Source organism: Leucopleurus acutus (genome assembly GCF_964270905.1).
Source record: "Leucopleurus acutus genome assembly, chromosome: 2".
Classification (NCBI taxonomy): Eukaryota; Metazoa; Chordata; class Mammalia; order Artiodactyla; family Delphinidae; genus Leucopleurus; species Leucopleurus acutus.
The window spans coordinates 110,683,076-110,965,263 of record NC_139143.1 but is presented as its reverse complement, the minus strand read 5'-3'; the positions used below and the strand labels follow the sequence as shown (position 1 = coordinate 110,965,263).

General features: G+C 43.5%; 3 protein-coding genes and 1 pseudogene across 4 annotated transcripts; 1 reads left to right on the top strand and 3 right to left on the bottom strand.

Annotated features, from left to right (window-relative positions):
- Positions 1-25,145: 25,145 nt before the first annotated feature.
- On the bottom strand, positions 25,146-40,013 carry DNTTIP2 (deoxynucleotidyltransferase terminal interacting protein 2). Its single transcript, XM_082833893.1, has 7 exons — positions 39,912-40,013; positions 37,370-39,012; positions 35,674-35,812; positions 32,766-32,861; positions 31,543-31,707; positions 29,478-29,587; positions 25,146-27,449 (listed from the first exon to the last, which is right to left on the bottom strand). The coding sequence occupies exons 1-7, from the start codon at positions 39,981-39,983 to the stop codon at positions 27,356-27,358; spliced, it is 2,319 nt and encodes a 772-aa protein (XP_082690019.1). The 5' UTR covers positions 39,984-40,013; the 3' UTR covers positions 25,146-27,355.
- Positions 40,014-44,297: 4,284 nt separating this feature from the next.
- Positions 44,298-64,002, bottom strand: GCLM (glutamate-cysteine ligase modifier subunit). The gene is made up of 7 exons (XM_082833830.1): positions 63,556-64,002; positions 60,391-60,456; positions 58,990-59,074; positions 55,571-55,630; positions 54,393-54,595; positions 53,205-53,319; positions 44,298-48,939 (listed from the first exon to the last, which is right to left on the bottom strand). The coding sequence occupies exons 1-7, from the start codon at positions 63,679-63,681 to the stop codon at positions 48,770-48,772; spliced, it is 825 nt and encodes a 274-aa protein (XP_082689956.1). The 5' UTR covers positions 63,682-64,002; the 3' UTR covers positions 44,298-48,769.
- A 52,138-nt stretch (positions 64,003-116,140) lies between these two features.
- On the bottom strand, positions 116,141-257,843 carry ABCA4 (ATP binding cassette subfamily A member 4; the record flags this gene model as incomplete). The annotated part of the gene is made up of 49 exons (XM_082859008.1): positions 116,141-116,419; positions 117,930-118,179; positions 119,931-120,023; positions 120,110-120,213; positions 120,973-121,107; positions 124,833-124,974; positions 126,975-127,081; positions 128,135-128,197; positions 128,623-128,743; positions 131,124-131,253; positions 131,621-131,744; positions 134,607-134,754; positions 135,779-135,894; positions 139,573-139,750; positions 141,519-141,688; positions 141,945-142,019; positions 142,145-142,250; positions 143,641-143,673; positions 145,191-145,285; positions 150,522-150,708; positions 151,532-151,630; positions 152,111-152,235; positions 152,925-153,166; positions 156,929-156,977; positions 157,349-157,554; positions 160,305-160,389; positions 161,477-161,670; positions 162,647-162,784; positions 163,274-163,413; positions 164,355-164,486; positions 166,184-166,358; positions 168,137-168,226; positions 170,729-170,794; positions 179,006-179,210; positions 181,079-181,300; positions 184,598-184,820; positions 186,879-187,055; positions 187,710-187,915; positions 202,681-202,878; positions 203,774-203,890; positions 204,559-204,698; positions 205,716-205,956; positions 208,280-208,369; positions 235,159-235,356; positions 239,881-240,008; positions 245,780-245,919; positions 248,375-248,516; positions 249,936-250,029; positions 257,778-257,843. The coding sequence occupies 49 exons, from the start codon at positions 257,841-257,843 to the stop codon at positions 116,141-116,143; spliced, it is 6,984 nt and encodes a 2,327-aa protein (XP_082715134.1).
- LOC309957257 (nucleophosmin-like) lies at positions 146,368-147,231 on the top strand (annotated as a pseudogene). The gene is made up of 2 exons: positions 146,368-146,941; positions 147,023-147,231. The product of its transcript is annotated as a nucleophosmin-like (transcript).
- Positions 257,844-282,188: the final 24,345 nt, after the last annotated feature.

Genomic DNA, 282,188 nt, shown 5'->3' with positions numbered 1-282,188 from the left:
AAGTTAGTGACTCCCCTCAACAGGTCTCAGGTCTCCTGGTCCTACATCCAGTCCTCTTATAAGAACATCTCAGGGAAGAAAGGAGAAAAGAGAGAAGGAAAATGGAAGAACAGGGGGGAGGAAACTACATTTGGGCTGTCCCATGGGAATTAAAACAAAGAGCAGGTCTCCACAGTCAAGGGCAACTTGGAGTTCTACGCCTTGTAACATACTCATAACCTGAGTTCAGGTGCCATGTTGGAAGGCAATGAGTGAGAACCCAGTGTTCATCTTTCTCAGCTGAAGGCTCAGCCTCTGGGAGGAGAGTTTCCATCCCATAGATCTAAGATGCCATTGGCTGAAGATATGACCACAGATCCTCCTACTTAGGGACGTTGTTCCGTCCCTAACCAGTAGGCTAGGCGCTAGGATCTGGAACGAAACAGCCGAAGTTTGGCTAAGCCCTTGCACTCGCATAATCTCCCTATACTTCTCCCTTTCTTTCTAGCAATAAAACTCCTGGGTTTTAGCTGGCACATTGCTGCCTGAAATAAAGATTACATTTCCCAGCTCCTTGTGGCTAAAAGTTGCCTCTGTTACTAAGTTCTGATCAGTGGTATGTAAGCAGAGGGATCAGACGCAGCCTCAAGAAGTCAATTAAAAGCAGTGGTTCTCTATCTGGATAGATTTTGCCCTCCAGGGGACACTGGGCAATGTCAGGGGACATTTTTGTTTGTCACACTTGGGAAGGAGGAAGTTACACCGGCATCGGGTAAGTAGAGGCCAGGGATGCTGCTAAACAGGACAGACCCTACAACAATGAATTATCTGACCCCAAATGCCAGTAGTACCAAGATTGAGAAACCCTGCCCTAAAGGGAGGGGGTGTGCTCATCTTGCTTCTCCCTCTATACCACTGACTGGAGTGTGGGCATAAAGGCTGGAATCTGAGCTGCTATCTTTGTTCATGCAGTGGAAGCCACGTGTTGAGGACGGTGAAGTAACAAGATTGAAAAAATCTGGATCCTTGATGATCCTGAAATTGCTCTATCAGCTAGGGAGGGCTCACTTCCAAACTTTGTTACCTAAAACAGAATGAAGTTTAAATCTCTCTTGTTTTGGGCTTTCTGTCACTTCCAGCGGAACTTCACTGATAACCTTCCTCCCTCCTGCTCCTTTTGCATTCCCCTCGACTTCAGTGAGCCTCTGTGCACCCAGCCCTTGCTCCTGGTCTCTCTTCCCGTTGCACCCCTTTGTTGCTCCCAGCTTTCACCTCCAGATTTACTCAAGAGCCATATTCATCCATTCTCAGTTTGATCTACTTTGAATTCTGATTGATACCTGCTCCAAGATCCATTTGTTGCTGCTCTATCAGGTCCTGCTCCTTCCAGATTCCCAGCCAATCAGTCTCTAGCCAGTCCTATGAGTAAGCCATATCAATTGGGTTCTAAACATTTCTTTGTAACCCAGTTTGCAACGTGAAGCCACGTTCTCCCAGACTAGGTACTGTCTGTAATGACCCATACAGTGTGGGTACCAGCCCAGCAGAGTGGAGGTCTGACCGATGGGAATGGACCCTGGCCCTCACTTGAGGCACTACCAGCTAGGTATATGGGTCATATACCCATGGTCATATTTTAGCCTGAAGAATTCATCCATCTATTCATCTATCCATCCATCCATCCATCAGTTCATTCAACACTTGCATGAGTCATTTAAAGGCTCCAGCACGGAATCTGCTGTGACAATACCCTGGAGGTCTTTCCATTTATCATTATTGTTTACCACAGGCTGAAAAGTGACAAATCCTTGGCCACCAAGGAGGATAATGCAGAGAAAGACACAGGAAGGGCTGGACCCTCTCTTTATTTCTTTACATCTTCACATTGCTAGTGTTGGAGAACTTGATATTAACTAGCCCTTCAAATGAATTCAAATGTGAATTCATTTGTATAATGGTGGGGTCACATATATACAACCAAATTGTCAGGGATCCGAAAGTAAACCCTTTGTATTCAAGGGCAGATATTCCAGAACAAGGAGGGGAATTTCAGTCAGCATATTTGATACTGCCTGAGCCTGTCTACCTGACACCTTGAAGATGTAACAAAATGCACAGAGTGGATTCTTTCAAGGGGAAAGTGGACAAGGACCAAAGAACCGTAAAACAAGGACCATTCCAGTGGATCTCCATGTCCTTCAGAAGAACTGGGATAAATTCTGAGTCTAGTCCCAAATTTCTGAGTCATGACTGTAAACCTGATATGAGGATGGAAGCTTCCAACTCAGTCAAAGTAACTTAATGTGAAAAGAGCAAAACTGAATCCCTTCAACTATCTTCCTTTTCAGAACATTTGTTGATTGGAGTGGAGGAGGGAGAGTATGTCTGCCATATTAAGAGGGGGCAGAAAATAACATTAAAGATGCTGTGGAAGCCAGCCTCCCAGATGGACCCACCTCCTGTTATTCACACCCTTGTGTAGTCCCCTCCCACATTGTATTAGAGTTGATCTGTGTGACCAATAGAACACAGAAGTGATGGTATGTGACTTCTGCGGCTAGGTCATAAAAGACATGTGGCTTCCACTTCTCTCTTAGATCATTCACTCTGGGGGATGCAGCCCTGTGGAGAGGGCTGCGGTGAGGAACTGAGCCCTCCTGCCAACAGCCATATGAGTGAGTCATCTTGGAAGCAGATCCTCCTTCCCCAGTCAAACCTTTAGGTAATCATAGCCCCAAACAGCTTCAAGAGAGACCCTGAGTGTAAACCACTCAGGTAATCGGCTCCCTGACCCACAGAAACTGTGCAATAATACATTTTTGTGGTTTCAAGCTGCTAAGGTCTGGGATAATTAGCTAACGCAGCCACAGGTAACTATTATACCCCTTACCGTCAGTCAGTGTATGTCAGCAGCTCAGTTAATTCTCATGACAATCCTGTGAAACAGAAATGATTTTCTCCATCTCAGAGCTGTGAAAATAGGTTCAGAGAGGTCAAGTAATTTCCCAGGGTCATACAACTGCCTTCAAGTCCCTCTAAACCATGCTGCCCCACACAGTCATGCCTCTCTGAGACTTTCTCCTCCTCCCCCCACTGACCTACAGAGGCGAACCAGGCTGTTCTGATACTGGCCTCAGGTTTAATGGTGAGATTATACGATCATAGGATGAGGAGTAGATGAGGGTTTGAAAACTACCACTGCCTGCAAAAATCGTATTCTTACCTACCTTGTGAAGCAGTTTCAAGAACTTGGTAGAGATGAGGGGAAGCAAATGGCATTCTAAAATAATGGCAAATAAACGAAAGAACTAAAAATTGGACGGTGTTTCTAGTTAAAGTCAGAAAGTTGATGACACACAAGACCTCCATTGGGACAAAGGATTGTTGGTGTCATTTGTGGAGCTATGACACAGTCATGCCATGGAGAAACAGTTGAAGCCCTGAAAACTTGAACACCTCTGGCTGGAGGATTTTATCAGTCACCTTGGGAGCCCAGGTGTGGTCTACCTGTGTCCTTGAGTCTATCTCAGATGGAGGAGGACAGGCTGGAGTGATTCTGCTGCCTGTTCTGGAGTGGACTCGACTGAGGTTCTGTGGGACATCACTAGCAATAGACCTTTTCTTCCCCAGTTCCCCGCACAGTAGGAAGTAAGAGGGCATAGTTTCCTCTGAGGTCATTTTTTTGGTCAATAACTCAGATTGATTCAGAGCTTTTTTTTTTTTTTTTTTTTTTGCGGTATGCGGGCCTCTCACTGTTGTGGCCTCTCCCGTTGCGGAGCACAGGCTCCGGACGCGCAAGGCTCAGCGGCCACGGCTCACAGGCCCAGCCGCTCCACGGCATGTGGAATCTTCCTGGACTGGGGCATGAACCCGCGTCGCCTGCATCGGCAGGCGGACTCTCAACCACTGCGCAACCAGGGAAGCCCTGATTCAGAGCTTTCTGATGGAGTTTTGAGATCTGCTTATTAAGGACTTAATGCTTAAGGACTTAATGCTAATAACAGAAGACAAGTGGATTAATAAGGGTTTGAATACCTAAGCCCCAAACCAGTGCTTCTGAAACTTTAATGCAAATAAATCACCTGGGACATCTATTAAAACGCAGATTTGGATTCAGCAGGGCCGGGGTGGGGCCTGAGGTCCTGCATTTCTAACCGGCTCCCAGGGGATGCTGAAGCTCCTGGGCCATGGCCAGCATTTTAGCAGGAAGGGCAGAAAGCACTTGTTCTCAAACTTGCTTGCTTACGAGAATCGCCTGGGATGGTTAAACAACTAATGACGCCAGGGCCCCACCCCCAGAAAGGCTGCTTTAATGGGTCTCAGGTGCATCCTGGGCATCAGGATTCTAGCGGGTGGCAGAGTTTCAGGACACTGGTCTAACAAGCTTGTTCCCAGTTGCTTGCTGGTTCCCTCCTGATCCCTTTCCTGGGAGAAGCAGCTGCAGTGCAGGGTAACTGGGGACTTGGGGCAGGTACCTGGACCCATCCTGCTTCATTCTCTGTGGCTCGCCTTCCCATCCAGGGACAGGGGCAATGACTCTGCTCCCTCAGGGGATCAAGAGAAGGATGGAGCACATTCATGTGTTCACGGAGAACTCAGTATAGCGTCTGGCACGATGCGTTATTACTTCATGATTACTCTCGATGGCTAAAGACTTAAGATTAGTTAAGTTTTAACAGATGGTTATCCATTGTGGGCCAGGAGTGGGGAAATGCCTTTGTTTGGCGAGAACTTGGAAGGAAGAGAAGTGGGTCTGAGTGGATGGAATTCAAGACCTACTCCCACAAACTGGGTAATTGAAAGCAGAATTAAGACACCGAAGATCAACTTCTACTCCCACAAGATCATTCAGGCAACATTTCTGGACTGCCCACTCTGTACAGGACATGGTGCTAAGCCTTGGGGAGAATTGCCTAAATTAGAAAGCAAGGATATTTAGCTTTCTAGAACTTCTGGTTAAAAAAGACAAGCTAGGGAATTCCCTGGTGGTCCAGTGGTTAGGACTCCACGCTTTCACTGCTGTGGGCCTGGGTTTGATCCCCAGCTGGGGAACTAAGGTCCCATAAGTCACGTGGCACAGCCAAAAAAAAAAAAGGGGACAAGCTAGGCACGTGGTCCAGTAGCTTCCTGATTGCCTACAGGACTCATCCATTTACTCAACCAATATTTAAAGGCGCTTGCTGTAATCTATCCATAAGAAGGCATGTTCCTTCCCCCCAAGATACTTATAGTCTCGGAGAGGATACAGAAAACAGATAGAAAATTATATGACTCCCAAGGTGCTTTGGGAACCCAGAAGAGGAGCCCCTCCCCACCAGCAGACCAGGCTGAAGAAGGTGGTCTGGGAAAGCTCGTGGAGGAGGTGACATGGGCTGATCAATTTCAGGTCCCCATAGCCTTGCATTCAAAGTCCTTCGGGATCTTTTTCCCACTGACTCTCTCAGCTGTTACCTCCTGGCAAGTCAAGCTCACTTCCATGTACCTATCCACGCTCTCCTGTCTTTGCTCAAGATTGCAGGGTACATGGGAGCAAGGAACGCATTTGTCTTCCTCACCACAGTGTCCCCAGAGACCAGCAGAGACTCTGGCATTTAACTGTGCTCAGTGCTTAAATGCATAAATGTGCTTTCTGCCGGCTCAAAGGCTGTGCATCTTTGAAGATCCAGGTCAGGCCAGGTTTGGCCTTTGTCTAGCCGTCTCGACAGCAGGTAGTGACTGCCACCTACAGGATGTCCTATATCCTACCTGAGCTCTTCCAGGCTTGGAAGCCTGTTCAGCAGCCCTAGTCAACCAGCCACGAGGTCTGGAATCCTTGGTGCTGCCTGCCTCGGACACCTGCTTCTGCCTTAGTTTCCCTTTGTGAGTAGACCCCCTTCTCTGAATACCAGCCTACTGGTCCGAGACTTTCAACCACCTCTTCTCAAACCCTTCCCTTTGGGGACTGGATCATGTTCCATTTATCCTCAGCTGTGATTCTTGCCCTCTTGTGAATGGGCTGATGGCGCAGAACCAGAACTGATCCAAGCCTGACTTTGTGACCAGTGCCCTGAACCCCACTGACCTTCTCCACCAGTGCCTGCTGCAACCCAGGCCAAGTTAGCTGGAGCCTGTTAGACACGGTGCACTGGACTGCTCAGCTGCTACCATTTCCCCAGCCCTGTCTTATCTTCTTCTTCCATTCCTCCAGTCTGTGTGCTAACCCTTACCTGGAATTCCTTGCATGCAAGTTGGCCCTAGGTTAGGTAGCTTTTTCCAAATGCAGTCTTCCTCCCTGCTTCGCCCTCTCAGGATGTAATCTCAGTCTCTCTCCCTGAAGTCCCAAACCACGGTGCCTGTCTCACCTGGACACCTTTTTACCTTGCACCACAGTTGTCTGTGTACCTGTGTCATCATTTCTACTAGGCAGTAGGCCAGGCACATGTCTTTTTCTTTTGTATGGATTTGTCAACTAGACCCTCAATCCCTGCTTGTTGAAGAGATGAAGTCGTAAGACCAAGCACAAATCCAATGAGATGTAACAGTCTCCCCGACCCTCGGGGCTCATTCCATCCAGCCTGTGTATCACCCCCCTACCTGAACCATTCTAAAACACAGCCATTCTCATGCCAAAAGAAACTGTAGCTCCCCATTGGCTGTTGCATGAAATCCACGTGCCTCATCCTGAATCAAGCTTGCCCCAGCCGCTCTGCCACATGTGGCCTCAATCCGACTTGCCCAACCTCCTGACACTTCAACCCCCTCACCCCAGCTGTACTTTCTTCAGGACCCATTTGTCCCTCTTTTCTGTGTTAATATCGAAATTTCTTCATCCTGGCACTTTTTTTTTTTTTCCCTTTGCCTATTCCCATCTTGCCACCTAGTTTAGTTATTGGCCTGGCTGAAACTCAGCGCTAAGATTTTTAGGATGAAAAAAGCCATCATTCAAATGTTATGAGCAGACTTTGTCTGGCAAGAGAAGAGTCTTCACAAATCCTTCAGGGAAAGATTGTTTTCCCCTTGTTTTGGGAAACCACGCGGTTGGACACATGAAAATAAGAATCCACCCAAGGTTCTGGGGGGAGAACCGTGAGGGAACCATGAAGCTGGAGGTAGATGTTTTCAGTCTGAGAAGCTGAGCGGTCTGTTTGGTACATTATGTAGATGTGATGTCTATAGCTGAGTAGGAGTTGGGTAAGGAGGCGGAGAATGTTTCTTGGGTTGCAACAAACTTAACTGATGCTATATCTGAACTTTGGTTTGTTCCTGCAGGATGTGAGATTTCTTTATTGCGAGTTGCTTGCTAATAATAACAACAAACAGTTGCTACACACTTACCATGTGCCAGAACAGAGAGAAACCCTTGCAAGGATTAACTTCTATCGTAACAACTTTAGGATTTTTTGGATGAGGAAAAGAAGGCTCAGAAAAGTTAAAGATCATGCCTTACAATTAGAGGCAGAACCAAGATGTGAACACCAGGAGTCTGACTCCACAGCCTATGCTCCTAACCTCTACTCTCAAGAGTCTTTGATTTTTAAAAATCTCATCCTTTAGCAGCCGCATAGCACGCAGGGAGATCAGGTCGGTGCTTTGTGACCACCTAGAGGGGTGAGATAGGGAGGGTGGGAGGGAGACGCAAGAGGGAAGGGATATGGGGATATGTGTATACGTATAGCTGATTCACTTTGTTCTACAGCAGAAGCTAACACAACATTGTAAAGCAACTATACTCCAATAAAGATGTTAAAAAAAATCTCATCCTTTAAAAATTTCTTTCTAAAAAGATAATTAGTATAGTATTTATTATATACTTATTACTTGGAAATGCAAACTAAACAATGTTTTACTGGTAGGGATGCCCAATCACATTTTGACACTTTTTCATATGTCCTCTTGCATTATTTTGCTTATTGTTTCATAGTCACAGGTATTTCTTCCAAGGAATCTTCCAAGTATCCTTGAAGGTAGGGATTGTGTCTTAAACTTCCACTTTTACCTCCCACAGTAGGCCCAAATGTATCCTCCCTAAATACTCATTGAATTGAATTAAACTGGTACTCCAACGACCTTCTCCCTCTAGAGCAAAGCAAAGCAAGTGAAAATATTATAGAAATATATAGAAATAAAAAATATATAGAAATACAGTAGATTTCTAGAGCTTCTGGGGAAGGCTGAAGCTGCTTCCAAGCTCTGCAAATAGAACATAGAAATTTAAAAATAATCCTTCTGTACAAACATGAAAAATGTTATTGCAGACTCGCAGAGGTGTATAATGGATTTGAACTTTAAAACAGCAAGATGAAGTAGCGCTTAATTTAGGGAACTCAAATTGCAAACTGCAGCGATCAGCCCACTCACAGGCGGTTATAGTTCATGCTTTGGTTCCCTCTGTCGGTAGAAAGGAAGAGGTGTTGTTTTTTGTTTTTGTGTTTTTTTCCTGCAGGAATTCTTGGTTCAGGTTGTGTGATGGCAGCTGTTCACAGCATGCACTGCCTGAGAAAATTCAGCTCTTAGATTTAGGAAAGGGGAAGAGAAAACCTACTGGATCTTTCTCCTTAGATGGTAACTAAATACACATTTTTATTCCTTTTACATACTACCATTGCTGCCTCTAAAGCCAGACTCATTACAAACCACTTACCAATTGTCAGAGAACACACAGAGAGTTTGTTCTGCCATGGCTTTCCCTGGCTTCTAATTGTAAGGCGTAAAAAGTACACCTAGATTGCTCACAGCGTTGGTCACACAAGCCTGGTTTTCCCACACTGTCTGCTAACCCCATATCTTGGTAATGTTTTCCATGACATAGACAAGGCGTTTTGATCTCAACTAGTGAAAGGATTCAAATATCTAAAAATTCTTTGTTTGATTTATTAAGTGGAATTAAGGACACACGCATCTTTCCTTTGCATGTGATTTCTTTCTCAATTCCCCCTTCCCAGAACTTTTATATATGAGTCTGAATTGTTACTTAATCCTATCAATGACTCATCATTTGAGATTTGGCTCCAATGCCCTCAGGAGAATTCCTTTGTATGGTATTCCAAGGAAGCATTAAGCATCACTCCTCCCCTGTTCAGCCATGTGCAATTCCAAGGACCAGTGAAGACTCTGAGATGCCACTAGTGCCTGACACATTTCAGAGTTCAAAAAAGCTTTGTTTAAACCAATACAATTTGAAGTCATTTTCTATTTTAAGGGTTAATTTGGTATATGTCAGAATTCTCCTTCCTGCATGTGAGGATATTTGTTTTATTTCATTCATCTTAAAGGGGGCATAACAATGTTTTACATAAAATGCTTACTGTCAAGGAACTTTATGTATTATGGTAGAATGAAAGAGACATGCCTGGCATCAATCTGGGCTCTGCCACTGTTTGGAGAGGCAATGAACGTGGGCCCTTAGCATCCTTGCACATTCTTGCTGAGTGTGCTAAGAATGTAAGATCCTGCTCATTTGGGCCATTCTTCAGAGTTGTGTTTGCAGCGAGCAACCTTCAGGGATGAGGGAATGTCCTTCTGTGGGACAAAGAGCAGGCTTGCTATAAACTGGTAGGTCCCCCAAGCTCCGCATTCCTCTTCTATAATGCCACCCATTTTGTGTGCAAGCATCCATCTGGGCCCACCTGCTTCGTTCCTGGGAGAACTGGGGTTCAGAGAACCGACACGATCATGTTGACACTGGCTAATGCAGATTCCTCAAAGTTCTTGACACACCAGGGAGGTGTCCCTACACAAGTTATTCAAACTCCTTTAGCTGCAGTTTCCCTTCCTTATAAAGAGGACGATAGTATCTGGCTCATAGCATTGTTGTGGGGTGAAGTTAAATAAGAATGTACAGATCCCGACTCCACTAGACCCTTCCTGGGAGCTCCCTTCCCTCTTTAGAACACGGACGGAGACTGCTTTGCTTTGATGCCTGATGTAGCTGGGCAGCGTGGAATGGAGTGGACCACAGGTCACGGCAGCAGCTCCGCAATTTCTATGTAGGCGGGGCTCAGAAAACCGCAAGCCGATTGGAGCGGGGACCAAGAGTTTTGTATGCAGAGGCGTTTGCAAGGCAGCCACGCGATTTTACTTACATCGTCTCTTTCAAGTGGCTTCGGGGTCTTACTGATGCGAATTACAGGAGCACTGAAAAATACCCCCTCAGACCGACTCTCTGATTCGTGGCGACCGCGCCCTTTCGAGCAGCGGGGAGCTCGTCCGGACTCCGGCTGCGCCGCCTCCTTCGGATGCCGGCTGCCTCCGGAAAGCCACGCGGCCACGCTCGGGCGCGCGCCCCCCCGCCGCACACGCCCGCTCACGCATGCTCCCGGCGCTCCCACGCGCGCAGGCCCTTCACCGGCGCCGCCCACGCAGCCTCGTGCTCCGGGCGCGCGGGCTCCGCTGCTGCGCGGCGCCCGCGGAGGCAGTTGCCGGAGCTGGGATGAGCTATCGGAGGATGCTGCAGCGCGGGGCGCGTCGCCCCCCTCAGTCCACCAGAGCCCGGATACCTCAGAAATTCGGCTCTGGGTCTGTGGGGAGCGAAATGCAACCCAAACACCGTTTTACCGAACCCCGCGCAAATACACACGCACAGGCACTCACACAGACGTCGCCGCGACCCGCGCTTGCCGCGGCGGATCCCGGCCGCGGGCGGCCAAGAAAGAGCCCGGGACCCGGGAGGGGCCGCTGCCTACGCCTCAAAGTCCAAGGTGTCGCCGCTCGGGATCGGCAGCTAAAAGGTGCGACGTAAGTGCCCGGCGTCACCGGCCCGGCTTAACGGCTCAACGGCGAGCCTGGGGCCTGCATCGCCGGGGCGGGGCCAGGCCGGGCGGAACCGGCCGCGGGAGAGCGGGTAGGCGGGGGCGATCAGGCAGGAAGGGAGCTGGGGAGGAAGAGCGCGGGCGTGATTTGTCCTGCGCGGCCAGGTACGGCGGTGCCCAGGGCGGGCCGGAGACGGGGCTGCGGCTGTCCTCAGACGCACCAGCCGGCACCCGGCGGACTCGCGCCCGCCCTTCGCTTGCAAGACTCGCCGGTTTCGTTAAGAGGCGGTCTCCGGGTGAGGACGGGCGCTTGCGGCCGGTGTCTGTCAGTGTCCCGGCCTCTGCGATACAGACCGACGGCTAAGGGGGCGGTGGCAAGGGCGCGGGGCCGTCGCCTCTGGCTTAACAGAGCAGATGCGCAGAGAGTCCAACAGGTGGCTCCGTGGCGCAATGGATAGCGCATTGGACTTCTAGAGGCTGAAGGCATTCAAAGGTTCCGGGTTCGAGTCCCGGCGGAGTCGCAGTTTTTCCCCCTGTATGTAATTTATTTTCTACGCTTGACATTTCTTTCATTTTCCTAAAGGGTTGAACTGGCCTCGCATCATCTGCCCACTGCCTTCGGCTTCTGCAGCTCTTTCACCTCTAGCTGTTCGCACCTCTAGTCTCTCCTTTCCCCTGCTTCCCTGGCTCAGTGGCTCTGGGCCTGGGCCCTGCAGACTCCGGAGCCGGATCCGGGAACTGGAAAGAGCGGCCTGGGCGGCGGCGAAGCGAAGCCTCGCGGTTTCAGCCTGAGCAGAACGCGGGGGAAGCCCGGGTCTAGGGTGTTTTGGGAGACCTGCCCCCAGGTCTCGGGGGTACGCCCCTCGCCAGGAGCGCGCGCGTGGCTGCTAGGGAGGGGTGAGCAAAGGACGAGGAAACGCGCCCACACAGTGAGCTGCCCCTCCAGCCCAGAAGGCTTACGAATTGACATGTGTTTGAATCCCCAGTGGGATCCTGTCAGAAATGCAGATTTCTGGGCGTCCCTCTCATTCAGTCGATCAAGGTGGGGCCCAGGAATCTGACTTTCGAATAAGAACGCCCTCTCCCCTCCTCCACGATTCCGGTGCAAAGAGACCCGAGGTCCACTCTGCTTGTCAGCTGCTCTAGGCAGGGATGACTATCTTGTACTTCTTCTCCTGACAGTTCATAGCTTTGCACGAGGTTAGGGTTCCACCTCGCTAAAGGCGAATGAATGAATGAATGAAATTTTAAAAACTCATTGTAACAAACAATTCATGCAAAAAATACAAAATCCAAAATTGTCAAAAAAGGTACAGGGAAAAGTAAACATCCTTGTTCTTCCTGTATCCCAGCCTTTCAATTCTCTATAAGCCATCAGTGAAAATGGTTTCTTGGAAGTATTTTCAGATTTATTTTATGCACATGTCAGCATTTCTATATCTATTCTCTTTCTTTATGTTTGTTGATGTTACTGATATAGGTGATATAGCATTACGATTGGTAGTATATTATGCTTGCTAGTTCACTTATTAATACAATAGAGCTGCCTTGTTCCATTGTACCTAATGATTTAATAGTCCCCAATAGTTGGTCATTGAAGTGTCCAGTATTTTCCTGTTACAAACAATGTTTCAGTGAACATCCTTATTCTTACATCATTGTACACAAGTGCAAACGTATCTGTAGGATAGATTCCTAGGAAGTTGAATTGCTGTGTCAAAGGTTTATTTGTGCATTCTTTGATAGATACTGCCAAATTGCTCTCATAGAGATTGTATCCATTTTACTCTCACTAACAATGATAAAAGTGGCATTTCAAATTAGTGTAGAAGAGGAAGAATGTTCATTATCAGTGGTTCTGGGACAAAATTCCCACTTCACTCCTTTTACAAAAGTATATTCTGGATGAAGAAAATACAGGTATAAAAATAAAACCAGGAAAAGCACTAAAATAAAACGTGATGAAGTTATTTAATAAACTGAGTGCAATATAACCCCAAACCTAGAAGAATTTAAAAATTTGATAAATACAAATATATGAATTTCTCTAAGACAAAAAATAAGGTACCATAAACAAAATCAAAAGACAAACTGGGAAAGAATAATTACAATACATAACACAAAAAAAGGGCTGGTTTCCTTAAAATGTAAATAACTCCTACAAACCAGTAAGAAAACGACCAACGATGCAATAGAAAAATGACCAAACTCAAGAACAGATAAATTACAAAAAAGAAATACAAATTATTCTATGTATAAAAAGATGCTCACCTTCATTCATAACAAGACATGGATTGAAACTACAACTAGAAACCATCTTTCAGGTGTTTCATAACATGTAGGGTATGTTGTTGGTGAGATTTACATTTAATTTTCTTCTGTAAATGCAGCATTGTTTAAAATGGCCTCCGGAATTCCCTGGCAATCCAGTGGTTGGGACTCCACGCTTTCACTGCCAAGGGCCCGGGTTTGATCCCTGGTCAGGGAACTAAGATCCTACAAGATCCCTGCACGGTGGGTAAAAAAAAAAAAAATTTTTTTAATAGAATGGCCTCAAGCTGGAAATAACCTACATGTCCATCAATAATGAACTGTTTGAAGAAAATATGGTAGAGCCTTGTAATTGAATTGAATACAACGCAGACCTTTAAAAAATGAGGAAGATCCATATATACTGCTATGGAAAAATAACCAAGATTATATGAAAAAAATTGATACGTAAATGAGTACTTAATATTCTTTTTATGTTAAGTAATGCTAATAATAATAGTAGTAATAATGTATATTAGCATGACTGTGTGTGCAGAGAAAATTTCTGGAAGGATATATGAACGGTTAACGGTGCTGGGGCAGGAGGGACAGTGGTATGAAGGGTGGGGGTCTTTTTACTGATTGCCTGTTTGTAATGTTTGAGTTGTTTTCATAATAAGCCTATCTTATCCTTGTAATAAGTTAATTTTAAAAAGATAGAGCAAAAAAATTCCTAAGCTAATGAGGAAGGAATAAAAAGGTGCCTGTTCTTAAGTTCACTTTCCAGTAGTCAGCCCTGATACTGCTTATCCATTAAAGATTTTGTGAATTTGATTTGACAAACATTTATTAACTCCTTATGTTCTGCTCCGTGCTGGATCTCAGCCATAAATACACCCTTTAGGAGCTCCTCCTACTAAGCATAGAGAAATATGTAAACAAGATATCTCTTTACAAGGTGATTCCAGCAGGGACCATGTCCTGAAGGTCTTGTACACCATGTTAGGGAGTGTAGACTTCGCCCTAAAGGCAATAGGAAACCATTGCCTAGCTTTTTTCTTTTTTAAAGTTTTTTTTTTTTTTTTAGATGTTGGGGGTAGGAGTTTATTAATTAATTTATTTTTGCCGTGTTGGGTCTTCGTTTCTGTGCGAGGGCTTTCTCTAGTTGTGGCAAGTGGGGGCCACTCTTCATCTCGGTGTGCGGGCCTCTCACTATCGCAGCCTCTCTTGTTGGCGGAGCACAGGCTCCAGACGTGCAGGCTCAGTAATTGTGGCTCACAGGCCTAGTTGCCTCGCGGCATATGGGATCCTCCCAGACCAGGGCTTGAACCCGTGTACCCTGCATTAGCAGGCAGATTCTCAACCACTGCGCCACCAGGGAAGCCCCACCTTTTTAATTTTTAATTTTTCTTATAGAAGTATAGTTGAGTTACCATGTGTCAGGTGTCTGGCAAATTGATTCAGTTATACATACACATATGCATTCTTTTTCAGATTATTTTCCAATATAGGTTATTACAAGATACTGAGTATAGTTCCCTGTGCTATACAGCAGGCCTTGTTGTTTATCTATTTCATATATAGTAGTCTCTGTCGATTAATCCCAAATTTCCCTCCCCCCCTTTCCCCTTTGGTAACCATAAGTTTGTTTTCTTTAGTTGTGAGTCTATTTCTGTTTTGTAAATAAGTTCATTTGTATCATTTTTAAGATTCCACATATAAGTGATATCATATGCTATTTGTCTTTCTCTGACTTCACTTAGTATGGTAATCTCTAGGTCCATCCATGTTGCTGCAAATGGCATTATTTTTTTATGGCTGAGTAATATTCCATTATATATATATGGAATATATAATATTAATATAATATATAATATTCCCTGGTGGTCCAGTGGATAAGACTCCACACTCCCAATGCAGGTGGCCTGGGTTCGATCCCTGGTCAGGGAACTAGATCCTGCATGCATGCTGCAACTAAGAAGTCCGCATGCCACAGCTAAGAAGCCCGCATGCTACAACTAAAAAGCCTGCATGCCACAACTAAAAGATCCCACATGCCACAATGAAGATCCCGCGTGCCACAGCTAAGACCCGGCGCAGCCAAAATAAATTAAAAAATAAATATATTTTTTAAATTCTATACATACACACACACACCCCCCACATCTTCTTTACCTATTCTTCTGTTGGTGGACATTTAGATTGTGTCCATGTCTTGGCTATTATAAGTAATGCTGCTGTGAACATCGGGGTGCATGTATCTTTTTGAGTTAGAGTTTTCTCCAAATATATGCCCAGGAATGGAATTGCTGGATCATATGGTAACTCTATTTTTAGTTTTTTAAAGAACCTCCATACTGTTCTCCATAGTGGCTGCGCCAATTTACATTCCTGCTAACAGTGTAGGAGGGTTCCTTTTTCTCCACACCCTCTCCAGCATTTATTATTTGTAGACTTTTTAATGATGGCCGTAATGACTGGTGTGAGATGATACCTCATTGTAGTTTTGATTTGCATTTCACTAATAATTAGTGATGTTGAGCATCTTTTCATGTGACTGTTGGCCCTCTGTATGTCCTCTTTGGAGAAATGTCTGTTTAGGTCTTCTGCCCATTTTTTTTATTGGGTTGTTTTTTAGATATTAAGCTGTATGAGCTGTTTGTATATTCTGGAAGTTAATCCCTTGTTGGTAGCGTCGTTTGCAAATATCTTCTCCCAGTCCCTAAATTGTCTTTTTGTTTTGTCTATGGTTTCCTTTGGTGTGCAAAACCTTTTAAGTTTAATTTTGCCCCAGTTGTTTATTTTTGTTTTTATTTCCATTACTCTAGGAAACAGGTCCAAAAAAATATTGCTGCGATTTATGTCAAAGAGTATCCCTCCTATGTTTTCCTCTAGGAGTTTTATAGTATCCAGTCTTACATTTAGGTCTTTAATCCATTTTGAGTTTATTTTTTATATGGTGTTAGAGAATACTCTAATTTCATTCTTAAACATGTAGCCGTCCCCTTTTTCCCAGCACCATTTATTGAAGAGACTGTCTTTTCTTCATAGATTATTCTTGACTGCTTTGTCATAGATTAATTTTGACCATAGTGTGTGGGTTTATTTCTGGGCTTTCTATCTTGTTCTGTTGATCTAGGTGTCTGTTTCTGTGCCAGTATCATACTGTTTTGATGACTGTAGCTTTGTAGTATAGTCTGAAGTCAGGGCGCATGATTCCTCCAGCTCTGTTCTTTCTCGGGATTATTTTGGCTATTATTATTTTTGGGGTCTTTTGTGTTTCCTACAAATTAAAAATTTTTTTGTTCCAGGTCTGTGAAAAATACCATTGGTAATTTGGGATTGTGTTGAGTCTGTAGATTGCCTTGGGTAGTATGGTCATTTTAACAGTATTGATTCTTCCAATCCAAGAACATGGTATATCTTTCCAGCTGTTTGTGTGGTCTTCAATTTCTTTCATCAGTGTCTTATAGTTTTCGGAGTGCAGGTCTTTTGACTCCTTAGATAGGTTTGACTCCTTAGATATCACTTATATGTGGAATCTTAAAAAATGATACAAATGGGGCTTCCCTGGTGGCGCAGTTGTTGAGAGTCTGCCTACCGATGCAGGGGACACGGGTTTGTGCCCCAATCTGGGAAGACCCCACATGCCGCAGAGTGGCTGGGCCTGTGAGCCATGGACGCTGGGCCTGCGCATCTGGAGCCTGTGCTCCGCGATGGGAGAGGCCACAACAGTGAGAGGCCCACGTACCGCAAAAAAAAAAAAAAAAAAAAAAGATACAAATGAACTTATTTACAAAACAGATACCTAGGCATCTTATTCTCTTTTTTAAAATTTTTTTAATTTTTATGGCTGTGTCGGGTCTTAGTTGTGGCACGCAGGATCTTTGTCAAGGCATGCAGGATCTTTTGTTGCAGCATGCGGGCTCTTCATTGCAGTGCGTGGGCTTCTCTCTAGTTGTGATGTGCGGGTTTTGTCTTCTCTAGTTGTGGCATGTGGGCTCCAGAGTGCATGGGCTCTGAAGTTTGTGGCACACGGGCTCTCTAGTTGAGGCGCACGAGCTCAGTAGTTGTAGCACGTGGGCATAGTTGCCCCACAGCATGTGGGATCTTAGTTCCCCAACCACGGATTGAACCCGCGTCCCCTGCATTGGAAGGCAGATTCTTTACCACTGGACCACCAGGGAAGTCCCTCTTATTCTTTTTGATGTGATGGTAAATGGGATTGTTTCCTTAATTCTTCATTCTGATACTTCGTTGTTAGTGTATAGAAATGCAGCAGGTTTCTGTATATTAATTGTGTATCCTGCAACTTTACTGAATTCATTGATGAGCTCTAGTCATTTTCTGGTGGCACCTTTAGGATTCTCTATGTATAGTATCATGTCATCTGCAAACAGTGACAATTTTACTTCTTCCTTTCCAATTTGGATTCCTTTTATTTCCTTTTTTTCTCTGATCGCTTGTCTAGGACTTCCAAAACTATGTTGAATAAAAGTGGCGAGAGTGGGCATCCTTGTCCTGTTACTGATCTTAGAGGGAATGCTTTCAGCTTTTTATCATTGAGTATGACGTTAGCTGTGGGTTTGGATGTGTGTTCTGTATCAGCCCTCTGTCCACATTGTGGATTCCAGGCTGGAACAGCACAAGACGGGAGGCTCTACAACCAGTTCAGGGCAGTTAAGGTCATCTAGGTAAGAAAATTATGAGGGCTGGAACTAAGGAGGTGTTTGGGGAGTGTGATAAGTATACAAATTGGAGAGAGATTAAAGGAGTCCAAATTGATGGGACTTGATGAATTAAGGGATATATAGAGGAGAGAAAGGGAACAGTCAGAAAAGACTCCCATTTCTAATTAGGGCCGATGAGTGGATGCTGAAACAGTCACAAAGGAGACAGAAGGAGAGAGAAGTGGGTTTTGGGGAAAACTAAGTTCCTATTTCTATGTGTTGAGCCTGAGGTCTCTGTGGAACATCCTGGAGAAGATGTACAGTTGGTGGTTGATAGTCAATGCCGAGGACATGGCAAGCTCTCAATAAATATTTATTGAATGAAAGAACTAAAGGAAAGTAAATATGTAGGGAGAGAGGAAAGGAAAAGAAGGTCTGCAGCTGAGGAGACTGATCTAGGCTTGAGATTTAAAATTTATTCACCTACAGATGGCACTTTAAGCTCTGGACACAGGTGAGATTGTGCAAGGAGAGTATAGATCGAGTAAGGAGAGATGAAGGTTGAAGACAGAAACCCAGAGCACAGACAGTTGAAGGGTAGGCAAAGAATGAGTTCTTCAAAGAGGACAAAAAGGGTAGCCAGAGAGGTAGGAAGAAAACCAGGAGAAGAAAGCATTATCTCCAAGAACTGATGGAGCAAGTTTCCTCTTCAGGAGAACGGAGTCAAGAGGAAAAGGAAGACGTCTCACGTTTCTGTAAACACCTGCTTTATGCCAGCAACTTTATTTAACCCTTGCCATTTAATTATCCCTCCAATCCTAAGAAGTACGAATTATTCCTATTTTATGGATGAGAAAGTTAGGGTGCGAAGATGTTATGGGGGTAAGGTGAAAGGATTAGCCTCGGCATGATGGAAAAGTGCCTGCTCTTCTGAGGCAAGTAGGAAGAGGGCAGAGGAAAAAGCATGAAGGTGGAGAAGGGAAAATCATAGGTGTTCATGTTTGAGGACCTATTTCCTTTGTGCCCTCTTTCACTGCTCTACCTCACACACCCAGGATTCCAGGAAGGTAGTCACAAAGTGGGAGCTGCCCCAAAGGTGGAGACATTCCCATCCTGTGCCACCTGTACCCAGTACAGACTCTAAAGACCAGCGGCTAGGGGTGGTTTCATTCCAGCTTCCTCTTGGGCTTTGTACATCCATCAGCATTTTTCAAATATTCTACAACTTCATCCACCTTCTATTTTATTCTATATATATATTTTTTTTTTTTTTTTTTTTGAGTACTGGCTTTGTGCAAGGAACCATATTGGAAAGAAATACAAAGTTGAGTAAGAGTGCATTTTCTTACAGTGTTCGTCCTAGTGAGGGACAGGGGGCCATGGATTGGTGATTCCATTAATTAGGGTTGGTTTTGCTATGAGTGATAGGAAACCAAAGTAACAGTGGATTTGGCAAGATAGAGGTTTCTTTTTTTTTTTAAATAAATTTATTTATTTTCAGCTGCATTGGTTCTTTGTTGCTGTGTGCGGGCTTTCTCTAGTTGCAGCAGGCAGGGGCTACTCTTCGTTGTGGTGCGCGGGCTTCTCATTGCGGTGGCTTCTCATTGCAGAGCACGGGCTCTAGGTGCGCAGTCTTCAGTAGTTGTGGCACGTGAGCTTAGTTGCTCTGCGGCATGTGGGATCTTCCTGGACCAGGGCTCGAATCCGTGAACCCTGCACTGGCAGGCCGATTCCTAACCACTGCGCCACCAGGGAAGTCCAAGATAGAGGTTTCTTTCTCATGTGAAAGCCCAGGGAATGGCAGCTGCTTGATCATGAGACCCATGACCCTTATTCTTCCATCTTCAAAATGCAGGTTCCACCTCATGGTCCAAGATGATTGCTCCTGCCCCTGCCATCAGGTCAGCGTACTAGTTAGTGGGGAGAAGATAAAGGGACAGAGCCCCATTCCAAGCTCACCCTTCTTTGAAGGACACCTCCCAGAAGTTGCACATACCACATTCACTCACACCCCATGGAAAGGTGGGAATCTTAGCTTTTTTTTTTTCCCCAAGGTGGACACAGTCCCAGCTAAAAACCATGTGTTCTGTAACTGTAAAAGAAAGGGGGAAAAAGGCAGTTTCTGCTGTTGATGCTGAAATAGGTATGCAGATAGCTGTAGTGCAAGGCTAAAATGAAAGTGTGACAGTTATATGTACTACCTCTGTGACATGAGGCAGGTTACTTAACCTTTCTGTGCCTCGGTTTCTTCATTCATAAAATGATGAGGTTAATAGTAGCACCTACCTCTTAGGTTTACCTAAAGGTAACCTAAATTGTTACATATGTATGTAATATGTTTCATGTGTACATACATACATAATGGTTACATAAAGTAAGTTGAAAGTCCTTAGAACAGTGCCTGGCACTTAAGTAAGTGCTATATAGTGTTTATTAAAAACAAAGTAAAAATAAGCACAAATGGAAATTTCAAGAATGTACATATTGGTGGGGAAAAATCTGAAAAAATATTTTATGAAGAAATGTAGAGTGTCAGCTCAGTGATGCCTGGGATGGTCTCATTCCTTCCCTGGGCACCGCCAGCACCTGGCACATTGCCTTGCACAGAGTAGATGCTCAAACTACTGGTTTCTGAATGGGCTTGAAAGGTCAGTAGTATTTTGTTAGGTGAGTTGGAGGCAAGGAAAATATTTTAGGTGGAGTTCCCCATATGAACAAAGATAAAAGGTGAAAACTCACTGTATCCAAAACAGTAGCTGGCATGCACAGCACTTGGTATATGTTGACTGACCACTCAATATCAACTAGTTTGGTTTGGCTGAAATCTGTTGGGTCTAGGCAGAAAGACACATCACTTTAGAGAATTTAATACGGGGAACTGTCACACAGGTGATGAAAGTGTAGGCAACCCAGATATTGCAATAGTAGGAAACCTCTATCACCCCTAGTGCCAGGGGGATAATGAGAGGTGTTCCTCTGGGTTCCGGTGTTCCCAGAACCCAGAATCCTGGGGTATCCAATGGCGGGAGGTTGCCTGGTGGGAGGTGGGAGATGGCAGAGCTGCAACCCAACCCAAGGCAGAGAGGGAGAGAAATACCCTGACTTCTTGCTTCTCCTCCCCTTGTCTTAGGTCAGTGTCTCACTGCAAAGTCATTTGGCATCTGGGAAATGTCATTTCCTGTAGTCGAGAGCAGAGCAGTGAGAGAAATAGGCAGATGACCAGCACAACTGAAGTTTGGAGCATGAGCGGGGAGTGACGAATATAAACCCCTGGTGGTGTCATTTTAGTCTTGAATGTCAGATCTTGAATGTAGGGGTTTCCTCATGTTTTGTTAGGCAGAGGTAGGCCATAGAAGGTAAAAAAGCAAAAAGGCATCATTAAAACTGTTTTAGGAAGGCTTCCCCAATGGGGAAGATGGAGAACAGGGAATAGTAGCTTCCCTTTGAGTACCTGTCACGTGCTAGGCACAGTGCTAAGCACTTATTCATCTCAGAAAGATGATGTATCTGGTTCTGGATATGTTGAGTTTGAGATGACGTCACGATACATGTATGGGCGTATCACATAGAACAGGAACTGTGCATCTGGAGCAGGGGTGTAGAAGTGTAAGGATGGAGACTTTGGAGCCTTCCGCGGAGAGGTGAGAGCAATGCAGAAGGAGAGGGAGGACAAGACATTCAAGTTAGACAGTATAGCGGAAGAGGATAAGAGGGTAGGCATTATGGGGGACCAACGAGCAGTGGGCAGAGTAAGAAAACCAGTGAAGGGAAAAAGAATAAAGGGATAGGAGAAGCTGAAAGTTCATCTTCCCGCAGGAGCAAAGGGAAGCTGGAGCTTCAAGAAGGAAAGTCAGGAGTGTCAAATAACATTTCCTTGCCAGAAGAGGTGAAGACAGGGAAAAGCTATTGAATATAGCAGCTGGATGCATGGAGGAATCGTTTCTCTAGACAGGTGAGGTCACAGAAGGAAAAGTGGGCGTTTCCTTGGCTGGGAGTGGCAGGTGAGAGTATCAGAAAAAGAAAGAAGAAAGAACAAGACTAGTGGCACATACAAAGACATGTCTGACCAACGGATCCAGATTGATTAGGGAGGAAAATGTATCCTAATGGGGGTGGAGGATTGGGAGAATGAGAGGGGCTGAAATACTTGAGATCATGAGTTTACAGTCTTTGGAGGTGGGGCCCAGGCATCAGTACTTTTGGAGCCACCTCGAATAATTCCAAAGTGCATTCAAGGTTGGGTTAGAGGGAACTGGAGGGAAGGCTAACAGGATAACAGATTGGGGTAGTCAGAGTTCAGTATCTTGGCCAGTTTCAAGTAAGTCCATGATGGTGACTGACTGAGGTGGAGTGGAATTGAGGGTAACTGGAATCGATGAGATTGAGCTTGAAGGAAATGCAGGCTCATCTTGATTCAAATGCCTTCGGCTAAATCGGGATAATGATTTTCACTAAAGGAAAAACCAAGAGTCAACCCTAAAGGACTACAGTCAGGTAAAATACGTGAAAAGCGTTTAAGTTGTGATTCATCCAGCAGTCACCAAAGCACAGGTAGAGGCACTGAGCCAGTTGTGTATCTTTTCATCTCACTTAATTTGACATCCACTCCCTCCTGGCAGGTGAGGGCAGCTGACAGTTGAAGGTGGGTAAAGCGGCAGATTTGGCTAGAAGGGCAGATGTTATAGATAAATCGGCCAAGGTTTTGATGAGCTTCACATTACAGAATTAAGCCATGACCTGTTATCATGTCTCATAGCCAGCCATTTTGGTGTGTGTGTGTACACATATATAAAAATGGGAAAAAATAGGTCTTCCTGATAATACCAAGATATAGAAAACTTTTATTAACTACAATGTGTGCCTTGTTTTTTTCTCTTTAGTACATTACTCCTGTGAACTTCCCTGGGTTATGGGGGTGGAGTAGATGTAGGAGGGTGGGGCTGAACAAAACTTCACATAAATTTTTTTTCATATAGATGACTGCGTGCACATATTTCTTTCCTACCGTTTAAAAAGGTTGAGGAACACCGCTCAAAGTCATTTATAGTATCCCTCACTGCATATGAGAGCTAAAATTCATATGGTAATTGGACTAAATCTAACCATAGTTTTCATATCCATATTTCATTTTTCTTCCCTTAATGAACAAAACCTCAGAACTTCAATACATTGCATGGGGTTTGAGGTCAGATTTTGGTGCCTGAAACCTACCAGTTCCTGCTTTGCAATTCTGCCAAGGAGGTTGTAATCATAAGGAAGATGAGCCAATGGAAAAGAGAGTATACCACTCATGGAACAGCTTTAGAGGAGCAACCCCGACCGCAGGATTTCTCAGGTAAGCCGAGATTGAATGACATGTTCCTATCATCCCCTGCCACTCACAGAGAAAGCCTGGCTCAAGAAGGCCCCAAGTCTAATTTCCCACCTCGTTTGGAAGAGAGGATGAGAGGCCTGCCCTCTAATAGGGCAAAAGTGACTGACTGCAGATCGTTTCTGACCTGTTAATACAGCAACTTTGTTCATTTGTAAAACTACAGCTCAGTGAGTATCCTGGGCTCACTTCAATCTGGTTAGCAACTCCTCTTCCCTCAGGAGGGGTGACTAGGAAGGAGGCAGGTGGGGAAGAGCAGGACTTCCTAAACACTATGCAGTGCCAAAGTGTGTGGGTCATGTTTTGGCTTTATAGCAATTTCTATGCTATACTACCATTAAACTGAAGATAAATTTCAATTGTCATCATGCTTTTAAAAGAAAATATTACAAGGTGTCAGGCATGTCAGGGAATGTCTTAGGCCTTCCAGATCTGCTCAGCAGCCCGCTGAATACCACTGAGCGACCTCATTCGATACCATGTAGAGCAAAAATCACCTAGCTAAGCCCTGACCCACTGAATCATGAGATACAATAAAACAGTGGTTGTTCTGAATCACTGAGTCTTGGGGCAATTCTATGCAGTGATAATTGGAATGAACATACATCATCCACCACCCATCACCTGAACCTAAAATAGTTTTGCCTTTTTCACAGTTGGTGTTCAGTATTTATTGATGACCATTTCCCTTTCAGAACCTCCTCCACTGTTATCTAAAAATCCACATTTCATAGTTTGAGACATTCCAGTTCTTTGATAAAACACTGATCTGCTTAGACATTTAATTGCAGGTCATGCTACTGACCCTGCTTCTGGGAAGCTATTAGAAATTGAAAGCATTCATTCTTCACTTAAGTTGTGTAACAATGAGACCTGAATTGTACATTCTAGTCAGATGCTTGGGGAGTTCATAAATCATTTTGTTTCAATACTAACTGAACGCTTTCAGTAAGATGTTGTAGGTAGTTATTCTGAACAGTAGTTGTCATTGCTTGAGGGATTGAACTGAATGAGCATCTGCACATATTCCAGAAGTGGTACTGAAAATTTTTTTCATGTGATGTTTTCTTATAATTTGCTATTTCTGAGAGTGGGACCCCTTGAATTTATCCCAGTTGCTCAAAGTTTCATTAAACGTTTCTATACAGTCTTTCTTCCTTTAAAACCCTGCCATTTATCCTCTGGACAGCCAAGCATGGCCTGTAGTCTGACATCCTTGTTATGAGACCCATGCAACACTTCTTCAGGTCTTAAAAATAGGTATAATGGTGTTTCTTTAAAGCAGCTGTTTTGTTTTTATATTATGGCAGAACACTGAACACAGAGCTGATTTTTGTGTTAGATGCCAGGAAGCTCAGAGCTTGCCTTCATCAACTGTTAGTTTTCTAACTTCTTCCATCTTCATTTTCCTTTCCCTAATTTCCTCACTTTAGAAAATAAAAAAAAAACTAGCTTTGTAGGCTTTTTTTTTTTTTAATCTGTCTTAAAAGCACTTCAAAAATCTTTCAAGACCTTAAGGTATTCTGAAGGCCCTCCTTTCATTAGCACACTACATCAGCACTTTGTACGCTTTACAATGCTTTTCAGTTGAGAAGTCAATGTACTTCTATAGTCATTAAGCCTTAAAATAGTTCCAGTAAGTGGACTGAGTTTAGTGACAGAAGCCAAAGTCACTAAAACTTTCTCTCAACAGTTGCTTTGCTTAAAAAAAACAAGACAAATACATACATTATTCAAGTACAGACTTTTGTAGAAGGCTGGGAGCACTAAGAGACTTCGTTCTGACCTTTACCTAGTTATATATATATATATATATATATATATATATATATATTTTTTTTTTTTTTTTGCGGTACGCAGGCCTCTCACTGTTGTGGCCTCTCCCGTTGCGGAGCACAGGCTCGAGGTGCAGGCTCAGCGGCCATGGCTCACAGGCCCAGCCGCTCCACGGCATGTGGGATCTTCCCAGACCAGGGCATGAACCCGCGTCCCCTGCATCGGCAGGCGGACTCTCAACCACTGCGCCATCAGGGAAGCCCATATTTTGATACTCAGTTTTGAAGATTTAAAATAAATTTGTGAAGAGCACATTTGAGATGAAGCTACTATGCATCTTACCAGTTTTAATTCCTTAAAGTAGATGTTAATAGAGATCACTTTAAATGACTTTTAGCTGAAGCATTTATTTCACTGAATAAGGTATTTTACATTCGTTGATAACTCTCTACTTTGTTCCAAGTTACTTTATGTGGCTTACAAAAATACATATAAGATAAAAAAAAAAAAGAATGGAGACAAAAAAGGAGCGTGTTAAAATGTAACTATAATACATTTGATCCTTGAACAACACAGGCTTGAACTGAGCAGGTCCACTATACATAGATTTTTTTTCCAATAAATCCATACTAAAGTATTGATATTACATGATCTGCAAGCAGTTGAACAGTTGGTTCTCAGATGCAAAACTGTGGATACAGAGGGCCTACTGTTAAGGTTTCTGACTTTCAGCTGCATGGGGTTCAGTGCCCCTAACCCCCGTGTTGTTCGAGAGTCAACTGTACTCAAAACACGTACTGAGAGCACCTCTAAGGTGGGTTAGTGAGAGCTGAACTTGGCGCTTAGGTTCAGTTCTCGTTCCTCATCACTGCTTTCCAATCCAGAGCTCTAATGCTGCTCTGTGTGGGAAGGATTAGTTCTCCAATCTTGCTTTCCCTGTAAAATGCACTATAATGTACCAAATATTTGTCATAACTGCAGTTTTGAAGTATCACATAATTCAACCTATTCTAGCATTCATTAGTCAGAAACCAGCATGAAAGTTATGAATAAAGTTGACACACACCTTGAGCCTGAGAAAAAACTGCGTAAGTCCTCAATTGCGCCGAGAAACACCATACAAAAGGATTGACAGCTTTGACTGTTCTTATAGCATAGTAGCATGAGCTGAAGAAACGTTCTACTAGCAATGTCTCCTTCTGGAAGAATGTGTAAAGGGTAAATTATTTCTTGTTTTTATATTTAATTCTCTCATAGCAGGTCCTTATTTTACCCAGAAGGCAAAACTTAATATTCTTGGAATAAAAGCTTTTCTATAAAAGAGAACAGATAGAGATGTTTCACTAACTCCACCTATGAATGTTGTTGTTTTATTACTAGGCTGCTTATGATCCCAAGCAGTAAACACAAAATAGATTTCTTATTTACTGAAATCCCAAGAAAGCAGTATGCTACAAAACAGACGTCCCGTGAATAACGACATGAAGGAAACAATAACCCACCAGGAAGCATGAACAGAAATGGCCAACACTCCTTGGGTGTCGTGAGTTGCTTTAGCCAGGATGCATATTTCTGCCACTGGAGATGAGATAGGCTGGGCCACTTTACCTCCTGGCCAAATTAAAATCATATTAATAAATACTATTTCACTGGAACGCAACATTGAATCTGGAGAAAATCTATCTTTCCTCCTGTTTCAGTTGCTAAGAAGGAAAATAGCTCTCCTGCTTCTACCTTTAACCCAGACTTTCCAAGCAGTCTATCTTTTAGGTCCTTTTTATAGCTTCATTTAGTTCTTTGGTCATCTACTAACATACACATGCTCCAAGAACACTTTTTTTTTTTTTTTTTTTGCGGTACGCGGGCCTCTCACTGTTGTGGCCTCTCCCGTTGCAGAGCACAGGCTCCAGATGTGCAGGCTTAGCGGCCATGGCTCACGGGCCCAGCCGCTCCGCGGCATGTGGGATCTTCCTGGATCAGGGCACGAACCCATGTCCCCTGCATCGGCAGGCAGACTCTCAACCACTGCGCCACCAGGGAAGCCCCAAGAACACTTTTAACATTTCTTTGGTTTCAACTGTGACTGTCATACTGGCAACAAGATCTCTGTATCCCAGCTTCACCAATTTTCTGGACTTGAATGTGCACCTGACAAAAGGGCACCATCTCCCCCCTACACACACATCTCTACATAATAATTACAATATTGCTCACGTATGTTTGATCATATTACTTTAAAATTTCTGAATGTTAGCAAACTTTATATTTTTTAAATGTTTTAAATTTTCTTTAAGTAACCAAATGTTGAAAACTTTACAAAAATGTTAAATGACTGAGGTTATTTTCCTTTTTTTCCTCCTCAAAGGGTGTAAGCATGAGTGGATCCTTTGTAGACACCCCTATTTTTATCCCAAGGGGCATGTGATTAATCCTCTCTAAAATCAACTTTTTCCAAAGAGAAATCCCTATATATAAATAGGGCCAGGCTATGTTAATTTGTGTGATGGTTGTGTCGGTTTTCAAAATATCTTTAGTAATAAATAAAGGGGAGATGTAAAATTTTGTGATTTGCTTGGTGAATCTTAATTGCGAAACTTCTTCTTCTTTCGAAACTTCTTTCCTGCTGCATTTGCTGCCTTTTCAGCCATAATCTCTGAGTACTTCCTTCGGTTGTATCTAAAAAGAAAAACCAAACCTTTAAGTTCTAAAGTATGACACACCAAACATTAGAAGTTAATGTAACCTTTTTGTGGGGAGAGGGGTGGCGGCAGCGGGGAGGCACTTCTAAATTTCATTTTTTTTTTTTTTTTTGTATTTTCACTATCTATTCATCACATCTACACTAAGTTCCACCATGTGTAAGAAGCCATACTAAGTGTTGCGGACAGAGCAGTGAACCAGCCAGCCATAGTAGTCCCTACCCTCAGAGCTTGCAGTCTAGTAAGAAAAAAACGGCAACGGTAGAGGAAGACTTTTGAAAACTTTCAGCCACTAGAGACCCACGCTGTAATTTCTGAGACTGCCATCATGAAGATTACAAAATATAGGTCAATTTTAAGTAAGCAAAGACTGAATCACCTTGTACCACACACCTCTGTGGGGAAGGAAACAGACACGCTTGAGACATAGGAAAATGGGAGGGACTCTGACAGTTTGAACATGGGACTGAAGGGAGAAGAGGTATTAGGACTTGCCCTAATGGACAGAGGGTGATGCCGTTTGGTCATGAGATACAGAACACTGGGAGAGGACCAGAATGTACAGGGAGGATGAGGTCAGTAGACCCCAAGTTAGCTCTTAGAGGGGCCTGTGAGATACCCATTAGATATTCCTGAGGCAGTAGCTGGTTATGGGCTCCGGACTCAGGAGACAACTAGACTAGACGTACACATTTGAAAGTCAACAGTATATAGATTAACACAAACTCTGTGGGGATGAGATTTCCAAAGAGAGAGAAGTGAGAAAAGAGCATTGCTTGTTTCTAAAAATTTCGCCATAAACCAGACTCATTAAATAGTTTACGTGACACTCAAACTTTTTTTCCATGTCTATATATTACACCAGTTTAAAAAACCTTGATAAACATTTTCACTTTTGCTACTAAACGAATCTAGAAGTCCGGCAGAGGTTTCTATATGAGGTATGCTTTTAAATCTATACTATACACATACCTACTTCAAGGACATTTAAACATACTCAAATTGCCCCATCTCAGGAAAAAAAAAAATCCAACTCCATCCACTAGCTGTGACTCTCTCATCTTGCTCACAACCAAACTTCTTCAAAGATTTCTCCCTTATTTCTTCAGCTCACTCTCAAGTACCTTACAGTCTGCTTTCCTCCCCATCACTCCCCTGAAAACTCCTTCTGCCAAGGTTACTGTGACCTCCATGTACTAAATCCAAAGGTTTTAGTTCTTACCTCAACTGAGCTCTCAGCAGCACTTATTACTGTTAGCCACTCCCTCCAGCTTATACCTGCCCATAACGTTCTCTTTCCTTGACTTCCCCCCCACCAATTTATTTATTTATTTGGCTGCGTTGGGTCTTCGTTGCTGCGCGCAGGCTTTCTCTAGTTGTGGCGAGCAGGGGCTGCTCTTTGTTGTGGTGTGCGGGCTTCAGTAGTTGTGCCATGTGTAGTAGTTGTGGTGCCCAGGCTTAGTTGCTCCGCAGCATGTGGGATCTTCCCAGACCAGGGGTCGAACCCGTGTCCCCTGCACTGGCAAGCGGATTCTTAAGCACTGCGCCACCAGGGAAGTCCCTTTCCTTGACTTATATGACACTGTGCTCTCCTGGTTTTCTTCATGCCTCCCTGGCTATTCTTTCCCAGTCTCCTTTGTGGGCTCATTCTCCTCTAGTCAGCCAAATACTTTCATGCTTCCCTCTAAAGCAGTGGTTCTAAATTGGGAATGCTTATGCCCCACAGGGGCCACTTGAAACTGCTTGAAGACATTTTTGAGTGTCATGAATTGGGGGGGAGGGGAGTGCACTACTGGCATCTAGTGGATAGACACCAGGGAGGCTGTTAAAGATCCTACAGTGTACAGGACAGTCCCCCCTAATAATTATTCCATCCAAAAAATATAATAGTGCTGCTGTTGAGAAACTCTGTGCTAAAGCATTTAAAAATTGTCTTGAATTTAAAGTTTATGCATATTCTAAGGGAAAGCACACATATTATGAAGTGAAACATAAATTCCTTTACCTTCTGAACTCAGAATCGGCCAGCAGTTCCTCCACGATAGTTCTCTTCCTTTGTTTCCTGGGAACTCGTGAATGGTAGAAGTCAGCTGGATTGTCAACAATGGTTCCAATCTATGAATGATTGATTGAAATAAGTCATGCAATACCTGAAGGCCAAGTATCTTTCGTATCTCAGGGTAGCTCTAACAAAGTATATTTATAGAAAGTAATGGAAAACACAGCTTACAATTTACCAATATTAAAATTAGTTTTGCCGTTTCTTAAAGAAAAAAATCACTTATTCAATCTGCACTGGGTCCTACTAATGACATTTCTTCATTAGAGTTTACAGTAAAACCAAAATTCCTTTTATATAAGTGCTAGACAGTAAATTCTTGATGAATAGTCTAAATAGAGGAGGAAAAGTGGGACAGATAGTCTTTTGTTTTAGTTTTCCAATTTAACGAAATTGACACATACATTCTACTATATACCTATTTGATCTCCTAGGTTATCATAATTGCTGCCAACTTAGAACCTTCTTACTGACCACTCTGCATCTGTTCGTATGTTCAACCAAGTAAAATTTACAATGTCTGCTATGTGCCAGGCACTGTGCTAGGTGTTAGGGAAACAAAGACAAAGAATATCTGGTCCCTGCCAGTAAGGGGGCCAGAATCTTTTTAAAAAAATTTATTTATTTATTTAATTTAATTTTAAAATAATTTTTAAAATAAATTTTTTTTTTGGCTGCATTGGGTCTTCGTTGCTGCTTGTGGGCTTTCTCTAGTTGTGGCGAGTGGGGACTACTCTTCGTTGCAGCGCACAGGCTTCTCACTGCAGTGGCTTCTCTTGTTGCAGAGCACAGGCTCTAGGTGCGCGGGCTTCAGTAGTTGTGGCTCGCGGGCTCTATAGCACAGGCTCAGTAGTTGTGGCGCACAGGCTGAGTTGGTCGGTGGCATGTGGGATTTTCCCAGCCCAGGGCTTAAACCCATGTCCCCTGCACTGGCAGGCAGATTCTTAACCACTGCACCACCAGGGAAGCCCCCAGAGTCTCAAGGAAGATCCGAAGGTACACAACTAAAAAATTAAAGCATAACCTAATATTATGCTGAACAAAACACTCTAGATGCTCTGAAAACTAAATGGCGAATTCTACCGAATGGAGGTAAAGAAGGTTTTACAAAGGATGACATTTTAGCTTGGATTTGTATGGGTAAAATTTCACCAAGCAAACATGGCAGAGCCAAACACTTGTAAAGTCAGAATGACTAGACCAGTCTGTGCATATCCTGAGAAGACCGAGTAGCTGAGTGTGCTGGAGGTTAAGAGGAGACCATGTGACCAAAAAAGGGGTAGTGAGCTGGTTTGGGTGCACATGGTGAAGGGCTACATTAAAGGGTATAGATATAGACTCTATCCTATAGGTTATAAGAATCACTGAAGGTACCATTGAATATCTTGATTATCACCGAGCAGAGGTGTGTCATGAAACAGATTGCTATTTTTTAAAGGAAAGATGACTGCCTACAATGTAGAGGATGGACCAAAAGGGAGAGCAGACCTGGAGGCAAAGGACTATTACAGTAATCCATGAGTGACAAGAAAGGTAGCCAAGAAGAACGAAATGAACTTGAGAGCTACCAGAGGGTGAATCAATTGGACTTTCATCTGAAAACACTTTGGAAACCAACTTTTAACTTGTTTTCAGAATAAAGAACCTTGAAAAAAAGAAGAGTTTGGTGTACATGAGTCCCTCTTTCCTGCCCCATCCTGCAAGGAGTCTTGCTCTTAGGCTAATAATACTCATAATATGGTACACCCATCTTGTAAGTTTCATAATTTTTAGAGAAGAAATTATGAAAAACTAGTTACCGTTTGGAAACCTAGTTACCGTCTGGAACACCATCTTTCTATATGGAAAGCCATTACAAGCTGGTGGCTGTCTGAATTGGGTTCTGGCCATTATTATACGGCCCAAGCAGATGTGCTGTGTAAATATTCATTTAAGAGTAAACAAATCACTATAGTGCTTTCCAAACTAAAATCCTCAGAACATCACTACCATTATTCTGTTTGCTTCATACCTGGAAGTACTTGGGGAAGCCGTCTCTATCATTTTTCTTGTAAAACCTTTTTGGGTCCATGCTAGCTCTCATCTTCAGTGCTTTGAGATCATTTTTCAGTTCATCTGTCAGTTCTGGAGCTTTCATACCAAACCAGCCATCACCTGCTGTTTTTTGTCGCTCTTGCTGAAATTCAAATTTCAGAAACAATTAGAAAATTCTAATTTTAATAAGCAGTGTATAAACTATACCTCACTCCCCCTAAAATTATAAAGAAAATTTCATGAAAAACAAATAAGGTTACTTTACAGCAATGTATATATTATCTCCAGATTCACCTTTCATAAAATGATTAGATCACAAAAAGTGATTTCTCTGATAAATCAGGCACAGCACTGTCAGTTTCTTAAATGAGGGCTCCTTAAAATTTACTTTGTATCTTAGTAAGAACTGCTGACTTGTTGGGAGAGTAACCCACAGCTTCAATTTTTATTGTCTAGAATACCCTACACAAGATGTAATGTATAAAAAACATTTTTACTTCTGGAGCTTTTATGTAAACATTAACACTTTTACTGAGTCACCGAGTTGTCTCAGAAAGTTACTCACTCCAGCAAGTCCAGAAATTTCTATTATTTCTAAAATTCAAAAACTTTCTATTTTTTGAAAACTCCTAGCAAGTTATTTGCTTAATTTCATTTTTTGTTCATTCACACAACAAATATTGGAGTGCTTACCATGTGCCAGGGTGCTCTGGTCATATTAGTGACATTACTGGAGCATCATCCTCAAATTTCCTCTTAAGCTCTCTCAATAATTTCTTTATCCTTATTAGTTGAAATGGAAGTAGTCCCCTGTATTTTACTAAAGAAAATACCTTCTATGCTTTCAGTTGGCAGACTAAATAGGCCAGTGTTTTTAATGGTTACATTCAGTTCCCTACAAAAGCCCACAACAGAGCTCCCAGCCTTCTGTGAACAGTACCCATAAGCCAAGAGGTGTGGTGTGGACAGTGACCTCATATGCTGGCTGCCACTGTTTTTAAGGATGGTAAAAAAGAGCTTTCACTTTGTGAAAATCTATAAGAAACGTTGCTTATGGAACCATATTTTACGGGCTCTTAGATATCTGTAACAATTTTCTTTGGAAACGTATATATTTTAATTGTTACAGCCATGTTAGATAAACTGAACATATATAGTCAAACACATTAAACATTCTAAATAATGAGTCACTGTACTCACTCTGCGTTTTTTCTGAAGTTTATACTTTGATTCACTGTATGGTGGGACACAGTAGTTTTTTTCAAAATCAGGAGTAATGACGGCTTTCTGCAAAAGCTGCAAAAATATTAAACTGGTTTTAAAATGTCAGAATGTCATTATTGTTTCAACATTATTGCCTTATAAAGGAAACATCTCCCACACTGAAGACTACTCCAGATATATTAACCTTCTATATGGACAAACATACTACTGCAAAGCTGCTCCTGTCCTTAAATTTGTAAATTATATCAAAATAAAAATGCTTTAGAAGACAAACTGAAGGGTTTAGGCAATCTATAAAATCAATATTCATCTCAAATTTCTTCTTCTAATCTGAATCTGCACACATCAGATATACGTTAATGTGTCCACTTGCATTTCATTGGTTTGCAACCAGCCACCTGCACCAACCAACTGGAAACGAAAGACAATAGGAACAATGCTAAAAAACCTGACTAGGCTTTAATAAGTTCTTCGATGCTGGTAAAACAGCTTTCTGTGATCTGAGGAGACCAGCTAGACTACTGATAAGAAGCAGCAGTATAGATTTTGATTAAACAACATATGCTTTTTATGGTATACCAATGAAATTATGCCATCGAGCAAATCTTCCTTTGGCAACCCAACAATATATCAAAGATGCTCTTTCAATGTCAATTCATACAAAGATCAACTTCATTCTTTTTAACAGCTGTTATGCACAATTTTTCTTCGTGATATTTAGTTTAGTAAGTCTCCATTACATTTTCCATGAAACATTGTAAACACCATCTCTGCACACTTGTGATTACTTCTGTAAAACAGATTCCAAAATGTGTCATTTAAATTTTCATAGGGACTACTAAATTGCCTTGCATCCAAGTAGTATAAACTCCTACCAAGAGTTAATCAGTACCATTTTCTTTACATAGCCAACACAGGAGATTATCCTTTTGTGTTTTGTCAGTGGTACTTCATGAATGTTTCCCTTTGCTGTTGATCAACTTTTTGTGTATTTATTAGCTATGTATTGTAATATAAGTCTTCTTCTGGGGTATGCCTGTATTTTGGGGGGGGGTTATTTTTCATTTTTATACAGGGTTGTGTTCTTATTAATTTGTAGAAATGTATTTTGTATCTTGGTATTAACCTGTGGTCTTTTACTTGTCTTTAAGGTGTTTTTATTTGCCTAAGTTTTAAAATTTTAAGTAGTCAGATCTGTTAATCTTTTCCTAAATGTCTTCTGCATTTCTTGTTACTTGCCTAGGGTTATTAAATACTGTCTTAATACTGTGTATGTGACTAAAAGGAACCTGAGGGTTATTAGTCATTTCCCTAGTATAAGAACTAAAGAAAGCTGCTCCTTAACCCTCAAAACAGTTCACAGGAATACAGCAAATATTAATTTGGTCAATAACATTTGAAATTATCAATTTAGAAGTCAATTATCAATTCAGAAATCCTCAATTCAGGTTCAGGACTAGAAGTTGCTGGGTAGCACAGTAGCAGTCTAGACTTTCCTATCAGAGAAGAGAGCATGACATTTATTTAATAGATTATTAAGAGCTGGTTGTGTGTCAAGTAGTATAGTAGGGTTTAGACTGGTTCTCAACTGAGAGCAACTGGCAATATCTGAAGACATGTTGAGGTGGGGGGACGGTGCACTGGTAGAGATGGATGCTACTGGCACCTATGGGGTAGCGGCCAGGGATGCTGCTAAAAAATATCCTACAAGGCACAGGACATTTTCCCACAACAAAGAATTATCCAGTCCAGAAATAAAAGACAGTAAAAAAAACAATGAATACCACATGATCAATAATCACTTAGATCTATACTGGGTGTTGCAGAAGCAGAGAGGAGGTAGGGGGAAGGACTAGGGTCAAAGAATGCTTCCTAAAGGTTGTGATTTATAATCTCTGCATTGGAGGTAGGGGGAAGGACCAGGGTGTGTTCAGGGAACTATAGTAATTTTCAATGGTAAGAACACAGCTGGTGGACAGTCAGCTAGAGGAACAGAGGCACCTTGAATGCTCTGAGGAACTACTACAGGACTTAAACAGAATATCATGGTCAGATTTGTAGTTTTAGAAAAAGAAATCTAGCAAGACCATGGAGGATGGCTTGAAGAAGAGTAAGGAGGCCACTACAATAGTCTAGATGAAAAACACAACAGATGTCACTAGTCAGTGACAGTGGGGTAGAAAGAAGGGGGCAGAGTAGAAAGTATGTAACAAGCACCGTCCCCTAGGCTTAGTTGTTGAGTGCAAAAGGGAAACAGATTTTCCCTTGCAAAAGGAGGAACTGGTTTAGGTAGGGAAGAGAAGGGCAATTAGTGAAGTCAAGTACCTGAGCACATCTGAATGAACAAACAATAGGCACCTGGATATAAAGACCTGGGTAGGCTGCAAGGCTAGAAAATACTGATACTAAAGATTTGGAAGTCATTCAAGGTGACAGCTGAAACTGAGGGTTTGGATGAGGTTACCTAACCTGTAATTTCTTTCTGAAAATATATGTACAATTTTATGTCTATGCACACATGTGCTTTTTTTCCTGGTGGGGTTAGTGGGCACTCGCAGCTTTCAGATTTTCAACACAGTCCAAAGCAGTTAAGAACTAAAAGTATAGCAAGGAAAGAAAAAACACAACCCTTGGGATCATAACTGGTGATTGCAAGAAGAGTAACACTGATCCTATATCACTCTAGTTTTCAAGCCTCATCTTCTATAGCTGGGACTTTATAATAAAAAAGAAGAAATGATTGTCCTGGAAAGAGGGAAAAAAGAAGCACAGTAGGCTAATGTGGTTGCACTGTAGGAAAATTAGTCTCTTACCAAGGACTAATCATTTCTAGAAGTGACTGGTTAGTTCTATGAAAACCAATGGGATGCTTTGTGCAACTTACCTCATTTTTCTTTTTCTCCTTGATCTGTGTTAGGGTTCTCTTGTTCAACTGTAGCTTGTCTGCATTGACATTAATATACAAACCACCCAGCTGCTTAACACTCAGACCAGGATCTATGCTGCTGCTAGTCAACTTCAGACTGAAAGAGAAATGATCACTTTTAAGTGATTAAGAAATGATCTTTAGATCATTTAGTAATTCAAAATGGAAACAATTGAGACTGTATTTTTATTTAGAAGAAAATTATGGGATGAATAATGAATTAAGCCTTTTGGAAGCACATCAAAATTTATTCCCTAGTTTTTCTTAGAAGAGGATTAAGGCCATATTACATGACAACAGACTTCATAAAGGGATTTTATAAAGAAAGAATTACAGAAAAGAGGAGGAAATACATCTGGCAATTTGCTCAACTTCACGTATACGTAGTGAGTTAATATACGTCCACATACTTCCATCTCCAAAGCCAATGAGAAAGACAGGGTCTTCTACTCCGAACTTCTAAGTTATCCAAATTTGGAATGTTTTTCTGGGTAATTTAAGGGCATTTAGTAGCACCTCTAAATCAGTGAGTTTTAAACAATGAGCATTCGTACTTTCCACTGGAGATTTTAAAAAAGTATAACTGTCAAACCCTGGATCCACCAAATCAATCTTCTGCAGTTGGCTTGGGCTCCTGCTATATTTATGTAATAAAAATTTCTACTTTCTATTACTGAAGAGTCCTTTTTATAAACAAGTATACTTGGACTTACAGTCAGTTTCTTTCCTAATTATTCATACAAACTGAGCAGTTAAAAGTTTTGATAATCAACCTCTACTGGAAAGTGAAATCATTCAATTGCAGTGCCTTGGCAGTGATTCTCAACCCTGAGTGTACATTACAATTATCCTGGGGAGGAGGTGTGGCTTTTAAAAAATAAGTACACCTGAGACTAGCCTCAGCGATTTCACTGGTTTACAGTGAAGACTAGGCATGTTAATGGATAGTTCCTTACCAAGGATACCTGTATTTCCAGTGGATACACTGCCACCAAGGGCCTGTGCCTAGGAAAAACAAATTTGAAAAGCAAACAAAAAAGAAACTAAAGAAATAGCCCCCAAAGAGTGCTTTTCAATGGGTGATAGATGGGATTATAGGTTATTGTTTTTCTCAGGTTTTCCTCTATTTTTCAATTTCTCTACAATCAACATGTGGAAAAAACCAAGTTACCTCCCTTCCCTTTTATATGTTGCTCTTAATAATCGTGCAAGAAAACCTTAACAGATGATTTTTTTTTTTTTTGTGGTATGGGGGCCTCTCACTGTTGTGGCCTCTCCCGTTGCGGAGCACAGGCTCCAGACGCGCAGGCTCAGCGGCCATGGCTTACGGGCCCAGCCGCTCCGTGGCATGTGGGATCTTCCCGGACCGGGGCACGAACCCGCGTCCCCCACATCGGCAGGCGGACTCTCAACCACTGTGCCACCAGGGAAGCCCCAGATGATTTTTAATGTACCACCAAACGGAGTACTTTTAGCTCTCATTGGTGGGAAAAATATGACTAACAAAGATACCCACATAAACAAGGGAAATGCTGGATAAAAAAGCTCTTCCATAAAGAACCCAAAGTAATAATTTTTTCAATTTCTATGACTAATATTTTTATGGTAAATTAGCCACTTCAAACATGTATCAAAAAATAAAGATAAGACTTACAGTTTAGATTTTGTGCTATTTAGTAAGTTGTCTTCATCACTAAACTCATTATCTTTACTTCTGTCACTGTCTGATGGTTCTTCTTCACTTTCTTCCTCCTCCTCCTCTTCTTCCTCAGTGGCAACCTCACTTGCCTTGTCTTCTTCATCCAAGCAAAAATTTTTATCAGCAATCAATCGAGGAGTTGTGTCAATTACAAACAATGCATTGTCAGGTGATGTATTTTCTGAGTCTCCATTTAATGACTCTTTTTGACCACTATTTTCAATGAAACACACAGTGTCCTCTTCATTCTCACTGTTTTCAGACTGCTGGCTTTCATCACTGCTGAGAACTAATAAAACAGAATCATCTTTATCCTGAGATGTGCTGGGCTCAACTTCACACAGCTTGGTATCACACTCAAAATCTACATCCCTTTCTTTGCTCATGTCTTCGCCAACACCTATAACTGTGCACTCTTCTTCTTCATCACTATCACCACCATCACCAAGCTCTATCCAGTCACTTGTTTTTATGCTGCTGTTTCTCTCTTCATTCCATCTATCCACTTCCACAACTGCAAATGTTTGAGCTAACGATTTCATTACAGCCTCACAGTTCAGGTTTGAGGATGCTGAGGTGGTTTTGTTACTTTCAGGGGTTGAATGCCTTTGTGAAACTAACTGCTGAAGGCTAGTGTCCTGAAGTTCAGAAAGACTCTTCAACTGAGAATTTTTCTCATTAATTTCTTTTCCTGCATCTATTATTCTTTTGGCTTCTTCCTCTAAGCTCTTACAATTCTGCTTTGTTATTTCTTTGAGAGGTGAAATGTTGTCTTGTTTTTCCTCTCTTATATTAAAACTTTGGTGTTTTTGCACTATTAGTTTTTTTCCTGAATTTCCAAAGAAGGAGTCATTACCAGGGTCATCATAAGTTTCATTATTAGAGATATTTGGCTTATTTATCTGAGAAAGCGATCTTGCTAGTAAACGAGAAGTTCGTCTGGTATCTGAATCCTCTAAATTCACAGGTGTATTTATGATTTGCTTTTCATTTCCTGGTACAATCTTGGTATCATTCTCCTCAGTTTGTGCCTGTAATTTCCTTTGCATACTCCTTGTTGTTCTCCTAGTTGCAATTCCAGAAAATGAAGAAATGTCTGAGCATGATGACTCAGCATCAGAATTAGCTTCCACATGGGATTCTTGGTTTGGATCGGTTCGGGATTTAGCCTTACTTCTCCTGGTTCTTGTTGTTATTTCTGTGGGATGCACAATTCTAGAAATACCTGAAATATGTGATTCTGCTTCAGAGACTTCTTCTTCAGTATGAGACTCACTCACTCGAGTTATTTTCAGCTTTTTCCTTACACTGGAAACTGGGGTGCCTGCAACTAAGATCTGCCTTCTCCTAGTTACTCTTAAAATGGGATCCTGGGCCTCAGACACAGAAGAACAGTTTGACTCTGCTTCAGAGATCTCTCCATCAGTAGAAGGTTTGTTCATTCCTGGTAATGAACCTGTAGTTCTGCTCTTCCTCTTCCTGGTTTTAGGAGCTGGACTTTGTTCCCTACTGGTCTGTGACTCAGCAATACTTGGGTCATCAGATGGAGATTCCTTCTGGCCTTTTGGATGTGCGTGAATTCTTGAGGCAGCAGAATTCTACAAGCCAGTGAAAATACACTGTGATTTAGGTAGGGATGGGACAAGAGCAAAGTGAATGAGGCACTCCCCTCAGAAGCAAATTTTAAGAGAGCACTAAAAAACTCAGTAAACAAGATTAATGCAAAACAATAACAACAACCATCACCACCCACAACTAAAAAAAAAATCAATACTTAAATACTGGATCTGACTGCATTTGCAGGCCCTGCCTCACTAGCGTCACCTAAGTCCTGGATCTGACTTTAGGGAACAAAACAAATAATTGAAAAAGAAAATTTTCTCCACTCAAAGTCACATATGCTAGGTGGACCTACATTCCGACATAACATATAGGAAAAGACGAAAGATGGAATCGGTCGCGGTGCTTACGTTTTCATACCTAAGCGAATTAATGCTCCCTTCCCTTCATTGCAATATCAGAGGCAGCGGACGACTAACGCCACTGAATTACTAGCTGGCGTCACCACAGCCCTCCCCACGCCAGAAGGAGGTGCTGTCGGGGCACAGCCAGTCTTCCCACGTGAAAATGGTGCCTTCTCCATCCAATCCAGCTAATGAGGCTCACGCTTGGTGGCCGAAATTAATCCTCCTTAGCACGGTGTTAGCAGTAAGATTAAAAGGCCTGAGCTGTGCATCGGCATTACGGAGCTGAACTACCGCAAAATAAGTTACCTAATCTCTCTATTCCCTGCCAAGCATTACGTTAAAAGACCCTAGTGAGGTCTGAGGAGGAAGCTACAGGCTTAGCGCGGAGCCTGGTACACAGCTGCGCGCTGCCAGTTCCGGCTTTTCTGCCGCTCCTCCCCAGGCTTCGCGGGACCCCAGCGCCACCCACCTCCCTGAGCACCGTCCTGCGAACCAGAGAGAAGAAATGAGGGAGCCTTGAGATCTCCTACCTTCTGCTGGGAGCTTTCAACTGACGTGGTTTGGATCCCGGCCTGAGGCCGCGCGGACCTAGTAACCACCATCCTCCAGGCTTGCAGCCGCCGCGGCGGCCCCACCGCGCTCCGGAAGTGCGTCAGAGAAGCGCCACACTCGCGTTTTCCCGCGAGAATCCCGGAACTCGAGAACTCGTACCGCCTCCGCCCCTCCGACCTAGGCCAGGGCTGTCTCACCCTGGGAGCCGGAAGGAGACGGGTATTAGCGTTCACGGCAGTGCGGTAGAAGACCCAGCAGCCTTGTGCAGGGAGAGACCGTCCCGGCGTGGCCTAGGGCCCTCGTCCCCGTGACACACGAACGAATTGGAAAATAGCATCATCTGTGGGAATGTAAAATGATACAGCCACTATGGAGAACAGTATGGAGGGTCCTTAAAAAACTAAAAATAGAATTACCATATGACCCAGCAATCCCACTACTGAGCACATACCCAGAGAAAACCATAATTCAAAAAGACACATGCACCTCAGTGTTCATTGCAGCACTATTTACAATAGCCAGGTCATGGAAGCAATCTAAATGCCCATGGACAGACGAATGGATAAGGAAGATGTGGAACTATATACAATGGAATATTACTCAGCCATAGAAAGGAACGAAATTGGGTCATTTGTTGAGATGTGGATGGATCTAGAGACTGTCATACAGAGTGAAGTAAGTCAGAAAAAGAAAAACAAATATCGTACATTAATGCATATATGTGGAACCTAGAAAAATGGTACAGATGAACTGGTTTGCAGGGCAGAAATTGACAGATGTAGAGAACAAACGTATGGACACCACCGGGGGAAAGCAGCGGGGTGGTGGTGGTGGTGGTGGTAGTGGTGGTGGTGGTGGTGGTGGTGATGGTGTGATGAATTGGGTGATTGGGATTGACATGTATACACTGATGTGTATAAAATGGATGACTAATAAGAACCTGCTGTATAAAAAAATAAAATTCAAAAAAAAAAGAAAATAGCATCATCTGCTCTACTACGTCCATCCTCTCATTTGTTCAGCAGAGGTCTTAATGCAGCCATGGGTATGGCCGAAGGAGACGTTTGCATTATTTATAATACCTTAAAAAATCATATACTCTTGTATTACTTGTGAAGTTAAATATAAAATAAAATTTAAAGACGTGATTCGGGTAAAAGATGTATATGTTAAATGCCCAGGAATTCGGAGGCTAGTTAGGAAGCTATATATAATTTAAAGGTGCAATGGTGAGTAGAAATTGGGAATAAGCAGAATAGAAGAAATGTTAAATTGTAAAGGAGAGAGATTAAAAAAAAAGTTTTTGCAGTGAAAGGAAGAGAATGACTAGAATCAAGAGACACTTTGATTTTTCTTTTAGGATAAAGGGTGGAGAGCTAGGATATGTTTGAGGGTAATGGAAAGGGATTGAGGAAGTAAGTAAACAGTCGTTGGAGATGAGAATGAGCGCCTCATCAAATCTCCCTTACTTTAGAACAGAAAACCAATTTTTTTTTCTTAAAGTCACAAAGTACACAATTTTCAGTGGGCAAACTGCCATTCAGCTAAATAGCTCCTTTCATAGTTCCTCTTGCAGCCAGATACAGCTAGGTTTGGACTAATTACGGATCAATTAAGTGTTGTGTAGTTCTCTAGGGACATCTTAAAAGAGAGGAGGTCCTCCTTGCCTTCTTTAACTTCATTTCACTCTGTGGAAAGTTGTGTTCCCTGGTTTTCAAGCAGCAATCTTGTGCCATGAAGGTGAGGGCCATGCTTTAAGGATGGCAGAGAAGTAGCAAAGAAAAAAATTGAGTTTCTGACAAGTTGTGGAACTGCTGTATCAGTTCTAAATAGCCTAATTTTGGAGCTGTTTCACCTGAGAAAAACACCTCTTTTTAAACCAGTTATTTGGGGGTTTTCTGTGTTTTGCAGCAAGCCTAATCCCAACTAAAGAATGGAATTAAAAAATGGAGATGGAGGAGTTAGCCACAAAAGAATGCTCCTTCCTTTGAGGCAAGAGGGAAGAGTTGATAATTGAAGCAGAGAGGAGACTATAAATGCAGGGAAATTAAAGGGGGAAGAAAAGGAGGGGATTTGAGGTAGATAACAATCTCTGTAAGAAGGTGATTCATCTGCTCAGAAGAATGAAAAAAGTTTAGATTGACTGTCATGGGGAATGTGGTAAGGAGCAAAAAGAAGGAGTTTCAGTAGGGCCAAGTAGCAATGAGAGTAGGTAAAAGAAAGAACAGAAGATGGGCTAAATCTGAAGAGGATGTGGAGTGGCGTAGAGGAAGGAAGATGAAGCAACTGGAGGTGGGTGGTGGAGACAACAGCATCAATCATAGTAATAGTAGAGCACTTACTGTATGCTGGGTACTAAGTGCTTTACATACATTAACTCATTTAATATATATGACAACTTTAACATGAGCAAATGCATGAAAATAGAAATTAAGATCACAGGTTTGGGTGTAGAAAATTGGGAGAGTATTAGAACACCAGTGTGTATTGTTCACTTACAAGCATGGCCCCTTTAAAACGAAACAAACCAAAAAAACACTCCCAAATATTTACAATCTAAAAAGTTCAAGAAACAAACATTAAATACTAAGATTAAAATGTTAGTACATATTCATAATATAAGAAGACTGAGCTGGTCTGCTGATCAGGGGCAAAACTGCAAAGTATTGTTTTTGTTTTGTGCGAGCTTACCAGGTCTGCCATGTTTCCCTATCTCTACCTTCTTTACTTGCTCTCTTCTTTACCCAAAGTGGATTTGGGGAAAATACAGTATAAAAACACAGTAATTATTACACACGCCCAAAGGGAAACTCTCCCATGACTGTCTATATTTTACTAACTAAAACTCTTAAATTATAGGGTTGAATCTCTCTGTGGAATTTTAGGCATTAACCAAAAGATGAGCGTTTTAGTGCATAAGCCTTCTAAAAGTACATTTTGCATTATTACATACAAAACATTACTTTTAAATTAAGTTTGACGGGTAAGATGGTCTCCAATGATCCTATCCTTTGGTCTTCATACCCTTGAGTATGGGCTAGACCTAGTGACTTATAATGAAAAGAATGTAACAAAAGTGATGGGTGTCACTTTCAAGATTAGGTTACAAAAAAAGCTGGCTTCCATCTTGCGATTTCTCACTTGTTCATTCTGTGCTTGTTATGAGCTGCCCTACAGGGAGGGCCATGTGGCAAGGAAGTGAGGGAGGCCTCTGGCTTACAGCCAGAGAGGAACTGAGTCCAGCCAACAACCTCATGAGCGAGCTTGGAAGCAGACCAACCTCAATCAAGCGCACAGGAGAGACTGGAGTCCCAGATGACCCTGACTGCAACATTTTGAGAAGCCTTGAGGTACCCAGATGCAGCAACAGATACTACAGTCACTATTAATTTTGTCTGTTCTAAAAATTTCATGTAAAGGAAATTATGTATTTTCATGTCCAGCTTCTTTTACTCACTGTATTTCTGAAACTCATCCATGTTATTTTGTATCCCAGTAGTTATTTTTTATTGCTGATTATACTTCAACTATCCATTCAACTGTTGATAAACATGTGGGTTGTTTCCAGTTTTCAGCTATTATGAAGAAAGTGCTATAAACATTCATATATGGCTATTTCAGATATATGATTTCTCTTGAGTAAATACCTAGAAGTGGAATTGCTGGGTCACATGGTACATGTACATTTAATTTTGTAAGAAATCCCAAGTGATTGTATTAATACCATTTTACAGTCCCAACAGCACTATGAGAGTTGCTTCCTCCACATCCTTGCTGCACTTGGTACTGACAGTTTTTTAAAATTTTAGCTATTTTAGTGATATTTCATTGTGGTTTTAATTGGCATTTCCCTGATGACTAATGATGTTGAACATGTTGTATATTCTTATTGACTATTCGTGTCTTCTTTGGAGAAAAATATGCTCTAACATTTTGCCTACTTTTTATTGGGTTGTCTTAAGCTGTAAGAGTTCTTTACACATTCCAGATACAAGATTCTTATCAGATATATGATTTTCAAATATGTTATCCTATTTTATGGGTTGCCTTTTGACTTCCTCGATGGTGTTTCTGAAGTTTTTTAAAAAATTTATTTTATTGAAGTATAGTTGATTTACAGTGTTGTATTAATTTCTACTGCACAGCAAAGTGATTCAGTTATATACATAAATATATATATACATTCTTTTTCCATTCTTTTCCATTATGGTTTATCTTGATGGTGTTTTTGAAGTGCAATTTAAAAAATTTGATTATGTCCAATTTACTTTTCATAAGAAATATTTATTACAAGTATTTCATCCCAGTCTGTGGCTCACATTTTCACATTTTCAAAATACACTGTTTTCTTAAGTATATTTTGAAGAACAGAAGATTTTAATTTTGATTAAATCTGGCTGTTGATATTTTCCTTTATGATTACTTTTTTGGTGTTATCAGAAAACTCAGAAGCCCGTTTTCATTTTCTTTCTTTATTCTAATTTCATACACATAAAAATGAATAGAATACTTCAAATGAAAAAAACGTGACCAGAGGGAAAAACAGATTATTTCTAGGGAAGAAAATCCAGGTTTTCATTAGCAAGAGTATAAATGCTGGAAATCAATAGAATGTTATCTTGAAGATGCTGAGGGCAAGTGTTTGGAAACTTAGAGTTCTATAATGTCAAATGATGATTTAAGACTGTTAATAAAGTAAAGATATTTTCAGACAAACAAGACCTAGGAGGTTTACTGCCCAAAGACCTTCAGTGAAAGAATTACTAAGGATATACTTAAGAAAAAAGTAAATGTAAATGGATTAGGGGGCAAGAATCAACAGTGAGCAAAGAACAGACGAAACAGAGCTGAGTCCAAATAAATAATGCTTATTGTAAAACATGAACCTTCTTAAAATAATGGACCAAAACACAGACCGAAATCTTGTATGACATTTTATACATTTATTCATTGCTGAGGGATACATATTAAGGTTTTGTTTGACTTTTCTGGTAGTGAAACCACATAAGCTATATCCTAATATATTTAGGGGACTGGGGCAAGTTTCTGTCTCTCTTTTACAAAATGTGACTTTTCAAACCTTACCTACTCTTGTCTCACTAGAAGCCATTCCTTTCTATCTGGCAAGAACAAGCTCTTGAAGAAAGTGTTTTCACAGAATTTCTGAAGTTTACATATAAACTGTTCATTATTCAATATCAGTGTATTTACAAACCAGGCATACCCCCACCCCATCTTACGATCCTACTCTGAGGCTAGTTCCTGCAGGGGAGCCTTTCTCGTCCTTATCCTGCTTCCCAGCAGTCCCACTCCTTCCACATGACCCCACTCCCTTTTCACTGCTTCTGTCATTAACAGATGCAGCCCTTTATTGCTCTTGTTCATGTACAGATCTCTCTCGCCCCCAAAATATACTTATCTGCTCCTTGAAGATAGGGCTGTTTTCATCTGTTTCTGTCTGCCAACACCTTGCACACTGCCTGGTACATAGCAAGAATTCAATACATCTTTGTTGAATGAATGTATGAATAACTTTATGGCTTGGTATTTCATTATTTTTCATAATTTATTTTCAAACCATACTCAGTTTGAGTTTAAATAGTTCAAAACCAATATAATGTTCCAAGATGCTTACAACTATTAAAACAACTCAATTAAAAAATATACAACTCACAATTTAAATTCATAAATAGGTAAAATTAAAAATTTATAATCATTTAATAATGCTTTATATTTTGCCTTCATTTTAGAGTACACTACTAAAGACACATAAAAGTAGAATTATCGAATTAAAACATTTTCCCCTCCTAAGTATATTTCTAACTCTGAAAACTATAAAAAAATTAATAAAAATTATAGTACATATTTAAAAAAAATAAAACTGACATATCCTGCCACCAACTTTATGGGAAAATGGCAGGTACAAGTTCTGGTATGTTAGGAACTTTGAAAAACATAGATTTGGAATCGTAAGTTGGTATATTTGAGTATGAAAACACAAATGGACTAAATTCTCATTAAAACTTCAAATTTCTCTAAATGTACATTTGGCAGAAAGATGAATTGTCAGCCAATATACTATATATATATATACACACAATATATATATCAACTGCTTACATTCCCAAATATTGAATCTGGTTGGAAAAGTTAGAAAGAAAATCTGCTCTAAAAAGAAACATAATTAAGACTTAGACCTTTATCACTGAAAATCAAGATCCTATTTCAGTTACTACTTGGCTCTGGTAGGGAAGTCTGAATCATTCATTCAAAATAGAATAACTTCATTTTCCACTTCACACAGCTGTCTAAAATGATCTTTCCCATGAATGGAAAAATTATAAGCTATTATTTGTTATTCAAGTTCTAGCACTGGCTATTCCTAAATTAATTCTCTATTATCATACTGGCACAATGTGGTCTTCATAATGTACACCGTGTGAACATATTTTGTAAGACACCTTGGTCCTTCTGTTGACTACGGTTTCTTAGACGAGAATTCAAAACAGACTCATCACAGAAAAAATTCCAAGTTACAGTACATTGTGTTAAAGTAAGGCTCCAGTGTATTTTGGACATGTAATAACAAGCTGAAGCTTTTTGTCATATTTACTGGAAAAAACCTTATACCTTGGGTCACTGGATACACATCTCCCCAGAAAACATATCTGTTATATACACTATTGTTAACTTAGCTTTCAGCTTTAAGCAATTATTTGGTAGTATTATCACTCTATTTTATGGCTTTTTAAACATTAAGTCCCTAAATACTTGAAAAGTATTCACTATATTCTGATAGTTCACCAAAAAAAGAAGTGAATATCAGCTTAGAGAAGATAAAGCCTTTAAAAAAATCAGTTTTTTAAAGAAAAGGTTATTAAATAACAGAAATTAAAGGTATAGAAGCGAAACAAACAAAAAATTCATTAAAAAAAGCCACACATGATCCCCTTCACAAAATGAATCTATAATCTTGCTACTTTGTCAAGAGTTGGGGAAAAAACACACAAAAACTCCTGCTGAAGTCTGGATGTATTAGCAATATACTTTTTTTCTATTTTCAGAATGACCTTTCAAACAATCCATTTTTGTAAGTCCAGGGTTTTAAAAAATAATAAATGTGATATTAAAGTGCCCTCTTAAAATATCTTGGCCAATTCACTGTATAGGCTTAAATTAAAATGAGCATTTGTTTAAAGACTTACATTACATGAAAAAATGTTGTACATTTCCAAATTAAAAAGTTAACTATATACATTTAATAACATTACATACAATTAATATAAAGGCTATACATAAGGCTTTAGGAAGCTCAAAGTCTAAAGTTTTAGCAGGTAAATCAGCTGATTTCACATTGCAATTCTAATGATCAAATTATCCAACTAGTAAACCACAAAACATTACTTAGAACAGGAAAAGAGTCTTATTTGTTTATTTATCAATTTTTAGTGTATTTATTTTGAATATGGAACCACAGATCTTTTCCCTAAGTTGAAAAAACTTGGGCAAAATTAGTTTTATACATTAGTTACATGTATGTGTGTGTGTATGTTATGTATGTGTGTGTGTATATATATATAATTATCTTAGTTTTATAAACCATGTATTAATATACATGGTTTAAAAGTATTAATTGAGATACAAGAGATTTTTAAAGAATTTTTCAAACTATTTGGGTTACAGATACAAATTTATAGAATTACAAAGACCTATAGTATATGCCAAAGAGGTCACAGCTTATTTATTTGCTATTTTCTGGTTCTTAAACTAATAAGGAATTATACTAAATGATCTACAGTCTCTTTTAGTTTTAAAGTTTGGGTTATATTGTTCTGATTTTAAACAGTTAAGACCATGTCTCAAAGTTATCTAAATAGACAACATGATCCTGAATTAAAGATTTTTTTCACCCCTTTTTTGGCTTTTAGTCCCTTGTAGTCAGTTACTAGTGGGGAACAAATATTGCATATTTTACTCAACTGATTCTTAATCCCTGTGCTCCCTCCTCTCTCCAGAACCCACAGTGCCCAGCACATGGTAAGTGCTCAGTACTTATTGAATATTTTTGAATGAGTAGCAAAATATTAAGGACAGATCGAGAAGTAAAAAGAATCTGGAGGTAACAATAGTTGCTTTTATAAAACCCCCAAACAATAATTTCAAAGCTCCTAGTCTCCTTTACATATTTACTTTGGTTTGTCTTTGTAATAACAGCAAGAGCAAATATGGCACAAGAATACAGGTTAAATCATTACAGGTAAACTGCAAGCAAGGACAAATAAAAAAATTTAAGCTTCCATTCACATATAGAAGAAAGGACTTTTATTTACACTACTAGTAGATCCCAGCTATTCCAGTTACTCTGAGATATAATCATCTTATCAATGACAGGAAAAATATCTTCCAGTATTTGTTCTAACAACTGTAATTAAATTGCTTAGTTATACTGTAGAGTAAGAAGCAATTAATGAAATTTTTAGAAATAAAAAATATGTATATATATTACCCTGATGCCTAGGCCAAAATATATCTAACAACAAATTTTCTTGATTTCTACTGTCATAAAAATAAAGGAAAAATATATTGCAAGTATCTTCATTATAGACAATTTCAATTAGAAAACAATAGTTTAATGAAAACAATATAGTGGTTCATGTGAGTGAACTGATATGGAAGCAAGAGAAGTATTCAAACTTGACAGATAACATATTGTCAAATATAAAGAATATCTGCCTCAATGACACATTTACAGGCAGTAATTAGATTTTTACACATCTCAATTTTATCTTATATTCAAGGAAAATACAGGTCAGTAGGTTATGATCCTAAATCGTAGTTAAAAACCCTTTCTTTTAGCTTGTAAGATGTAGCCTTTTGATTTGATAATTCCTCTACTTTTAACAATGACTGAATATCGCAGTAGCCACAGTGGCACCCACTCATGTGCTTGAATGTCAGGGATGCTTTCCTGAAGTGCTTCTTGGAAACTTGCTTCAGAAAGCAGTTCTTAAAACAAACAAACAACAAATAAAAACCCAAACTGTTAAACTTGAAAACAAAAGCACTTTACTATGTAGGTAAGCATTTAAATACAACAAAAGAAACACCTCAAAACTGAATATAAATTATACTTATCCTTAATGTGTGCTATGAATCTGAACCAGAATATCAGAAAGACCCAGACAGTTCTTTAAAAAGTATCTATACTTGTAACCCAGCCAGGTTAATTCATAATTTCTGGTGAGTGGAGCCTGGATATCTGTAATTTTTGAAGATCTCTAGGTGATTCTAATGTACAGCCTGGGACAATACAGGAAAGTACAAGGAAGGAAAAGAAGTTACCCATAATCCTATCAACCAAAGATGGACCATTTCCATTGCCATGTATTTCCATCCAACTATTTTTCTGTATATATTTCTGTATATATGTATGTATCTAGCCATATCTTAAAAACTAGAAATCATACTGTAGTTATAGCTTAATTTGCTTATTTTTTTCACTTATATTATGAATATTTTCCCATGTAATTAAATATTCTGTGAAAGCATATAATTATTCTGTGAAAACATTTTTAATAATTCTCCCAATATTACATTTTATAGATATAATTTATACACTTTCTTATTGTTGGTCAAAAAATTAGGTTTTTCCTAGTATTTTGCTAATAAAAATAATACTTAATGAACATCCTTAAAATGCATGCCTGGCTATGGAACGACAAGGTCAAAGTACATTTTCTGAAGGCTTGATACATAGTATATTGCCAGCTGCTTTCCAGAAAGACTGTACTTTACACTTAATAGATAATATTGGAATGCCAATCTTACCATATCCTCACTGGCACCAGCAATCATTTAAAACATCTTTCCCAGTGGTTATCTTTTAATCAGCATCTCCTTGATGAAATTATTATTTTCTAATTCCACATTTATATCTAAACCCTCTACCATTGCTCTGACCTGCCACTCCCCTCCTCACTTGCTCTTCTCCAGCCACACTGGCCTCACAGCTGTATCCTGAAATCCTTAAACATATTCCCACCTTGGAGCCTTTGAATCAGCCACTCCCTCTTCCCTGAGCACTCTTCTTCCAGATACCCACATGGCTCTCTCCCTTCTTGCAGGTCTCTGATTAATGTACCCTAGCAGAGAGGCCTCCCCAACCATCCTATATAAAACAACAACCCCTAACCTGGGCACTCTTTCCTCCCTCAGCCAACTTTTCCCCATAGCATACACCACCATTTATCACATTCAACATTTATCTTAATTTGTGTCTCATCCCATCAGAATATAATTTCCATGAGGGTTGAGATTTTTGACTTGGTGCTGTATTTCTAGTACTTAGAACAATGCCTGGCACATAGTAGGTGCTCAAATGTCTTTTGAATGAATCAGTCAATATGGAAAGAGTCCACTGGGGTCTGAACCAACCCTATAGATAAGGATTAGGTGACCATCTATACAATATGATTTGGGAATGCCGAAGAACATGCCCTAAAATGAACTGCCGTGATATTTGAATAACATCAATAGTAAACTCTCAGTAAATATTAGCTATTGTCATGTGCCAGTCACTTTTCAGAGTACTTTATTAACTCTTTTAATCCACATGTTAACCCAAGAGACAGGTAATATTATTTCCCTTCACAGGGGGAAACTGACACAGAGAGATTAGATAACTTGCCCAAGGTCACACAGCTAGTAAATGGTAGTTTTAATAAATGAAATGCAAATAGCTCTTGGAAAAGTAGCATTAACGTGGATTTGTTTACCAGACTGTCTAACCCTGAGGGAATGCGGCATAATATAGATTAGATTTAATGGGAATGGTGAGAGGAGGAAGGCAAATAAAAATGGGAAAGTTCCAAAGTCAGAATCACCTACTTCACAATTTTACCCTGACCGTAGTTAAACTATTACCACAACTTCTAGGACAAAGAATAATGGAAAATAAACCTTTCTGAAGAAAAAGGGTAATTTTAGAACAGAGGAAGGCCTTTAGGTGACTTATAAACAAGATTCTATTTTAGATGACAAGCAGAGTTAAATGTTTTACAACTTGATCGCTTAAAAAATAAATCTGACACAAAGTCAGAGAACTATGCTATTCATTAGCTACATACTTTTTTTTTTTTTTTTCCGCGGTACGCGGGTCTCTCACCGTTGTGGCCTCTCCCGTTGCGGAGCACAGGCTCCGGACGAGCAGGCTCAGCGGCCATGGCTCACGGGCCCAGCCGCTCCGCGGCATGTAGGATCTTCCTGGACCGGGGCACAAACCCGCGTCCCCTGCATCGGCAGGCGGACTCTCAACCACTGCGCCACCAGGGAAGCCCCAGCTACATAGTTTTAATTCAACTATGTTAACTCTTTAGAATCAGTAAACATGACAAAACTTTTAAGAGAATTGCTTCATTACAGATCAAATTGTCTGAAGATCCATCTATAGTATATGCAGGATCAAACTATAAATTCTAATTAAAGGGTTTAGAATTAAAATTAAAAAGACAGCCAAATGTCAAATTACACCAGTAAAACAAAAACATTCTTCCCCCCAAAGGATTAAATCTCTCTTTTCATATACATGTGCAATATATTTTTCCATAACAATGATGTATTAGCACATAATCCACATGCCCACATTTAGATAACGTGGAAATAAAATACTAGACACCTTAGTCTTTTCCTATTTCCTTTCCTACTGGAAAAAGGATAGAGTGTTTTTCAGGTGGAGGTGGAAGGGGGTACAGGACCACCCATCAGCTCTTGGTAACAATTACAGTTGGAAGAGTCCCCACGAGTAAACAGAAAAATGATATATTATTTGCCAACGTATAGAAAGTTAAAATTTCAATGGTTTATATTTTAGAACAAATCAGCACAGCAATTCTTTGATTTTCACTAAAATGACCTTTTTTAAAAAAGTGAATCTAATTACTCATGTGTGAAAGCTCTGCTGGAGGGGAAAAGTCCCTATGTCCTAGTCTGGTACGACTTAAATGGAAACTGATAAGAAAGTACAGTTTCAGTCTGAAATACTACAATACTAATGTTTCAAGTCAGAGAGACAGTACAGTATGGTGGGGAAAAGGCTCCAAATTCAGCCAGGACCTAGATCTAAGTTCAAACTTTGCCCTATGCCAGCTGGGTGACCTTGGGTAGTTTCTTAAACTCTAAGGCTCTATTTCTTCATCCATAAAGTGTCTAGTTTCAGTTGCTGTAAGGATTACAGGTAATCTCTCTGAGACATTTAGCATGATGCCTAGCATTTGAGAAAGAATATCAAAACTCCTCCTCCACTTCCTACAAAACAGTAAAAAAAAAAGAGGCTGAGGCAGACTGCTAATAAGGTATGAAGTCTTAAGAGGTTATCCATAAGCATCCTAAAAATAAACTGAATCAAACCACCTATATAATGCCGTCTTTTTAGAAATGAAAGTAAAAACTGAATGTTTTTCTCCAGGAATCACCTATAAAATATAATTGCCTCCAATTTTTTATTAAACTAGAACTTCTACAAAAATGTCATGGAAATTTAAAACTTTCACAAGATATCTCTCACTTAACTATACCAAAAATACTGTTTCATAGAGCCTGTATATTTAGTAAGTAAAATATGCTTAGTATATTTACCTTTGCTCCCTAAGAAAGTGTGAAAAAACAAAAATGGAGCAGACTGCTAATAAAGTGTAAAATATTATCTTCCCAGCTTTCCAAGTTATCTTGTAAAATGTTGATAAAAATTATTCTACAAAAGGCAGACAAGCCATTCTCATTAATCAAATGTTTCTGATTAACATCAAGCATATGTCTTGATATTAATGATTAATAAAATATCTAATCAAATACCTACCCTAAGATGCTTAAGTTTCAAACTGAATTTTATCTGCTTCTTTTTCCAGATATTTATCCTTTTTAATTAAGTGGCCCTTTGGTGCAATCTTTGCTATACTAGACAATATTATATGTGACACTATTTAGAATATCTTACAAGATCTTTTCTGTGTAGCTTAATATTTATAAACCTCAGCAGACTGGATGTTCAGGAAATGACCCCTTCACTTCTTTTCCCATTGGTACAAAGACAAAATTAAAGCTTTCTGAAACTAAAATAAAGGCATATATGTTTTGAACTAACTATTAAGAATAGCTCTAGGTGACAGCATTGTACCTTTATCACTGTACACAATTAAAAATTAAATTTTAACAAGTAGCTTCTTATAAGATAAAAGCTCATGATCAATCTCTATAAATGAAAATCTCAGTCTTACCTTTTGGATCATTATGAGTCAAGAGCTGTATGTCAAATTGTTTAGCAAATGCAGTCAAATCGGGTGGCATCACACAGCAGGAGGCAAGATTAACTTGGTTACTATTTGGTTTTACCTAGAAGTGGAGAAAAAAAAAATGACATCTCCACTAAATTAAGTACTAGAAAAAGTAGAAAGCAATAGAAGGATTCAATTTTAGAACATATGAAATATCACATTCTACAGTACTTAAAGTTTATAAAATACTTTTACATGTATATATTTATTAATGTATGCTGTTCTGACTCAGTGGTAACAGAGGAAGGAAAAATAGCTCTACAAGGGGGAAAAAGCCAATATATTACTACACTATTAAAAAAGCCTCATGCTCAAACCTGCCATCTAATACATCTGCCTTGGAAACTAACACGATTCTAAGTGGTATGGTTCCACCTACAAAGGAAATATGTCTTAAAGATAGAGGATCAAATACAAATGATAAGTATGTTTAATGTTGAAGTATACAATATGGTTATTAGTCAGACATTTGAAAAAGAGAAGAATCAGGTAATTTCTAATAGATGCTCTAGTTAATTTATAGATACATTTCAGATCATCTAAGTCTCTCCAACAGGATCTTAGCCACATTCTGGCTATCACCAAGCCAAAGGGACAAAGGGCAACTTTTCTCTAGGGTCTTCCTGCCCATAAGAAAATGAAAAGGCTGGGGATTATAAATGCAAAGGAATAAAGAAAAATACAGAGAGTAAACTACTTGTAAGCAAGTTCCCTAATCATTTTATAGGTTATTAGGCTAGAGAGTGGCAGTGATTGATTTATGACTCCATCTCCACATCAAGTTCTGTGAACAGAAGGTCTTATATATCTTTAAATAACAGAGCAAAATATTTGTTATATATGATATTCTCTCACTTAGGAAATAAGAACCATGGACTAATAAAACCTAAAGGAAAACATAATATTTTTATCACATAATTAAAACTGAAGGAAAGAGCCTTAATTCACTTGGCTATGAATGCTTCAACACACACTTTCTAGTGTTATTGTCAAAGCCTGCTTCAAAACTCCCACATTTGGAACAGTCACCCCACAGTGGTGTCCACTATGTGCATGATGTTTAATGGGATGCAGCAAAGACTGTAAAAGACAGGCTCCTCCTGGAGTGCTCGTGATCTAGACGTCTTTTACCTGTGCCCACTGATACAGCTGTTCCAACTGGGTTTTGTCCAGATCAGAGGTACCTATAGCAACAATCTTTTTGCTGTGGACTAAGTTTTGTAATTCTTCCCAGTAAGGCTGCAAATGCTCCAAGGAAAGATTAACTCCATCTTCAATAGGAGGTGAAGCAATGATCACAGAATCCAGCTGTGCAACTCCAAGGACTGAACAGGCTGATGTGAAAGAAAACACAAAGAGGATAAATGTTTGTTACATAATAAAAACAAGTTGCTTCTAATGTCCTTTAAGTACCCCACTGAATTCTGTCCATATAGTTCACTAGTATTCTACATAACAGATTATTTCATTAGGTTTCATAATTCACCTGTCATTTAGAACATTTCCATCTTTTTAAAAAGTATAAAGTGCCCATTCATCTACTTGGTCTATGTGGCAGATATGTGGGTTTCTTTGACCTGCCTCATTCCTGGGGAAACTCACAACTACTACAGGTTCCTCTTTCTGAGGAACAGGCCTCCTTGTTTCCTAGGCCCCAGGACTTTTTGGTAGCTTCTGACCTAATAGTCTACAACTGGTAGTCAGAGCAAAGAATAAGCTTGAGACTCTGAGTGAAAGACTGAATTTATGGTCTTAACCTATATATTAATCTATGTTTATAGATGTAGATAATCTCTTAATTTTTATAAAAATAATTTTAAGAGTTTATTTTTAATGATTATTGTTCACTCCATGGTTATATTAGAGAGCTATTTAGTTAACTGTTCAATGTATATAAATACTGGAAGAATATTTTAAAATAAAAAACACTGAATAACTATAATGCCATAGTAACCTAACCAAGTGCTGAAAATAGACAAAAATGCTTGTTTCTGTTGTGGTTATTCTTTTGATATTTCACCTGTAGTACTAAAAGAGCTAAGAATATGATTAAGGAGAATTTCTATCTCTAAACATATAGTTAACATTTAATTATGTTACATCTTTTACATTCCTTTTATATATCAAAATATGACCTTACATAAGTTGATGTGATTCTACAGAAGCCTTAACATATTAGGCTGGAACTTTAAAAGATAAAATTGCAATGAGCTCATTTTCTTTTTTACCTGGACCTGAACACAAGATATAACTAATACACCTACACTAATTTAAAGTCCACATGAAAATAAAGTTGAAATTTTGCTTACCCATGTCAACTGCATTTCTAGTTGATGATGAAGAGTTTGATCCTACAATGAACAGTTTTGCTGGGTGACAAAGAAAACAAAACAGATTACTATATTTGAGTAACATTCTACTACATAGTAGTAATACTGCTAAAATACTAAGATGACAGATAATCCTGAATGAATTTTTTCCTTTCCTAGTTGCATTGTTTTATAGTTTTCATTTTAAGACCTAAAAGTATATTTCCACTGTAATTTTAAAATTATATGCTAGTTGCCAACAATAATCTGATTGTCAAAACAAAGAAGCAAATATTAATTTCCCCTTTATTAGAAGGCAGGGCAGATAAATATAGAAACTTATTAAAAATGTATATTTTTATGAATTAAACTTTAATGGAGCATATTATTTTCTCCAATAAACTAAAGTCTATATAAAGCCTAAATCAGAATTGCTTATAATGAGAAGAAAATTGAAAAAACACCCCAAAAACCAAAAACAAACAAAACAAACAAACACTCCACAATCCTACCCTGCTAATATTGAATACAATCATTTTTAGACGACATTACCTTCAAGTTCTTGGTGATATAAAGCAGAGTATATAGTTCCTACTTCCACATACTTGGTTTACCCTTATGTAACAAATATTTTTACATCTCTATGCAGTATTATCTTAATTTAAAAAAAAATCATAACAGTAATGTATTCACTCTAGAAATGAGGAAAACCTATAGGAGTAGGGGGAAAAAAAAAACCAAACAAACAAACAAAAAAAACTCTACCAATAGTCTCATCACCAAAAGCAATTACTGTTTAGATTTTTATGTACTCTAGATTTTTCTTTTTTTTCTTTTTTTTTTTTTTTTGGCCTCATGGCTTGTCAGATCTTAGTTTGCCAACCAGGGATTGGACCCTCAGCAGTAAAAGCAGAGTCGCCAGGGAATTCCCTGTACTTTGTATTTTTTTTTTTTTTTTTTTGCGCGTACTTTGTATTTTTAATGAATAATTTTACACACTCATTTTTAATGGTGAACATTATTCTGTAATTTTCATAGGGTATAATTTACTGAATGATTTCCTACTTTTTGGACTTTTAGATTAGTTCCAGTTTTTTGTTACTGAAATAAACATCTATGCTAACTTTTTTTTCAACTTTATGCCCGAAGCATTTCCCAAGGACAAACCATCAGAAATGTGATTATGAGTCAAAGAATATGATCTGTTTTTTGTGAGTCGTGTTCTATTTTATTTACCTACTATTTTATAAAAGATTTGTACCAGTTTACCAGAGCACTAAAAGTTAGGAGTTGCTCTCCTAACAATATAGGATGCTATTAAACAAAACAAAACAAAAAAATATATATTTGCTAATTTGATAGGTACAAAATATACCTGCCCAGAACCACATTAACTGGCATTTCTTTGCTTACCAGGAAAGTTGAGTAGTTTTTCATATTTATGAGATTGAGGCTTCGGCTTGATTTCAACTCAGCTTTATATGTATATATTTACTTTATGTAAACTCACTGTTCAAAAATCTAAATTTACTCAACAAATAGGTGGAGTAATAGGAAAGCAAAGAGGAAAATCAGAAAGGGGAATAGAGAGAAAACAGGGTTAATGAAACACCCTTATGTAAAGTGCCTGGCATTCAACATATACAACAAATTTTCCTTGTACAACATTTCTTACATTTGTCATTTCCTTTCTACTGCTAGATAATCTTCCTAAAACACTGCTTTCCTCATGTTACTTCTGTATTTAAAAGCCATCACAACTTCCTCACCAGGTGAGAGTCAATCTTCACCACTTTGCTCCAGCCTTAGCTCCTGTAATTATACTCTGTGAACACCCTCCCCATCACTATCCCTCTGGCCATGAATTTGTGCCATTTGAAATGGTCTCCTCTCTCTGAAACATGAGGCATTTTTAGGTAGGTGAAGAGAGGAAAGCTCTTGATACTTATCAAAAACCTCAAGCCTTCCAGGAACTGAGGACAACTTGTAAGAGCTCCAAGATGGATCTACACCATGATGAACTGCAATCAACCACAGAGAAATGTTGCTCTGATGTCCTTTCCAACACAAATAATAATGTGAAATTAACAGAAAGAAATGGGTTTTGTAGTCAGGCATACCTGGATGGATTCCTGGTTCAACCACTTACTTGCTGTATAACAACTTTCAAGTTATTTCTTATTTATTTATTTTTTTTGTGGTATGCGGGCCTCCCACTGTTGTGGCCTCTCCCGTTGCGGAGCACAGGCTCCAGACGCGCAGGCCCAGCGGCCATGGCTCACAGGCCCAGCCCCTCCGCGGCATGTGGGATCTTCCCCGACCAGGGCACGAACCCGTGTCCCCTGCATTGGCAGGCGGACTCTGAACCACTGCGCCACCAGGGAAGCCCAACTTTCAAGTTATTTAATGTCACTTGTGCAATGGGGATAATAAACCTACCCTGCAGAATTGTTTTGAAAATTATATGAAGAAATATAAGCATAAAGTGTCAAGTACAGTGCCTGGTATAAAGCAAGATTCAACAAATGGTAGTTATTATTATTAGAATCAAAAAACAATGCCCTATCTCATCTTACATGTTCATCCTAATAAGAGTAATAATAAAATAACAACCACCACAACACAACCACAAATGGTAATAAATAACAGCTACCTGGCACTTACCTGTGCCAAGCACCATGCTAAGTGCTTCTTTTGTTATTTCATCTAACTTACAAAGAAGCCTGTGAAACAGGTGTATCCCCATTTTATAGATGAGGAAACTGAGCTCAGAGAGGTTAAATCATTTGTTAGCCCCAGATCATATCAGTCAGTAATCTGCACATCCAGGAATTTCAATTTAGTTAAGCTCAAGCATTTAATGACTATGTTATGCTGACTGTAGGCTGAGGACAAGAACATCTTAATTCCTTGACCTTAGCATTATCTCTGGAAAGTAGGAGTCATTTCACCTTTGTTGAATGGGTAGAGTATGTATTTGATTTCTCTTCATGCAACTTGTTGCCAAGACTTCTTTCTCTGCTCCCAGGCAACCTCAGCCATCGCTTAGCAGTATCACACCAGGAAGGGAGGGCTTATGCTGGCTTTAGGTGGGCAATGCTCTTAAGTCTTCCCTTTATTCTTTCCATTTCCTACACCTTACTCTTCCTACTGCTCTGATGTCCTACAAATAAATTAATGAGAACATCACGAGGAGGTGAAGTTCTATTCTGACTCCATTGAAGTAGCCAAGAGTGACCTCCTATAACTCCCTTTTTAAAGCTGGCTTTAAAATTATGTTATAAAAAATCTCTATATTTCCCACACTTAGTGATTGAGTTACTCATTACCAGAAGTAAGGAAAGGTTTAGTCCCATGCTTGACAAAACCTCACTATCATCCACTGTATAACAAAATGAACTGTAAAGGCTGGACTTTACCAGAAACTTTCATTTCTTCTCTTTCATCGGGATTTATCTTTTCTACTGCATGAGATACAGTACATTCCAAGACATCTGGAAACTCCTATAATAAACACATGATATTTACGATAAATATAAAATTAGTGTTTCTGATTAGCTATATATTTTCTATTGTCCATAACACTCTTTAGAAGCAGAGAACCCATAAAACAATAGAGTTCTTTACCTGTGGCCTAGATGGGCTTCATAACGTTTGTAAAGCCCTGAAATAAAGGTAAAGTGCTGTGTGTGTGTGTGTGTGTGTGTGTGTGTGTGTGTGTGTGTGTGTGTCCATTTTCTGAGAAAAAGTGTCTCATTTTGATGAGATACTCAGAGGGATGTCTGATCAAAAACAAACGAATAAACAAACAAGCAGACTGGGCAGTATGTGAGGAGTTAGAACCACTAACACAGTAAACACTTTTACTCAGAAAAGAAACCAATGAAAAGTAAATAATATTTTCCTTCTGGATACTGACATGTTAAAACACTTCCTGTGTATCAATCACAAACATTTTAAGCCAAAATACATATTTTTCTGAATGCAATGGAAAAAAAGTAAAGGCGATTCCAATGCATAAAAATGAGTAGTTAATGAGTGAAATGATAAAATATTAGTACACATAAATCAGAAACATACTAACTCACATTTACAAGATTAAAACAAAGTAAACGGTGAGGATTTTCCCATGATTCTTGATCATATTACAATGCCTGGCACATATTAACTATTTACAAGTCATGCACAGATGAATGGTCACTTCAGAAAAACAGAGACAGATAGAAGACATTAATTAATGTCTGCCTAGCAGCCACAGAGTTACAAACTTGCAGTATGCTCAAGGAAACAATTATTTTCAGCATATGTCCTCTTCCATACTTTTAAAGTAGTCTATGTAATCTGTTACAAGCCTTTGGCTAAGTTGGATTCCAAAGAGTGGTTTACAGACAGGTGTTTTGTATATTAACATTTATGATAATGGCCACATACTGACATTCAATGAAACACAGTTCTTTACTGTTTCGTAAGAAACTGATACTTAAAAAATTATTTTTAGTGGCTATATTTTGGGTTATAGTCTATCAAAGCAATCTACTAACCCAAATTGTTTGATAGTCATTCCTCTACTAGACCAAATATAAACTGGAACAAAACGCATTTTGAGAAAACTGTGGTGGGACTCTTAGTAGCTTGTCTAGTTGAAGAGTTGACTAGAGTCAGATTTTCTCTTTCATGCTTAAGCCTACTGGGTCAGACTCCCACCTCAGCAAATCAACCACAATAAGTTTCATGCTAATTGCCTGTTTGACTTCCCTATCAAACCTGAGGAAGTTAATTTCCTGCTTATTACATGATTTCTTCATTCACAGTTCACTCACCCTGACCAAATCTGTGCTAATTTGGGAACTCCACTCATTCAAGGTCTTCCGGATACAATCTCGAAGCTGCAAAAGAAATGCATTTTGAAACTGTTAATCATATGCTACACTTTTCTGTACTTCTACAATAAGACTGCATTAGTCTGTTTAGGAAAAGGAACATATCAATAGGAAATACCATACAAAAATTTTAATTCTATAAGGTTTTTGCTTCCTTTAACAAAGATTGATTTAGACCCGCTTTTTATCCTACTCTTAATTCTCAAATGTTCTTGACCTAAAGCAGTAATCTAATTATTTAAAAGGTATTTTTGTATCAATGAAAATTTAAGTAAACTTCTGAGATGTAAAAGCATTCATAAAGAAACAAAAAAAATTTTTCAAGAATAAGGTTTATAAATGGAGGAACTTCAAGCCCAGGCAACCTGACTAGAATTAACATTAACCAACCACTATGCTATACTCCTCAAAGGCAAACAAATGATTCTCTAAGTGTGGCCAAAGAAATTCCTACATTAGACTCACCTGTGGTGTTTATTAAAAGTTCAGATTCCTGAGCTGCATCCTAGACCTCCTGAATCACTTTCTAAGGGCAGCAGAACTTTCATCTTAACAGCATCCAAGTAATCAAAATGTACTCTAAAGTCTAGAAACCACTATATCCGTATCTTGCAGAAGTCAACTTGCATAAAGTCAGTCCTTAAGTCACTTCCTAACAGTTAGGTAGACCTTCGATCTGTCTTCAATGTTTTCTTATATAAACAAACAATTTTATTACGCTAACATTATAGTATTTTGTTAATTCATTAAAGTGTCTACTTATCTTTTATCTCTTATGACAGTGTATTTCCAACTTATTTAATAGTGGTCCAAAATAATAAGACATACACTAACACAGTGAGTAAGGACCTACATACATATAACAACAAAAATTCATAAAGCAATCTTTATGCTTACTACATGCCAGATACTCTGAGGGCTTCTATTATGAGTTAGAAAAAAAATACGCTTCTCCATGACTCACTGAACTGATAACACAAATGGGCCAACACTAGCAGTTTGAAATCACTGCCTTATAAATACCAAGGGCACAGTGCCTTGCATTCTGTGGACAATCAATGAAAAAATAAATAAGTAACTAGAAGTACAGCCCTGAATTGCAAAAGCACTTTCCTAATACCAACAACAGAGATTAAACTTCTGAACTCACTATCTGATCTATGATTGCTTATGATAAAAACTGACACAAGCACTTTATTGCTTATATCTCAGTACAGGTAATTACAATGGACAACTGGCTTATCAATTTAAGAGCTCAGAGTCACCTATTTAAGATTTATAGTCTACAACAGCAATTCATGTGCTAGCCACAATAACCCACATGAATCCAATTTACAGGGTCTATATCTTTATGAAAGGTATATTTGTAATCAAATTTAAGTCAGTAGATAAAAATAAGTTGATAATCATTCTAGACAGAATTACAAGTCAATATTCTTTGAAAAATTAAGGCAGCAGGACCAACTAGAAGTTAAGAATTCTATCAGGAGTGCTATGGCTCAAATCATGGGAGAATTTTTAGAAATTTTCCTCTGGAAGGATGGTTAATTTGCATAAGGCTTTTCTGATGAATTTCTCAATTCATTATATTTTCAGAGTGTTTGCCCCCTTCTGTCAGGACAAATCATGGAACAGCCCAATGTTACAATAATATGATAAATTCATTGACTATATCACAAACCTAGTGATTTTTAATCTTTTACATGTTATCTATATTGACTGAATATTAACCTTGTACTTTTTTGTTCTCTGCTCTCTTCATTCTTATTATACACACATCACATAGTATCATGGAAGATGAGTGTCATGATAATTTAGTGTATCATTAGATCTGGGGTTGTATAAGAGTTTAAAAATGCTACATGATCAAATACCCTAATAACAAATAACTGGTCAAAATAGTCCTACAATGGCCTATTTTAAAAACAAGATTTGATTTCATAAAATTCTAGTGAAACAAAAAATCTGGGCAGAGATCATAGAATAATTAAAACAAACAAACAAACAAACATTAGACTAGAAAAGACCTTTTAGGAAATTTAATGATCTCTCTCTACCCAATGTGCAAATTTTCTCAATAATGAGTGATTTATTCAGTTTCTTTATTCAATGAGGTTAAACTGTTTCAAGTAGTGTATCCCAATTTAGAGCTCTGGTTGCTACAAAGCTCTTCTTTACATAGAAACAAAACATGCCTCTCTATTCTAATCAAGCTGTCATGTTTTCTCTACATATGCTATCATATCTTCAAGTTTTCTCAAACGTTTTCAAGTTTCTTTAGTTTTGAGTCCCTCTTACGCAGCACCCAAAGTAATATACACAAATCACAATTCATCTTTTGAACGATGTTTCTTAAACTGTGGCGTGTGACCCATTACTGCATTAAGAAATCAAGTTTTTAAAAATTAAAGAGAAAAAATCAGAATACACAGTATATAGTAAGAGTTAAAATCTTTTCATGAAACTCGTGTGTTTGTGTGTGTGTGTGTGTGTGTGTGTGTAAAACATGAATTGGACTGCCAAGACAAAATGCATTTTTTTTTTTTACTGGGTTTGCAGACAAACTGAAAACGACTACTTTAGCATGTGTTGAGTGAGATAAGAGAGAGAAAATTTCACCCAATATTATTTACGTGCAAAATGCTGTATTGAACCATCAGCCCTGGAGAAATTAAAGGTGTAGTATAAAACACCGAAGTATTTATCTTTGGGAGAAATAGCACAAGTGAGGGTAGTTTAAAAAAAACGAGAGGCAAACTGAGCTGCATCCTGGACACAATATGGTAAGGATTCTGATTCCTACTAAAGTTACAATCAAGAGCACTGACAGAGGCGGCACTAGGTGTGAAGATGCACCTGCCGAAATTTTAAAGACGCTGTGCCCCCAACAGTAGGTTCGGATGCGACATCGCGCCGACAGCCGACCCAGCCTCCTCCGGCGGGCGGAGCCCAGGTGCGCGCCTCTCCCGCGACTACTGCGCGCCCGGAGCCCGACCACCCGCCCTCACCTCCCAGCGTCTCCCCGCCTCTCGGAGCCGCCCGGTCCGGCCCGCGCGGCCTACCCCGGGAGCCCTGCGCCTCCGCCGGCACGCACGCCACCCTCACCTCCTCGCTGTGCGTGGACGGGCACTTCTTCCGCAGGCGGCCCCAGTTCAGCAGGTTCCCCGTCTGCAGGTGCAGGGTGCTGGCCCGCGCCAGGAGCGCCCCGGCCGCGCGGCTGTCGGTGCCCATGGCAGCAGCCGACGGACCTGGCCCGGCGGCGACGGGGCAGCAGGCGGGGAAGGAGGCCCCCGGTAGGACGCGGCGCCCGAGGCCGGAAAGCAGAGCGCGAGGCTGCTCGCCCCGCGCGGCGGGACCCCGGCCTGCGCTCGGGCCCGAGGGAGGCCGGGAGGCGGCAGGGCGGCGGCGGAGCGGCGGCCCGGGAAGGACGCGCTGGTGGCTGCGGCTCCTGCTACTGCGGCCGCCGCGGGAGAGTTGACTCCCAACTGAAGAGTCGTTTCCTGGAAGACAATGACTAAGCAGAAATCGCGGCGGAGAAAGTGCTTCGTAACAGTTACCCGTCCCGCGGCAGGGCGGGGGGGACGCAGCGACCAGGCTGCGTGGGCGTCGGCCCGCGGGTGATTAGCCCTCGGCCTGTGGCCGGCTTGGCGCCAGGCGGAGGGCTGGCGCAGTGCGGAGAGAGCAGAGAGCTGGGGGCGCGCGGGGCGGGGCGGGGCCGGCTGCCTGGGGCCCGGCGCTTGGCAGGGCTCCCCCTGTCGGTCAGAGGGCGGCGCGCCACCTCCACCTAATACCTCAGACTGCGCTCGAGGTCTCACCTCCCAGCCGACCGGCAGTCACGCTGGTTACACTCCTAGATATCTCTTTAAAAAGATAAATTAGGGGCTTCCTTGGTGGTGCAGTGGTTAAGAATCCGCTTTCCAAGCAGGAATAAACAGGTTCGAGCCCTGGTCAGGGAAGATGTCACATGCCGTGGAACAACTAAGCGGGGCGCCACAGCCACCGAGCCTGTGCTCTAGAGCCTACGAACCACAACTACTGAAGCCCGCGCGCCTAGAGCCCGTGCTCCGCAACGAAGAGTAGCCCCCGCTCGCCGCAACTAGAGAAAGCCCGCGCGCAGCAATGAAGACCCAACGCAACCAAAAATAAAGAAATTTAATTAAAAAAAAGGGAAGTTACTGAGGCATTGAAATACCAGCCGGTTTCAGTTCTCAGAAGCGAGCCTTAATGTATAAGGGCTCCCTTCTCCTTCAACTTTGCTTTGCTGCCCACTTACTGGTTCATTTCCTTTCTCAAGGGCTTTCCCCCAAAGTGCTCATTTTTATTCAAGTCCGTTAATTAAAGGTCTGTTGATTCACACTATTTGCTGGCCAGTGTGTGAAGTCAAAGAATAAGACAATCTCTGCCCTTGAGAAGCTTAAACTCCAGTTACAGATACAAGGCCTAAGCGTATGAAACAATGAGTAATAATTTAAGAATATCGTAGATTCCAGATGAGTTCAGATTAAAGAGAACACTTAAACCGGTGAGATCAGGGAAGATATAACCCATTCCCTTACAGGTGGTTGTGATTCTTTACTCCTATTAAATTTCATATGTAGTAGACTTGGTATGAACCTCAAATTTAACATTTATTGAGCATTCCTCAACAAATTTTTGCTTTTGTTGAGAGTAATCAGATATACTAAAAAGCAAAATGCTATTAAAAAGAGATGAATTCCAGTTAGTAAGAATTAGAGGAGGGGTGTAAGAGGTTAGAAATTGAGCCTGATCTTGAGTAAATATTTGTAGGCTGAATGAAGGTAAGAATTCATTGAAGATAAGGGTAATCCCAGAAGCAGGAACAAACATGGGCTATTTTAATTAATGTAAACATTTGATTCTTAGGCTGCATTTCCTGTGGCAGCATTTCTTGACTTTTTTCGTATTCTCTAGTACCATGCAAATAATACTTGAATAAAGCTTAGAGGTTATGCCTCCTAATCTAGTGAACTTACCTCCTTGCTGGCGATTTATATAGCACACTGGTCACTGACATAAACCCGTATGGCTTGCAAATCAGACTTTGCCAGGTACTGGTTCTTTTTTTTTTTCTTTTTTTCTTTTGCGGTACGCGGGCCTCTCACTGTTGTGGCCTCTCCCGTTGTGGAGCACAGGCTCCGGACGCGCAGGCCCAGCAGCCATGGCTCACGGGCCCAGCCGCTCTGCGGCATGTGGGATCTTCCCGGACCGGGACACGAACCCGCGTCCCCTGCATCGGCAGGCAGACTCCCAACCACTGCGCCACCAGGGAAGCCCGGTACTGGTTATTTTAACTTAGACAAGTCACTTAGTCTCTGTGTTTCACTTTCTCCCAGTCTCAGCAGATGATAGTTTAAACTACATGACATTGCTGATAACTATTTTTGATCTACAGAAATGTCTAGTTCCCATGGTTCCACCTAATACAATATCTACTATATTGGGTAGGTGTGAAGAACTAATGAGGGAACTTATGAAAGCCCTTAGTACAGTACTTGGCTCGTAGTAAACGTTCAGTAGGTGAGAGCGCTTAGAACTAATGCCTCTGATCTTTCCAGCTTACAATCCAGTTCTCACAACACTGGCAAATTCATGATGTAATTCACAGCAGCATCACGTCAAGTTTTTAAAATTTACATTTTTAGGGGAATTCCCTGGCGGTCCACTGGTTAGGACTCTTGCTTTCACTGCGGGAGGGCCCAGTTTCCATCCCTGGTGGAGGAACTGAGATCCCGAAAGCTGCAGGGCACCGCCAAAAAAAAAAAAAAATTTACGTGTGTGAACTCCTTTACTCTTCACAGCAACTCAGATAGGTAATTTGTTGAAAATCTCAGGTAGTACTGAGTGTTGGGGACTCAATCAAAACCTAGATCCTCCATCTTCAAACTCCTTACCTTTCCATGCTACAATTTACTTTATGCTACATAAAGTGTAGTTATTGAGGTAATTTTAATTCTTGAGTGTGTATGTGCATGGTTTATATGCTTTTTGTGCTTGTACAGCTTTATTTTACAATATATTATACTTAATGATACCCTTGCCATGACATCATAGCTTTGGGAGAAAAAAGCTTAATCGTCTAAATTTATTTGGTGACAAAAACAGGGACTGCAAAATCAGACGAATTTTACTATATAGTTATTTTGAATGAGTCTTTTTTACCCCTGTCTATGGAAGAGGAAAAAATGTTCAGTATGCATTTTGGTTTTAGATACTTAAAAATTCTTCTGCAAATGCTTGTAAATATGAAGAGTCACTAACATTGGCTGCCCTTTTTTCATTCTCCTTGACCTTTCCAGGACCTGATACTACTGTCCACGCTCTCCTTTAAAAACCACTCTCCTCGCTTAGCTTGAAATAAACTGCACTACATGCGAGAGTTTCCTCACCATGTTTGATCACAGAACACTTTTAAAAATTATAATGTGTTGTTGGAAGCCCAACAGAGGCTCACGAGCTGTGTTTAGATTAAAACAGACAGCAAAAAATGGTCTCGTAAATAAATCGTTGTAGGAAGTGATCACATTTTCATTCATAGTCTATATAAGAACAAACAAAATTTGAAAAGTAAATTTTATTTCACCTTATTATGGGACTACTTGGTAGGTACATTTTATGCTTAATCAGGTAAAATTGATCTAAATTCTCAAATTTTGTTTTAATTTTTAAAATTAGTGTTACCACATCCAGGAGTCACTAACTGGCTCATGGCCACTCTGGAGGTGAAGGTTTTTAAAAGGATTTCTCTAGGATATTTTTGAAACCCAAATTGTTTGGAAATAATACAACGGTCACTATTTGTCACACAATTTGGAAGAACAGACCAGTGGTTTGGAATAGAAAGAACATGAGCAAGTGCAGAGGAGTGGAAACACCCACAGCATTTTTTTGAAGATAGGAAAGGGAGGTGCCTAGCTTGAGCAGAAGTACCCCTTAAAGGTGCAGGGAATGAGAGTGTGGTTAATGGAAGACCATTAGCAGCAAGCGGGGGCTTTTGGGTTTAGTTTAAGAAGACTTTGACCTTGAGTAAAGCAGAGTCTTGACTCCAAGAAATAAATAAGAAAAAAAGAATCTATATTTAAAATAATATTAATTTACTCAATAGATATTTCTTACGTGTCTATTATAATACTTGTCACGTGCTGGACTAGGCACTACAAATTTAGGGTGAGCAAAGTGTGACTCTATCCCTGTCCCCACGTAATTTACAGTCCAGTAGAGGAGGCCGACTTTAGTCATATACTTACAAGTAGATGTAAAATTCTACTGTGGTTGTTACTACGAAGAAGGGGCACAAATATTATGTCTACAAGTGGTATGTAAAATGGTAGCGGGAGTGATTCAATGCCAAGAGACCAGTGTGAAGACGCTGGTAGTCACCTAAACATAGGTTAGTGAGAACCTGGCCCACAGTGAATGGAGGCTGTGACGATTCATCGAAACGGAATAGATGTGCCTTCATTTTGCCCTAGTTAGTGGAAAGGAGAGAAATCAGGTTACCATGGTGGGGTTAGAAAAACCGATAAGATTTACTTAAAGCAAACAAAGTAGAAAATAAGGCATGGAGAAAAGTCAGAGAGCCAAAACGTAGCAATTAGCCTTTAATGTTATTTTTCCATATCAATAAGAGCACAGAAAAAGTGATGAAATCCTAACACTCTCTGCCTCTCATTTATCACATCCAGTTTTCAGGTGTGTGTGCAGTCACTTTATGATAATTATCTATTACTTATCAGATTGTGGATTATAGGATGTATCCAAAGGAGTGATCTATTCGTTCATATAGACAGTATTCCTGATAGTCCAGATCAAGTGCCTGGCACGTGGTATGTGCTCAGTAAATATTTGTTGAATGAATAAATGAATGAATGAGTGTTATTTCTGATGATTTGTTTCAGAGCTGGGATGAGTGTCCACATATTGGTTATTCTCTGAGGTCACAATCATCCGGATAAATCATCCTTATTCTGCCACTGCTAAACTATTACTGTAGCAGCCGGAACCTAAGGGAAAGAAAGGGCCCAAAGCAATCCCCTCTTTCCCATTCTCCAACCCTGGCCTCACTACCCCCTGTCCCATAACGCTGCTGGGGAGTCTAGGCAAAGGAGGGGAAAACGGTCCTTTCTAAGAGAGCAGGCAGGTGGGCGATTTCAAATGGGTTATGCCTGATAGAAAAAGGGAAGTAGAATCAGTCATTCACAGGCCTTATCATGCACAGGATCACAACATCCCTGGAAAATAAATGGCATAAATTGATTTATTCAATCATTCAGGAAATCTTATTCAATATCTAATGTGTCATCTAAGAACTTTTCTAAGGGATTTGGACTGGCTCTTCAAGATAGAGATGTTCCTTAATTTTAGTACATAAGATGTATAAAATAAAACTTTAAAATGATTTCAAATAATATTTAAGGCTATGAAGAAAATGAAAGGATATTGTGATGGAGTGTATGGGAGACTGACAATCTTTATAACAATGCCTATAATCTGTTCATTTCTATGCCCAGGTCTTGCACACTTGAGTTGTACCATTATAGCTTCAACTGTTACGTTTTTCCATTACTGGGAAGAGGAGATCTAGGGTCAAGTTACTTCTACCAAGGAGAGTGAGCAGATTTTTAATGAGGTCGTGTAGAGTTATTTTTCAGAAGGTCAGAAGGCAGCACTTTCCTGAGAGTCTCTCTGGTTTTCAGGTAGGCCTCGCGCACCTTCACAAAGCAGGTTGGACCCATTCTCCTGATACCAGACAACTTGGCAAGAATTATGGGCAGCAGTCTCCTGAAATTCCAGTATTTCACTGTGAGTAGGGCACAGCACCCACAGACCACCCTGGTAAAATGACCAACCATCTTCTGGAAGATCCAGACATGATGTTATCTAAAAATGAGGACTAAATGAAATTCTGGTCTTTGGAGTCATTCAGAACTAAGTTTGGTTTCCTTTCCTATCTCTTTCTTTCAAGGCATGAACTCTGGAGCCAGACTGCCTGGGTTGGAATCTCAGTTCTACCACTTAGCAGCTATTTGACATTGGCCAAGTAACTTAACATTCTGTATCTTGGTTTCTTCATCTGTAAAATGGGTACAATTATAGTACATTGCTCCTGGCTGTGTTTTGAGAATTAAATAAGTCAAAGCCAATAAAGCTCTAGAATAGTGCCTGGATCATGTTCAATAAATGTTAGTTATATATGTGTTTTTTGTGTGTTTAACATAAATGTGAATACACTATTATTTTATGCAATTTATTTTAAATTTAATTATATATACATGTATATAATTTATTGAATAATTATATATACACATATATATGTATGTAGGTCAGTACATAGATTTCTACTTCATCTATCTTTTAAAAACCTTGTATTCTATTATATGAATGAATATACTATAATTTATTTATTTTCAGTATTGATGCCCAGGTAGGTTGTTTTCAGGTTTTTACTAGAATAAACAAGGTGGCCATAAGCATCCTTAGTACTTGCCTCTTTATACATGGGGGAACATTTTTCTTGCATAGATAACTAAGTGTTGTATTGCTGTCCTGAAGGGTGTGCTTATTTTCTACTTTAACAGCTACCACTGAACCAATTTACACTCAAATGTAAATTGCATAAGACTACTCATTTCCTCCCATAATTTCCAACACTGGATATTATCAGTCTTTTCAATATTTGCCAATCTGATGGGTAATAAGTGGTATCTCCTTATTCCTTGATTACTAGTAAGATTTTTGTTGTCTTATGATATATTGTGATCATACTGTATATAATTTTGCATCCTTTTAAAATTAATATTGTATCATAAGCATGTTCCCCGTGTTATTATACTGAATTATTTTCTAGTCTCTGTTAACACTCAGACAAGAATGTTGCTAATTCTTGTTATTTTTTTTTTGGTCTTACAACATGTTTAATCAAGGCAGCTCTCACATATCTATTGACAGTATATAACCTCTTGAGACAAACAAGCTTTTAGCAAGAGGTGATGTAGACAGTTAAAAAAATCCACAAGCCAAGTTTCTTCTCTCTTGGTTCCTGTTTCTGTAGCAATTCCAATGGAGTATATTAGATAACATTGCATACCTCTTCATAAAGCATTGGAGGCTGCCATCCAATTACTGAGTTGGTGGTTTGCCAGTGGGACACAGACCACAGTGCCTCGCAGCTAAAGGAATTCAGTGCTATGTTATTTGATAATGTGCTTTGTGGTGAAAATCTTAAATTGCCATGTAATCCTCAAATTCCTCCTGGGGTGCCTTCCTGTATGACATAGACTGCAAGCGCAACACTGTAATTAATTCTCAGAATCCCTTGCAAGCTCTTATTCTAGGTACAAATTATATTACATAAATTCCATGTACTAGTTTTGGATTTCAAAGGTGGAAGTGCGACGGAGGGCATCTTCCTGCATTGTCAGCTGTTGAATTTTGCTGCAGCCATGGTCTGATGTCCTATACCCAGCTTTGCTGGGGTCAGGATGTCAGGGAGGCAGTTAGAGCCACTTTCTGATCCCTGGATCACAGTGATGACGATTCCATGGCAACCTCCTGATTGCTCATCCTTCTTATTGTGGCTCAGGAGCAGCTAGCTCTCCTGGAGAGACAGCTGAGCAGTGTCACTGTGTCATTCCTAGAGACCCGCTCCAGAGCTTGTTTGTCCAACCTTCGATTTTGTAAGCACCTAACTTCCTGAATTAAATATCTTCTGCTTAAACAGAGTGGTTTCTGTTTATTGCAATTGAACACTGACTGATACCATTTCTGTTCTTATAATCAAATTTAAAATGTGTTACTGCTACGAAAAAAATGTACTACTACGTTGAAAATGGAATATAAATATTTCTTCTCATCTCTGGCAAACAAATATCACTTTATAATTTTTAAGCATTGATTACAAGTGTTTACACATTTGGGCAAAGCACTAACTTTATTTATTTATTTATTTTTTTGTAATTAGTGCGAGTCTCAACACTGGCCTTTTTTAAAATTTTTTTTTTTACATCTTTATTGGAGTACAATTGCTTTACAATGGTGTGTTAGTTTCTGCTTTATAACAAAGTGAATCAGTTATACATATACATATGTTTCCATATCTCCTCCCTCTTGCATCTCCCTCCCTCCCACCCTCCCTATCCCAGCCCTCCAGGCAGTCACAAAGCACCAAGCTGATCTCCCTGTGCTATGCAGCTGCTTCCCACTAGCTATCTATTTTACATTTGGTAGTGTATATATGTCCATGCCACTCTCTCACTTTGTCATAGCTTACCCTTCCCCCTCCCCATATCCTCAAGTCCATTCTCTAGTAGGTCTGTGTCTTTATTCCCGTCTTACCCCTAGGTTCCTCATGACATTTTTTTTTCTTAGATTCCATATATATGTGTTAGCATACGGTATTTGTCTTTCTCTTTCTGACTTACTTCACTCTGTATGACAGACTCTAGGTCCATCCACCTCACTGCAAATAACTCGATTTTGTTTCTTTTTATGGCTGAGTAATATTCCATTGTATATATGTGCTACATCTTCTTTATCCATTCATCTGATGATGGACACTTAGGTTGTTTCCATCTCCTGGCTATTGTAAATAGAGCTGCAATGAACATTTTGGTACATGACTCTTTTTGAATTATGGTTTTCTCAGGGTATATGCCCAGTAGTGGGATTGCTGGGTCATATGGTAGTTCTATTTGGAGTTTTTAAAGGAACCTCCATACTGTTCTCCATAGTGGTTGTACCAATTCACATTCCCACCAGCAGTGCAAGAGTGTTCCCTTTTCTCCACACCCTCTCCAGCATTTATTGTTTCTAGATTGTTTGATGATGGCCATTCTGACCGATGTGAGATGCTATCTCACTGTAGTTTTGATTTGCATTTCTCTAATGATTAATGATGTTGAGCATTCTTTCATGTGTTTGTTGGCAATCTGTATATCTTCTTTGGAGAAATGTCTATTTAGGTCTTCTGCCCATTTTTGGATTGGGTTATTTGTTTTTTTGTTATTGAGCTGCATGAGCTGCTTGTAAATTTGGGAGATGAATCCTTTGTCAGTTGCTTCATTTGCAAATATTTTCTCCCATTCTGAGGGTTGTCTTTTCATCTTGTTTATGTTTTGCTTGGCTGTGCAAAAGCTTTGAAGTTTCATTAGGTCCCATTTGTTTATTTTTGTTTTTATTTCCATTTCTCTAGGAGGTGGGTCACAAAGGATCTTGCTGTGGTTTATGTCATAGAGTGTTCTGCCTATGTTTTCCTCTAAGAATTTGATAGTTTCTGGCCTTACATTTAGGTCTTTAATCCATTTTGAGCAAAGCACTAACTTTAGTTTGCAGTTATACCCACAAAACCACACCCATAAGTATGATACACATATTTTAAAATTATTATATGAAAATATAATAGCAGAGTTCTAGAAAGATTAAAAATAGGGAAAAACTCAATTCTGATGTGCATTTTTGAGGGTTATATTCATGGATAGATAGATGAATGACAGATGATACTAGCCAGAGAAGCATGTACTAGAATGGTTGGGAGAGCAGGAACATTGCATCAGACAACCTTAGTTCAAACCTTGGCTCCAATACTTGCCAGAAGCATGTGTTTGGGTAAGTCTTTTATTTCCTTGAAGCCTCGGTTTTCTCATCTATAAAATGGGGGTAATCCTAGCACCCAACTCATACAGTTGCTATGTTAATGAGAGAAATATATATAAAATTCTGAGCATAATGTCTAGCCTCAATAAATGTTAGCTATCGTGGAAATAAACTACTTTTTTTTGCATGATTTTCTTAGAAAATACAAGACTATTAGGACAAGGAGTCTAAGAGTTTCTGGCAAATAAACTGTACTTATTGGTTTCTAGTTTTAGTTATTTCTATTATTATTTCATATGCTCTATGGTATGTTGGCCCCCTTCAAAGAGTCATCCAAAATTCCTGAGGAAATACTAGATGATGAAAGAAATTACCTTTAAATGTCTTTGAAACTTATTAATATTTGCTAATTCTGTACAAAGTACTGAAGGGCCTGCTTCTAATCATTATCACCAACACCAGATGTTGTCAATTTGTAATTACCAATCTGATAGGCCACAAATGATATATATTTTTTTAAATTTGCATTTTCCATATTTATAATGCTGCACTTTCTTTCACATGCTAATTGGTCATTTGTCCATGTTCTTCCAGTAGCCTGTTGACACCTGCTGTCTCAGACCATGTGGACTGCTATAGTTAGTCACCACAGACTGGGTGGCTTATAAACAGCATACATTTATTTCTCACAGTTCTGGAAGCTGGGAAGTCCAAGATCAAGGTGCCAGCAGATTTATTGTCTGGTGAGGAGCTGCTTCCTAGTTGTAGACACTCTCTTCTCCCTGTGTTCTAACATCGCAGAGGGGCAAGAGAGCTCCCTGGGGTCTCTCATAAAGGCAGAGCCCTCATGACCTAATCGCTGCCCCAAAGCCCCACCTCCTAAGACCAACACACTGGGGATTAGATTTTGTCATATGAATTTGCGGGGGGGGGCACAAGCATTCAGTCTATAGCACTTTCCATCATCAAATATTGATTACCCTCACTCCCACTAGCAGTGGAGTTCATTTACACGACCGATTAAGGTTAGGCTTTGCCATGTGACTTGCTAATAAAATGTTGGCAGAAGGTATGTGACTAAGGGTCTAAAATGTGCTTGGGTGGTGGGGAGTGTTTGTTGGTCTTTTGCCATCGCTGCAAGGAGAACATGCCCTGGCCAGCCTGCTGCTGGAAGCATGAGAAACACATGGAACAGGCCTGGACCCTGCCTGTACTGAGCCCAATGCTCAAAAGACCTTAGTTGACCTGCCTGTCATAAGTGAGAATAAGTATTATTTTACACCATTGAATTCTGGGCCTCTTTATTATTTATTATTTCTTGTGGCAATAGCTAACTGAGACATCACCCTAGCTGCTTTTCCATTGCTTTATTTTCTTACTGATTTGTAAGAACTATGGACATAATTACTTTGTTAGTATGATGTCACATATAATTTCCCCTTTTGGAGTTTTCTTTTTAGTTTTGGGTACTGTGTTTATTGACTTACTGAAACTTTTTATTTATTTATTTTTTAATAGACAAATCTGGCATTCTTTTCCTTTATGGCCTCAGCCTTTGGTATTATGCTTAGAAAGGGCTTTCAAGGTAACATAAATATCTCCCTCTGTTTTCTTCTAGTACTTTTATTGCTCTGGTTTTTACACTAAATATTTATTCCGTTTGTAATTTATTTTGATAAAGGATATGAAATAGGTATCACCTAATTCATACACATACTTGGGTCTGGTTTTCTAAAATTGAGACAGAATTGAAACTATATTAGTTTCAGGTGTACAACAAAATGATTCAATATTTGTATATATTTTGAAATGATCATTACAAGTCTAAGTCTAGTTAACGTCTGTCACCATACATAGTTATAATTATTTTTCAGTGAGGACTTTTAAGATCTACTCTTTTAGCAACTTTCAAACATGCAATACATTATTATTAACTATAGTCACCATGCTGTACATTACATCTGCATGACTTATTTATTCTTTAACTGGAAGCTTGTATCTTTTAACCCCCTTCCCCCATTTCACTCACTCCTCACCCCCTGCCTCTGGCAACATGCTCTGTCCGTGAGAATGGGTTTTGTTTTGTTTTGTTCTTTCCAGATTCCACATATAATTAGATTATATGGTATTTGCCGTTCTTTGTCTACCTTATTTCACTTACATAATACCCTTCAGGTCCATTCATGTTGTTACCGTGCCAGAATTTCATTCTTTTTTTTATGACTGAAAAATATTCCATTGTATATACCACATTTTCTTTATCTATTCATCCATTGATGGACACTTAGGTTGCTTTCATATCTTGGGTATGGTGAATAATGTTGCAATGAGCAGAGGGGTGCATATATCTTTTTGAGTTAGTGTTTTTGTTTTCTTTGGATAAATACCCAGGAGTGGAAATGCTAGATCATACGGTAGTTCTGTTTATAATTTCTTGAGGAAATTTCATACTGTCTTCCATAGTGGCTGCACCAATTACATTCTCACTAACAGTACACAAGTATTCCCTTTTTTCCACATCCTTGCCAACACTTGTTATTTCTAGTCTTTTTGATAATAGTCATTCTAACAGGTGGGAGGTGATATCTCATGGTGGTTTTGATTTACATTTCCCTGCTGATTAGTGATGTTGAGTATCTTTTCATGTGCCTGTTGGCCATCTGTGTGTCTCCTCTGGAAAAATGTCTATTCAGATCTTCTGCCCATTTTATTGTTTTTTGGGTTTTTTCCCAGGCAGGAATTAACACTTTATTTATTTATTTTTTTAAACATCTTTTTTGGAGTATAATTGCTTTACAATGGTGTGTTAGTTTCTGCTGTATAACAAAGTGAATCAGCTATACATATACATATGTTCCCATATCTCCTCCCTCTTACGTCTCCCTCCCACCGTCACTATCCCACACCTCTAGGTGGACGCAAAGCACTGAACTGATCTCCCTGTGCTATGCAGTTGCTTCCCACTAGCTATCTATTTTACATTTGGTAGTGTATATATGGCCATGCCACTCTCTCACTTCGTCCCAGCTTACCCTTCCCCCTCCCCGTGTCCCCAAGTCCATTCTCTACGTCTGTGTCTTTATTCTTGTCCTGCCCCTAGGTTCTTCAGAACCATTTTTTCTTTTTTTTAGATTCCGTATATATGTGTTAGCATACGGTATTTGTTTTTCTCTTTTTGACTTACTTCACTTTGTATGGCCGTCTCTAGGTCCATCCACCTCACTACACATAACAGTACAAATAATTTTGTTTCTTTTTATGGCTGAGTAATATTCCACTGTATATATGTGCCACATCTTCTTTATCCATTCATCTGTCGATGGACACTTAGGTTGCTTCCATGTCCTGGCTATTGTAAATAGAGCTGCAATGAACATTTTGGTACATGACTCTTTTTGAATTACGGTTTTCTCAGGGTATATGCCCAGTAATGGGATTGCTGGGTCATATGGTAGTTCTATTTTTAGTTTTTTAAGGAAGCTCCATACTGTTCTCCATAGTGGCTGTATCAATTTACATACACCGGTCAGAACGGCCATCATCAAAAAATCTACAAACAATAAATGCTGGAGAGGGTGTGGAGAAAAGGAAACCCTCTTGTACTTCTGACCATTTTAAATTGGATTTTTTGCAATTTTGCTATTTTTGGTTGAGTTCTTTATATATTTTGGATATCAACCCCTTATTAAATATGTGATTTGCAAATATTTTCTCCCATTCAGTAGGCTGCCTTCATTTTATTGATGCTTTCTTTTGCTGTGAAGATTTTTAGTTTGATGTAGTCCCAGTTGTTGATTTTTTTCTCTTGTTGCCTTTGTTATTGGACTCAGATCCAAAAACTCATCTCTAAGACTGATATCAATAGACTTACTCCCTATGTTTTCTTCTAGGAGTTTTATGGTTTCAGGTCTTGCTTTCAAGTCTTTAAACCATTTTGAGTTAATGTTTGTGTGTGGTGTAAGAGAGTGGTCCCATTTCATTGTTTTACAGGTGACTGTCCTGTTTTCCCAAGACCATTTATTGAAGACTGTCCTTTCCCCTTTATATATTCTTGGCTCCTTTGTTGTAAATTAACTGATCATTTACGTGTGGGCTTATTTCTGGACTCTCTGCTCTATGCCATTGGTCTATGGGTCTGGTTTTATGCCAGTACCATAGTGTTTTGATTACTATAGACTGGGTCTGGTTTTATGCAACTACCATCGTGTCTTGATTACTATAGACTGGGTCTGCTTTTATGTCACTACTATCGTGTCTTGATTACTATAGACTGGGTCTGGTTCTAGTCTTTCAATCCTCTTCCATTGATTTGTAGTCTATCCAGTAGCACATCATCATGCTTTAAAATTTTATTTTATTTATTTTAATCTCATGATGCAATTTACATTGACGAGACTATGCTATCCCATCCAGTTGAGGATGCATACGTAGATGTGAATAGTTGAAAGTAAAGGATGGAACTGGTAGTCACAAAGTTTAGGAGAGGGGTTACTTCTGAGAGTGATGGTGGGGTTGTGAATTGGGAGGTGCACACAGCTGGCTTCTGGGGTGCTGCCACATTTATCTCCTGACCTGGAGGAGATTACACAGGGATTCACCTTATAATAATTCTTTAAGCTGGATCAACATGTGTTACTTACTTTTTCTATAAAGATGATAAGTCTCAAAATTTATGAGTGTTTTTAGAAGTTCTTACTGTACTCAGAGTACCTTTCAAGCATGTGTGTAGAGAGGATTTAAAAAATAGCCAGGGGTGGGGGCTTCCCTGGTGGCGCAGTGGCTGAGAGTCCGCTTGCCGATGCAGGGCACACGGGTTCGTGCCCCCGTCCGGGAGGATCCCACATGCCACGGAGCGGCTGGGCCCGTGAGCCATGGCCGCTGAGCCTGCGCGTCCGGAGCCTGTGCTCCACAACGGGAGAGGCCACTACAGTGAGAGGCCCACGTACTGCCAAAAAAAAAAAAAAAAAAAAATAGCCAGGGGTGGGGTGGATCTTTGTACTTGGCAAGTTTGGATGTGTCATTGAGACCAACGTTACTCTGGCACAGTTCACAGTTCATAGCAGCAGAAGGGCTGCGAGGATGTTCGTTCCAAGGCTCCTCTCCCATAACACGTTCAGACTTTCAGGTCAGGCCTCCAGATGTCCCTCTTTCCTACCCTTCCCAGGGCCCACATTCCTGCTGAGGTCGGCCCTGCTGTGTGCCCGGCTCCTTCCACCTGTGTGCCGAGCCTCAGTAGCTCTCCCTGATCCGCCCTGACCATGCTGACCACCAACTGAAATGCTGTGCATCTTGCCGACTGTTAAGCAGTGAAGTTATCGTCACCCAGCGCTCCTCACACACAGCTTCTGTTCCAGTAAGTCCCCTTATCAACCACTTCCAGGGACTCTCACTGCTCTTAGGACGAAGTCCAGTTCTCTACAGACCAGCGCCTCTGGTTCCAGTCTGCCTTTTCCCTCACACCTTTGACTTCCTAGTCACGCCCTAGGCTGAAGGCAGCTGGACATGGTGCTTTTCCTCATATGGGCCACATTTTCCAGCCTCCATGACTTTGTTCTTCCATCACAACATCGCAAGATTGCTTCAAGGCTTACCTCACACACTCTCTACCTCACACAGCCATTCTCACCTCTGTCCTGCTCTGCTCCTCTCGTGCCCTCACGGTGCCCTCCCCTGGGTTATGATCGGTTAGCTGTCTGCCTGGTTATCCCCTACTCCCACCTCTCTGATGCCCCATGTCCCTTTCTGTTCAGAGTCCATTCCGGGATTGCCCATGGCCTCCATGATAAAGTCCAACTGGGGTTAAGGCCCTCAGACCCCCTCCAATCCTGCTTAGGTCACTCCCATGTGTGGACCCTCTGCGCCAATCAGAATTGTCTCTTCTCTAGTCTTGAAACACTTGGTGGTACCCATGTCACACCTTCAGTCCATTCTCTCCCTCCATCCTAGCTGCCTTCTCCTTTATTTGCTTGTCCAAACCCGGCTCATCCTTTAACACTGAGTTTAGATGGCACTTCTCCTCCATGAAATGTTTCTTCATTACTCTGGTTAAACTTCTATTTCCTACCTCTGAACTTCTGTGACATTCCATTTCTATTGACATTTGTTCCATCTGTCCTTACATTCTCATTTTGGTACTTGCTTATCCAGACAATTAATTATCAGTTCCTGGAGCTGATGTTCTATTTCTTAGGCTTTTTCTGTTTTTAATATCTCCCATGGTTTTGAGTGTTGTGTCTCAGGATTGTAAGTTACTTGGTGAAGACATATTGATTGAATGCTAACCATGTACCTAATCCAATTCTGAGTAACTACAGGGTTCCCTGGCTTGGGAACTGTACATTTACCTTCTTCATATTTTTCTTTTCTTCCTTGCAAAATGGTGATAATTTTATTCCATAAAAGAATGGATGGGACAAAGCTAAATTGGACATATGCTGTATTTTTCAGTGTTGTGTATTTTTATTATTACTTAAAATAAATTTGCTTCCTAATTCAGTTGTAACAGAGGAAGCCAGTTTCTCTGGGGTGTGGCTGCACTCCCCAGCTAACTTGTGGTAAAAGCTGATAGGGTTTGGATTCTACTAGATAGCTTAGGAAACACCCAACACAAAAGTTCAGTAAATTCTACTTATTAAAAGCCCTCAGAGTAGAGGGCTAAAACAAGCTCTGCTGCACATAGGGGAAATAGGTGATGCTTTTTCCTTTAGAAGTTAAAGCTGAGGCATGAACCCAGCCTGTGCTGTAGTGCACCATCAGACCCCTACACCCATCTCCCCGCTGGACATCTCCACTTGGCGGACCCACCAGCACCTTGAACTCTTGACAGCTGAAGCTGGTCCTTTTTTTTTTTTTTTTGTGGTACGCGGCCCTCTCACTGTTGTGGCCTCTCCCATTGTGGAGCACAGGCTCCGGACGCACAGGCTCAGCGGCCATGGCTCATGGGCCCAGCCACTCCGCGGCATGTGGGATCTTCCCGGACCGGGGCACGAACCCGTGTGCCCTGTATCAGCAGGCGGACTCTCAACCACTGCGCCACCAGGGAAGCCCGAAGCTGGCTCTTTATTTTCCTTCTGAAGATCTTCTTTATCTCCTGTGGTGGCACCACCCTCCAGCAGTTCTTGGGAACCAGGCGAGCCAGGGGAACCCTCCTGTCCTTTTCAGCGCTCCCATTCCTTTCGCTGACTTTCCTCCTGAAAACCACCGTTGTCTTCCATTCCTACTCTTAGTCCCCTAGTTCAACCATGCAGAAGCCTCTTCGTGCTTGAATTTCCACAGTGCCACCTCGATGATCTTTCTAAACTGCAAATGAGCATCTTTGCCACTGTTTGCAACCTGTTTCTGTTTTCTCTGAACCAGATGCCTCTCCTCACCTGTCCACCTGCAGACAAACTCATCCTTCGAAAGCCGGCATGGGTGTCTTTTCTGCTGGGCCATCTTTGGTTCTCCCAGTGAATTGATCTCTTCTCTTCCTTTCCCTCTACTTGTGTAGCTACCCCACAGGTCCACAACTGCAGTCTCATACTCTCTCTAGTTAGGGTTTCCAGTCTGTTTTCTGTACTAGACCATGAGCACCTGGGATGACAGAGTGACTTATTCGTTTTTGTACTGCTGTAGCCAGTGGGCTTCCCAGCACCTGACAGCAGATGCTTGAATGTCTGTTGACTTGACCATGAAAATAAATCATCGCAGGCTGGTGATCCAGGAGGAAGACGGGATATGCTGTCTTCTCATTTAAGTAGGCACCTTGTGGCCCCCAAACAGCTAGTAGCCACTACATGACTTTGCTCTGCTCTGTCCCTCTGTGCACTGGACAGGGCAGTACTTCTCCTCTTGTGCTCCATCTCCTTCCCATCAGCCACCCTCTGCATTAGGAAGCATATTTTCCCTACCCTCTGCTTGGTGCAATGGAAGCGTCACTGAATTTGGATTAAGCAGACCTAAGGACTCATCCTGGTGCTTCTGTGTGACCTTGGACAAGTATTTTTTTTCTCAGCCTCAGGTCTTCCTTCTGCACAATGGTAGGGCCCGTGTAGTTCGACCACAATGAGTGGTTTTAGAAGTGCTCAGGGGTAGGGGGCAACAGCTGGAATTGGGGCCTGGATCCCACCTTCAAGCACAGCGGCTCCATCTTGGTGTGTTTTTATTTGTTCATACCTTTTGGTAATATTTAGTTTGAACAAGATGTTCCTCAGTCAAAACCTGTTTGAAAATCCCTGGCTTAGATGAATTTTAAAATCCCTTTCCTGCTTGTATTATCTTAGGCACCATACTTCCTCATTTATTATAAGAAAAAGGCTGTACTGGTCTTCTGAAAAGGACTATTATTGTCCAGGAAGATTTCTCTCCTTTTAGTTTTCTTAAAGTTGAAAACTAACCATAGGTCCAGCTGGTTCTCTGAACTGACTGGACTTGTACAGCCCTGGCTTGTTTATATTTTTATTGTCTTTCCAACCTTTGTTCTCAGTTCATGCTGAGATTTGCGAGTTGACTATAAGACACAACTCTGCGGTGAGGTCACCTTGGAGATTAGCTTTCTGCTCTAAGAGATCAGAGGCAGGCCCAAACTTGCCTTGCTGTGAGCTGGGTGGAAAGAGAACCGTTGGGCATTGGCAGAATTCATTTTAACATCCGCCGTTTAAAAAAGCACTTGTTAAAAACAAGTTGAGATGCAAACTAAAATTCAATACATTAAAGTATAAAAGAAAAAAAGGCATTTGCTAGATACCTGCCTTGTGGAAAGTGTGTTGGAGGTAACGTGAGGAGTAAAAACAAAGGCTGTACTATGTCTTCTCTTGGGAGCCTACGGACCAGAAATCATTCAAGAAAGTATTCAATTAACCTAGAATTTTGAGGGTCATAAATGTTTGTTTCCTATTGAAAATAAAAAGGGAACTTGTGAGCCCTTGTGACCTTGTTGGTATAACCTTCAAAAATGCCTTGAGTTCAGACTTGTTCTTTGAGATCTGAACCCGAATTCCCTGCGGTTGGTACATTAATGGTTCAATGGATAGAAGGCACGTTACAAACTCTGTAGTAACGGTTACTCAGTGACTGACTTACTGTGTGTTTTATCTTTTAAAATGAAGCAAACTCACCCAGAAAGCATGGACTTTTGCCTCCACACCTCTCCACGTGCTGTCACTCAATCTGGAACACTCTCCTCCCTGTCCTCATATCCCCTTACTATGATTAACTGATGCTTTAAGTCGCTGTTCAAAGGGTGGTATCTTTCGGGAAGCCCTCCTGAGTCTGGGTTTACGGATCCCTCTTGTGTCCTCCGAAGACATCTTGTACTTAGCCTTGATATAGAGAGCACTTGTATTTTATTGTAGCAGTCTGTTTCATTATCATTATAGTCTGTAATACTAACTTATATGTAAGACTTACTGGGTACTAACCATAAACACACTTAAAGATATGTGAATTCACTTAATCCTCTCATCGCTATAAGGTGGGTACTGTTATCATCACCATTGTATACACCGGGAAACTAAGACACACAGGGGCTAAGTGACTTGTCCAGGGCTACATAGCTAGCATGCAGCAGAGCTGGGATTCCAATCCAGGCAGTGCAGCTCCAGAGCCTATACTCCTAAGCATGACGCCAGGACAGTCTTGCTTACAGGTGTATCCCAGGGCCCAGCAATTTGTTTGGCACGTAGAAGGTATTAGGGCGCACTTGTTGGAAGAGTGGATGAAGCATGACCCTCAGCTCCAGGCACTTCTGCATGGTGGCCTGGTCACAGAGAGCTATAACATGGGGTCGGGGCAGAGAGTTCAGGAAAGGTACAGACCCAGGGCTGAGGGCCTGATGAGGACGGAGAGACTCATGCTGTCTGGGAGTTGGGGACTGACCATGTGGGCTCAACATTCTCCCACAGGGAGCCGGGTCTCCACCAGGCAGTGGCTGCCCTTTCTGGTTATGTCAGAACAACCTGGAATGTGTTTTGTTCTGAATCTTGAACTAGTCACCCAGATGACCTCAATTTTAAGAGAAATATTATGTATTTGATTTGTAGAAATCTATTAAAAACAAAAAATATTTTCTCTCAATGTTAAACAGCAAAAAAATTAAACTTGCAGGAACCATCTGCACAGCGCAATTTCCAAAGCACAAAGAAAAAGCAATTTTCTTTTTAAAAGGATTCTGAGCCTAAAGAACTTGTGTGGAGGGGGCTGTTGTGACCCTTCACTGTTCGCAGAGCCTTAGGCACTTGGAGGGAACAGGACGTCAGCAGAGGCTGGCTTAGGGAAGGCGTGGAAGGAGGCATCCCTCCCTGCCCGCAGCTCTCTCATCCTGAGTGCTAGCTGCTAAAATTAACAGGGGTTTTAACAGCACTCATTTGTACGTGTTCTGGTAGGTTTTAATTAGAGATTAGATACATGACAGCAGGGATGTGAGAACATTTGGCCTTAACAAAGTCTGTGTTTGGTCTTGCCTCCGCTTCCCGAGGATGCCGGACTCCTTCTGAGCACGTGGGTGCCTGGCCTCTTCCCCTTCCCCAGGAACCCCTCCAAATCCTTCCCCCTTTCCACTGAGGTTTCCCAAGTAACTCCATGGCTCACTAATCTGCCAATTTTTGGAAATCCTACGTTTGTCGTTGGTAGTAAAATGGTAAAGCCAGTATTACATGATACCCTCCCACATCAGGAAATGGGGCTTAAAACCCGCTGCTGCCAGTTTTTTGAGCCGCTTAACCTCTCTGAGCCTTTACGCTAATAACAGTTCCTGTAGTACGGGGTTATTATGAGGATTAACTGAAGAGATATGGTGCCAGGCACATACCACCCCCTCACGGGCCAATCCTGTCCAATAGGACCCGAGAAGCCTTCCTTTGTCTCTGGGTCCTCTCTGGTCCTGGTGGTGTCCCAGAAGTGACCTGTGGGTGGAGATGGTCTTCTCACCCACCACATACAGCAGACACGGGCACAGGGAAGTTGAACAGGGACTGAAGCTACTAATCTAGTGTCTAAGTCCCTCCTACTGTGAAGGATCCCTTCTGGGCTACAGAATCAAATGTGCTAGAGCAGCTTAATCACTGGCTTATTTATTAATCAACTCGGGGAGAATCTGGCTGAGGAAGCTAACTTACATGTGGGGCATGAGTCTTTATTAACCCTATTGCCTGTCTCATCTTGATCCTTTGGTTTGGTTTCGTTAAAAAAGAAACTGAAGCCAACCCAAACAGAACAAAACGGTTTATTGCCCCAGGGCTGGCAGAGGTACCTGGACACCCGCCTCTCAGTTCCAGGTGCCACCTGTTATCACGCACCCTGAAAGTGCTCCCAACTTCCTGGTACTTATTCCTCTACAAAGCAGGCCGCAGGGATCTTTTAGGAGATTAAAAAGTAACCATTCCGAAGGTCTCAGTATAAGTAAGCAAAAGCTCACTGGGGTAGAGGCACGGCAGCCTCAAAGTCAGTAACTTGAATCTGGGCATCCTGATCTCAGGGCTGTGCTGCCCGGGCAGAAAGGGACAGCAGATCTGAGCTGTGGGGATTCCTGGGGTTTGGGTCTGCCGCTGGGGTCAGGAACAGGGTAGTCTTTGCCTGAGGATTTTCATTTTTACAGTTCTCGGTTGTTTAATCTAAAGTAGCTGGAACTATGGGGCAGTGAGTGGGGTGGCATGAAAAGGCCTGACTTCCGGGCTATGGGTTCAGGATTTGAACCATCATGACTCATGGGGAAATTCTTTTAAAAACACAAGCCCCACTGCTCTTGCCAGACACTTCCAGGCTGTTAACAGTTGCTGACATTCGCTAAGCAACTAGACATGTCCTGTGCTGTGTGTTTGACAGATGTCGTTTCATTCAATCCTCGTAACAACCCTGCAAGGTAAGCCTTCGAGGTGGGCATTCTGTCCCCACCCTGCAGATCCGAAACCAAGCTGGCCCAATGTCAAATCATTAGAAAGAGGCAGAACGGACACCTGAACCCAGGTCTGACTGATGCCCAAGCCTGTGCATTTCGCGGAATAGAGGACAAATATCAACAGACTCTCTCCTGTCCCCCAGCTCAGTGAAGTCCGTGGCGATAGACGTGTTCCTCTCTACCTCGTAACGTGGTCAGTAGCCTCCCAACTCCAGCAGCTTGGAAAGGGGGTGCGGATTTGCCTCCAGAGTTGCCGCAGGGAGGGAGGCTCAGGCTGGTGACAGAGCCCAGCACTACGGGGCCAGTGATTGCTTGGTCTTGGAGAAATAAGGTCCGAGTAAAACCTGTACCCTGGGAAATGGGGTGGGAGGAGGCCTGTATCCTTCCCCTCAAAGGAAAGGTGCCAGTCCAATCTAGATTTGCTTGTTTGTAAAAAGCACCAACTGCAAGGGCCTTGGTGAGGTTCTTGCCCTGTGACCCAGACTGAATGTCTGCTGTGAGGAGAGCTTGTATAAGGCAGGAGGATTTGAACTGGGCTGTATCCAGGGCTGAGGTCAATGTTGGGTGGAGCCCAGTGGATGTGCTTTTCAGATTGGTCGGCTCTTCTCCTACCTCCCCACAGGGCTTAGGGAGCATCTGACCCAGCCTTTACTCCACAGGCCTCAGGGCAGACAGGCCTGAGAGGTGAAGGGATTTGCCCACAATCACAGAGGTTTGGGGTGGAGTCCCATTTAGAATTCCAGTCCCCTGTGCTTTCCTCTGCCCTGCCAGGCTTTGTGACTCCTACTTGTTCCTGGTAAACTGACACACTGAGAACTTTGTGTGGGAGGTCTGCAGTCCCAGTTACGTCTGTGAGCATTTAACTCTCTTTTTGCATTGAAGTTTCTGGGGAAGAGACACTTTAGTAAGTGCAGTTATTTCCTGGACTTTTGCCACCATCCTTCCCTCATGAGCCGTGAGGAGCATACAGGTGAGTCAGTCAACATGCAGGGGTGCCTCACGTGAGGATGCCTGAAGGGTGAGGCCAGGCCAGCAGGTTTCCTGTTCAGCAAATATTTATGGAGCCTCAAGCCCAGAACTGGAGGCCATTGTGATAATACTCTCACCTTGCCAGACAAAAAGCTGCCAGTTAGCTGGGGGCCGCGGACATGTAGTCAGGCGACCATTCTACAGAGTGGTGATGTTTCAGAGCATGACCCAGGGTGTCCGGGGTAGAGCTGATGGTATCTCACCCAGTGAGGGCTCAGGGAGGACTCTCTGCAGGGGATAACAATGCAGCTGGGAATGGAAGAGTGAGGGAAGGGGCAGGGGAGGGGTTCCAGGTTAGAAAGAGGAGACCGTGTGGGGGCCATACCTGGTTCAGTGCCAGGAACACAAGCTGGAAGAGGAGATAGATGAGGCTGGAGAGGAAGGCAGGGGCCAGGCCTTGTGAATCACAATGAAGACGTTGGACATTTTCATGAGGGCAGCAGATGGTGAGACCTCAGTTCCGTCTCTCACTTGCAACCTAGCACCTGTGAGAGAGAAACTCTTTGAACCCTGAGTTGACTGCTCACAAAAGGATGTGTTCTTCTAAGAGATCTCAAGGCAGAACAAGTCAGGGCCTCTATGCCGGGGATAATCACTAGCCCTGACACTCCTCGCTGGCCACCAAACCAGCTTTTGCCCTTGGACGTGGTTTAGTTCCAGACACTGAGGCCAGGGTAGCTCTCGTGCATCCCACTGCCCTGTGCTTTATTCCCTGTCACAGGTCACGACATACACTAGGTGACTAATTGTGGGCTCAAACTGTCGCCAGCCACGCTGCAGCGCAGAGCTCCATCCTTGAAAGCCAAATGCCATATTCTGGGTATTTTCTGTTTTTGTTTTTCTCAATGGGGCTATCTTTTTGTATGTTACTATCATGAAAGTAATATATGTTCCTTATAAAACACTAAACATCCTGGAAATGTATACAATAGGTGGAATTTCCTCTCTCCTCTCATAATCCCATTTCCCCAAGAAAACCATTATCCCGCCAGACTTTAAAAGAAATGCATGTATATGTATGCCCAGACATTTTCTGCTGCAATATCCCAAGTAACACAAGGCTCTCGGGCCCCTCAAAATGTCCTCCAGTTCTTTCTGGAAGTCACCAGAAGGGTGCCTCAACTGTGTCGCTAAACCTGTCTGTGGGTTGTGTCTCCATAAGGCAACCTCTCCGTTTCCCTTTTTCCCGCTTCTCGTGTGTCTGCTGCTCACGGAAGCTTGGAAAAGTTAACAGACGCCAAACACCAAAGTCCATGCCATGGGTGCTGTCTCCAATTCTTTTTTTTTTTTTTTTAAACTTTGCCCAGCCTTTTGAGGCCTGTTTATTGACATGCACAGACCTATACCCGCGAGGACTGGAACTTCTCCTCAGCACCACCGCCAGGCCCATCAGGAACTTATCCCACTCCGTCAGTATCTCCACTGTGAACTTGCCCTCCAACAAGATCAGACACTGGACAGCAGTGGGAAGTTGGTGGGGTCCAAGCGTAGCCCGTGTGCAGGTTGTCCACATGCCGCATGGTCATGCCCACCGCCTCCAGCATGCGTGGTCCGTGGCTCAGCAGCTGCACCTTGTCAGGGTGGCTGCCCAGGGCCTTGAAGTAGGCCTTGGTGCGGGGGTACACCGTGAGGAGCCTTTGGGAGCAGGGGCAAGTGGGGAGGGCGATCCCTCCAGCGCCTGCACCTCAAAGTTACCAATTCTTGTTCGGCAGAGTTGGGATGCTGAGTTTCAGGCAGAGCTGGGGAAAGGGCCACCTGCTCACTGTGTGCCAGCCACCCTTTGTCACTGGGGGCCCCAAGGCTGCTCTGCTTATATCCTCAGTCTCAAGACATCTCTACCGAACGGTCCCATCAGCTTCTCTGCTAAAACCTCTTGCAGGGGCCTCAAATTCAGTCTGGGGGTCAAGTGGAAGGGGAGATGCTCTTCCCTCTCATTGCTCTTTTCCGTTTTTTCTGCCTCTGCCCACCCTCACAAACAAAAGTCTCTTCCCTCCTGTCCTTTATCTTCAAAGAGTTTATATTAATGTGTAGAAGCTCTGTATACATTATCACTATTAACCTTCTTTTTAATTTATATTAAAATAATTGTATCAGTTTATATATTTTTTTGAGGAAAATTATCAATGGCAGAGTTTATTTTAGAAACTGTAAAACTAAAATAACAAAAGAAAACTAGAAACTTAACCTAGCTTTTTTTTTTTTTTTTTAATTTATTTATTTATTTTATTTTTGCTGTGTTGGGTCTTCGTTTCTGTGCGAGGGCTTTCTCTAGTTGTGGCAAGCGGGGGGCCACTCTTCATCGCGGTGCGCGGGCCTCTCATTATCGCAGCCTCTCCTATTGCCTCTCCTATTGCGGAGCACAGGCTCCAGATGCGCAGGCTCAGTTGTTGTGGCTCACGGGCCTAGTTGCTCCGCGGCATGTGGGATCCTCCCAGACCAGGGCTCGAACCCGTGTCCCCTGTATTAGCAGGCAGACTCCCAACCACTGCGCCACCAGGGAAGCCCTAACCTAGCTTTTTAAAAAATAATTTTCATAGAATTTTATATCTATTTTGATTACATTATGACTCAAAAGTTTGTGTCATGCTTTTATTTTTTAACGTCTTTATTGGAGTATAATTGTTTTACAATGGTGTGTTAGTTTCTGCTTTACAACAAAATGAATCAGTTATACATATACATATGTTCCCATATCTCTTCCCTCTTGTGTCTCCCTCCTCCCACCCTCCCTATCCCACCCCTCCAGGCGATCACAAAGCACCGAGCTGATCTCCCTGTGCTATGCGGCTGCTTCCCATTAGCTATCTACCTTATGTTTGGTAGTGTATATGTGTCCATGCCACTCTCTCGCTTTGTCACAGCTCACCCTTCTCCCTCCCCATATCCTCAAGTCCACTCTCTAGTAGGTCTGTGTCTTTATTCCTGTCTTACCCCTAGGCTCTTCATGACATTTTTTCCTTAAATTTCATATATATATGTTAGCATATGGTATTTGTCTTTCTCTTTCTGACTTACTTCACTCTGTATGACAGACTCTAGGTCCATCCACCTCACTACAAATAACTCAATTTCGTTTCATTTTATGGCTGAGTAATATTCCATTGTATATATGTGCCACATCTTCTTTATCCATTCATCCGATGATGGACACTTAAGTCGTTTCCATCTCCTGGCTATTGTAAATAGAGCTGCAATGAACATTTTGGTACATGACTCTTTTTGAATTATGGTTTTCTCAGGGTATATGCCCAGTAGTGGGATTGCTGGGTCATATGGTAGTTCTATTTGGAGTTTTTTAAGGAACCTCCATACTGTTCTCCATAGTGGCTGTAAGTTTATATTTAACATTGTTAGTCTTGTTCTTTGTTCTTAAGAAGTTTCCAAATTTATTTAATTAAATCCATCTAATTTTTCCTTTGTAACCTCTGTGTTTTCTGTTCTGCTTATTAAGGACTGTTCTGCCCCAAGATTACAATAATATTCTTTTGTGGTAATGTAGGAATTGTATATTTAAGTTCAACTATCTGGAATTTGTTTTTGTGAATGTCATGTGTTGAGTGGAATTTCTTTAAAATTCCCCATAGATTTGGGTGTACAGGCTAAAAGCTAAGAGAAGAGATGGAGGGAGCATCTCAGCTGGCTCTTGGATGCCCTGTGTGGGGGAAGCTTGTTTGCTGAAAACACAGAGGATTGTGTTCTTGGCCAGCTTGGAGTTCCATCTGCTTCCTGCTGAGAATGACTCTCAAACCTGGTGTCTTTAGAGCCAGTCTTTCCCGTGTGATTTTAATCCAGGCTTCAGAGGTTGAGAGGAATATGTTCAGGGCTGCTTTTTGTTGCATTTGAGGGCAAACTGAAGAATCACTGTGGCCCATGAGGACTGAGTTTCAGAGAGGGTCAGGCCTCTCCTGTCCACAAGGCCTGGCTCCATGCTGGTAGGGTGGGCAAAAAACCATGAGTTCTTGAATTGTTCTAAGACCCACGGCATCAAGTGGCATCCTTGTTACCTTACCTAGGTTAACTTCATTAATGATGGGGCCTCAGTGCCTGGCATGTGCTGGGACCTCAGAATATTTATTTGTTGAATTGTTAGAAATCCATTAGGAAGGAATGGGGATTCCCAAGAAGATGACGGTCAAAACAGGAGAAATTTAATGGCAGTCCTGTGTCAGATGACATCCATCCATTTACTCATCCAGCAAATATTAGGTGAGTGCCTGCTATGCACCAGGCACTTTTCTAGGAGAATAAGTGTGTTATTTTTCCGACAACAACCAATTCTCTGCTTCTCCAACACCAACTGGGTATTCAACAGTTCACTTCAATTCTGACATTAACTGCTTAGAGTTATCGTATACTCCATAGGTTAAGAGTTCAGTTCCACAAGATTGCCCAACTTCAGACGCCAGCCAAAAATGGGGCCCCCAGGGTACCCGCACTTCTGCCTGGCTGACTACAAAACTGAGGTTTCCGTGACACCCTCCCTCCCCTCAGATCTGATAATTTGCTAGAGTGACACACGTAACTCAGGAATTTACACTGATGACCATGGATTAAGGATAAAAATGTACAGCCAGATGAAGAGGTACATAAGACGAGATCCAGAAGGGCTTCAAGTGCAGGAGCTTCTGTCCTGGTGGAGTCAGGGTGCACCATGCTCCAGGCCTGTGGTTTTGTTCAATGAACTGGAAGCTCCCTGAACCTGCTGTTTAGGGTTTTTATGTGGGGTTTCATTACACAGGCACAATTGATTAAATCATTGACCATTGTAAGTGAATTCAAATTTCAGCCCTTCTCCCCTCCTGAGTGGGGCTGAAAATTCCAACACTCTCAACACATGGTTGGTTTCTCTGGCCACTGGCCTCCATCCTGAAGCTATCTAGGGCCTCACCACTAGTCACCTCGTCAGCATTATTCGACTGTGGTTAGAAAGAAATTTGTTATGAATACAAAAGACACTCCTATCACTAGAAAATTCCAAGGGTTTAGGAGCTCTGTCCCAGGAACCAGGGGCAAAGTCCAGATATATATGTACCACAATAAGATATCTGCCCTTGTGGGGCTTACAGTCTGGTGGGATAATATACACAATAACTTATATGATATGTTGGAAGGTGATAAATACTATGGGAAAAATGGCAGAGCAGAGTAAGGAGGGTTTGGAGTGCAGGTAGGTAGGGTTGGCAAATGTGTTACAATTTTAAAAATGTTTCAGGTGAGAACTCATTTAGTTTTAGACAGAAACCCAAGTACTGCGGTTGGTGCAGAATAGAATCATTAAAAGAAGGGACATGGAGGGTGCAATAAGAAATAAAGCATATGGTTGAAACGAATTGCCTTGATTCATTATTCCTTCTCATAATGAGTTGTGTTCAATTTTGTGTGGTCAGCACCAGACAAGGGTAATGTCAGCACTAACTCTGAATCAGGTTCTCAGCTAATTTGAGGCAGGCTTAAAATAAAGTACTGACCAAAAACCCAGCACAGTAATGTGACATTGTAATCATGTGGTCTGCTAGGTGATCCAAGGACGGATAGAGCACTAGACAGGTGTGGAAGAAGCCCCCTTGGAAATGGGGTCCGTGAGGCCAGCACTGAACCTAGAATTGGCAGATTTATCTTTTCTTCCCTCGTTACAGAGCTGGATGTTGACATTCTTGAGATGTTGTACTCATTTGTTTCTGTAGGAAGAAGCTTCAAACAAACCCTCGGGTCCATCAAAACATGCACATTCCTCAGAGAGCTGCGTTAAAGTCTTATTGAAGTGACTGTTACACGAACCAGCAAGAGAGACTTAGAACTGAGGGTAGGTTTAGAAGACGTTTGGTCATCTACTTCAACACCTCATTTTATAGATGCAGGAATTGCCCAAAGACACTGCAGAGAATTAATGGGTATCAGGTCTCCTGACTTCTTATATGGTGTTTTCCCCACCATATTGGTCTGTCCATATTATAATTTTGTGCTTAGAGTTTGGAGTTAACCATAATTTTTATGAATAAATATTGAGTGACTAAGAACCCTGCCCCTCATAGGGGTGAGTCTGGCAGCCATGTTTCTACCAGGTAACCCTGCTCCATAACTAACTGGATTAGTTGGAACCATTCACTTCTCCTTCCGAGAATTTGGCCTGAGTCCCAAAGTTGGGAACTGAGTCATGAAAGCTGCCTCAGCTGTCAAAGGAAGGTCTTTAAATTCCCTACAAGCTGTCTTCCCCTAGTTCTTGGATTTCATCCTTCCAATAAAACCCTTGCTTTATTGATGCTAACTCAGATTTGTTTCTGTTATTTGCAACTAAAAAAGTCTTCACCAAGAATCTTAGAAGCTGAGGACTAAGCACATCATTTATTTTCAGATAAGAGTTTTGTTTGTTGGTTTATTTTTTTGCAGTACGCAGGCCTTTCACTGCTGTGGCCTCTCCCGTTGCGGAGCATAGGCTCCAGACGCGCAGGCTCAGCGGCCATGGCTCACGGGCCCAGCCGCTCCGCGGCATGTGGGATCTTCCCTGACTGGGGCACGAACCCGTGTCCCCTGCAGCGGCAGGCGGACTCTCAACCACTGCACCACCAGGGAAGCCCCAGATATGAGTTTTAGATTTAGAAGTCATGGTTCTTTAATATAGGTTACTACGACATTACCATTTCGGTTATGATGTTAAATTATGAGGGCGTGTATTAAGACTTAGTCTACTTGGAACTATGAAGAGATTGAGCAATCACTGTGAGGGGCTTGTCCTCCAAAAAACTTATTTTCTTTTGTGTTCTGTTAAGATCACAAGAGTCTTGACTTGTGTATTAATAATACTTATAGGAGACAGTGTGGAAAAATGCTTGAGTTGAGTGTTCCAGAGGACAAACTCATTTCAAAAGCAATCTCAGTTTCTTCATCTGTAAAGTAGCCATAATAATACCTTCATCACTATGTGAAGAAGAGTAAATTCTATTGAATGAAATAAAATAACGTGGGTGTTTAGAGCGGCAGACTTTGGTTCAGATCCTACTCTGCCTCTCACTAGCTGTATGAGTTTGGCAGATCCTTCAATCTCCCAGAGCTTGAGTGGCCTCACCTAAAAAGCAGGGATAAGAATAAATACTTCACAGGATTATTTTGAAAGCTTTTTGCTTGTAATGGGAACTTGACAATTGTTAATGCTCCTCCCACACCTATTATGTCCTTTCAGGCTTCTCTGTTTGCCATGGGTGGGTTACAGAGTCATAGGCTTTGTCAGATGGTTGTTACAGCTTGGGTAGTTGGAGGTTATGACCTAAGATGACAATTTGAGAATGGGAAGGACTCAGCCCAACCCATCTGAAGTACAGTCTCTGAGAGGGACCAGGCAGGTGCACACAAAGCCTTTTGTATGGCTGTTAAGATGAAGGGCAGACCAGCTGTGCGTGTGTGTTTGTGTGTGTGTGTGTGTGTAAATATTGGTCTCCTGAAACTCCTTATGTCATATGGTGTCTGAAAACTCTGTGCATTTCTGAGTAGTGTCTCTGAGCTGAGGGCACTTGGGAAGGGTGGAAGTGTGGCAGTGGGGTCCCTGACTTTGATTCCTGCCTTAATGGCACTGTATAAATATGCTGGCGGTCATCCTAGGGTACACAGGACCAATAAGTAGAGTTTTTGTTGTAATCTCTTTTTTTTTTAATACATTTATTTATTTTATTTATTTATTTTTGGCCGCGTTGGGTCTTCGTTGCTGCGTGCGGGCTTTCTCTAGTTGCAGTGAGCGGGGGCTACTCTTCACTGCGGTGCGCAGCCTTCTCATTGCAGTGGCTTCTCTTGTTGCAGGGCATGGGCTCTAGGCATGCAGGCTTCAGTACTTGTGGCACGCAGGCTCAGTAGTTGTGGCGCACGGGCTTAGTTGCTTAGCGGCATGTGGGATCTTCCCGGACCAGGGATCGAACCTGTGTCCCCCTCATTGGCAGGTGGATTCTTAACCACTGAACCACCAGGGAAGCCCTGTTGTAATCTTTGTTTACATCAGAGGGAAATCCTTGACTATAAGACAGAGAAACAGCTGTGTCTTCTGGGCAAGGCAGCAAACCAAGGCATCATAAGTATGGTGTGGCAGAAAGAAAGTGTGGTGGAAACAATATGGGGACTGTGGCAGACAGATCTGGGTGAATCCCAACTCCACCACTTACCAGTTATATTATCTTGAATCTCTGAGCCTCAGGTTAAGCCTCTTAAAGTTGGGATAATAATATCTAGAATTAAATGACATAAAAGGAATGTCATGTATGTGGAAGTGCCTGACATATATGTCCTTACTTTTAACAAAATAGCTATAAAATGACACAAGCATATCATTTTGAAGCCTACTTAAAAGTCTGTTTTCATTAAAATAAACCAATTCCTAGATCTTAAAGTTCTCTTGAGATTTTAGTTATCTTTATCCCAGGTCAGAATGCATAGTGACAGGGCCAACCAGCTGGGCCAGTTCCAGACCCCTGTGCCCAGACATCACAGGCAGTAGAGAGACAATCATCATTGGATTGTCCTGACCTCTTGGCCTCTGTACCAAGACATATGGGTACTTGGCTTGGTCTCACTAACGCCAACCTCTCAATTCCTCATGTTAATGAATTGTAATGACTTTAGTTCTTTAGAGTAAATGGTATTCTTGTTGGCTATCTCTTCAAGTTTTAATCATGGTATTCAAAGTTAATTACAAAAGATCAACTCTCTAGAAACTCAGTAATTGTAAATGTTTTTGACACCTATGTCAAAACTTACCTTTCAATTAATAATATCAGGTTGATGTTTCTTAGATTTTTTAAGGTATCAACTATATACTCACAAATGTCATTAGATTACACACACACACACACACACACACACACACACACACACACAAATGATGTTTAAATGTTTATGGCCTAGAAACTGACCAACAAGTTAACATAGAAAAGCCAAAATGGGGCTTCCCTGGTGGCGCAGTGGTTAAGAATCCGCCTGCTAGTGCAGGGGACACGGGTTCGTGCCCTGGTCCAGGAAGAGCCCACGTGCTGTAGAGCAACTAAGCCCGTGCGCCACAACTATTGAGCCTGCCCACTGCAATTACTGAAGCCCACGCGCCTAGAGCCCATGCTCCGCAACAAGAGAAGCCACCGCAATGAGAAGCCCACGCACCGCAACGAAAAGTAGCCCCTGCTCGCCACAACTAGAGAAAGCCTGCACTCAGCAATGAAGACCCAATGTAGCCAAAAATAAATTAAAATTTTAAAAAATTAAAAAAAAAGAAAAACCCAAATGTTTGAGGTAGGCCCCCTGCAGCTGATTTAAATGGAATCATCTCCTAATGGCTGTTTAAAGCACCTGAATAAGACGATTTTTCCAGTTTCTTCTCTAGATCCTCAGTGGTGTCTTGCCAGGTAGTCCGTGAGGCTCCATCCCACCAAATTCCAGTCAGGATTCAGCTGGCAAAGGGGCAATCCTGCTAAGCATAAGCCAAAAAAATTATCTGGGGAGAGTTCAGGAGACAAAGGTCCCAGTCTAGGGTCTGGTGCCTGGGCAACAGCAGATCTGAGCTGTTAGCACTTTGGCGGGGGCTGAGAGTGAGGGCTGGCCCACCCACACGGAGGCCTCTTGGTCATTTCAGACCTGCTCATCTGAGTAGCTGCTTGGTGCAGGGAGCCAGGAAAAAGAAGCCCAAGACAGGGTTCTTGCCCTCTGAGATGGTAGAATATGAAACAAAATGTTAGGGACCACAGCATTGTCCAACTTTGGGAGAGATGAGACTTTTGCTGTGGAGGAGGCACGGGAAGATTGAACAGGTGCTGGGCTCTGAAGGCGCATCGGGCTTGGATCTTGGGGTGGGCATGGGTGGTGAACCAGGGAGAACATCACCCAGACTTCTGTGCTGTCAGTCAGCATCAGTCAGCCTGCATTTCTTTTTTTTTTTTAATTTTTTGGTCACACCGTGCGGCATGGGGAATCTTAGTTCCCTGACCAGAGATCGAACCCACACCCCCTGAATTGGAAGCGTGGAGTCTTAACCAGTGGACCGCCGGGGAAGTCCCAGCCTGGATTCTTATCATGCCTAGAATCACCAGGTTATAAGAAGGCAATTTCTGCAGAACTGCAGCTCAGTTGATTTGGCAGTTCCAGAAAATGAGTGTGCAGGCTCTCGGTTGGAATGTCATTGTTGTAGCCATCACAAAATATTTATCAGTGTATTTATCACCATTGGCTGCAAGAAACTAGGCCATGCTAATCAGGATGGGTTCGGTTCTCTGAGATGCCATAAGAGGTATCTCAGGGGTAAACAGCTGGCATGGCCTGCATCCAAATCCCCCTGGGTCTTTGTTAACCAAAGGAGCACAAGTTCTGTCCCGTCAGGAGCTCCTGGAGGCCTGACTAGACTAGACATGGATCTGATCCAGGCTTCAGCCCCCAGCAGAGCCTGTGTCCTCCAGCACCCAGAAGTCCATCAGTGGACTTGGGGCCCCAAGGCTTCCATGATTTCAAAATCAGCACCCCTTGCTGCCCCGGGTTTGGGGCTACAAAGGTCCAAACAACAGTCCAGGAGCACGCAGGCATAACTTTCCCAGTGGCCTCTCTTCTCAGGAGACTGTCTCTTTCAGAGCCAACTCCGAGCTTTGTAGGCTCTGGGCAACAGAAGGTTACTGGAGGATTATCAAAGGATTAGGGGGCTTTGCTGAGTGAGCATGTATGGGTACTTTCTGCCAGAGTGATTTTTCTGAAACAGATCTGATCATGCCACCCCTCTATGGCTCTGTGTCTCCTGCAGCTGTATTTGGAAAAGTGTTGCCCAACCATACTTTGCATCAAACTCACCCAACCGATGGAGTAGTTATTAAAATGCAGATTCCTGAGTCTACTCCCTCATTGGTTGAATCTGAATTTCTGTGTGCAGCTTTCAGGAAGCACAGTTAAAACAAGCTCCCCACTAAAGTCGGAGAACCAAAGTATATTACAGGATAAAGTCCAAACTGCTTAGCCTGGAGGACAAGGCCCACCAGGATGTTGCTATGCCTGTCTCTATCTTCTCACCCCTCCTGGAAGCACTTACCTACCCTGCACCCCCAGTGGTGCACCTCATAGAATTAGGGTCCCCCTCTCACCCCCATGATGTTCCTACTACTTAGAACACCCTCCCTCCCAGCCCCACTTCCCTTCCCCTCGTTACTCCTTAATTCTTAACAATTAGCTCAGCCATTGTCTTCTCTGGATTAGACATGCCTCCTCTAGCTACCTCTTAGTGGTGCCCACACTGACTCATAACCGTTTGGTACTTGTCTTTCTTCCCATTGGACTATGAGCTCCATGAGATGGGGCCATGTCTTGTCCTGGTTTCCAAGCGTGTGTTATGTTCCCTGGCCCTTAGTAGAGGCTCAGAAACAGTTGGGAATAAATCAAGTTTTCAAGTTAGAGGTACCAAAGCCTTGGGTCTATTTGGGTTGAGTACATCTTCTTAACAAAACTCAAATATTGGCGGTGGTGATTGTTTTTAAATTCTAATCTCTCAAAGACAACGATGGGAATAATAAAGAAGTAATAAACTTAGGCTATGAGACGAATTATGTACAATTTACTGGAGATTGTTAGGCATTATATGTGCAACAAATTTCAAATGGAGGTACAATCATGGTGTGGCCCTGTCCTAACTGTACAAAATCACACTCAGGGGGCTGGAGTTAGATGGCGGGGGTGTTGGACGGGTGGGCCACCGCTGGGAGTTGAGGAACCCAGGGCTGAAGCTAAGATAGGGGGTCAGGACCTCCAAGAAGAAAGGAGTCAGAGGTCTGCGTCAGCACTGGCAGGTGTCCTGAGGGTGGTTGCTTCCAGCATTAAGTAACCTTACCAAATCCTGAAGGTAGCAGTTTGCAGAGGCACAAACACCACTATCATCGAGAGTCAGGAGCTGGGTAAAAAGTGGGCCAAGAATGGTGAAGAGTTTGGAAAAGGCAGGCCAGCACTTCTCTCCAGGAGCCCTTGGGATAGCACGCCAGGCCTCCATGATGGGGTTTTATAACAAAGGCCTTGTTTTGGGCAGTCAGCTGAAGGTAGCTGTGGGCCCTGGGCACATGTTCATGGGAACATGACATCTAGGGGAGGATGGGCATCTGGACAGGATGGTCAGGAACCCCTGATAAAATTCTTACCAGCCTCCCCCCCTTTTCTCCCTTTAAAAATAAACAGCAGAAATTTATTTCTCACAGTTCTGGAGTCTGGAACTCTGAGGTCAGGGTGTCAGCACAGGAGGGTTCTGGTGAGGATCCTTTTCTGGGTCACAGACTCCTGACTTCTCACTGTATCTTCATGTGGCCAAGAGCAGAGAAAGGAAGCAAGCCTCCTTGCTCTGTCTCTGACTCTGGCACTGACCATGGCTTTTGTGGTTTTGGAGAAGGCCACCATCCCTCTTCCTGCTCTGGCCAACCGTAAATGGTGACATTTTCATCAACTGCCCTGTCCCCCCAGTGAAGTCATCTCATGCAATGGTGAGCCTCTGAGTCTGCGTGTTTGAAACTTCAGTAACACTCTGAAAGCTGTGGGCCGCTTTACAGCAGGTGTCTCTGATACAAGATGCAGGTCCCTAAACACTGCTGCCTGTTTCACCTCTGCACACTTTTTTTTTCAACCTTGGCTTGACAGGAAGCTCCTGTTTGGCCTCCCTGGATTAACTGAGTCTCTTCCCAGAGTCCCGGGGAGTGTCAGCACTGGAGTGTTTATTCCAAATGTCTCACCACTCATGCTTCTTTAGCTTTCTTAAATCCTTTTGTCTTTTTATTTCCAGTTTGGCCAGTACCTGCCATTCTTTTCACCTCAACAAAAGGTTGAATGAAACAATGTTTGTTCACCAGATTTCCCATGGAACCATGCTTCTGGGGAGTATCAGAGAGGCAAATTGTTTCTGTGTTCTCCAGCCTCTGTCCTCCCAGCTTGGCTGTGTGCATGACCTTGGGCGTGTGCCCGCCTCCAGGTGGCCACCCTCACCCCCCAGTCCCACTGTACTCTGTTTCATCATCATTTCAACCCCTTCTCCATCCAACCTTGCTGTTCCAATCCCAGAGTTTGTTTCTCCTAGTGTTTTAAGCTCTGCAGTGCCCTTTGGTGGTCATTGTAGATGTACTGTGCTTTTGAGAAGAGGGTCTGACAAGTATATACATGCAATTTTGGGCCTTTGCTTGATACTGGTCTGTTGCTCTGGTACTTTTTTTAATTAAAAGGGAGGGAGGTATGAGCATAGGCTGAAGACAGGACTGGGGTCATCAAGACTTGAGCTTGATCTATCTCTGACATTGAGTTTCCCTCTGGCCTTGGGTGAGTTCCTTAAATTTTGAATGAAGACTCTAATGAAGGGTCCAGGAGTTTCTTGGGGACATGCTAAATATTGTTGAAAACACTAATTATTGAAAATATCTTCTCAACGGCACAGCTGTATCCACTGGCAAATGCCAAATTTCTTTTTGCAAGTCCAGGGTCAGATACCCTAGCTTCCCTCTGCTTGAGGACCGTCAGATAGCTGTCTCATTTTTCATCAAAATAGGAATAGCAGGCATGGGCATTCATTAATTGTAGGTATTAAAAAAAACACAAACTCCTGAGCAAATTCAAGTAGAATGTGATTGTGAAAGCCGAGGCCTGTTGCCAAAGAAAGGTGTGTGTGTGTGTGTGCGCGCGCGCGCCCTGGGCTACCTACTATGTTATGTAATATCTGATCCTTGACCCCTGGATGTTATCCAGTGAGTAGCTGGTTGGATTTGGGGTCTAACATGCCTTGGGAGCGGTTCATAGCCTTGCTGGGAACTAGATGACTATGGCGTTTCAATCCCGCTTGATAAACAGTCTCTTCCCCTGGTCCATCTGACACAGCCCGGCTGGTTTGCAGGGCCGGCAATCGCCTACTGTGTCTCTAGAGAAAGGCTCTGAATGGTCAGCGAGGAGCTGCCACAGAGCTCTTGGCAGCCCATCCCAGGTTTGCAGGAAGGGTTTTGGGGAATTTTGAGGACATCTATTCTTCTATGCAGGGATTTACAGGCTTTCTCTGTTAAGGAACTTTAACATTCTAAGCAGCTGCTTGAGTTTTTTGGAGGGAACGTATGTATTACTTCCACTCTAAGCCAAGTTCTTCCCTTGGGGCTGGGCCAAGGCCTGTTGCTGCCAGTGCACAGGGCCTAGGGGACCGCTACAGCATTGGATTTGTCTAGAACAGCCTATTTTTAGCTGTTGGGTGAATCAAAATGATATTTGTATCACACCACCTAAGTCAACCAAGCTAGGCTGCTGTAATGTAACCAAGATACAGACTAATTTGAGGCACCTAATGGTAGGGGGCAGTGGGCTGCACTGCTAGACAGCTCTGCTCCACACGCACACTCAGGGCCCAGAGTCTTTCCATCTTGCGGCTCTGCCATCCTGAATCCTTAAGCTTGTTTCCATGGTTACCACAAAACCAAGTTCCAGTCAGCAGAGTTGGGGAAAGAGCATGGAGGGGCCCTCCTGGTCCGATGTCACACCTGTCACTTCTACTCCATTCTGCTAAAGAGAGCTTAGTGACCAGGCCACATGTGCCACAAGGCTTGAGTAATGCTGTCTCTACCTGGGAAACCTGGCACCAAGTCACTGCTCTGTTATTGTGGAAGAAGAAGTGAATGGATGTAGTGCATAGCTAGCAGCCTCCCCATAGCCTATTCTTTTAAATCATTAGGATACTTTATGAGTTCTGTGTTCAAAGCCTGCCCTTGGGGCTGGATTCATGGGTGGGAGGCCTGTGCGCTTGTGCTTGGTTTAATGCCCGGCTATTGCCATTTGAAATTCTAAATAATTTTTTAATAAGCTTTCATTTTTCACTGGGCCCGCAAAATTATGTAGCCAGTTCTGCCTGCCATTTCCCAAATTAGCATTTTCATTCTACCCTATTCAATATTAACTGAAAATCCATTTTATAGTAAGACAATCACGAAAGGTCACAGGAGGGATGGGATGCAAAGGTGAGTAAGGTTCAATATCTGGCATCTTCCAATTCAGCAGAGGGGTGAGAGAAGTGGAGTAGTTCTCATTCAGAAGAGTCCTCCACACGCTGCTGTGGATATTCCTGGGGTGGCCTCTGATGGTGGTGGTGTTGTCAGGGGGTAGCGGGTGGTGGTGTCATATATTAGCTCTGGATAGGATAGTTTTTAAATGAATTGTTTCCAGCCTACAAAAAATAGAGAGAGTAATCTTACAACTATCTATGTGTCCACCCCTTAGTTTTGTCAACTCTTAATATGTTGCCATGCTTGCTTCAGATATTTTTAAGAAATTTGAAAATCACACATATAGTTGAGGCTCCTTTGTGTCTCTTCCTGAATCTCCTTCCCCTCCCTCCCACCTAGAAGCGATCATGTCCTAAACTTGGTGTTCATAATCCTCAAGCACAGCATTTTTCACTGCTTATATATGTATCTATAAATAATTTTTAGTACTTTCACATGTTTTAAATTTTACAAAAATAGCAGCATACGCTATTCATTCATTAATTTAACAAATACTTACTGAGTAGCTACTATGGCCAGACACTGTTTTTGGCACTGGGGGTGGGGGAAACGCTGGCCAAGTCCACCGAGCGGGCCGTCACCATTGCTGGTGTGCTGTAGTCTGTCACCGAGTGTACCAAGCAGATCTGCCTAGGCATGCTGGAGATGCTCTCCCAGTCCCCAGAATGGAGAGTCAAGACCATTTTGTACCAGCCCATGCCAGATAGCTCTCTAGTCATCTGTGAGGGTGGCCAAGTTCGGTGCAGAGATGCTGCAGGCTACCCCACACCATCTATGACCTGAAGGGACCACCTCTAAATGCCTACTCAATTCAAGGACAACACACCATTTTTCCACTCCATCTGGCTAAGCTGAACCAGGTGGCAAGACAACATTCTCACTTTGCCGTGATGCACGGTGAGACTGGATTTACCAGAATTGACTCCAGCTTTCCAGAGATCAAGGCTATTGGGCAAGTTTGGATGCATTTAGTCAAACTACCCATGAACTCACCATTCCAAATAGCTTAATTGGCTGCATAGTCAGGCACCAAGGCACCAACATTAATGACATCTGCCAGATGTCCAGGGCCTAGATCAGAACTGCCAACCCAGTGGAAGGCTCTCCTGGAAGGTAGATTACTGTCACTGGTCTGGCCCGGAATCTAATCAATGCCAGGCTATCCTCTGAGAAGGGCATGAGGTGCAGCTAGAATTGTGTAGGTTCACTCATAACCCTTTTATGCTGTATTCTCATAATCCAGCTGTGTAATTTCTGGCCAGTGATTTCCAGGTTTTAAATTATTTCTAAGTGTTCAGTTTCTACACAACTTTATCTTCCCCAGGAATTTAAAAATCACATTCTCTGTTCAGTTGTTAATGCTGGGATTCATATTTAGCTTATTTTATCAGCTTTTCTCTGTTTTTAGTTTTTTTTTTTTGGTTTTTTGGATCATGGATTTTATTTATGTTTGTTGATAAGGAATGTAAGAGCAGAATGTTAAATTCAGTTTAGTTCTGTAATGTCAAGAATTAAAAATAAAAAACGGTTTGGTTAGTAACAACCAGAAAAAGTAAGAGACTAAACAAAAATTCCTGCCCTCATGGAGTTTGTATTCTAGAGGAGCAGAGAGACAATAAGCAGGAAGAGAAAGTAAAAACATATAGAATGTTTGATAGTGATAACTGCTAAGGATATAAGAAAAAGCAGAGAAGGGGGTATGATGTCAGGATGGGGATGGGCAGTTGAAATTTTAGACTGAGTAGCCAGGAAGGTCTTGCTTTTTCTATCCTGCTGCCATTAGATATTTTTTCTAACCATTAAGTTTTGAGATTTATCAATTTTGAAATACATACTTTTAATTAGTTCCTTTCCACTGCTTCATGACATCAATAGCATGAATTGGACATAATTCATTTATCAATTCTTTGGTTGATTAATCTCTAGATTGATTTTTGATATTCTGCTCTTAGAAACAAGGCTACAAAGAGTACACCTGACTGTGTCTCCACATGCACTAATACAGAATAGGCCTAGGAGGAGACTGTTGGGCCAGTGGACGTGCGTGTCTTCAACTTCATTAGATGTTTCCAAACTGCTGTTCAAAATGATCATATCCATGTACACTCTGCAGAAAAGGGTTGCCATAGCAGACCTGAAGCTGCTGCATTCTAGAAGGGCCTGCCTGCTAGGTTGGCCCTTGGCTGGTGCCTGCGAACTCAGATTTCTGGAGTGTTCTCACTGTTCTTTAACAGATAAGGGTGGTTACCTGTGCCTCAACTGTGCAACACTGTTGTTTAGGCAGAGCACCTGCTTTCCCTCTGGGAATCTGGAATTTTGGAGCCTGCTAGTTGGAAAGTGCTTATGTGACAAAATAAAAACCTTGGGTGTTGCGTCACTAATGGGCTTCCTGGGGCAGAAACACCCATGTGTTGCTGTGTTTTTGCTGCTGTGAAATGACTTTTTATTTGGATTTTCATTTCCTTGACTATTAGTGAGGTTAAGCATCTTTTCATATGTTTAGTGACTGTCTGAGTTCCTCTTCTGTGATGTGCCTATCATATTCTTTGCTCACTTTTCTTTTGGGTTGTTTGTCTTATCTTACTGCATCATAGGAGTTCTTTATATCTGGATACTAACCTTCTGTTCCTTATGTGTATTGAAAAATAATTTCTCTCTCTTTAGGGTCCGTCTTTATTTTTTAGAGTGTGTTTTGTTTTATGGAAGTTTTTCATTTTAATGTATTCAAGTTAATTATTCTTTCCCCTGTGGTATGTGTGTGTGTGTGCACGTGCACATATGTTTGTCTTGTTGTGTGTCTTCTTCTTTTTTAAATTTAATTTAATTTATATTTTTATACAGCAGGTTCTTATTAGTCATCAATTTTATACACATCAGTGTATACATGTCAATCCCAATCGCCCAACTCATCACATCACCACCCCCACCCCCCGCCGCTTTCCCCCGCTTGGTGTCCATATGTTTGTTCTCTACATCTGTGTCTCAACTTCTGCCCTGCAAACCGGTTCACCTGTACCATTTTTCTAGGTTCCTGCAACTTTACCAAATTCATTGCTTAGCTCTAGTAGTCTTCTGGTGGCATCTTTAGGATTCTCTATGTATAGTATCATGTCATCTGCAAACAGTGACAGTTTTACTTCTTCTTTTCCTATTTGGATTCCTTTTATTTCTTTTTCTTCTCTGATTGCCGTGGCTAGGACTTCCAAAACTATGTTGAATAATAGTGGTGAGAGTGGACATCCTTGTCTTCTTCCTGATCTTAGAGGAAATGCTTTCAGTTTTTCACCATTGAGAATGATGTTTGCTGTGGGTTTGTTGTACATGGCCTTTATTATGTTGAGGTAGGTTCCCTCTCTGCCCACTTTCTGGAGAGTTTTTATCATAAATGGGTGTTGAATTTTGTCAAAAGCTTTTTCTGCATCTGTTGAGAGGATCACATGGTTTTTGTTCTTCAATTTGTTAATATGGTGTATCATACTGATTGATTTGCGTATATTGAAGAATCCTTGCATCGCTGGGATAAATCCCACCTGATCATGGTGTATGATCCTTTTAATGTGTTGTTGGATTCTGTTTGCTACTATTTTGTTGAGGATTTTTGCATCTATATTCATCAGTGATATTGGTCTGTAATTTTCTTTTTTTGTAGTATCTTTGTCTGGTTGTGATGGGTGATGGTGGCCGCATAGAATGAGTTTGGGAGTGTTCCTTCTTCCTCAATTTTTTGGAAGAGTTTGAGAAGGATGGGTGTTAGCTCGTCTCTAAATGTTTGATAGAATTCACCTGTGAAGCCATCTGGTCCTGGACTTTTCTTTGTTGGAAGATTTTTCATCACAGTTTCAATTTCATTACTTGTGATTGGTCTGTTCATATTTTCATTTCTTCCTGGTTCAGTCTTGGAAGGTTATACCTTTCTAAGAATTTGTCCATTTCTTCCAGGTTGTCCATTTTATTGGCATAGAGTTGCTTGCAGTAGTCTCTTAGGATGCTTTGTATTTCTGCGGTGTCTGTTATAACTTCTCCTTTTTCATTTCTAATTTTATTGATTTGAGTCCTGTCCCTCTTTTTCTTGATGAGTCTGGCTAATGGTTTATCAATTTTGTTTATCTTCTCAAAGAACCAGCATTTAGTTTTATTGATCTTTGCTATTGTTTTCTTTGTTTCTATTTCATTTATTTCTGCTCTGATATTTATGATTTCTTTCCTTCTGCTAACTTTGGGTTTTGTTTTTTGTTCTTTCTCTAGTTCCTTCAGGTGTAAGGTTAGATTGTTTATTTGAGATTCTTCTTGTTTCTTGAGGTATAACTATAAACTTCCCTCTTAGAACTGCTTTTGCTGCATCCCATAGGTTTTGGATCCTTGTGTTTTCATTGTCATTTGTCTCTAGGGATTTTTTGATTTCCTCTTTGATTTCTTCAGTGATCTCTTGGTTATTTAGTAATGTATTGTTTAGCCTCCATGTGTTTGTGTTTTTTACGTTTTTTTCCCCTGTAATTCATTTCTAATCTCATAGCATTGTGGTCAGAAAAGATGCTTGATATGATTTCAATTTTCTTAAATTTACTGAGGCTTTATTTGTGACCCAAGATGTGATCTATCCTGGAGAATGTTCTGTGCGCACTTGAGAAGAAAGTGTAATCTGCTGTTTTGGGGTGGAATGTCCTATAAATATCAATTAAATCTATCTGGTCTACCATGTCATTTAAAGCTTCTGTTTCCTTATTTATTTTCATTTTGGATGATCTGTCCATTGGTGTAAGCGAGTTGTTAAAGTCCCCCACTATTACTGTGTCACTGTCGATTTCCCCTTTTATAGCTGTTAGCAATTGCCTTATGTATTGAGGTGCTCTGATGTTGGGTGCATATATATTTATAATTGTTATATCTTCTTCTTGGATTGATCCCTTGATATTATGTAGTATCCTTCCTTGTCTCTTGTAACATTCTTTATTTTAAAGTCTATTTTATCTGATATGAGTTTTGCTACTCCAGATTTCTTTTGATTTCCATTTGCATGGAATATCTTTTTCCATCCCCTCACTTTCAGTCCCTAGGTCTGAAGTGGGTCTCTTGTAGACAGCATATAGATGGGTCTTGCTTTTGTATCCATTCAGCCAGTCTGTGTCTTTTGGTTGGAGCATTTAATACATTTACGTTTAAGGTAATTATCGATATGTATGTTCCTATGACCATTTTCTTAATTGTTTTGGGTTTGCTTTTGTAGGTCCTTTTCTTCTCTTGTGTTTCCACTTAGAGAAGTTCCTTTAGCATTTGTTGTAGAGCTGGTTTGGTGGTGCTGAATTCTCTTAGCTTTTGCTTGTCTGTAAAGCTTTTGATTTCTCCATCGAATCTGAATGAGATCCCTGCCGGGTAGAGTAATCTTGGTTGTAGGTTCTTCCCTTTCATCACTTTAAGTATACCATGCCACTCCCTTCTGGCTTGCAGAGTTTCTGCTGAGAAATCAGCTGTTAACCTTATGGGAGTTCCCTTGTATCTTATTTTTCATTTTTCCCTTGCTGCTTTCAATAATTTTTCTTTGTCTTTAATTTTTGCCAATTTGATTACTATGTGTCTCAGTGTGTTTCTCCTTGGGTTTATCCTGTATGGGACTTGCTGCGCTTCCTGGACTTGGATGGCTATTTCCTTTCCCATGTTAGGGAAGTTTTCGACTATAATCTCTTCAAATATTTTCTCAGGTGTTTTCTCTCTCTCTTCTCCTTCTGGGACCCCTATAATGTGAATGTTGTTGCGTTTAATGTTGTCCCAGAGGTCTCTTAGGCTGTCTTCATTTCTTTTCATTCTTTTTTCTTTATTCTGTTCCGCAGCAGTGAATTCCACCATTCTGTCTTCCAGGTCACTTATCTGTTCTTCTGCCTCAGTTATTCTGCTATTGATTCCTTCTAGTGTAGTTTTCATTTCAGTTATTTTTTTTGTTCATCTGTTTGTTTGTTCTTTAATTCTTCTAGGTCTTTGTTAAATATTTCTTGTATCTTCTTGATCTTTGCCTCCATTCTTTTTCCAAGGTTCTGAATCATCTTCACTATCATTATTCTGAATGCTTTCTCTGGAAGATTGCCTATCTCCACTTCATTTAGTTGTTTTTCTGGGGTTTTATCTTGTTCCTTCATCTGGTACATAGCCCTCTGCCTTTTCATCTTGTCTATCTTTCTGTGAATGTGTTTTTTGTTCCACAGGCTGCAGGATTGTAGTTCTTCTTGCTTCTGCTGTCTGCCCCCTGGTGGATAAGGCTATCTAAGAGGCTTGTGCAAGTTTCCTGATGGGAGGGACTGGTGGTGGGTAGAGCTGGCTGTTGCTCTGGTGGGCAGAGCTCAGTAAAACTTTAATCCTCTTGACTGCTGATGGGTAGCTGGGTTCCCTCCCTGTTGGTTGTTTGGCCTGAGGCAACCCAAAACTGGAGCCTACCTGGGCTCTTTGGTGGGACTAATGGCAGACTCTGGGAGGGCTCACACCAAGGAGTACTTCCCAGAACTTCTGCTGCCAGTGCCCTTGTCCCCACGGTGAGCCACAGCCACCCCCTGTCTCTGCAGAAGACCTTCCAACACTAGCAAGTAGGTCTGGTTCAGTCTCCCCTGGGGTCACTACTCCTTCCCCTGGGTCCCAATGCACACACTACTTTGTGTGTGCCCTCCAAGAGTGGAGTCTCTGTTTTCCCCAGTCCTGTGGAAGTCCTGCAATCAAACTTCAGTAGCCTTCAAAGTCTGATTCTCTAGGAATTCCTCCTCCCGTTGCTGCACCCCCAGGTTGGGAAGCCTGACGTGGGGCTGAGAACCTTCACTCCAGTGGGTGGACTTCTGTGGTATAAGTGTTCTCCAGTCTGTGAGTCACACACCCAGCAGTTACAGGATTTGATTTTACTGTGATTGCACCCCTCCTACCGTCTCATTGTGGCTTCTCCTTTGTCTTTGGATGTGGGGTATCTTCTTTGGTGAGTTCCAGTGTCTTCCTGTCGATGACTGTCTAGCAGCTAGTTGTGATTCTGGTGTTCTCATGAAAGGGAGTGAGAGCACATCCTTCTACTCCGCCATCTTTGTTCCTCAGTTGTTGTGTGTCTTCTGAGAGGCTGTATGGAATAGTGATTAAGAATATGGGCAGTGGACATAGATATAGAGAATAGACTTGAGGACGTGGTGAGGAAGGGGGGAAGCTGGGGTAAAGTGAGAGCAGCATTGACATATATACACTACTGAATATAAAATAGCTAGTGAGGAGCAGCAGCATAGCACAGGGAGATCAGCTTGGTGCTCGGTGCTTTTTGATGACCTAGAGGGGTGTGATAGGGACGGTGGGAGGGAGGCTCAAGAGGGAGGGGATATGGGGTATATGTATGCATATGGCTGATTCACTTTGTTGTACAACAGAAACTAACACAGTATTGTGAAGCAATTATACTCCAATAACGATCAATTAAAAATTAAAAAAAAAAGTATGGGCAGTGGAGCAGGACTCTGTGGGTTTAAATCCCAGCCCCACAACTACTGTTCAATTTAGGTGAAGTTAACCTCTCTGGGCCTCTGTTTGTTCATTTGTAAAATGGAGATAATCACAGTTCTTGCTTATTAGGTAGTTGTAAGGATTACATGATTAAACATGTCAAATGTGTCAAACAGTGCTTGGCACACCGTTGGTGCTCAGTTAAGTGTTAACAACAAACATTATTGTTCAAGAAAACGTTTCTCATCCCAACGTGATGAAGACAATGTCTAACGTTTTCTTCCTAAAATTTTCAGGTTTGGCTTTTCAAAAGTCTTTCAAAAAGTCTTTACTCACTCTTCCTATTCCTTTTCTATTTCCTTCCTTTCCTGAGCAAATCATTTGTAAGGCCATTAGCTGGGGTAGAGCAGGGTAGATGTCCATGTGGGGCTGAGGGGGAGCCTTGATGGCCCTGAGTGGGGTGTAAGAGCCTAGAAGGGGTGAGGAGGGCATCCATGCAGGAAGATGGACTGGTGTGGAGAGTAAGAGCCTGAGCAGGGAGAGGAAAGTGTGGGTATCAGAGCCCTAGTACTGTGAGGTGGGATCCTTATGGGAGCAAGAGTGGTGGCAGAGATGGAAATTAGTTACTTCTAGGGGGAGTGTTCAAATAAGTAAATACATAAGTAGTAATAGAAGTAGGAAACTAATTAGTTCAGAATTTCAGAGAGTGACAACAATTAAAATAACAAAAAGTGTAAAGTTGTATAATTGCTTAGCATTCTGTAGTTCTCAAAGCTCATGTCTTTATAGTGAATACCACTGGGTACTCCAAAAAAGGGAGCTCCTCTCCAAAGGGGGGACTAAAAATAAATGGGGACTTCCTGGTTCTTCCCTGACACCTTTGCCCAAAAGCCCAAATTTAAAAATTTATCAACCCTATTGACCATGCTATTATGTTTCTAAGAGCTTCTGAGTCAGCTGAGGAAACCAACATGGATGTTTGGAGCTGGGCCCTCAAACACCACTGGTTTATAGGTAGGAACTGATGTTGTGCTTTAAGACGTCTTGTTGCATGAAGTGAGGCAGATACAAGGCAGGTAAAAACTCAGGCTCAGTTACACCTTCCTGTAAACTAGGCTGCTGTCAGTTGTTATCACTAAGGATTATCTTGTAAGCTGGGGCATCAGCCAAGATTGGAGATCTGAAATGACAGTTTCTGAGCTTGAAAATTATCTCCATTCTCTGTCCTTGGACTTATCTTTGAACATCTGCTATCCCATCTAAACTGGAGTTACTTGAAGTCCCTATTATAAAACAGAGGAAAGGAAACAAGTGGTATCAGGGTCCCTAAAAGGCACCTGGAGCTGCTTTTGCTGGTCTTCTAACCTCTGCTTTCTCACTAGAACAGGGGTGGGCACAGTATGGTCCAAACCCAAACCTTGCTCCTTCCATTAGATATTGTCTACAGCTTCTTCCCTGCTAAAAGAGCCAAGCTGAGTAGTTGCTACCAGAGACTGTATGACCTGCAAAGTTAAAAATATGTACTATCTGGCCCCTTCAGAAAGTTTGATGACCCCCGCATGAGAATGTTAACACCATAGAGACATTGGCTATGTCTTGTGCACTGCTTTAGTTCCAGAACGTGGAGAATTGGATGCTTTCTGCCCCTCCCCTGCCCTCAGTGTCCTCTCACCTTCTCTCTTAGCCCTTTGCTTCTCTAGTAGGCATAAGAGGATGGACTCAGCAGTCAGTATCATTCAAGAGCAAAGAGATTGCCAAGCTCTGGTAGAAAATGAGAATAGCACCACAGCAAAGCTGTGTTGCCTGGGATGCTGTCGACCAGGTGCTATGTCTGCTCTGTAGATAACATGTGGCCCCTGAAACTCACCACAACCCAAGACTATGGGATTCAGCTACAAGAGGCTGTGGTCCCTTATGAAAGTTACTAATGTACAAAACCAAGAGGATGACTGGTTTGGCCAAAGCTTGACTCACGAGACATAAATGTCTGAGCCCTGATATCAGGCAGCTGCTCAGAAAGCCAAGTGTGTGTCATGGTGAGCTTTGGGAAAGGCTCTGAGGAGAGTACCTTTGGGAGTTCTCACCCATATATGTCTCAATTCTTAAAGTAATAAATTAAGCTAAGAAACTGCTAAATAATGACCTCCATGATGACCTAGGCTCAACTCTGGAGTCCCACATTGGACAGTGGTGGTGCAGAGCCAGCTGCCCCATGACTCACCCTGATTTTCATTGTTTTCCTGCTTTCCCAAAGGGCCTCGTGTGTCATGTGTAGACTTGACCCTGTGTGATCAAGGACCACCTGTGACCCAGGAAAGAGGCCCACCAGGCCCTAGAAGCAGACTTTACACCAGCTGGGCAGGGATTTCTGGGTCTGGTGGGCATATCTCCTCAGACATGGGAGTGAAGTAACTGGAGGAGGACCAGAGTGGGGCCTGAAGGGAAGGCTGGATGGCCAGCCATGTAATTTAATCCTTCTGGGACTTGGTTTCCTTTTCCATTAGAACAGTGTAAACCAAACAATTATATAAGGGCTTAGTTTTTGAACAGGGAGCTATTTTCTAGCTCTGCAAGCCTGTAGGTTTATGAACCTGAAAACTTCTAGTGCCTGTGCTTCCTTCAACTTGACAAACACCTTGGACAAAATGTGGCAGTAATTATGCCCTGTGGACACCAGGAGTCATGAACCATTCATCCCAGAGGACCTGCTGAGGCATTGAATTACCACACTGAGGAAACCAAGCCCCAAATAGCCTGGGTCCAGGGGGCTGAGTGCTTCTGCCTGTTTCAGAAAGGTAATGCGGCCATTTTTTTCTAGGGGAAAACCTTCTTCCATTTTCCATAAGCCCCTCAGGCCTCTGGTGCAGAACTTCCTCCTCACTGGTCCCCGTGCAAATACCTAGGCTGCCACAAGAGACCCTTTCTTCCAAGCCCAGAGCTTTGCTGACCTGTTTTCTGCCCCACTTCCCTCTTCTTCTTTCTTTAGGAGAGCCATAGTAGTGGGACCAAATGAAGCTATGCGCTGTTCACTCATAGTAAAAGAGATTCTCTTTTGATCCCAGCTGTTTTAAAATCTCGAGTTCCACAAGGAAGTATGGAAGCTTAGAAAATCTGGGAGCAAGTCATATTCCTGGAATATCTGCTGAGTATTTTCTGAACTCTCTCCATTTTATCTTCCTTTTCTTTGTAAATCTCTCATATTAAGCCAGATTGGGAGATTTTTCAATAGATTAACATGTTCTCAGGAGATTTGGGCCAAGTTTCCAACTTGAATATTACTCAAACCCAAAGTGTGTGCATGCCTCCTCCTTCTCGAGTTTTCCCTGCTTATCTTTCGTTACTAGTGTTTTTAACTTTTATTTTTAAATGTGGGGTTTTTTTTTGCCCACACCTTGCAGCTTATGGGATCTTAGTTCCCAGAACTGGGTCCCCGGCAGTGGAAGCACGGAGTCCTAACCACTGCACCGCCAGGGAATTCCCCGTGACTAAAATTTTTTAAAGCATAGCATCCCTGTTGTTTTGCCTGCCCTTCGCTACTGTCTTCGGCTGTCTGGAAGCATCATTTTTTGGACCTACTTCTTTTCTGTTTTTTTCTTTTTTCTGAGTTTTTAAAGTGTTCAGTTCAGCAAGTATTTTTTGAGTGTTTTCTGTGAGTCAGGAGCTGGGGAAAATGATGAAAAAGACAGACCTTGTCATTGGAGAGCTCGGGTGTAGTAGAGACAGTTAAACTGAGCTTTCCTCCCCAAGGCAGGGCAAGATTTTACCTATACCTGACTCTTCCCAGAGTCCATGATGCTTGCCTCAAACCCTTACTCCCACCACGAATGACTGCTGATCCCCCCTCCGTTCTTAGTCTTCTTTCTTGTGATATTGTAGTTGCTAACATAAATTTACAGAACCAGCTGGACGCAACAGGGTGATGTAAGCACCTGGGTGATCAGGGTGATCAATAGTACACTCCTGGGCTCTCCCAAACTCTAGTCTAACCCTAGTTTAAGTGATTTTTTTTGGTTTTGGTCACTGGTAGATTAAAAAAAAAAAGTCAAAACTAGATTAAGCTCTGAGGCAACCAAAGTGGTTTTGTAAACGCTATCAGCAGTTATTTGCCAAGAATCTACTATTTGCAAAGCTGCAAGCCAGCAGCTGTGCAGGATGTAAAGTTGTGTTGCCTCCTACCCTCTCTCTACCTCTGGAGAAGCACAGGACTCTCCTCGCCCAGGGAAAAATGTCACCACTTCAGGTTCAATTTCTCCCATGTCCCTTTGTCAATAACAGTTATTGGGTCTCAGCATTTTTCTCTTCCTCTTCCCTCCCTCCTTTCTTACCTCTGATGAAAGAAGTTTTCACATATCGAAGTATGGGGAAGTCATTCTGGCTTATACCTGAGTTAAATTTTATGCTAACTGAAACAGCCTGTTTGTGGCCTATCAAACATACATTTAATTATTAAAGAAAAGGGCACATTGACCAGAAGTAAAGAATGTCCACGTTGAAAATGAAATGCCCCTCTTCCTAGGACACCAATGTTGGTACTCTTTTGATGATAAGAATCTCTTCCCAGGTTCCAAGGCAATACTGTATATGCTATACGTGTATGTGCTGGTCTGTCCTTTTTTTTTTTTTTGAAGAAATGTATCCCTGACTTGTTTATTGTTCTTTGTTCTGACAAGATATAAAACTGTGCTGAGAAACACTGCTTCTCCAGAGCAGTTTCTCAGAGTAATCTGGGAAGCTGGCTTCCAGGCTATAGTCCTCAGTTTGGCTCAAATAAAACTCTTTCCTATTCTTCTTATTGTTTACAATCTTGTTTATTTTCATTGACACCTGCCTCTATCCTGGACTCTGGAGTGTACCCACAGTGTAACATGCATTGAGCAGCACTGCTCTAGAAACTGTGTGAACTAGGAAGCCCAGCTGCAGGTCACAGAGGGGAGGCTGCTTGGCAAGGAAGCCCATTTGCTGTTCTTGTCCATAAGTCTTTTGAAATAATTTGGTTTGAAAGTATTTTTTTCTGATTCTTGGTGTATTTTTATGTGAACAAGTAGATGTCCTGTAAAGCACTGCCTCCTAACATCACTGCAGAAATGAACACGTTGGCACTGTGGAAACGGCCTCAGCATCTTCAAACAGTTACAAAGACATGTTGGATCTCATCACCAACCAAAGAGCCACTCTCACCTCTTCTTGCCTCTTTGTATCCTGTCTTAATTACACCTATGAGATAGGCATTCAAATAAGCTGGGCAAACAGACGGAAAACCTAGATGCAAATAATACCCAGCTGACAGTGGATAATGTTTACATGCATTGCCAGTTGGGTATTGTCTTCAAACCATATGAAGCTGACTTGACATGGAACATCAAGACTAGTCCATTCATTTCCACCACAGCATTGCAGAATCTTGCTGTGACAGGCACTCCTGTGGTAATAATTCTCACAGAAGCTCACACAATGATGGGAAGCCATAGAGGCACAAAGAATGTCTAAATCTATACCAGATGGAGCACACAGGGAGATCAGTGAATTTGGATAGTTTGTGATAAGTATGTTTGCATTTTATTTTCTCCTTAAAAATAAAACACACACAGAAAAAAGCAGATCCACTTGAAATGAGAGCAGTGTGGAGGCCACAGCCCGTAGGAAGATGGACCGAGTTTTCCAGTTCTGTGGTCCCGATGAAAAGGGTTTTGCACTCATTTGGCTGGGTCAGTTTCACCATCAGGTGTTCCAGGTAAGCAAGTCAGTTCTGGTTTCCTTCTAAAAGAGCCCCCATTTGGAATTCGCTGTGTGCCTCACATATGTTTGTTTCTGCGGCCAAGGGATTACTTATGCTGGCTGGCCTGATTGAACGACCATATGGCAAAGGCTCCTGCACTTCCAGCTGCCCAGAATTCCTTTCCAGCTGCAGCGGAAACACAAGCAGTGTAGAAGGAGATCAGATGGACTCTTCTCATCTCAGTTTTCTGGAGAGGTGGTGAGATGGCTTTTAGATTTCAAGTCAAATAGCTGTCAGTCAAGCTCTGAAGGAAGCTCAGCTGAGGGCACTGAAGTCTATCAGATCACCCAAGCTTACAGTTTATGCTTGTTTCCTTGTCTGTAAAGGTTGGAGCCGATGATCCTGCAGGTCCTTCTGATTCTACAATCCAGACGTTTTAAAGACTCATGCCCACACCCCTACCCCACCCCCGCCCCACGCGCTACATGCTGACATGCACGTCAGCTACGCCCTCCGTACGATTTCCTATGGTGCCTTTTGGTGTGTTTTTTAGCCCAAGAAAGGTATCATGTTCTTACTGTCTCAAAAGCCCAGAAGTCACCATTTAGGTCATCCTTGAGGTGCAGAATTCCCTTTGTCCACTTCCTACAGAGGAAAATTGTTTTAAAGTGGGATAATGTAAACAGAAACATTATTACTGTTTGTTTCATGACATTTATGTACAACGCTAGGCAGGAGGATTTCTGTGAACCTTTATAAGGGTGGTATGTCATAGAGTCAGAGTTAGGTTTTGAATCACAAATTTATTATAGAAAGATACCAATTTAATAAATGTGTTGCAGTAGGTTTCTAATATTTGTATGCTAAAATGTGACAGAAAAAACAGAAAAATGGTCAAATCTAATAAGTTTGGGGGAAAGTTTGGAATTAAATGCTGCAGATCATAGCCTGTGAGTGCCCCTTGTCAGGCCCAGAGATGACCTAGTATTAGCCCTTTAAGAGGGCATATGCCAGGCTGGGGTGCAGAGACCATTTGTAGCTCTAGGAAACACTTTTGCTACCTAATTATATATTCTGAGTTATAAAAAGGATTTGTAACTGCAAGCGGCTTTCAAAGAATAATTTTCTACTGGTGTAAACAGTAACTATGAGATCTATAAATTAGAAAGAGTGGCTGGAAAATCTCAGCAAAACTCACTTTCCCTGGTGCCTTTACTTAGGCATTTCTGGGCAAAGTCAGCTTTGCTAAGTAGCCATTAGGTCTCCACCGGTCAAGAGAAAGGGGAAAAATTCATCCCAAGCCGTGCCTTGGAAAGGAGTGTTTCAGTCATTACCTATACTTGGTTTTTCTTGCAATCAAGAAACTGGTGGGAGGAATGAGAACTTCATGGGAAATAAGGCTTTGCATTCTTTGTTTATTGGAAAAATGCTTTGCTTTTATTTGATTTACTCTCCAGGTAAGTCAGGAGAGGATGGCTGAGTTAATTGGACCCTTTAACATCCCAGGCTTAGGCCAAGGTACCTGGATCCTGGCACCTCCTCCAGAACTTTCTCCAGATCTCTCTTGTTCTCTTTCTGGGGAACTAGGATTAATGTGCTCCTTACATGGGGCACTGTGTCAGGGCAGGAACCTGGAGGCACCTACCCCGAGTTATCACAGGCCAGGATGCATACCTTCTGTTGTTTCTTCCTTCATCGTCTTGATATTTTGATAAAGAACAAAGAGCCCTCTTCACAAAACAGACAATAAGTCTTGCTCTAACCAAACGAGTCCACCACTGAAATGAGTGCCAGTTAATTTCCTTCCTTTGAGACTCAAACATACGATCAGACATATATATCAAGTATCCCAACAACTGAAATGTTTTAATATTCTCTCCTATCTTCCCTGCTTATTTCCAAAATCTAAGTGCTTTTTTGCTGTAAGCAAAACTATGCGGGAAAGTTCTTTTCAAAAATGCTCTCCCATACCACCCAAAGGTTTCCTGATTATAAAAGGAAACTACACAACTACCGATTGAAAAGTCCTGCAGCACAGGAGAGGTGAGGAGAGGCAGGGTGGCGGTGGGGGTCTGGTATGGGCGGGGCTCTCTGCAGGAGGCATATCTGGGCCTTGGGGCCCCTCAGGCCCAGTGGACCAGTTGGGTCCCTGAGCCAAGAATCTGCCTCAAGCAGGGGACGGGGAAGGGGTAGCAGGGGTACCTTGGCCTGTCGACTGGCTCCAGCAGCTCGAGGGTGCAAAGGGAAGTCATGAGTTTCAGTCTGCTGCTTAGCAAAGTTCACAAACACCTGGAGGCAGGGGAAGAGCAAGAGTAGGTAGATGTTTCCAGAAAATGGCACCTTCCACCCAGTCACCCACTTTGCTTTCTGTTTTCCCCAGTTAACTACAGCCCTGCTGGAGCAGCTTGTGCCCTGCCTAGGGCACAGGGCTTTTTCTTGGAATTGTGAGCTAAGCCAAAGGAGTGCCCACAGGAGGATTAAAAGGTCAACAAGGCAAGACAGGTTCTCAGCTACCGGTGTCCTCCTGAAACTCTAAAGGAGTAACTAAAATATCCCAAGCCAGGAGAACAGGAGCGGATCTCCCCACTTTCCTCTTCTCTCTTCAGTGTACCTGTCCCTGCCTCCACCTGCTTATGCTGATAAGAAGCTCCTCAAAGGGTAAACAGAGACTTGCCTATTTCCACTGCTTTACTGAATAGTCTTTAAGGGTGTTTATTTAAAAACCAAAAAAACCCCAATGAAACCCAGAAACAAATGTCCATATGGATGAATGGATAAACAAAACATGGCATATACACGCAACTGAATAGTATTCAACTTTAAAAAGAAAGGATATTCTAACACATGCTACCACGTGGATTTACCTTGAGGACATTATGTCAACTGAAATAAGCTAGGCACAAAAGGACAAATATCGTATGATTCCACTCATATGAGGTACGTGGAGTAGTCAACAGAAAGTAGAACAGTGGTTACCAGTGGCTGGCGGAGTGGTTACGGGGGGTTATTGCTTGATGAATATAGAATTTCAGTCTGGGAAGATGAAAAATTTCTAAAGATGGATGGTGGCGATGGTTGCACAACAATGTGAATCTATCAATACTTAATGCCACTGAAGTGTAACGCCACTTAAAAATGGTTAATTATGGGCTTCCCTGGTGGCGCAGTGGTTGAGAGTCCGCCTGCCGATGCAGGGGACATGGGTTCATGCCCCGGTCAGGGAAGATCCCACATGCCGTGGAGCGGCTGGGCCCGTGAGCCGTGGCCGCTGGGCCTGCGCGTCCGGAGCCTGTGCTCTGCAACGGGAGAGGCCACAACAATGAGAGGCCCGCATACCACAAAAAAAAAAAAAAAAAGGTTAATTATGATATATATATATATATATATATATTTATATGTATTTTTTACCACAATAAAAAGCGATCACGTTGAAAAACCTGACACATGGCACACATCTATGAAAACTCACTGAACTGTACACTTCAAGTGGGTGCTTTCTATTGTATTTAAATTAAGCATTAGTAAAGCTGATTTGAAAAGAAAAAAATGGCCACCACCACAAACCAGGAAGGAGAAATAATGTCCTAGAGTTGTTGGGAAGGATGCTGTGAAAAGGTCCGTGAAGTCTGCTGATGGCTGAAATATTGTTAGAAGACAATTTCTGATATTCCAAGTTCTGCCCTAATGGACATAGGGACTAGAGTGTTGGCACTTGGGCATGTCCTGCCTCGCTCTCGTGTGGATTCTAGCCCAGCCTTTGCCCGGCCCCGCTCTGCACGTGGCTCCCTCTCGGCCTTGCCTGGTCCAGCGTGGTCTGCGTGACTGAGTACTCCTCGATGAGCAGGCTGTCCTTGTGGGAGACGAGCAGCCGGAAGATCCTGGCCAGGGAGGAGGAGGAGACCTGGAACTGCAGCATGTTGTAGTGCCTCTCCCTCTGCACGCTGCCTGGGAAGTTCCCCTGGAAGAACTGCTCCACAGGACCCAGGTCGGGAAGCAAGTCGTCCTTCGGGGATTTGATTTTCATTGTGACGATGTAGCCATCTCCAAACCTGAGGGAAGCACATGGCAGTGTGGTACAGGCCTGTTAGCAGCTGGGTCTAAGGAAATCCTGAAATGAGGACTAGACTCATCAAAAATACTGGGGATTAAAGGCATGTACTATAGACCTAGTGTACATGTTTAAAACTAGGATTAAAAGGGCCATGATGGTTCCTGGAGAAGTGGTTTGATACTAGTTTTTAGAGGTCTAAATGCCTTGTGTGGTGAAGTGGGTCTCCAGACCTGTGTCACAGCTTCCTGTGTCCACCTCTTGGAGACATGGGTGTTCCCTGCTCCTTGCCCTTTAACATACTTGCTGAAGTCAAGGGTGGTCTGAGCCCTGTGCTGAGATCACAGGCTGCCCAGTGCTTACTCGGCGGTGGAAAGACTGCCCGGCCCTTTAAGAGACTGGCCTGGTGAGAGCAAAGTTTGGGAAGGCAGCTCTTCCCTGGGGAAGCTTCCAGAACAAATGGAGCTGCCAGGGCCAGGGCCATCGGTGCTTCCCTCCTCCCCTCACCAGGTCACCCACCTGTGGATAAAGAATGGTCCACCAGAGTGAACGCATGGCGAGCTGGCTTCCCTTCACACTTACAGCAGGGTATACTTACTTCAGGGCTCTCTCCATGATCCAGGATTGTTCCCCTTTACAATAAAATGCCTTTACCTTTCAGCCCCGGAAAATCGACCATCCTCCACATGGGAACATTCCCTCTCATGTGCTCTCCCATGGGGATATTGAGGACTGAGAGGGAAAGGAGTAGGGAGCAATCGTGTCTCCAGCAGGTGGCCACTGTAAGTTGCTGACATGGGTCTGGTGACCTCACATGCTGAAGTCCCCCTAGATATCTGTGCAGTGTGCAAGCTGTGGTTGCTCAAGATATCATGGGTCAAGGGCCCAAATGCAGCTCATCTACTAGACCTTCCTCTCAACCACTTATCTGTATGATGTGTATGAAGCGTGACGTGTATCGTGCAAGACACTCTCCTGGATACATGGAGATGAAGCGTCTCGGTGTAGATGAGGTGCGTTAGGTTCTCTTCCTTTCACCAACGGGCATGGTGACTTTTCTGTCCTGGGCTCTCATTTATCTCTGATAAATGAGTGATAACGATAAGCCCACCCTTCACAGTTTATAAAGCATATCAGAAGGCAAAGGAGCATGACATTCTTAAAAAAATCTTATTTTAAGTGACTGTCGGCTTTGGCACACAAACTGTTATCAATAACGCATTATTTACAGCAGTCTACAATTTACAGGGACGGGATAATCCTGCTGAAGATTACTGGCATTGCTGGTTTGTCATATGATACATGGTCATTTCTCAAATTCAAAAGCATATGACATGGCAGAAAGGAACACTGATTGCTCAGGCCGTTTGGTCTCTGAATCATTCCTACCGAGGTTGTGGACTCTTATTAAATGGGTCATGGATTCTGGATCTGCTGGGCTAAGTGGTGGGATAATTAGGCAGTGGTGGTGACCCTCCCTCATCCCAACTGGGCTCCGCATTTGCCCCGATCAGAATCCCCATCTGGAGACTCAGTGAGCCTTCAGCCATAGGCAGTTAGCTCAACAGAGAGGAGTTACATTCAGCACAACAGCTTTCTCCATCTACTGCTGCAGAATGAGGCCCAGACACCGCTGCCCGTGGGATGAGGGGGCAGCAGGACTCCCTCACATGTTAGTAGAGAGCACAGGGCCTGGTTGACTGCCCCTTTCTCCCCAGAAAGTAATAAAGGCAATCCCCACCATATCCTTACTTGTACTTGAGGTGCTGAATGGTGCCCAGACACTGAAAGGTGCCCTTCGCCATGATGGCAAGCCGGGTACACAGCGCCTCGCACTCTTCCATGCTGGGGGTGGGGGAGAGCAGGTGAGGGCTGGGAGGACCGGACTCCATCGCCCGCCTGCTCCACCCCAGTCCCTGGGAATCTCTTGCCTGTGGGAAGTGAGGACCACGGCTCTCCCTTCTCTGATGATGCTCATGATGGTGTTCCACAGCATGCGGCGTGCCTGGGGGTCCATGCCTGTGGTGGGCTCATCCTGTGGGGAGGCAGAGAGGACAGGGGGCTGGTGCCGGCACCCTCCTTGGCTGACTCCCTCTGAGCAGCTCTGCTCTCTGGCAGACAAAACACAAATTCACTCCCCCGTGGGGCAAGGCCCGGGGAAGCCAGCACAGGGCATGGAAGGCGGGAGGTGAATCAGGACCGTGAAGAAACATCATGCACACCTCTAGACCCGTTTCAGCCCGTGAATGGGTTAAGGTTGATTAAGGCAATGATAGAGTTATCTTAAAAAAAGGAAAAAATTCTCTGTATATGTTTGCAAGGAGGCAGGAAGATAGCTCAGGTGATTTTCAAGGTCCCTCCAAGGCCTGTGATCCATGCCTTCATAAACCCCAGACTACATGGGTATGGGGGCCTCAGGCCTGGTCCAGCTTTGGTGAGATCCACATGGGCTGTTGCTCCAGGCCAGTGCGCCTGTCCAGTTAGGACCCCAGACAGGCCTTGTCAGGCAGTAAAAATCTTGACCAGTCCCTGACATTCTGCAGAGGGGGTGAACTTCCCTGCTAGAGCCCGCAGCCCCCAAGAGGCTTCCCAGGAACTCACAGTAAGAATGTGTTATGACTCTATCTCCCCCCAAGAGCTGTGAACCGAACACTGGGCTGATACACTCAAAACGAGCAGAACAGGCAAAAACCCAGACAAACACAGCCCGCTGCGTTTCCTGAATCTGCTGGCCCGACAACAGGGTGCAGCGCTCAGCTCCTGCAAGCCCTTCGGTGGTCCCGGTGGTGCTCACCAGTAGCACCAGCAGTGGGCAGCCTATGAGTGCAATGGCTGTGGAGAGTTTCCGCTTATTGCCTGCACTGTAGGTGCCGGCCAGGCGGTCTGCGTAGAGAGACAGGCCCAGGCTCTGAATACTCCAGTCTGTCACCTAGGGAAGAGAAAGGAATCCCATTTGGGATAAACAAACAAGCAAACACCCCAAACCTCCACCAACTCAAAGTCTTGGGCTCCCAGATCACACACCTTCAGGATGACAGACCCAGCTAGGCTGAAAAAGGACCACCTGCTGGCTCAGCGGGTGGCTTGTGGCCTTCAAGGGCCAGATGTCTCCTTTCCACTGTGGGCCTTAGATCTCCATGTGGTTTGGTCTGCTCCACACCCGTTGGGTGTAGCCCCCTGAGAAATGGCCTTCAGCTTTACAAGAGTCGGACAATGCTTCTCACCCAGTGTCCTGGACTATGGCTAGAAGTAGAAGAGGAAGAGTCCTAGGGTCTGTTTAAGAAGATGGTGGGTCCCAGACCTGTTGATACCACCCCTCATCACGGTCACGCTTGAAGTCTTGTGTGTGCATCTAATATATACTTATCGAGCACCTTCTATGAACCAGGCATAGAAGGTGCTAAAGAATAATGGTGAACATGGCCATTGCTGCTGTACTCACAGATGGCAGGGGGTGGTGACAGACAACCAAAATACACAGAATAATGACAGATTGTAACAGTGCTTTGAGGGAACTCAACAGTAAACTACGACAGAGAATACTGTGTGTGTGCGTGTGTGCACGTGCATGTGCACGGAAGGAGAGCTAGGGAGGTCTCTCGGAGACAGGCCCACCATGCCTCTGCCTTCTGCGCCTCTACCTGGAATGTTCTCCCCCAGATATCCACATGGTTCACTCAGGTCTTCATCCAGAAGTCACTTCCTCTGTGAAGTTGTCCCTGGGCCACCCTACCTAAGAGTGCATACCCCACAATTCTTCCCTGCTTTATTTTTCCCCTAAGGACTTTTTACTCTCAAATGTATTGTATATTTTACTTGTTTATCTTTTTAGTGTCTGTCCCTCCCACTAGAATATAAGCTCCATTTTTTACTTTTTATTTGGAATAGTCCCCAACTGACAGAATCGTGTAAGAATAAGAATAGTGCAAAGAACACTCATAGACTCCTAGTCTATTTTTCTCTCTCCTTCTCTTACACACACAAACACACACACACACACACACACACACACACACACACACACACACACACAATGTTTTCAGACTCATCTGAGGGTCAGTTATACTTGGCCCTTCATTCCTAAATACTTCAGTGTCTATTTCCTAAGTATAGGGACATCCTCTTACATAACCACAGTACAGTTATGATTGTCAGTAAATTTAATATTGTCATGATACTTTTTTTTTTTTTTTTGCGGTACGCGGGCCTCTCACTGCGCAGGCTCAGTGGCCATGGCTCACGGGCCCAGCCGCTCCGCGGCATGTGGGATCTTCCCGGACCAGGGCACGAACCCGTGTCCCCTGCATTGGCAGGCGGACTCTCAACCACTGCGCCACCAGGGAAGCCCTGTCATGATACTTTTATCTAGATTATTACCCTTCACAGTCTGATTTTTCCAATTCACTCAGTAATGTCCTTTCCAGCACTATTTTCTCTCCAGTACAGGCTTCAGTGTAGTGTACATTATTCAGTCACTGTGTCTACTTAGCCTCCTGTGATCAGGAACATCTCCATAGGCTCTCTCTGCCATTCCTTGTTTTTTATGACTTTGATAATTTTTAAGAATACAACCCATATATATATATATAGAATGTTTCTCTAGATCTTGTCAAATGTTTTCTCATGGTAAGGTTCAGGTTATGCATCCCAATCAGAATATTCTGTAGGTGAAGTTGTGTCCTTCTCAGGGTATCACATCTAGGGGTATGGGATGTCCATCTGACCCTCAGTGATGATGGTGGTTTTGAGTACCCAGTTAAAGTGTTGTCTAATTTCTCCACTGTAAGATTATCAGGCTTCCCCCTCACAACCAATAAGCAATCTGTGGGAGACACTTTTAAGCCATAAAAATATCTTGCTTTTCATAAAAAATTTCCCCTAGACTCAGCAACCACAAATCTTGTCACAACCCAGTCTTTACTCTGATCCTTGCAGAATGAGTTTTGAGCTCTGCAACTTCCTGCACACTAACTAGCTGGCTCTCAGCATTTGGCTGTAGGCAAGAACCATCCCTTCTCTCCTGATTATTTACTTATCTACTTAACAATATGGAGTTATAAATCCCTACTTTTCCTCCAATGTTTTATAATTGTCATGGTATTTAATTATGTTGATGCTTAAATAGTCCCACATTTGGCCATTGGGAGCCCCTTCAAGATGGCTCCTGTGCACTTATGACATGCCTCTATCATTTTTTTTTTAAAGCACTCTTTACTTTCTGACATAATAAGATGTTCCAGGCTCATTTTACCTATGGTGTCTCAGCCCTGGAATTTGTCAGTTGTCTGAAGAGTCATAATTCCTTTTAGTGGGGAATGGTATTAGAGATCAAAATCTGGACACTTAGATATACTCATTTTTACTGGGGTATTTTTGCTTCTTGGCCTTTTCAGAGGACAGATATATGCACACACAAACATACACACACATGCACATACCTATGTACACACATGTACAATATACATGAGCACATACGGCATGCATGCACAAACATAAGCACACAACTATTTCATGAGTTCACAGTAATAGCTCCAATTCCAATCCATCCTTACAGGATTCTTTCTTACTTTCCCCCTTTTCATATTTGTATGTCTCTTCTTCCACACTGAGAACTCTGGCTCCAAACAACATAAACACATTTATTCATTTACTTAGTCCTACAAAACATGTAAAATTGTTTCAGAATTGCTTTGCCCATGCCACTAAAGAAACAAATCAACTAAAAAGAGCTCAAAATTTGCTTGTAGCTCTTTCTTTCTGCTCCAACTGCCCAAGACTGAGGATATACTGTCAAATATTGTATCATCAGTTATTTGTATTAGTTCTTTTCCTCCCCTCCTGTATGATTATTACATTCATTTGAAATAAAATTGGATTAATTTATTTTAGTTTGCTTTCAGTGTTAGGATTTTCTTTTTGTTTTCATTTTTACCTCTTTTTCATTCTTACTGATTTAGTTTTATTTTTTTGAATATGTAGAACATTAACATGCTTCTAAAAGTTTAAACTATACAAAAAAAATACCCTGAGAGAAGTGTTATTCTCTCCCATTTCCCTCTTGCTGACCACTACATTTATTGTTTTCCAGTTTATCCTTCCTATATTTCTATTTGTAAAGGTAAGCAGACATATTTATGCTTTCTTATTTTTCCTACTTTCTTACACTAAAAATTAGCATTCTACATGTGCTCTTTTGCACTTTGCTTTTTTCACTTAACTATATCTCCTAGAAAGAACTCCATATCAGTTCAGAGATTTTCTTTGCTTTTTTTTTTTTTTTACAGCTGCATAAGACCTTATTGTATGTATTTATCACAAATTATTCAGCCAATTTCCTATGTCTGAACATTTAGCTAATTTCCCATATTTTATGAGTAAAATGCAGTGAATAACCTTGTGCATATGCATTTTGTACCGGATCAAAGGGTAAATGTGTATATCGTTTTGTTAGATATTAGGGCAGGACTTTTTTTATCTATTTTGTTCACTGCTATACCCTTGTTTTTCAGAACAGTACTTGACACGTAGCAGACACTCAGTTGAGCATTTGTTGAATGAATAAATGGATAGCGTGTTCCAGCTTTCCCATCTCTAAATAAATGCATTCTCATAAAACAGGTTCTCGAGTAGCCATAACAAACCATGTTTATTTACCCTCTTGATGTTCTCTGCTGGTACACCTCGAAGCCGGGCATAAAGGTAAAGATGTTCTCGCCCTGTAAGCTGGTCATCGATTGCATCAAACTGAGGACAGTAGCCCATACTTTGATGGACGTCAGAAATATTGGTTAAAATACTGCAAGGAGAAAAAGCAGTTAGCAGGTTTCCTTCGCAAAGTGGGTGACCAGAGATCTAGGGCTGGAGGAGTTTCTGCCAATAAGATAAGAAAGCTGCCTCTTCTCTTCTCCCATTTTGCTTTAGAAATGTGCACGACATTTAGCAATCAGAGCAGGGGCGGTTTGGTTAGAAACTGATAAACTCCAGGAGTTCTGAGCTTTGAATCCAGTCAGATTTTCCCGTTTCCCTGTCTAGGATAAACTGAATACCTGCTACCCAGAGACAGCAATGCTTTTGGATTGGTTCACCTCTTAAAAACAAAGGGAAGATCAAATTTAAGAAAATGACTAGTGGTTTTTGATCCCTTTCAAACATTTGGAAAATCGCTAGAGAAGACGTGTGCCTTCTGATGGAAGTAAATTTCTCCATTTGTGTTTAGTGGCAGAGATACAGTCAGTGAAAGAGGAACCAATCAGATCACCACCTAGAGCAAGAGGCTGGCAGAAGAGAAGAAATGAAACGAACTGAGTCTATCAACTCCCTTTGACCAATATATTCTCTCCCGCTGGAAAATATATTGCCTTGATGAAAAAATAAACTGTCCATAGACTGATCTAATTTCTTTCCCCCTTCTCTTACAGCTTAGGGTCGGTGAATAAAGGATGGATGCCACAGTATGCAACAGGATGGGACAGAGAGAGGCCATGTAGTCCCCACTATGACAAAAACTACTTAGGTATGGCTGGGCCAATTAAAACCACCCAGAGAAGCAAGGAGTGTACTTCACCAAATTCAGAGGAACTACTCCACTGAAGAACCTGAATCCTGTGTCTTAAACCTATACGCTCTTTCTAGCTTCGTCTGTCTTGGTTTTACCTTCTGGGCATCTGTGTCTCACTTGGACTATAACTTGATGTCTCATGGTAAAACCTATCGTCCCCCCACCTCCACTCCCTGCCGTTTCCCCTTTGTTACCATCATGAAGTCATTTGTTTGGCTAAGCTAGATCTGAAGATGAGATAGACCCAGCCATGGCTCCACCTCTGCCATTCCCTTTGCTCTAGACCCAACAGGGATGGCTGGGGAACCAAACTCATCCTATTTGAGCCAGTGAAGAATGCTTAGGACTCTCCCTACCCAGGGAGCATTGGGCCATATTGAGGATAGCTTTCCCTAGTCAAGCAGAAGTTGGTTAGATATCAGCAGTGCCTAACTCCACCCATCAACCAGGGCAGAGAGTTTCTCTGGGCACATCTAATGTGTGTGAGCTCTGCTGTTCAAAGGGTAGCCTGGAAAGAGGCAGACAAATGCAGGCTCATGTTCTCTGTACTGTCCTGTGGATGACCAGTCTGTTTCCATCCTCCTTATTTCAGAGAGCAGCAGGCACCCTCCCAGAATCCAAGGGCACATGCCAGTTTTCCCTTTATAGAGGAACCTTGGCCTGCAAAGCCAAGTGTTGACACAGAAATAGCCAATGCAGAATAAGGCCTCTGAGGGCCCCAAACCATCCCCCGTGTAGAAACTCAACCCAGAGAAAGGATGTGTCATCACAGAGGTTCTTAACCTGGGGTCCAGGAGTTCCTGTAGGGTCATAAATGTGCTTCAGGGCTCAGTAAATTCCCCAAAATGCAAAGAACGTAGGAAGAGAGGTAATGGGAAACACTGGTGTATTTTTATAGGAAGAAGGTGCGTGTGTTCATCAGATGATCAAAGGGTGAGATGTTTATGAACCACAAAAGACTAAGAACCACTGATTTGGTACTTCTCAGAGCTTTCCTAGAATTCACGCTAACAGAGGAATCTCTTAACAATCACAGTTCAATTAAATTTTCCAGAGAGTCTATGTCCTAGACTTTTTGGACCATGTCCTCTGGGAGGTCCACCCTTCTGCATATATCTTTCAGACTCTCAGAGTCACCCTCAGATACAGGGTCAATGCTTACCCTTCCTATGGTGGGACAAGGACATGGCTTAGGACCTGGGAGAGACACCCCGAGACAGGATGAGCAGGACACTCACCTCTTGCCTGCGACAGTGGCATCACCTGACGTCACTGTGCTGTCCCCAGTGAGCATCTTGAATGTGGTTGTTTTGCCAGCTCCATTCACTCCCAGGAGGCCAAAGCACTGAGGGAGAACACACAGAATTGGCCTCGCCCTAGAGCCCAGGAAGGTCTGGAGTGTCAGGCCCTGGGGCAAGTGTGTGGGGTGGGGGGAGGCATTTCAGGCCTGTGCTGCCTTTGTGGAGGTCACTAGCCATGTATGGTATAAGGCAGCAGAATGTGTCACTTTGGCATAAGGATGCTTTTGAGCCAAAGGCAAATGAGAAGAAGCAAATATAAGAAAAGCTCTCTGCCCTCCCCCCTATTTGCTTCAAAGCAGGACATAAATTTACAAGGTGTTTCCCTTGCCTCTCTACCAAGATGGACAAAAATTAATCACTGGAGACAACTTTAGACTCTTACCAGCTTGGAGATGAAACCAGAGGAATCTATATAACAAACTTTGCTAACTAGCCTTTAATCTACTATTAGTTACCCATATACTTGCCTTCCTACAATTTGCCACCCTAGAAACTATAAGTTCCTTTCCTTTGTCTTGCAACTTCCCTAAAAATGTATTGTTCCTTTGCTAAGATGCTATATAAGCCCAAGTTCTAACCACCCCTTTGGGGTAGTCCTCTCCCCTGTGTATGTACGGTACACATGGTAACAAACTTCTCTTTGTTTTTCTCTTGTTAACCGGTCTTTGGTCAGGCCAGCTGACAGAGCTCCAGCCCCAGAACCTAAGAGGGCAGAAGGAAGGAGAATTTTTCCTCCTTGACAGTGGTTACTGAGCACTTGAAATGATCTACGTGTGCTATAAGCTATAAGGTAAACACACACTAGATTTTGAAAACTTAGAACAATAACAAAAAAGAATGTAAAATATCTCATAATGTTTTATACGAATTACATGTTGAAGTGATACTATTTCAGATATAGTGTATAAAATTAATGATTAAGATTAATTTCACCTGCTTTTACTTTTTTCCTGTGGCTACTAGAAAATCAGAATGACCTGACCTACGGTGGCACATGTTTTACGTCTGCTGGCCAGCTCTGCTTGAGAGGAGACCAGAGACATGCATAGGAGCTGATTTTCTGAGGCCCTTTCACATGTGGCCTGCAGAGTACCCACCTCTCCGGGGCGGACTCCCACACACAGCCTGTCCACCGCTGGGCTGGAGCTGCCTGAATAAATCTGTAAGGTCCAGAGAAAGTGAACTGAGGACTGAGAGAGGGTTAAGCAGGGAGGGTAAGAGGGCAAAGGATGGTTTAGGCGAAGGTTACATTTTGACACGAATGTGCAAAGAGGTGCTGTGAGCACTGAGTCTCGAAGCTGACCCCCTGTGTGGAAATGGAACGGAGAAAGATTAGCGGGGCTCAGTTGCAGTGGCTGTCACTGAGGCCCTGTGTCCGTGCCCAAGATGAATACTAGGGCAAGTGCATTGAGTGTTCTTGGAAGACAAGTTATAACACAGAGGTTTTATAACCTCACATAAAATCAGGGAAAGGAATTGCCTGGATAAGCGTATTGCTTATTCTACAGAAGGCAAACTACAACGTGCCGCCACCTCTGGCCCAACTGGCACCTCCAAACTACCACGCCGGCAACTATTCCCTTACCTTGGTTAGTTCATTTAGCTTTAAGATATCAGTTTTATTTCCTCCACTAATAATTCTTTGTCTTTCTTCAGCCACATCATCATCTTCATCTATGATAGGCTCCTTAGCAGGCTCGGCAGTCCTAGATGAAGAAAAGAGGACAGTGAGCTGGTGTACAGCATCCTTGACACTGTTCTTTTCCTCTGACATTCTTCCCACTCCCTGGCTTCTGCCTCAGCCTGGCCTTCCATCCCCGCAGGCTTGAACTCTCAAAAGGACTCCCCACAGGAGAGGTGTTAGGCAGAGAGGGCAAGTGCTCGAGTCCAGAGTCTGCCCTGGGCTCCAGCCCTGGCCTTCCCATGTGTGACTCTGGGCATGTCACAGAACCTCTCCAAACCTCACCTCCCTCAACCATAAGATAGGGAGGGGCTGGTAAGAGCATGTGCCTCATGGGACTGTGGTGGAGACGCACTTGGCACAGTGTCTGGCGCAGAGTCAAGACTCCTAACCTGAGAGCTGTTATCATGAAAAAACCCTTCATCTATGGCAAGCACTCAGCAAATGATAGTTACTAGTGCCCAAGCCTCCCATTTCTTTTAGTCCATCAGGTTATCTCGTGCCCCCAACCATAGCTCTCCATCAGCTGTACGTTAAAGCCCTAACTCCTCAGCTGAAATCCCAGAGCCCTGCAGTCAGGCTCCACCTACCCTTCCCACCCTCTCTCCCATTTATCTCTTGGACTAACTCCTCCGCCAACCGTTCGATCTACCCATGGTCCCCAGCCCATGCTAGCCTTTCCCAGCTCGAGCCCCCGCAGGCACCGCCAGGGGCTCAGTGTTCTTGTTCACCTCCCTGTGGAGCAGAATCCTCCTCGTCCTTAAAAGCACAGCGTCTTCTCTGAAACCTCCCTGAACACCCTGACCTCCACGCTTTCCTTCCTTCCTCCCTGGCCATATCCAGTTCATTACTAAGTACTGTCTAACAGACTTCCTACTATTTACCCAATCAACTTCTTTTACTCCATCTCCTAATGCCCCCATTCCTTTTCAGGTTACCACCGTCTCACGCCTGGGTGCCAAAGCGGTCTCCTGTCTGGTCTCTCCCCTTCTAACCCCGGCAGATCATGTCATTCCCCTGAGCAAAACACCCCGACAGCTTTCTGCTGCCCTCAGCCCCACCAAGGTGGGGGGCATTTCACCCCCTGGCTCTGCTCTCCTCTCCAGGCCCATCTCGCATCCCCCTCCCCCTCTCCTTTCACAGACATCCTGAACTCCCCACAGGCAGGCGTGTCCTCTGCCAAGAGCACCTCTTCTTCCTCCCTCTCCTTCCTCTCTTTTCCTGGTTGCTTCTCAGTATGGCCATGGCTGTCTTCTTGAAGCCAGAGACTGCGGAATACTTCTCTGGTCTTCTTTCCGGTCTAATGCGGCAGGACACGCTCAATGGTGCTGACACCAGAGTCTGAAGCTAATGAGTCTGTTTCAGTAAATAACTCCTCCCCCTCTCCTGCCCCAGGCCCCCTAAGATGTGGCCAAAGCTGCAGGGGTCCTGTAAGGGCTGAGGCTTCCGTGGACAGCGACTCCTCACACTGTCTTTCCCACACTAGAACCACGTACTGGCCATGTTGTTTTATTCTAAGTGTGTTGACACCCATTATCTCATTCAGTCTCTTTCCAACAACGCAATTCCCTGTGGATCAAAACCTCAAGACGAGTCCTCCGAATCTTTATTTACACGTGAGCACATTCAGCACGAGAGGAAGAGAGAATAAGAGACAAACACTGTCGGGGAAGGCTTCTTCAGAGTGCCCCAGGATTTGCAATCTGGGCCTCTGGGCTGAGCCCAGTAAATGTCAGCCTGGGTGGCAGAGGGGGCTGCCTTCTGGAAAGCTGAGCACCCACTTCGGAATGATGCAGGGCCTCAGGCAAGAGCATGGGAAGGACGGCACAGCTGGGGTGGGTCAGGGCTGGCAGGAACCCCCTTCTTCCCCAGCCAGGGGTGCACAATCACTGCCCCACCCGCTCCACACTGCACCTGGCTGCCTTCACCCCGAACGTCACCCCCATATTACTCCCTTCCTTCCCTGCCCTGTCCCCATTCTCAAATCTCTAACTAGCATAGGGGCCCGCTTTGTCTATTTTCTCATGAATACATAAATCTATTTCCTAGTACTCTGGATACCAATGAATCATTATCATTTGCAATGCTATGATCCAATTTAATATGACTATCTGTTTCTTAAATGAATGGGATTAAATATTAGTGATTGAAATTAATAGCATTGTATTTTAAACACTTTAAAGTTTAAACTTTTAAACTTTAAATACACACAAATCCTAATGTGCCTATTTTAATGTACCTCTCCTTGTATTATTCAGAACAAACCAGGCTTCGAGAGCATAAAAAACTTTATGGAGTGGGGCTCATGAGGAAAGAGATGACCACTTGGATCTGAAATCAAGTTCCCTGACTGACAGGCACAAGGAGCTGGCCTTGGCACCCTCAGGGCAGCGGCGCGAGCGTACCATAGGCTGAAGAAGAACTGGTACTGGATGAGGAGGGTCAGGAGGAAGTACACCAACCCTTCTACTGCCATGGCAACCAGGTTCTTCCCAATCAGGTCCCACTGGAACAGATTTGAAGAGTGCTCCTCACCTGGGGATGGAGGCCACCAGAAATCGACAGGAATTAAGTCCACTTAACTGTCCCAGCTGTCCCCAAAGACCTAGTTACAACACTAGGCTCAGCTAGACTAGGCCTTATGCAAGGGATTAAGTCAGAGCCAAACCCAGGTCTCATACCGGCTCCTCAAGTGAGAGTATGGAAGAGTAGGAACTGCCCTTGACCCCTCCTAGTCTCCTTAGCCATGGAAACGGAGGCACTCCGATTCCTTCTAGTGTCCAGGAAATCCCAGACCAACCAGGTGACCCCGGCCCCAGCCCAGGCTGCAGGTCTGTCATAGGAACTCCCACTGCAGCCCTCCCGGCCTTGGAGGATCCAGGGCCACGTGATTGCTACCCACCAAACCGGGCATAGACGTCTGTCACAGCCTGGCTCAGTGCCAGGTCAATGAGGCCCCGGCCCAGGCAGAAGTGGGGGAAGATAACGAGAAGCTTCCTCAGCACGGCACTGAGCCTGAGCAGCGTCTGAAATACGGAAAAGCAGAACAGTCAGTGATGGAGGCCAAGCTTGGCTGCCCCTCCTGAGCGGGGTGGGGCCTGGATGCCCTCACGGACCAGGACCAGTGGAAGGCCTGCAGCCAGAGGGGATGCAGCAGCCAGACTGGCTACCGGAGGGATCTGTCAAGCAGACAGGAAGTTTCGGAATACTCACAGGAGGTGCCTCTAGCCGGCAGCCTGCTTGAGGAGCTTTCACTGCAGACTCGCTTTGACAGTACACAGGAACGCTCCAGGGCTTTTGTTACCAGGAGATGCAGCTGCTGGGAGTGTGGCCCAAGGCTCTCTCCTTTGGTACAGCTGTGAGCCACACTGGGGGCTGAGGCTCTGTCACTGGCAATATCTTAGCCTAGCTTGTACCAAACGGGAGAGGGGCCCTGAGCATCTTCTAGCTCTGCTTCTCAGCCCCCACAGGACAGCTACGGCTGTCTGCAACTGTCACCAGCAGGAAAGACGGCTGGAGACTTGCCCTGGCGTCCGGGTTGAGTTGTGGGGACTTGTTTCCAGGTGGTAGAAGGTGCTTGCTGCCCTAGCCTCAAGTGTCGGTGTCAGGCAGAGGGGACGCCGAGGGGGTGAGGCTGACCCACTCTTCTGGCCCAACCCTGCTGCACAACCTCCTTCCTCTCCAGCCTCCGAACTTTTGCTCACGTTACCCCATCTCCTTCTATCCACCCCTCCCCATGGGCCCACCCCACTACTCCTGGAAGGAACTATGCTCTCTTGCCTCTAGGCCTTTGCACTTGCAGCGTCTATTGACCACTGCTATTAGCTGGAAAGAATGCTCTTTCCCCTCCTGCTCGCTGGCAGACTCCTGCCCTTCTTTAGAAAGCTAGCTCAAATAACCCCTTCTCTCATAAGCCTTCCCAGATTCCCACGGTAAAATATCCAATCCTCTCTCACAGGACTTACCACATTGCCATGATTAATTATTTGTTTACCTGCCTGTTTTCTGCACTAGTCACTGGTCCCCAGAGAACAGGAACTGGGTCCAAATCATTTTGGTGTCCTTCCTAAACACCTTACACATGATTAGTTCACAGAAGGTACCTCATTGTTTATTAAATGGGATAATAAAATCCTACTTATTCCAGGCCAGGCGCAAACTTAATTCCTCTACCAAGATCCTCTTGGCCCCCACAGTCCAGCTGTTTTGGCCCACTCTGGTCTGTAGTGTTTCATCTGTCTTGCTCCTTTGATGTTCTGCCATACAATGCCTTATGGAATGTCACGTACCGTGGTTTATATCAGCTCCTAACTTGGTGTGCAGGTCATTTACTGACGGGAAGGGGAGCTCCTGGGGCCATGCTTGTTTATATCAGCACATCCATCACATGGTGCTTACCTAGTGGATGCCTCTGGGACCTGGGGAGCCTCCTGTGGCATCCTGGGAAATTCTGCAGCATCTATTCCACAGTTTAGGTGAAAGAAACCAGCTTTTTTTTTTTTTTTTTTTTTTTTTTTTTAATGCAGGGGAGGGGGTGTGCTCGGTAATTGTTGGCTAAATGAGTGCAGCCCGCAGGAGGGAGGATGTTTTGAGTTGCTTTAAGCTATTTAATTATTCTGAAGTAACAGGCTCGCCTAAGACTTAGTGAGCTGTGAGCCTGTGACAAAAACAGCTCTGAAGAGCAGCATTTTCAGTCTTCCAGGATGCTCTGACCATTGGCAGAGTCTGTATTCTCATCCACCTCCCTTCTGGGGTCTGACTGTGACATGGTACGTTTTTTTATCAGTCATGGGACAGATGGGGTTTTGCTTCTTGTTTAGTGGCCACAGAAAGCCTGACAAGGTCAGGGAAAGAGTCGCTCTCAGGAGGCCATTGGACTGGGTGGTTAGTGCAGGTTTGCTTTGGGTCTTCCCAGCAGCGCCCAGAGGCAGGAGTGGGGACGGGGGCCACAGGACGTCTGTGCAGATGCTCTGGCTGGTACCAACCCTCTCAACTTCAAAGACCTTCTGAGAGAGGGAAAGGCTAGAGAGGTGCTGGGGACACAGGCACACAGGAGAGCCCACCGATTCCTGGGTATGTTCCCAGGACAGTCATGGCCAGGGCTCAGACACAGGGGACTGGGAGAGGGAGTGTGGAGCAAAGACAACCCTGTAGTCACAACCACTGTTTTCAGGATTCATTCTTGTCAGTTCTTTCTGGGCAAGGAGAAGTCTGGGGGTGTGAACGGGACAACTGAACTTCATAGCTCATAAAAATGAGTCACTCAGCACTCCAAATTCCTAACCCTAACCTCAGGATTAATTTTCATGTACAATAGTATATGTTACTCTGTTACAATATATGTAAGAAATTGGGAGAAAGGTTATATATGTATTTGCTTATATGTCTCTAGAACACATAAGAAACTCATATGAAAGGTTGTCTCTGGAGAAGAGAACTAGGTGAGTGGGAAACAGGAGTAGGAAGGAGACTCTTCATTGCATGCCTTTCTGTTCTTTTTAAATTTTGAAATCGCATGAATGCATTACCTCTGTGTGTGTGTGTGTGTGTGTGTGTGTGTGTATAAAACCTAACACCCAAAGTCCCCAAGGAAACCTTCTTGAAGAAGTAAGAAGATCTAAAAGCTTAGGATTATGAAAGGTCATTTATAACTTGCAGAAAGGGTTCAGAAAACCATGACACTCAGAGCACACAAATGAACAAGGAGCTTAAAGAAAAAAAGAAAGGAAGGAAAGAAGGGAAGGAGGGAAGGATAAAGGAAAGGAAGAAGCAACATTCATTTATACACTAAGATTGTACAGACACAGTGCTTGCCTCTGGCTCTGCTTGACCATCACACTCTCCAGTATCCTAATAATCAAACAAAGAACTGAGAAAGTTATGCTTACCTGGTTATTCTCAAATAATTCCAAGATGAAGGTGATGGCACTGCTGTTGATGCCGATGAACAGATTAGCACAAGATAAGGCCACATAGGCTGTGCTGGGGACATCAAATAGGAAGGATGCTGGGTACATCATGGGAATGACTGCCCATCTGTGTGAAATGACACAACACAGTGGACCGAGTTCCAATTTCCGTTCCATCTACTGTACCCCTAGATATCATGCATTCCCCTCTCACATGGGGGTATGTTTGAACTGGTGAGAGTCCTGGGGAAACCGAAGAGATACTTCTTCCCTTGGTCTTTGCTCTTCATCTTTGAATGGAGATAACAATGCCTTTCCTGACCACCTCATGGAGTTTTTGTGAGAAGCAAAAGCTGTGAATGTACTTGGTAAATTATAAAGCCTTACATAACATAGGAGTGTTCTTCCCACTCTAGTCTGGCTCAGCAAAGCTGGGCTGAGATCCCAACAGGCTCATAGTTCATTGTAGCTGACGTGTCACAGTCACACTGGTTCCTGAATTCTCTATTTCCAAGAGAGATGAATGGAGACCATTGCTCTGGCAAGACTCTACTGGCCCCTGATAGGTAGGGCCAGGTATTATGATCTCCATTTTACAGATGAGGAAACTGAGGCCCAAGTGGGGTGAATTACTTGCCCATAGTTACATACATAGTAAGTGGTGGGCCTGGATATAAAGTTGCATGCTCTAGAATTCTACTGGACTTAATCCCTGTGTTATCCTCTGGCCCTGACCCAGAGCAGCTTTTCAGGTGCAGTCTCCCATGTGCAAATAACCCTTGGCTGGTACAGGAGACACTGAGATGGACGGACTGGTCACAGATGAATGAGGGTCAGAGCTGAGTGAGGAAGTGGGGAGTGATGGATTCCCAGACTTTGGTCAGGTCACAGTTTGAGTGGAAGAAGATTAAGATTCAAGCCCTGTGGGGTGTCTCCATTGTACCCGAATGGATGAGTGGACTGAGCTGCAGGAATCCCTCTGTGCGTGGAGTCGGACACAGAAGCCAGACAGATTCCTGGTCAGCAGCCACAGACCCTGCTGGGAGCTGGAAGCTGACCTTGGCACTGCAAACCCTGGTTTTCTGTCAGAACTGCAGCCTCCTCCCCTGGCTTCCCTTTGGCAACATTAGCTAATGGCCCACACAACTCACCCGTACAGCATGAGCAGTGCGACCAGGGCTGGAAGATTGTCTGAAGAAGTGTAGGCTTTCTTCTGAAACCCGATGAAGATGCCCACCACCAGTGCAGCGCTCACAGTGTAATTCATCTTGAAGAGAGAAGAAGGGAGGGAGGCACTTAACCTCTCTGCACCTCTGCTTCCTGTTCTGCAAAATGAGGGCTGGGCCAGCCTCCTCCAGCACTTATGTTTTGGGATTCTGATTCTATTCGTCTAAACATTTCTTGGCTAGCGAACGTATGTTAAGTTGTCCTTAGTCCTCCTACCCCATGCCACCCCCACCTCCCTACACAGGAGGGAGGGTACAGTCTGTATCTTTTGAAAGAATGAATTATAAAATTCCACCTGATCTCTCCTTCTCTCCTTCCAATCAATCTCAAAGTCCTGTTGATTCTACTTTCTAAGCATGTCTCCAGAATTCAGAAAAGCTTAAAGTATAATCCTTGGCCTCACATCACTTCCTCCCTTCCCTTCGTACAGAATTAAGTCCTAAAGCCAGCAGGCTTGACAGGGAAATGTGGGCAGCCACGGTGGGGGGAGGGGAGAAGTCAGAGTGGTCCCAAGCAGAATGAGAGCCTAAGAAGGGTGAGAAGGGCATCCACGGAGGTGGACTGGTGTGCGGTGTTGGAGCCCCAGTGGGGTCAGGAGGGTGTCTTTACAGGGGGCTGATCTGTTGTGGGATATCAGAGCCAGAGCAGCACGAGGAGGACCTGCGTATGGCGGGTGGCTGGAGCAGGGAGAGGAGCGTGTCCACACAGGGGAGAGGGTGAGGGCAGAGATGGGGCTTATTACACACAGGTGTACTGCTCAGGTAGGCACATGAGTCAGGGGCAACAGAAACCAGGTTCTCACTTGTGCAGAAGGGAGTTAAAAATATGGAAAGACAGAAAACCAGAGGGAGCCTGTGGTGCTGGATTGGAATTAGTGGTTTTAGTGAGTGTTTTGTTCAGTGTATAGATAGACAGAGAAGTATGGATGTAAATGTGTGTATGTCTGTGTATATACCTGCATGTCTCACCTAGTTCTCTCCACCGAGAAGGCCTGGGACCAGTGAATATATCTAACACCGAGATCTTGGTTTTGTTTTTTTTTTTTTTGAAATCTTGGTTTTTGAGGGACATTTTCCCCTGGAAGGAACCAGAGCTCCTTGGGGGGGACAGTTGATTCCAGGGTAGGGCTGTGGGGAGGAACATCTTGCTGGGCAGAGACCTTGGAGGTACTCAACGAACGTGGGGACACAAGTCAAGAGGGCACAGGAGCCAGCTTGAAGGGGCTCCAACTGGCCAGACTGGGGATAATCTGAGCACCAAGATCAGTTAAGAATGGTATCAGATTGTAGTCTGTTGATTAACACAGGAACCACAACTCCATACAAGCATAAATAAATACATGAATAAATGGAAAGCCTGATAACAAACAAACAGGATATTTACATAACTTCAAAGCACATCTCTCTAAATTCTTATTAATTATAAGGAAAAAAGTAACTTTACAGTGAAGAAGCTCAGCAGACACCATCTTCATCAAGTAACTGAAGTGACCATCATCAGTAATAGGACAAATTGAAATCAGAAGCTACCTGACAGGATGCAGTGAGCAGGACAGAGCATCCCTTCATGAAACTGCAACCATGACCCGAATCCAACCATGAGGAAGCATCAGGCAAACCAAAATTAATGGACTTTCTGCAAAACAACTGGCCTATGATCTTCAAAAGCGTCAAGACATGAGTGTCAAGGAAAGACTGAGCACAATCCCAGGCTGAAGGAGACTAAGGAGTCAGGACAACTGAACGCAATGCATGATTCTGAGCTAGCTCTTTTTCTATAAAAGGCATTATTAGGGCAATTGACGAAACTTGGGTGGGGTCTGAGGATTAGATGGAAGTGATACATCAGTGCTAGTTTCCTGATGTTGACAGTTGCGTTGTGATCGTATAGGGTGAGTCCTCGTTTGTGAGAGGTACACATTGGAGGTGGCTGGGGTGTGTATGTGTATGTGTGTATGAAGGGACATCTTGTTTGGAAGTTACTCTCAAATGGGTGAGGAAAATAGTTTTGAATGGTGTTTACAACGTTTCTGTAAGTTTGTGGTTGTTTCCTAATTTAAAAGAAAAGAAAAACATGATATATAAAAAAATAAGAACTTACAACATCGTCTATGCACTGTGTGAATGATATAAACAATGAGTATTTGTTCATTTATTCAACAATGACTCCCAGGCCAAGGTTATCTTTTCGCCACTGGCTAAGGAGGGTGCTTAGCTCCGATACCATAGCTCCTTGAGTTCAGATTCCAGGCCAGCCTTAAAATTCTAGAGCATCAGGAAGCCTGCTGGCATCACAGTCACTGTCTCCAAACCCTTCATTAGGCTGCTAAGTGTCTACTTTGCTAGTATCATCTCCCATTCAGACACCCATTCTGTCCTTCTGTCCACCAGTTTCTCCTTAGGCTCAGAGATCTGTCTGTAGTCAGGCACACACATGGGTCAGCCCCAAGTGTTAATTCTATTCCTTGTCTTAAAAAAAAAAAAAGTTGAATGCAAAAACCCAGCACTTTAATAGCTTTTCAGTGCAGGTGAGCCTAGCTCCTCTCATGTTTTAAGCACAGGGCCAACTTGGGTGGCTGCAAGGGATGTTCTCATCCAAAGTGAGGTTTATTGGCTCTGACCTCCTCCCCATGTGTTCATAAGTGTTTCCTCATGTAGACAGAAGAGAGGAGGGAAGATCAGTTGGTACTGATGATTTCTGGCTTTATCTTGTTAAGTGATGGCTGCTTAGTGAGTTGAGTAAGATATTTGCCATCATTATTAAACGTCATAGTGGAAAAGGTTGTTTGTGTTGGTCTCCATCGTGATATACATTATCATCACCATGAAGTGGAGACTCGCATTAGTCTCAGAATGCTGAGATAAAACAAAATATCTTGTTCCCCAAGACGCCTGGAATAGGCTGGAGTTAGCATCATAACAACTCCCACATTATAACCAGGCCTTCACTGTCAAGTCATTTTGACCCTGTGGCCTGTCGCAAGGTAACCCATCCTGACCCCTCTCTTCCCCCACCAATCCTGATCGTGAGAGAGGTGGTGGTCTGCTGTTGATGTGATAAATCATTTTTTCTTCATGTTCCCCCAAGTGGTAGCTAATCTAATATAGTGAAGTTCTGGTTGGGTAGGCAAAATAAGGCCACTGGATAGGGTTCCCAGATTTAGCAAATAAAACTATAGGATGCCCAATTAAATTTGAATTTCAGACAAACAACCAATAAATTTTTTAGTGTAAGAATGCCATATTTTGGGGGGGGGGATTAGGATATACTTATACTAAAAATTGTTCATTGTTTTATCTGAAACTTAAATTGAACTGCGTGCCCCTTATTTATCTGGCAGCTCTACCACAGAGCAGTTTCCAGTTTACCCCTTTGAGGGTGGGGTGGGACCTAACAAGAGGATGCAGTGTGAAGGGCCTCTTGATATCATCTCTTCAGCTCCCGGTTGTTCTCAGGAAGGCCAGCCTCGGTGCTGCAGGGCAGGGATTATCTGGTGCATCAGAAGGCCCCTTGTGCAGGGCCTACAGAGTTCCCACTCAGCGGGTGCTAAGCTGCGCCCAGCATCTGTCCCCAGCTTGGGCCCTGGGCACATCACCTTCCAGCATCCCTGGCCGTACGAGAGCCCCACCCTGCCACGTCCCCTCAGTCAGAGCACACACAAACGCCCACCCACCTTGGGCCCACGGGGGTGAGGGAGGTGCTAGGTCCTGATACTTACGATGTCCCAGAGGAAGTTGGTCAGCCAGTAGATGGTGGGGCTCACTCCACTGACAAACTGGAGGTGCTTAGCTTTGTTCACCCTCTCCTGGATCAAATAAAGGACAAAGCTGGCAGGGACGAAGGACATGGCAAAAATCACACAGATGGCCACCACAGCATCCACAGAAGTGGTCAGCCTGCAGAAGGATGGGAGACAGAGGGAGAGAGGGGAGGAGGAGCGGAAGCAGGAGAAGAACAAAGTCAGGCTCTCGGAAGCCCTCACCAATGCCTCCAGAATCCCCTTCCCCAGCCTGAAGCTTGTCGTCTCACTCAGCTGTGTAAATCCAACTGGGTCAAAGGCAAATGGATATCTGTGCATTTCCTGTTCTACGTTAATGTTGAGTATTAAGGTCAATATCAAATATTGTCCCCTGTTAATATAAAAGTCTAGTACATTTTCTTTTTATTACCTTTTCTAATTATTTGTTGATTGTGTATAGAAACGGATTTTTACATTAATCTCATGCACTGCAATGCTCTTATTAGTTCTAATAATTTGTCTATAGATGCTCTTGAATTTTTATGTAGATAGTTATAGGGTCTGTGAAAAGAAATAAACTTTTAAAACAAAAATTTATCTTTATTTAAATTATCTTGTTAAATCATGCTTTCAAGAAACATCATAACATAGAGAAATGTTACGTTATAACATAAATTTAAGTAAAAAGGGAACAGGCTGATTATACAGGATGTTGGATCTTATTCACTCTTTCCCGGATCAGATAGAAAGCATCTGGCGAAGGGGGAAAGTGTGGGATGAAATCCAACCTGACCTTCACATACAAGCCAGGCACTCTGGTGTAAGCCAGCGCCTGCCTTGAGAAAGGAGCACCTTTTCCTAATTCCCACAAAGGCACCATATGTGCTAGTTGCTGCTCTGTTAAAATTACAAATAGCTTGATCTACATACACACTAAGATTATAACAAATTACTGGAAGGAAACACCCAAAAATGTCTAGAGGAAACACCCTAAACTGTGTTGGGTTATAAACACTAAGTTCTTAAAACTCTATTCTATAAACTTTATTTAATGAACACATACTATGTTATATACTATTTTTATAATCACAAGAGACTCCTCTCTCATATTTCATATTCAAGAGGCTTGGCAGGAGGTATGGAAACTTGGGCTAAGTGAGAATGGACACAGACTACTTTTCCTCAGTCGAGGGCCTCAGAGGGTGTCCTGAGGAAGGTCCCAAGGGCCCAGGACCCACCCAAGTTCAGCCATGGCCCTGGGCACGTTCAGGGCACTTGGAGTATACTGGGTCCCCTAACTGCCTTCCAGAAGGAGTTTGCTCTAACAAAGGCATTCTCACCAAATGTAGGCCTCGAATAAGGCAAACATGCTACAAATTGCAAAAGAGTGAGGTTTTTACTGCTAGAAGCTGAGCCTAGGCTTTAGGAAGGTAAGGATCTGTCGACATGTCCGAAGCCTGACTGTCTGGGGGAAATTACTGGAATCTAAGATAATTACTACTGGGGCGATGAAAGATTTACTGAATCTCCCAGTTCCTGGCAATCATTTTGCATACTGGAAAGGAGAGTATTTGTGTAAGCTCCAGGAGCAATGTGTTATCAAGAGCCAAAAGGGAACGGAACCAAACATATGCTTACTTTCCAAATAAATATGAGGAGGAAGAATGGCCACGCAGTTTGGCGCATGAAGTCTTATGTTTGTGTGTGTGTGTGTGTGTGTGTGTGTGTGTGTGTGTGTGTGTGTGTGTGTGTGTGTGTGTGTGTGTGTGTGTGTGTGTGTGTGTGTGTGTGTGTGTGTGTGTGTGTGAGAGATTAAACAAACCTGCCATCCAGCCCAGCAGCTTCTGCTAGTGAAAATCTTCTCGGGGTGGGTAGAGTGGAGAAGGTGACTAGAAAGCTGTGAGGCTGGGGCCTCAGTAGCTTACACTGTAATTTCGGAGAGCTGCTCCTTGGTCAGGTTCAGAGGCTGGCTTACAACGGTGATGCCATACTCCTCGGGGTTCCTGTCCTCGTGCAGGCTGGCCCGTAAGATGGCATTGTGGGCCACGTTGAGGAAGCTGACCAGGGCATGCCAGCCTTTGTTGTTAAACCACACCTAGAGGGCAGAGATGTGGCTTTGTTAGGCTCTGCTACTGCATAGGAGACTCTGCACTAACAGCAGCTGTTTAAAGAAAAAATGAGCTGCAGGAAAAAAGAATGTGAGAGGGAGGAAGGTTTTGGCCGCTGGGAGACATTCCATGCCAGATTTAAACAGGAGGAGGGATGGAATTTAATTAAGTTGGGAAAATAAAAATAAAACAACCAGCTCACATGAGTTTTTAGCTCTAGGGCAGACTGTGCAGGGCCAATACCTTAATGTTGTCTTCAGTTTCTAGATGTTTAAGGAAAGCAGACATTTCTTTAGAGGCTTCTCTGGTGAGAGGGCCCTGGAAAACCATAATAAACAACCAAGAGGTGTTTTTCCCCCCTTCCCTTAGCGTTCACGATCATTTCTATTTCATGGTAACTGGCAAGTTGAAAGTCCTACGAAATCTCCAGTCTGTTTACATACCCCGCTCACATTCATTAACTGGCCAAGGTCACTTAAAAATCCAACAAGGGCTTCTCCAGTGATGGGGGGAGCCGGGAGCTTTCCTCCAATGGAAATTCCTCCGTACCTGACAAGGGAGCAAGAAGTCCTCAGACCTGTGCCATGAACCACGTGTGTGTGTCTCGTGGTTGCCGGAGCTCTCAGTTTCAGTAGGAAAGTGTGTATTTTTGCAGGAATTGTCTGGCCCATCGGGAAACATAGCTCCCCTTTACAAACCAGCTTTAACATCTTCCTCACTGCCTCCAGGACTGACCCCTTCGGAGCCTGGTGTCTGCGCACCTCTCCAACCTCACCCCTCCTCAAGCCTTCCCTCCAGTGGCCCATTCCGGCCATGCAATCATTTCCAGAGCTCACAGTGGTCCAGGCTGCCTCTGTGTCTCTCTGCCTTCGCAGGGCTCCCAGTTTCCCCGGGGTGCCTTTCCAGCTCATCTGTCCTATGTGATCTTCTCTTTGAGGTCTTCCCTGACTTTCTCGCACCCCTACCAGTGGTCCTTTTTCTGTGCTGCTTCTGTACTTTGCAGGTACTTCCGGTGTGCTGGACTCATCGAAACTGGTCCAGTCCTGCCGTGCCTCTCTTGGTGCCTCTCACCCACCCCTGCCTTGACTCCTGCTCTAGTCCTTAACTGGATCCTAGCCTTGGGTCCCTCCCACTCTAAACTATCTTCCACACTGCTCTGGAAGTCTTCAGTAACGGTGCTCAAACACTGGCCTGGGCGTGTCACTCTCTGGCTTAAAACCCTTCAATGGCAGCATAAAAGCCAAACTCCTCAACAAACAAGATTAATTTGTTGGATAGGCAAGGCAGAGGAGAAGAACTTCATTTCTCAGGGACTCAACTCGTCCCCCCACCTTTCTGCTTCAGCTGAGGTCCCTCACTTCCCTCTTGGGAACACTTCTAAAAGCTGAATTTCACTTTTATGGTCTAGAATTTGCCCAGGAAGTCAAGTCCACATCAGCTCTGCATTCATTCTAGAGGCCCTGTTCCTGAGGGAGCCCGCGAGGCGGGCTCACTCCTAGATGATCCCTAGAGGATTCGCAACCTTGGGAACCGTGTGAACCTTCAGGATGCCTCAGGAACAGGGTGAGTCTGGGGCTGGGCCAGACGCCCTGAGGCTTAAAAGGAATGGGCCAAGGAGTGCCAGGGCTTAGGTTACATGTGCTCTCGTTCTAAACTGTCATTTGCTCGGAGGTTTTAGAACCTTCCTGGAGTGAGAGCGCTCTGGAATTCCTCTTCAGGAACATCACCTCTCATTTATGCCCTCCAAGGAGATCTACTGCTGAGCATCTTCTGGGCCCAGGGTGTGTGTAGCCATGTATCCTCCAAGACATGTCTTATGAATTCCTGAGAACATACAGAACAGCTCATCCACGTGACTTTGAGGTGTGGCTTTTTTATGTGCAATGAATTTAAATAGATCACTCTGAGATTTTTATTTCTTATAAAAATAATTTCTTACCTCTGTTCATTGACCCAGTATTTGCTCTTCAAACTGAAAGCCAAAACAAATCATACAATGAATACAACAAGTATGAAGTAGTGTTAACTTTCTTCCCCAAACACTCACTGGGGTCTCCCAGTCTTCAGGGCCATTTTTTTGCATTTCCTGATGTCCAAGCAATGTGGAAACCTCCCGGGCCAGGGGCCAAGCCTGAATAAATATGTGGAGAAAGGACTGGTCTTTTTCAATCCTGCCTCTCCAAGTCACATCCTGCCTGCAGGGCTTTCTGGGTGGCCTTGTTGTAAGGTCACTTGCCAGATGATCTGGACCCAGAAAATACGGCAACGACCATGACAGCATGGAGTGAAGGCTGCAGCCCTCCCCTCTTCCACCCTGTAAGAACGAGACTTTCATAATCACCTGCACGCTTGGAGGAAGTTCTGAATTACTCCTAGCCCAAAGTTAAGAGACTGACTTCCAGTCAATCAGGGGCAAAATTACAAGATAGGCAACACGCAGATACCAACTCTAGTCCTCATAGTTCAGCCCCATGGACTATCATTGCCATTAAGCACAAAATCCAAAATTCCATATTGCAAATTTGCTGCTGAGCACAAAGTGTGGGATGGTCGCTGTTCACTGCATTACTGAATAGAGTCTATGCAGCCTGTTTTTATGTTTGTGCTTGGACGCTGTTCTTCATTTTGCTAACTGCTGGCTCGGCACTGTCTTCTCAACAGCTGCTTTCACCATCTGCAATGTGTTGTAGTTAGCTGAGTCCATTTATCCCTTGTTGAGGGACTGGGAGGGAAAGTGACTGTAACTACTACTAAAATGAGACAGTATGTTTTATTTTAAAGTTCCAGGGAACATGGGGCCCAGATCAGGGTCCCCTATAATCCTCTCTCCATAGCATGCTCTTGTCATCCTACTTGCTCTGATGGGACTGCTGAAGCAGTCCCGGGGTGGGGCTTGTGAGAACAGCTGCGGAGCTGCATCTGAAAGGGCAGCGATACAGATGATCATTCACAGTGAGCGTGTGACAGGTGCAGTTAACCTGGGCAACCTGTGGGCTCACGCAGACTATCCCACTGCCTCTCTCCGATCTTGGTCTGTTTCCTTTCTCCTCTTTGCTTCTTACTTTTCCCTCTTGCTTCTCTCTTTGTCTCTACCATTTCCCCTTACTCTCCTTCCTCCCTTCCAACATCACCTCTGTTTTTTTAACTAATTAAAATATGAGGCACCTCTGTTTTTTAACTAATTAAAATATGAGGCTGTATTTTGGACAAATTCTATACTTTCTTATTTTACTTGTAATAGTGCATGGCTTAAACGTTAACTGCTTGTCCTAAACAAAATAAAAAACAAAGCAAGATTAATCATAAGTTGCATTCGACTTGTATATGCCCCCATTGCTTTTTCTATTGGATGAGGCTCTCAAATTAGGAAAAAGAAAAAATTCCACTGCCCTGATTGTTGATAAATCATGAGAGGAAATTATCTTCTGTCCCTAGTCAATATTTCCCACAGGGAGCCAGGATGAAAAGTATAGAAAGGTCTCTTCTTACCTGCTTCGTATAAGAGCAGGATACGTTTTTACCAAGAAGTCGGAGATGTTCCTGTCTGTAAGGTCTTGTAGAATTTCAGTGCTGCGCTGTATTCTCTGAGGCAATGAGATATCTGCATTAATTACTTCGGAATTTGAGGTGAAACTTCTTGTTCTTTTCCAAAAATTATTTATAGACTCAGCTACTGGGAAAATACTAAGTAAGGCGCTGGCATCTCCCCAGTTCACATAGCAATGATGTGGGAGTCACCTTCGAACCCTCTCTTTTCTTTATCACTGATGACACAGGACAGTTCTCACTTCAAAATAAATCTCCAGTCCATCAGCATCTCTCCAGTTCTACCACTATTACCCTAAACCAAGCCTCCACATACATGTCACCTGGACCCCTACAGACACTTCCAAACTGGTCTCTGGTTCCACCATGGCCCTGCACAATGCATTCTCCATTCATTAGCCAGACTGAGCTTAACAATATCAATCAGAACATCCCATTTGCCTTGCTTACCACACTCCAGTAAACCCTAGGATCAGATCCAAATTCATTACCAAGGCTGAGCTCACCTGCTGCTACCCACCCCCACTGCCCACCCCCCCACTTCTTCTCCCTGTTTCTCAAATGCACACCTCTCATTCCTGCTGTAGTTTTGCCCTTGGCAGCAGCTCCCTCTGCTTGAATGTTCTCCCTGGACAACCTCTCATGGCTAACTTATTATCATTCAAATCTCAGCCCAAAGTTTATTTTTCAGAGAAGCATTTTCTATTTCTAGTCACATACTGTAGTATTGTCTTCACATCTTCATCTCTGCCTGAAATTTTCTTTCCAATTAATCTGTTTACTCGTTTTCATCTGTTACCCCCCTTTTGGATACAAATTCTGTGAGAGCCAGGACTTTTTCTGACTCGTTAGCTGTTGTGTCCCCAGTACCGAGAATAGTACCTGGCATATAGCTGGTACCATAAATTTCGACATGAATGACAGAATTCAAACAGTGCATTACAATTTACAAATCACTTTCAGAATACATCTAGAAGAACTCCGAGTTAATCAAAAGATTTTAGAGAATTCAAAAGTGCATGAGCCCTGGTGTGATGCTGTCCTGCGCAACTGTTCCCTGGAACAGTAGTCTTTTATCTCCGTCCACCTTCTCTCCCACCTAAGTGCATGCCACCAACCCATGGAAGATTCGATGGACATGGACATGAGCCCTCTGAGGCCCCAGAACTATCTTTTTCGTTGTGAACTAAAGGCCAACAAAGATGATCACTTTAAGGTGGATAATGATGGAAATGAGCACCAGTTATCTTCAAGAACGGTCAGTTTAGGGGCTGGCACAAAGGATGAATTGCACATCATCAAAGCAGAGGTGATGAATTATGAAGGCAGTCCAATCAAAGCAACACTGGCAACTTTGAAAATGTCTGTGCAGCCAACAGTTTCCCTTGGGGGCTTTGAAATAACACCACCTGTGGTCTTACAGTTGAAGTGTGGCTCAGGGCCTGTGCATATTAGTGGACAGCACTTAGTAGCTGTGGAGGAAGATGCAGAGTCAGAAGATGAAGAGGAGGAGGACGTGGCCCTCCTAAGTAAGTCTGGAAAGTGTCTGCCCCTGGAAGTGGTAGCAAGTTTCCACAGAAAAAAGTAAAACTTGTTGCTGATGAAGATGAAGATGATCATGAAGATGACGATGATGATGATGAAGATGATGATGACTTTGATGATGAGGAAGCTGAAGAAAAAGCTCCAGTAAAGTAATCTGTACAAGATATTCCAGCCAAAAATGCACAAAAATCAAACCAGAATGGAAAAGACTCAAGACCATCAACACCAAGATCAAAAAGTCAAGAATCCTTCAAAAAACAGGAAAAAACTTCTAAAACACCGAAAGGACCTAGCTCTGTAGAAGACATTGAAGCAAAAATGTAAGCAAGTATAGAAAAAGAGCATTGAACAATCCTGGGCACTACTGGTAAATTAAGCCCAAAGATGGGGAGAGGGGAAAAGGAGAGACAAATATAGTCCAAACTGAGTATCATCAACAATCCAGACTGAAGTCTTCTATTTTCATCTCAATCCCCTTATTGATTTGCCCCCTTCCAGGCTGGAAGCAATCTCTTGATCTCCTAAAACACTTTCTTTTGACTGCTGTGATTCAGTGGACCTTATACTTTGCTTTCTATTACTTGTGGATTTGCCTCACCTCTTTGACCATGTTTTAATCACCTTTGTATCTCCTTAGCTGCTCAATAAGTATTTGAATCAAAAAAAAAAAAAAAAAAAGTGCATGAGTTTGGCCACCAGGTGGCAATATCACTTTAAATTTGGCAATACATAGCGTTTAGTTTCTGGTGAACCATGAACCTGCGGTATCAAGGGTGCCACCCAGAGGCAGCCGAGGAAATTTCTGGCAGTGTTACACCACCATCATCACACTACTCTTTTCATTTTTCGTGGTTTCTGTCTTTCCCGCCCCTTTCTCATTTTACTCCCTTCTTCAGTTCACTTTCTTCACCTTGTTCCTAACACTAGGAGGAGAACTAGCATCTCCTGAATGCTCACTGTGTGCCAGGCACAGCGTTAAATGCTCTACATTATCTGCCTTAATCCTTATATCCTGTGAAAGAAGAACTGCTGCCTTCGTTTATAGACAGAGAAACTGAGGTTCAGAAAGATTAGCTAACTTGCACCAGGCTAGAGCTTGTGGGTGGTTGACCTAGGATTAGAATCTGCATGTCTGACTCCACAGCCTTGCTCTTTTCACTGCGTCACCTGCTTCTCAAGCTGAAAATGGCAACCACGTGAACTGCCAGGCTCCCCTGGTGGAATCTAGGCTGGAACAATGGGTGGTGCCTGGGAATTTATGACAAAATAGTTTCTAAAAGTTCTGTCAAATGAGATCCTCCTACAACTTTATCTCTGTGTATCCCAGAAGTCAGGGATGGAGCCCCTCCCCCTCAGGACCCAGCACCATTCAAAGAATATGTTAGGACAGGAGGGGACCCTAGAGAAGACCACAGCCACCACCCCATTTTCCAGATGAGGACGATTTACCATCTCTGAAGCAAACTCATACTCTCTGGTCTTATTCCAGGCAAATGGGGGAGTGTGTGTGAGTGAGTGTGGTGGGTGGGTGTGAACATAAGTGTGTGTGTATGTGTGAAGGAGAGAGACACTCACACACACACAGAGCAGCTTCTGTGCAGATGCCTGACGCAGATGCTCCTAAGAGAAGCATGAATGATAGTGAGGAGAGGCAGGAGTGACAGAAAATCACAGGAACTGATTTGCTTTTTACCAGACTTTGGCTAAAAGTCTTTTACATTTTTTCCTCAGGGACCAAGGACTAACCACTGAAAATACATTTCTAAGTGAGGCAGTGAGCCTTAAAGTCAGGATTCACTGAGGAATGAGTCCCCTCACAGCTATGCTTGGCCTTCCCTCCCTGTTCCAGCCAAGGGCTCACTACACAGGGTCACAGCCTCGGTGCCCTGCCACTGGATGTATTTGAGTAGAAGCAGCCACAGGGGCCCTCCGCAAACCCAACAGAAGCAGAGCTTCCTCTGGGGTACTGAGAATTGGGACAAGCCCCTAAGTCCCTCTTTTGGGATCCCTGTGATGCTGTAGTGGCTGAGTTATGATTCAAAGAGAAAATATATTGCTTGAGAAACAGAAAGGTACATGCTTTCAGCATAAAAAAGGGAAAGGTAGGATGTTCATAAACATGGAATCATTTATATACAAGCCAGCAACTGTGACTGACGCTGTGGCAAAGTTTAGTTGTCCCCCATTACTGCTCTGCCCCCTGCCGTTTGCCACAGGAACAGACTTTTTTGTTGGGTACAAGGACACCCAGAATAAAGACGACAGTTCCCAGTCTCCTGTGATGTTCCGTTCTGGCCAATGATGTACACATGAAAGTGCCTCTGTGGTAGCTTCTGGAAATCCTCCTTAAAGATAGTGTATTCACACACTTTGCCCTCCCTTTTTCTTCATCCCTTCTTCCATCTGCTGCCTGGAAAGTAGATTCTGCCATCTTGGCCAAGGAGGCTGACTTGTTTACCAGAAAGGAGGGAGTGACAAAACAGAATGCCATGGACCACCCACATAAACTTTTACATGAGAAAGAAATGAGCTGTGTCATATTTTATCCACAGTTAGTTTGAGGTTGTCATCACTTGAGTTGAAACTATTTCTAAATAATAGTTTCTTTATCTCATTGCATTCTCATAATAATGCTGAGAAATAAGTGCAGTTATCCCCAATTTATAGGTGAAGAAATTAAGGCTCAGAGAGGCCAAGTAACCCACCCATGGCTCTCTGATGCCAATGCCGGTGCTCGCCCCACCTGCCACACTGCCTCATGGGGAGTCGTTCATTCACTGGCAAATCATGAGAGAGGACCACATAGGACCCAGCTCTGTGCAAGTCAGCTGGGAGTCCTGTTATCAACCTGAGACAAGGGAGACTTCTCTGGCCCCATTCACTGTCTCTGAAACCCCTGGAGCGGCTCACTGTGATACATTCTGGCATTCGGAACTCCTGAGAGAGGAGGCTGCTCAGAGCCAAGATTGTTGTTATCCCTGCAAAACACAGGTCGCTAGGGGTGTGTGTGTGTGTGTGTGTGTGTGTGTGTGTGTGTGTGTGTGTGTGTGTGTGTGTGTGTGTGTGTGTGTGTGTGTGTGTGTGTGTGTGTGTGTGTGTGTGTGTGTTAATTACACAGCACATGGAGAGTTTCTTAATTAAAATTGTAAGTGTGCATTTGAAGGGACACTACAACACTGCTGATAACAGAAAAACTGGAAGCCCACATGTCCAACAATGAGAGAGTAGTTAACTAAATTAAAGTAAATCCAAACAGTAGGATAGTGTGCAGGCATTAAAAATGATACTGTAAATGTATATTTATTGACATGGCCATATGTTCATGATATGTTGTTAAGTGAAAATAGCAGGTTTCAGGACAGCATTTTGAATATAATCCTGTCTGAATGGATAAAAACTAAATGTTATTGGTGGTTATCACCAAGTGATGGGGTAATTTTTTTTTGTTCTGACTTGTCTGTGTTTTCTAATTTTTCTATAGTGATCATGCCTGATGTGTAATTTTCTCAATACTTAAAGATATTTTCTTACTAGATTGAATGGGGAGTGTCTGGTGGAAATGAAGCTTTTGGTCAGTGGCTTCCTCCAGGAGGTAAGGACCTGGAGCCTCATTTAGTCCTTCACTCAGGCGTCAGTTTGAAAACGTTAGTTGGCTAGAAACTCAGGAGGCGCAATGGCTGTGGTCACAGACAGGCTCAGGGCCCTAGCAGCCCCTGGAGGGGGAGGTACCTGAGGGGGTGGGAGCCCCCCTGCGCCCTCAGGGCACTCGGGGAGCATGGTGAGCTTCTCTCTGGTGCTGCACCTGCAGGAAGGCGAGGGGTGGTCTGCTGTCCATATCTGCTTCTGGAGCAGGTGGCTGACATCCGGGGACACAGAGGGAGTCTTCCAGGGGGTTGAATTGCCACAGGGGAACTCCCTCATGGAAGACAAGAACATATTCCACAATCAGCTTCAAGGTTGATAAAAATTCCTCAAAATGAGAAATAGTGCCCAACCCTCTCCTTCTGAGCCTTTCCTCCTCCTCGGACCCATGCATTTTCTTCTACTCTTGGAGGTTGGTTTCTGCTCAAGAAAAAATCAAGACTAGAATTTTATTGATTCACTAGATGTGGGTGGGGCTGGGAAAAATTATCTAGCTTGTGGATGGCTTAATCTCCCTTTTATCTGCTGGCAGCTCTCGCCGTTTAGAGAACAAATACAAGAGGTTTTGAAATTAATCTATTTTGGTCCTTATCAATAACTCTGAAAAAGACTGGATGAGAGAAGCAGTTAAAATTACATTGAACGTTTTGAATTCTTGGTGGATTTCAACTGCCCTCTAGAACTCTCTTCTCCACACTTAAAGCAGTAATTGAGAGTTGGCCATATAGGTAACTAACGCCATTCTAGGTCCAATCACACAAGGGCACATCCCCCATCTGCCCCCCTTCTCCGTTCAGATTCCTTTCAGATAAGTTGTGAGTAGCATATGTCAACTCAGCATGGTACTTTTATATGGAGAACTATAGAAATACAGAGCTGTCCCGTGGTGCAGGGGCTTCCTGAGGGGCAGGGAACACCCTCGCACAGAGGTGTTGATGGAGAGGCCGGGTGAGTGCTGCTCAGGGGTATGGTGGTGTTCGTGTAATACACAGCAGGACTGAGATGGGGCCTCTCCCAACCCTGCCATCCCAGGCCCCCACAATCAGGGTCTCCCAGGGCAGCTGCTGGTGTTAGGGCAGGGGTGCGCAGGGACTTACGGAAGCCACTCTTCCTTCAGGCAGCGGTTGCCAAAGCCTGGCTTGTTCACGAGGACGTCTGCAAGTACCATGAGCCGCTCACTGTCCGGCTGGTCCATGCTAGACAGAGTGAGAGGGGCTTACTCGATGGGCATGTGACTGGGGCAGAGGGACAAAGCAGCCAACATGCAACGCAGCAAATGCCTGTTGAACGGCTACTACACGCCTGGCATGTAAGCAAGGCGAAGGATTCTGCCTTGAGGTGGCTATGGTCTCCTGAGAAGGGGGGTGGGCTATTGGAACACACCAGTGGTCTGATTCCTATCAGGTCTGCACTTCAAAACACGGAGCTTCAACCCACTCACCCAACCTCTGCGTTCTCTTTCCTTCCTCCTGGCAGTCTTGCGTGTCCACTTGGGGGTCACCTTTCCCAAGCGGCAGACTCATTAATTTCCTTTCTGAGGGCAGCCTGAGGACCACTATCATGCTGGTGACTGTCCCAGAGAGTGGGAAGGTCAGGGCCGCACCAAGCAGCAGGTGACCCAGGAGCCCCACAACCCAAGGAGGTGGATGATGACATCTGAGGATGAGTCTACACACCTGAAGAAGGTATACTGCTGCCCATATATCCAGGGGTGAAGGGTCAAAGCAGGATATTCGCCAAAAGGAGGGATGATGATGGAAAGCATCAGAGCCAGAAACACAAAAGTGGCCGGGAGCACAATCTGTGGGAAAATAAACATGGTAACTTGGGCTGTGGTATGTGGTATGTTACACATACACGCATACACACACACACACACACACACACACACACACACACACACACACACACACACACTCTCTTTTAAACATTTATCCAGCAGCCTCATAACTGGGCCCTGATGGAGAAGGTCAGTCTTCTGGGGAACATGATGGGAGGATGTGCAAAGGCAGGTTGTGAAGGAGAACACAGAATGTTCTGGTAACCTTTGAAGGGTGGTTGAAGCAAGTCAACACTGAACCCTGAAGTAGGCCAATGCTCAGCCAGAGGTGAACCAGAGTTTCTGTTTCTGAACAAAAAGTATAAAAAGAAAAAGCAGACAATGACCTTGATATGCAAGGTCACTGCAAAAAAATGAATGAAAACATGACTTCACCCTCCCCTATAAAAATAAAAGCAATATTAACATATCCACTCTTATTCTATTTTCTCTGCTAAGTGAGGTAGAGTACTTACAAAGAAGCTTTGTGTTACCAAAAAGAAACAAAGGTTGGCAGGGAGGAAACAAAGCTGACAGAACTCAAAGAGGGTGCCCATCGCAGTGTCTGACCCCATGTGCACCAGAAAGCCTGAGAGAGGATGGGGAGGCTGGGAGAGGTCTGGTAGGCGTGGCCACCGGCAAACAGGCACAGCCAAAGACTGCAGTAATACCTGGGCCAGGAAGTCCTTGTAGCTGCGGACAGTGTGGTGGAACCGCTTGACCAGCAGCGCCTGCACGTGCTGGAGGGCCAGCTGCACTCCCGTGTTAAGTTGGCTGTGCCCATCCTGCTCTGGCGGAGCAGCGGGCTCCGTGGGGTGGCCGTCGGAGTCCTGTGGAGTCTGTCTGGCCTTCCTGCTAGAACTCAAACAGGAGTGTCGAAGACTGACGTTTTCTCTTTTCTGCTGAGTGCCGCCTGGTTTGGGAGATGGAATTAATAGTTTAGAAAAACATTCACAAGATCATTGTTTTCTTACTGTGTAAATTTTCCCTTCATTTAAGTCAGCAACAAAATATCAGGCCAGGAAGGTTAATAAACTTTTTAAAATTCTATTTTCTGATATAAATCATCTATACACAGAATTGCCTGAAATTGTTTTAAAATTCTCTACAGTAGTTAAAGGGAACAAGACAGAGAGTTCTGACACATATAAGTAAAAAAAAACCAAAAAACAAAGGTGCAGAACAATATGTGTAGTAAGACCATATTTGTGTTAGACAGCGTATTTATCATATGCAAAGAAACATATTTTATGTATACACATATACCCACAATGTGTACACATGTGCAAAGCTCTGAAAGAATACCTGTCAATTGTTAAAAAAGGTTACGGCTTCGGGGCAGAGCTGGATAAGGGCATGGGATGAAGTGGGAAGGGTTAGTGTTTTTTGTATTATTTGAATTTAACAACAAAATATATTCATGTATAACCTGTGTACATAAAAAAAGTAAAAGTCACAACTGATTTGGTTCTTTCTAAATTTTTAGAGGTCACCGAGAAGTAGTGGAAAGAGCAATGAACTAGGCGTTAGGAGACCTGGGTTTGAATCCTGACTCTTACTAGATGTTCAAATTTGGCTAAGTGACTCAACCTGTCTGAATCCGAGTTTTCTCATCTGTAAAATGAAAACAAGAAGAAGGTTTTTATGAAGATTAAATGAGCTAACACACATAAATGTGTTTTATAAACCATTTTAAGTCATCTGTTAGGTTGAAGCTATAGTTTATCATCACTGATTAATATTTATTTGCAGAATATGTTGTTGGACATAGAGGGCCTAGAGGATGGCTAGTTGCCCCTAGCTGCTTTCTCCTAAAGTCTCCCAGGACAAGGGCAGCTGCAAAGGGAGCTGGGTCAGCTGAGTCATCCTTTCAGCTCATGTTCACGGGCACCTGCAGTGTACCACGCCTGCTACTCAGAGGGTGGAGAACTTCTGCAGGCTCACTGACTACCTGGCACCAGAGTCCCATCTCCACATCCTTTCTCTTGATCTGGGCTCAGATCTGATGTCTGTTGTGGATGGCCCTCCCTCTGGTAGGATTGCTGCTGCCTGTCCTCGTGTCTATCCTCTGAGCTTTGCTCTCTCCCTGATGCCCCAACCAGACTGGAGTCCACGGTCCAGACCAGAGTTGAGGGATTCAGGTCTGTTTGTCTCTGGCTTTCTGCTGCCCTCCAGAGGCCACTGGCAGTGAGCCACCCTTCAGAAATGGCTTGGACCCTCTTGGTACCATGTAATGTATGACTCCATAGACAGCCACAGGCTCCTTCAGACTCTGAAGACAAGATCAGAAAAATGCCATCCTCTAAAACGGAGCCTATTCAAAACAAATACAATTAGCCATCTGAAAAATGGGAGACAGTGGGAGTGTATAACTGAGGGTCCTAGATTTGAGAGCTGAGACCAGGGAATAATAAGACTCAAAAGCCTGTGTGACTTTAAGGCAAGTCATCCAACTTACATGAGCTCAGTTTCCCCAGATGGGGTCAATCCCTGCCCTACCAGCCTCACGAGGTTATAGTGACAATCAAATAAAACAACGGATACGTAGCCCTTCGTAAAGTATAAATTAGGGCTGAGTTTGACGTAAGAGATATTTGTAAGTGTTGAGATTAGGGTGCTGCTGAATCGTAACCAGAAATTGCATACTGTGTTAAGACTTGGTATGTTTTAGCTCATTTAATTCTCTTAATAACCTTAAAAGGTGGATACTATTATCATCCCCATTTTGCATATGAGGAAACTGAGGTACAAAGAAACTAAGTATTAATAAGTACTAGGGATGTAATGTACATGATAAAATTAATTAACACTGCAGCATGTTATACATAGAAGTTGTTAAGGGATTGAATCTTAAAGAGTTCTCATAAACAAAAAAAGAGGCTAAGTATTTATCCAAAGCCACTCAATTAGCAAATTACAGAGTTCAGGTTTGATGTTTGGTCTGCTTCACTCTAGAGGCTATGCTCTTAACCCCTACCCTTGACTGTCTCTTTCGAACATTCTATTCTGTGTCCAGAATGACCAGTCTTCTGATGTGTAATTTATTCTTCTAAAAGGACCTAATTATTTATTTATTGGCTGTGTTGGGTCTTCGCTGCTGTGCGCAGGCTTTCTCTAGTTGCGGCGATCGGGGCTACTCTTCATTGCAGTGCGCGGGCTTCCCTTTGCAGTGGCTTCTCTTGTTGTGGAGCACGGGCTCTAGGTGTGCGGGCTTCAGTAGTTGCGGCACACAGATTCAGTAGTTGTGGTGCACAGGCTTAGTTGCTCCACAGCATGTGGGATCTTCCTGGACCAGGGATTGAACCCGTGTTCCCTTCACTGGCAGGCAGATTCTTAACCACTGTGCCACCAGGGAAGTCCCAGGACCTAATTATTAAGAAGGAGCATTCTGTGCAGATTAAAGGCCCTGATTCTTGAATCCATCATAGCTTCTAATATAAATTAGCATGTTTTCATTCTGGTTTTGGTTAATGTAAGTTTTTGCCCTTCGGTGAGCTGAGGGAATTTAATTCCTGTGTCTACAAAGCTGGAAAGAAGACCTGGGCCCTGTGGTGAGCTGCTCCCACCCCCTCCAGAGCACTGCACCTTTCTCCCCACTCTGCCTGGATGGCCACCTCTTCTGGCTGCCACACAGCCTAACTGGGTCATGGCACATGCGTGGGCTGATATATTTGACTACTGTTAGTTCTAGGCATAGCTGGGATCACTTACAAAGCAAGATGAAAACCGTGACATAGAGCTAGCACCGGAAACTAACAAAGAGGAAACAGTCTTTGCACACGAAAATACTGTGATATGTTACACTGGATAGAAAGTGTAACATATCACCATTGGGCACCAATGGCAGGTGCCCAAGACAGCAAATGAGAATTGCCTCACAGCTTTGCCTCTGACCAGAAGAGAGGAAAATGGAATGGGAAGGGAGAAGCCAGGGAGAGCATTTTATCAGAGTGGGTGGATACCTGTTGTTCCATCAGAAGTGGCCTGTGTTGCGGGAGGTAAGCTCTCCTGCATGTCCATCTCCCCAACCTCCACCCTCCACAGTAAAATCCACTGCACTCATGAGTGCTTTGTGTGGCTCTGAGATTTGGTAGAAATCACGGAAGGGGATGGTTGGTGGCCGGGCTCACACATATGGAAGAGAAACCCCCAGAATCCACAGCAATTATGGTCCCCACAGCTTCGAAGCTCCGCAGTGCACTAAATGAGGGCTCAGAATAACTTTATCTCCATCTCAAAGAGGCCAGGAGGTCCTAGCTGGCATCTGGGTTGTATTTACTGTCACCATTATCTCTAAGAACTCTGCGAGCTGTCACTCATGCAAGCAGGAGTGGATCAGAGGCCTGGCAGAGATAAGACTAGGAGATGAGGATGGTGATGTGGCAGGAACAGGAGACCAGGAAGGGTGAGAAGCTTGGGGGTGGTGAAGCTCCCAGCCTGCCCTCCTTAAGAATCCTGATTTCATCTAGAGTCTTCCCACCCAGATCTAATTCCATTTGTCTTTCCTTTGTCAATCAAAGGAACTGAGAGTGCAAAATGCCTGTTATTTTGGGGTCAGATGAAGGCGATGGAGGAGTGTTTCCCTGCTTTGTTGTTTTATGCACTTTTCCTTAGGCTTTCAAGATAGAGCTCGTGGGTGTGGTAAGGGAACAAACTCCACATTCAGGCGCCATACCAGCAAACAGAGGTCTTGACTCACAATCCTCCGTGACCTTCAGAAAAATCTGTCAAGAAGGAAAAAAGAGAGAATTTGGTTTAGGCATTCCCACTCTCAGAAAAATCTAACCCAAGCTCAATTCTGTTGGGGATTGCTTCATCATAGGAAGAAAATACATTACGACTCTTTGTCTAAGAACATAGTCTTCTATAAATACAAAAGTGTATGTATATGGTGACCACAACTATGTAAAATATGTGTGCGTATGGACAAAGGCAGGAGGAAATGAGCCAAAAATGAAGATAGTTGCTACGCTTGGGTGAGGAATTACGGCTTTTTGCCTTTACAGAATTTCCCTTCTAGACTTTTGTGTTAGACTTTGGCAAAGAACCACCTCTTCTGGTACCTGACAGCAACCACCTGGAATCTCTGCCTTACCTCTTCCAGGGGAGTGTCAGAAATTCCAAAACTGCTGAGCCCCAGGTCACCCAGGGTCTCCTCCAGCTCTCTGAAAAGGCTGGCGTATGCCCTCTGCTTGAAATTCTTATTTGGAAGAAGGAAGATGAGCTCTTGACCAACACATTCCACCAGCTTCGCCTCCGGAACATGGTGGCAAACCATATCCATCAGCTCACTCACATCCCCTAAGACAAGAAGAAAGGCTGACATCAACTCTGCTTTCCAGAACCTGGAAGACTGTGAACTTGCCCAGGTCCCCTACTTTCTTCTGCCTCTCATTTGAGAAAAGGGCATTTCCTTTCTCGGTAGTGATTCTTGCAGAGGAATAGCGCTCCGTCATGTCTGTTTTTAGCTTAGCTGGCCCTGTGATGAGCACTGAAAGGGAGATGGAGATGGAAGCCAACACCCCACCCCCCAACTAGCTGTGTAACCTTGGGGAGCTCATGTAACACTCCTGTGCCAGTTTTCTCCTTTGTTCAATCAAATGTTCTGTTCTTTACAAGCTATGCAACGTTAGGCAGGTCATACCCTTGTTTCTTCATCTGCGTAAAGGGGAAAATAATGGCACCCACTTCATTGTGATTTGTGAGGCTTGGATGCGTTAATATGCATTAAACACTGAGAATGATGTGCCTGGCCCGTAGATGAGTGTCAGCTGCTATTGTTATCACGAACATCATCGCAAGTAAGAAAGCTCTTGTCATCAACGTTGTTCGTTCTTAATCACCACAAGCCTGAGAGAGTCAAAATTGCTTTCATTTTTTGGTCTGGCCCAAGGTATAGGGGACTTGCCCAATATGCACACTCGGCCTTGGTGACCAAGCTGGGTGAGAACTCCCCTTCCTAAATCACACACCCAGGCCTGGTCTAACTTTTGGGAGGCCTGCACCATTTCCCCTGGGATTGCATCTGCCTCCTCAAACAAACAAAACCCTTAATCCCCAGCTCACAGGAAATGCAGAAGGGGGTTGAGAAGCTGTGGAAATGGACCATGGGATGGAGTACAGGAAGCACAGCATGGGGTGTGGGGAAGTGTCCAGTATCAAGTATTCACCTGATACACTCATACCATCAGAATTGAATTTTATGCATGAGCATGTGTTACTTTAAAATTAAAAATCTAATTAAAAAATTTAAAGCATGCATTTAAAGAGACACTTCCCTAGCACACTGTCTTGAGAGGCAGGTCAAAGGGGAAGGGATTCTGGGGACTCAGAGCCCAGGTCTTGTGTGTTTCTGCAAGCCATCCTCTCAGAGTCAGGATCACCCAATGAGTTCTTTTCCTTCTTTGTTTTAGAAATGACTCATGTGGAGGGATTTCACAGCTTTCAACCCAAATCCTTCTGCCTAGCTGGACTGGAAGGCTTGTTTTAAGTCAAATATGCAAATTAGACTCAATTGTCTTCAGCTCTGAGATGACTTCATGCTGGGGCCGGAGGGCTCCTCACGGGAGGAAGCAGCTCTGCCCTAACAGCTCTCTAGGGGTCACGTTCATTGTTCTCTTAGGAAGGAAATCGAACCTGAAGCTGCTGGATTCCCAGGAACTGTGTCTTAGACGTGTGTGTCAGCCTTTCCAGCAGCAGTCCTTCAGGGCAGCAGGGCTTTCAGCGTTGGGCAGGGAGGTCTGCGAGTGTGTGTGGTATGTGGGTGTGTGTGTGTGAAAAGCCTTCCAAGGAGCTAATGGGGATTGAAACGATCTTCCTTCTCTTATTTCGGGTATAACTACTTACTGTGCTTCCCACCCTTCACGGCATCTCTCTTCTATTCAAAGAAAATAAACTTTTATTTAGAAATAAAGTAATATTTAAAAAATTCACCTCAGCCAGCAGGCTCTGTTTCCACCTTAACTTTGGCACACACAGTAATTAAATGTATTCTTTAAAAAAAAATTATTCAGAAAGCAGGGAGGGGCCCATGGCAAGGCAGACTAGGAAAAAGACACAGAAATGTTCTAAAAAGATGTGTTCACGTTCACCACAGGTTCTGTCAGTGCAAAGAGAGGGTGGGAGAGTAAATATGATGCACCTCTGGGCATTTTGCCTCAGCTTTTAAGCGTGGTGCATAAATATTGTCTCGTTTTCTTGTTTCACCAGATTTTAGTTAGAAAAATATTTGTGCTAAGTAGGAAACTTTGTCTTTTCTTTGATAAGCAGCTATTTTCCCCCTTCATTAACTTGGATCAGTACATAGGTTTAGTTTTGCTCGTACTTAGGAATATGGGAAGTGTCGTATTCAACTTGTGAAGACGCCCCGGGGAAAGGATGAGAGGCAAGCACTCAAGGAGAGTGGAAAGAACTGCTGACAAGCACTCTAGGGCAGGAGGTCAGGTCCTGCACGATGAGTGCTTCCACAGCGAGAGCCTCTCTTTGGCATCTTCCTGGAGTGGAGGCACCCCTTATGAGGTCTGACACACTCTAATCCAAGCAAGAACCACTGGAAAACTTGGAAACTGAGAAGAAAGCTGGGAGTGTAACAGGGATGTGCAATATTCCTCAGATTTGGCATCTACACCATGCAAACTGACTCTCTGGAAAAGTGCACGATGAGGGCTGTGCATCGCCGTGGCTCCACTGTAGGGCTCCAGCTGGCACCTTTAGAACCCCTTTTCTCCAGACACTGAGGAATGTGGCTTGGAGCCAGGCAGGAGGACTCCAGGAGTAGAGGCTTACTATGGACAAGGGCAAGGAGTGAACAAAGACTGGATTCGTCATTAAAAGGAGAGGGCCCTTAGGTCCATGACTTTAACATCCCTTTGGGAACGGAGGAGGAGAAAAAACTCAAAGAAGAAGATGAGCAATTGCATGACTGTGGGCTTGAGAAACACACAGAGTGTTCTATTTGCTCCCACTGAAATGCACGACAGCCGGACACACCCAACAATACCCAGAGATGATCGCCAGACAAGAACTGAGGTACAGTCTGCCTGAGTCCTTACCGTCCAAGACTTGTTCTGGAGTTATCTCATCGACGCAGGATGGACACCTGATGGAGAACCCCTTAGACGCACAGCTGCAGGTCCCCTACAACAGATGGACGTCAGTCACTTCTATAGCATCTCCCTGATGCTCACTGAAGTCACCACCATGCTTTGTTTCTCACGCCAAGTGTAGTCAACACATTTTTCTTCACTGTTTTAATCTATCACTTCATCTGAACATTTTGAAGCTGTGGCTGTTTGATTTTGTTCTGCAGAGTGTGTGAATCAGGCACAGAGAGAACCTTGAAGGACCCCTTTGGCTTGTCATTACTTATGTGAAAGCTATAGGTTGGCCGGTGCAAGACATTCTGCTTTTCCCTCCCCAGGGATGCATGCTGGGCTGTGGAAGTCTATCCAGGACTGGAAAACCCAGAAGCAGCCAGACGCTTAAACTACAGGGGCCAGAGGCATAAATAATGCTACAATAAAATAAGCATGACAAAACAGCTTGAATGTGAGCAATGCCTTTCTCAATGAGCCCAAAGCACATTTATAATACTTTATCTCACTTATCTTCACCACATCCCCAAGCAGCAGAGAGGCAATTATCAGTTTCATTTTCTATGTGGAAAATACCCCACAACAATGAGGAATTAAGGAATTTGCCTAGGATGACACAGTTTGTTCACCTTGCAGCCCAGACTTGAACCTGGGGCTCCTAAAATGCTGAGTTGGTCTCTGCTGGTTGGTATTTTTTCACTTCACCATTTTCAGGTTATAGTTATCAGGAAATCTTTTTCTTAGCTTTCATTTACCAATGAAATTTGGGTTTAATTAGGGAACATAAATGTTGGAATGAAAAAAGGAACTTAAACAACTACTGTCCTTTAATTAGTGTAACCTCGCAGAATAAGTCACTCCCTTCTATGTTGCACCAAACCACGTGTGCAGTTTAGGATTCTGGCCTATAATAATCAGAGGTCGTTTAAAACTAGTTGTTTTATTTGGGGTAAAGCATCTCTGCAGGAGAGTTCAAAACGCCCTTTTATCAAAATCTACAAATGGTTCCAGAAACAAAGAGGTCAGTTCTGCTGGCTGGAGTCTGATTTAGGTAGAAGTCCAGAAGGACAGCACCACACTGTGCATTCCTTCTCACCCAGGACAGGCTCTTTCCCTGGACAGACACAAACCTTACAGCCTCCTCCTTGGCCCTGGATGGTCTTCATCTTGCGCACCAAGGTTAAGTAGAAGCCTGTGCCAAAGCAGTTCTTTAGGAAGAGCGGTGTGCCGGAGCAGTAGAGTCGTCCCCGGGCTATGATGGCGATGCGGTCCCCGAGGATGTCGGCCTCGTCCATGTGGTGAGTGGACATGATGATGGTTCTGCCTGCAAGGGCAGGGGTCAGGGGAATCACCAGGCAGGCCTGGGCCAGGTGTGGATGGGAGAGGATGTATGGCAAGCTTCCCATTATATGGGTTGCAAAAACTGGGAGTTAATGAATAAAAACAAGTTTTCTGCAATAAAGTCTAGAATATTAGAATAAAAACGAAAACAGCTAATGTTTTTAGCATCCTGCATATTGTAAAGCACTGTTTCACGGATTATTTCTTCATCAGACATAGGACCTGATGCAAATAAATCACCATATATGGGACATGGTTATTATTGTCAGTCAGCATCTTCTGAGTTCTATATGTGTATTCTCTGGGTCATTAAGCACTGCATTTATCATCTTTGCAAAGAACACACACACACACACACACACACACACACACACACACACACACACACACACACACACACACACACACACACACACACACTCTTTGATACTACCTGGAGATGTCATTGAAAGAAAATGGTAATGAGGATTCCAGGAAGGCAAATCGACCGCGGGATTGAACCACACCACCACTTTTACGGACACTAGCTCTGCTTGCTGTCTCTTCTGCATCTGTACCTCTGGTTGCACGTGCCACGACAGAGGAGGAAATGTCACACTTTGAGACATCTCCATCTGCAGCAGTCCTCTGCAGCACTGAACACAGGCTCACTGCCCTCACACCTGGTTTCCAAGGGGGAATTTCACTAGAGCTGCTCCCATTGTTTCAGACAGAAGGGCTGCAGGTCGAGAGAACTTTCTAGAGCATTTTGGGAAGTAGGCTGCTTCATCAGTAACTCCCTGCTTGTACTTGTGCAAAATATCTCAGGAGGCTTCATCTAGAACTTATAGACTCCCCCAAGCCAGTGATAAAGCCCCGTCTGAGTACAGCTGTGGCCCTTACAAAATCCTAGGTGTGAGAGAGTGGAGAGCACCCATAAAGCCTCAGTGAGAGCACCGGCGATGCACAGTGGCCATTACCTGAGCGGTATTTCAGGAGCAGGTCCCAGATGGAGCGCCTCGAGTAGGGATCCACCCCAGAGGTGGGCTCATCCAGAACCACCACCTTGGCATCTCCCACGAAGGCAATGGCAACGGACAGCTTCCTCTGCATGCCACCTAGAGGTACAAGGCGGCAGGGTCACGGGAGCTGTGGACAATTGGAAGAGAAGGGCCCAGGGCTGACCTCATAAGGAGGGCACCTTAGATCCAGCAGCAGCTTGATGCTGCCTCCTGAGATATTCACACAGTGTTCAAAATTCTAGTGGCACAGGCCTCGTAATGCAGGAAAGAAAATCCCTGCCTCCTAGGGTCAGACCATTTGAAGATTGTTCTCACCTTTGAGTTCAAACACATAAACATCAGAGCAAATACAGCCCAGGCTGCTGCAAGATAGTGCTTCATGTGGGAAATAATCCAGAGGTGGGTTGGTCTTAGATGGTCAGAATAACTTTATAGAATGTTCCAACCCTTAGGAGCTCTCCTGTTATAGGCCTAAGAATATACACACATACACACACATGCACACAGGCAGATGCACAAGGCCCTGTGCGCTGGGAAACCATGGATATGCCATCTGAAGCGCTGTCTTTTCCCAACACCAAGCACCTGAGAGATCCTGCGCTTCTTCGTTCCTCTTGTGGTGGAGGCCTGTGTCCTCCAGCATGGCTTCCATCTCCAGCTGGGCCTCCTCCCAGGACCTCCCTTTCAGCTGCGCGTAGAATAGGATGTGTTCAGCCACTGTGAGACTATAGGGACGGGGCAATGAGAAAGGCAATGTGCTCAGCAATTCCACTTCTAGCAATTTACCTCATAGAAATAATTAAAGATGAGCACAAAGATTTAGCAATCACGATGTTCATCATGGTGTTGTTTATAATAGAAAAATGAAACAAAATACCAACCCTGCCAAAATATCTAAGACAGCTGAAATAGCACATTATACAACGGAATAGTATGTACACATTAAAACTTATTGCATAGAAGAATATGTAATAGCACGAAAAGATGTTCATGATATCTTAGGTTTAAAAAAGCAATCACATTTAAAAAAACAGGTTACAAAATGGTATGCAGAGTTTTATTCTCCTTTACAATTTTAAACTATATATGTATATCTATACATGTATAAGAGAAAAATTATATATCAAGGTGTTAACAGTGGTTTTCTATGGCTGGTGAAATTACAGGTGACTTTTATTTTTTGTTTTAATCTATATTTCCTTCCTTCCCGTCTTCCCTCCTTCTTTCCTTCAATGACTGTATATAACTTTTTAGATAAGAAATAAAAGTTTGGGAAAAAAGCAACTGAAAAGCTTCCTCAAAAGTCAGTTTTTAATGCCTGGCTGAAGAGGAAAAAAGGAGCGATGGTCTCCTCTCTGGTCCCTGAAAGGGATCAGACTTCTGGGCAAGTACTGAGCAAGGGGCCCCGGGACCAGCCCCCCTGACAGAGAGAAGGCAGCACCACTCTTCTGAGCAGGAAGAGCTCAGCTCTGAGTGCCAGAGGCACAGTCACTTGCATGTCTCGTTGCAAGCAGGACAAAGGACCCCGAAGGTGGGGGAAGCCAAAGCAGAGTACTGCCTTCTGCCCCCAGAGCTGGCATCCCTCGGCTGCGCTCTAGAGAACATGTTGTTGGAGGGCAAGGTGAGGTTAGGGCATGGGGAGGGTCTCAGTTCCTGTTCTACTTACTGGTGGAACAGGATGTTGTGCTGTGGACACATGCCAAGGCTCTGCCGGATAGCATCCAGGCTGGTTTCAATGTCCTTTCCCCTAATGAGCACAGTCCCGGATGTCGGTGGCAACAGACCCGTCAGGATGGACCTGCCAAACGCAGGAGTCAGTGGTTGAAAGGCTGGCCTTTAGGAAGGCCTTGGGATAGCAGCCTCCACCCCAGGGTCGGTGATTCTGACCCTCAGTTAAACCCCAACCATCATCAGCTGCAGGAACCAGCGGTTTCCTGTACGGGGCTTAGCACCAGTGTGTACGTCCAGGCCCCTAGGAGGATGAGCACATCCGCCTTCCTTCTCTGCTTCACTTATTTCCTAGTTCTTTCAGGCAAGCACTGATGGGTGTACACTGATTCCCAGCTGTAGAATGCTCACTTGCAGCCGGAGATCCCTCCCCAACTCAGCCATCACAGCTCCTGGTGCTGTAGGGGGCTCAGTTAAAGGTATCCAGCCCATGGGTCCAAGTTTTGCCTGATGTCACCATTACGAAAGGCAAGGTCTTATTGAGAAGCCGAAGCGTTCAACGTGTATTTGTTGATTAACTGATTGAACCCAGGCCTGGGAATTATCACCACAATAATTTTGGATCCAAAATAATAAAAAGCCCAATAGTAATGTTGATTTATTTTGTAAAATGGGAAATGACGACACCCACCTCATGGGTTTTTTTTGGGAGGATTAAATATAGTTAATACCTGTAAAGCACTTAGAACAATGCCAGAATAAAGGAAGACTCAAAAATATTATATTACTTTTATTGAACGTTGTGTTCTGGCCACCAGGGGACATTGCATTTCACATTCATGAAGTAATGTGTTTGCCTTTGGGGTCCTGAACAGGGCTTGGGGCTCTCTGACCATATTAGTTAACAAGGAGAGAAATCAGCTAACCCTCCCAGCTCTGTCCCTGAGCCAGATACAATCTCAGGCTCTCTGAACTGGCCTGTTGATCGACCACTAGAGGGAAACAGAACCAAGTATAATGGCACCAGCCCCACATTCCATTCACACTGAACCGCCCTCAGAGAACATTCCAATGCAGGGTGTACACAGCTGTTCCTTCCTGGGGCTCTCTAAGAAGCCAAAGGACCTGACGACTGCGTTCATATGGGTTCCCTGCCCTGCTGCTCCTCGGGAAACCTTAGCTGGCCCTGTTTTCCTTCGCAGCAGATGACACTCAGGGCCCTTAGAAAAGTGAGGAGAGCTTCCTGACCTGAGGAGTCCATGCAGAGCCTTCATCTTCCCTGAACTTAGTTTTCAGTTGCCAGGCAGTTACCCCACAGCCCCTTTTAACTTTCTCCAGAACTACCACCAACCCTCATAGGTAGGAAAAGGGATGCTCTCTGAAAGTAAATAGCGCTCTACAGACAGAAGGCATGTGATGGTGGTGGCCACGACTTTATCACCACCATCATGACGGCAACGCTGGGGAGGCTGGGGGTAGGGAGGCCGGCTCGCAGCATCAAAGACAAGAGACAATTTTGGGAGGACCTGGCTCTTGCCCCCAGGGAACCATTACAACTTGGTGACCTTGGGAAAGTCACTTCAGCTCTCTGGATGTCCACTTCCCTGGCACAAAGGGGGCAATAAACTTACTACTCCACCTCTGTCTCCAATTTCACGTGAGGATCAAATAAAACAATATATGAGAATAAGCTTTGAAAACTGCATTGTACTTAACACCTTCCTGGGACACAAATACTGGCACATTTTTGTCACTAAAACTCAATGGGCAAGAATAGACTGAAGCTAAAAGAGGAAGAAGAGAGCCAGAAAATGACTAGAGACTCACAAGGTCGTGGTTTTCCCTGCTCCATTGTGACCGAGAAACGCGGTGATCTGGCTTTCATAGAAGGTAATGTTAAGACGGTCCACAGCTGGCCTGCCATGGTGCTCAAAAATCTTTACCAGATTCTTCACACACACCCCGGGAACCAAGCCTGGGAGCTCACGTTCAAAGAAGCAGTCTTGTTGGAAAAAATGAACATGATGTAACAATGCCTTAGTGTACACATTTCCCAAGGTTCTTTCTTCAGACTATTGTCTTCTGCCCCCATGGCTTTAGCTATGACCTTTGTAAGGATGACTACAGAGTAATAATGGTAATAATAGTGGCCAACATTTATTGAAAGGTTACTCTGTGCCAGGCATTATTTCAAGTGCCTTACATGGATTTCCTCATTTCACCCTTACTACAGCCCTAGGGGAATAAATATTGCTGTGCCCATTTCTATTACTGAGGACACCTAAGACACAAGAGACATCAAGAGTCCAATCAAGGTCACGTGGCTTATGAGTGGCAGAGCTGGGATTCAAACCCAGACTGCACGCACTGTCTGTATGGAGAGTTAGCCCTAAGCTCAGCCTTCAATCCCAGGTCCTCATTTCGGATAGTCTGCTGGGCATTTCCTCATGGATTTCTTGTAACAGCTCAGGCTCCTCATTTTCTTCCCCAAACAACATTTTCCTTCAGACTGTCCTATGTTCATTCTTGGAGCTGCCGTTCTCCTGGTCACCTTGGCTCACATCTTTGAGCCAACTCTGACTGAAACTGAATTCCTGCTCCTCAGAACTCCAGAGTTTCTCCAGTTAGGGTGGGACAGTCCACTCTTCTTCACTCCTTTCCCTCTAACTCTGTCCCTCCACTTTTCGACTTCCACACCCCCCTACGGTGTGAGGTCCACTTGGTGTTCACTTCTGCCTATCCTCCAGTCTCTCCCTGCTTTAGTTCACTCTATACAGTGTCACTTAATTTGTCATCTTAATATTGTAGCTCTGAGCACTTATTCCCCTGCCAAAAAAAAAAAAAAAAAAAAAAAAAATCCCGTTGCTTCTTTTCTCTGTGCCTCCTGGTCTCGCCTAAAACTGAGGTGGGACCAGCCCCCAACCCCCTGATTTTGGTCTTGGAATTACACTCTGGGAGAAGGGTCTTCCCACAAGTTCTGCTGACTGGAAACCACAGGAGCCACAGGTCTCTGACCTCAGCTTTGCGAAATGGCACCTGGGATGGACCAGAGGCATGGAGGCTGGACCCTCTCATGCAACATCAGGTGAAGTCCAGAGGCCATGCTGCCTCTCTAAACCCAGGGTGAGGATAGCAAGAGCATTTAGTATCCACAGAGAAATTCATATGCTTAAAGAATAGAGAACATGGTGCGGGGGGAAGTACAGAACTGGTTCAAGAGGGAAGGTAAGGGAGGCAAAGGCCAGGTGAACACTTGCAAACTTAGTCCATGGGTTGAGGAATTATTAGGTAACTTCCACGGTCAGGAAAGGCTTTTGATGGCTTGAATGAATGGACTTCTAGATTTGTAAACCACGAATGAAATGTAGTCAGCTCCTTTAGACTCTTTCCCCCTGTGCACAGGAGCATTTATTTTTGTCTTTCCTTATAGCTCATATCCGCTTTAAGACCTAGTGACCCAAGTTATTGTTCTTGCTAAATCCTCGGAAGTCAGCACATTTGTGCAATTCACTTGGGGTTTGCCTAACAAGGGCACAAACACACCACATACTTTGGATTTGCTTTCTCCAGGAAATATGTGTTCATGTCTGGCTGGACCATTCATTCCGCACATGTGCAGCTGGACCCTTGAGAAGGTATTAGGTTTAACCCTTGTCAACAGAGACAGTCAGTTTCCTGGGTTCCATTTCACCCCAGTCACGAGGTGTTTTACTCTGGCTCTGTGTAGTGTTCTGAGCCTTTTCCTTGCCTCTGTTCTGCATTCTTTATTGAGGTTTTTACCATTTATTCCTTCTGGGTGTTCTGGGTCCTCCATTTCCTCTGTTACGGGTTCTGTCTTTTCCAAGGCCCTTTCTTCTCTGGTTGAACACCCTGCACCAACCAGAAGCCACTGTTACTCTCCTGGTGAGACATGAGAATCAGGAAAGGCAGGAAAGGAGGGGAAAGGAAGGCGGAGCAGAGTTTCCTACCATAGCTGGAAAACACAGCTCCCTCAGAAGGCCAAGTTGGCATTCCCAGGACAAGCCCCGAGCAAGGCTTTGCCAACCTCTGACCTGCGGGACTGTGAAGTTCCGGCAGTGGCTGGAAGGGCCTCCCAGCTGGCTGATTTGGCAACCTTCGCTGAGCCCAGAGGGGGTTTTGTAACAGGAGTTTCACACATCCTCTTAAAATGCCAGGAGGAGCCCACAATGTCAGATATTGTGATTAAAAAAAAAAAAATTAACAAAAAATTAACTTTGAAATGGGTTAATTTTCTTTAGCTCGTTAACAGTATTTTTCACTCCAATCCAAAACATGTCAAAGTCATGATGAACCTTGAGTAAAAGTCCATTCAAGCTGATATGATGGGCAGCCAGACCGAGACATCGTTTACCTGAGGAATCTACTTTTATAGGCATTCATGTATTTGGAGATTAATACCAGAGTTGAGTCTGGTTGACGTACAGGCTTGCACAAATTGTGAATTGCGGTGTAAACACACAAACGTTCTCACACTCACACATACACCTACCTCCCCCCACACCCCCAAAGAGGCACTTTTTGTAAACTTGGCATTTGGTTTAAAAGGATATCAGGACATCCTGAAAGCGGAAGAGAAGCAGAAAAGCAAGCCAGCCAGAGAAGAAAGCAGGGGCAGGAGGAAACCATTGTCGCCAAGCATCTAAAGGCTCTGGCCTCAAGGGCACGTACATGAGCAGGGTGGACTTTTCAATGCTGCAGCCCACCAGGGCCTCTCTGTCCACACCGCTGCCTGGAGATTTGCAGGCTGTGTGGTGGAGTGGCAAGTAATGGGCCTGGTGGTCAGGGACCCGCCCCCTCCAGTACTTCTGTTTTCTGAAGGACTTTAAATCTACTGCCCACAGTTCCTTTGATCTCTTTACTAGCTATCATACTGCACTAATGTGTAATAATAAAATAGCAGGGGGAGATATTCTTCTAGTCACTGGAGTGAGTTCCTTGCCAGGAAATGTATGTCCCAGTTCCAGATTTTGTCCCAAGTGAACAATGGGAACTGGGTAAGACACTGGATATCTCTTGGGTTCCATGTCTTCATCTGTGAAAGGAGGGGTTTCAGTGGAAAACCTCACCTCTTTTCTAATTTTAGAGAAATCTAGGAATCTATTTCAGTCTAGCCTGTGAGACAGGTGAAAAACATTTGGTTTCTGTTGGCAAAAGCATGACTCATTTTTGAAGGAGCACATTTGTCTTAAGATTTCTCTTTTCTTTTTTTTTTTTTAGAGGCAGCGTATCTGCTGAGATTATAGAGGGGAAAAAATGCCCACAAGTCCTGATATTCATTGAAATTAGAAACATTCCAGGAACAGACTTCTGTGTTGAAAATTCCCATTTATGATGGGTTATAATTTTATTACAGTGGAAATTTAAAAGTTTATAGATAGACAAGAAAGACAGACAAGCCAACATAATGGAAAAAACAAACTGAGCTGTTGAAGTGCTGTTTGTTCGAACCATTAAAAAAAAGGCAACCCCCCCACCCCAAAACTTTTAAAGGTCCTAGGCTAATCGCCTAGAGAAAACAAACATCTATCTTAGTGCTTAAAGGATAAATCCTGGCCCAGGCCCAATAGTACAAAGTAAAGAGCAGGTAGGTGAGGAACAAACAGATTGGAAAGCATTTCCTTTGCTTCCAGAAACTCCTAGCTCCAGGGGAGTCCCCAGCTCTCAGCTCTGGAATTTCTCTGCCTCCTCATACCTCACAGGAGTCTGTGGTTTCCCCCCAATTCTAGAACTCTCCTTTGGCCTCCTATCCTATTCAGGAGGAAAGGTAAATTTTATCTAGGATGCACTCCGGGCAAATGTCCTTTTAACCCTCTTTCCCAACCAGAGGAAAGACCAATACTAAGAGAATCTGGGAGTATTTGCCTTGAAGATCACAGCTCTGCCCCAGCCTCCAGATGGGCCCTTCCTTTGGGAAAATAAATTCATTTATATTTGAAAAAGTAGAGAGGAATAAAAAAGCAGATGAGGGGAGGCAGCAGAAGATGAATGTAAAGATTCCTCTATGATTCTCTGGATCTGTTTGCTTTGAACTGAGAAGTTGCAAAACTTATTTGCACCCTGAAGTGGTCTGGCCTTCTTTTAAGAGTGTACTTTAATCTACTGGGCACGACCAGGACTCAAGGGTTTATCAATGCTCAGCCATCACCCTGGCCCAGTGACTCACAAAATATGGGCTCCCAGAGGCTGTGATGCTACACCAAGGAGCAGAGCCCTCAGCAGACAGCTAACCAATCAGGAATCTCACACCTCACGTAAGAGCCACCGCTACAATGCACACACATTCCACGCAGGGCCAAAGGAGCTAAGTTCAAACATTTTACTTTTTTTATTAAAAAATTAAAAATAACTTACCTTCACCACCTTGCCAATAAGACTCTTGTAGAAGGAAGTACCAAGGAAGTGGGGTTCCATAGTCCCCTAAAAATAGACAGGCGAATAAAGAGAAAAAGCCTAAGTAGCTCCACCTTACCACAGTTGTATAGGATCTAGAATTTATCTACCCGAACCTCAGATTGTAACTGTAGATATTTATAGCTCATAAGCATTACGTGGCTATCCACATGCTTCCTCCAAGACGACTACTTCTAATATGTTTTAATTCAAAAGGTCATGTTTTGGGGGTGAAACTGGCAACACTAAGACTGATGATCTTGGCTGACATTAGTTTTCTAAGAAAAAAGAATCTAAGCATACCCCCTTTTTTTTTTCACATATTCTTATTCTATTTTATTGTTATTTTTTAAAATATAAATTTATTTATTTATTTATCTTTGGCTGCGTTGGGTCTCGTTGCTGCGTGCGGGCTTCCTCTAGTTGTACTGAGCAGGGGCTACTCTTTGTTGCGGTGCGCAAGCTTCTCATTGCAGTGGCTTCTCTTGCTGCAGAGCATGGGCTCTAGAGCGCAGGCTCCGTAGTTGTGGCGCATGGGCTTAGTTGCTCTGCGGCATGTGGGATATTCCCGGACCAGGGATCAAACCCGTGTCCCTTGCTTTGGCAGGCAGATTCTTAACCACTGTGCCACCAGTGAAGTCCCAAGCATACCCCTTTTCAACAGTTACCAGATAATAACAATAATGATGATAATCACTAACATTTGTTGAATGCTCTTTCTGTGTCAGACATAACTGTAAGTGCTTTCTATGTGCTAAATAATTTAATCTTCAAAACAACACAAGGGGATAGGTAGTATTACGATTCTTGTCAATAAGGAAATTAAGGCACACTGAGTTTGAAGCATCTGCCCAAGGTCAAAACAAGATATGTTGAGGTGTGTGGTAGAATACAAAATAATACTTGGTCTTTGTCCTCATTTCCTGGCACAGAGCTCCTAAAACCATTGGAGTTTCCTGAGTAATAGGAATGCCTTTTGTTATTCATAATAGTTCATTATTAGTGTGAAGAAATGCAAGAGATTTTTGTGCGTGGAATTTGTATTCTGCAATTTTACTGAATTTTTAAATTAGTTCTAACAGTTTCTTTGATGGAGTCTTTAGGGTTTTCTACATATAAAATAATGTCATCTACAAATGTTACAGTTGTACTTCCTTCCCAATTTGGATGCCTTTATTTCTTTTTTTGTCTGATTGCTGTGGCTAGGACTTCCAATACTATGCTGAATAGAAATGGCGAGTGGGCATCCTTGTCTTGTTCTTGATCTTAGAGGAAAAGCTTTCAGCTTTTCACTGTTGAATATGATGTTAGCTGTGGGGCTGTCATACATGGCCTTTATTATGTTGAGATATGTTCTCTATGTACCCACTTTGCTGACAGACTTTATCATAAATGGATGCTGAATTTTGTCAAGTGCTTTTTCTGCATCTATTGAGATGATCATATGATTTTTATGTTTTGTTTTGTTAATGTGGTCTATCACATTGATTGATATGTGGACATTGAACCATTCTTGTATCCCTGGATTAAATGCCACTTGATCATGCGTTATGATCCTTTTAATGTATTACTGAATCTGATTTTCTAATGTTTATTGAGGATTTTTCCATCTTTGTTCATCAGGGATACTGGCCTGTAGTTTTCTTTTCTTGTGGTGTTTGGTTTTGCTGTCAGGGTAACGTTGTCCTCGCAAATTGTGTCTGGAAGAGTCTTCTTTTTTTCTTGGTGAGTTTAACTAAAGTTTTGTCAATTTTATCCTTTCAAAGAACCAGCTCTTTCCTATTGTCTTTTTAGTCATTTCATCTATTTCTGCTCTAATCTTTGTTGTTTCCTTCCTTCTACTTTGGGCTTCTATTTTTCTTCTTTTTCTAGCTTCTTGAGGTGTAAAGTTAGGTTGTCTATTTGAGACTTTTCTTGTTTCTTGAGGTAGGCATTTATTGCTATGAACTTCCCTCTTAGAACTGCTTTTGCTGCATTCCATAAATTTTGGTATGTAACATTTCCATTTTTTATTTGTCACAAGGTATTTTTTTTATTAATCTGATTTCTTCTTTGACCCATTGGTTATTTTAGCATGTTGTTTAATCTTCATATGTTTGTTAATTTTCCAGTTTTCTTTGTATAATTAATTTCTAGTTTCATACCATTGTGATCAGAAAAGCTGCTTAATACGATTTAAAGCCTCTTAAACTTAAGACTTGTTTTGTGGCCTAACATACGACCTATGTCAGAAATGTTCCATGTACTCTTCAGAAAAATGTTTATTCTGTTGCTTTTAGATGGAATGTTCTGTAAGTATCTGTTAAGTCCATCTGGTCTAACATGTTGTTTAAGGCCAATGTTTCTTTATTGCTTTTCCATCTGGATGGTCTATCCATTGATGTAAGTGGGATATTAAAATCCACTACTATTATATTTCTGTCTATTTCTCCTTTTAGGTCTGTTAATGTTTGCTTTACATATTTAGTGCTTCTATGTTGGGTGCATAAATATTTACAAATGTTATACCCTCTTGTTGGATTGACCCCTTTATCATGATGTAATGCCTTCCTTCATCTCCTATTACAGTCTTTGTTTTGAAGTCTATTTGTCTGATATAAGAATAGCTACTTTGGGTTTCCATTTCCAAGGAATATTTTTTCCCATCCCTTCATTTTCAGTTTTTGTTTGTCTTTATATCTAAATTGTGTCTGTTGTAGGCAGCATATAAATGGGTCTTGTTGTTGTTTTTCTTTATCCATTCAGTTACTCTATGTCTTTTGATTGAAGAATTTAGTCATTTACATTTAAAGTAATTATTGATAGGAATGTGCTTATTGCCATTCTGTTAATTGTTTTTGCTGTTTTTTGTAGCTCCTCTCTGTTCCTTTCTTCTTCTTTTATTCTCTTTGTGGTTTGAGAACTTTCTTCAGTGGTATGCTTAGTTAGATTCATTTCTCTTTCTCTTTTATGGACTCATTATAGATTTTTGTAGTTACCATGAAGCTTACATGTAAAAACTTATACCTGCAACAGTTTAAGTTGATAACAACTTAAGTTGATCCCATTCTGAAGCTCAACATTTTTACCCTCCCCTCCACATTTTATGTTTTTGATGTCACATTTTACATCTTTTCCTCTGTGTATCCCTTAACAAATTATTGTAATCAGTTATTTTTACTACTTTTGTCTTTTAACCTTCCTACTAGTTGTATAAGTAGTTAATCTACTACCTTTACTATATATTTACTTTTCCAGTGATATTTATTCTTTCACATGTTACTAATTAGCACCCCTCCTTTTCAGCTTAAAGGAGTCCCTTTAACATTTCTTATAAGGCCAGTTTAGTGATGATGAACTCCTTTAGCTTTTGCTTGTGGAAAATGCTTTCTCTCTCCTTCAAGTCTGAATAGTAACTTTGCCAGAGAGGACTTTTGGCTGGAGGTTTTTTTGTTTTGTTTTGTTTTCTTATAGCACTTTGAATATATTGTGCTACTCCCTTCTAGCCTGCAAAGTTCGTGCTGAAAAATCCGCTGATGGTCCTACAGGGGCTCCCTTGTACATGACAAGTTGATTTTCTCTTGCTCCTTTTAATATTCTCCCCTTGTCTTTAGCCTTTGACATTTTAATTATAAAGTGTCTTGGTGTGGGTCTCTTTGGGTTCATCTGTTTTGGAACTCTCTGGGCTTCCTGGATCTGAATGACTATTTCCTTCCCCAAGTTAGGGAAGTTTTCAGCCATTATTTCTTCAAATAAGATTTCTGTCCCTTTCTCTCTTCTCCTTCTGGGAGGCCTATAATGTAAGTGTTGGTCTGTTTGATATTATCCTGTAAGTCCTTTAAGCTATCTTCACATTTTTAAAATTCTTTTTTCCTTTTGCTACTCCAATTGAGTGAGTTCCATTGCCTTGTCTTTCAGTTGACTTATCCTTTCTTCTGCTTCATCTGGTCTTTTGTTGAGCCCCTCTAGAGTATTTTTCAGTTAGTTATTGCATTCTTCAGCTCTGTGACTTCTATTTGGTACCTTCTTATATTTTCCATCTCTTCGTTGAAGTTCTTGCCTTGTCCATCTATTCCTCCTCAGTTTGGGTGAGCAGCTTTATGACCATTACTTTGAACTTCTATCATGTAAATTATTTATCTCCATTTCATTAAGGTTTTTTTTCTTAAGTTTTATCTTGTTCTTTCATTTGTAACATATCCCTCTGTTTCTTCATTTTGCTTGACTCTCTGTGTTGGCTTCTATACAGTAAATGAAACAATCACTTCTCCCTGTCTTGAAGGAGTGGCTTGATGTAGGAGATGAAACTTTTTGTTCAGCCCTACCCCAGCTCTAGTTGTCCCTCAAACCTCTGTGTTTGTCCAAGCAAACTATTATATTTTTAATAGCTCCTGGTAGTTGAGGATGTACTAAGACCTGTCAGTGTCTCAAAGGGGAGGACAGCAGCACCTAGATGCCAGGTGACTGGAAGCCAGACCCTTGGGCAGCAGCTTTTATAAGTATTCAAATGTATACAGTCCTAAGGAGCCACAAACTTAAGTCTCACTGGTCACCAGAGCCAGATGATCTGGAGGTGTCCCCTGGGTGGCAATCACAAAAATCCAGGCTCCAGACAAGTGCATAAACTCCTTTCTGGGAGATACTGGTGAGCTGGAGTAGAACAGTGTGAGAGTGCCAAGATGGCATCCACAGCCTGCATTCCTTGAGAGCAGCTCTGTAGGCCACTAAATATGTGCCAAACCTGAAGCCTTCCCCTCAGTCCAAAGATCCAGGACAAGCAAAGCAGCCCCTCACAGAAAGATTGGTGTGTATTCCTCAGTCCACTGTCTGTGCAGTGCCCTGTGGGTGGTAGCTTGCCAAGAACCATCCTCCTGATTGCCACAGTCCATGGAACCCAAGAACCCAAGCTACTCCAGCCTCAGAGTCAGGCAATCAAGGGATGTCCTCTGGATGTCAGCTGCAAAAATCAGGTGCCACATGCATGTAAAGATCCCTTCCAGGAGACACTGACACTCTGGAGCATGGCAAAGGGAGAGCACAAAGATAGTGCCCACACTCCGAGGACTGGAAAGGGTTACAGTTAACCCCGAGATGCATGTTTAATTAGAAACCTATCCCTTAGGCCACAATCATGAGGATTAGCTAATAGGCCTTCTTCACAGAAAGACTTAGCTCCTGAGTCTGTTGCCTCTTACTGTGCCCTGGTGGTGACAGCTGTTTAAGAACTCTTTCTTCATTGATTACAGTCCTGTGGGATCCACTAGCATAAGCCCCACTGGCCACCAGAGTCAGGAGATATAAAGGTGTCCCCTGGCAGCAGTCACAAAAACCAGGGCACCAGATAGGGGTATGAGCTCCTTTCTGGGTGACACCAATTATTACAGTCCCAAGTGACCAGGAACACAAGCTTTCAGAGCCAGGAGATGAAGAGGTATCTCCTTAGAGGCAGCCACAAAAATCAGGGCATGAGATATGTGTAAAGGCTTCTGTCCAGGAGACACTGGTGCTCTGGAGCAAGCAAAGGGAGAGCACAGAGATGGTGCCCTCCAGGCTTTGTCCACAGAGAGTGTTCCAGCAGGCTACCAGATGTGTGTGTTAAATTAGATGCCCGCCCCTCAGGCTAACACTTTAGTATAAATAGGTGAGTCTCCTTCACTTTAAGCCTGGACTCAATCAGCTGCCTCTAAGCTGGGCCCTGGACAGGTGAGTCTGAGCACATACGCCCTTTAAGTGGCATTTCTTAGATTGCTACCATCTTGTGGGTCTCGGGATGTGAGCCCTGTTGGTTTTCAAAATTAGAAGTTTTGGGGGCTCATATCTCAAGTGCATGTCTTAAAAGTTGGGATGCCTGATGTGGGGTTTGAATACTTTGTTCCTCATGGAGAAGCTTTGGGTTCTGAGATCCCTCCTGGTTGTGGGTCACTGTGCCAAGAGTGGAGCTTATGGTGAGATTGTGACCTAGACTCTCCTACCCACTTTGATGTGTTTTTCTTCTCCTTTGCCTGATGTGTAGCCATCACTCAGCTAGACTTTAGGTTTTTTTTAAAGAGGAAATTGTTCCATATGTAGCTGTAGATTCACTTGTCTATGAGGGGAGGTGAGTTCAGGATCTCCCTACGCTGCCATCTTCTGAAGAATTTGAACAGAGGGTTGACACCATCTGACCTAGATTCTGAAAGGATCTCTCTGAACACAGTGTGGAAAACAGACTGGTAGGAGATGATGACAGAAGAAGGAGGCTTGGACTGGGAAGGTTGTATAGAGTTGGTGACAAGGGATCAGATTCTAAATCTGTTTCTAAAGTCGAGCCAACAGCATTCACTGATGGATTTTTAGTCCCTGGACTTAAGTTTCAAATGGGGGTTCTGAGAGTCCAAGTTGAAAGACCTTAGAAAGAATAAGATTTTTTTGAAAACTGAAGTATAGTTGATATAGAATGTTGAGTTAGTTTCTGGTAAACAGCAAAGTGATTCAGCTATATATGTGTGTGTACATACATACATACACACACACACATATATATATATACTTTTTTAGATTCTTTTCCATTATAGGTTATTATAAGATACTGAATATACTTCCCTGTGCTATACAGTAAGTCTTTGTTGTTTATCCATTTTACACATAGTATTGTGTATACGTTAACCTCAAACTCCTAATTTCTCTCTCCCCACCCCACCCTGTTATCACTTCTGGTATCATAAGTTTGTTTTCTATGTCTGTAAGTCTATTTTTGTTTTGTAAATAAGTTCATTTGTACCATTTTTTTAAGATTCCACATATAAGCAATATCATATGATATTTGTCTTTGTCTGACTTATTGCACTCAGTATGACAATCTCTAGGTCCATCCATGTCACTGCAAATGGCATTATTTTCTTCTTTTTTATGGCTGAGTATTATTCCACTGTATATATGTACCACATCTTCTTTATCCATTCATTTGTTGATGGAAATGTAGGTTGCTTCCATGCCTTGGCTACTGTAAATAGTGCTGCTTTGAATATTGGGGTGCATGTATCTTTTCAAAGTATATTTTTCTCCAGATATCTGCCCAGGAATGGGATTGCTGGATTATATGGCAACTTTATTTTTAGTTTCTTAAGGAACCTCCATACTGTTTTCCATAGTGGCTATATAAATTTACATTCCTACCAACAGTGTAGGAGGGTTCTCTTTTCTCCACACCCTCTCCAGCATTTTTATTTATAGACTGTTTATGATGGCCATTCTCACTGGTACCTCATTGCAGTTTTGATTTTCATTTCTCTAATAATTAGCAATGTTGAGCTATTTTCATGTGCCTATTAGCCATCTGTATGTCTTCTTTGGATAAACGTCTATTTAGGTCTTCTGTCCATTTTTTGATTGGGTTGTGGTTTCTTGTTACTGAGTTGTACGACCTGTTTGTATGGTTTGGAAGTTAATCCCTTGCCAGTTGCATTGTTTGTAAACATCTTCTCCCAGTCTGTAGGTTGTCTTTTTGTTTTGTTTATGGTTTCCTTTGCTGTGCAAAAGCTAATAAGTTTGATTAGGTCCCATTTGTTTGTTTTTGCTTTTATTTCTTTTGCCTTGGGAGACTAACCTAAGAAAACATTGCTATGGTTTATCATGTCAGAGAATGTTTTGCCTATATCCTTTTCTAGAAGTTTTATGGTATCATGTCTTATATTTAAGTCTTTAAGTCATTTTGAGTTTATTTTTGTATATAGTGTGAGAGTGTGTTCTAACTCCACTGATTTACATGTGGCTCTACAGCTTTCCCAAAACTACTTGCTGAAGAGACTGTCTTTTCTCCATTGTATATTCTTGCCTCCTTTGTCAAAGATTACTTGGCTGTAAGTATGTGGTTTTATTTCTGGGCTCTCTATTCTGTTCCATTGATCCATATGTCTGTTTTTGCACCAGTACCATGCTGTTTTGATTACTGTAGCTTTGTGGTATTGTCTGAAGTCTGGGAGGGTTATGCTTCCAGCTTTGTTCTTTTTCCTCAGGATTGCTTTGGCAATTCTGAGTCTTTTATGGTTCCATATAAATTTTAGGATTATTTGTTCTAGTTCTGTGAAAAATATCATGGGTAATTTGATAGGGATCACATTAAATCTGTATATTGCTTTGGGAAGTATGGCCATTTTAGCAATATTAATTCTTCCAATCCAAAAGCATGGGATACTGGAATAAGATTTAAACTAGATGAAAAGGGGAGGCTGGGGATCTGAAGAACCTAATTACCTTTACCCTGTGGAGGGGGACACTTACCTGGAAACACCTGGTCAAGATACCAGGCAAGCAAGCCATACAGAACAGCATCAATAAGCATCATCTTCATGGACATCAGAAAACTGAATTCATCCCCTTCCACGGGACTATTCCCAATATTGTTCCACTGTAGCCCCAGGCCTTGCTCTTCAAAGCGAGCCAGGTACTCAGTACCAAACCCAAATGCCACAGGAGACAGCAGGCTCTGCAGTGGGGCAAAAAGGGCATGAAAGATGAGCAGAGGGTCTTTTACCCAACCCAACAGAATCTACAAGGTAGGAAGGAGGGCCAAAAGAGGATCCATGTTGTATCCAGGTGTAAGACCACCCCAGGGAGTGGGTAAGGCAGTCTTCCTACAGGAATATAATTCTGGGAATACCTTTCAGGCCTCAGGGACCCCCACCCGATACTCACTGGGCCACCTCTCACCTGTCCAACGGAACACAGTAGTGTACAGGAGAAGACAAAACCACAGAGCATAACACAGCAAAGGACCAAAGGTCTTCATGTTTATCTTCCTAACTTTCCCCCCTTCTTCCTACCTCTTTCTTAAGATCTTAACAGTTTTTGGTAGAACAAAGAAGCTTACTTGAGCTGCTTTGTGAGAATCCCATTAGAAGTGTCCATAAAGTCATCAGTGTTCTAGTGAAAGCTAGAGGGCTAGGCAGGGGATGGTCTCATGACCTCCTGAACTCTGTCAGCCAAAAAGCCCTCAGGTTACATTGACTGTCACCTTTTCCCATCTCCAGACTGGGGACAATCATTTTCTTAGGTTCTCCTTGGAGAGCCCAAGTAACTGCATAGGTGGCATACAGAAGGAAGTCTGAAGAGGAAGTTCCCCAGCCACATCCCCACAGGTGGTCCATGGCATGGCAGAAAGCACATATGCACATGCAGAGGGATGAGTTATTCCCACTTGCTCTGCTAGGTGACCTACCTCTAGTTTGAAGGACCCACGGTGGTGTTCAGAGTGTCTCTCTGAAGAAGGAAGGGATTCTCTAGCTATATGTTCACAAAAACCATTAAAAAAAATCTCAGCCCAGCCCTGGTCCACAGAGCTTCCAGAACTATAGCTTCCTGGCAGACCCACACACAAGAAACTAGTTGTGATTTCAAAGTACCAACTGTCTATGCAGTATACCAAGATAGCCCAGCTCTGCCTACAGGCTGAATCATAAGGATTTCTTGCCCTTTGTGATCATGTTGGAAAATTGGGTGCCATAAATGACAGCAATTAATTCTTATTTAACATGAGAAATAAAAGGCAGATGCCCTGGCAACACTAGAGCCACATAAGCTTGAGTCGTGAGAACAAGTTTGACTTAGATTTTCCCCAGTGAGAAGCCGGTGGTAGTCCTTTCTCAACTGCATTGTACAAAGAAGTACGGACAGGGAGATCCTGGAGGACAAGGAAATTTTCACCCTATAGGGCTTAGAAGCTATTTAGCCTGGTTAATGAGAGGGTGTAAAAAGATCATTTGAAAACAATTAGAGAAAAAGACAGTGTTGTTCGGGCATTGTGAAGAGGTCTCTCAGGCAATCCAGAGTCAATTTCCAGAGACCTCTCTTGGCAAGAGGGCCTGACTGGCTCATTTCGGCACCCCTCTCTGAGTGCACTGGTAGAACATGACAAAGACACTGTAGAGCTGCTCCGATTCAAATTCTTTTGGAGACAAACAAAAACTTGTAATTTACGGAAACATCTTTCTGGACAGAATAGTTAGGGGGCAAGCTCCCTCCCTTATGAATCTTCTCAAATGTTAGGAAAAAAAACCTGAGTGAAATGGGCCCAGTTGTCCTCCTCTTATGGATACACAAAGGGACCCATGAGCTGAACTGGTTTTCAATTACTCCCCAGGGCAGACTAATCAAGCAGATTTGGTGAGGAGGAACTCTTAGGTCGCTCAGGGTGAAGAATGCTCCCTCTTCTGTACCTGTGCCTTCAAACCTTGTGCTCCTTTGTGCCAAAAGGCAAAGTGGATCCCCTCAAAGGGCGAGCCGGTCCTCTCAGACTGCTACATACCCCTCAGCTGGAATGCATCATATTCTAGGTGTAAGCCCAGGGTCCCTTACCACAGCCAGCTTCAGGTCGGCCGTCATCCGGTCCTGCCAAGCAAAGCAGAGAATGTGTGGCAGGTAGAGGGTGAAGTAGATGACACCACTACAGGCTGCTGCCAGGCTGGCCCTGGAGAAGAAGGTGCTGAGCAGGAAGCACTGCATGATTGTAGCAGCGGAGAAAGCCAACAGGAATAGGAAGAGGATGAATGGATTGCTATAATGCAGGATCCTTCCATGCTGAAACGAAAGAGACCACTTGAGTCAGTGATTTCCACCCACATCCAGGGGCACCACCCCTCTCAGGAGTGACCTCTGTGCTGTGATTCTGGGGCTTTCAGAAGCCCTCTGCCCCAAAGGGATCTCTCCCATCAGCCTGCTGTTGGTGTCCAAATTTCCACATTTAAGACTCAATGTGTTGAGTTCCTTTAGTTCTAATTATGTCATTTTTCCCCAGGAGGGTAACATATTAAGCTACCTATCAGTACTGAGTAATTATTATGTGTTCACTAAGGAAATCCTTGGGAAGGGGATAGTGTAGAGAAATAAGCCTAGAGCAGGGGAGGAAGATCTGCAGAGGGGGTCCTGGAGCATCAGTAGCTCCTGAGATATTCTGAGTAGATGAGGAACAAAAGAGGGAGGTGGCAGACCATCCAACAAGCTTTAACATTTTGCCTGGGGCCTGGCCTGCTAACTTAATCATGTATATTGGGTTGGCCAAAAATTTCGTTCGGGTTTTTCCAAAACATCTTACGGAAAAACCCAAACGAAATTTTTGGCCAACCCAATACTTATATTCTGAGATTTGCCTCTCATATAGGTAAAAATATCAGTAGTTAATCCACATCACTTGGAAGTGGATTAATCCTCCAGACCCATAATATCATACAAATACATTTCATAGAACCTGTGGGCAATATTCAGTACCTTTCATGTTAACTAATGGGTCAATCACTTTGGCTATGTAGAAAATAGGACCAAACTAGGTATTTTTAATAAGGGAGCTGCTGTCCAGTTACATTAGAGGATAAATTGAGATGTTCAAATTTATTAGGCCTTCTTGGTTCTCTTTTGCTATAGGCCTCCTATAGGATTTTTACCTATGAGGTATCCTCCTATGAGGATTTTTACCCTTTGTACATAACTCCAAATTCATATAGATCATCCTGTTCTTTTCTTGGGAACATAAAGGTACACACCGGTTCACCTCTTGAATTGGTTCTGATTAATTGGTAGTGGTGACCCGAAGCACTGGGTTTCTCTCAGTAAAAAAGAGAGACCAAGTAGCAATATATATAATGGGCATGTAAGATGTGAGTAGAAAAATTGTGCCACTTATCTCCTGCTGCTACTGTTTCTTCTTCATTCATGCTTTCATGCCTGCCAGGCACTGACAGAACAGATTGAAAAATGGAATAAAACAAATGGCAAAGGAGGTGGAAGAGAGCCATGCTTAACTAGAAGCAAACATTGAGGAAATCTAAATAAAAGTCAAGGTTAAGACTCAGGGTTCCTGACTTTGTGTGAAAGCGCTCTCCACATTACCCTGGGAAGCTCACTCCTCATCCTTAATCACATGCAACTCAATAAAAGCAAGACCTTGACTGAACATGTGGCTTTTGGCTGGAAGAACTTTAAGATGGTTATTGTTATTCTCAGAAGAATGAAATTAATTTCTTATCTCAGCTCAAAGCAAAGTCCTACAAACTTCTAGGCTATATAATTTCTCATTGACTTCAAGCAGATATGAAAGTCATTTGGCTGACCCAACAATTTCACTGGCCTTGTCTTCTTCTAATGACCACTTTTCTTTTTTGTTCTTAACAGCTTGAGTAACAATGGAACCTTTCCATTGTCCCAGCTTCCAGCTTCTTTCCTGCATAGTTGAGGTGGGAAGGAACGACAGGGGAAAGATGAGAGCGTCATTCAAAGGAAAATCCTATTTTGTTGTGGAAAGCTCTGTTTCCGCCATCACTGGAAACTGGAACAATGTCCTGGTTCCCACAAGGAGAAACCCCTTTGTGCAAGAAACTCTTAGTAAACATTCTTTACCTCACGTCCTAAAAGCTTTGAAGTCCTAATGTCCATTCTTAGGAAGGCAAATCTCAATGCCACTTATTAGCAACAAATCTCAGGGCCATTGCAAGATGTTGTGCATGTTTATGAGTTTTGCATAAGTCAGTTGTTCATGCATTTTGACTCCTTTAATTCTGAGGACACAAAATGTCTTAGTAGTGGGGAAAGGAGTAGACTGAAGGATGGGAAGGAACAAGGGACCCCTAGAGGAAGATAAGTTTCTCAGCTCCTCCCCTCATCTCTGGAACTCTGGGACCCTTTGTGTATTTAAAGCTACATTTGGGTCTGGTCAGATTGAGCAGGCTGACCTCTACATCAGCATTGGTTTTGATAGGGCTCTAGCACAGGGTTTGGCTAAGGCCACAGCTCACTGAATCTCAGTGCAACACTTAAACTAAAACCATTCAGACTTAGTACATTTTACTGCAAAGAGAAGGGGCAGGATTTGGTTTAACTGGGTATGTGTTGGTTGGACAGGATGTGTGATGGAACATTCTTGGATCAGGTAGGCACCAGGTATCATCCAGCATTAACAAGGGACACAGCCAGAATCTGTGCATCAGCACATATATTGCTTAGTGCAAGGAACTCTTAATATCATCATGGTAAAGAGGCAGAACAAGCTTGATGACACTATATCAGAAGATTGCAAAGCTTGAAGTCTAAGGCTTATACTAAATCCTATCAAATAAATATAAAAAGTTACCTAAATTTATGTCCCATCATTCAACAAGTACAAAAGATCATCCACTGTGGAGGAGTTAAACATGAAGCACAGCAGTGTGTTATGAAATAATGTTTTATTTACAAGTCTAACTTGCAAGGGAGCTGCAAGTTTGCAGAGGATGGACCTATGCATCCTATCTGCGCCTATAACATTCCTGTCACTGAGAAAGGATGGACTCCAAATTCCACCCTTTAAAACAGAGAGGTCTTAGAGATTTTGTAGGCAGCAGAATGTTCTTTGGTCAAGCCATGAATGGTGTGACCATGATGGTAATTAATAAACATTCCAGATCTCCTCTCCTAATACACTGAAAAGGCTCTCCACATTCCCACCCCAGCTGGTGGTTGGGACAGTAATCCCAAGAAAACACTCCTTGGATTCATTTCTTCTGTATTTGAAAAGAGAGAACGCTTTGCACATACAATCTCCCTGTGCTGGGCTCTGCTAACAGCAGCTTTTCCAGATAGTCCACGTAATGGGGTTGGATAATCTATGTAGATTGTGGTTCCCCAGGCAGGAAGTGGGAGCAGGGAAGATGCTGTGATGCAGTGGCTCTTTGGGGAAGACTCTATCTCTCTGAGTGTCTTCCACCCTGGCTGAAATGGCCAGACAGCTACATGTCATGCTATCTTTGGTGGCCAGATGACTAATCTAAGCACCAGTTCATTAACAGGAAGAAAAGTGGGAGGAATAAAATTATTCAAGGTTTTCTGAACCTTCTCCCTCTGGCTTACCATGATGAATATTGTCAGGAGACAGATGCTCATCGACATGATAGAGAAGCTGTCCAGGAACCAGGTACACCAAATCACTGTGTTGGAGACACCCTGATTTTTCAAGGTCTCCTTCAGTCTCAACTCCTTCTCCAAGACGATGCTCTTTACAGTCATGGAGACAGAGTAGATCCAGGCCAGCACCATGAAGATAGGGAAACAGCGGTTCAGGATGATCATAAAACTAAAGCAAGAGGAGAGAAGCAGAATAGTAGATTGCCTTGTACCTGGTGGAGGTGGAGTAAATGTTTGTTGAATGAATACGTTGAGAACAAAGCCCAGGTGGAGGAAAAGGCAGAAAAATCTCCACCGGGCACTCAATGGACTTGACTCTTTTAATACATTGCACTTGGCCCCAAAGGATTACTTTTTCTTTAGAGCAAGACTGTAGCCTTTTGGTTAGCCCAGATGAAAACTCTGTGAGTAAAATGTGTAAATAAAATTGTACTACGTATGTTACACAGTATAGATGTTCTTTATAAGATCTCAGGCAGCTTTTTGTTTAGTCCAGATGAGTGCTCTGTAAGTGAAATGTGTAAATAAAACCATACTACGTATGTTACACAGTATAGAGCTTCTTGTAAGATCTCCCAGGAAAGGATTGCAGACTTGATGATGTGGGATGTGACTGGAATAGGTAGATACATGCTAACTGACACTGAAGTCCAAGAAGGTGGACAAAGGGAACTGGTGGTGATGAGATCAATAACTGGGCTCCCCGGTGGGCTACTTGCTTAGTTTGCTACTGGCCAGTGAAGCACTGTCTACCCAGGAGGATCAAACCCCAGTTACACAGGAAGAGGCACAAAATAACTAATCAGTATGGCCCTTTCAGAAGGCAACTGACCCAGCAACAAATCAATCAGTGATTCAATAGTCATTGACTCCACCAGCCATGTACTGGTGAAGTACATCCATGGGTATTCATTCCAGCAAGCAGGGCAGAGTTGATATTCTGGAATTACTCTACTGTGAACTTTACATATGTTTTCCCTGTGCTTGATGTGCTAGTAAAAGCCCTTGAGATTATTATTTCTTGAAAACTGCTGGGTGTCACAGGAAGGGCCCAATTCCAGCGTGGGAGGGTTTCACTCAAGATGGCCCTAGGGAGAGAACCATAAATTCATAACGCCTGCCCTTCTGGGATCTGCCACCAGAGGGCTCTCCCACATTGAATGGCCAGAATCCCTACCGCCTCCTCACTGTTTACCCCCACTTCCTTGCCGGTTAGTCCTATTCTGATCTTAGAAGTAGAGCTGGGCTTTTGCCCCGGCTCCATTTTCCATTTCTGCCTATTGTCCAAACTTAAACTGACTGCAGAACAGCCCCTGTTATCTCTCTTAGTCTTCTGTAGAGCTGAAGGAGAACTGATTGGACTGAGGTGTTACACCCATACTGGGCTTTATTTTACTACCTTGCCAGCTGGCAATTTGACTCTTCCTTTTACAGGCTGTGCATGTTTATCTCCTCCCTGATCCCCACAAACCCACACGCACACTATGGTGAACTTCCCAGTTTTCTTCTAGGAGTTGAATCCCTAAGCCAACTGCAGATCTCTGCTGCTGTCCTTGGGAGCATTTCTGCTCCCATCCACCATAGTAAATGAGCCCTCCCAGCCCCTTCTCCCTCTTCGTTCCTCCCTCTACCACCCCTCAAATGCATGTTCAGAAAACAGTGGGCTACTTGCTTAGTTTGCTACTGGCCAGCAAATGTACAGGCCTGGGGATGGGGGTGGGCAGGCAGGGAGGGCCCAAGTTCATCCAACACATCCCTCTACCTTTTCATTAAGCATACATCATGAGAATGTTAATTAGGGAAGGAGCTGCATTATTCCAAGGCTCCTAGGAACCAGACCTACTTGTGATGCAGAGTCCTAGTTTGCTGTTTTGGCAGTCACAGGGCAAACACTCTGACCTGAACCCTTCCACATACCAAACATACTACGTAGTGGAAATTTTAAAAGCCTTTGTCCCCTCCCCCAACCTCACTTCCCCTGCTTTAATTTTCACCTTCCCTTTCCCTCCCACAACACCAGCTCCTTTCTCCCACTTGTTCATGTGACCCTGCCTGGAGTCAAGGAGAAGCAGGCTTCTCAATCAGAGCTCCATTCTCCCTGAGCCGGGCCCCACACCCCGGGTTTTTTTCCTCCAAAGAGACTGAAGCCTGGGGAGCACCTCCACCTCATCCCACCCCAGCAACCTGATCAGCTTGTCCTGGAGCGGGACTGGGACCTCAGACTCACGAGTCATCCACGAAGCAGGGGTAAGGCATCTGCTGGAGGTAGATTCCAACTGGAACCTCAGCCTGGGCCTGACTCCTTGTGATCCCCTGTTCAACCATGTCCTGCAGATAGGCAAACCCGCCCCAGATGTATCGGAAGTCTTCCACAGGATCAGCTCTGGGGCCAGAATCCCAGTATCTAAGAAGAAACCGGAGAGAGGGACAAAGGATGGGAATGGGAATGGACAGCTCACTCATTGGTCATAAGCACGAGGGGACTCCGTATGCACTCTCCTGAAACTTTCCCCTGAACTTTTCCACACTATCTGATTCTATTTTCCAGTTCACAGGTTAAATCCCAATTATGAACATTAGCCACAGCACGATTTGTAATTGCTTTCATTCAAGTACTCTAATTTGAGCTTTACAAAATATCTCACTTCCTCTGATTTAACTTAATTTAATTGATTTACAGGCTGAGTCCAGTCTCAATCCCCTACTCTGTCCCAAACGTAATTTCCCAGGGACTTTGGTGAAACCTCATTTGCAGAATTTCTATGTGAAGATAACTCAGTACCTAGAGGTTTTCATCTCCAAATTGCACAAAGGCCAGCCAGGGACAAGCTCTGAGTTGAGGGGGTAAAGACAGGGTAGCTGAACTCTCCTGGTCCCACCAACTAGCAGGATCTACTGTCTAGCTTAGTTCTTTGATACCAAAGTGCTTCTGTGCCTTTCTGAGTAACCTTTCTGCCCCTGAAGGAGACGGGTGGCCTGAGCCCATAGGAGCCCCCTTTCCTTGCCTCATACATCACTGGGGATGCCCAGGTCCTTCTGAGATCTCCTGAAACATCACCTGTCTTTGATCTTATTGGTTTTCTCCACCACATCTATGTCCATTCGGATCTTGTACTTCACATGGGGTGGTAGGGAGCTGGTCCAGGGATACATGTCAGGAAATACCACACCAGCCCAGAACCTGTTTTCCTCCAGCAGAGACAGGGCTCGTTGGGTGAGTTGAAATTCATCATCGTAGCTTTCAAACTTATCCAGGATCAAGCACTGTGGATAATCACAAAGGTTGAGAGAGTTTGAGGAGCACCACCTGCCAAGACTCAACTGTAAAAAAATGGCAGAGGATCAGGGATGCTGCCCCAGGGGATGGGTCAAAAGCAAGGAGACCTATAAACTTACTGTTTGCTTAACTCCGGGGTCTGGTGTCAAGTTTTCAGTGTGTCTAGATTTGGGGGTGAAAGGGGGGCTTAGGAACGCTGACCTGCTCTCATCCCTGCAGATTTAGTGAGGACCGCACTATCGGGCTGTCGAAGTATGCAAGTCGTCAAAATGACAAAAATACTCCCAGCTCTCACTCCCCAGCATGGGGAGTCAAGGGAGTGGGGTCACATCAGATACACGCTGCTTTGAAGATCAGAAAGCCTGCTAATAAAAGAGTTTTAAAGAGAGAGAGAAACAGTCCCAGCGGTAAACCTTCCTGCCTCTCTGCAAACACACAAGGATGGCCAGCTGAGGCAAGAACAAGGAGGAAGAAAGAAAATAACAGAAAGCCAAAGTGATTTCATCAGGGAAATCATTCCCAGTTACAATTTTATGACAGGTAATGAGGACGGAGGAGGAATTTCCTAACATGTCTTTTTTTTTCTCCCCCAGAAGAGAAAAAAATCATTACCCAGAAAACAGCAAAACTAAGAATTTCTTTTAATTTGAATATTGGGAATTGTCCACTTTTACAGATTTGTTAAAGCGTTGTATTGTACTTGGATGTGTTTTATCCTTAACCTCCTGTTTCTATAACACACTGGGGTTATTGTGCGATGTTTCTTTCTTAGAATGTAACTCACAAGAGGTCAGCTGGCCTTGTCTTGATTAATCTGTTCATGGAATACTTACTGAGAGCCTGCAATGTGCCAGAGCCTGCTTGGCTCCAGGGGATACAAGGAGGAAAGATAAAATCTCTTACTAAAAGAAACTCCAGACCTAATGAGGGAGAGGGTTGGAGTAAACCAACAATCAGAATGCAGAATGATCAGGTTCTGGTGAAAGCAAGCCTAGGGTAGTCTAGCAGCCCAGTGGAGGGGTGGGGGGGGGGTATCCCAGAGGGCTGCCTGGAGGAAGAGACTCCTGAGCAGGATGAGAATAAGCAGGAGTTAGCCAAGGGAAGAAAGCAAGGGAAAGGTCAGCTCAGGCACAGGGAATAGCTCGCAGGGTTTCTGGAGACCTGCAAGAATAGGATAGTGGTTCCCTTCCTTGGCTGTGCTTTAGAACCATCACGGAGTTTTAAAAGGACAACTGTACTCAAGTCCCACCCCAAACAATGAAATCAGATTCTCAAGAGGCAGGGCCAAGGCATCAGCATTTTGTCAAACACTCCCCAGCTTGTGCCAATGTACAGAGAAGAACGTAGGTGAGCAGAGGTGAGAGGTAAGAGATGTGTACTAAGAAGGCAGGTGGGGACCAGGTCAGTTGCCCTGCTGGGTTTGCAGGGTGACCAGCCAACTGAGAGGTTTCATGGGATGCAGGGCTTTCTATGCTAAAATCAGGAGTTTCCTGGCAAATCCTAAAAAGCCACAAGAAACCACTGTAGGGTTTTCAGCAGAGGCATGACATATGAGATCAGACCGTGTTTCTGAAAGATCACTGGTGGTGGGAAGGGGGAGCACGAAGCCTGGTTAGAAGGCTGCTGATGTAACACAGGCTTAAAGGAACATATTAACTCTCCCACAGAGCCTGTGAGTTACCTGGAATCTTCATTTTATTGAAGAGGAGACCTACCAGAGGTTACGCAGCTAGACGGTGGCAGAGCCTGCATTCTCTCCCCATTTTTCAACTCCAGGCCCAGACTTCCTCCCACACCAGGAGCCACAGGCAAAGCCTGATCCACAGGCTCTCCATGTGCTCATGACTGTCTTGCAAAGTAAGAGAGCACAACTATTACTTATCTCTCTCTCTATTTTAAAATAATCTCTCTCTCTCTTCTTTTAAATCAGTTTGTCGAGTTTAGGACCGCATATATAGAGTTTTAGTATTGACAAACAGAGTGAGCCTGAAATTAAATTTCTAAAATAATCATGAAAGTTCTTGGGGAGATGGAAATTCTCTGCAGTTTCTTTTAGCTGTGACACACACATACACACACACACACACACACACACACACAGAGTATTCTACCAATTCCCTCATAGCATCACAGGGCCCTTGGACAGACGGAGTCATAGAGAGGTCTTACAGTCTGATGTGCTTGCTTACTGATGAGGAAACTGGCATCCTAGGGCCTTGCTCCAGGTCAATATAGGTCAGAAGCAGAATATGAATCCATGTTTTCAAGTGTCAGGCCTGAAGGGTACTGCTGTTCCTTCACATTGCTCTAAGAGTAAGCCATACTCCAACTACAAAGTCAGAGCAACAGAATTCCTAAACAAGATCTCTTGCCCCTGTCCAGTAGGTCAGCACTGTCCAGTAGAACTTTCTACAATGATGGAAACGTTCTATTTCTGCCCTATCCAACATGGTAGCCAGTAACCACATATGGCTATTGAGTACTTGAAATGTAGCTAGTGCATCTGAGGCACTGATTTTTTCACTTTATTTAAATTTAAATAGCGACATGTGGTTACTGCATTGGTTAGCACAGCTCTAGAGACAGTAAGTTCCCGGAGGTCAGGGGCCATGTCTTATTCATTAGGTCTCTGGAACAGTATTTCCTCATGAAAGGGACTCAATAAGTGTCTACTGAATTGAATTAATTCAAATTTAGAAGTCCCAAATGCTGCAAGAAATATAACTTCACTACTGTGTGTTTTGAACATAATCCTGTGCACCCGAAATCAGATGGTAAACTAGGAGAAATTAGTGAAAGGTGAATTTTTGATATACTGTTAATAAGAGTATAACTCTCAGTGAAGCAAAAAAGCTAATAAAAACAAACACATTTTAATAATGTGACTTTCCGAGCAATCTAGCCCATTCTCTTTGAACTCTCCTTTCATGTCTTAAAGGGAAATCTATACTGGAATAAGCACTGATGTTTTCAGTGATATCGTTGAGTCCTGCAATGACGTGGGCTCCATCCTGGCTCTTTTATCAGGCAGCTGATTCACAGTCATGTTTCCTGTTGCATCCCCCTTAACTGGTACCCTGATACTCTCTGGAAAAACAAAACCAAAAGGTTCTCAAACACTCATTTTTACCCTGAAACATCTGACCCACTTTCAGAGTTGAATTATCATCTTTGGAAAGATGGTACAGGGTAGTGTTTGAATGCCATCCCCACTCTGCTGTTTCCTCACTGTGTGGCCTCTCTTTCCCTATCTGCGAACTGGAGATACGCCTACCTCATAGGTGTGTTCTAAAGATCACATGAACTTGTTTGGGAAGGGCCAGCCAGTGCTGCCTGGTAAGAATAAAAGTTGATGCTTACTGCAGGCTCACAATAAGACCAAAACTGGTCCAACGGCTTTGCTTATATTAACCCCTTGAATCATCACAACCACTTTATGATTATCACTCCAAGCTCTCTTAAGAGGCATGATGAGCAAACTTCCTCTGGAGAGAGCCTGTGTTTTAACCATGTAGGATACTAAACTATTTCAAAAGGAATGAGGACTTGATGAATACCATTTTTATTACTGTTTTTGCAAAATATCTTGAAAATCAAGAGTCTGGTGGCTTTTAAGCCCCTGCCAGATTACCTTTCATTTATGACAGCTGTTTGTCTGGGGAAGAAGGCGGTTATTTTTTAAAAACAATATGGCTGGGAACATAAGCCATCCCAAGCTGATCTATAGCAACTCATCTAGTTAGAACAATGCAACGGACAGAAGCCAAAGCTCTGTGTCCACCTGGGCAATGGAGGGTGGCAGTGGGGTGGGTCCTAAGCCACTGGTGTTCACTAGCTTGCTCACTGGCCCTTAGGTGAAAGTCAGACAACTCTACCAGAGGAAGGTCTTATGAAGCTAATCCAGAACATCTTGCTGAGGTCAAGGCAGAGCAATTGCACATGTGGACATGAGTCAGAAGTCCCTGGGTCATCCACTGAGGTATGATTCATGATGTACCCTTGCATTCTCATGGGGAGGCCACCTGCCTAACAGCAAATGACCTCGTTCCCTTTCGGTACTTGCTCTGGTCCCTGAAGTTACGATCTTGGCTAACGAGCATGTATATTGATGAGAGTGTGTACATGAGTGTGTTTGCGAGACAATGATGAATGACTAAACCCATAACCAAGGTTTCGGATTTTGACATATCTGCTGTGGTCTGATTAGCTTGTAAGTTAACACATCGTAGGTTCTAATGAGACTGAAGCCAAAGAGTCTGTTTATAAAAGCTATTTGGTTCTACACAGAGAGAAACTGTGTGACCATGGATGTTAGGGAAGAATACTGTAGGTAGGTAAGTAATGGCTAGTGTAAGAGGCTCAGCATAAAAATAGCACCAGTACTGGGAAAAAAATTCAAAGGGCATCTTCACTGATTAAAAATTCATTGTCTCACGGCTTCAGAGGCCCATTCTGGGCAAATTTTGCAAGCAGAATTCAGAATCTCAAAGAGGATTGTTATAATGCCCTGGGATAGCCAAGGGCAGTAAAGCAAGAGAAGAGGTTTCCTTGTTTCCTTCCGTTCCCAACTACTGTGGCCAAAATCTGGGTGGCAGGACCACTGCCATTTGAAGCCCACACATATCCTACAATTCCTTGTTTGTTGTTTTGCTGATACTCACCAGGAACCAGAGTGCACCCTGGCGGAAGAGGTGTGGCTCTCTCCAGGGCAGGCAGCTGTGTTTAAGACCTCTGGAGAATGCAGTCACTTGTTTACACAGCTAAATCAAACACTACCTTGGGAGAAGAAGCTACAGTAGCAGCAGGCTTCCTTCTTCAACTGTGACCTCTCCAGCTCTAATTCAAATACATTAAGTAATAGATAAATTATGTATTAAGTGGGAAAGGATGTCCAGTGGAGGCAAAGAGAGAAAGAATCTCTTTTTCTGCTTGAACCTGATAATCAAAGGGGATTGGTACTCTGTGCTGACACAGTACTTTGACTAATACACCCAGGACATGTGAGGGATGAGTCTTCAGGGATAAGAAAAGCACTACACTCTGAGAGACACGACCTCTACAATCCTGCCTCTTACAAATTTGACTTCCACACTCAGGCTGAGAACAAAGTGGCTGATGAATGCCAAATGAGGTCTCAAGTGGTCCCGCTGGTGGACCTGGAGACACGTGGGGCTCCTTCTGGAAAATGCCAATGGATGCGGGCAAACATCCCAGAATGAATTTCCTGGCATATCTAGACCATAACACTCAAGATTTGTTTCCCAACACGTGGAAAAAGCCACTGGATAAAATAGTTTGGGGCTGTTTGAGTTGGTTGAGTTGGTGAGGTAGAGGCCAAAGGCGTTGCCATACATTTTATCTAACACACCGGGCACCATGAACAGACGTCTGAAATGTTCAACCACAGAGAGTGAGGAAATGCACCATGACAGGAAAACAAAGGGATAGGAAATACACAGCTGTTAAAAAATGTCCGTTTCTAAAATAAATAAATACAATAATGAAACAAATAAAAAGGTCAGGTTGGAGCATGAAGACTCACACTAGGACAAAGCCGCCAGGTGATGCTTCCTGTGTAGTTAGGTCCAGGGAAAGACAGAATAGCCTGGCTGACAACCGCAGGGGATTTTAGCTCTCAAAGCTTTCTTGTTTAACCATTCCAACAACTTTGGGAGGTGAGTGTTACCATATTAAAAATATTTCATAATCAGCAGAGCTGGGCACTGACCATCGAAAGGGTCTGCCAGTCACAAACACCCAGTCTAGCCACACTGGAGAACGCTGCCCTGGCTGTGGCTCCACTTATCCTCCTCATTTTTCAGGCAGGGGAACAGCGATATTGCCCGAAATCACAGAGCTGGTACATTATAGCAAGACTGGGGTTTCAGAAAGATCTCACTGGAGGCAGTCTGGGAGCTGAATGGAAGCAGTGAGAGACCAGAGGCCCAGAGACCAGCTAGGAGAGAGGGTACGGGCCGTAGTAAACAGAGGCCATACATGGAGAGGGTGAGGAAGGGGGATTTAGGAGATAATCTGGAAGATATTTGACAGTCCTCGGAGGATCTGTGACATTTTGACTTTGGATTTGTGTAACTTGTTTCTCCTCCATTAGATTGAATTCTAGCAGCTCCTTGAGATACCACTACTAAGGCCTTATTTAATGACAAGCTTATCTCTCTCAATAGAATGTGAGCTTCTAGGGGTCAGGGATTAATTGTATTTATTCAGAGGTAGGTAGTTCAATTCATGCGAATATATGAATGACTGAATGAGCTCAAATCTCTTTGGTTTCCTACTCTAAACCTAGTTATTTCCAAACAGAAAAGACTGAATCACAATAGTGTCTGTTATTCTGAATATAACAAAATAATTGCTGTCCCTAACCAACTCATTATGTAATTTATCCAAACGATACTGACTGAACCCCCTACTTGTACCCCCCTTGTGGTACAAGAAAGAACTTCCTCTTCAGAGCCAGACAGGTCTGGATTAGAATTCTGGATCCACGTCTCATCTGCTGTGGTATGTTAGGCAAGTCAGTTTTTAATTCTATAAAATGATAACAATTAGGCCTGCTGGGCAGGTAGTTAGGAGCGTTGCATGAGATGACATGTAAGAGTGCCCAGCATAGTGGCTGGCTCACAGCAGGCTCAAACACAAGTTCCTTTCTTCTACCTACAACTCGAGCCAACCCCCACTCCTCCCCAAACTGTGTTCTCCTTCCTCAGCCCAGTTCTATGTTTCTGAGAGACCGATGAGCCATAAAATAAGGTCATTGCCCATGAGTTGCTTATGATCCAGTTCATGGCTCTTAAAATAATATTGCTCTAATGGTGTAGACTTTTGTACCCTTCTGACCTTTCCTCTACTTCTCCCTAGCCTCCCACTGCACATTTGGAGACAATGAATCAACAGAAGAAAGCACTAGGACAGATATTATGCAAATCCCTATACATCTGACTAAAGTAAATTACATGATCAGTAGCTTTACCTTCCTAATCCTATTTTTATTTAGGCTAGCCTGAAAAATACGCTCCCTGAGCACATTCTGGTTGGGTGGTGGTGGCATGTGGCCAGGACCATGCAAGGTACAGAGGAAAGGTGGTCCAAAAAAATCCCCCTACTGATAATTCATCAACAAGATAATCACCATGTAGATAATAAAGAGTTATGCACATATAATGAGTGTGTTGACAGCAGAGGTAAAAGCAGTTAATGAATACATGTTTTTTCAAGACTTAGGGAAAGGAAGTTGTACCTGGTTAAAGTACAATTTTATGCCTTGATCAGAGGTATTTTCATATTAAAGTGTGGCTGAATTCAGCTTTCTGATGCTAAATTCAAGACCTGAAATTCAAATATACTATGAAATTTAAATACACGGTGAATTCTAAATAGTATTCCATATGTGCCAGGCCTAACCCTTCGCTAAACAAGGAAATCAAAGGGGAGGGGTGTGGATATTTGCTTTAACTAAAGGATTATCAGAGGAATTTTTCTAATTGTGCTTTCCTCAGAAGAAAAATACATGTGAATAAGACATATAAATTATGAATGTAAGAGTATACACATACCAGTTTAAGATATTTACCTACATGAAGACTCATTTGCCCTCAGCCTCCTTAGATTTGGAGAAGAAGGTGATCAGAAGGCCTGTAGAGATGACTCTTTCCACGTGTTAGAGATGTGATGCTCCCAAAATGTCACCTTCACCCCTTTCCCTGGGTGACTGCCCACCTTCTGACCAGGAAGTCTGTCCTTTATTCTTGTTTGTTTTTTTTTTTTCCCTGCTAAGGGCAGGGGATCAGGGGAAAGACTAAACAAGGTTATGGGATGAATAAGGTTATAGAAGCCCTTTATTGAGGAGGTGCTGCAAGGGCAAAAAGAGTTCTGGAAAGTTCCCTCTATGCCTACTTTCTGGAGGATTTTTAGCCACAGCAATCAGAGAAGAAAAGGAAATAAAAGGAATCCAAATCAGAAAAGAAGAAGTAAAGCTGTCACTGTTTGCAGATGACATGATACTATACACAGAGAATCCTAAAGATGCTACCAGAAAACTACTAGAGCTAATCAACGAATTTGGTAAAGTAGCAGGACACAAAATTAATGCACAGAAATCTCTGGCATTCCTATACACTAATGATGAAAAATCTGAAAGTGAAATCAAGAAAACACTCCCATTTACCACTGCAACAAAAAGAATAAAATATCTAGGAATATACCTACCTAAGGAGACAAAAGACCTGTATGCAGAAAATTATAAGACACTGATGAAAGAAATTAAAGATGATACAAATAGATGGAGAGATATACCATGTTCTTGGATTGGAAGAATCAACATTGTGAAAATGACTCTACTACCCAAAGCAATATACAGATTCAATCCAATCCCTATCAAACTACCACTGACATTTTTCACAGAACTAGAAAAAAAATTTCACAATTTGTATGGAAACACAAAAGATCCCAAATAGCCAAAGCAATCTTGAGAACGAAAAATGGAGCTGGTGGAATCAGGCTCTCTGACTTCGGACTATACTACAAAGCTACAGTAATCAAGACAGTATGGTACTGGCACAAAAACAGAAATATAGATCAGTGGAACAGCATAGAAAGCCCAGAGATAAACCCATGCACATATGGTCACCCACCTTATTTTTTGATAAAGGAGGCAAGAATATACAATGGAGAAAAGACAGCCTCTTCAATAAGTGGTGCTGGGAAAACTGGACAGCTACATGTAAAAGAATGAAATTAGAACACTCCCTAACACCATACATAAAAATAAACTCAAAATGGATTAAAGACCCAAATGTAAGGCCAGAGACTATCAAACTCTTAGAGGAAAACACAGGCAGAACACTCTATGACATAAATCACTGCAAGATCCTTTTTGACCCACCTCCTAGAGAAATGGAAATAAAAACAAAAATAAACAAATGGGACCTAATGAAACTTCAAAGCTTTTGCACAGCCAAGCAAAACATAAACAAGATGAAAAGACAACCCTCAGAATGGGAGAAAATATTTGCAAATGAAGCAACTGACAAAGGATTCATCTCCCAAATTTACAAGCAGCTCATGCAGCTCAATAACAAAAAAACAAACAACCCAATCCAAAAATAGGCAGAAGAACTAAACAGACATTTCTCCAAAGAAGATATACAGACTGCCAACAAACACATGAAAGAATGCTCAACATCATTAATCATTAGAGAAATGCAAATCAAAACTACAATGAGATATCATCTCACACCAGTCAGAATGGCCATCATCAAAAAATCTAGAAACAATAAATGCTGAAGAGGGTGTGGAGAAAAGCGAACACTCCTGCGCTGCTGGTGGGAATGTGAATTGGTACAGCCACTATGGAGAACAGTATGGAGGTTCCTTAAAAAACTACAAATAGAACTACCATATGACCCAGCAATCCCACTACCGGGCATATACCCTGAGAAAACCACAATTCAAAAAGAGTCATGTACCAAAATGTTCATTGCAGCTCTATTTACAATAGCCCGGAGATGGAAACAACCTAAGTGTCCATCATCGGATGAATGGATAAAGAAGATGTGGCACATATATACAATGGAATATTACTCAGCCATAAAAAGAAACGAAACTGAGTTATTTGTAGTGAGGTGGATGGACCTAGAGTCTGTCATACAGAGTGAAGTAAGTCAGAAAGAGAAAGACAAATACCGTATGCTAACACATATATATGGAATCTAAGAAAAAAAAAATGTCATGAAGAACCTAGGTGTAAGACAGGAATAAGGACACAGACCTACTAGAGAATGGACTTGAGGATATGGGGAGGGGGAAGGGTAAGCTGTGACAAAGTGAGAGAGTGGCATATATACACTATATGAGAGTGGACAGAGAGTGGACATATATACACTACCAAATGTAAAATAGATAGCTAGTGGGAAGTAGCCGCATCGCACAGGGAGATCAGCTCAGTGCTTTGTGACCACCTAGAGGGGTGGGATAGGGAGGGTGGGAGGGAGGGAGACGCAAGAGGGAAGAGATATGGGAACATATGCATATGTATAACTGATTCACTTTGTTATAAAGCAGAAACTAACACACCATTGTAAAGCAATTATACTCCAATTAAGATGTAAGAAAAAAAAAAAAGGAGTTCTGGAGCCACTGAACCACTGTCCACAGAAGGGCCAGAATGGCCCCAGAGACATCCTCCTGGGCCTTCAGGAATGGACTGAAAGTCCTGATTGTAAACAAATTCACAAGGTTAATATGAAGAGTGGCTTCACATCCTGGTTAATGCTTACACAAAGTGAGTCTGAGAAAAAGCTACGTTCCTCACGTGGTCTGTGGTTCAAGGGTGGACATCCTTGTGGTTCATAGAAAGAGCTGCCATGCATCAAATGGCTCTACTATGTGCCCAGCCCTCTCCAATCTCATCCTCACAGCTGCTTGGAAAGGGGGGCACTAACAGCCCCACCGAAGAGATGGGGAATTGGGGGCAGAGAATTTATACACAGGTTTAACTAGTCATGGCACAAATGTATTGAGTGCCCTTCACACTTCACTCACTTTATCTTTAACAACAACTCTGTGAGGTCTGTTGTGCTATCTGGATTTTACAGATAAGAAAATTGAGCCTTAGCAGGTAAAGTGTCTTTCCCAGAGTGATGTACCTCATGGGCAGAGATCCAGGCCCATTTATCCTCACTGGCAGGTGAGAAGGTTCCCCAAGCCGTGGCCTAACATGGCATACAATGACCAAGCAAGGCAGCTCGGGAGGAATGGGACACTCTCCAGGATACTCAGTGGATTTCCAGTAACTAAGGCCTCACCCCGAGCAGAAAGAAAGAGGACTTAGCCCTTCTATTAGGTGAAGAGAAAACTTACTGAATCACTCCCCTTTCCTGTAATGACAAAAGGCTTAAAAGTTTGCTCTTAGTTCTTGGACCTTCTGTTGTTCAATACCACATGTGAGTGCAGCACTGACCTTAACTGACATAATTTACATTTTAGAGTATTTTTGCTGAATTTTCCTGAAATGATTTTTTTCGTTTTTGGAATAGGCAGGGAAGTAGGCATCAAGGCTGGCCCAGAAGTTCTCACAGCTCTTTAATGAAAGTCATATTACTGAAAAGGAGAGGCTCAGCAGTCAAGCCTTGAACAGTCTATGAAGGAACATGCTTGCTGCCCTGTCCCGGAGAGGCCCTTAGAGCCATCCCGAAGAGGTTTTCATGCCCTGTCTGCTACCGAGTAGTCCTCAGGATGAGAGCTGGGGAGTTTCCAAAGCTCCTCCAGACTTCCCAAAACACAAGGACAAAAGCAGAAAATTCCAGGACCAGTTGTAATGACTGGATTCTACCTCACCGCTTTTCAGACACCCCCCAAGCCCCCCTCCCCCCCTTCTCCTTTCAGTTTATTCCCCATCACTTTCCTCCTTCTTCCCGCTCCCCTGCTCCCCAGGGCAGGAAGATCAGAAACCTCAGCATAATTACCTGCTGCGTTTCTGCCACCATCAAAACCCCTCTTAGGAACCCCTGGGGCAGGCCATTGACCTGTGGCAGTCTTGGCCTTTGCTTAGGAGCATGTCGCTGGGCTAATGGGATTGCAAGGCCCTAGGGAAGTGTTGGTGGTTTATGTGAGATGCGATTAGCAGTTTTGTAATCCCTAGAGGAGCACCAGGAGTGGCTCAGTGGCTGGGCCTGATTTCACTAATTCCACTCTCCTCCTCCCAAACAGTATTTTTTGTTTGTTTGAATTTTACTAAAAAGTTAATATTTATTAAGTGCTTACTAAATGCCAGGCACTGTCTTAAGTGCTTTGCATGAATTAACTCAGTTAATTCTCATAGCAAGCCTATTAGGTAAGTATTATTAATATTCCCACTTTACAGATGCAGAAACTGAGGCACAACTAGCAGGGATTTGAACCCAGGTGGTCTGGCTCCAGAGACTGAGTTCTTAACCATTTAATATATACTAAGTATCTGCTGGGTGCTTGGTACTACATTAAGCACAAGCTACATGGAAAAAATGATCCTTCAAGAAAACAAGCCCTTTACATCACCGTGCAAATGTCAAGTCAAACCTAAGACAAGAAGTATTCTTTATACTGATACGTAGTACCTCACAAAAATACTGTGAGACCCACTGAACTCTATTCTGCAAGAATAAAGGAAGAGACTGCCTCCATCTGCACCCCATCTAAAAAATCCTGCCTATATTATAAGCTCAGTGGTGGATGGTGGCGGGCATGGCCAGGGATGGGGACTTAGCTGGTAGAGGCACCGTGAGAAGAAGACGATGTCAATTGAGTAATCGTACAAGGGGACTCCAAGCTCCCACCAATCTAACAGATTTGTAAAAATACAGATTACCAGGCCTCTTCCCTGGGAATTCTGAGTCAGTTGATCTGGGTTTGTGTCCAGAAATCTGTTTTGTAAAAAGCACCCATGGTCATTCTTGTCTTCAGACAAGCTGGGAATCACTTTGTAATGAGCTGAACTTTGGTCGTGCTGCTGCCACACCTGACCCCTTCTGAAAGGCCACCTAGAGAGCCTGTGCCGATATTTCCATGGTTCCGGAGAGGGAGCATCACACACTCCGGGGAAATTCTGGTGGCACCAAGGGCAGCAGGGAGTCTTTAAGAGCACTGTGGTGACAGCAGGTGCCGGGCTTTTTCTCACGCGTTAGAGTTATCCTCAGGACCAAGGAGTCTGGGGAGAGGGGCGTGCTCTTGGGGGCCACTGGCTTAATTCCCTCTCCTATTGCCCAGAGCATCTTCTACCTGCTAATGGTTCTATATGACATGAGGCCCAATGGTAGGTGTGATAAGCCCTCAGGTGGAGATGTTCCCTGGAAGTTTGAGGTCGAGAATTCAAAAATAACTAGGATGGGCTCCTTGACTCTGATAACTCCAGCCTGCTGATCTGCCAGAGACGGACATGTTAACCGCTAACTTGAGTCTAACTTGAATACGGTCTGAAAGAGATGTAAAGAGGGGGCCAGGGATGCACAGAGGAGTGAGTGACTAAACCTATGTCGAAGCAGAAGTGACATTTGAGAGCTAAGTCTCAAAAAGTGAATGAAGGGAAGCTCAGTAGATGGAGAAGGAAAAGTCCTTTCAGACTTCTCTGCCTTGTGTTTCTTCTTTCGGGGAAATACCCTCCCTCACTTCATAGTAATCACGCACAGTCCATGAGACTCAGATGAAGCTAACTGCACTTGCCTTACCTCGTGGTGGTACACAATCTGCTGAGGGACTGGGGACAGGTAGAGTGGCCAGGCCAATCTGAGAACTCTCTAGGGTATTATGTATGCTACGGGAAAGCCACTCCCTCTTTCTGTGTAGTTTTTGGGGTAAAGATGACCACTGAGGGCTGTGAGCAGCTGACACACTACCAAATGGAAAGGGTCTGGCTGAGATCAAAGTTGGGCCAAGGCAAGCAGAAAGGTAAGATGGAAGGACACAGTGTCCTAGGTCCCCTGAACTTCCGGGTTATGTCAACCAGTAAATTCTCTTTTTCACTTAAGCAAAAAGGCTCTCATAAATAGGCAGAGAAACAGCCATTTGCAAAGGATGAAATCATGAGAAGCTGGGGTGTCCCTGAGGGTGGTGGGAGGAGCTGTGGAGCAGAGCTGAAGATGTATGAGTGAGCAGAGGCTGGGAAGGTGGGCTGGAGCAGGTTTGGAAGGGACTTGTGTTCCCTGAGGATGAGTCATTAAGATTGTAAGAGTGGCAGTGATGCCAGCAGATGTGTGTTTGGAATGTAACTCTGGTGTCAGCGTGGAGAAGCGCCTGAACCAACAGAGACTGGACCCTGGAGTCCAGGGAGTGAGCCTTTAGAACAGGCTAGTGGAGAGATGACAAGGCCTCTGGGGCTCAGAGAGCCTGGCAAGCAAGAGGAGGAGTGGAGAAATACCTAGAGATGAGGAGCCAAAGCTCAGTGACTGGACGTAACAGAGGCAGTGGAGGAGTCAGGACAGCAGGCTCTGAATTCAGGCACACCAGATCTGCATCCTGTCTGTTCTACCTAATAGCTGTGAGATGGGATCTTATTTAAACTCTTTAAGCCTCGGCTTCCGCACCTGTAAAGTGGGAATGATGATAGCATACACTTGATGGAGCTATCAGAGGATTGAATGAGCTAAGGTACGTAAAAGCGCTTAGCACGGTGCTTGGCAAAACGTTACACAGTAAATGAGAGCTGTTGTGTGGAAGGTGATTTAAGGTTGACCCTTAAACCTCTAGCTTGAGAATTTGGAAAAATGCAGAGGACCGTGATCAGGATAGGAAATGCTGAAGGAGGATAGGTTTTATGGGTAGTGAGAATACAAGTTTGTTTTGGACACGTTGAGGCTGATATGCCTGTATAACCCGGGGGTGGGAGTGTCCAGCAAGCAAGGGGACCTCGGAACTTGAGGTTTGGTGGACATACCAATGGACAGCCACTGAAGCAATGGCAGACAGGAGATGGCTGAGGACAGACATGACACTGTATGAGCTACAAGGCAGAAGGAGTAGCCAAGGAGGAGTCAGGGAGCTGTTAGGAGGCAGAAGATGTGAAGAGGGAACTATTTAATTGTGGATAAGCTGTTAGAGAACAGGATCCATCTCTGGGGGCTGTGGGAATTCTTGTTCCTTCAGTGGGGAGAGTGAGATTTGAAACCCAAGACCACTTGACTTGCTAAGGGATCTCTGGCTCCACCTACAGGGCTGTCCTGGAGGGGCCCAATGTGGCCCTCAGGTGGCTTGCTGCCCTTACCTCCAGGTATTGATTAGCCAGGCGTAGTGTGCGATCAGTGATGTTAAATATATCCCTCCAGTCGAAGTTGTCCATGTCATCAGCCTGGCCCTCTCGTGGGCCCCTATAGAGGAAGTTCAGTACGGCTTCGGCAGTAATACCTTCTTCACCAAGCTGCCTATTCCAAGAGGCTTTTACTGTTGGGTTCTCCAGGGTGTCCTTGGGAAGAAGCAATACAGTTACAGCATTTAGAATTCCATAGGGCTTCCCTGGTGGCGCAGTGGTTGAGGGTCCGCCTGCCGATGCAGGGGACATGGGTTCGTGCCCCGGTGCGGGAGGATCCCGCATGCAGCGGAGCAGCTGGGCCCGTGAGCCATGGCCGCTGAGCCTGCGCGTCCGGAGCCTGTGCTCCGCAACGGGAGAGGCCACAGCAGTGAGAGGCCCGCGTACCGCAAGAAAAAAAAAAAAAGAATTCCACAGGATCTTTGGTCTTGTTTTTAGGCCATTTCTAATTTTTAACAAATGGGATAGACTTTAAGGCTCCCTAAAAATCTAGTGGGTATTCTTCCATCATAAGGCATATCTATCTATGCCCCATTTCCCCCCAATACATAGGTCTCTACAACAGAGGGGAGACGTGTACGTGGCGATGGGGCAGAGGAGCAGGGAAATGGTATATAGGAAGCTTTCTTTTTCTTAAGGATTTTCTTTGGTTCCCTTTTAATTATCCCTGCTATGCAGGACTCTTATCTCCTGGTTTTGTGAAACTGAAAATGAGACCAGAGAGACACACTCAACCACCTCTTGCAGTTACAGAGCTGGCCCCTTGGGGAGATGCCCCTTTGAATGTGAGGCCCTCAAGTGAATTCATAACAGGAAGAAACCTCAGGAGGTTACTGGTCTTATGGTGGTTTTCACATTTCCCCAGAGTTTCAGAAACCTATATCCCACCCAAAGCCGGTGATTCCACATGATGACAGCTTCCAAAACTGGTGCTTATTATATTTTGATCTAACTCCAGGGGTGATTAACCCTCTATTGGGCAAAGGAAACAAATGGAACTTTCCTGGCCTTTCTCCTCCCCCCGCCTCCCGACCTCTAATACCATCCGTACTCTGATCATGGTCATCTGCATGCTCTTGTCAAAGAAGTACCAGATCTGGGGCCCTACTTCTTCCCAGGCTTTGACCAACTTCCTGAAACGCTCCAGCTCTTCAAACGTCGAGTTGGCCTAAAACCAGACAGAGACAGCAAAAGAATGGAGAGAGAAAAAGTGAGAAAGAATCTCGGTTGTACCTTTCCTGTCACAAACCCTCAATATTTAGGAAAGGCTCTTCAAGGAAGTGTCTTTATTTTCTCAGTTGGTTGATATTTCCCAGAACAATCAGCTATTTCCCACCCTACCAGGTTGACAGAATCTTATTTCTTAGTATCTCAGAGGTACTCATAATATTGATGATGTTATTGTCTCAGAACCTCATTAAAGCTGGATATGGACTCCCTGTGAGCAAATGCTCTTCCTCCCTTCCTCCCTATCTTTGTCTGTTCTGGGTAGCCAGGCTTCAGAACTGTGAACTCTTCCCTTAGGGATAGAATTCAGGCAGTGAGGAAGAAAATCTCATTGTAGGCTGCATAGAGAGGGGAGGGCCAGGCAGGGGCATTGGTGCAAAGCCTTCCAATGATGTCTGTGGATGGGGGAGGAACCAAGAGTCCACTTAGCAAAAAGCAAACATGAGGCCCACCACCAGGAGGGCACAGTAAAAAATATAGACACACACACACACCCCCCACACACACCACACTCATTCACACATACACACACATGCATGCACACACACTCTCATTCTACTGGGTAGCCAGAGGAGAAGGCAGAAGGGACAAGACCAGCTGGGACCTTACGTTCTTCAGTATCCTGCGTATTGCGAGGGAATCCGGAGTAAAGAGGATTTTTCCCATCAGCAAAGGCTTTGCTGCCCTCCAGGCTATTTTGGTTAGAGGGTTTGACTCCAGGCTCTGGATCAATGCATTACAAAAGGTTGCTGTCAGGAGAGAAGGGACAGATTTTATAGAAACTCCCCGTTGCTCACAGCTAAACATAGTCATTAGTGTGTTCAAATCACATGTCTCATTCAACTGTATGCTGGAGGATTTGACAAATAAACTAAATTAATAGGCTGTACCCCACCAATAACAAGCTCATCATTAGTAAGTAAAAATGCCACAGTGCATCTCAATAAAGGCCTCATCAGAGAAACAAAGGATGGGGCTTGCCTTGTGTTTTTTTTTCTGCTTTAGAGGAAGGTTGAGAAGCCTGCTTATGATTATTGCAAGGAACAGAGGCCATTCTCAGATGAAAGGGACCAAGAGGCCAAACAAGGCCTCCCCTTGCAATCTCAGCTTTAGTCTCAATAATTTCCTTTCAATTAGCTGCTTAACTTCTCTGTTGTGTGTGGCTGTTGTAGGGCCCAGTTGCTTTTGGTGTGTGCCTTGCTGCTGCTTTTCAATTTTTAACTAGAGGGTTGCCCAGCTGCATTTCGTCCGCACCCCACCCTCCTTTACCCCACAGGAGCCAAAAAGAAATAGTGAAAGGTGGGAAAGATAACTTGCCAGCAACTTGCCATTTGGAAAATAATTCAGTACTACACACACGGATTTTCACTACATTGTGTTTGTAAAAACATCCCACAGCCATGTTTACTCTCCAGAGCCCTTCTGACCCCAGCTCTGCTTGCAACTCTGGGTTGCCTCCTCATTTATCTTTCTCTTCCTCTAGAACGTAACCCTAGTTCAATCAGATCAGCGGGAAACGTCCCCTCCGTTCCCATTCCCAGTGGGTCTCAGTTCTTTCCATGGCTCACTTCCAGAATTCTTTATGAGCACTACCCGCTTCCTACTTGGGGAAGTGGACTCTCTGGAAGGAGAAGCCTCTTTGCCCAAGGCCCCTCAACAAGACCAAGGGAAAAATCAACCCCAGGATTAATTTCACCTGGAAGTGTTAACCCATCAGCTTAACCAACATCAGAAGCCAATTTATATGCAGGACTTAGAAAACTTACTTGTTCTTTTGTCATAAGAATAGACAGGATCTTTCCTTGTGGAGTCAATCCCCAGGAAGGCTTTATAGTTATTGTCTTCGTACCAGTTGAAGGAGAACACCCGAGAGCCTCCTCCCTCTGGGTAGCCACACAAGAGGTCAGACAGGGTGCCCATCAGCTGTGTGAACGTCTCTGGACCGCCAGTCTGCACGAGTGGCCTGCTCACCCACAGCAAGTCTTGAACACTTGGTCGGTGGAAGAACTATGGCAAGGCAAAGGCTTCAGGTTATGCTAAGGTAGTCAGAGTCACAATCCACTGGGAAGTCAAAGCTCCAAAGTTTGGGGAGACCTTTGCATAGGCATTTGATTTCCAGGTTTGAAAGAAAACATATATATGCTTAGCAATCCTTAATCCAGCTGTGAAATAAAATCTACTGCCATCCACTCAGGGCCTAGGAGGAAACTAAGATGAGCCTTAAAGAAAATAAAAGAGTTAACCTCCAAAGTATTTCAATATTATTTCTCTTTTCCAGTCCATTTAGTTTGAATTCCTTGGGAATGTGTCCTTGGGGAAACATAGAGAATATTTCTCTACCAGTCAGTTCTTAGGTTCTGTTATCCTACCAAGATGGAGCTACTGGAAAACTGGGAAATAAAATAGAGGAGTAGCTCTGTCCTAGAAAGGCAAAGTCGGGGCAAATTTCTTTGGCCAAATAGTTTAGAATTTAGCTTTCTATATTTGGAAAATTATCTTCTTATTAGCTTAGCTTTACCAAATGTGAACTCTTCCATTTCCCTGAAATGTGTGGTTTGTGGTTTCTTTTAGTGTTTTGTGTGTGTGTGTGTGTGTGTGTGTGTGTGTGTGTGTGTGTGTGTGTGTTTTAAGATCTAAGCAAATATAGAACAGATGAAGTCTCCATTCTTGGGAAAACTATTTTTAAATTCTTCACCAAACTAAGAGGCTGGTGGTCATCTCTCCATATTGGTACCGGTGGCACTCAGTGGCCTTGTTTTCTGAAGGTAGATCTAAAATGCTGAGAACTAAGTTGAGGGCTGCCAGAGTTGCCAGGGTCTCAGTTCCCATAATACCATTTGACTTTAAAGGAAAATACAAAATAAAAATCATGCTGCTTTTATTCCCAAAACACACTTGGTTACTTATTCTCAAAGGCACTTGGGGATTTAAAAAACCATTAGAAAAAAAAAAAAAAACCATTAGGATTCAAACAGGTGAGACTGAAAACAGTTCTCCCACTGCAATAAGTGATGTTTACCGGTCATCTCCTCTCTGTCCACATGCCAACACTTGCTCTCTGAAACTGCTGAGCGCCACGTAAAATCCACATATTGAGTCATGCCTATAATCACAGTCTAGGCTTCAATAATAAAGATGGAATCTCAAACTGCTTCAACAATAGTTAAGTCTTATGACAGTCTTGTAAGGGGTTACTACCATTATTATGTTGCTCATTTAATCAAAGCGCTCCGAGATGAAGGGGCTGTTCCAAACAGTCTAGTATTAGTTAACATAAACTGGGCCATCTGCGTCAACCCAGTCACGAATGCTAGACTTGCTATCTAGACAGACAAGAAACCTTCTGCAACTCCCACATGGAATTAAGAGCTTTAATATGCTTTGGAGATTAAAAAAAAATTCTCTAGCAACTTCAACCCTATTATACTGATATGAATTTTTAAAATGCTTATGAAGAAAAGAATGTTAAACACAGACTCCCCCTGCAGCAGGTGGCCATCAGTACAATGGGCCCTTCTCTAACTTTCCCTGCACGGCACTCTGCGCAGGCTGAGCTTAGTTTTATGAGGAGAGATTCTAACCATGCAGCTTTCCAGGTTGGCAAAGCCCAAGTCAGCTGAGAATACTGGAGGGGAAAAGAAGTTTAGGGAAAATTATATTTCCCCTTTTGCCTCTCTTTCATAATCCTCAGTACACTTGAAGATAATTGTTCGTTTCACATCTCTCTTCCCTGTTGGACTATACACTTCACAAGGCAGTGACCATATCTGTCTCTTCATCATTATGACCCCAGCACCTCTCATCTGTTGAGTGGAGAATCATTTTATATATGGGCAAAGGCTTGGCGTTTGATTAAACTGTGCGCATCTTTTACAAAACAACACAAAAAGTCACTATCTTTGTGATGAAATGAGTATGTAATATGTATGTAAGACACTTAGTGCCTGTAAGCACTGTGTAAGTGTATGCGATTACTATTAATGGTATAGATTTATGTGGATTTCAAGAGCATAATAGAATATTGGATCACATCAGAAAGAGTGGAAAGACTTAGATTCAGCTGTCAGTCCACTAATAATCTGCTACACCAGACAGAGTGTTATTTCTTTCTAGGTGTGAAATTAGACGAACAGTTCCTTTCTTACTGCCTCCAACCCAGGAGCACAGATAATTAAGGATATGAACAGGTTTTTGAAATTGCTAGATGGAAAGATCAAATGTATTTCTCCTTGAACAGGTCTGAGGTACAATTAAATTATCTGATGTAATAAGTGTGATAAAATGGTGGAAAGATATAATGAAATTATATTACTATCATCAAGCCACTTACTTCTTGAATTCTTGGCGACATATCAGATAATATTCTTCCCCACGATCTCAGATTGATACCTTGAGAACTGCTGTCCAGGAGTTTGGGAAGCTGTAATTTATAGGAAAAAATATTTTTAAAAATATAGTATATATATGTAGTTCTACATATATACACGGGTGCTATCTGATCTCCTGTATGCCTGAAAAATATTTCCTCCCTTCTTTTTGATCACGGAACCTCTTCTGAAAGATTGCTTTCAGAAACAAACTTCTTTCGTCTCGAGAAAATCAAAGGTTCTTATTCTCAGCCCTGTTGAGCTAGGCAATCACAAAAGTGATTCTGATTGCTGGTTTAGCAACACCAGACAAGGCTCCTGGAGGAAGGAAGACAGAGCACAGCTGCTGGGGTGTAAAGGAAGGCCACGTGCAGAGGGTGCCCACCTGTTCACCTCAGGCTTCCTTGTCATTGTTGTCCCCTTATGTCCTTTCCAGACAGGTTGTGTCTCTTCCTCTGTTCAGCACCACTCTTATGGAAGATTCGGCCAACTCCAGAACCTTTCTTTTTAAAGCTGCGATTGGCAGCCTTAAAGAGAGAGAAGTTCCCTTGCAATCGATTCTCTAAGTGATGCCAGTGTTCTGGTGACCCCAGGCCCACGCGGCGATGCAGAGCTGTTTGTGCGTTTTCCACCGCGGTGGGGAACGTGGAAGTTCACAAGCTTGCTGGCTCCAAGTCCCAGAGCCTGAGGTGAACACCTTGTTTTCCGGAAATCAAGTGCAAGTCCTGAATGAATAACTTCATTCTTCATAGTTTCAAAAATGATTGAATCACCGAACCTCTGTTTTTTAGGACTGAATTCTAACTTTTAAGATTGTGATTTTCAAACTCAAGTGTGCATCTTGAATAGGCCTGGAGAGGAATCTTCATTTTAACAAGCTCAACATATAATTCTGATTCATGCATTTATGGACCACAAGCCACAAGCCTTGCCTTTTTATTTGCCAGTGTGGCTCTCCTAAATGATGGGTGTACTGATCCAGCTGCGGCAGAGAAGAGGAGCAGGTGGAGTTAGGCTTTGAGCAGCCCAGGCTCCTATTTCTAGCTGTGGTCCTGCTCCACTCTCTCCTGGCTGTAGGTGCAGGAGCCCTCGTACTCTCTCTGACTCTGAACTGAAGAATAAGTGTACGTACACTCTTGGAGCATCAACATTTCAGGCTTACTTTCTAACTGTAATATGAAAGGCTTTGTTACATATGAGAGCTACAAAGCAGACAGGTGGAGAATTTTCTAGAGGAAGGAGCAGCAAAGCCACCAGTGAAACTATACCCCCTGAGAAGAGTCTTCTTTCCTTAACCTTAACACTGGGCCTAGGCTTTGGTCTTGCCATGACTACTTTTCAAACTCCTTGAAAATAGCTTCAGTGTATGTTGGGCAAAGCGCTTTAATTGCCAAGAAGAACAGGTAGGAAGGGAGGAAGCCAGCAGGTAAAAATGTGTGCCAATGGCAAGATATCACTCAGTCCTGTTGACTCTCCCTCCTAGCTATCTCCAATAAGATCTGTCACAGATGAAAGGGGATCTAAGATACACATCAATTAAAATGCCATTGTGGACCTTATATTTTTTTATTTTAATCTGAACAAACCAGCTGTAACGATCAGAGGGAAAGTGAACATAACTGGGTATTTGGTAATATTGAGGAATTAATGTTAATTTTGTTGGGTGTGATCATAGCACTGTGGTTTTGTTAAAACAAGTAAGTTTTTACGTTAGAGATACATAGGGAAATATGTGAGGATGAAATGTTGTCTGTGGTTTGCTTTAAAAGACTTCAGGGAGGTTTAGAGGAAGATGGCGGAAGAGTAGGACGTGGAGATCACCTTCCTCCCCACAGATACAACAGGAATACATCTACACGTGTAACAACTCCTACAGAACATCTACTGAATGCCGGCAGAAGACCTCAGACCTCCCAAAAGGCAAGAAACTCCCCCACGTACCTGGGTAGGGCAAAAGAAAAAAGAAAAAACAGAGACAAAAGAATAGGGACGGCACCTGCACCAGTGGGAGGGAGCCGTGAAGGAGGAAAAGTTTCCACACACTAGGAAGCCCCTTCGCGGGCGGAGACTGCGGGAGGCGGAAGGGGGAGCTTCGAAGCCGCGGAGGAGAGCACAGCAACAGGGGTGCGGAGGGCAAAGCGGGGAGACTCCCGCACAGAGGATCAGGGCCGACCGGCACTCACCAGCCCGAGAGGCTTGTCTGCTCACCCGCAGGGGCGGGCGGGGCTGCGAGCTGAGGCTCGGGTTTCGGTCGGTCGGTCGGAGCGCAGGGAGAGGACTGGGGTTGGCGGCTTGAACATAGCCTGAAGGGGTTAGTGCACCACGGCTAGCCGGGAGGCAGTCCGGGGAAAAGTCTGGACCTACCGAAGACGCAAGAGACTTTTTCTTCCCTCTTTCTTTCCTGGTGCGCGAGGAGAGGGGTTTAAGAGCGCTGCTTAAAGGAGCTCCAGAGACGGGCGCAAGCCGGGGCTAAAAGCGCGGACCCCAGAGACGGGCGGGAGACGCTAAGGCTGCTGCTGCCGCCACCAAGGGGCACAGGTCACTCTCCACACCCCCCTTCCGCGGAGCCTGTGCAGCCCGCCACTGCCAGGTTCCCGGGATGCAGAGACAACTTCCCCGGGAGAACGCACGGCGGGCCTCAGGCTGGTGCAACGTCACGCCGGCCTCTACCGCCGCAGGCCCGCCCCGCACGCAGTGCCCCTCCCTCCCCCATCCCGGCCTGAGTGCGCCAGAGCCCCCGAATCAGCGGCTCGTTTAACACCGTCCTGTCTGAGCAAAAAACAGACGCCCTCCAGCGACCTACACGCAAAGGCGGGGCCAAATCCGAAGCTGAGCCCCTGGGAGCTGTGAGAACAAAGAAGAGAAAGGGAAATCTCTCCCAGCAGCCTCAGAAGCAGCGGATTAAAGCTCCACAATCAACTTGATGTACCCTGCATCTGTGGAATACATGAATAGACAACGAATCATCCCAAATTGAGGAGGTGGACTTCGAGAGCAAGATCTATGATTTTTTCCCCTTTTCCTCTTTTTGTGAGTGTGTATGTGTATGCTTCTGTGTGAGATTTTCTCTGTATACTTTTGCTTCCACCATTTGTCCTAGGGGTCTATCCGTCTATTGTGTTTTTTTTAAATTTTTTTTCTTAATAATTTTAATAACTTTATTATTTCCTTTCTTTCTTTTTTTCTTTCTTTCTTTCTTTCCTTCCTTCCTTCCCTCCTTTAGACAACGAATCATCCCAAATTGAGGAGATGGACTTTGAGAGCAAGATTTATGATTTTTTCCCCTTTACCTCTCTTTGTGAGTGTGTATGTGTATGCTTCTGTGTAAGATTTTGTCTGTATAGCTTTGCTTCCAACATTTATCCTAAGGTTCTATCCGTCCCTCTTTTTTTTTCTAAATAATTATTTTTTAATTCAATAACTTTATTTTACTTTATTTTATTTTACTGTATCTTCTTTCTTTCTGTCTTTTTTCCTTCCTTCCTTCCTCCCAATCTCCCTCCTTTCTTTCCTTCTTGCCTTCTTTTCTCCTTCCTTCCTTCCTTCCTCTTTCTTTCTTTCTTTCTTTCTTCATACTTCGACTAATTCTCTCTACTTTTTCTCCCTTTTATTCTGAGCCGTGTGGATGAAAGGCGCTTGGTGCTCCAGCCAGGAGTCAGGGCTCTGCCTCTGAGGTGGGAGAGCCAACTTCAGGACACTGGTCAGCAAGAGACCTCCCAGCTACACATAATATCAAACGGCAAAAATCTCCCAGAGACCTCCATCTTAACACCAGCACCCAGCTTCACTCAACGACCAGCAAGCTACAGTGCTGGACAACCTATGCCAAACAACGAGCAAAAGAGGAACACAACCCCATCCATTAGCAGAGAGGCTGCCTAAAATCATAATAAGTCCACAGACACCCCAAAACACACCACCAGACGTGGACCTGCCCACTAGAGAGACAAGATCCAGCCTCATCCACCAGAACACAGGCACTAGTCCCCTCCACCAGGAAGCCTACACAACCCACTGAACCAACCTTAGCCACTGGAGACACACATCAAAAACAACGGGAACTACGAACCTGCAGCCTGCAAAAAGGAGACCCCAAACACAGTAAGATAAGCAAAATGAGAAGACAGAAAAACACACAGCAGATGAAGGAGCAAGATAAAAATGCACCAGACCTAACATATGAAGAGGAAATAGGCACTCTACCTGAAAAAGAATTCAGAATAATGATAGTAAGGATGATCCAAAATCTTGGAAATAGAATGGACAAAATGCAAGAAACATTTAACAAGAACCTAGAAGAAATAAAGATGAAACAAGCAGTGATGAACAACACAATAAATGAAATTAAAAGTACTCTAGATGGGATCAATAGCAGAATAACTGAGGCAGAAGAACGGATAAGTGACCTGGAAGATAAAATAGTGGAAATAACTACTGCAGAGCAGAATAGAGAAAAAAGAATGAAAAGAACTGAGGACAGTCTCAGAGACCTCTGGGACAACATTAAATGCACCAACATTCGAATTATAGGGGTCCCAGAAGAAGAAGAGGAAAAGAAAGGGACTGAGAAAATATTTGAAGAGATTATAGTTGAAAACTTCCCTAATATGGGAAAGGAAATAGTTAATCAAGTCCAGGAAGCACAGAGAGTCCCATACAGGATATATCTAAGGAGAAATACACCAAGACACATATTAATCAAACTGTCAAAAATTAAATACAAAGAAAACATATTAAAAGCAGCAAGGGAAAAACAACAAATAACACACAAGGGAATCCCCATAAGGTTAACAGCTGATCTCTCAGTAGAAACCCTGCAAGCCAGAAGGGACTGGCAGGACATACTGAAAGTGATGAAGGAGGAACACCTGCAACCAAGATTACTCTACCCAGCAAGGATCTCATTCAGATTTGATAGAGAAATTAAAACCTTTACAGACAAGCAAAAGCTGAGAGAGTTCAGCACCACCAAACCAGCTTTACAACAAATGCTAAAGGAACTTCTCTAGACAAGAAACACAAGAGAAGGAAAAGACCTATAATAAGAAACCCAAAACAATTTAGAAAGTGGGAATAGGAATATACATATCGATAATTACCTTAAATGTAAATGGACTAAATGCTCCCACGAAAAGACACAGATTGGCTGAATGGATACAAAAACAAGACCCTTATATATGCTGTCTACAAGAGACCCACTTCAGACCTAGAGACACATACAGACTGAAAGTAAGGGGATGGAAAAAGATATTCCATGCAAATGGAAACCAAAAGAAAGCTGGAGTAGCAATTCTCATATCAGACAAAATAGACTTTAAAATAAAGACTATTAGAAAGGACAAAGAAGGACACTACATAATGATCAAGGGATCGATCCAAGAAGAAGATATAACAATTGTAAATATTTATGCACCCAACATAGGAGCACCTCAATACATAAGGCAAATACTAACAGACATAAAAGGGGAAATCGACAGTAACACATTCATAGTTGGGGACTTTAACACCCCACTTTCACCAATGGGCACATATTCCAAAATGAAAATAAATAAGGAAACACAAGCTTTAAATGATACATTAAAAAAGATGGACTTAATGGATATTTATAGGACACTCCATCCAAAAACAACAGAATACACATTTTTCTCAAGTGCTCATGGAACGTTCTCCAGGATAGATCATATCTTGGGTCACATATCAAGCTTTGGCAAATATAAGAAAATTGAAATTGTATCAAGTATCTTTTCCGACCACAACGCCATGAGACTAGGTATCAATTACAGGAGAAGATCTGTAAAAAATACAAACACATGGAGGCTAAACAATACACTACTTAATAACGAAGTGATCACTGAAGAAATCAAAGAGGAAATAAAAAAATACCTAGAACCAAATGACAATGGAGACACGACGACCCAAAACCTATGGGATGCAGCAAAAGCAGTTCTAAGGGGGAAGTTTATAGCAATACAAGCCCACCTTAAGAAGCAGGAAACATCTTGAATAAACAACCTAACCTTGCACCTCAAGCAATTAGAGAAAGAAGAACAAAAAATCCCCAAAGCTAGCAGAAGGAAAGAAATCATAAAAATCAGATCAGAAACAAATGAAAAAGAAATGAAGGAAACGATAGCAAAGATCAATAAAACTAAAGGCTGTTTCTTTGAGAAGATAAACAAAATTGATAAACCATTAGCCAGACTCATCAAGGAAAAAAGTGAGAAGACTCAAATCAATAGAATGAGAAATGAAAAAGGAGAAGTAACAACTGACACTGCAGAAATAAAAAAAGATCATGAGAGATTACTACAAGCAACTCTATGCCAATAAAATGGACAACCTGGAAGAAATGGACAAATTCTTAGAAATGCACAACCGGCTGAGACTGAATCAGGAAGAAATAGAAAATATGAACAGACCAATCACAAGCACTGAAATTGAAACTGTGATTAAAAATCTTCCAATAAACAAAAGCCCAGGACCAGATGGCTTCACAGGCGAATTCTATCAAACATTTAGAGAAGAGCTAACACCTATCCTTCTCAAACTCTTCCAAAATATAGGAGAGGGAGGAACACTCCCAAATTCCTTCTACGAGGCCACCATCACCTTGATACCAAAACCAGACAAGGATGTCACAAAGAAAGAAAACTACAGGCCAATATCACTGATGAACGTAGATGCAAAAATCCTCAACAAAATACTAGCAAACAAAATCCAACAGCACATTAAAAGGATCATACACCATGATCAAGTGGGGGTTATTCCAGGAATGCAAGGATTCTTCAATATACGCAAATCAATCAACGTGATACACCATATTAAAAAATTAAAGGAGAAAAACCATATGATCATCTCAATAGATGCAGAGAAAGCTTTTGACAAAATTCAACACCCATTTATGATAAAAACCCTGAAGAAAGTAGGCATAGAGGGAACATTCCTCAACATAATAAAGGCCATATATGACAAGCCCACAGCCAACATCATCCTCAATGGTGAAAAACTGAAAGCATTTCCACTAAGATCAGGAACAAGACAAGGTTGCCCACTCTCACCACTCTTTTTTTTTTTTTTTTTAACATCTTTATTGGAGTATAATTGCTTTACAATGGTATGTTAGTTTCAGCTTCACAACAAAATGAATCAGTTATATATATACATATATTCCCATATCTCTTCCCGCTTGCGTCTCCCTCCCTCCCACCCTCCCTATCCCACCCCTCCAGGCGGTCACAAAGCACCGAGCTGATCTCCCTGTGCTATGCGGCTGCTTCCCACTAGCTATCTACCTTACGTTTGGTAGTGTATATATGTCCATGCCTCTTTATCGCTTTGTCACCGTTTACCCTTCCCCCTCCCCATAGCCTCAAGTCCATTCTCTAGTAAGTCTGTGTCTTTATTCCTGTTTCACCCCTAGGTTTTTCATGACATTTTTTTTTTTTAATTCCATATATATGTGTTAGCATACGGTATTTGTCTCTCTCTTTCTGACTTACTTCACTCTGTATGACAGACTCTAGGTCTATCCACCTCATTACAAATAGCTCAATTTCATCTCTTTTTATGGCTGAGTAATATTCCACTGTATATATGTGCCACATCTTCTTTATCCATTCATCCGATGATGGACACTTAGGTTGTTTCCATCTCTGGGCTATTGTAAATAAAGCTGCAATGAACATTTTGGTACATGACTCTTTTTGAATTATGGTTTTCTCAGGGTATATGCCCAGTAGTGGGATTGCTGGGTCATATGGTAGTTCTATTTGTAGCTTTTTAAGGAACCTCCATACTGTTCTCCACAGTGGCTGTATCAATTTACATTCCCACCAACAGTGTAAGAGGGTTCCCTTTTCTCCACACCCTCTCCAGCATTTATTGTTTCTAGATTTTTTGATGATGGCCATTCTGACTGGTGTGAGATGATATCTCATTGTAGTTTTGATTTGCATTTCTCTCATGATTAGTGATGTTGAGCATTCTTTCATGTGTTTGTTGGCACTCTGTATATCTTCTTTGGAGAAATGTCTATTTAGGTCTTCTGCCCATTTTTGGATTGGGTTGTTTGTTTTTTTGTTATTAAGCTGCATGAGCTGCTTATAAATTTTGGAGATCAATCCTTTGTCAGTTGCTTCATTTGCAAATATTTTCTCCCATTCTGAGGGTTGTCTTTTGGTCTTCTTTATGGTTTCCTTTGCTGCGCAAAAGCTTTTAAGTTTCATTAGGTCCCATTTGTTTACTCTTGTTTTTATTTCCATTTCTCTAGGAGGTGGGTCAAAAAGGACCTTGCTGTGATTTATGTCATAGAGTGTTCTGCCTATGTTTTCCTCTAAGAGTTTGATAGTTTCTGGCCTTACATTTAGGTCTTTAATCCATTTTGAGCTCATTTTTGTGTACGGTGTTAGGGAGTGATCTAATTTCATACTTTTACATGTAGCTGTCCAGTTTTCCCAGCACCACTTATTGAATAGGCTGTCCTTTCTCCACTGTACATTTCTGCCTCCTTTGTCAAAGATAAGGTGACCATATGTGCGTGGGTTTATCTCTGGGCTTTCTATCCTGTTCCATTGATCTATCTTTCTGTTTTTGTGCCAGTACCATACCGTCTTGATAACTGTAGCTTTGTAGTATAGTCTGAAGTCTGGGAGCCTGATTCCTCCAGTTCCTTCTTTCGTTCTCAAGATTGCTTTGGCTATTCGGGGTCTTTTGTGTTTCCATACAAATTGCAAAATTTTTTGTTCTAGTTCTGTGAAAAATGCCAGTAGTAGTTTGATAGGGATTGCATTGAATCTATAGATTGCTTTCGGTAGTAGAGTCATTTTCACAATGTTGATTCTTCCAATCCAAGAACATGGTATATCTCCCCATCTATTTGTATCATCTTTAATTTCTTTCATCAGTGTCTTATAATTTTCTGCATACAGATCTTTTGTCTCCTTAGGTAGGTTTATTCCTAGATATTTTATTCTTTTTGTTGCAATGGTAAATGGGAGTGTTTTCTTGATTTCACTTTCAGATTTTTCATCATTAGTATATAGGAATGCCAGAGATTTCTGTGCATTAATTTTGTATCCTGCCACTTTACCAAATTCATTGATTAGCTCTAGTAGTTTTCTGGTAGCATCTTTAGGGTTCTCTATGTATAGGATCATGTCATCTGCAAACAGTGACAACTTTACTTCTTCTTTTCCGATTTGGATTCCTTTTATTTCCTTTTCTTCTCTGATTGCTGTGGCTAAAACTTCCAAAACTATGTTGAATAAGAGTGGTGAGAGTGGGCAACCTTGTCTTGCTCCTGATCTTAGTGGAAATGCTTTCAGTTTTTCACCATTGAGGACGATATTGGCTGTGGGTTTGTCATATATGGCCTTTATTATGTTGAGGAATGTTCCCTCTATGCCTACTTTCTGGATGGTTTTTATCATAAATGGGTGTTGAATTTTGTCGAAAGCTTTCTCTGCATCTATTGAGATGACCATATGGTTTTCTTCCTTCAATTTTTTAATATGGTGTATCACGTTGATTGATTTGCGTATATTGAAGAATCCTTGCATTCCTGGAATAACCCCCACTTGATCATGGTGTATGATCCTTTTAATGTGCTGTTGGATTTTGTTTGCTAGTATTTGTTGAGAATTTTTGCATCTATGTTCATCAGTGATATTGGCCTGTAGTTTTCTTTCTTCGTAACATCCTTGTCTGGTTTTGGTTTCAAGGTGATGGTGGCCTCGTAGAAGGAATTTGGGAGTGTGCCTCCCTCTCCTATATTTTGGAAGAGTTTGAGACGGATAGGTGTTAGCTCTTCTCTAAATGTTTGATAGAATTCACCTGTGAAGCCATCTGGTCCTGGGCTTTTGTTTATTGGAAGATTTTTAATCACAGTTTCAATTTCAGTGCTTGTGATTGGTCTGTTCATATTTTCTATTTCTTCCTGATTCAGTCTCAGCCGGTTGTGCATTTCTAAGAATTTGTCCATTTCTTCCAGGTTGTCCATGTTACTGGCATAGAGTTGCTTTTAGTAATCTCTCATGATCTTTTGTATTTCTGCAGTGTCAGTTGTTACTTTTCCTTTTTCATTTCTAATTCTATTGATTTGAGTCTTCTCCCTTTTTTTCTTGATGAGTCTGGCTAATGGTTTATCAATTTTGTTTATCTTCTCAAAGAACCAGCTTTTAGTTTTATTGATCTTTGCTATCGTTTCCTTCATTTCTTTTTCATTTACTTCTGATCTGATTTTTATAATTTCTTTCCTTCTGCTAACTTTGGGTTTTTTTTTGTTCTTCTTTCTCTAATTGCTTTAGGTGCAAGGTTAGGTTGTTTATTTGAGATGTTTCCTGTTTCTTAAGGTAGGATTTTATTGCTATAAACTTCCCTCTTAGAACTGCTTTTGCTGCATCCCACAGGTTTTGGGTCGTTGTGTCTCCATTGTCATTTGTTTCTAGGTATTTTTTGATTTCCTCTTTGATTTCTTCAGTGATCACTTCATTATTAAGTAGTGTATTGTTTAGCCTCCATGTGTTTGTATTTTTTACAGATCTTTTCCTGTAATTGATATCTAGTCTCATGGCGTTGTGGTCAGAAAAGATACTTGATACAATTTCAATTTTCTTAAATTTACCAAGGCTTGATTTGTGACCCAAGATATGATCTATCCTGGAGAATATTCCATGAGCACTTGAGAAAAATGTGTATTCTGTTGTTTTTGGATGGAATGTCCTATAAATATCAATTAACTCCATCTCGTTTAATGTATCATTTAAAGCTTGTGTTTCCTTATTTATTTTCATTTTGGATGATCTGTCCATTGGTGAAAGTGGGGTGTTAAAGTCCCCAACTATGAATGTGTTACTGTCGATTTCCCCTTTTATCGTTGTCAGTATTTGCCTTATGTATTGAGGTGCACCTATGTTGGGTGCATAAATATTTACAATTGTTATATCTTCCTCTTGGATTGATCCCTTGATCATTATGTAGTGTCCTTCTTTGTCTCTTCTAATAGTCTTTGTTTTAAAGTCTATTTTGTCTGATATGAGAATTGCTACTCCAGCTTTCTTTTGGTTTCCACTTGCATGAAATACCTTTTTCCATCCCCTTACTTTCAGTCTGTATGTGGCTCTAGGTCTGAAGTGGGTCTCTTGTAGACAGCAAATATATGGGTCTTGTTTTTGTATCCATTCAGCCAATCTGTGTCTTTTGGTGGGAGCATTTAGTCCATTTACATTTAAGGTAATTATCGATATGTGTGTTCCTATTCCCATTTTCTTCATTGTTTTGGGTTTGTTATTGTAGGTCCTTTCCTTCTTTTGTGTTTCTTGCCTAGAGAAGTTCCTTTAGCAGTTGTTGTAGAGCTGGTTTGGTGGTGCTGAACTCTCTCAGCTTTTGCTTGTCTGTAAAGGTTTTAATTTCTCCATCAAATCTGAATGAGATCCTTGCTGGGTAGAGTAATCTTGGTTGCAGGTTTTTCTCCTTCAACACTTTCAATATGTCCTGCCACTCCCTTCTGGCTTGCAGAGTTTCTGCTGAAAGATCAGCTGTTAACCTTATGGGGATTCCCTTGTGTGTTATTTGTTGTTTTTCCCTTGCTGCTTTTAATATGTTTTCTTTGTATTTAATTTTTGACAGTTTGATTAATATGTGTCTTGGCGTATTTCTCCTTGGATTTATCCTGTATGGGACTCTCTGTGCTTCCTGGACTTGATTAACTATTTCCTTTCCCATATTAGGGAAGTTTTCAACTATAATCTCTTCAAATATTTTCTCAGTCCCTTTCTTTTTCTCTTCTTCTTCTGGAACCCCTATAATTCGAATGTTGGTGCGTTTAATGTTGTCCCAGAGGTCTCTGAGACTGTCCTCAGTTCTTTTCATTCTTTTTTCTCTATTCTGCTCTGCAGTAGTTATTTCCACTATTTTATCTTCCAGGTCACTTATCCGTTCTTCTGCCTCAGTTATTCTGCTATTGATCCCATCTAGAGTACTTTTAATTTCATTTATTGTGTTGTTCATCGTTGCTTGTTTCATCTTTAGTTCTTCTAGGTCCTTGTTAACTGATTCTTGCAATTTGTCCATTCTATTGTCCATTCTATCTCCAAGATTTCGGATCAACCTTACTATCATTATTCTGAATTCTTTTTCAGGTAGACTGCCTATTTCCTCTTCATTTGTTAGGTCTGGTGGGTTTTTATCTTGCTCCTTCATCTGCTGTGTGTTTTTCTGTCTTTTCATTTTGCTTATCTTACTGTGTTTGGGGTCTCCTTTTTTTTTTTTTTGCAGGCTGAAGGTTCGTAGTTCCTGTTGTTTTTTGTGTCTGTCCCCAGTGGCTAAGGTTGGTTCAGTGGGTTGTGTAGGCTTCCTGGTGGAGGGGACTAGTGCCTGTGTTCTGGTGGATGAGGCTGGATCTTGTCTTTCTGGTGGGCAGGTCCACGTCTGGTGGTGTGTTTTGGGGTGTCTGTAGACTTATTATGATTTTGGGCAGCCTCTCTGCTAATGGGTGGGGTTGTGTTCCTGTCTTGCTAGTTGTTTGGCATAGGATGTCCAGCACTGTAGCTTGCTGGTCGTTGAGTGAAGCTGGGTGCTGGCATTGAGATGGAGATCTCTCGGAGATTTTTGCTGTTTGATATTATGTGCAGCTGGGAGGCCTCTTGTGGACCAGTGTCCTGAAGTTGGCTCTCCCACCTCACAGGCACAGCACTGAGTCCTGGCTGCAGCACCAAGAGCCTTTCATCCACAGGGCTCCTTAATTTGGGATGATTCGTTGTCTATTCAGGTATTCCACAGATGCAGGGTATATCAAGTTGATTGTGGAGCTTTAATCCGCTGCTTCTGAGGCTGCTGGAAGAGATTTCCCTTTCTCTTCTTTGTTCTCACAGTTCCCAGGGGCTCAGCTTTGGATTTGGCCCCGCCTGTGCGTGTAGGTCGCCGGAGGGCGTCTGTTCTTTGCTCAGACAGGACAGGGTTAAAGGAGCCGCTGATTCGGAGGCTCTGGCTCACCCAGGCCGGGGGGTAGGGAGGGTCACGGAGTGCAGGGCGGGCCTGCAGCGGCAGAGGCCGGCGTGACGCTGCAGCCTGAGGCGCGCCGTGCGCTCTCCCGGGGGAGCCGTCCCCGGATCCCGGGACCCCGGCAGCGGCGGGCTGCACAGGCTCCCCGGAAGGGCGTGTGGCTAGTGACCTGCGCTCGCACACAGGCCTCCTGGCGGCGGCAGCAGCGGCCTTAGCGTCCCATGTCCGTCTCTCGGCTCCGCACTCTTAGCCGCGGCTCGCGCCCGTCTCCGGAGCTCTCCCAAGCAGCGTTCCCAATCCCCCCTCCTCGTGCACCAGGAAACAAAGAGGGACGTAAAAGTCTCTTGCCTCTTCGGCAGGTCCAGACCCCTCCCCAGACTCTCTCCCGGCCAGCCGCGGCGCACCAACGCCCTGCAGGCTGTGTTCACGCCGCCAACCTCAGTCCTCTCCCGGCGCTCCGACAAAAGCCGGAGCCTCAGCTCCCAGTCCCGCCCGCCCCGGCGGGTGAGCAGACAAGCCTCTCGGCTGGTGAGTGCCGGTCGGCCCGATCCTCTGCGCTGGAATCTCTCCGCTTTGCCCTCCGCACCCCTGTTGCTGTGCTCTCCTCCGCGGCTCCCAAGCTCCCCCACTCCGCCTCCCGAAGTCTCCACCCGCGAAGGGGCTCCTAGTGTGTGGACACTTTTCCTCCTTCACAGCTCTCTCCCGCTGGTGCAGGACCCGTCCCTATTCTTTTGTCTCTGTTTAGTTTTTTCTTTTGCCCTAACCAGGTACGTGGGGGGTTCCTTGCCTTTTGGGAGGTCTGAGGTCTTCTGCCAGCGTTCAGTAGGTGGGCCGTAGGAGTTGTTCCACGCGTAGATGTATTTCTGGTGTATCTGTGGAGAGGAAGGTGATCTCCGCGTCTTACTCTTCTGCCATCTTCCCGGAACTCTCACCACTCTTATTCAACATAGTTGTGGAAGTTTTAGCCACAGCAATCAGAGAAGAAAAGGAAATAAAAGGAATCCAAATCGGAAAAGAAGAAGTAAAATTGTCACCGTTTGCAGATTTCATGATATTATACATAGAGAATCCTAAAGATGCTACCAGAAAACTACTAGAGCTAATCAACGAATCTGGTAAAGTAGCAGGATACAAAATTGATGCACAGAAATCTCTGGCATTCCTATACACTAATGATGAAAAATCTGAAAGTGAAATCAAGAAACCTCTCCCACTTACCACTGCAACATAAAGAATAAAATATCTAGGAATATACCTACCTAAGGAGACAAAAGACCTGTATGCAGAAAATTATAAGACACTGATGAAAGAAATTAAAGATGATACAAGTAGATGGAGAGATACCATGTTCGTGGATTGGAAGAATCAATATTGTGAAAATGACTCTAGTACCCAAAGCAATCTATAGATTCAATGCAATCCCTATCAAACTACCACTGGCATTTTTCACAGAACTAGAACAAAAAATTTCACAATTTGTATGGAAACACAAAGGACCCCGAATAGCCAAAGCAAACTTGAGAATGAAAAAAAGAGCTGGAGGAATCAGGCTTCCTGATTTCAGACTATACTACAAAGCTACAGTAATCAAGACAGTATGGTAGTGGCACAAAAACAGAAATATAGATCAATGGAACGGGATAGAAAGCCCAGAGATAAACCCACGCACATATGGTCACTTTATCTTTGATAAAGGAGGCAGGAATGTACAGTGGAGAAAGGACAGCCTCTTCAATAAGTGGTGCTGGGAAAACTGGACAGGTACATGTAAAAGCATGAGATTAGATCACTCCCTAACACCATACACAAAAATAAGCTCAAAATGGATTAAAGACCTAAATGTAAGGCCAGAAACTATCAAACTCTTAGAGGAAAACATAGGCAGAACACTCTATGACATAAATCACAGCAAGATCCTTTTTGACCCACCTCCTAGAGAAATGGAAATAAAAACAAAAATAAACAAATGGGACCTAATGAAACTTCAAAGCTTTTGCACAGCAAAAGAAACCATAAACAAGACCAAAAGACAACCCTCAGAATGGGAGATAATATTTGCAAATGAAGCAACTGACAAAGGATTCATCTCCCAAATTTACAAGCAGCTCATGCAGCTCAATAACAAAAAAACAAACAACCCAATCCAAAAATGGGCAGAAGAACTAAATAGACATTTCTCCAAAGAAGATATACAGATTGCCAAGAAACACATGAAAGAATGCTCAACATCATTAATCATTAGAGAAATGCAAATCAAAACTACAATGAGATATCATCTCACACCAGTCAGAATGGCCATCATCAAAAAATCTAGAAACAATAAATGCTGGAGAGGGTGTGGAGAAAAGGGAACACTCCTGCGCTGCTGGTGGGAATGTGAATTGGTACAGCCACTATGGAGAACAGTATGGAGGTTCCTTAAAAAGCTACAAATAGAACTACCATATGACCCAGCAATCCCACTACCGGGCATATACCCTGAGAAAACCATAATTCAAAAAGAGTCATGTACCAAAATGTTCATTGCAGCTCTATTTACAATAGCCCGGAGATGGAAACAACCTAAGTGCCCATCATCGGATGAATGGATAAAGAAGATGTGGCACATATATACAATGGAATATTACTCAGCCATAAAAAGAAACGAAACTGAGCTATTTCTAGTGAGGTGGATGGACCTAGAGTCTGTCATACAGAGTGAAGTAAGTCAGAAAGAGAAAGACAAATACCGTATGCTAACACATATATATGGAATTTAAGAAAAAAAAATGTCATGAAGAACCTAGGGGTAAGACAGGAATAAAGACACAGAACTACTGGATAACGGACTTGAGGATATGGGGAGGGGGAAGGGTGAGCTCTGACAGGGCGAGAGAGAGGCATGGACATATATACACTAACAGACGTAAGGTAGATAGCTAGTGGGAAGCAGCCGCATGGCACAGTGATATCGGCTCGGTGCTCTGTGACCGCCTGGAGGGGTGGGATAGGGAGGGTGGGATGGAGGGAGATGCAAGAGGGAAGAGATATGGGAACATATGTATATGTATAACTGATTCACTTTGTTATAAAGCAGAAACTAACACACCGTTGTAAAGTAATTATACCCCAATAAAGATGTTAAAAAAAAAAAGAGACTTCAGGGAAAAAAAGGAACAGAAGAAACAGGAATAGCCAAATGTTCATAATAGTTGAACCTGGGTGATGGGTACAAGGGAGTTCATTATATTTTTCTCTCTACTTTTATCGTTATTTCTATAACAAATTTTTCAAAAAGTTTTTTTTGCATGCATAAATAAATGAACGAATGAACGAATCAGTCAATATTCTCTCCTCTATTTTTTCCTTCCTCACTAGACTGCCTTTGCTCAGGCTCTCCTTGCTTCTGTCTCAGAACATTTTATCAGAACAGCCTTCTTCCTGTCTCCTTGCCCCTAGTCTCCCTCCTTCCAATGTACCCTCCACACTATAGCCTGAGTTACCCAACAGGCCAATCCAATCATGTCACTTCTCCTGCACAAAGATCCTCCATGGCTCCCTACTGCCTCCAGGAAAGAAGGTCAATACCCATGCTGGACACACCTGGACTCTTGTGAGCTGGTGCTTGGCTCCCTCTCTAGCCTTCTCTCTTGCTTCTCTTCCAGCATCCAGACTTCATTCTACATTTCCTAAAGTGTTGGTCCCTTTCTCATGCCTCCTGGCTCTGCACATTGTTCCCCCTCCCCGCCTTCTCTGCCTGGTAAAGTTTTCTTCATCCTTCAAGTCTCATTCCTGATACCACTATTTATGTGAAAGACAGCGTCCCCATGGTAGAGTTAGATGATACGTCTTTTTCTATGCTTCTTTGCTTGCCCTTGCCCTGTTATGTTCTTTTTAGGTGTCCTCTTTACTTCCTTCCTTGTGCTCTGCACCACTGGTGATTATTCTACTGTTTATGTGTTATCTGTCTCTCTTATTAGACTCTAAGCTCCATATAGACAGGAACTGTGTCTGTGTGCTAGGCACATAGTAGACATTCAGGCACATATTGAATATGATGAATGAATGAATACTTACATTATAGCAAGAAGCAGATTGACTATAAGTGTTTCTATGCCTGATACTCCATGAAATGGTATGCTCATTAAGGGCAGTGTATTAGTTAGGGTTCCCCAGAGAAACAGATCCAATAGGATGTATATAAATAGGAAGAGGTTTATTATAAGAAATTGGCTCATGCAGTTATGGAAGCTGGCATATCCCAAGATCTGCAGGGTGAGTTGGCAGGCTGGAGACACACAAAGAGTTGGTATTTCAGTTTGAGTCCAAAGGCAGAAAAAAACATCAATGTCCCATATCAAAGTCAGTAAGGCAGGAAGAATTCTCTCTTACTTGCGGGAGGGTCTTCCCTCCTCCACCCCTTATTCCCACATTTCTTGAAAGAACAGTTCACATTCAGTGATTCATTTCCTCACCAACACTTCCCAGTCTTCCACCCGCATCATCCTACCAAGGTGCTTTCACTAGAATTCCCAGTTTTAAAGTCTAATGGATGCTTTTGGTTCTTGTCTTTTCAGACCTCTCTGCTCTTGACACTTTTGGTCATGTTCTTTACCTTCATGACACTCATCTCACCTGGTTTTCTCTGTTCCCCCCCTGCCTAGCCCACAAGCTCTTCAGCCTCTACTTTCCCCTTATATGCTGAGATTCTCGACCTCCATACCCTCGCTCTTCTCATTCTGTACACTCTCTCTGGGTTTTTTCATTCCCTCTCTCATTTAATCTGCTCCCTTTTTGTTGATGACTTCTAAATCTGCATCTCCATCCCTCAATTGTCTGTTGGACATTTGCATAACTCCAACTTGTCCTAAACTGATCACGTCGTCTTCTCCCAAACCAGCTTCTGTTCCTGGATGCCCTTCCTCAATTGGTGGCACTGCCTCCTGCCCACTCACCAGAGCTGGAAGCCTGAGAGTCATCACTGATGCTTCCCCATTCCCAACCCACTGTCAAAATCCCCAGCCTGGTGATTTAGGAGCTGGTGCTGGGTCTGAGTTTGGAGCAGGATGAGCCTTCAGATTGCAGAGAGGGGAGCAAAGAGATATCTGAAAGACCGCCTTAGGAAGAAGCTGGAATCAAGGAATGGAGTCTAAAGAAGCTGTGCAGAGAAAAACAACCAGGGTCCTAGACAATGGGAGGTACCTAGAGGGACTAGAAACCCAGAGGCACAGAAAATAAGCAACTGTCACACTCATGTGTCCAGAGAGATTGGACTGCAATCAATCAGTCACAGCTCCTACCCCTTTTAATTACTTTCTCTTCTTTGTGAGTTTGTTGTCTGTTTTCCTCACTTGACTGTGGGCTAGAGATTATCCTTGCCTATGTTTTGCCTAAGTGGACATCTTCTTTCCATCCCCTCTCCTTCATCTCCATAGGCTCTAGGCACACTCTGTCCTTAAAATTCCATCCTGCCTCAAATTCAACACATTAAAAGCACCTGTGTCTCTATCTATAGCTATATGTACCTATATCTATATATTGATATAGATAGGTAGATAGATAGATAGATAGATAGATAGATAGATAGATAATTTTTTAAGGTTCTTAATTTGCTTTTGAAATTATTTGACCTTGACTAACTCGTTAAATGAATGATCTGGTACAATTTCTCAGCAATCATTGCAAATACTTAGGAATGTTTGTAAAGGGAGAAAACCTGAACTATAAAACAGCTTTTTTAATTTAAAATTTCATGAATATTAAATTTAACCAGAAAGTTGAATATTACGTTTCTTAAACATTCGATTTAATGTTTATTAATTTTAATTCTAAAGCTTTTTCTTTGTATTTCAGAGCCATAATTTTTAATTTTCAATTCTTAAACATTTTTGTAGGCCTCTGCAAACCCTTTTTCCCTTAGATACTATGCCTATCATTTTAGGGCCTAATAGATAAGACAGCCAACCTCCCCCATTCCACCCCATCCTCACCCTACCCCTACTGGCCATAGTCAACTCATGTGAAATCACCTCACCCTCTCCAGAAAGCCTTCTTTCCCCCACCGTCATGCTCTTCCTGCCCTCCTTCTCCATGGGGTAGATGCCCCTCCTAGCTGCTCCTATAATCTTCAGTACATTTATTTATCACTTTTATATTGGTTTGCTATTATTTTTTTAAGATATTTGTCTTTCTACTACACTGTAAACTCATTAAGCATAAGAATATGCTTTATTTTGTTTTTGTATCTTCAGGGTATGGTACACAGCAAATGCTCCATAAATACGTGTTGCATTCATTAATGAGAAAAGAAATATACTCTAGTGGAAAAGAGACGGAGTCTATTGTGATTTTACATTTCATGAGAGATGTTTTTACAAGGTATGATGGTGACTTACCGGAAGGGGGTGGTCAGTTCCACCTGGGGACGGGAAAGGTGACACTTGGCTAATGTTTGAAAGAAGAGGAGGTGATGATCATGAGGATGAGGGCAGTAATTATGGACAGAACGGGAGGACCAGGAATTCCAGGTGGAGGGAGGAATGTAAGGAGAGATGGCAAGAGAGACTGGAGAGACAGCCAGACAAGAACAAAACCAGAAATTTGGGGAAGAGGGAACAGGAGGAACAACTACTTGAGATGCATTTGTGTGTCTGGTTACCATTTTCTTTTTCAGTCTTGTTAATAATTTAATAATATTCATTATACAAATATTTACTGAGTTCCAGCTGAGTGCCAGGTACCATAGCTGCAATGCCTCTCCTAGCTCTTTCCAGTGGAGATGGTAAATAATGAAGGTCTTATACTCACACTTTCATTTTAGATAACAACTACATCTCAGAACAGTGCCCGTCCCCTCAGGGGACACTTCATACGTATCTGGTCACCAACTGTCTGACTGATGTTGCCATAAATTATAAAATAAATTTCCCAGGGCTCCCTCTCCTGTTATCTATTCAAAGTCACATGGACTGTTCCTGCCAAAAGAACCGGAAGGGACTATAAATTTATTTGAATGGAAATGTGAAACCATTTCTGGAAAAAAGGTCACAGACCAAAATGGCAAATATCATCACTCACACACGCACGCACGCACACACACACACACACACACACACACACACACACACCCCACTGCTTCCTATGCCAAATAAGTTCTCTTAATTTCCCAAACAACAGGTAACCCTTCCATGTCACAACTGGCCTCAGCACTGCCAACCCAAGTTCAAGGTCTGATTAGACCTTGTAAGGAAGGAAGGTTGGATATACAAATAGGGCTCTTGAAAAGGTATGTCTCTATCATCTCCCATCAGCTATGGTTGATTTGAGGGGTCCCTGGGCCTTGATCCAGTACTTAAGAAATGGATACAAGGTCCTAGCCAGTAGCCAAGAAGATTCTGGCTACATGAGGTGGTCTCTGGGTTCCCAAGGGACAAGATACATGTCTGTCCTTTGGGACTGTGTAGTATTTTTTCTTAAGGCAGAATAAGGCATATTAGCTACTAAAAAAGTCTTATTTGAGCAATTCTTGCTGTTGCTTTGGATCCAATGGGTTAATCAAACAGATGTCACTCTGCCAGCACACAAAAGGAATGTTTTATTAGTTGAAATTTTTGTTTTACTTTCTCTGATTCAAAGAAGGCCATCTGGAAAACAGTATTGATTTCTAAGTTGAGGGTCTATCTAACACAAGGGTAAATAGGTAGCCTTGGGTTAAAAGTGTCTTTATAGGGATAATGCGGCCTCTGGGAGCTGGTGGAAGGCTCTGGAGTAAGGGATGAGCTGCTGCCTTTGAAGCACCCAGACAGAGGTGAAGAACAGATGAAACGGTGGACAGACAGTGAGGGGCCCACTGTGTTTAATTGTGGGCCGCTACAGGAAATCCAGATTTATCCGGTAGGGAAGTTGTTGCTAGGCAACTGGAGGAATGTAGATTTGAAGCATGTCTGCTGCAACCTGACAGTTGTGAAGCATCAGATGAAAAGAGAGGAAGCCAGCTTCAGTGGTGAGGGGGCAACCAGGAGGGGACACCCTGAGTACCAGGAAATGCGTCATGAGTGGAGAATTCAGACTAAATCACTCAGAGCAGGGGGGAAATGCCAAACTGTCTCTACCGGGAGAGGTCACAGAGACATGCTGTTTCCCAGGACTGGAGGGGGCAGAGAGTCTGAACGAGAGGGTGGGCTCTTGAACAGACAAGTTATGGGACTTTTTTTGGCTCAACAGAAACTGGGCCTTTTTCTCTCTGAGGTGACTTCAGTCTTGGTATTTGTGGTTGATGAAAGCAAAATTGGTTTTGGAATCTATGGGAAGTCAAAAGACGACCCCATGAGATAGACCTCTTACTAGTCTGAGGGTCGGAGGAAGGAGAATGTCCCACGTAAGTGTTTGAGGAGGAGGCTTCTGGGAGTGGAGCAATGGGGGCGGGGCACAGTGGGGCCTTCCACAAAGCAGCTGCATTCTAGTTTTTGTAAGAGTAAAAATGCTTTCTGTTTCAAAGCACTTTTCCAACTCTTCTCTAATGTGAATTTCACCACTGGATCCCATGAGATACATGGAATAGGTTTTGCTATCTCAGTTTTACAGATGGAGCGGCTGAGTTCCTTTTACATGACAGCAAGAAAGGAGCCAGTGCAGATCCAGGACCCAGTCCCTGACCACCAGGAGATCTCTGTGGGCCCCAGTTGGCTGCCCACCCTCTGGTCCTCGCACTACTGGGTCCTGTGCTCAGGGGAGAAGCTGATTACTTCATAAGGAGAGTTAAGGAAGAATCTGTGGCTATATTGAGAGCCTTTAGGAAAGGACATATATTAATGGTAAGTAGGAAAGAAATTTTAACGCAAAAGCTCTTAACTTGGGGTCTGACTTCAGAGGCTCCAAGAGCCCCACCCTCTGTGTGTCTGTGTGAACTTCCATTTCTCTAGGGAAAACGTTTAGAGCTGTTGTCAGGTTCTCAAAGGCAGTTCTAATCCATAAAAAGATTAAGAACTACTGTTCTGGAGAGATAAGAAATGTCAGAGGCCAAAATCCTTCTTTAAACCAGTTTACCTTGGAGAAAACCGGATGCCTCACATGTTGGTGCTCAGTCTACAGCTACTGAGTAAAGGCCAGAACCCCAGGACCCATTATCCTAGAAGCAGTCTTTGTAGGGGCCTGTTTGTGTTCCAAGCGACTTTAGTTTTGACCTCTCAGTCTTATTTTCTTCTTAAATTCATAAAACAGCATCTGATCTGGCATGAAAATAAGCCCTAGCCTATTCATGCCTGGAGTCTAAAAGAAACCGAGGCAGGCCAATGGCAGTCAAGCCCATGGGCCTAATATATATTTAATGTACATTAATGCTCCTCTCTTCTATTTCCTTTTTATTTCTTCCTTATCAAAATCAGTTCACCAGAATTTTGAAATTTAATAGACACATAATTTTGTAGATGTAGGAAGAACAAATACTAATGCTGTAAATTAATACTTGCTGTGGCTTAATAAGTTTCAAAAAACAAAAAAATCCTATCTGCTGACTTGGTTTTGCTTTCGCTCAGCAGCCCTGCTGCACCTCCCTCCACACTGCTGGCACTGGATACCACTCCTTTCTCCTCTTCCCTCCCTAAACCCCCCACACAGAAGTGGGAGAAAGTTGACAGTCCAAAGATTCAGAAATCGGAAGGGACAGAGATCATGAAATTAAGTCATTAATGGGACCTCACGGTAAAACCCTGGAGACACGGGGCCTTTCCAGAGAATTTTGACGCAGCAAGATCACCTGAAAACTGAAACGCATAGTTGAAATTTAACAAACTGCAACGAATGATCCAAGAGAGCAGAAACCATGGCCAGCTCGCACTGGGCAGGGGCACTCCACCCACATTTATTCCCAGTGATTCAGGAATTTAGGGAGCAGAGCCAAGAACAAAGCAGGACGTTGAAAAGAGCATGTAGCAAGCACCCCCAAGACCGGCCTTTCTTCTGCGGAACTCAATGTTCAGCCACCCCCCAGTCACAAAGACACGGGGAGAATGAAGTCAGCAAAGGAAAAACCTTGACTGAGTAGGAGTTGAGGGAAAGGAAAGAAAGCTGAATCATGTCACACTGGAAGCAACTGCAAAGGGGAAAACCATGGGCCAAAATGCCGGGGAGGCCAAATTTCCTCTATCAACATCCATTGAGAAGGGGGAAGGGAGGGAACGCAGATTTCCCAGCAATGTGGCAGGTCTTGGCACCTCCTCAGTTCCCCGCCGAACTTCCACAAATAAACATGCAGAGCCGAAGGGACAGATTCGCTTCTCAGCAAGATTTCAAAGCTGTGCACCAGAGTCGGAGAGAAAACAGGAAGGATCGCAGAGGGAGGAGGGGGAGGAGGGGGAGAAGGGGGAGGGCCACGCACGCCTTGGGCCAAATCAGATGGGAAATGGCCCAACCCCTCACCCGAAACTGACACACCATTTTTTATGAGGTGTGAAACGTTTCAGGTAGTGTTGGCAGCCACCGTACCTTGGACCCAGGTCTGAGCTGTGGGGTTTCAAGCTGGGGGCGTGAAGCCCAAAAAGGTCACAGGTGAAGACAAGCTCTTTCAAACTGTCTCAACCCAGATGAAACCAAGAGGGGCTAAACCTCCGCGGAGAAAATCCAGCCAGCTGGCTGCTGTTTTCGTCCCAGCCCACCTAGGTCACTGGCCATCCCGTGTGTGTGCGTGTGCGTGTGCATGTGCAGGCACGCAGGCGCGAGGACACATATGGGGATGGGTGGGGTGGAGTAAGGCGAGGGTACTGCATTTGGATTATTTGAGGATGACAACACTCACTTCTGATCTCCAAGGGGCTGAGGAAAAACACAGCTGGCCCCAGTTGGTGCTGAGTCCCCAACACCCCTCTCTGAGTCTCTTGGCTCCACGGTCTGGTTTGGAGGTTACACTTCCACCCGCACGCCCAGGTCCTGACACGACAGAGGCAGGAGCCGTGTGGTGGTTTGCTGAGATGGCCCCTCTCTATTTGTTAGTGAGCACCAACTTGGCATTTACTAAAACCTTATTTATACGCTGGTGTACGTGTGCGTGAGAAATAGCCCAGGAGAACGGAAGGCACAGCATTCCCAGCGCTGGACCTAAGCATGGCTGCTCGCCAACCAGCTGCAACAACAGACTCGTCCCAGAGAGGCCCCTGCCCCTGCCTCCCGCCTGGCCCATGCCCCTCTGAGAAGGTCGGGGAGGCTCTGCCCTGAGCCTTTCTGTGTCTGCCTCAGGGCTATTTTACTAAAAACACAATAGGATGAGTACAGGAGGAAAAATCCCATCTTACTGCCTGCAATTCCTTTTAGGTTTCCTTTTTCGTAATTAAAAACAAATGTTTAGCCACTCAGTACATTTGTCAGCTGGAAAAGCACATTTCAAGGGCACCACATAGGGTGTTTGTCCTCTTTGCTGGGGGCCGATGTGTCCTGTCTCGGTTAGGTCTTCCCACACAGAGACAAGCAGGAACAAAAAGATGGTAGGTAGGGGCAACACTATCTCCTGGGTAAGCCTGTCTCCTGCCAGAACTTGCTCCTCTTGGCAGTCTCTGGGGTCGCTCACCGGCTTCATTAAGAGGACGGCAGGCAGGATGCATCTGCATAGCATCCTGGTCTTAGGGGTGATCAAATCAAAGTACTTCGAAGCCTTAGGCGCGTTTGGGTACTACTATTATTATTGGGCTTGGTCTACAGAAATTGAGACTGTAAATCAAACTCCTATGTTGTAGGTCAGTGATTCTCAACCGTGGCTGGACATTAGAATGATCTGGGAAGCTTTTAAAAATGCTAAAGGCAACTAATCAGAATCTATGGGATGAAGGTGGGGGGGGGGCACTTGTAATTTTTAAAAGCTCCCCAGGTGACTCGGTGTGCAACCAGGCCTGGGTACCACTGCTCTAGGGGCCAAATGTCCTAAGCCTCAGTGCTGTGACATGGCCTGTTTGTCTGTCTCAGGGTAACTGGGAATTTAGTGAGGGCATGAAAGCCATGTTTGGGCCCTTGGCCTCAGCACAGTGCCTGGCCCAATTCAGGTTTGAGTGCATGGACACGGGCGAGTACCTAGGGTCCATCTTGGGTTGGTGAGGGTGACCGGCCAAAATTCTCCTCTGGTTTCTGAACTCTAACACTTGCCAGAGCAGTGTGTAAGGACAGCAGGAAAGACAGTCTAGTCTTTCCTATCTGATAAATAAACATCGTGAAGCCAGTAGCCTGAGTTATGGGTTCAGACCCTAATGAAAAGTTTTGCCCAGGTTCCCCTTTCTCCTGCTATTATCCAGGCTGTCCTCACGCCCCAAAGGTACATGTACTATACCAGTGGCCAAAGTGCTGCAAAAACAGATGCATGACGCTGCCCGTTTTCTAGTGACCAGAGGATTGAACTATCCCAGGCACCCAGGGAAGCTCCCACAGCTCTGCAAACGCAGGCACTGGGCTCCCACTGTGCTGGGGGTGTTCAGCAGCTCAGAATAAGGATTTTTATCACCTACTCACTCTCCTGTCTGATTCTGAAAACAAGCTAAGAAGTGTGTCTAAAATCGGGTTCCTCATGGAACTTCGGACAGAGAAGTTTGAACTGCATGGCTTTTTAATCTCCCTGCAGAGACCTTCTCTCGGCCCTTGGCTCTCAGGGCTGGTGGCATCCATAGACCTGACCCCTCTAACCCCATGCTGGAGGCCCCCTGATGAGCTGGGGAAATTATGGAGTAACATTCCAAGGAAAAGTCACACTGAAAGGGATGAGGTGTGAACCCTGCCAGAAACTGTGGGGTCCTGTTTTATTTTGTTTTGTTTTTAAAAGCCTTCACCTTGCTTTTGAAGACAAGGCTAGAGCAAGATTTCTGGGACTTGAGAGAGCAAATGTAAAAAGACAAAACACAAATTCCTCTGCCATGTTCTCAGTGATTGACACTCTCCGAAACATAGTTCCAGAAATTAAAATGTAGGCAAAAGAGAAAACACAATTCATTGCTAGAAAATTCTAATTCTATTTTTGAGTGTTTCTTAAAGCGTGGCCTACGATGACCTCCATCAGAATCACCTAAGGATACAGGGCAGATTCTGGCCCAGCCCAGGTCTCCTGAATCAGTCTCTGGGGGTGGGAATGCGGAACGTGCATTTTTTACCGGCTTCCTTGATGATTTTCCTACACTCTGAAGTACGAGAGCCAATGCTCGATGCCTCCTTTATATAATTCCCTCTCATCTTACCCTTCTAGCAAAAGAGAAGATATGACTGGATCCCAAGAAGTCTGTCTGGGATGCAGTTCTGAACACAGCGTTGAGCTAGATCAGGCTTTCCAAATTTCTGGAAAATTTCTATGACATTTTCTCTTGGGTTTTTTTTTGTTGTTTTTTTAATCCAGAAACAGTAAACTCTGGGGTCAAGAGCAGACCCAGAGAAGGGAATGTGAAGCTCTCATTTACTGAAATTTATTAAATGCTTTGCATATATTTTTAATGTATCTTTTCTACCACTCTATAAAGTATTATATTTGTTTTGTAGATGAGTGATGGGGCCAGGAAAGGTTAACAATTTTTCCACGATCACCTAGCTCCTCCTTTCCACACTGCCAGAGGTGGTGAAGAGGGCTTATCCCACATTTGGGGGGACCCAGACCTGCCACAGCACATATCTAATGGTGATCCTAATGGTGACTCCTAGATGTCTGGGCCACGGCTCTGGAAATACTATCAGTTGATTCCCGGGCCTTTGGAGCCTGTCTTGTCTTGTCTTGAACAAGGAATGTCTGGAACACCAGGTTCGTGCCTTCCCTGACTGTCAATTTGTGAGTCCCCGATGGCCTGCCACCAGGACCTACTGCCTCCAGGAATTACCCCCCAAGGGGCGGGCAGCTGGATACCTCCCTTACCACATGGAAGAGCTTGAAGAAGTCCACGTTGGCGTACAGGGTGTCCTCCATCCACTGTAGGGTGCCCTGGGAGAGGGAGCACAACGCATCACGCACTGTCTGCGCCGCACGGCGCTGGGGGAAGATTAGGAAGCGCTCCAGGAGGGCCTCACTGCAGGCGATGTCCTTCAGCACTAGGTCTGGGACTCCATGAGCAAACTGCAGAAAGGAAAGGCAACACTGGAAACCTCCCTGTAGTAGAGGGAGACTGGCCCGCGCCAAGATGTCCATGTCCTAACCCACAGAACCTGTGAATACGTTATGTGGCACGGCAAGGGGGATTAAGCTTGCAGATGAAATTGAAGTTGCTAATCAGCTGACTTTAAAATAAGGAGATTATTTTGGATTATCTGGGTGAGCCTAATGTAATAACAAGGGTCCTTTAAATGTGGAAGAGGGAAGCAGAAGAAACAATGTCTGCCTTGAAGATGAAGGGAGGCCACCAGCCGAGGAAAGTAGACAGTCTCTAGAAGCTAGAAAAGGCAAGAAAATGAATTTTCCTCTACTTCCCTCAGTAAGGAGCATAGCACTGCTGGCTCCTTGACTTTTAGATTCTGACCTCTAGAACCATAAAATAATAAATTGGTATTGTTTTAAGCCACTGAGTTTGTGGTAACTTGTTATAGCAGCCATAGAAAACGAGTATGTTCCCAGGCCTCATTCTAGCAGAGAGACTTTCCAGTTTAAGCCATCCCTTCTTAGCCCATGATGCTAAGGTACCATCAGGACCTACTTCCTGAAGCGGAGGTGGGGGACTGAGTAGAACACATTTGGAGTGACGGTGAATGACCACCCCTGCCTTCCTGTCTCACCAGATTTAACAAATAAAAATACTGCATGCCCAGTTAAATTTGAATTTCAGATAAACAGTGAACAATTTTTGGTACAAGTATGTCCCAAACAGAGTCCAGATGAGACATCCTCATGCTGAAAAACTGTTTGTTGCTTATCTAAAATCCAAATTTAACCAGGCCCCTGTATTTTCTCTGACGATGCTAACCCCTAGAGCTCCCACATCCGAAAGCTGCTGTGGAGCACAGTCCCCGTAACGGCCTCCAGAGGCCACGGAGGCCTCAACTCTGGCCAGGACCCTTGTCCACCCAGCATAGTAACTGGCCTCCTGGAGTCCTGGACTCCCAGTAGTGGACAAAACCCTAAATACCATAAATAGAACAGCTTCATGAACTTCCCTGGCCTCCACAGTCCCATGCCTTCTACACAACCCTCTGGGCTGGAGAATGGAGCAGGTGGGTCTCTGTTACCCCCTGTATGGAAACTGTCCAGGCCACACAAATGAAGCCCAGGTCACAGCTGGTGCCGAGTGGGTGCGGACTCCGTGAATCTCAGGGGCCTGTAACTGGGTGCATATTCCAACAGAGCCTTCCTGTTTTGTCCATACCTTACTTCTCATCTCCAGGCAAAACCTCACCCCAACTCTATTCCCAGAGTCTAAAACATTTTGAGGTGGAGGGAATTATTGAGCTCATTGGAGTCCAAACCGCTAATATTCCAGAGGAGGGAAGTGATGGAAAAGGGGTTAGGTGACTTGAGAAGGTTACACAACAGGCGAGGGAGAAAGCTGGGACACCATGAAAATGTAACTCATTCATTCAATGCTCATTCACTGCGTTCCCATTCTGCAGGGACTAGGAGAGTTACTGGGGATACAGCGAGAATAAGATGAATATTCTGCCCTCCCCAAAACTAGCTAGGCTAGTTTCCAGGCTAGCTGGAAATGCAGGCATTTAAACAGCAGGAGGTGCAAGGCTGAACGTCGTGAAACCAGAGCACAGAAGAGGGCATGTTGAGAATTGCTAGTAAAAGTAGCTGGTATTTATTGTTTATTATGTGCCATGCACTATTCTAATTGCTTCACGGATATTAATTCTTTTAACCTCCACAGCCACCGTATATGGTAGGTACTTTTATTATCTCCATTTTAGCAATGAGGAAACAGATTGCTTATTAACTTGCAGTGAACCTTGTGACCTTGCTGAGATTTGAACACACAGCTTGTGCTTAACCATTACCCATTAGCTCTTTGTCAATTAGGGAGGGGGGGGCAGGACAAAGAAGGGAGGGTTTATGAACTGTTTCACTGAGGAGGCAACACTTGAGCTGGGCCTGGAAGAATGTTCAGGAGGTTCCAGGGCTGGGGGTGAGAAGTGTGATGAGGGATGGACCAGAGAACCGTATTACTTTAATTGCCTAATCACTCCCTCGGATGGGATGGGGAGAGAACGAGTGATGCTATTCCCTTTGGAGCTGTGCTCAGACACTAGGCAGAGGGATATCCAGTCCTAATGGTAAAGAACGAAATTCCATGTACAATGAGGATGATCGGTTAAAGAGCTTCAAGCCCCATGTCGCTGTTTAAATTTAAAATAATTAAAATTAAATAACATTTAAAAATTCAGTTCCTCAGCTGCACTAGCCCCATCCCAAGTGCCCACGAGCCACATGTGGCTAGTGGCTACCCTATAGACAGCACAGAGAGAGCACTACTGTCATGGAGGAAAATTCCCATGGACAGTTCTGTCAAGGAGACCGAGACAGAGATCAGGAGGAAGGCACACAAGGCAGTCGGGCTAAGAAGCAGGGTGGGCACGGAGGCAAGGAGGGAGCTGGGTCCACATGACTGGCCTCCGGAGTGCAGGAGCTGGGCTCCTTCCTAAGCTCTGAGTTCTGCTGATCAGGGAAGCATCAGCTAATCAGAAACTGCAACACTAAATAAAGGCACACCCCAGTGGCCCAGGCCCTGTCTTCTCCCCACATGAAAGGCCTCAGCCCTAATGCCAGCAGCACAGCAACTAGAAACCCAAATGTCACGTAGGTGAGGAACTGGAAAGAAATTTCCCCTAAATTCCTGCCCTTATCTCCATCTCCCTTTTATTACCAACTGGAAGTCATCACAGGCATTTCTAGGACTTGAGTTTTATGAGCTGAAGAGAGAGCAAAGGGGAAAGTGAGCAAGTGATGCTACCCACCCCCCGCCCCTGGATTGGGATGGGAGGAGAGCCACGCAGGGCCGGGCAGCCAGGCCTGACCCCAAGGGCCGCCCCAGGAGCGCACTGTGGCCAAACCTGGGCACTGGGGGTGCCGGGTTCCAAGGGCCCTGACACTCTGCCTCAGGGCTGAACCTCAGCTCCCCTTGTCTAGTTTCAGTGAAAACCTCAGGGTCTGAGAAGCCAGAAAAGCAGGTATGGGCCTCTCTATTGTTGTGCTGGGAACCAGCTTGAAAACCCCCTTCAAAGGAGCCAACCTCAGCCAGGCAGGTGGGTCCCCTCCCTTCTCTGGGCTCAGACGGCACCCTGTGCAGACCTCTGCCTCAGGACTGACACAGGCCCTGAAATTCTCTATTTACGTCTCCGTCTCCCCTGGAGTCTAGAGGAGGTGCGGTCCTGGCCAGGAGAGCCAGGCGGGGCGTCTGTGCTAAGGCCCCTGCTTATCATGCGTTCTCACCGTGTTCATCACACTAGGAATCCACACCCCCAGGATGCTGGGCCATGAGCCCATGAGGCCCCAAACTAGAGCAGTGGTTCTCATCCCTGAGCCATCAGAACCACCTGGAGAGCTTGTTAAAGCAGAGACCGCTGGTCAGTCTGTGATGGGGCCTGAGAATTCACTCCCAGTCCTTGCTGAGGCTATTGGTCTTGGACCCTGAGAACCACTGAACGAGCACAGGACTAGGAACGAGAAGACCTGATTCCGCACCAGCTCGGACAATTCTAGCTCTACAGCTGTGCACAAGTCAGTCAATCTCCAGGCACGTCAGTTTCCCCATCTGTTTGACCCATCTCGGGATTAATGTGAGTAGCGCAGGCGCTAACAGATGTGAAAGTCATATGTTAGTGGGAAAAACACTCTGAATAAATACAGGAGATTATGAAAACAGACAAAATAGATTTGGGAGGGACAGAGGGAGTTCGCCTGGCACTGGGAAGAAACGGTCCAGGAAATCAGAGGTCTGCTCTACTTGCGGCCATTATCGGGCTCTGTGACCTCAAAGGCCACCTCAGCACACTCAGACCCTGGCTTTGCCTTTTTCTTGGCTGGAACTCTCCTCTCACAGGCATTTGCATGGTGCCTTCTCTTCAGTTAGATCTGCTCAAATAGCACCCCCTCAGGAAGGTCTTCCCCGCCGCCCATTGAATTTAAAACTGCCCCCAGTCCCTCCCTAACTCCGACCCTGCTAGACCTTCCTCACAGCCCCTTTCACAATCTGGAAACGCACGCAAGTGCCCTTGGCTTACTTGATTAGTGCCTGTCGCCCCCACTGGAATATGAGCTCCCAGAGTCAGGGGTTTCGTCGTACTGTTCCCACTGTATTCTGGTACCTAAAATCTCTCTAGGTGTTTGGTGAATACATGAGTAAACCTCAGTTTCCTCAACTATAAAAGGAGTTTGAGCCACATGGTCTCTAAGGTTCCTTCCAGTCATAAAACTCTGAGATGTTTTAAGGGCGGCCAGGATTTGTGCCACTCCAGAATCCTGCGATGGGAATGCTCATCACCACAGGTGACCCCCAGGTATTCTCCTGAGTGTGCGGCACGAATCTGAATGATTCTGAATGTGAAGGCCAGAAGGAAAAAAGAAACTCAAGGTCTCCTTTGCCTTTCTCAGGCTCAGGCTCAGTGCCCACCCTTCCCCTCCAGGGACCACTGACCAATGACATCCACCTACCTGCTCTGGACGGACTTGGGAGTTGACCAGAAGGTAGACAACTGAGTCAGACAGGCCAATGCTCTTTATGAGAAACAGTGACAGTGTTTCCTCATCTTTTAGGACATCCCGTATTCGTATTCCTCTTCCTGCGTACGAATGAAAAAAAGAACAGGGTGTCGGAGGGGAGATGGGTCAAAAAAAGGAAAACATCTAGAATCGATTTCTAACTTGACTATCAGAGGAGGGCCCTGTTTTGGGCTCCCTGGGAGCGCCTAAGAGTCAGGGCCCCTGCCAGTGGCAGTCACAGCATTTACTGCTGGAGCAGACGAGCCAAATTGAGTGAGAAGGCACACAGGGTGGAAAAAATTAGGTCGGGGTGGTGGTCATCGGATGCTTTGTGGAGCTGGTCTTGGACAATGGGGTGGGGTGAGGAGCAGTTTTGTCCCCCTGGAAATATGTGGCAATGTCTGGAGACATGTTTGGTTGTTACAACTGGGAAAGTATTGATACTAGTGGGTAGGGGCCAGGGATGCCACCAAACGTCCCACAAGGCACAGGACAACCCCGTTTCTCTGATAAAACAAAGAACTATCTGGTTCAAAAGGTCAATAGCGCTAAGGCTGAGAAAGCCTAGTCTAGAATAGGAGGAGAATTAGTGCCATTGTCATGGGGTAGAGAACCCTTCTTGGTGTTTCTGTCAGCTCAGCTGTGGCTCTAAGCTCAGGGCATGGACATGTACTAAGAGAGATCAGGCTGTCTGGGGCAAGAAAATCTTCAAGTGGGGAAAGGGGGATTGGCCTGTTGCCTGGGCTTGCAGTTTCATGCCCTGATCAGCCCAGGCACATTCTTTCAGCTCCACTCAAAACCTACTGGAAGCAGAATTTTCTTTATAAGGAGGCATAAAGGACTTCTAACAGTTGAGGTGACCTTGGGGCAAGTGACTGAACCTCTCTGTCTGCACTTTCCACATCTACCTCTTAGGATCGTTGTGGGGTGACTTGGGATAAGGACTGTAAAGTGCTTATTAGCTCCCAGCTCAAAAAAATGCTTGACCTGATTGCATTAATATTATTCTTACCCCTCCCAGGGGAGGCACACCCACCTTCTCTGCTTGCTTCCAGGGCCAACACTCACTCTGAAGCTGGCCCACTGCTACAGTTCATGAGGCACGAGCCAGAGAAGAGGGGGACGGGCCCAGATATTTATGAAATCATTTCAACATTAAGGGAAAGCATTTGGGTTGCATGAAAACAGTTATCTCTACATCACAACTTCTCCGGGAGCCTGGTTGACTGCTTATGTCTTAGTTCTTCTTTAACTAACTTTAATCATCAAATGCCCCTGTTCCTTCCAGGCTCTAACACCACAGTGCTCTTCCTCCCCAAATTCTCCCCAGGCCGCCAAGAGGCCTAGCTCCCCAAGTGCTTGACAGTCACCCTTTATGTTCAGGTTGTGACTTTCTTTGTACATGCCTTGTCCAGATTGATGTCGCTGCTAATTTCCTCTTGAAAGGGGATGGGCCAGCCACAGGCCTGCCCGTGCAGCTGGGGCAGGGGAACCAGCCCCGAGGTTCCACCACACAGCAGCCTCTCTCACCACGATGGATGTCCCTTAAGAGTTGTACTGCCAGGTAGCTCAGTATCACTACCTTTTGCTTAGGAAAAGCCCAAAGCCTTTAGGGGAACCTGACTATAATATATAATAGTCCCTTTTATCTTCAGTGGATATATTCTGAGCCCCCACCACAGTGGTTACAGATAGTACCAGACCCTATATATACTATGTTTTTTCTTACACATACGTACCTATGATGAAGTTTAATTTATAAATTAGGCACAGTAAAAGAATATCCAAATTGCCAGCATCACTGGTCTTGCACTTTGGGGCCGTTATTAAATAAAATAAGAGTTATTCTTACACAGCACTGTGATACTGCAATAGTCGATCTGATAAGCTAAGCTAGACAGCTAGTAAGTGACTAACAAGTGGGATACCTGGGCAAAGGAATGGTTTCCATCCCGGGTAGGTTAGCCCGAGATTTCATCATGCTACTCAGAACGGCACACAATTTAAAACTTATGAGTTGTTCACTTCTGGAATTTTCCATTTAATATTTTTGGACTGTGGTTGACCACAGATAACTGAAACCATGGATTGGGGGCATTCCCCCAAGAGAGGGGGATGGTTCTGAGAGGGGCTGGTTTATTCTCTTCTTGCCTTCTTTCCTTTTCAATAACATATGTCTGTCATCTTCCAAACCCAGCTTCCTTTTTTTTTCCCTTGGGGCACCAGCTTGGTTGTTCATCTTCGAATCATTTCTTTGTATACAGCATTATACTATATCCTCTGGCCTCCAGCAATGCAACCCCGCACACACACACACACACACACACACACACACACACACACACACACACACACACACACAGAGGCTCTTGAGAGTAGGGAGCTAAGGATCCTGCTTTTATTATACTCCCCATCATACCTAGCAATGCTGGGCACAGAGATGTAAGCCCTCCAAGTCACCTCTATCTGACACCCAGCATTAGAGCCTGACATGGAATCAGGTCCTTGGTAAATGTCTGCGGAATGACAGGTGACACCCAATAAATATCTGTTGTCTTGACCTGAGAGTCAGGGCCCTATCTGACTGTGTAACTCTTCGTTATTCTTTAACTCCCTCATCTGACCTTACATACAAATACCTTGCTGGGGAGAAGGGACAAAACAAGGGAAACTGGGAGTGATTTCGCCCTGGTCCAGCTTCCCAGCCAGGTGCCTGGCCTGCTGTGGCCCTAGGGAGAAGGGGCAGGAGCGTGCTGCTTCAGCACACCTGAGGAGGGCCGGGGCCACCCTGTTCGGAGAGCGTGGGGCCGAAAGTGTAAGCAGAGGCCGATACCAGACAGCAGCTACACCAGACTCCCGAGGGAGAAATGTGAACTGGGGGCCTGAGGAAAGAAAATTAAATGTAGTTTAAAATGTGGTTCTTCTTGTTCTCTTCCCTGGGAAGATTAGAGGCTGGGGGAGGGGGCCGCTGAGGCCCTTGGAGGTCAGGGGAGCTGAGGCTGGGGTGGGGGAAGCCAGGAGAAGGTGTGCGTGAGGCTAAGGGGAAGACGGCGTTTAAAGATGATTGAGAGACTGCAAAGCTTGCTTGGGGGTGAGTGGGGAGGGGGCTTCACGGCTGGTCTTTTACCATTAATCCTCCTCTGCGGAGAATGCAGTACTACAGGTTTGCTAGGAAAGGAAACTGCCCTGGGTCGCCATTGGCTCACCTTCCCAGGTGACCGGGAACTGACAGGCAAAAGCACACCCCGGGTGCAGCCGCCCACCTCGCTTTCAAAGGCTTAACCCTCCACGGCAGCTTTGGGCTGAGGAGCCAACGCTCAGAGCCGGCAAGGCCCCCAGGGGACCCTGGGGCAGACTCTGAAACCGTCTTCAGTTCTGACGGTGGACTTCAGTCCCCGGCCTGGAATTCCTTCAGAGACTCTGTCTCTTTCTTGGGGATGGTCCCCTTTCCCCTCTCATGGCCACCAAGGTCAGGGGTTCTGCAGAGTCTGTGTTCTCGGCCCCCACAGTCCTTTGGAGAGCCTTGGCTGGCCTTCCCTGACTCAGTTTTCCCAGAGCCCCGAAGCTGCCCTCTTGAAGGGAACGTTCGCTGACAGCCCGAAGGCCGGCAGAAGGAGCACCTGCGCCGATTCAAAACTAGTCCTGCGTCGGGCTGGGAAGGAGTGATTTTGGTTCTCATATACAGGCTTGAAAGACCACAGAGACATTGTGGTTTGCAATGACTTCCTTTATATTTCCTCCCAGCCGGACTCCATCTGACAATCAGAAAACAAAATGAAATATCTGCTGGATGAGTGGGGTAGACAGTCATTCCAGGGGTCGGATAAGCCCGTGTTCTCATCCGCTTGTTTAACCTTGGGGAAAAAAATGCTTCCTTGTTTGTGCTTTCCCATTATTTCCCTCACTATTAAAATGCTGACTGTGCTCATACCCCGCAAGGCCCCTTAAGCTTGAGTTAAGTAAAATCTTAGTAAACTTCTGAGCAACAAAGAAGATAGTTTGTAATCTGGTTTTACTACATAAAGTATATGCATTACTACCTTTGAAAGAATTAGAATGTAATGAAGCAATCTTAACGGTCATCTGATCATATCTGTGTCCTTTATCACTCCAATGGGGAGAGAAGGGAGAAGGTGGCCCAGCGGGAGGAGGATCAGGTTCTCCTTGGAGAACTTTCCCCTCCTGACTCCCCTGTGCTCTTTGAAGCCCCCCTGCTTCCCTCCACCAGCCCCCCCCATGGTGTGGTCACTGTCCACTTGGTCCTTCCACTTCTGCCCAGGGAGCCCTCAGGGGAGGGCACTGGTCTGACCACCTCTCTGTCCCTGGGGACTGGCACCCTGCCTGGCTCGGTGGGCACTCACCAAACATCTGCTGACTGCGCTGCATGCGTGAGGAGCCCTAGGGAGTTGGTTTGTACCATTCTCCCCGAGCAGAAGCTTTTCTATCCAGCCCCCTCCCCCGTCCCCTTGGATGTCCCCTTACTCATCCTTGTCATCCTCCAAGATCATCCTGACAGTCACTTCCCCGTCTCCATCCTAGGAGCAGACATGTCCCAGCAGCAACAAACCACCTCCTTCGCAGCCTCTGAGCCCCACCCCTGAAAAATTTTTTCCACTCCCAGGACTGCAGTGACCCCGGAGGTCCTGGCAGCCCTGTTCTCTTCCAGCTGCTCATGTGCCCCTGCAAGGGGATGTGGTCCAGCTGGTGCCCAGGCCACTGCCATGGCCAGTCTCTCCGGCCACCTACAGAGGAGCCTATGGCGGATGTGACAACCACGCAACATTCACTTGTGCTCTAAAAAGAGATGTCAGAGTGGTTACTGGGTTTGGGTTTTGCTTGTTTCTAGTTCTTCCCCTGGGGAGGAGGGGCATGGGAGAGGGAGCTCCCCCACCCTTCCTCCTCACGCTTCTGGCCTCCAAGTGGCTCTCCTACCCACACCACCTCAGGGTCCAGCCAGCGTGGCCTCTCATTTCCTTGCCCTCCCCATCACCTAAGCTTCACCTCCGCTCCACTTCAACAACCATGGCCACACCTGGGGGCTTGTTTTTATCTGTCCTGCATGCCTTTGAAATCCTGAATTCGCATATTTCACATTCTGACCACATCTGTCAATCTTTCCATCCTGCTATTTTCTCAGTCCTTAAACAGGGTCATGGAGCCCTCCAAGACCTCTATTCTCTTGCCCCTCCATTTTCCCCTGGGCAACTGCAGTACTTCTGGCTTCTCCTCCATCCGTATGCAGCCTGAACCCGATCCATGTAGTCCAATCACCACCCTCCTGGACTTTTTGTGGCACCTCCCCACCAGCCCCCAGCCCTCCATCCCCCCACTCTGCGCCTGCTCTGCCTCAGGGCCTGGGATGCTGAATATTGCCAGAAGAAACAGAATAACTGTACATATTTATGTCACGATAAGCACGTGCTCTGACCTCCCTGGCTCCGAACTGCTACTTGGCATTGCTTCCACACGGTCCTGGGTAGCTCACTCTCTAGGACTCTGTGAAAGTATTCCACACCTTTACCATGCTCCACAAACTCCTCCCCCTACTTCCAGCCCTTCACCTGGCCTCAGACTTCCCAGAGCACCATCACTCTCTGCATTCTCCTATCTCTGGACTTACCTGAGATGAGACCTTTCCTGCCCTCCTTCCCAATTTCCCACCTTCAAGGCTGGCAGGAAGAGGAGTTCTCGCCAAGGTAAGCCTCATGCTGCCTCTAGGTCCCATACCCTCCTGCACCCTCTGGTATCTTTTCCAACCAAATCTCCAAACTCTTTCCTGTATCTTCAATCTCTCTGATGGAGAAGGCAAGTGAGAGGCGAGTGATAGTAGGAACACTGAAGCCCACCTCACCTGCAATCCTCTCGGGGTGCACCCGGAGGGTGTTCATGAGTTGCGACAAGGTGCAGAGCTCTGTCCAAACCTGGCCGAGGTGCTGGCTCTCTGGTGCACCCATGAGGAGTTCTTGAAAATCTTGATAAACCCTTGCCAAGCTGTAAGAAAGAGCCTCATCAATAAAGACATTTTCATCAACATCATTTTCATCAACATCATTATCATCATCATAACACCTTGTGTAATTTTTTAACATACCACCTGCTTGACCTATCTATTACATTATGTATTCTCTCAATATTGCCAAGGCAAAGGAGAAAGATATTTTTACTTCCTTATACATATAAGATAACACGGGCAGTGAGAAATTTGTTGTCAAAAGTCTTCCAACTTTGCCAGGGCTGGGTCACCTCTCAACCTCATTCTCTATGTGTTTCCTGTCCCAAGAACCCTTAAAAGGGATGATATTAAGAGATATTACTGGAGGCTCTTCCCAGCCAGTACCCACTTCTCTGAGACCTGCCCTTCCAGCCACTCACATGAGCAGGTTCTAACAGCCATGCTTAACCCGCTAAGTCCTCTCTGCATGCATGTACACACACATCCCCACCAAGGCTGATGGACAAGAAGAATAAAGCTGGGCTAAGCAGATCTGTTCCCAGGAATTTGAATGGTACTCAGGGATGCTCTTCTGATTGCCCAAGCTGAGGGGCCGTGAACTGGGCAACTAGCGCCAGCCCAGGCATTGAGAAGCAGGGGATACTGGTCCATGGAGAGAGGCAAATGGAGTAGAAGCCCAGAGAGAGGCAGAGAGGCTGGACCTTGTAGGCCCAGACGGGAGGGGAGACCTCCTGACGGCTCTCCAGTTCTTCTCCCACTCCCTGAGGACTGCCTTGCTGCTCCTGGCTTTTCAAGAAGGTCTAGTGTCCAAACCATATCTTTCCCTCTGAGGCTTAAACTTGTTTAAATGTGTTTCTGTGCCTTGCAAGCAAATGAATATTTCACTCATAATGTGTGTGTGAAACATGAAACCCAGATTTCCTTGTTCAAATGCTGAGTACAGCTGGAGTCTGAAACCCCTTCCCTTCCCCAGCCCCCACCTCTCAATCTGTAGACACTGTCAGTGCCAGTCCCACCAAAGCTCCATACAGCCTCCACTGAAATGCCTTCAAGTCTCCCCTGATCCCATCATGTGACCCACGGGGTCTCTAGGCAGGTGTTTCTTCTCAGGCACCTCAAGGAAGCTCAAGCTGAAAGTACAGACTGTAAATTAAAGCTTCCAGGTGGTGTTTGCAGCCATGGGAGCCCGGCTAAGATGCCATCTGCTGACTTTCCCAGGAAGATGGGTGTTCTGTGTTCCCTCCTCTATCTTCCTATCATCCAGGGGTTAGCAAGCATATTATAGGCTTGTGGACCATGTAGTCTCTGTCACAACTACTCACCTCTGCCTTTGTAGGGCAAAAGCAGTCGCAGTTTGTTCCCAGTGGGGAAGGCTACCTCTGAGTATTAAGCTGAATTACCAAACGTTCTTTTTTTTTTTAGTCAAAATGCAGTTTTGTCCTGGAGGAATTATATCCAGATCTCCTCTAAGGAAAGAACTGGAGTAACCAAATATCTCAGTTTCCATCTGATTTGTTGTTTATACAGGTAGGAGAAGCCTACTCCCCAACAAGCCTTTGTTGGTGAAACGTCACAAGTTGCAGCTCGAGGTCAGCCCAGTGGCTGAAGGACAATCCTGTCCTCATCCCTGAGCCTCTGTCTATAGAACATGTTACATCAAGTCCCCCTACCTCCTGCTCTGAGAGGGAATTCCAAAAATAGACGCTTTTCGTATGGAATTTGACCTGAATTCGATCCCAGACCAGAGGTCATTAACCTGGAGTCCACAAGTCCCCTGAAATCATATGCACAGTGTAATGTTTTTTGTGTGTGTGTGTGTCCATCTTTCTTGGGAGAGGGGCCATCAGTTTTCATCAGATTCTCGGAATGGTCGTCAGCCCCACAGGTTAAGAACTTCTGCTCTCAGGCAGTATACTGAGATTTTGCCAACCAAGGGAACTGATGGCATTTATGACAGAGGATTTGGAAATTGTCTTTGTCTTCCAAGAAGCAAACTTCACCTTGTAAACTTGATTTCGTTCACCCTCAATAGGTTCCCTGACATTTTTCTTAGCCTTTAGATGTCCAAGAAGGCTTTTAAAGGAACAGGGATCTCTCAGAATCGATCCAGCATGGAGAGTGATGTAAGGATACAGAAGGGGAACTGAGTTTTTTTCATCCAGTGACTCCATCCAGGAAGGTGAATGACCTGGAGGCAGTGGACACATCTCAGCAGGGGGCTGAAATTAGACAAGTCACATCTTGGGGATATATGAACCAAGAAATTGTGTTATGTGGCCTTAGTTTGAAGCATTTTCCTCAAGTGCCCTGACAGCTGATAGAATGCTCCAGAGAGGAAACATGCCCTGCTCCTTTGAGTTTAAGGTTTCAGCAAACCACAAAAACACTCATTCAGCGTCACATGCTCTGTGTGCTCACACATGAACTCCAGGGCAAGATGAGAATAAAGGGTGCACAGCTTCCTCCTGGTATGGTGGGAATCTCAACACTTACATGGAGTTGTTATAGTTTGACACAATTCCAGGAGATTCTCCCGGGGTGGGACTTTGAAAACAAGGATTGTTCACATTGCAGAAAATTCCCTGGAGCCATGGCAACATTCCTGCTGAGGGCATCGCCTTGTTGGGAAAATGGCCTTTAAGACAGGAAATGAAGACAAGGAGTTAGTCATTGACACTAAGTAGGATGCAGGTCCTAGGATCTAGAGCCTCTGCAGGAAGGACCCCTGCCCTTCTGGTGCTTTCCTTCATTCACCAACACTTAAGAAGCAGGGGCGGGACTTCCCTGGTGGTGCATTGGTTAAGGATCCGCCTGCCAATGCAGGGGACACGGGTTCAATCCCTGGTCTGGGACGATCCCACATGCCGCAGGGCAACTAAGCCCGTGCGCTGCAACTACTGAGCCTGAGCTCCAGAGCCCAGGAGCCACAACTACTGAAGGCCGTGCGCCTAGAGCCCGTGCTCCACAACTAGAGAAGCCACCACAATGAAAAGCCTGCACACTGCAACGAAGACCCAACGCAGCTAAAAATAAAATAAATAAATAAATTTGTTAAAAAATAAAAAACGAAGCAGGAACATCTAATATATGCCAGGCCCTGTGCAGAGTGCTGGAGACAGGGTCTCTTCTCTCAAACTCCCAGTGTAGTGGAGAGATGGACAAATGTCCTCATAGAGGCATGGATGGAAGTGTGAAGGGGGAACAGAGGAGAAGCACATCGTTTTGGTGGGGGGATGGGGAGAGGCAGAGAGATGTTAGCGCAAGAAGCCTCTGCGAGTTGCTGATGCTTGAGGAGGAGAAGAGGTCCATCTATTCCTTCCACAACTATGTATTGAGCATCTACCCCCAAGCATGCAAAAGGGGGCCCAGGCGCAGGTTACGGGCTCCTTGTGGGGTGAGGTAAAGAGGCAAGAGTTTGATGCGCAGGAGGCTGAGTCAGAACTTGGGGCCTGAAACTTAAAAACAAGAGGTTGAGGAGCAAGAATAGGGGACTGAGCAGCTGTGTGTAACTCCTGAGGCCCTCACCTCAGCTGTCTAGAGCCAGAAGATGTCATCCTGGCCAGAAACCAGATGAAGACTTTCTCTGAGGTCCATAGTACAAAAGAGGTACGTACAGGCTCATCTTCGATCCCAGAACACCTCTGGGGTCCAAGAAATACTATATTATTAATATACTATTTTTTGTCCCTTCTCATTTTTCTTTAGCAACATGTCTAACATATCTCTGAACTCTCTCCAAAATATTTCAAAGAACTCATCTATAATCTGCTCCCTTTGAAGTTAGGAAGAGTTTAGGTATAGGAAAAAAACAACCAAATAAAAAATAATTACACAATTCTTCAGTAACCACATGTAAGTATTTGCATAGAATGTGTAGGATTTAAAAGTTAGTTTGCATAGCACCAATGAATCTCTGTTTTCTGCATCGTAGGCATAAAATGATGATAAGCAGATCAGATCCTGGCACCCCCAGCCCCCAAAACCTTTCTAAACAAATGGATAGGCCCTCCAGGCCTGCCAAGGCTCCCCCTGCCCTCACCCCCATTATGCTTACATTCATGTTGGCTGTAGAGTGGGTTGACATTCCTTAACCAGATCAGGACCAGAAATAAAGATAAAGGCCACACAAGTTCCACCACAAAGCGAATCTGGGAAAACAAAACAAAAAGAGAGAAAGACCAGTGATGCTAAGAGATTACAGGAAACATGCCCAAAGCAGACATATTTCATTTCAGTGCCTGTCTATGCAACAGGACTTTGGTTGTGGTATATTTACCTAAAGGACTTCCTTTTTTTAAAATCCCATCTCCCATACTGCCTCTACTTTGATATATTAGACTAACGAGACTTGGTGTCCCTCTGGGTTCCATTCTGCCTCTATTTTAGAAAACTGCATTAGCACAGTACTTTCGTCAAAGGTCATCAAGATATGCCCTTGGACGTTGCTGTGCACATGAATGCAAATTCTGATTCTGTAAGACCCCATCAGATCTCACATGTCTAACAAGCTCACAGGTAATGCTGATGCTGCAGGTAGTAAAGGTATCCTTGTAACCTCTCCTTCTGCAGATGAGGAAACAGAGGCCCAGGAAGGGCAGGTGACCTGTGCACTGTCTCATCAGCAGTGACAGCATTGGAACCAAAATCCAGCCTCCTGTCTCCCGGCTCAGTGCTCTTCCACATTCCCCCCACTCCCACACACACATCGGCCCTGTCTTCTTCTAGCGCTGCTAGACTTTGCATATGAGGTCACTGAATGAATGAATGAATGAATGAAGGTGCAAATGCCTCTGTGAACTACTGTGATCCATAGCAAAGTCAAACCCAGAAATCCGGGTATACCAATGTTTTCCTTCAACAATTTCTTGTTGCTTAAACTTATGCCGCCGCAGGATTTTATAATACTGGAAGAGGTTGCTGATACCGACATACAATTGAAAGTAGGTATTTAAATTTAGGTTCAATTTAGAGTTTAAGGACCCTTGACTCCAAAGGAAGGAGAACAAGTTGGTTGCTTCAGCCCACACCCTGCGGCATTGCACATGAGGGTATGGGTGGAGGTGTGGGATTATTAGGGGAAGGGTGGGTGGGTATGTATTGGGGAATGTAATAGTTCTTCTACCCAACCCCCATTCCAGAGACCTTAGGAAGGAAACTCATAAGATTTAAAGGAGAATTAAGGCAGATGGCTAAGAATAGAAATGTAAGTATATATAGATCTGCTAGGGGCTATTCTCATGGTTTTAAATTTAACCCTTTGTTGTTCCTTCCAAAGAAATGTACTTAAACTCTCAGCAAAGTAGTGGACACCATAGCAGGTGCTCAATAAACCTTTGTTCCTTTTCTGTTGGTGAGGTCTGCTGGCAACTGAATTATTACAAATCATAACAGAAGTCGAAGAGGGTAAAAAAATAATACATTGAAGAAAAAGCAGAAGATGTTCAGGGTAGGTGGTGATTATGCAGTTGTAACTTTTTACAAAATGTTTTATCCAAAATATGTCTAGGGAGGATGTTTTAGAGGAAAAACTCACACAAACATTATGGGAAGAAGAAAGAATAGAAGATTTTTCCTTAAGGTACATATTCTCCCCGAAAATGGCAAAACACCAGTATTGGACAAGTCCCATCCCGTGTGAAGAGGACTGACCCCAAGCATACTTGATAGCCATAGAAATGTTGGCAGTCCCCCCAGGTCACGCAAATCAAGGGAGGAAGAGTAAAGACTGTCCCCGGTGACCCTATCTCACTGTTAACAGCTTCATCCATCTTTGCCGGGTACTAGCCAGCACAGCTGTTCCCACAGCAGCACACTTCCCCTGTTTTATCACTCATCGTACTTCAGAGTCATTACTCCTTCATGAAGGTGGACCCCTCACTAGCTGTAAGCTTCCTGAGGACAGGGACCACATCTATTCTTGTCACTACACCCAACACAGGGCCAAGCTTATAATAAGTGCCCAGTAAATATCGGTGGAATGAGTGAGTCTCTGTCAAGACTGGTCTAGGAGGCTTCTCTGGAAAGCTGGAGGTGACTAGAGGCTTAGGTAAACAACCGTTTGCAGACTTAACAAACTGTTTTCCCCAGGGACATGTATGCTGGCTTCAGGCCTTCCATCCCAGGTCGCCCTGTCAGTGGGCAAGGTTGGGGAACAAGTTCCACAAGATAGCAATGTGAGTGATAGATGCAAGCAATGAAACCAAAACTTATTCGTGGTGTCCTCACCAAGGAAATGAGACAAGCAGTCCAGATTCCACACATTTGACTCTTCCTTAAGACAACTGCTTGCAAAACTGGCTTCCTATCTAGTAAGTCAGCCACCTTCCATGAAGCAGTGTCTATCTGGGAATTGTCTGGTGTATAAGACATTGATGTTGATTTGAGAATGGGAAGAGCTAGGTTAGGAGTCACTTTAGGGCTTGGTTAATCCCCAAGTCTCAGTTTTCTCATCTGTGAAATGGGACTATTTTGTCCTACAGCTTATACTGAGGGTTAAGAGTGTGTCAATACCAGGGGTTCTTAGCCAACTTCACTCCCTATTAGCTGTACAACCTTGGGTAACCCATTCTACCTCTCCATGCCTCAGGGTGTCTTCTGTAAAATGGGGGTGATATCAGGACCTACCTCTCAGAGCAGCTGTGAGGATGAAATGAGTTCACTGTGTAAAACACCTAAAGCAGAGTCTGGCATGTGGTAACATTCTATCAACGTGAGCCATTTATTATTGACTCTCACAAGGCTCACAAGGACATTGTAGGTGACAGCACATTATAAAGTCTGAAGAGCAAGGAGTTATAATTAAAATTATCTGCAACTCCTAGGTCTGCCCTCCACTCACATTTATGTTTCCTCCTTTTCTCCCTTTCTGGAGTCAGCACTGCTCAGTTGTCAGTTTGGAAACATGGGGCTTCCTGAGAAAACTAACCACACACTGTCCCCTACTCCATATGTTAGAGGACCTTGGACCATGGGAGGGTCAGCCAGCCTGTCTTACCTGTCCCATGGATAAAATTCCTAAACTTAAGCTAGTGCACCTCATCTCTCTTTGCCGTGTAAGTCACACACTCTCTCATCTACTCACCCACTCACTCACTCACTCTTGTAATTTTGAAGTATCTGGTCTTTGGAAGTCCACCCATCAGGAGGAGGCCAGATGAGAATTTTCTTTTCCTCCTTCATCCTTTGCCTAGTGCTAGGACTAGTACAGATTTGCAGGTGTTCCTCTTCACCATATCTCTGAATTAGGGCTGCTGTTTTCTGCCTATAGTCCCTGCCTCTCCAACGATCACCTTCGTTGACCTAGGTCTGCGGTTCTCACGCAGCTGCAGGCAGGAATCCTGTGGAGAGTTTGGGCCATGCTCCACATCAATTACACCAGGATGCCTGGCCGTGGGACATCAGCTCGGTGTCTTTTGTTTGTTTTTTAACACTTCTCAGGTAGTTCCAATGTGCAGCGGGGGCTGAGAACCACTGGCACAGGTAGTGGTTGGTAATCTTTGAAAAGCATTTTTTGAGAAGTCAGTGTTACTGCTCCAACTCTGCAAGCGTTTGTTTTGGAAGGGCTGCATTTCACACTTCACTCCCTGCACAAAGACCACCGGCAATTCTTTTCTAGCCCTTCTAGCCCGGCACGTCCTCACAACAACCTCTTCTCCCTCCCCCAGAATTGTGGACTCAGCACCCCAACCCCAGAGCGGCATCTTTGTCCTTGATGCTCAACTGTGCACAGGCATACCCTAGGGAGAAATTCCACAGTGTAATTAAAAACATGTTTTCAGAGCAGCTCTGACTCCCCACACCCCTTTTCTTTAAACATGTCTGTAACTTTAATTAAGCCCAGCCGAAGCTCAGAAGGGGCCCGTGGAAATGTTTTTTTCCAAACTGGTATTTCCTTGTTCCCTTTTTTTTCCCCTCCCCTCCCCCTCTCTTTACCACTCAACCTACTTAGGGGAGGAGGGGTCACAGGGAAGGGCAGAGTCGTGCTTGTTGTTTTAAATCTTGGCCAGTTAGGTTTTCTTCCCTCCTGCTCTGTTTTCAATTTGAAAGCGGGTGGCCAAGTTTTGAAATGAGCTGCAGGATTCTCCCTTCTGCACCGAGAGCCCAGACGGGGTTCTCAGCCTGGATGAGTATGACCCAGGACCTGGGAAGGCTTGGAGCTGGCGGCCCAGCTTCTCCACACCTGCCAGGTTTTCCTCACCTAATTCTGGTCCCCAAGTCAAAGGTCACAGCGGTACCAGATGTCCAGGTCTGGGGTCCGAGAAATGATAAGCCCCGTACTCTCATGAATCCTTAGGCTTCCCCAAGTATCCCGCCCTGATATGGAAGCTGGGACCAGGGAGATGACACCAAGGGGCCCTAGACTATGGGCTCTAAGGGGCAAGAGACACATCTAATGGTCTTTATAAACCGTCCCAACACAGGGCCTGACCCATCGAAATGTGGGCGCACATGTATTTGTCCCCACCAGTGGGAGAGTCTTACCTCTGGAAACGCATGCTCTGGGAACGAACTCCTTGTGGAGCCTTCTCTTACTCCTGCCAACCCCAGTCTCTCTTCTGAGCTCCCAGAGCTCATCCTCATCCCCTACCTCAAGCTTCCTTCTACTCCACAGTTGCACATGGTTTTCCACTCAGCAATTGTGCACAGGCACCTGTTTCCACCTGGCTCTGAATTCCATGAGGGCAGGGGCTGTCTAACTCACCTGGCTATATAGGACATAGAGGGTGACCATACAGCCTGGTTTGCCAGGTCCAGTATCAGTTTACACTTATTGTGCTGGTGCAATTATTAATTATTACTACTATTATTATTATTAATAGTGCCTCCTTTCACTTTTAAAACTACCCTGGATTGGATGATAAATTATACAGTCACCCTACCTTTGTGGTCTTCCTGACCAGCTAATTAGACGGGGCTTTATACATGGGGGCAGTGTGGGGTAACTGACATGTCTGCCTGTCCTGGAGTCCTGGATCCAGCCCCACCAGTCACTAACATCTGAAGCCTCAACAACCTCATCAGTACCCATGGCGGATAATAGTGGTAGCTCTCTCACGTAACTGAGGTGAGGGTTAAATGAGGTGATACTTAGTGCAGTGCCAGGCACTTACTAATACTTAATAATGTCAACAGAGGAAGAAAAAAAGGGAGGGAGGAAAGCAGAGATCTGAAGATTTTCATTTATGCTCTTAGTGATAAAGAGAGGAGGAATGGGGAAATTTGGTATCTGGTTTTTGCTCCTGCTCTGCTCACAACAGTAAACATCAAAAACCATGAAAGCTTGAGGAATTAAAAACCTAGGAGCTGAGTTATGGGCTGCGTGTGTTGTATTTTTCTTTCTTAGAGTCACCATTTTGTGAAGGCAGAAGCTTCCAGAAAGTTTACAGGCAGCTTCAAAAGTTTACAGAAGGAGCCATGAGAGCTTTTACATAGAGATTTTAGGGGCTGTGGGGATATCTCCATTATACCCAGACATCCTGGAAATTTTCGGAATGTGGGAGCAGAGGGGAAGCTAGCTGGAGGCACACCAGACAGAGATCTCAATTTCCAGGCCATCAGGATGTCATCATACAAATGTCAGCCCCAGCTAGGTGCTTCCTGGGAGATTCCCGCAGTCAAGGTCCTCACCCTGAAAGGCCCCATCTCGCTGCAGAGGGGCTGGCAATGTGCTCCCCTAGGAAGCACACTGGAGAAGACAGTCCCTGAACAGGGGCCACCTACCAACACCAGCAAAAGGAAGCAGAGACTGTGAGGGTCTCTGAGCCAAACCCTGTGACTGAAAATAGGATTATTCTCTGCAACGTCAACATGCTTTGCCACAGGAATGGAAGCATTTCAGGCCAGCAGCTGTAGTCCTTGGGTACATTTTTTGAGGACCATGAAGAGCACATTGAGAGTCAAATTGAGTGAGAATGTTAATTTCTCAGCATCCCATAGATTATAAGCATCATGCAGGCAGGGACCGTGATTGTCTTGTTGGTCAGTGTGTACCCAGCACCTGGCACAGTGCCTGGCAATTATTAAGTATCTGTTAATTGAAGGTTCCTTTAATAACAAATGTTATTAAATGAATAAGTGAACAAATTTAGTAATGAGTCTGTTTCAATTTTGCCTATTTGCATTCTAGAAAGGAAGCTCCCAGAAATAAGAGATTGAGTCTCTGATTACCCCTAGCACTTGGCTCCTGGGATAGCAAATAACTCCAGTGCTAATTTGAAAATCACACCAGCTTTGACAAAGGAAAGCAGCCTGAGGACACTGGTGTCTCCCAGTAGGAGGGGGTCCTAACTTGTCTTTCCCCTCCAGCCTCCCTAAGTCCTGCCCAAGCCATACAAATGGGAAGGATCAACTGTGCACATGGTTGGATTGTGTCCCTTGCTGCTCCCTTTCATGCCAGTTATTAAGCTATTCTACCTCAGTCCCAAACCCTTTTGCCAGCCAGGGCTTCTTCCTCCTGGGTCTGGGCCTAAGACTGGGCTCAGAGACCCCAGCAGCAGCCTCATTGAATCCCTTACCCACAGGGCTGAGTTCCACCTCTGCTAACATCTCCTCTGTGTTCTTCTCCTCTGTATTCCGCTTTCTCCCTTTGGTTCTCTCAGCTCTAGGGGTGGTAGCTGCATCCTGCAATTGCTACCTCCATGTCACCCTGGAGTTCTGTTACATCCTCAGTTACCAGCTTTGTACTAGCTAACACCTCCTTGCATTAGAGTCCCTCTGACTGGACCCTGACTGAGACACTCATCACAGGTCTTCAGATGTTCCGCCTGTTGACCCCCTTCCCTCTCTAACTTTCTTTCCAACGCCCACAAAAACCCTGTCCTGCCCACACAAACCCACTCTGAATAGAGGCTTGGAACAGATCTGTTCTCTTCTTCCCTACAGCCCGTCTTCCTCCCTGTCTCCTTCCAAGCTCTCCTGCTTTGCCTGGCTCTCTCTAATCCCAACCCTGCCCACCCCTCAATCCTCCCCTCTTTGTCTTCTCTCGTCTCCTTTAGTCATCTGGCATTGCCACGCCCCTGAGGCCATAGCAATGTGCATTATTTCTTTACAGTTATATATAAAGAAAAAATTTACAAAGGCCGGTCAGATTAACATGTATACCCCTGGGATCCCTGATCTCCTGTGGCTCTTGCCTGTTCTCAGGGGATATTTGCACTATGTTCCTTTTTCTTGCTCTTGGTCTCAAAATATATTTTGGGTTCTCACAGCCAGACTCGAAGTGCATAGGATCTGTGTCTTTTAAGTCCCTGGTCCAGCCCAGTCCCATGTGTGCTCACTGGAAGTCTCAGTAAACATCTGTAGTTGTTGATAAGATATCTCACTGAATCTAAGACACCATCAATTGTTAGATGCACTGTTATTTTTTGCACACTAAGAAAAGAATGTGTCACTTGATTGTGAGCTGCAGTCCAATTGCAGAAATGTGAAAAACCAGTGTGCTTTGTAGAACCAATGAAACATAGTATCATTGGATTGGAAATCTCTTAGAGAGCATGGTTTTCCTTTGAGCCTGATCTTCAGGACTTAGGGCTCTTCCTGCCGCACAGTACGTCTGCACAAGGGCATATGGACAGAGGAGCAGGTTTAAAAACCAGGGGCAGGGGAGGGATGGGCAGGCAATGGATTCATGTTCAGGGCAGGCAAAAGCAGACTTTATAATATGGCTGTGCTGGGCTGTAGGTGGAAGGCAGCTACCTCAGGACAGAGAAGCACATCATCCTGTGAAGGACATTTGTCAGAGAGGCTCACAGAGGAGCCAGACAGTTACCTGCTGCTTCAGTGATAAATGGCAACCGCCCATTGGCTACTCACTTTACCCACTCCCACCCCACCCACTCTCTCCACTGTCTATTGCTCCACACCTCCTCAGTGTGAGACCACAAGCTGCACCTGTTACCTTTTGCCTTTTCCGCAGGGTCCAGTTCTTCCAGAGCAGAAGCTTGATCTGTCTGGCAAAGCCCATGCTGTTGACCACGGAAGACCACTCCTAGCCCTCTGTCTATGGCTGGGGCTCACAGGCAGCAACAGGCATACATGGCACCCAGAGCACCTCCAGCTCAGGCTGCTGTGTCCTTCTCTGGCTGATTAAAGGCTAGTTTCTTCCTTCAAAGCATAATCCCTTTTAATTACACGTAATCCCTTTGTGGAGGAAAACAGGCTGACACTCCGTTGGCACCTTTTTAGGAAGACATGAGTAGCTGAGCACTAAGTGAACTGAGGTGGGGCCATTTCGTGGGAAACCAAGACCCTCAGGCTCCCTACCCCATCAAAGAGGTTTCTGGGGTTCCTGAAGGGGATGCCTTTGGGAATCTTCGACCTTTCAGTTTGGGACAAAATCTCTGTGCATAAATATAGTGCGGGCCGTGTCCTCTGAAATAGCCTGCCCTGAGCCGGCGCCCAGGGATTGACATCTACTTTAAAGGCCAACTAGCCCACATGCCAGATCTGCAGTCATCCCTCCCTTTTTTTAACCCTTTATCTTGCTCTGTAGTGACTTTAGGCCAGCTATTTGCAGGCATCCCTGAGCTTAGTGGATGGCAAAGGATTTTTCTCTCTTGTGCTGAAATTGATCAACTAGTCATGGCTACCTGGAGCTGTGTTGGAAAGTTGCTGGAACCCTCCACGCTCAGCAGAACAGGGGCTGTGACTGACCAGCCATGTCTAACGCAGTCCAGGCTTGAGGACTGGCAGCGGGTGGGTCAGCTACTGTCATTCCAGCTCACAGTGGATGGACTCGTCATTTGGAGGTGGATCCGTGATCCCAAGGGGCATCGCAAACAGAAGACTTCCTGCTACTTCACCACTAGGAACTTTTAGTCTCCACCTCTTCAAATCTTAGAAGTTGATTCTCTTTGAAAGACTCTAGACCCTTGAGACCTTGATAGGGTGGAGGGAGAGCCATGGAGTAGGAATGGATGCTGACTTCATGGAGTTTGTGATCTGGTTGTAGACATGAGACATGAACTTGGATAAGTTAACGAGTGTGATGGAATCCATGAGAGCATACGGGCTATGTATGGTGGGGCTTCCAAGAGGAGGAGGATGGTTTCTGCTTAGGATATCAGAAAGGCTTCTTGGAAGTGGCAGCATTAAAGCTAGGCTTTGATGAATTACAAAATAACATTTGATAGCATTTTTATGGTTTACAGACCACTTCTGCATATGTTATCTCATTATATGCTTACTACAATTTTGTGAGGTAGGCATTTACTCTGTTTTACAGGCAAGGAACCTGAAGTCTAGTGGGGTTAAATACGTTGCTCAGGGTGACACATGACAACGTTGGGTTACTAAACAAGTCATTTAACCCCCCTGCAAAGATAGGGAGGCAGGAATAGCTTATCCTACCCAGGGGAACACCAAGAAGTAAAGCAGCTGGAGTGGAGGGTATGGATGGAGGAGTGCTGAACGAGTAGGCTAGAAAGGGAGCCAGGGATCAGACTGATGAATTGATGATTATTATTGACTCAACTGAGATTTCCTGAGCACCCATGAAGTGATCTCTGAGTGGCCCACAGGTGCAGGGCACACCCCAACAGGAGCGGGCTCTGGGCAGAATCGCTAAGACATTGTTGCATGCTACAGAATATGGGTTTAGCATGCAGGAAGCTATTGCAGATTTTAATCCAGTGGCTGCCAAGGGTGGTAAATTCACTCTGGCAGCGGAGTGGGGGTAGGGTGGGGAGCAGAGGCCTGAGCAAAGGCAGTAAGAGGGGAGGGACTGGAGACTCAGCAGGCTGGTGGCTTATTGGAAGTAGGTGATGAAGAGGAGGGAGAAGTCAGTTAGAATGACTGGGGTTTAGCGCTTGGCTGGCTGGATAGTGAGGTGGTGGTGCCCATAACTGAGAGGAGAATGCCAGAGAAGGGGCCAGGGGATTAGGAACAAGTGGGAGAAAAGATGGGCTCGGATTTGATATATTGACTTTGAGGTCCCTACGATGACATCTAAGTGGAGATGTTCAGCAGGCAGTTCTGGGGTGGAAACATAGATTTGGGAATCATCAGCATATAAGCAGAAGTTTAAGCCCTGGGAGTGATTAAGTAGATTCCCAGGGAGGACAAAGTTGGAGAGTATGTGGGATTGCTCTGGGGAGCTACAGCTGGTGAAGAAATATGCCTCCTTCCAAATTCCCCAAGGGAAGAAAAATAGTGGTGGTCATCAGACATGAGCTTTGTAAATTGTGTCCTGGCATAGTATAAAAATATTCTATTTTTCTTTGAGTTACAACAGAAAAAGTTAAACTATAAGCACTTTGTTGAGTTCAACTGATGATACTCCAATGGCCTTACCCCTACCTAACTGATGTTCTTGCCTGCACAAGTGTTCTTTTGATGTTGACCCTCTTTTTATCGTGGCAAAATATACACAGCATAAAATTTACCGTTTTAACCATTTTTAAGTGTATAGTTCAGTAGTGCCAAGTACATTTACATTGTCGTACAACCATTACTACTATCCATTTCCAGAAATTTTTAATCTCACCAAACTAAAATTCTATACCATTAAACAATAACCCTATTCCCTCATCCTCCTGCCAAGCACCATTCTACTTTCTGTGTCTATGAATTTGACTACTGTAGGTACCCACCCATAAATCAAATATGATGTTCTTTTTGTGCCTAGCTTATTTCATTTAGTGTAATCTTCAAGGTTCATCCATGTTGTAGCATATGTTAGAATTCCTTCCCTATTCAAGGCTAAATAATATTCATTGTCTATATATACTACATTTTTCTTACCCATTCATTGATCCCTAGTTATTTGCACTGTTTCCATATTTTGGCTATTGTGAATAATATTGCTATGAACATAGGTGCACAAATATCTGTTCAAGTCTCTGCTTTCAATTTTTTTGGGGGGGTAAGTACCCAGAAGTGGAATTGCTGGATCAAATGGTAAATATATATTTAATTTTCGTAAGAACGACTGTTTTCCGTAACAGCTGAATCATTTTACATTCCATCTGTAGTGCACAAGGGTTCCAATTTCTCCATATCCTCACCAACACTTGCTATTTTCTGTTTTGCTTTGTTTTGTTTTATAATAGCCATCCTAGAAGGTATGAAATGGTATCTTACGGTTTTGACTTGCATTTTCCTAATGACTGGTGAGGCTGAGGCTCTTTAAATATTATAACTACACTTAGGTGTGATCTCCACCCCACCCTCACCACCACTGCTCCCCCCAGGTAACTAGAGTTTTTTAAAAATTATGTCAAAATAAAAGGCTGTGTTCTTAGTTTTCTCAAATACCCCTGAGAATATGCCTAGTCAATAATGGTGCTGAGGAAGATGAGAGAAGACTAAGACGCGGAGATCACCTTCCTCCCCACAGATACATCAGAAATACATGTACGTGTGGAACAACTCCTATAGAACACCCACTGAATGCTGGCAGAAGACCTCAGACCTCCCAAAGGCTCTTGGTGCTGCAGCCAGGAGTCAGTGCTGTGCCTCTGAGGTGAGAGAGCCAACTTCAGGACACTGGTCCACAAGAGACCTCCCAGCTCCACGTAATATCAAACGGAGAAAATCTCCCAGAGATCTCCATCTCAACACCAGCACCCAGCTTCACTCAACGACCAGCAAGCTACAGGGCTGGACACCCTATGCCAAACAACTAGCAAGACAGGAACACAACCCCACCCATTAGCAGAGAGGCTGCCTAAAATCGTAATAAGTCCACAGACACCCCAAAACACACCACCAGACGTGGACCTGCCCACCAGAAAGACAAGATCCAGCCTCATCCACCAGAACACAGGCACTAGTCCCCTCCACCAGGAAGCCTTCACAACCCACTGAACCAACCTTAGCCACTGGGGACAGACATCAAAAACAACGGGAACTATGAACCTGCAGCCTGCAAAAAGGAGACCCCAAACACAGTAAGATAAGCAAAATGAGAAGACAGGAAAACACACAGCAGATGAAGGAGCAAGATAAAAACCCACCAGACCTAACAAATGAAGAGCAAATAGCAGTCTACCTGAAAAAGAATTCAGAATAATGATAGTAAGGATGATCCAAAATCTTGGAAATAGAATAGAGAAAATGCAAGAAACATTTAACAAGGACCTAGAAGAACTAAAGAGGAAACAAGCAATGATGAACAACAAAATAAATGAAATTAAAAATACTCTAGAAGTGATCAATAGCAGAATAACTGAGGCAGAAGAACAGATAAGTGACCTGGAAGATAAAATAGTGGAAATAACTACTGCAGAGCAGAATAAAGAAAAAAGAATGAAGAGAACTGAGGACAGTCTCAGAGACCTCTGGGACAACATTAAATGCACCAACATTTGAGTTATAGGGGTCCCAGAAGAAGAAGAGAAAAAGAAAGGGACTGAGAAAATATTTGAAGAGATTATAGTTGAAAATTTCCCTAATATGGGAAAGGAAATAGTTAATCAAGTCCAGGAAGCACAGAGAGTCCCATACAGGATAAATCCAAGGAGAAACACGCCAAGACACATATTAATCAAACTGTCAAAAATTAAATACAAAGAAAACATATTAAAAGCAGCAAGGGAAAAACAACAAATAACACACAAGGGAATCCCCATAAGGTTAACAGCTGATCTTTCAGCAGAAACTCTGCAAGCCAGAAGGGACTGGCAGGACATATTGAAAGTGATGAAGGAGAAAAACCTGCAACCAAGATTACTCTACCCAGCAAGGATCTCATTCAGATGTGATGGAGAAATTAAAACCTTTACAGAAAAGCAAAAGCTGAGAGAGTTCAGCACCACCATACCAGCTTTACAATAAAAGCTAAAGGAACTTCTTTAGGCAAGAAACACAAGAGAAGGAAAAGACCTACAATAATGAACCCAAAACAATTAAGAAAATGGGAATAGGAACATACATACCGATAATTACCTTAAATATAAATGGACTAAATGCTCCCACCAGAAGACACAGATTGGCAGAATGGATACAAAAACAAGACCCACATATATGCTGTCTACAAGAGACCCACTTCAGACCTAGCGACACATACAGACTGAAAGTGAGAGGATGGAAAAAGATAGTCCATGCAAATGGAAACCAAAAGAAAGCTGGAGTAGCAATTCTCATATCAGACAAAATAGACTTTAAAATAAAGACTATTAGAAGAGACAAAGAAAGACACTACATAATGATCAAGGGATCGATCCAAGAAGAAGATATAACAATTGTAAATATTTATGCACCCAACATAGGAGCACCTCAATACATAAGGCAAATGTTAACAGCCACAAAAGGGGAAATCGACAGTAACACATTCATACTAGGGGATTTTAACACCCCACTTTCACCAATGGACAGATCATCCAAAATGAAAATAAATAAGGAAACACAAGTTTTAAATGATACATTAAACAAGATGGACTTAATTGATATTATAGGACATTCCATCCAAAAACAACAGAATACACATTTTTCTCAAGGGCTCATGGAATATTCTCCAGGATTGATCATATCTTGGGTCACAAATCAAGCCTTGGTAAATTTAAGAAAATTGAAATTGTATTAAGTATCTTTTCCGACCACAATGCTATGAGACTAGATATCAATTACAGGAAAAGATCTAAAAAATACATGGAGGCTAAACAATACACTACTTAATAACGAAGCGATCACTGAATAAATCAAAGAGGAAATCAAAAAATACCTAGAAACAAATGATGATGGAGACATGATGACCCAAAACCTATGGGATGCAGCAAAAGCAGTTCTAAGACGGAAGTTTATAGCAATACAATCCTACCTTAAGAAACAGGAAACATCTTGAATAAACAACCTAACCTTGCACCTCAAGCAATTAGAGAAAGAAGAACAAAAAAACCCCAAAGTTAGCAGAAGGAAAGAAATCATAGAGATCAGATCAGAAATAAATGAAAAAGAAATGAAGGAAACGATAGCAAAGATCAATAAAACTAAAAGCTGGTTCTTTGAGAAGATAAACAAAATTGATAAAACATTAGCCAGACTCATCAAGAAAAAAAGGGAGAAGACTCAAATCAATAGAATTAGAAATGAAAAAGGAAAAGTAACAACTGACACTGCAGAAATACAAAAGATCATGAGAGATTACTAAAAGCAACTCTATGCCAGTAACATGGACAACCTGGAAGAAATGGACAAATTCTTAGAAATGCACAACCGGCTGAGACTGAATCAGGAAGAAATAGAAAATATGAACAGACCAATCACAAGCACTGAAATTGAAACTGTGATTAAAAATCTTCCAACAAAGAAAAGCCCAGGACCAGATGGCTTCACAGGTGAATTCTATCAAACATTTAGAGAAGAGCTAACACCTATCCGTCTCAAACTCTTCCAAAATATAGGAGAGGGAGGCACACTCCCAAATTCCTTCTACGAGGCCACCATCACCTTGATACCAAAACCAGACAAGGATGTCACAAAGAAAGGAAACTACAGGCCAATATCACTGATGAACATAGATGCAAAAATCCTCAACAAATACTAGCAAACAAAATCCAACAGCACATTAAAAGGATCATACACCATGATCAAGTGGGGGTTATTCCAGGAATGCAAGGATTCTTCAATATACGCAAATCAATCAACGTGATACACCATATTAAAAAATTGAAGGAAGAAAACCATATGGTCATCTCAATAGATGCAGAGAAAGCTTTCGACAAAATTCAACACCCATTTATGATAAAAACCATCCAGAAAGTAGGCATAGAGGGAACATTCCTCAACATAATAAAGGCCATATATGACAAACCCACAGCCAATATCGTCCTCAATGGTGAAAAACTGAAAGCATTTCCACTAAGATCAGGAGCAAGACAAGGTTGCCCACTCTCACCACTCTTATTCAACATAGTTTTGGAAGTTTTAGCCACAGCAATCAGAAAACAAAAGAAAATAAAAGGAATCCAAATCGGAAAAGAAGAAGTAAAGTTGTCACTGTTTGCAGATGACATGATACTATACATAAAGAATCCTAAAGATGCTACCAGAAAACTACTAAAACTAATCAATGAATTTGGTAAAGTAGCAGGATACAAAAGTAATGCACAGAAATTTGTGGCATTCCTATACACTAAGGATGAAAAATCTGAAAGTGAAATCAAGAAAACACTCCCATTTACTATTGCAACAAAAAGAATAAAATATCTAGGAATAAACCTACCTAAGGAGAAAAAAGACCTGTATGCAGAAAATTATAAGACACTGATGGAAAAAATTAAAGATGATACAAATAGATGGAGAGATATACCATGTTCTTGGATTGGAAGAATCAACATTGTGAAAATGACTAAACTATCCAAAGCAATCTACAGATTCAATGTAAACCCTATCAAACTACCACTGGCATTTTTCACAGAACTACAACAAAAAATTTCAAAATTTGTATGGAAACACAAAGGACCCCGAATAGCCAAAGCAAACTTGAGAATGAAAAAAAGAGCTGGAGGAATCAGGCTTCCTGATTTCAGACTATACTACAAAGCTACAGTAATCAAGACAGTATGGTAGTGGCACAAAAACAGAAATATAGATCAATGGAATGGGATAGAAAGCCCAGAGATAAACCCACGCACATATGGTCACTTTATCTTTGATAAAGGAGGCAGGAATGTACAGTGGAGAAAGGACAGCCTCTTCAATAAGTGGTGCTGGGAAAACTGGACAGGTACATGTAAAAGCATGAGATTAGATCACTCCCTAACACCATACACAAAAATAAGCTCAAAATGGATTAAAGATCTAAATGTAAGGCCAGAGACTATCAAACTCTTAGAGGAAAACATAGGCAGAACACTCTATGACATAAATCACAGCAAGATCCTTTTTGACCCACCTCCTAGAGAAATGGAAATAAAAACAAAAATAAACAAATGGGACCTAATGAAACTTCAAAGCTTTTGCACAGCAAAGGAAACCATAAACAAGACCAAAAGACAACCCTCAGAATGGGAGATAATATTTGCAAATGAAGCAACTGACAAAGGATTCATCTCCCAAATTTACAAGCAGCTCATGCAGCTCAATAACAAAAAAACAAACAACCCAATCCAAAAATGGGCAGAAGAACTAAATAGACATTTCTCCAAAGAAGATATACAGATTGCCAAGAAACACATGAAAGAATGCTCAACATCATTAATCATTAGAGAAATGCAAATCAAAACTACAATGAGATATCATCTCACACCGGTCAGAATGGCCATCATCAAAAAATCTAGAAACAATAAATGCTGGAGAGGGTGTGGAGAAAAGGGAACCCTCTTGCACTGCTGGTGGAAATGTGAATTGGTTCAGCCACTATGGAGAACAGTATGGAGGTTCCTTAAAAAACCACAAATAGAACTACTATATGACCCAGCAATCCCACTACCGGGCATATACCCTGAGAAAACCATAATTCAAAAAGAGTCATGTACCAAAATGTTCATTGCAGCTCTATTTACAATAGCCAGGAGATGGAAGCAACCTAAGTGTCCATCATCGGATGAATGGATAAAGAAGATGTGGCACATATATACAATGGAATATTACTCAGCCATAAAAAGCAACGAAATTGAGTTATTTGTAGTGAGGTGGATGGACCTAGAGTCTGTCATACAGAGTGAAGTAAGTCAGAAAGAGAAAGACAAATACCGTATGCTAACACATATATATGGAATCTAAGAAAAAAAAAATGTCATGAAGAACCTAGGGATAAGTCGGGAATAAAGACACAGACCTACAAGAGAATGGACTTGAGGATATGGGGAGGGGGAAGGGTAAGCTGTGACAAAGTGAGAGAGTGGCATGGACATATATACATTACCAAACGTAAAATAGATAGCTAGTGGGAAGTAGCCGCATAGCACAGGGAGATCAGCTCGGTGTTTTGTGACCACCTAGAGGGGTGGGATAGGGAGGGTGGGAGGGAGGGAGATGCAAGAGGGAAGAGATATGGGAACATATGTATATGTATAACTGATTCACTTTGTTATAAAGCAGAAACTAACACACCATTTTAAAGCAATTATACTCCAATAAAGATGTAAAAAAAAAAAAGCATGGTGCTGAAAACTTCGTATTTTATTCTTATAATTATCCCAAATAACACTAATTGATTGGGGTAAATCTAGAAGTGATGTAAATGTAAGGAATGCAGTGGTTTCAGGCTAGGACCTTACATGTGGATTGAGAATTGTGCGTGGTTTGGGAATTGTGAAGTTAACATATCAACCCATATTTACCTTCAGAAGTACAAAAATTTAAGACAAATGATGAAGTTTTAAAGATTTCCTCGCTCCTATTTCTGAAGGTTGAAATGCAGTGTTATCAAGAAAGAGACATTCTGGGAGTTCCTGGTGATCCAGTGGTTAGGACTTGGTGCTTTCACTGCCATGGCCAGGGTTCAATCCCTTCCCACAAAATGCGTGGCATGGCCAAAAAAAGAAAAAAGAGAGGGAGACATTCTGTTATTTGTACCAATTATTCTGCAAAAATTCAGTAGCAGAGAAAAATAATTTATAATTTTAAAAAGTTTCTATTTGGAAAAAATACTCTGAAAAATATATGTTAAATGCGTTAGAATCACTGTAATTTTGGAGTAGAGATAAATGTGATAATGAATTAATACCAATAGATAGCCATAGTTCATTTCAAACAAGCTGAGGAAAGTAAAATGTTCCCTGAACACATCACTGAAAATATTATATTTCTTTGAAAACGGTGATTATAGGTAGGGTGGGAAGCATTGTGAATCTATGTCGTAAGCATAAAGACAGTTTTGAGACATCACAATGTAAGATAAAGGGAAAATATCTTGATTTCTAACTTTGAGTTCATTCCTACCGAATTTAAAACTAAATCACTGGCAGTTAAATCCTCAAACTCCTTCAATCATGATGAAAAACATAAATATTTCCTCAGCTTATTCAATAATATTTGATAATAGTGAAATAAGTGAGTATCAGTTTATGTAATTTTCTCCGAAAAAAATACGAAACCTGGGTAGGAGCTGCCAACAGATTGGCTGCCTAACTCACAAAGAATTTTTCTCTTCTGAGGGTGGCCCCAACGCCAAGGGAAGGGTCTACAGTAGACTAGTAAATGCTGCGGGTCCCTGGCCATAGCTGACTGGTCATGTGTGGTTTCCTGACCTTAGCTGGGCCAATCAGAGCCTAGTCACAGAATATTTTATTGTGGACCTGAGAGAAGCTTGAGTTCAGCATTACAGAAGCACAGAAGCTGCTGGAGAAATTAGAGGCCATGCTGGGTCACTAGGTTCAGTTTGTAGTTTGTGCAGGAGAAGAGTAGAGTGGCTGAAATCTCACTTACTTTTGCTGACCAAACCTTGGGCCTTGGTATAGAGCTGCATCCAAGAAAAAGGAGTGCTTTTTTCAATTCACAAAGATGCCTCTGCTCACCAAACTATGCAACTGTGAAGCTGCCTCCACCTTCTAATTTGCACAAAAGTGCCATAGGACGGGCAGCGGACCCAAGGCTGTGGACCCCGCCGCTGAGAGAAATCTGATCCACAGTAAGAGGGAATGAAGGGAATGCACAGGAGAGGCCAAGGCAGAGAGCATGAGTCCCAGCTGCAGCTGTGTCCCTGTTTCCAGCTGTCCCTGGGACACAGCTGCTCCCCTGCTTTTCTTTCAGGCAATTTAGCTGTGAGACACCCCAATCCTTCCAATAAAACCCACTTCTGCCTAACTTAGCTCAAGTTTGGCTTCTATCGCTGACAACCAAAAGACTCCTGACTAATGTGAGTTATCTTAATCCGGGAGAGGATATGACCTGGACAACTGACATAGGGCAAAAAAATTTATTTGCAGCCTATAGAATGTATCTGAATAGATTTCCTGGGCAGGTACGTGATTACAATATTAATATAGCAGAAAACCCAATAGAGTCGCAGCAAAGTTTATAGAAGAGCTATACTGCCGTAAGGATCTTTTAAGAAAGCAGAAGAATTCCAAAATATTCAGTGTCGTCAATTCCTATATCCATTAGGAAAAGGTTGACAATTTTTAAAAACATGCTCATCAGTGTGAAGGCATAACAAGTGGGAAGATGTGTGTGTTCAAAACACAGCAGCCATTGTGCATTGTTAGCTGGGACTGAAGTTCTTTCATAGTTTATCAAAACTGAAAATTATATCAACTGATTCCGTAAATACTGTACTTTGGTGGCCAGTGAATCAAGTGGGACATTGCTATTTGTTTCCAATTTTGAACCAGCTTTTTGTTTAACATTTACTTACCGTTCACTAAGTGTTCAAGAATTCTTTCTAAAGAGCCTCAAAGGGAAACTGTAAACACATTTTTTCTTTGTTTTTAGAAGTAGAAGCAATACCACATAGTTTATCATCAGAGAGAAATGGTGAATGTTTCCAAACCATTTGGCACAGAGTAGAAGAGATAATTATTTTTCTTCAGAAAATAATCTCTACATGTCTTGTATTTAAAAATATCTTTGGAGGAGAAAAATAATGAAATCATGCGACTTTTGGCAGTGCATTTTTTCTACCTCCTCAGGACAGTATAAAATTAATATCTTTTGGGACTTCCCTGGTGGCGCAATGGACAAGACTCTGTACTCCCAATGCAGGGGGCCCAGGTTCGATCCCTGGTTGGGATCGAACCATGCATGCCACAACTAAGAAACTGGCGAGCTGCAACTAAGGAGCCCACCTGCCGCAACTAAGGAGGCCTGGAGCCTCAACTAAGGAACCCACGTGCCAAAAGCTAGACCCCACACAACCAAATAAACTAACTAAATAAATAAAATAAACTTACCATCATGTTATTAAAAAAAAGTAATATTTTTTAATATGGATTGCTAATCATATTACTGGATTTAAATTGATATTTTTTCTTGAGAATGGCTATACCAAAATAAAAATAATTTCTGAATTATCAAGTACATCAGTAGCAAAATACATTAAAAATTCCTTTACAGACTTGATGCAAGTGTAATCCCAGAACTCTGCTTTTACCTAAAATATCTACAGCTCAATTTTATCTGTTAATCAATCTTGACTCTTGCTTGATGTGGTCTGATTAATGAGCCTTGTTGCTTGGGGCTATCATATGTTGCTTTGACTTGGTTGATCACTGCAGCAAGATTGGCATGCTCATTTTCTACTCTGCCTTGCTAGAAATTTACACGGTGTCATAAAAGAGGTCCATCACTAATTTTCATGGAGTAGAAACTAATGATCAAACTAACAGAATCTAAGCTTTCAGTAGTATTATGGAATCATTGGCCCCATCTGCTGAAAAACAAATATTTTACTAAATTAATCTCTCCTATGAGAATCTTGCACATTACCTGGCACTAATTTAATCTTTCCTGTAAGAATTTTGGACTTCAGGTTTTTGTTGGGCTAACGTGCAGATATTGAATTTTAGATTTTGAAAAATAGCAATTGAAAAAAATTTACGTGAAACATTTCTAGCAGCTTCTTTCTTACTTAGTGAGAGGGGACACTGCTTTCATGTCTAAGCCATCTTTGCCCATCTACTCTGTAAATATTCCAGATTCTCACTGGGGGACTATGTAGAGGGAGAGGTCTAGGATGGAAATCTAGGGAATTCACCATTTAAAAAAGCAGGTACATAAGTGTCTTATCACACCATGCCTTCTAATAGCAAAACCTCGGAAATTCACCAAACACCTGTCACAGAAGAATGGATAAATGAATTGTGGTGTATTCTCTCAGTCAAAGCTCATACAGCAATGAGCAGGAACAAACTCCATCTAGAAAATCATGGATAATTCTCCCATACACATGCTAAGCAAAAGAAGCCAGATACAAAGCATTCACAGTTCACATTTATCAATGCATAAAGGTCAAGCACAGGCAAAACTCATGCTTCATTTTCAAGCTACTCTTTGGGGGGCATGGTGGCTGGAAGGGGGTATAAGGGCCATTTCTGTGGGCACTGGAAACAGTCTGTCTTTTGATCTGGGGGCTAGTTACTTTGGCGTGTTCAGTTTGTGAAAATTATCAGCCTGTAAACTTAGGATTTGTACACTTCTCAGTATGTGTGTTATGTTTCAATAATAATAGTTTCTTAAAAAGCAGGTGAAGGAAGAGAACCCAGTGAAGGTACCTGAGCAGGATGAGCTAGAGATGATGGGAAAAGGTCTGGAAAGAGGGGTGCCCTGGAAGCCATGGAAAGAGGAGGTTTCAAGGAGGAAGAATTGGTCCGAAGCCCCAAATGGCTCAAGAAACCTTGAGTAGGATGAAGACTGAAAGCTGTCCGCTGGATCTGATGACTCACCTCTGAGAACAGTCTTATGGGAGGCAGAAACCAGACAGCAGAGGACTGAAGAGTGAGATGCAGACAGCACAGGGGGACATCGGGTTAGGCAGGTCTTCTTTCCCTGAAGACAGGAGAGATTTGACCATGTTAATATGTGGGAAAGAGCCAGTTGAAAGGAAGATGCTAAAGTTAGTGGGGATGATTAATGGGGCCCCAGGGAAGGGGAGGAGGTGGAATTAGCCTTGGGCAGGGGCAGGGACACCTTGCATCCCACGAATACTGTGGGAAGGAGGCCAGCAAGGTGCAGGTGCAGATTCACTTAGGGAGCGGAGGCTGGGAGCAGAGGGAGCCCACCCTAGTGGTTCCTATCTTAAATGTGGCAAAGGAAAAATATTAGGGGATTAAATGAGATGATGTGAAAATACCTTGCGAATTACAAATGGGTAACAGACGTGCAAATTTATTTCTCATCTTTCCTTTGTCCCCCTTTGAGCTTTTGTTAAGCAAAGTATATGTTTAGCCATTTATAATGGGAGAGTAATTTATCTACAGTGTGTAGAGATCTTAGGAATCAAATTATTCATTGAAAATCCCCCTCCCCCCACATAGTTGCTGTTATATTTGCCTAATTAAAAATAATTGGCAAATCATAGGTAGAGACTTGTTATCAATTCAGCTTGACAGTTCAAAGCAATAACCAGCACCAACAAAAGGGTTTTCTGGAGATTCTTTTCCCAGTTACAGTTACTTCTGCTCTGGGAGGGCAGGGCCCTTTGAAAGGTCTGCTGTCCCTGGGGAAAAAGGTCTGAGTTCCTGGGTCTCACCCTCCACCTCAACCTGCGCGGCTGATCCACCAGGCCTCGGTGGTTTCCCTATAGTACTCTTCTCTTTCCTGGATGCCCAGCGCCATGTTCCTGGAGTTGGTCTGAACTTCTTCTCATTCTTCAGACTGCAATGGGACTTCTACTGGCATCCTCACTTCCATCAAAGGCAGATCGATTTGGGGAAATTTTCATATGGAAATTTAAGCACTGGCAATGTATTCATGTCAGCTATCTTGGCGTGATACCTTTGCAAAATCTTCAGGGAGTTTTAAGGTGTGGGGGTGGCAGCCCACATACCCCAGTAGGAAGGACTCTGCTCTGGCAGAACAAGTGAGACTAACTCAAGCTGTTATCAGAAACGAGGAGGCAGGTCGCTGTTCCAAGCACATTTTATGCACTCACTTCAAAAGCTGTTTAGAGTTTTGCTGACTTGACATTCAGAAAACCCACAAGAGCCCAGAGACTTCACATTTTCTGGGTATTAAGCACAAAATACTTGCCAGATAACAGAGTTTTAGGGGATACTGAGGAGTGTTTCATAGCAGACCATTAGTCTGGGATGTTATCACACGAGCCTCAGCAGGGCTTTGAGCTGCTGGCTATGCCCAGAGTCTGACATCACCTGAAGAACCTTTCTCCTGGGGCCAGACCTGCCACTCGGCAACCTCAGGGTATCATGAGCTCGGCTTCCAGAACCAGACATTCTGAAGGGCTCCGGCTAGAGGCAAGCAACAAAGCAAGGGACAAGCTTAAAGAGCAGAGGGAAAGAGAGATTTCAGTGCCAAAAACAACTGAGAATCAGGGACCTGGACTAATTCAGAACAAAGTCTTTGTGGTGATCCATTTAAGAAGACAAATAATAGGGATAACCTGAGTGCGTGTGTAGAAGGTGTGTGCTCATTACAACGTTAAGGAAGACCTGGCACCCGTCCTCAGGCATTTGCCGTCAGGTGGTTAACAAGTGAAGTCTCTGCAGACCCTGCCTGGCGTGTCTGCATAACTCAACAACAGGTGCAGAGCCTGTCTCGTGGGCAACCTCACAATGGGCCAACGATCAGAAAGCGCTTGCTCCAATTTCCCCGCCAAGTGGCAAAACCACACAACAGCCAAAAACCGTGTCAGCTTCCCAGTTACTGTTTGACCTTGAGCATAGGAACACAGGAGGAAAATGGAAACTACTTAGGTAGCATTCTGTGAGGGTGGTGGAAGTGGCGTGGGAAAATATTTCACATGGTTCTTGCCTGCTCAGCCTGACAAAGAAAGCTTGTGGCTTGCTGTCAGATTCCTTCGGCTAAATTTGTCAAAGGGAGAAAAACCTCTCTCGGGTGAGGGAAATCTCTCTCTTCAAACAGCTCCCTATCACCCCCACTCCTTAATGACTCAGCACCCCTGGCCCTCTGCTTCCCCCCTCTTTACATCTTCTGGGGCAGGGGGACGGGGAAGAGGTCCACATGCAGAGCTACAAACTGTGTGTCAGTCCCTGCTCTGGGCTCCTCCCTAGCCCAACCCCAGTGGGAGCATGGCTTAGCCATTTTAGCAAACACAGACAGCTCTGGCAGCACTGGGGTCCAAGCAGTTCCCCAGCAATCTACCTGGAGCCCCCATGAATGGTGTGCAAGCACTTCCGTCCCCATAGCTTAATCAAATTCTGATTCTCTTTTCTCCTTAATGAAATTAAATTATTTTAAAAGTGCTACTCCTTTATATCAATCAGGATTTGAGTACAAGGACTGTCGTATGGGGGAAAGTCCCTGTCTTTGGAACCAGAGAGACCCTGGTTCGGATCTCAGACTACCCCTAGCTGTGTGACTGCTGGTGAGAGAAAATGTCTGTATTAGACCAGGAACTTCTCAAGAAAATACCTGAAGGTTTTTTTTTTTTTTTAATAAATGATGCTTCTTTATTTTACTCTCAACAGCTGTTTAAGTTGCTAGATTATATCTGGAGAAAAATTGAACATGGTCCATTGAAGTCCCTTAATACAGAAGACTATGTTGCTTTCTTCTGAAGTCACATCAGGCCAGTATTGGTTTCTCAGCAAGCCTGGAGAAGCCATCTTAAATGAAAGCCCTGTATCAAAGGCTTGCAAAACAAGCCTCGCAGTAGAATAGTTGTCACTAGCTTTCAACCTTTAGCAGCTAAGATGCATCTAGGGACCGGCAAATACTCAGGGCCTGAACTGAGGAATCAATCCCAGTAGGGCTGTTACAAACCTTTCCAGAACACTTAGGCTTTCTCCCTGAAACATGTTTAAGATACCAAGAGTAAATTCTCACTTTTCAAAGTAGAGACTCATGCCCTGAGTAGAGGTACATCTCTGGTTTGAATCCTCTGTGTAAGGCAGGGTAAAAAGCGTATTTCTTGGAGAAGGAATAAAACAACCCATTGGCTCGAACTGCCTTCCTTATGGGGTAAGTGAATTCACAGAGTCGGGGAGGTGGCGGTGGGGGGTGAGCTTTGGAGAGAATGTCAACAGAGCTCTTTACTGTTATTATTACTGTTGTTGAAGACATGAAGAGATCAAGAGAGATCAATCAGAGATAGACCTGACAAGCTCCTCCGAGATAAGACTGTGTTTTCAAACAGAGCACTTTTGTCAGTGTTTCCTGAAATCATTTGCCTTCTACTTTTACCATGTTTGCCAGATCCAAGTAATACCTGTACTTTATTATTTCATTTTAAATCGACTCACTTTTTATACTTAGCTGAATTCTCAACAATAACCTGGGAAATCACAGGGTTTTTTATTTTTCTAAAGTACTTTAGAGCAAAGAACTATTAAAATACATTTTTCAAGTACCTCTAAAAATAATCTTGTGTCCCACCAGTAGGCACACCATACTCTGAAGAACACTTTTTTAGATGATCAAATGTATCATGAAAGGAGTGACTATTACAGGGGATTAAGAGTTCTTTTTCTTTTTCTGTATTACTCACCACACCTTTTCCCAGTCTCTTGCTGGTTGAATAAACTTTTAATAAAGACCCCCCTCCCCCCAGCTCCTTTAATATCTAAACATACTTTTATGTGCACCATTCTACTTGATCTTCCCAACTCCCTGTGAGGTGGGCTGGATAAACATTATGACCGTAACTCAAAGAGGAAATTAAGGCTCATATTTTATTTTTTTTTAATTTTTAAATTTTTTAAAAATTTATTTATTATATTTTTATTTATTTTTGGCTGCATTGGGTCTTTGTTGCTGCACGCGGGCTTTCTCTAGTTGCGGCGAGAGGGGGCTGCTCTTCGTTCCAGTGTGCGGGCTTCTCATTGCGGTGGCTTCTCTTGTTGCGGAGCACGGGCTCTAGGCGCGTGGGCTTCAGTAGTTGTGGCTCAGGCTCTAGAGCACAGGCTCAGTAGTTGTGGCACACAGGCTTAGTTACTACACGGCATGTGGGATCTTCCCAGACCAGGGCTCAAACCTGTGTCCCCTGCATTGGCAGGTGGATTCTTAACCACTACACCACCAGGGAAGCCCAGGGCTCATATTTTAAATTACTTACTCAAAGATACATAGGTAGTCAGCAATAAGGCAGGAATAAGAGCTAAGCTTTCTGACTCTTTATCAGTAACAGCCCACGTCTCCTTCATAGCAAACTCATGGCTGACAAGAGCCAGGTGTGAGGGAGGGTGTGTGTGTGTGTGTGTGTGTGTGTGTGTGTGTGTGTGTGTGTGTGTGTGTGTGTGTGTGTGTGTGTGTGTGTGTGTGTGTACAGGTGTCTAAGCTACTCTCATCATCGTGTATTGATTTCAAAGACAGGGACTTAAGTCAAGGTCAACTTGTCACAGAGGCAAGACTTCTGTTCCAATTCAATGGAAAATAGTGTGACTTCCATTCTCTTCAAGATTTTGGTAGTTAAGGACACATGACTTAGGGTGAACATACTTGGGTTTGAAACTCTATTGCTCTGCTTATTAGGTGTATGACCCCGGGAAATTTTTTTAAATTGAATTTTGATCAGTTTCGTCAGCTCTAAAGTGGGAATAATAATACCTATTGGCGTAGGGGTGTTGTCGATAGCGGCTGTGGATAACTCCTACATCATAGGGCAATGATTTAATGTGATGGTATGCAAAGAAGAGCTTATTGTCACTGTGCTCAGTCTAAAGGGAGCATTAAATGATGGCTATTATTACTTTGATAAGAAATGCCTACTGTTGATGCATTTGCTATCTGATATTTTGAAATCAATGGTGACATAACTGAACGTTTCAAATGGAGGTCCATCTTCATACATATAAAAATATACCTGCGATAATGGGTAAGTCCATTCAAACATTCACTATTTCCCCTCTAAATGCAATAATAATACACTGACCTCTCTCTGTGACCCAGTAACCATTGCCAACCCCTCCAAATACCTTCACAGCAACAAAGATATTTACATTTTTACAGGCTTACAATGTACATTAACTCAGGTATACTAACTCACCTGTCTTTCACAACTGCCTTGTGATGCAGATATTATTCTCATTTCACAGATGATCAAACGCTCTCAGAAGGTTGGATGACCTGCCAAGGTCACATAGTGTGTAAATAGAAAAGTTGGGGCAGAAACATAGGCCTTCTCATTCTTTCCCACCACATGAGTCTCTGACAAAGCAGGAAATAAACACATGGTTGAATCTTCCTTTGGCTTACATCTCCTCTTCCTGGTACAAAATGTCATAAGCTTCTGCAAAATGTTACCCAATGCATCAGTGAGTGGGAAGTATCCCCTTTTTGATTGACACCAATGCAGGAAGCAGTTATTAACTCTCCATCCTAGATGCCACTGGTCTGTCATGGTTTTATCCCTTTTGTTTAAACAGGGAAATCAGGCAGCTGGCATTGAACATTTTATAAAAAGGAAAACTGAGTCATCTGTTTTTCGATGATTTCCATCCTAACCTCCTTCTGTCTTGCTAGATGGCAAATAGTTTCCAGACCATTTAGTGACTCAGCTACAGGATGGCAGCTTGTCTGGGATTCCAATTCAGTTTCAAGTTGCTAATTTCCTATTTCCTCCTTGTTTCAGAAAGTATCACAGTAGACTTTAATTACCTCTGCTGGCATGCAAAGGAAGGAGAAAAATGGGTTGGTTTTACAAACTGTTGTGCCCTTTCCATCCTGAAGGTGAGACCTTTGACTGAGAGCCTGCAGGTCAATGTAACACCCAGACATCTTTTTTTTTTTTTAATTTATTTATTTTTATTTTTGGCTGCATTGGGTCTTTGTTGCGGTGCACGGGCTTCTCATTGCAGTGGCTTCTCTTATTGCGGAGCACGGCTTCAGTAGCTGTGGCGCGCGGGCTTAGTTGCTCCGCAGCATGTGGGATCTGCCCGGGCCAGGGCTCGAACCCGTGTCCCATGCATTGGCAGGCGGATTCTTAACCACTGAGCCACCAGGGAAGCCCCCAGCCATCTTTTTAAAAGGTCAAATAACCCCCTTCAATGGGCTCTAGGGCCCAGACTTCACTCATGATTCTGAGAAAAAGGAAAGGAAAGCAAAAATGGAGAGCAAGGGAAAGAGGGGGAAAATGACTAGAAAAGTTAAGGGCAGACGGAAAGGAAAGGTGCTAATAACCTCAGGTCCTTCTCACAGTCCCTAAACCCCAAGTAGGGAAAATCCCAGTGGTACTCAAACAGTTGGAAAGCATCACTATTCTTCTCTCCTCTCCTCCCACAAAGGCTTCACAGACTAAACCACCATTTCAACTGAGCACTTTTGCAACATTGTTTACCAACTGCTTCCCCACTGTAGAGAAGTGTTATCCGTGTCAGATTACTTAGCGTGTTCTCTCTTGATTAGATTATGAATTATATCTGCAGTTGTTTTAGTGCTGTCTGTATTCTATTTTCATTTGGATTAAAGGGTAGGATTTGTAAAACATTCCCAACCGCTTTGGTAAGACAGTTTAATTCACTGGACTTGAAAACACTGGCTTCCAGACTGAATTTCAACCAGGAATAAATGTTTCCAAGGGGCATATAAAGTTCTCTGGTATACAAATACACTTGTTAAAAAACAGATTAAAACAAAAAACAGTTTAATACCTGCCTAGCACAGAAAGCTCCCGTAACGGCCTAGGTTGTTAAGCCCTTGCACAAGTTACCTTCAGATACTGGAAGTAGGAAAAAAAAAAAGGGCACAATCCAATCCTTCTGTGTCATACCCCCTGCATCAGAATCAACCTGGAACAGCTGTTAAACATAAAGATTCCCAGGCGTGGTGGCTACGTCACTCAATTAGAATCTCTGGGGGTGAGGCCCAGGAATCTGGGCCTCAAGCTTTCCAGTTGATTCTGATGCACTTAGCGTTTGAGGAGCACCCTAGAGATCAAAAAGATGGGCCAGTCTTCCACTGGGGTGCCAGGGTTTGCCTTCAGACACTGTCATCCAGCCCTATTAATTTTCATGGCTTTAGGATTGCTACAAACCAACCGTTGTTGTAGGAACCACCAAGAGTGGAATTGGTTTATACTAAGAAAATACAACACTGACGTCCATTACATCACCTGCAAATCTTTGGGAATTTTAACTTATTGAATCATGTAACTCAGCTCTGGGATCTTTTACGTGAAGTGCTTATTTGAACACCCATTTACCCATTTTTAATTCAAGGAAAAGGACTCCATAAAGACTGTTTATGATAAAAAAGTTATATTCTTTCTGCAATCTTAGATTGTTAGCAACCAGAATCTCCTTACAAAAAAAATTTTTTTTTAATTACAAAATGTTGGATCTGTCCGGATTAAGTCAATAATTTGGTGGGCTCAAATGACACAACTCAAACAAGTGCAGCTGTGGCTTTGTCAATATTTTATTTACTTAGAATCACTGGACTTACTTGATGTTATGACTGCCAATGACCCCTCAACTGAAGCTCCATCTCAAACCAGTTCACCAATTATGTAAATGTCAACGGCAAAGTCCATTAACAATTCCCAGGAAATAAAAACAGAATCTGGGTAATAAAATAAAGTCTAATCTTTCTTTCCTTTGTGCTTAGTCTAGTTTCGCTTGCTCATGGGGTGCTGCATGCAGAGGCCTTGCACCTGGCGCTTCAGGCCGAAGTTCCTAGTGCAAAATGGCTGCACCTGTGGGTGGACTGTGTGCAGCAGTGCTGCACGTGACACTTCAGTTCAAGATGGCAGTGGTGGGCCATGTGCAAAGATGCTGCACCTGGCATGTGGATCTGCAGCACTCTGAGCAGGGCAGTTGCACCCAACCTGGAAGAACTCTGCCCCCCTCTCCACTGATGAGAACCCTATAAAGCAGCCCACCAATGGCCTTTAGGGGAGAGCGTGTACTCTAGAGCGAGAGCTTGCACCTCTCCATTCTTTGATCAAAGAATAAAGCTTTCCTTTGCTTCTGATCCAAACTTGGTCTCATTCTATTTGCAAGCTACACTGGGCAGGAGGACCCTTACTGGGGCTTGACAAAAAAAGGTCATAACAAATTTTGGTGACCATGGAGGGACGGATGGTGGCTTTTTGCCGGCACCTACCCACTAGGTTCCAGGCTCACCCCAGCTCCAGAGGGAGACCTGCAGATGCTTTGGGAGGCTCAGGTGAGGATGAATGACTCTAGCCTTTGAGTATACTCTGATGAGGTAGAACAGCAGCAGCCTTCAGCCAAACTCAGAGCAACTCTGCCCAGGAACCCGACACTTGGGTGTGGTGCACACACAGTATAGCTCCCAGAGTAATCTGGACTGTGCCCCCTTGAGGGGATCATAATATGGCATCATTGGGGACTGGAGACTGAAACTCACATGTGTCTGCCTGCTGCCTCTGGCCGGCCTTTCATGGTACCAGATGCCCGGGGACGAAGGGAACCTATGGATGAGGGGGACCCCTATACAAGGCAGTAGTGGCTGCACCAGGGCTTTTTGTCCTCCTTGCCAACCTCCAGGGTCAATAGTAGCATTCTCCGTCATCACTTTTGGTTTGGTAAAGGAAAGTGGCCAGCCATGTGAGCCAAGAGGTGAGACTGGGAAAAGGGCTAGGTAATAAGGGCCACTTGACAAAACGGAATGAGGACACTCGATCTGATGTCCCAGTGTGAAAGTGTCCCAAGGTAGGTATGGGACTGTGACTTGACCTCTTCCAGGCAGCTCTAGTTTCTCTAAAGTGGGCTGGGGAGCCCTGTGAGCTGCTCACAGGACCAGGAACCCCATTATCAGGAAGCCCTGTGAGCTACTGACAAGAACAGGAAACACCCACCACCCGACCTTTCCTCCCCACTCTGCTTATGAGGCAAATCTTGGGTGATTATTTGCCAAGGTTCCAAGGGCTCTCCTCCTGGTATCAGCACAGAATACCAGCTGCCCCAGCGATCTGGGCCATTAGTCTTGTCTAACATTCTGTGGGGCATTCTGACTCAGGAGGGATTAACTATCTCAAGTACAAGCCATTACAAATTCAAGGGAGACCCCCGTTATATCAGAGTCCATGCCATTTGGATGCCCCCTATTTTGATCTTTTGAGGAGTCCGTTAATAGTTTGGTGCTGGTTCCAAATTTCCTGAGCTACAAATCCTGTGTAATACAGCCTAACCCCAATACTGGCTGGGAGATGGGAAAGCTGGCCCATTGATGGGTCTCTAAATTATAACATTATTTTACAACTGTACCTGCTATGTGAGAGACAAAAGAAATGGGACATCCACTTTTCCCTATGTCCAGTTTTTTATGGCCTTATATCAGAACAAATGCCTTCAAAAGGGATGTGGACCCTCCTCCACTGAGGTAATACCAGTCCTTGACCTGCCCCCGCAAGGACCTTCTTGATCTCCTCCCTCACCCTCCTCCTACAGCTCCCTCCCAATGCCCTTCCCTTCATATATTCCGATTTGGGCCACAGGCCCAAGATGCCCCCTCCCCAGAACCAGGCCAGCAAGTACATGAAGCAGGACTAATTACCAGCCAGGGTCCAACAACCCACCAGGAAAAGTACTACATTTGAGGCAGGTCCCCGATAGAGAAGGAGGGCTCATCTAGGTATATGTTCCATTTACCACTTCTGATCTGCATAACTGGAAAAGTCATAGTAAGGGGTTGAGAGAAGATCCAGAGGGGCTCCTGAATGTGATTACGGGAATCTTTCAGACCCATGACCCCACGTGGGATAATCCAGACCCTCCTCAATGTACTCCTAACAGGGGAAGAAAAGGCCACAATCTTTTCAAAAGCCCGAGAGGAAGCAGACAAAGAGAACAGAAACAATTTAGGTCATGCTATCTTCAGACCGGGGAATCAAGTGGTTCCAGATAATGAACCAAACTGAGACCACGGAGACAATGAAGAAGGGGGTGGAAGACAGAGTGCGACCCATTATAAAAATATGATCCTCAAGGGAATCCAGGCAGCAGGAAAGAAACCTGTTAATAGGAAGAACATAAAGGAAATCAATCAGGAGCCAATGGAAAACGCTTCGGCGTTCCTAGAGCACTTCAGGGGATGCCTCTGAATCTATAGTATCACGGACCCTTCCTTCACTAGAAGGAAATGCAATCCTGAGGTCATATTTCATTTCCCAAAGCACATAAACTTCTGGAAATAGAACCAGATACCCCTACCTCTCACCCGATCAAGATTGCCTACCAGGTGTTTAACAACTGAGATTTAGAGGAGGAAAAGTTGGAGGATAAAAAGGCCCAGAGGCAAGCCCACCTACAGGCTATTGCCTTCCAGTGCCAATGGGTCAGCACAGGGATCTGGACTGACCACCCATAGAGACTCTCAACTCCCGTGAGTGACCCCTGGCCCCCACCGAGGGGCCAAGGAAACTAGGATCCAATCTTCGCCATATGTAAACAAGAGGGACAAGAATGCCCTTGTGCCCCCAAAGGAGGACAGAAATGGCAGATCCCAGCCACTACCCTTGAAGGCAGATAGTCCAAACAGATGAAGAATGATGTGGCCAGGGGACTCCTAAGCTGGCATTCCAGCTGACCCCTGAGGAGCCCTGGCTGACACTGGACATAGAAGGAAAGACTATTGAATTCTTAGTCAGCACCATTGCCGCTTACTCAGTTCTGAACACCAGATCAGGCAAACTCAGTCACAAGAGTTATAAAACAATGGGTATCAGGGAAGGTCCAAGAATGGGCATTCGTAGAGCCATTAGAATGTTAATTGGATGAACACACACTCACCCATTCCTTCCTGTATGTCCCTGAATGCCTTATACCTCTGCTAGGAAGAGATGTCTTACATAAATTGGGAGCTATTATCCACCTAATGGGAGACAAAC

Excerpts from the sequence above, each read along its gene's own strand:
- DNTTIP2 (XM_082833893.1), bottom strand. The coding sequence starts at position 39,983 with ATGGTGGTTACTAGGTCCGCGCGGCCTCAGGCCGGGATCCAAACCACG. Across the intron at positions 35,813-37,369 it reads AATAGCACAAAATCTAAACT|TCTGAAGTTGACTAGCAGCA; the intron begins GTAAGTCTTATC and ends TTTCTCTTTCAG. Across the intron at positions 27,450-29,477 it reads GCCGATTCTGAGTTCAGAAG|ATACAACCGAAGGAAGTACT; the intron begins GTAAAGGAATTT and ends TTTTCTTTTTAG.
- GCLM (XM_082833830.1), bottom strand. The coding sequence starts at position 63,681 with ATGGGCACCGACAGCCGCGCGGCCGGGGCGCTCCTGGCGCGGGCCAGC. Across the intron at positions 53,320-54,392 it reads AGCTGTATCAGTGGGCACAG|GTAAAACCAAATAGTAACCA; the intron begins GTAAAAGACGTC and ends CTCCACTTCTAG. Across the intron at positions 48,940-53,204 it reads GACTCATAATGATCCAAAAG|AACTGCTTTCTGAAGCAAGT; the intron begins GTAAGACTGAGA and ends GTTTGTTTTAAG.